The sequence below is a fragment of the Ciconia boyciana genome, chromosome 2 (assembly GCF_034638445.1).
Source record: "Ciconia boyciana chromosome 2, ASM3463844v1, whole genome shotgun sequence".
NCBI lineage: Eukaryota > Metazoa > Chordata > Aves > Ciconiiformes > Ciconiidae > Ciconia > Ciconia boyciana.
This window is the reverse complement of record NC_132935.1, coordinates 73598577-73873135: the sequence shown is the minus strand read 5'-3', so window position 1 is coordinate 73873135 and position 274559 is coordinate 73598577. Positions and strand designations below refer to the sequence as shown.

Sequence of the window (274559 nt, the reverse complement as noted above, 5' to 3'; positions counted from 1 at the left end):
CAATGTAAAGGTCCAATGATGTAATGATAGGAAGTCTCTTTGATAAAATTGTATGGTAGACTAATAGGCTTTTTACTAAGACAGGTCCCAGGGACATTAGAAAGTAAAACCAGGGGTTAGTAGACTTCTGGGAATCCACAGGCTATTTCTAATTAAGACACAAGCTGTAACTGAGAACAATAAGCCTATTATCAGTAGGATTAATTTGCTATATGGCAAAATGCAGCTCCACTGGAAAATGTGTAGGTACCTGCAAATCAAACAGGAGTAAAGAGTACTGCTCTAAGCAGATCACGTGTTCCTGCTCCGCAACAGGCACAAAACTTGAGAGCGCCATGACTTGCTCTTTTGTTGTCTTTTACTTTCAAAATCCAAATCATGGCTGCCAAAGGCTGTATGAGTTCAAAAGCATAACTGAAGAAATTTGTGTTAGAAGATCCAATGAAGGCTATGAGGTACAAAGAAAGAGGCAGTCAGCTGTAGATCACTGGAGGCCGAGAAGGTATGCTGGGGAGTAGCATTGCATGGTTTTCCTTGCTCTAGGTGTCCACTGGAGGCCACTGTCAGGGATGGGGTAGTGGAAAAGAGAGACTTCTCATCTGCCCTGATAGAGCTGTTCTTCTGTTACCTGCCTTCACAGACGGGCATTGTCTGGGTAGATTCTTCTTGCACAAGGAAAACCTGTCACCAATTGCATGCTCTGTCTTCTATGTTCAGTTTTGGTTTGCTCTGGTGGTTTTTTTACAACATCGTGTCGTGCCCCATTTCTTTCAAGGTCTGGAGAAACAATCGTCGTTGTCCGTTTGTGGATCAGTAACATCTTTTTGATTCTGTTAATTTCCAAGTGCTAAAAGCCTGAAAAGTGGGATGAAAGCAACATTTCTGGTAAGGAGTTTTCAAATTATACTGCACACAGTGGCCACCAAATCAGGAAATCTGGCAGCAGTCCCCTCAAACCAATTTGCTTGACATTACAGTATATGCATGGCCTCTGAGAAGAGATCTCATAGTGGTGCTGGCCAACTTTCTCATCTGAGGTAACCCCTTTTGTCACTGAAGCTGTCCCTCCACATTGGGCAATAAGTCAGAAAGTCACTGTCTCTGGACTATTTGCTGAGCTTTAGTCTAGACTTAGAATCAAAAGTCTCTAGTTTCTGTGCCGGTCTCATAAAAGTCATTTCCTAGAACAATAAATAACTAGTCCAGGGTCTCAGATACTTTCAAAGCTACACTTACAGTTACAGTTGGACAAATACTACACATTTTTAATGTAAATAACCGTATAAAGTTTTAAATGGTGCATGGGTCAATCTCACACTCCTTTTACATTCGTTTCTTTGGAAACATAAAAGTGATGGAGTTTTAGCAGCACTTACGTTTGTGGGAACAAATTTTTGAGGTCATATACACTAACATTAGCATTCATGAAAACTAGACTGCATATGTAACTATTTGGATCAGAAGGGCCTTTGGTTCACATCCCAACTCCAGCTCAGTACTTGTTTGTGCAAGCTAACCATACCCAGAATTACAAAGGTTTTTTGTTACCCCAAGGTGTGCATAAGCACCTAATAAGAACTTCAAAGCTTTGAGAAATTAAAAAAAATACCACTTAGGTTTAGGTCCTTAAAGGACTTAGATATGTAAAGATTGGCTTAGACACTCAAGTCTAAAATGTAGATTCTCAAAATCCTCAGAAGGTGTTTATGTGTTAAAGTCTGTCAGTGCTCAGGCTTCTGATATGAAAGCTTCCCAGGTGCCCAGAAATCCACCTGCTGGATTAATTTTCTCTATATTCTCTACCAGAAAGGAGTGACTCTCCTCTGGTTTTCAGAAGTATGGCCTCACACACCAGTCTTCAAGAGACTCCAGTGTAATGAATCCAAAGTAGAAAAGATCAACCCATCAAACGAAGGACTTAACGCTTGCTGCTGCCTGAATGCCTTTTGATTGATGAGTTTCACCATTTTCTTGACCTGAAGCTCCCAACTCTGTGTAATATGTGAAGAGTCTCAGCATCTAGTTTGGACTATAGGTTCTGCTTGAGAACTATAGTTCTCAATGTACTATAGGTACTAAACTCTCAAGAGTACTATAGGTACTCTTGTATCAGATGCCATAGTGCCCATGTTCTTTAATGGGCTTGAATCTCTGTACCCACCTGCATCTTGGGGAGCTAAGTGCCTATGCGTGTCCGGCAATTCTGCAAAGTGTCTTTCTGAATCTTTAAGCACCTTGTTATCTTGGAAAATGTGACTAGCAACCTTGCGTGTATCTGATACCCAGAAACAGATCTAAGGGATCATCCTCCTACCTCACAGAGTTCTTTCACTTCTTTATTATTTTTATAAAGCAGTAAACTACATTTCTGATGAGAAGAGGGGGTGAGCTGACACATACTGAACTAAACACATCACTAGTGTGCTGCAGCAAAAAAATTAGATTATGCTGACCAGATACATTTGTTATAATTTATTCCCCAATTATGACTTGTTGTATAAATGTACCAGTGTGTAGTCTCTCCATAATTCCCATCTTGTCTCTTGGATGCTTTAGCACAGTAACAACAAAAGCACAAGCATCTGTAAGATTAGCTGCCAGTGGTGAAATCCCTCAAGTAAAAACTTGCATTGATGTTGAGCTGTTATATTCCCTTCCAGACTTAAATCTTGACTTTTTGAGCCTTCACGTAAACACAGGATCCAAAAATTCCTGACTGAAAGGACATCAAAACTGTAAGATGTAATGGCTGATCCTCCAGTGTGCTGTCTGCAGGGTCTTGGTGCAGAACACAAGGGCTTTTAGGAGTTTAGCACCTTGTTGGAGTAATCAAAAAAATGAAGAAGGAATATATTTCTATTGAATACAGAGCCCAGCTTTACTTCTGTTTCTGTTAGCAGGCATTTTATCAAACAGTAGTTGGGAAAAAATAAGAAGGACTAACCTATGAAGCCATTTAAAGAGCAAAGTGAATGGGGCACACACATGAATAGCAATGGGAGTAAGGATCAGAGTGTAGTTTTGGAAAGGTTTTCTAAATGTGCTGCAGACATTCTTGGCTGCCTGCAATCATCAGATAACAGCCTACATAAGGATGGTGAAAAGAAGAATAATAGCCACATTTAGAGGATTTGCATGCCTAGATTAATAACTCAAGGCTAGAAGAGGTTAAGTCGATCTGTAAGCAAGCAATATTTAGTAGGTGTGAGAAAGCAATTCCAATCATGTCTTGAACTGGAACATAGTTCAAATCCATGAAAAGCAATCAATGACTCAGTACCATCAGCTTAGAAATGAAATGTAATGAAGCACTGAAGTTCAAAGAAATCTCCAGGCCATATTGAAGAGATCAGGCAGAGCCAGAAATAGGTAATACAGCCTTGGCAGAACTTCACTGTAAACAGTTGAGCCTCAGCTATCGTCTGACATTCTGAAGACAGGACAGCAAAATAGCAACTGTTCTCTCCAAAGTGAAAATAAATGTATGGTTTTGTCCAATTTGAAGTGGCACTTGGTTCCATAATCAAACAACATGAAACTCAAAGAGATGCTAAAGGTACAAACAGCTGGATTTACTACATCTAACAGTTCAGAATACCTATAGCAAAATGACAGGAAGAAATGTCACCAGGAAACCCAAGAAAACTATCAGATGTGAGTGACAATAATAGAAAGACTCTACAGATCTTGTTATTTAGTTGTTTAGAGATATCCACTACTTAAACGTGCAGAAGACTTGTAAAAGAAATAAATAAGCATTATTTTTTCCATTCGACGGATGGATAAACTCAGGCACAGACAGGTTTCTCTCATCAGCAATGCTGTCCCTGAGACACAGGGCTTATCACAGGCTCAGCGCAACAGGTTTTTTATGGGAGCTCTTCAGTAAATTACTAGCAGCATAACACTGATTTGACCCTGTTTATTCAACGGTTATCATAAACCATGAACTGTTCTGGGATATGCAAGCTAATATTACCTTCCCTAATCTCATTTGGCCTCAGCATTAGACACCTGAGCCAACAGCTATTCTTTTCTGTCAGGAAGAGATTGATCGAAATAACAAGTTGCAAATAAAGTTTACAGATTTTTCCTTTTAAACAGGACCAAACCAATGCTGTGGGGAGATTTTTCCTTTGATCTATTGGAATAGTCATTGGAAAGAAAAAACACCCTACTCCAAACTGAACATGTTGCTTCAAATCTCCATAACAATGCGAGAGAGATATTGGCAGAACTTGTTTTGCTCCTGAAAAATAGCATCCAAAGAGTGAAGTCCTGACAATTCTTGTTTACATTTTTCAGTAGAAATTTGATTTGCCAAAAATTGCACTACAGAAGAAAAGGCCTCAGTAACTGAAAATTTAGGCTTGTGTTCATTTAATGATTTCTCCTGTCCTCCAGATGCCATTTTAAATGACGACCATTCCTTATATTTTTAAGTAATTTCTAAGAACATTTTAAGATCCTATTAATTTAACTGGTTAGGATATGGAAAAACAGAAAGCTGCACAGGTCAATGAAACTAAGGGGCCATTAAGTTTGATAAGTGATTTTCTGCAAATGCATCTGTTTCCAAGCTCTTTTGTCCACACTGAAGATGGTTGACTGGCTGCAAGCCTGATCGAAACCAGACTGGAAAATCAACAGGCAAGCAGGCAGGAGATAGGTAGACGAGTGATAAAAAGCACAGAGGTGGTAAGGTACATAGCTTACATTTATACAAAGTGCAGTCTGGCTTAAAGGCAGTCTTGCTTGGAAATACCTGCAGAGTATAGGAAGCGATGTCTTTACACTTACACATGCACCCACCTCTACATATGTACAAAAGTAGTTTTTCATACTGCAACATGTCAGAATTCAACACTGATAGCAACTGTGTAAAGGAAACTTCTGACTTCTTCTCCCCACAAGGCCTGCAAATCATTTGCAGGCCCTCGTTAAAGAGAACTTGTTTAGCACAGTATGCTAAGAAAGCATTGCCACTAGATGAGAGCATGCTAAAGCTACAGCGAACCATTAGAATCAGGTATCACTTTTTCCATGTGCAATGCAAGATTTTCCAAGTCAGTGTCTGGAATTCAAACCCAAATATGTCTGAATCTCAGATGAGGCTTTTATCTGGAGGAAAAATACTCCCACGAAACAAGATTTCAAACTAAGAAGGGGGCAGGCATAAAAACCAGGAATGATTTACCTTCAGTCTCATCTCCATATTGGCTTGTTTGCCAGAATCGCAAAGCCTGCAGTGTATCAGTGCAAGCCCTCCCCAACAACAACAAAAATGCCATGAAAATACTGAATACACAACATTTTTTTAGTACCTGTGCCTGTTCCTTTGCAGTTTTCTATGGTTGAAATCCATAAAAAACGCAGAGTGCTGTTGGCCCTAATCATTGTTAGCCCTAAAGCCTGACAGCTGATTGGCTTCGTTATGGTGCCTCCGTATTTGGAAGGTAAGCAACACAGCCCAGAACACACGCTAGAGTTCAACCTGCTAAAAGGGACTTTCAGAGTCTGTGAGAGTTTCCCGGAGAGGGACTGCAGTACGGAAAACTGCACAGTGAGTTTAGGCGTTTGGTCAGGAGATACTGGTACAGAGAGCGAGCACTGTATTCCTCAATCTCCCTGTAAGTTTGCTGCAAGGCTGTTTAAGGAAACAGCAAAGGCTACAAATGTTCTGCTGAGCCTTTCCCAGCAGTTCTCCTTTTCCACAATAAATCGGACAGACTCAAGATTATACAAGGACGACTTTCCAAAATGAAGAGTGTTCTTTTCTCCCCTACAAAGTTGTCAGAAGGCTGCATGGACACTGCAAAAGTCCAAAGTCATCAGAAGCCCTTGGTAGAACGAAATGAGAATGAGCTGAAAAGCGATTCCCAAATTCCAGCTGCAATCAGAAACTATAAAACACCTCAAGCTCCTGCTTTCTTGATGTTTGAAAGTTTGCAGATAAGAATTAGGATGAGCTGAGTTCAGTGGGGTAAATCTCCTTCACGTTCTCCAGTGTATGAGGAAAATGGGGAGCGACTTCTCTTGGAGCCAGTTACTGGTTCCAGACAGCAGGGTTCATCCTCTGGCGCCTGTCCACACACTGTCGACCAATCAACTCAAAAAAGGGAAAAATGTAACACTGTCTTCCAGAGGACAAACAGCAGTTCTTGGAAACACAGTAAGGAAGAGGCCACGTGGTGCACGACAAAAAAGACCCAGCCCCATTAACCTTCCCCAGCCTCCATGAAAGAAATCTTTCAGTGGCGATAATCACACCTCCCTGCTTCAGGTAATCACCTTAGATGCCACAATTAGTAGTGTAGGGACTTCTACGTGTCTACAGTCAATGAGGAAAGAGATGTTCCCAGAGTGCATAAAATGAGCTCCTCCACTGCCTTGCTCTGGAAGACCTTTCACCTTTCTCTGTTGACTACAGAAGGATCACAGATGATGAGTTGATTGACTTCTACTGAGCTTAGACTAACTTCTCTTCTACTGCTGCTCTTGTGCAATGAAGACTGAAAGAAATTCCAACTGACAGAGTGAAATCAATATGCAGTTTCATAAACATTTCCACACGCTTACCACCTTCTTCCCTCCCCACCACTCAATTTCTCAAGGGTATTCTGGAAAGCTTTTTTAGGGTATTCTGGAAAGCTTTTTTTTTTTTTTTTTTAAGGACAGCATATAAATGTTTCTCTTCCAACAGACTATCCTGACTTAACATCTCCTTTTGCAGGCCCTGGGAAATGCAGAGATTTCTCAAAATGTCACTTTTTCTGAAGAGCTTTTGCTCACAGCTGAGCGCAGCTGTTGCCCATAGGACTCAGAACTGCTGTTTGTGAGACTCTATAAACAATTCCAGGTTGCAGTGAATTGTGAGTCTTATTATTTGATAAATAATTTTAAAATACATAAAGCATAGCTTTAAGGCATAAATACAAGGGTTGGAATTAAAGCAGAGTTTTGAAACTTTACTCTGCATTTCCTGCCTACTTGATTTCACAGTCTTTGCTTTGCTTTAGTGTTGGTTTTGTTTAGAATAGAAAGTGCTGTATCCTGCTTTGTCAGCCCCAAATTCATAGTTTAGACCTCTTTCTCCCCCAGATCACTTAAAAACCCCATCAGATTGGTTTAAAATCAAAATGCTTTAAAAACAGTAACATCACATTATCTTTTCATCTGCCTTCTTAATTTCCAAGCACTTAATGAGCCTTTCTCAGTTGGATAGGTGGCAAATTCCCAAATATATTCTATGTTGGCTGTACTCCCAGGTGTCTGGGGTGTTAGGATTCACAAAGATCCAGTAAGGACAAGCTGATGGGTAGGAATACAGTGGGATGAAGAAAAAGGGTTCCTAGGATGCTGTGGACTACATGTTGACTAGAAACAGGTTCTACAGGTTTCACATGTCAACAGTTAAGATCTGGTTTTCTGGAAGCTGTTACATGTTTAGGACAACATCAGACTTTTTAAGATCAGTATCTGCTGGTCTTGGAAAAGATGGTGCATAAAGGCAAAAACAAATTTCAAAATCACAGGGCTGCTGGGGGAATTTGATAGCAAATCTATCTGAAGTTTGATTTTTTTTCAGGGATCTCTGAGCCTGCTTGGTGAGATGAATGAGGGCTGATAACATTACAAAGTGCCTGGCTAGCTACTCTCATCTCTTCTTATGTCATTCAGGCATCTAAGAATGTTCTCTAAGACTTCCTAGAAGGATGTGAAGGTCCTGAAACATGACCACAGAAGAATATAGATGATAATTTGGCATCCTTGCTGTGCACTGTATGTCTCATTTCAGAAGATGAAACTATTAGATGCTTCACCCAAATTCATTGACTGATCTTCAACAGGGCATACACAGGGAGAACCTCAGTGAAGACCCTGGAGTAGAACAGCTGCAAGTGGAAGTGGACTTCATCCCTAGATCGTACTAACTTCTATGAATCGCTTCATTACTTAGTGTATTTGAGAACTTAGCCTCTTTGATAAGTAGCAAGGCAAGTTGGTAGCAGTTCGTGCATAGAGTTGAAAAGCAACCAAACACTTGGCAGTGAAACGCTCAGACACCCAGACCATTGGCCTAGTCTTATAAACCTTTATTATGAGAATGCTTTGTTGCATCTATATTTAAGGTAAAACTGAATGGGAAGAATACATTAAGAATTAACTCTACCCCAGTCGAAACCAGGACACCAACAACTGATACTTTCAAACTTTCAGTAGTTGTACTGTCATGGACCTGAGCACATCTCCTCCCTCCTGGGGGTTTGGTGCCCCGGGCTCAGGACCAGTTTTGATAACAGAGATGTCCAGCCTTAATCCAGCGCTGTGAGAAGCTGCAGTGGGGGCCTGCCCCCTCCTTCAGGTGGTACTTGCTCAAGGACTCAGGCTCTTGCTCTTTGCCTGAGCTACTCTGCTGGTTCACCTGTGCCCACTCTTCTACCTCCCTGATTCTGGCCCCGATCTTCACCCACTGGCTTGACTTCCTGGCTTGACCTTGAACCTGCTCCACCCCTATGGACTTGCCTGGTGATCTGGACTGTTAGCAGAAGCTGGTTGTCATTGCAGACCTGCTCTGTAAGATAAAAGAAGATGAGCTGGGAGACAAGAGTCACACCAAGGCAGGCAGAGGCAGTGACTGTACCCACACAGGTGCAGATCCACAGCAGTCAAGCAGAAGGAGCAGAGCAGTTCCAGTGTTGGCAAGATCTGCTACTCAACATCTTTTTTACTTCAAACATGAGCAGCACTGCCTTCTGGCTTCCTCCATGGCTAGTGAAATACAACATCTAATGGATAATGCTGGTCAAAAGAGGGACTTGTCTCATATAAAATGTCATCTATATCTAGCACTGGTCCTTAGATCAGGTCATTGTACAGACTTTTGACCTGCTGGACTCCTTTAACTATCACATGGGAACATGTCTTGTGGAGAGGCAAAAATAACAGTGATAATTTACAAAAGAGCCAGACATTGCACCATTTCCTATTGGGGTCAGAACTAGCCATAATGATTCATGGTTACTATGAAGCTATAGAAACTCAGGAAGACCCATATGCTATATGAGATATGTCAGCGAACTTGCTAGCACAACAGGTTGCTTGGAAAATACCGTATTACTGCTTTCTCCCATATGAAGCTCCCAGTGTAACAGACTCATATTTTAGATGTCTATCCTAAAAACTTAAAGCTTTCTATTAGTTGAGATGTAGATGCTTCAGGTACTCTCTCTTTGTATGACTATCGGTTTCCAAAGTAGTTGTGTTCCCCTGGAACTATAAAGCCATTTGGCTTGTGACGTACACCAGAAAGTAACTGCTGAAGCTACTTTCTGCAGTTTATTCCCATAAAGAAGAAAAAGAGGTCATTACAATCTGGACTATAACATCCTCACTCTTTTCATTTGATTTTCTCTCAGAAAGGACTTCACTTGGGACACTTGGGGAGTGTCCTGGAAAAGACTGGAGCACTCTTCTTGCAGTCTCAAGACTTAGGACGGGGCCCGATAGCAGGTACTGTTCCACTGGGATGAAGCAATTCTTCCTTCTCCCAACACGAGACTTTGTATTAAATAGCCAAAATGACCCTCTGTCATTAGAAGAATATGATGTGACTGTTCTGTAGTATCCCATAATGCTCTTTCTGGGCCTTGAAAGAATAGAAGACATACGCTGAAAAACATCTTTGAGATGAACCTTAGAAGAATTTTATAAAAAGATAAATCATGAGGATAGCATTTCTCTACTCCATTTCTTTTGACCTGAATGTTTACGATCCACCCATGACAAAGAACTGCATCTCTATGTTAAATACAAACACTTCTCTAGCACTGTCTGGCTTCCATATGCCTTTTAGTCTAGAGAGCATTTTTTCCTTTTGCGGAATGAAAAAAACGGCCTACAATGTCAACTTGCTAAGCAGAGTGAAAGAGATTGTTACCTATGTTATTTTGACACATCTGCACCTATGCTAAATTAGCTCTGGTAGACCAAAATACGATTTTGTTTTTGAGCTGCGGCATATCAGCGTTTCCCTGTCTGCGGCATATGCAGGACTGAATCTTTTTCTAAAAAACAGGAAGAGTCAAAAAAACTGCAACAGTCTTTGCCCATCAATGTTATTTCATTATTAACTTGGCCCTGCCTGATTTTTACAGCCATGGTGTTGAGCTTGATTCTTTTGTCATCCTTCTTTATTTACTTCTCCAACAGTAGTTACTCATTGCCAGAAATTACATATGCTGGGCAGATGCAGAATCCAGATATTATTGTGAGTTTTATTTCTCCAGGACTGATATCTGATATTACCTTTTGCTCCTTTCCTTGTTTGTTTGAAAGCCCTTCTACTGCCCTTTTTGGCTGGCATCATGGCTTTGCAACAGCAATTTCACGAACAGTGCCAGCTGAAAAGAATCTGAATGCTGTGACTCCAGACCATCTCTGAAAAAATAGATGTATAACTGAACTCTCTGCTTAAACACTTCAGGAGCAGCCATTTTAGGATCTACTCTTGTTCAGACAGTAATTAAGAGAGAATTTTACTGCTGATTTTTGGGAAGCAGGATGATCCCTGTACAGTCTACTTTCAAAATTTGGGGAAAGTTTCCTTTCTGATTTAAAGAAACTTCAGAGGAGCCTAATTACGAAGGATGGGCATAGAGGAATTTAACCAACAATCTTAGTAATCTCCAATTCCGTTGTTTCCTTTATGGGCTCTGAAACAGCCTGAGCAAGACACATCAATATTCTATCACGTAGCATTCATGTCTGTAGTGCAAGACAATCATTAGTGTGCAACAGAAACAAATCAACATCTCACATTATATTCCGGAGGGCATCTGAGACAATAAATCTTCTTATTTGGATTTGTATGTGCTTGCAAGCAGCCTGCTTGCTGTTTACTAAGCAATACGGCTTACTTATCGTTCATTGATACATTTCATTCCAAGCAATGGGTACTGTTACAGCAGGCTTATACTTGGATATTATTTGTTCCATCTCTCCTCCTTTCTGAATTCTGATGACATTGCTGTAAGATGCATCCATGCTGTTCCAGAGTAAGAGTAATTCTGCAATGATCCTTAAGACCCATTGATTTTAACAGAGCTATTTATACCTGTGCTGGGCACATGCTTCAGTGTCTTGCTAAATTAAGACTTTAAGCCACCACGTTCACCCATTGCTTTCTTTTATCCTTGCATAAAAACACAAAACCTCTTAAATCTGATATTTGAGCATAATTTTTAAGACACAGACATCTGAGCAGCTTCTATTATAAATGCATCATTAAGCAATTCAGTGACTGGAGTATTATGCAGTTATCCTAGCCAGTTAATAGGTTTACTCAGCTGGTACGACAACCCGCACATTACTCTGTACTAACCTCACTGCTACTGAGTGAATATCATAAATCAATCATCTCCACCATTGTCTAAATGATAAACGACTCATCTCCAAGACGATGTTCTGAAGCAGGAGTGAAAGCTGAACTTCATCACTGTATCCAGATGGATCTGGAAAAAGTTACAGCAAGGTACACCTGGAAAGGGGTTATACAGAGACGGGTGAGGAATGACTAACATAAACATTGCATTGCCTAATCCTTCTAATGCAATCCGATAAGAATTCATAAACTATTTGAACAATAATCCTTTGAAAATTGTTATTATTAATGACATATACTTATGTTGGCAAAATAATAAGAATGTAATTTTGAACTTTCTGGATTTGTTTTAGCACCATAACAGGTGTAACCACAGGTAAGTGCTGTTGAACTTGTCGTGTGATGAGTGAATCCAAGATACACAGAGGTCAATTTGTAGCCAAAAGTGACATTAGTTTTCCTGATTCCCGGTACAACCACTAAATATTGAAACAGATCCTCTGTGTTCTACAGTCCCCATTGTGGCAATCAAAGTAGAATAACAGGTGCCTCAAGGAGGCAAATGAGGACTACCCTCTTAGCTCCATCCCTCTCCCAAAGGACAAGGAATCCTGGAGAGATGGCGTGGTCAGATGTCTTCTGTTTCCTAACAGGGCAATCACTTCTGGGTGCTTTACCTTTCAGTAGGTGCCAATTTTTGCCTTGTTTTAGTAGAAAAGACTTCATTCCCAAATTAAACTATTACAATTTATTTTGATTTATGCAAATTAGCTAAGGTAGTTAGCTGATGTAAAGCTTGGTTTGGGTTCTGGTAGCTCTCTCTAGTAAGACTGAATCATCACCATCAGCCTCAAGAGCAAAGCTATCAAACTTTTCATTACAAAGCCTTCTTTTAATTAAAAATTTACTTCCTATTTTTTCCCAATTTTTTTAATTTTCACAGAAATAAACTTAATTTGAATGTCAAACAGATTTTTTTTTCTCTTTTTTCCCCTCTTTTTTGCCTCCTCATATAATAAATTGTTGCCTATCATGTTCTCTCTGTTCCTTTATTTTTATACACACTTCTTTGCTGTGCCAGGAATTTTTCAGCACTTCCATACCTTTGGAAAGATATGTGAGTGCAGATCTGATAACTGTTTCAGAATTGGAGCAAGTTTGAATAGTTGTAGAATAGCAAAGGAGAAAAGTAGTTGGAAAAAAAAAACAACCCAAAATAAACCTTGAACATTGTTCATTTTTTTACACTCAATGGAAAAAAGTAGAAACAGGAAAAAATAACTATTTGAATATTCTTTTCTGAAAGGTCACAAACATGTGGGTGGAAAAACTAAAGTCTCCACTCTTAAGCTTTCAGAATCAAAGAAACTTCAGAATGGCAATACATTTTGCAAAATTATTTTTCCATGATTTGAACCAGGTCAGGACTAAATGTTCAATTCTGGACAAAACTCACGTCAACCACTGTAGTGATGTTTAATGGTTAGAGAGCTTGTATGAATCATACTATGATTTATACCTTATTATGTGCAGAGCAGTTAATAGGATATTGGGGCAATTGTCAGGGAACTGGTACAGTATCTTTTGTGTAGCTTGCCAGCAGGACTTAAGAGTTTGGATGATGTGTTAAAATAGTCTTACTTTAAATCATAGAGATACGGCAGTAAGCTGAATAGTCCCTATCCAAGAAAAAAACCTGCCCAACCAGATAGTAATGAAAAAAATAGTATTGTGTGTGTTCAGTCCCAAATTGTTCTTTTTTTAACGAGTACAGATTCATCCAAGATGGGCAATTGTCAAACGTGGGATTCAGATTTCCTCAAATTTTGCAGTGTTTGAAATCCAGAACCAGATCTGAATTCTACAGCTCAAGCCTAATAAAATAAACACAGGTGAAGTCCATGAAGCTTACAGAAATCAGTGTAAGTTTTATTATGTGCTCCAATGGAGAAAGAATTTCACTCAAAGATGCGCTTGAAATCAGGGAGCCTCACTGTATTAAAGTTACGCAAAAATATAACTGTGCATGACTGTGAATTGGTCTGCAATCAGAGTGGATGAAGAATGAAAGGTCCTATTAACTGTACCATTAAAGTCCAAAGAAAATGTGTGTGGACTACATCTGCTACACCCAGGCTTTTCTAGATGAATGAACACCAGGATTAAATCGAGCTAAATTTCAGAAAGCTACCTGTATATGTGGTGGCAGGAATGCCTCTAATCATGCATTTTCATTGCCCAAAGGATTTTTGAGTTCTGACATTTCAGAAGGGTCATCAGGCAGTAGTATCCCGTAAGGACAAACTGAAAACTCATATAACTGAATTATAATAATATGTTAGCAGTTATTTATCATTATTCCTGTTAGGAATTAACAACAAACCAATTTTGATTACAATGTGTTACACAAAAAATCCATGGAAAAATGTGAAAAGAACAGTCTAGAAATCAAAACAAACCGAGTCCGGCTTTTGGTGCAAATAACTTTGTAATCTTCTTTCTGTCTTGTAAATAATAAATGTATTTCTAACACTTGTAGGATTTGGATTCCTGTTGATACAGAGCTCTAACAGCAAGCCATGTGTGACTCCAATAAGACATGATAATATTCTGTCAGCTCATCAGTTGGACCTTTATACTGGAAATACCTGGCTCAGTCACTTTGTGAGAAATCATGCCAAAGCATGAAAATAATGTGATTCTTCTAAAGAGAAAAGTTGTTTAAAATGACCTATCCTGGTTTATAGGCCAAATTCCCGCACTAAACCATCCAAGAATAATTATAATACTTCAGAGCTATTGGAAGGCAGATAAGCTGAAAGCATGTTTATTTTTAAATGGTATACTATATAAAAAGCATTACACGTCTCAGTTATTTTGACGCGTTCCTGTTTACTTTGAGTAATGCCTTCTGCAAATTGCTTTGTAAATGCTAATCGATGTGATGTTTTGAAATCAGTCAGAGCCAGTGAACCTGACAGACAGCTTCAAACTGTCTGAGTGTACATTTAACAACGTTTTGTGACAACGCATGTTGTGCCAGAGCATTTTTCGGAAACACGATGACTCATCCTATTTACCTAGCTCGATGTAATAGCTAACAACCGGTATTAACACCGTGCGGAACCGCAGCTGTTGCAAGCGGCATGTGACAGGACCCCGACTCGGCCAGAGTGTTGGTGTGGAGCTGTACCACTGCCTGATCGCTACCCAAAAGCACCGTTCAGATAAAAGGAGGCCTGGTTGGTATCTGCCCAGCTCTAACTGATTAGATGATTCTGGTTTGCACTGGAAAACCAAGGAAGCATAGATAGTTGCCACACAGGGAAGGCCCCACCTGAAAGCACTGCTAAATGAGACTTGACCTACATCTGCCCTCTCCAATGGCTTAGGTATGTGCTGGGAGAACCAGGTAGTGTGATATGTGGAATGAAAAGGATTTTTATTATTATTGTTCTTTAAACATCGAAGAAACACCGGCTGCAAAATACAGCTAAAAACTATCATCTGTTCGTTCACACTCATGGAAATTAATTCTTTTTTGGTTGTGCTTCCTTACATTGAAATAAAACGAGGAGGGAGTGGCGAAATATGTTTTTCTTTGTGTATTAAAAATACAGTGGGCTAAATCCAGCTTTCCTTACACAGCTCAGCAAGAAATCAGTACTACAATTCACATAAGTAACCTTAGCAGGATCTGGCACTCAATCTTCTACACAGGTAAAACCAAATTCATATGTAAGTAGTGTGGTTCAGCAGAAAACATTCTGCAACTACCCTGTGCATACATCTGCCCCTGACAAGGATGGGATGTGCTCATTGAAAGTAGAGCACGTAATAGAAACTTTCCTCCATAAAAGGTAGTTCGTCTTCACTTCTATGTAGTCTCACTGAAATTAATGGAAATTGCACATAAGCAAATGATAGAATATTTTGACTACAGCTTCACAGGGAAGAATGTCTTGTGAATGAGAGAGGAAGAATTTTAGCTCTCCCAGTCAAAACACAGTATTTAATTTAAAGCAGTCACAATTTTTAAAGTATGTTAAAATTTGGGGTTTTTCCCTTGTTCATTTAAAACTGTGACATTTTTCCTTGTTGCTTTTCTAGAGAGAAATCCAACTACAGATATTTACAAGAATGATTACTCAACACATCGTTACCAAATTATATGTTTTCAGCTGAGAGCTAATGCAGAATTTGTTTACCAAGAATAAGAGAGTTTCCCTAGTGATGGTAATCCTGCAAAAGCTCTTTGTGGTTTTTTCTTCAAACTTTTATCCACTCAGGTATGTAAAGTCTTAGGATGGAGGACAGAATATATCTCTCAAATCGGCTGGTCTGCAATAACAGTAGAGTATGCTCTATGTCTTCAGGTTTCAAGCTGACAGATATATCTCGTAGTATACGTCACACCAACCTTGTGCAGTAGCAACACAGGAGCAAGTGTGAGCATCTAAAATGATGCTATTGTTCAGGAATTAACTACAGGCCTCAGGTAATGTTGCAGTTAGCAATTTTTTAAACAGAAAAGGTCATATTCTGAGAGGTTAAATATCTGCAGTTGTTAAAGGGAGTGACTTATTTTAAATAACTTGAGGTCTCAAGTGTAAATGAGGTGCAATTAGTCTTCCAGGTGGTTTGTGCAATGTGAGTTATTTAGGTTACAGAGGTTTAGTATCATTTTAGTTTTTGTGATGAAAACTGCTGTACCAGATGCATATAGGCCAGGATTTGCCAGCCTGGAAAAGTGATGACAGAGTGGTGATAATAGAAGTCTGTGAGCAGCAGTGGGAACAGAGAAAATGAGTAGTAAGCAATTAATTATGGTTCCTTGCAATACAAAAAATAGGGGGAATTAATTGAAGTTATCAGCAACTTAAAAAAAAAAAAGGGAAGTTTTTTGAGAGTAAAATTAAACTCTGGAATCCATTGTTATAGGATAATTGTGGAGATCAAAGTAAAACTGGATTTAGAAAGGAATTAGAAAAATTCAAGGAAGAAAATCCATCAAACACAGGGATATAACTTCAGGCAGGAAATATTTTGTTACTGAAATGGTATTTGCACACACTATTTCAATAAAGAAAATACATTTTCTATTTGTGACTAGATTATAGATGTTCCTAAAACTGCTTCATACTAGATATAAATACTTTTGTATTATACATTTTTATAGATCACCATTTTTAATATCTAATTGAAGATATTTCTTAAAATTGCCTTTTGGGGACAGGTTTTTTTCTTTCTTTCTTCTTCTTTTTTTCATTTTTGCTACTGAACGTAAGGAGAAGAATATTTCTTATTCTTTCTTCCCCCTGATTTTTACCATTTTATTCCCTGTTTTCTTAGTTTTGGTTTGGTTTGGGGGTTTTTGTTGGCAATTTGAGTTTTTTCCAAAAATTTGTAACTGGGTAAAAGCTACCACAAGGCAAGGAAACAGGGTGGGTTTTTTTTTTTTAGAAAACTGAAGAAAATCACAGTGGAAAAGAAACATAATGGTACTGATGTCAGGGGAAAGTCATAGTGGACCATAGTTAGGACCTAGTGGACCTAACTGTAGTCAGAAGAGAGATGCCTAAATCATAACTCAATCAGATGTTGACAGAGAAGGAGAGGAGAGACAGACACAGTCAAAAAAGAATCCGCAGAGAAGATTATAAAAGTCTGTGGCTTGACAGGGTCCTGCTCTCAGCCTTTAAACCTCTCGCACTGTAGCTAGTCATTAGGAAACAGATTGCTCAGAAGAGGCAGAGGAGGAACACAACAAGAACAGGGCCGCAGGAGCCAGAAAACACCATGATTAATGATGTTCTGCAGACATACAAAAGCAAACGCACTCCATGTTCACAGCATCAAACTCAGCTGCAGTCTAACAATGATTCCTTAATTGTTCTCTTGGCATACGGCACATGGCTCTTCTAAAAATCATTTTATATTAAAATTCCTGGTAAACCTTTTATCCAGACCAGAGTGAACTAAGCAGTGAAGCTTGTCCTGGGGAAAGAAAGCAAAACTTTGAGCAAAATGGCTGGAGAAGTGGTGAAGGAGAAGGGTCCGTCTGGAACAAAGACTAAGTATCATGCTGTAGCCAACTGTGCCACCTGAATCACTTGAGGAGTAGAGAAGTGAAAGACCAGTGAACTTCACACGTGCCCTGTCTAAGGAGGCCATCCTCCTGCCAGTGAAAATTTGCCTCTGGCAAGAGCAAAGTTTTCTCCTGAGGCAAGTGTGAAGGGTAAGGCTGGGAAGTGGCAGGGCAGAACCTGAGGTGCTCTCCTGATCCCTAGCCAGTAGACCTACTCCTCTGATACCAAATCACAACAACCCTCCTGCAGTGCTAGGTAGACTCAAGGTCTGCTTTGCTGCCCCAGGGTTGGGAGGAAGAATATAAAGGCTTAGTTTTACATTTACATTCACCCTTCCCCCAAACCAGAAACATGAAAAACCCTTGCATTTTTGCTGTCCTTCCAGTAGTCCCATGCCACCAAGTCTGTTGACGGTGTTCATGGCAGAAAATGAACTTTGTTGTTTTCCTGTCATGATCTTTGCCAGCATGGCTATCTCACTGTAATTTTAAGGTATCTGGGTGGTTCCTTTCGGAAGAACAAACTGATAGCCCTATCATGCAGCCCTCAAATTGGGAGCCATTTTTACCTTTCACTAGCCTAGTTCTTGGAGCTCCCACCAACACAAGGTGCAATTCCAGTGAAGAAGTTTAACACAGAAAGCTCTAAAATATTCTGAAAACAATCCAGATGCAAAATAGTTAGTCAATAACTTAAGCTTTCAACTGAATGGTTATTCATTACGTATCTTCAGCTATTACAGCCCTGGTTAAAGAATAAAGAAAAAAACTTGCTTTTCAATCTGCAGAAGAGGTTTGTTTGGAAGCTCTTGGTTTTCTTCTGGGATATTTTGTCCAAATATTACTTTCAGGGTCTCTTTTCTATTGTTTCACCATGAAAGCTTTTCCCTAGAATAGCTTTTCCCTTTCTTAAAGCATAATTTTGCATTGTTCTGCCCAAGACATAAAGGTTAAGTGAGTCTCTCAGGTCTGATCACAGAAGTGACACTCAGTCACTCTGCCAGTGGGGTTGGCTACAGCTGGAATGGGGTGGAGGAAACAAAGTACAGCTCTACCAGAAGTTGTGATCAAATGCTCGTCTCAGAGGATGTTATTAAAGGGAAGGCTGTAACCCTAGCAAAGCTGTGAACGCAGGTCGCTGCAGGCAGCAGAGGTGGTCTCTCTCACTACAGTTAGACGGGAGCTGCTCATTTCTCTGCTTCTTTGAGGTGGATGCTTTGTTTTGGCACCTGCTTTCCTCTTGGACTGAACAGGCATTCAGGATTGACTCTCCAGGCATGCTGCAAGACCTGCCTAAGCTTTGGGAGGGCTGTGATAGCGTCTGGAATTTACTGGTGAAGGTAATTACAGTTTGGGATTGATTTAATCTCAGGCTCGTTGGTTTCTTATACTTGTTTGGTGAGAGAATAAAGCAGATGGCTTTTTCTTCTATGCTGTTTTTCTCTAGCAGTATAGAAGAGCACTTACAACCCAGAAAAGATCCATTTTCTTATTAATGGAAAAAGGTAAATAATTGATTAAAAGGCAAAATTTACAATCTATAAACCACTATTTGCAGAACAAAGTGAAATACCAACCAGTCTTGCTATAGACATCAACTTTCCATCCAGCACTCCTTAATGAAAATAAATTCCAGTGGCCACATCTAACTTATCAAATGGAAACTTGGAGTTGCCATCAGAGGTTCTACCTGGGTAGCACCCTGGTGGCACACAAAGCATTTATCTGAGATGTGTCATCAGAACCTCTCATTTACCACACACACACAGAGTAAAAAGCATTCATTAAACAAATAAGAGTAGAAATGGGAAGATTTATTCTGGAGACTGTTGAAAGCCTAACAGGAAAGCAGATTTTATTCTTATCAGCTGGGAAAACAATTGCAAAATATAATCTTGTTTTGCCTGGCTTACATTTTGGTCTCTTTCTTTTCGTTTTTAAGATGATCCAGCTCTGACTTCTGTGCAACTTCTTCATTTGTTTCACAGTCCATTTTTTTCAGAAATTCTTTCACTGGCAGCTATCTTTATGTCACTTTTAATTTCAAAGTTGATGCTTAGAATCTATTCTGTAGCACCAATACAATTAGTGGCATGTTGACTGCTATTCCTTCTGGTTTTTAGTACTCTATCAGATAAATTTTACAGTCCAAACAGAGAATATGGAGCTAAGAAGATCTTTTTACAGCAGACCAGAAGAAATATATTGCTAGCAATGTTACTGTGATAATATATATACTGTAATATTAAAGCTATATTTTAATCTGAGAGTAGTTTGTAATCAAGACCAAAGGCAAATGTAAAAAATCAGGGAATGTTAGTTGTATGCAATTTGAATTTCTCTGGAAAGAATTTCTTAGATTATGCACAATGCAATTGCAAAATAGAAAAGACAATCACTCGAATCAATAAGGGCTCATTTGAAAAGCTTGTTCCCACTCCCTTGGCAAGTACTGCTCTCAGCAAAAGCAAAAGCAGGACCCAGTGTGCCTCAATGTGCAGTTCATTGCACTGCAGTGTTCACAGCATCACGTGCCTATCCACGTCCAGATCAGAATAATAATCTTGAGTGTAGGGCAAGCTCCAGCAATGTTGGTTGAATTCCATTTTATCTTAAATCTGGTAGGCAAGGTTATGCATTTAAGATGTACGCTTCCCAGTGACTGACTGCACACTGATATCAGTGAGAGAGGCACGGGCTGTACAAACTGGAGGTGAACTCCAACCACTGCTGTAGGACTGCTATACACTGGTGGCGTTCTGCTGAGGTCACTGATGATATATACCCTCATTGGTACCAGTATAAGAAAGATGAGAATTGCCTTTGCTACAAACAAGAAACCCAGATCATGAGTTTACAAGTTTAAAAAAGGAGAAAAAAGGACTGGAGACCTGAGTCTGGCCTTGCCATGCTGAGAATGGATTAAAATTTAACTTACAATGCAGACCTTCCCCATTCTGCCACAAGCCTGATGGCCTCTTGATGCCAAATACGGTTTCCAGTGGTTTATCAACCCTCAAAGTATACTAAGACTGAAAGCATTTGGCTATGCATCTGAGTATCACAGGGATCTATAAAATTTCCAGCCTTTTTCGACTGTTAATCTAATTCCTATGTGTTAAGGTGAAAATAGACCTGGAAGTCAAGTTTCAGTGCCTGAGCTATTCCCACTCTAAGCAGCACACAGGTCTTAGGCTGGTAAATTTTACTCTTAAAAAGGCCCAAATTTGCGGGTAGAGAGGGCAGCATCGACTTCCTGGTATTTTTCATGCTGAATGGGAGATGACCCTTAGAAATTTTTAGCAGGCCTTTTTAAGTCTTGAAGGTATGCCAGTGTAGAGCTGACAGGTGGAGAATGGTAAGGAGTAAATGCCATGGTGGCAGATAGCAAAGACAGACACATCAGAATGAGGACATCTGGCAGCCATGCACTGACTCCTGAGAGGATTGCAGTAAAATGAGGTGCTTACCATATAGACACAGGAGATGTCAACTCAGGACAATTGTCTATGGTGTGTGGTTACCCTCAGTACATATAACAAGCTTCAGATTTCAAAAAAAGTTTTGTTTCACCTTATTAGAATATGTATTTATCTGCAGAAAATCTTATCTACCTGTGCCGTGAGGACTGTGTTCAAACACACACCTGATCATCCTTCTTTCTTGAAATGCTTTGAGTGATTCCTACATCAGACAGCTGGATTATTTCATACATTTATTCATGAAACAAGAATAACTTTGATCACACCTAAATAGGTCTGATTCAAAATACCAGGCAGTAACCAAGACCTATACAATGAGAAATTGCTTCTACATTATTTAAATATGCTTTAAAATCTTTTTATTCTTTTTTATCTCAGCCCTGAACAGAGATGAGAGGACTATCCGGAAATCAGTTCTGAATTGTTGATGATCAGCACCGTCACTTTGTCCAAGCTGAAAATGTGAGTAACTGCTTAAATTTACATCCCTGATATAAAGTTGCCATGGGGGTACGTTCTTTCTGCCATTTTTCTGCCTTGACTACAGTGAGAGCAGTATTACTACAGCCAGGCGATAGGAGAACTTGTGGTGAGGTATAGAGGTTTACTTCAGGCACTTCATAGCAGTGGAGTTCCTTTCTGAAAAGAAAAACCAGATTATATGTATCTTAACAGTGTGAATCATTAGTGCGCACCCGTCCCTTGATCACACAGAAGAATACTCCAGTCCATAGCACTGTTATGTACACTTTATTGAATCTGTAGATTTTCTTTGAGGAATGTTAAAAAAAACAGATTTCTACCTACACTATGAAACCTACTGAAGGAATTCTAGTACGTAATGATTACCTGACAAGTTCCTTACTTAAAAGGACTATGCAGGTCTTGGATTTCTTCCACATTCTGACTTTTAAGTGATCTTTGATGACCTACCTTGAAAATAAGAATGTATTATATGACTTTTTTATTTTCAGCACTGGATAGTACTGTTATTGTTGGATATCCGCTGAAAGGGCAACACAGCAGGGTGCAAGAATCCAGGAAATTTCTGGAGTTTAGATACAATTCTTTAATACAGATGCTGGATGGTTCAAGCACTGGAGGTGCCGCTGTTGGATTCCTTACTCATGGATAAGGAAGTACTGGTTGAAGATGTGACACTCAATTATAATCTTGGCTGTGATTACCATGAGACGATAGAGCTTGACATCCCTTCAAGATGGGCAAGAAGGGGGGAAACCAGGCAGCTACTTGCTACTCAGCCTAACCTCAGTGTTCAGGAAGTTTATGGAGCAAATCCTCCTGGAAACCACGTCCAGGCACATGGAGGCCTACCACACAGTATCCCACAATATCTTTCTAGGAACTCAGTGAGGCATAGACTAGAGAAGCGGACTACTAGGTGGTGGAGCAATGGCTGGATTACCAGGCTCCGAGGTTTGTTATCAATGGTACAAAGTCCAACTGATGGGCAGTTGCTAGGTGTGTCCCACAGGAGGGACCTGAGGCCAATACCAGGATCAATACTGGTTAATGCCTACTAAACACCTAGGCAAGGAGACAGCATGTACCCTCAGCAAGTCTGCAGCTCACAGCACATAGGTGGGCAGAAGGGGAGGTGGGGGAAGGCAGTCAGTGCACTGGAGGGCAGGGCAGCCATGCTGATGGGCCTCAACAGGCTGCCAGAAATGTCATGAAGCGCAACAGAGAAAAGTGCAGAGTCCTGGGGCTCTGCAATGCAGGTGCTGCAGAGTCCTGGGGCTGGGGCTGAGGCTAGGCTGGCTGAGGAGAAGCTCTGCAGGAAAGAACTTTCAGGTCCTGGTGGCAGCAAGTGAAACAGGCATGAATAGCGGGCACATATTATGATGGAGGACCATCCCGTACTGGGCAGTATTATTGCACCATGGCCAGGTCATGGGAAGGGATGCTTGCCCTCTGCGTGGGACTTGTGAGACTATGCCTGGACAACTGTCTCTGGCTTTGGGTTCCTCAGTACAGCAAGAAAAGCAAAAACCGGAGAAAGTCTCAGAAAGGGATACCAGGATGGTTAAGGTGACATACATACAGAGACAAGGGACCTGTGTTTATTTGGCTTGATGAAAAGAAGGTTACAGAAGGATCTAATTTCAGTCTTCAGTTACGGAGAAGGCAGCACCATACTCTTTTGGAGGTGCACAGGGAGAGGCTGAGAGGCTATAAATGAGTTGCAGGAAAAAGGAGGAGATAGGAATGAAACTGTATCTGCTATTTCTAAACCACTAGTGACACCTAGTTTCCAAGAAAAATACCAGCAGCTACATTAGCACTGCAACTTAGAAAAATGCATCAGATTATGTTTACGATGCTACAGATTCGGTAATTTGAAGGTGCTGAATAGCATAACCCCAAACCAGTAGATAATGATGATAAAAATATGTTCATTAAATCTCTGCTCCAATAAAGGACACAGAGCTTGCACGTGTGGCCTTTCAGTAGAAGCCACTGATGCTGTAACATATCAGAGACATTTCCATGTCTGTGTCTGTGCTGTCAGGCTAAATCATTCATTTCTCATTAAGGACTGACTCCCTGATTGTCCACACACTGTACATATTGATGTGAACTGAGACAACCTTTGGGGTGCTACCATCTAGCTCCTCAGGTGGGAAATCTTGGACTCGAAGTGGAAGCAGCTTACTCATGTGCAGCTCCTACTCTCAGGTAAAAGAGATGCAATTGAGCCAGGTTTGGCTTGAGCTGCTCTTCTTACAGTACTCCAAAGACACTAGAGTACTGCAAAGGCCGTGAGCCTCCTTTCCCTCACACTGGCCCCTGTTCAGGTTAAAACAAAAGCGAAGCAAATGGCCACTCTGGGCCCTGGAGGACTGCCAGGAACAGTGGGGTCCTCCTTTTTGGGACAGGAGCAAATCCCTGGCCAGCATCTTGGTCTGGAAATCCTGTTCGTTGGGCACAGAAAGTCACAGGTATGTGACACAGCATACAAGTTCTGACAGCCAGAAGAGGGGAAATGTTAGATGACAATACCTTTGGGCAGCCACAGTCTCCCAGAATTGATAGAGCACTCTCAGCTACAGCATCCTTACCTTGCTTCCAAACTTTCCTGCCTCCTGCTCACCATCTCCCAAGAGAAATAAGAATCCCACTTCCATAGAACTGAAGGGCATTTACCCTAACTGGGCAGCAGCTGTGGCCAGATGTGGCAGGACAGGAGAGTCACCTAGTGACAAAGCATATGGTGGCCTGGACCACTACCAGACAATGACAGCGTGTCTGGTCACTACTTTATCATCAGCAGACGTCTGAGGAAACACAGACTTTCCATTGCTTTCACAGCTGACTCCCACACACAACCGCTTATCCATCACCAACTCTGACTACATTTTGAGTCGAATATGACAAAATGATACCACAGAAAATAGGTACAGCAGAGGACCACGTCACTAACAACAACTGGCAAAATTACTGTGCTTGAGTCATGTTCCTGAAGATGTTGCAAGAGCAAACTAAGAATCCCGACTTCCTGCACAATCTTCCTTTCTACATATCCTCTCCTCATTTATTGTTCTTTCCTCAAAAAGCTCAAAAATACAGTTTTGAGGTGAACAAATAAACATCCCTGGGGAATTGCCACCTAGCACTCTGGCAATTCTCAGGTGTGCTTTCAGTGTAAGGAAGAGAGAAGAGCTAGTATGCATCAAAAAAATACATGGATTTTACTTGTGGAGCCCTCATACATGTGGGGAAACTGTGGCTAATGAAGTAATTGATGTTTTTGACAACATAACTGACAGCTAGCATGTAGAAGACATGGCTGACAGCTGTGTAGTAACAATTCCTATAGTAGACTTTTCCATCCCACCCTGCCTGCTCATTGATCAGCAGGAGTTTGGGGGTAAGCACACTCCAGAAGACAACAAGTACCCTCTGTACTGAAGGATCACACTGACGCGCAAGTTAACCTGAGGTGCTCTACATGATAGGAGAGTAATGTGTAGCTGGATAACCTGTCGTGTTATGCAGATCCAACTGATACAAGCTGAGCAAGCTAAGCCCTACAGCATGGCTTTGTACTTGAAGTTGTACAACAATTCACTCAGCAAATGTGAATAGTATAGTATATAGACATAGTCGAGAGCACTACTCCACCATCCTCCTGTTCAAAGCAGGGTCACATATGAGGTCAGACCAGGGTGGTCAGGGCTTTATCCAGCCAAGTCTTGACAATCTCCAAGGATGAGACTGCATAACCTTTCTGGGCAACCTGTTCCATTGTCTGACTGTCCTTGTGGTGAAAAAACTTTTTCTTTACATCTAGTTGGAACCTTCCATTTCAGTTTATAACCATTGCTTGTCAGCCTCTCATCATGCATGTCCATGAATGGCTCCATTTTCTCAGTAACCTCCTCGCAGGTACTGGAAAGCTGCCACTAGGTTGCCCCAAAGCCTTCACTTCTCCCGGTTAAAGAAGCCCAGTTTCCTCCGTCTCTCCTTCTGGGTTCTGTGCTCCAACCACCTGACCATCCTGGTGGCCTTCTGCTGGACTTGCTCAAGCTTATAAATATTGTTCCTATACTAGGGGAGACCAATCCTGAATGCACTATTCCACGTGCGGTTTAATGAGTGCCGAGTAAACGTCAATAAGCGCTTCTCTCAGCCTTCTAGTTATGCTTGTGGTAGTAGAGGACAGTATGCTGGCAGCCACCATCTCCAAAACCATGAGCTGAGTACACAGTAACAAAAATACAGTGTCTGCTTCCTACAGTTGAATGGTTTCTGGGACATCGTGTCCTCTACTGGATCACAAAGGTTAATCAGCCCACTTCCTTTGATTTAAACTTAAATTTAATTTGTATTTTCAGAAATTTCAAGAAGGTTCTTCATACAGTATATCAATACATTGCAGAGTTTTCCTTTTCCTTGCAAAGATAACATTATTTATTGTTAGGAATGTACATTATTTTATGCTGTGACTAAGAGCTATATACACTCTAGGGCACATATTAATGATCCATTAATACATTGCTCAGATGTTTAAAATGACTCAGCCTAATGTTTCATGCCTTTCTGCACATACCCTGGAGTGCTTTCTTGCCTAGTTACAGCATTCTCTCTACTAAGGAAATCTGGGACATGATTGCATCCATATATTAATCACAGTGTATGTTTACATAGTATGCCTTCACTTAATAGCGTAATGATGAAGAAGCCGGATGCACATAGCTGTCTGGCTGAATGCCTGACTTAGGAAAAAGGGAAGGTTTTCTACAAACAGCTTTACATCTCCACAGAGGGCCAAAGAAATCACAGAAATGCTAGAGAGATTTTTTTTTTTTAGATTGGACAATCTATCTTTCTGCATAAAATACAGGAATGTCTTGCTGGATTATATATACATGTCTCAGTAAGTGGTTTTTTTGTTAATCTCCTAAGTAGCAAATAATTTCTGCCTTTAATGAATTACATGAAAAGGTGAAGTGCTTAGTGGCAGGAACTCATGAAAAAGAATCATTATTCACCCTGAGGTTTTTGGCTCTAGTAGGCAGCTCCTGTAAGTGACTTCAATGGGCTGCTTCCTTCCATTTAAGTTTTCTTTTATTCTCTGCCTGCAGGACTTCATACAGATTCAACTCAATTTTTTAAAATTTATTTATAATTTCTGCCAGGGATATGCCCTCTTGTTATACAGGTAACAAATGGGGTTTAATGTTTCTGAAGAAATGACCCAGATGAATTATCAGCTCTCAGTCAGGAATCATTTTACAGCTATATTTCAGGGTCATCTTTTTGCGTTCCTCCATTCTTCATGCCCTTATTGGGATGTGGAAGTAGGATCATTTACACAGAATTGGGTCGTGAGATGCACAAGTGTATTGTGAGAGATGGAAAAATATTTTTAAGTACGAAACTTCAGAAACTGTTATACTGGATGGACTGGACACTTGGAACAATAAAAAAGAACTGATAGGCCAGTGTTATATTTTTGAGATCCAGGTAGCAATTGGTATGCTGACTAACACAAATTCTCAGAGAGGAAACAAGACTAGGGAAACCTAATTTCTCCTTTAATATTATTGCATCTCCTGGGTGGGACTATTTGAGAAAGAGCTACAGAACAAAGATAAAATGACAAAAGGCCAGCCTCATACAGAGAAAGGCCTGGGCTGTTCTGATGCAAGAGCTGGTTTCAGCTCAAATCCCACGTGGCTGATGAGCAATGTGTAGGAAAGCAGTAAATACACAGATTGTTTCACTGCTCTATGTAGTCATGTAAAATAAGGGTTCCTAAACAATTCCAGTGAAGCATAGAATATTACTAAGGATAAATAAATCATCCAGTTACATCTCTGGGCTTCAAGAGAAAACAACTTCTAAAGGTGTTCGGGGGGAGTACCAGACTGGAGTGCCCTGGAGGAAACTAATTAAAGTTAAAATTGACTCTGAGACTAAGACATGTTCATATCAACAAACCATGCAATGAGATACGTAGGCTCAGTGAACAGCAAAGTAGTCAGGTGGTGTATATTTTTTAACATAGTCTATACCTCTTGGTTTTGGCAGGTAGAGTGCTGTTCTGTGGAGCAAGAGCAGCCAATTCACACTGAACTACATGATCACTGGAGTACAGACAATGGCCGGGTTCACTGGGGCTTTGCCCATTTTGCCTCTCCGGGCACTTTGTTAACAAACACAAACTGCTGCCCTTGCCATTCCTTTGGCCCTACCTGAAAGGTAAGAGATAGAGACTTAATAGAGACAATCTGCCTTACCTATCTTAACATACATCTCATATTAAATTTTGCCTTTTCTTGTCAGTTTCAGAGAAAATATCTAAACCTGTATTACATTTTGTTAACCTACCTTTAAAATGCTTAGCGATAAAAAATCATGCTCCTGCCTTGTGGCAGTTTCATTTTGTTCGTGCCTCCAAGAGTACCAGGAGCTAAGCCCAGCTAGATTTTTGAAGGGCAGTCCAAGAAACAGAGTTCATTGTTCTGATGATCCGCTGGAGTGGTTCAGGCAGAGAAAGAGCAAGCATACAGGTTTGTGACTTGGAACAGGTGCTTCTGAGAGAGCCCTATAGTAGAGTCAAATGCTGTGTGTGCCAGCACCTCAGTAGAACCAAGCCCTCTCTTTGAGTTAAGACTGGAAAATAGAAATGCTCAGATATTTGGCAAAAAAAAAAAAAAAAAAGGCAAAGATGTGGACTGATGTGTTGTTGGGTTTGTTTTTACCTTTCCCACAATGCACCATAAGCATTGCTACTTTATACACAGATCGGCCCTTCTAGTGCTTAAACACTTCCTAGGATTCCCTCAAGGTAATAGAACTTAAAACTTCCAGTTGTTATTGGGGTTAAGTTCCCCTCTTACAAAAGGTTTTATGTGGATGTCCTTGGGTGAGGGGAAAAGAGAAAAAATCTGTGACCAGCATATGAAGTTTAAGGATTCTGTACAGCCTCTTGGTGACTGCAGTCTGAAATGTAATTAATTACATCTTTGAACTACCTAGAGCTTCCCAGTCCCATGTTCTACAGAAATATCAACGAGTAATTTATTCACAGTCATTGTCTTACACTTGTGCGGGGCTCCTTTCTCCAGGATCAGGAGAAGACAGTGGACTACCACTAACCCATGGTGGTCAGACAGAAGGGAAGCAGTGCAGTATTTTGTTCTTAGGAAATCAGAGGAAAGATGTTATTACGGTTCGAACACAGGAATGGGAGGAAGAAAACTTGCCATCTGTTGGCCACTCCACCCCTGTGGACGCGGGTGAATTTTTTTAAAGGCAGGTGAATAATGTATGAATTGCTTCTGAATGAAAGCTGACGTTTTCAAAGCTCCACAGCAAACGAACCCTCCATTGTGAATACTTCCTGCCTGAGAGTCACTTCACTTTGAGTAAGTCTCGTGGTAAATTTCCATTCACTCTCTGGATAAGCATAGCTTTTAAAATTAGATTGCTCATGTAAACATTTACGATTCAAATTGAAAATGTGCTATAAAGATTTATGGGGAAAGTAAAATCTCAGTTTTGCTGTATATTATATTATACACAGATGATAAACCACTCTCGTATTTAAATATATTTATTTACAGAATAAATGTGTATCTCAGGATTTATTCTTGTCTTTAAAATGTTCTGATAATCTGGGATGAAAGATGCAGAGGAAGCAGTAATAAACATTTCTACAATCATTACTACAGTTCTCTACCAATTTCCTGCTCTTTTTCCTTATCTTTTTTGCTTTAACATTTAAATTTCACTCTTTGTTGCTAGATACTTTTTAATGTAGTCTTGTATGTGAGGGAAATCTTTCTTTTTCCATAGTTGCCCACAAGTTTCTCCTGCTAACGTGAGAATATATGCCTCAAGAAAATGGTATTTGAATGTTTGTTACTAGATTACCATTCATATTTCATTTTTCTAATGCTTGCATCTGTGTTAGGTCTGTCTTAATTTTATTTCACTGGCCAGTTCTACTTAACGCCAGAGTGTCCTCTGCTGTACATAGCAAAAATAGCAATATATTACAGGTTCTTCCATTCATGATGATCAAAATGCAGTGAATTGACAGAAAATGAGACTTTGTAGGGATCTGAGCTTCTCATGTAAGATTTCTCTGTCAAAGCATTTTTGCAAAATCCTTCCTAGTTCTGCAAAAATCATCCATGCTACAGATGATTTTGTAAATAGAATTCACATTAAAAGCTCCTAACCCTCCCTCCTCACCTTCACCAATGTTTTGTGTTTAAAGAGAAGATTTCACTAAGAACCAGTATTAGGAAAACTGCCTGAAAACAATCCTCTGGGACATCTTCTCTGAATGTCAGACATGAAACAGGGAGAAAACTTTGTAAAGTTTTAAAAATATGCTACGATTTTTTTCATAACTAGCTTTCTGCTGTTTCATGAGAACAAACTGGATGTGTGAAAGATTATAGGAATCCACTGTTTTAAGGGTGGATACTTAACCATTGCCAGGATCTCCCAAGAGTAAGGTATATGCATATTTTTCTAATTAATACACATATAATTTTATAGAAATATTAAAAATACTATCTGAGAAAGACAGTAACTGCAGTCATAATTATTAGCTACACAAATAGGAGTCAGGATAGACCTGTAGGAGCCAAGGTGGATAGCTCTCTGAAAATATCAACTAGGTGGTAATGTTTAAAATGAGTGATGTCAGGTGTTTTTTAGAAGAGCAGCAGGAAGGGTAGAAATGCTCACATTAAGACTAGAAATGCTACTCATATTCAGCAGCATAAAGCAGCTTCCATGCAAGCACTGACTTGGATCCTTCAGCTAGAAAAATCATGGAAGATGATACAAATTCCATGAAAGAATGCAAAGCAGGTGAGCAGAGAACCAATTTTATTCACTGTTTCCACAACAGTAGAAGTAGCAAGCATCCAATGAAGCTTTAAGACAACAGGTTTGAAACAACTAAGAGGAAACACTTTTGCACATCATCGCATCATTGAACAGTGGAATCCTGACATGATACTGTCAATGCCAGAAATGAAGAGACAGCTTTTAAAAATGAGGCCAGACACATTTGTGGAGTATGTGTCCATCTGCAAATATGAAATACCACACACCCCGTGCCACGGCAAGTTCCTTAACCTGCTAGGTGAAAGAAACTGGTAGGCCTGGGTTGCCTTGGGGCCTTATTAGTGTCTGGTTTTTTTATGTTATTTCCCCAGGCAAAATGCTGATGTTTCCGTTCTTTTGTAGTAGCGGTCCCTAGCTCTGTTTCTGCTCGCCACAGCCTCCCAGAGCTCATTAGGAAATCTCTCCAAAGACACCTGGTAAGGCACGGTTGGTGCGCAAAGACTTCTGAGAGTACGGCCACCTGGGGCGAGCTCGGCCGACGAGCAAGGGCCGAGGGAAGCCGCCACCGAGGGCCCCGCTCCCGCCCAGCTGCCTGAGGCAGCCCCGAGCTGCTCGCCGACCGCAACAGCCGCGCCCTGGGGGCCGCGCAAGGACTGCTGGGAGAGGCGCGAGGGCGGGGCGCTCGAGGGGCAGGAACCGCTGCAGTACCCACCCACCGCCCCGCCCCCTTCTGGGCCGCTGCCGGAAGTGAGGAAAGGAGGAGAAGGGGGGCGGGGCCGGGCGGCTCTCTAGGAGGTTCGGCCGCCGCCATTTTGTTAGCGCCGGGTTACCGGGGCGTGCGGAAGTGGCGGTCGGTGAGGCGGGAAGGGACGGGGCTCGCTCGGCTCCTCCCCCGCTGGGGCGGAGAGGCGGGGATTGAGCGCGGCCCAGCCGAGCCGGTGGGGGCGGCGGCGGGGCCGAGTGCGGCCTGGCCCGGCTATGTCGGCGTTCTCGGAGGCAGCGCTGGAGCGGAAGCTGTCGGAGCTGAGCAATTCGCAGCAGAGCGTCCAGACCCTGAGCCTGTGGCTCATCCACCACCGCAAGCACTCGGCGCTCATCGTCAGCGTGTGGGAGCGGGAGCTGCGAAAAGGTGAGGCTGGCACGGCCGCCGCCGGGCCTTTTCCCGCCCTCGGGTGCCGGGTGGGGCCTTCCTCGGGGGCGACGGATTTGGGGGAGGCGGCGGCCGGCGCGGCCGTGGTAGGAGGAGGCCGCCGCCCTCGGGTGTGCGGCTGCTGAGAGGAGGATGGCAGGGCTCCTCGGCCTGTCGAGCCGAGGAAGAGAGAGAGGGAGGGCGGCCCGCCCCGCCCCGGCACCTGGGGAGAACGGGACTACTGGGGCAGTGTTCCACCCCGGGTCTCGATTTCTTGATGGCTGTGGGCTGGGAGGTGCTTCTCTTCTCTCTTTTTTTCCTCCACTCCCCTGGTTCCTCTCTTCTCCTCCGTCCCACATTCCCCCTTCCGCCCTCAGTGAGATGCCTCTGAGGAGGCTACTTTTCATGTTTTAGTCCCCTTCTTTGTGGAATGAGAGAGGAAAGTGGGAAAAGGGAAGGAAAGCAGCAAGCACGGGGTTTATGGCTTTTTGTTTTAATACTGGTAGTTACGGCTCTTCCAAGACGACCCTTTTTAGACACTGTCTTTCGTCATCTGTAATGATGTTTAGCTGTAATACTATTTGAGTTTCCTGACACGGTGGCTTTGTCCACTTATGCCAACAACTATTCTTGTAGGGTAGCTGAGAATGGGAATACTCTGGGGGAAGAGCAATTTAACGTGTCCAAAGTGTTTTTTACTTCCTGCTTTTGCCAGATGGCCAATACCGATGTTTAGCATAATGAAGATGTGTGTTTCTTTAGCTGTATTGAGTATTTGATGTTGAGTGTGCAGACTTAGGTTCTTATGTGGCTTTCCTTGTAACAGGAGGTAACTTGCAGCTATAGGCAGCGGTTCAAGAACTGAAAGGCAGAAATGGCATGTGAAGTTTTATGTGACCTGACCAGAAAATAACTTGATCTTAAGTTACTTAACTCTGCCTTGCTCTAGGAAATCTTACTGTCTTCCAATAGCTTCCTTTGGAGCCCCATTAATATGTGGATCTTTAATGGGAGAAGGAGAAGGCTAGATTTTCAAGTGGAGAGAAAAAATAGCACTAAGCCATTACAGGACTTATGAAAGAGAAACCACTCCCTTAGTTTCACGCAACTAAGAGGAATAGTTGACTTGCAGAAATTATGTGTAATGGAATACAAAGAGTGCACAGCTGGATCACAGCTACCTCTTGGTTAGGGGCATAACTTCATAGCGAATGGATTGAACCACCCTTAAAATAAAAATCTTGAGTATGAAGTAATACTAAACTTTACAGGATAGTATGGAAATATGTTCCTATAAACTCTGTAGGTATTCACATGGCTACTGTGTTTTTGTTTAAAATATGCTTTTTGTGTGAAATGTTACCTTTTGAATGTTCAAGCATACATTAAATTTGTTTTTTCTGTTGCCTAAAGAAAGACTTATTTGGTGGCATGTTTCATCTTATGAAATAAACATATTTTCACTATACGTTTGTTGCAAGTTTTCTTTCTTGTTCCGAGAACAAATGAATGGATCTCCAGTCTGCATCTGAAACATTTCACATTTTTGGGCCTTCTAAACAAACAACATGAATCTTTGATGTTCTGAATGATATCAGAAAGGTATCTTAAACTGATTGGCACACAGCCAGAGTTCTGGTTGTTTGTCTTAACATGCACAATAACAGTTCATAATAATCTATAGTATTAATGGTCAGTCCTTAACTTCAGCATTAACATACTTTTCCTTTTATGCTGTTTGACTAATTGGAGAAATTAAATGTTTGAAGCATGGGCCACATGTTTGAAGGTGGCATTGAGAGGCAAGGATAATGATCTTCTTAAGAACTCATAGGAATGCTTTGCTTTTTCTGAGCTTTCAATGTCTGGCTTCCACTTTTAAGCCTGTTCAGAGGATGTAGCTCAGGAGCTTCAGATGAGCATAGCTGCTATAATTGGTTTTATCTGCAGTTTGTTAAAGTTGTTGTCCAGCTTTTGCTGCTTCAAAGTAAGATTTTTCTGGTGACCTCTTTTTGGAAGCCCACCTTCAAGAGTCTGTGGAAAGCATGTCATAGTCTACCTCCGGTAGGAGTAAGTTAGTTGCTTTCAAGGTCCTGCACCTTTTCTTCTAGGCTTTTAGGCCTTACGTGAAGTGTTTCTTCTTTCGTATGTTCCTCAACCACTTCATTTGAAGCTGGCATAGTTAAGTTACACGGGATGTATTTTAATCTTCCATCTCTGATAATAGTACCTGAGCTTCATAAATGTTCGCTTACGTTTGCCTGGTACTAACTTTTTGCTAATTGCAGCACAGAATTGTAAGACGGTCCCTAATCCCCAAAGGGTGCCTTTAGTGGTCTGAGCAGACAGCATGTTGAAGATGAGAAGGAAAACTAGTATGCTGTGGTGAAGTGACTTGCATAAAACGTCACAAAGCAGAATGCTGGCAATGAGGCCGTAAACAGAGTAAGTTTAAGGCTCCTGACTTGCCCACCATCCAAGCCGTAGAAACATGATTTCCCTCCTACCTGAGAGGAAAGTGATCTCTGTTTAGGGAATATGGACACAAACATTACTGGTGTTGTCTGCTGCTATTGCTAGCCAGTAGTGTTCTGGAACTGAAAACTGAACCTTGCCTTTCTAAATTTCATTTTCTTTCATTGTATCCCTTTTTTATTGTCACCCCTGTCTCCAAACCTTCCTTCCAGCCTAATCCCTTTCAGGCTTGTGGAACATTGTATAACCAGCTGAGTTGAACATAATACAGTGTGATACTACATTTTTTTTCTGGATGCTTTCAGTTTTGGTAAAAGATCCCTTGCATCAGATCAGATTGCATGAACCTTTCTGAAGATGTCTTTAGTTATTCATGAAAACAGGTGCTAGGATCACAGCTCTTTTGTTCCTAAATGTTTGGTTTTGACTCTTTTATTTTTAAAATAGTCATTGTCTTTATATCATGTTGGAGTAGAGGTGAAGAGGCAGCTTTTCAAATGTACATATAACTTAGGCAACATAAAATCTTAGTACCTTTCTCCTTACTTGGATTAATTGGTAGTGTTCAGGTCCCATATAAGGGCATCTCTACAGATCATCGGTTTCATACACCGTCATCTACAGGTTTTCTACAGTTTAACTTTCGTTGATTCTCTTGGTGAATTCTTGCACTTAGATGTAAACTTGGAGAATGGGCAAAACTTGCACGTCTTCGTCATAACTTGGAGAAGTTAATGTAACATTGGATTTGTCTTGCTGAACTCCAGTGTTGCTGAAATTGTATCAAGACAGTTGATATACCTCTGATTACTGAAGGAGTATGCATATATGCTTTTTCCCTAATACTACCATAACTTTTATATGTAGTTCTTAAAATACTGGCATGTAGAATTCATAGGGTCATTCTTAGAAATAATAAAAAATTGGAGGAAAGCTAGTATAATGTATTCTAGAATTGACTGTATTGTGAAAGTACTGATAAGTCCGAATTGTCCAGACACTCCTAGTAACTGTCACAAATATTTAAGGAAAGGATGTCGTCTTATACAACCAGCAGTTTGGTGAAATTATGATAAGGAGTTGCATATTATATGCTTCAAGAGACTGAGTGTAGAGACATGCAGTTTAATGACTGACTTCAGTGTGCTAATAGAAAATGTACGGATGAACTGTGCCACCAGTGCGGGGCTGTGGCAGAGCTGGTGCTCTGCCTGGGGTATTAGGTATTCCTGATTATGCATCTGTACAAAACCACTCAGGTGTCACTCCAGGTGCTCCACATTTTAGTGTAGGTAGTGGGGTTATTTCACTATCTATTACTATGATTAGTGGAGAATAGATTCTGTAGTTCATTGATCTTTTGTTCATTGATGAGTAAAATGATGAGAAAAGATTAATGGAATGCCTTTAACTTAAATGACAACTGTAATGAAATAACAAAGATTTCTCCTGTTTTGACAGATAAGCAGAGGTCTACAATGACAACAGAACAGCTCCTTTTCCACTCTGCTGTTGGTTAAATATGTCTTTAAATATTTCTGATGCTTTCTTTGCTGACAGTATCTTGTGCTGTGCTGCTGCTGAAAATCCAGCAAACCAAATAATTAGTTTTGAAATAGATGAGTTTCCTGATGGAAAGGTGGTGCTGGCACAAAGGAGACTGTGAGGATAGTATCACCTCTTTAGGCTGCAGCCTTTGTTAGCACTGGCATATGCTGATCATGAGTCTGCATTCTTTTGAATTTCATAGTTGATTTATGGAATCAATAATTTGGTGGGGAGGCTACTCTTTCAGTACTTCATTTGTAGTAAATGTCTTACTAACATGAGAATCTCAGGCAGTTTAGATTTTTATTTTAGAAGTGTGGTGCTTTTTCTTTGGTACTTGTGATATGGCAGCTTCACAATTGCTTCGAAGTAACTTGTGTGGATTAACTTTTGTGATAATTTTGTCACATAACCTGATTATTTTACAGAGACCTTTTGAGCGGGGGTTAGGTAGAATTTTTTAAAGGTTTGAAAAGTGTGCAAAAAGTGAGGAAAATGATCCTGCTTCAGCTAGGATTTCAGATGTATGAAATGTAACACTCAAACTTAAATAGTTAATTACTTAGTAGTCATAAGCTTACTCAGTATTTAAGTAGTTAAGTAGTACTAATTAATTAACTGTAATGTGAATACATCAGTCACTCCCTAAATGCAACTGGTGGGCCTGTTAAAACTATTTAATTTTGTGTATCCATAAAGGGATTGACTCACAGGGTTTTCTTTAACTAAGTAGTGGCATTACACATACAATTTTGTAGTGTTAGCCTGCAGCCACTGAGTGGCTGCTGAGTAAAAGGGGGAACCCCTTAGGAATCCCCTTGAAGAGGCTCTTCTGAGATGGACACTGTTGAGACTTATTTTTTGTTATTTGCAAATCAGGTATGTTCTTTTGCATACATCTCTTGCTCCCTGGTTTCAGGATTCTCTGCAACTGTAGGGGTTTGTGTGTTTTGTTTTGAAATGAAAAATTTCAGTTCCATAATTCAAAGCATCAGCCTTCAAGGGTGAATAGTAAGCACTTGTTCAGTAGACTTGATGTGATATTTGCTATACTAGGTTAAAATGTGTTTGGTTTAAAAGGGGAAAAAATAAAATAAAATTGCTAAATGTTTGAGTTCGGTAATATGGGACTGTTTATTTCAAGCTCCAGTTAGTTGTCTGTAATATCCTCTCTTCCTGTCAACTGATTTTCTGTTAGTTTTTCCAGGTTCAGCTCTGTCACTTTTTAGGTATTTACATCCTAGTGATATTTTAATAGTTGTTGTGTTATATCTTTAAACCTAATTTCAGATTCAGGTATCTGTTTCCTCAGAGCCTGACATGGCATCTCGTAGATTAGTCAGTCTCAGAAACTGATGCTGAACACCCCCTTCTTCCCCTCCCCCCTTTAATCACTTGACCTCTTGTTCTGGCTGTCATCTGTCACCCCACCCATATCACACTGATCATTGTCCTCACTGCAAAGCTTATCCAGCCTAGCAGAGCTATTGTATATTGTCTTTAAGACAGCTACAGTTGTGTAAGTACATCTGGGCTGCCACAGAGGGACATATTTTTAGCACTCGACTCTGCCAGTGTACCTGCTGTTCCAGTTTATTATGCTTGAACTTTTTTTTTGTTTTGGGGTGTTGAAGTCATTCAGTGATATAAGAAGCAACTATTTTTGCTTATTTATGGCTGTTTGTCTACAACTTCTGCTGCTGGGACATATGCTAGTGTTTTTGGTCCTCACTCATTATAGCTGTTGGTATTGATGCAGTACATTTTTCTTAAGCTAGTGGCTGTGGTGACAGTTGCTCAATGCTGCTGAAAATTGGAAGACAGAGGATCTTAGTAGGCAAATTGAGAAGGACTAGCAACATTGAAACCAGATTTGAAAGTTGAACAACATTTGAATTACTCTGATACTCAGTCAGCTGCTTTGGAGCAGAACCACAGCTAAAAGTGGTGGAAATATACTGCCCTGCAGATGTGAAGTGGATTTCAGGAAACAAGGTCCTGATTTGAAGCAATTGGTTTTTGTACTATGTAGTGTAGTTTTTCTGCCAAGAGAAGGAATCTTTCTCTACTGGTGATAGTAAGATTATTTTACTTAACAGTGGTATGGTGTCATTGGCCAATGTGATACACTTGAGAGAATAAATAGATTTTGTTTTATTTAAAAGAAACAAAACCGTGGCTTACTGATTTCGCTGGTTAGTAGGTGTTCTTGAGGAGGCCAGTAAGATACTTAAGATGGAGGTGCTTGTGGGTACTTCCTGCTCATCCACATGAATCTTCTCATCTATGCAAGATGAGAGATTGGAGGTCAACCAACAGCAGACAAAACTTCAGGTGAACGTGGGTTGTTGAGTCAAGTTAGAGAAACCTATTTGCTATATATATGATTTACAAAATGACCTACAGTCAGGAGCAACAGATTAGCAATATAAGAATCTTTCACTTAAAATAGTCACATTTGGATTGTGTAATCCAGCCTGACTAGTTCACTTTAATATTAATCTTGAAAGAATGCAGTGTGTGCAAGTCTATATTAATTTATTGCTGTACCACTCGTGTCCTGGTATCGTACCTGTACCTGCCTGTCTTTCATCATTCTGGTTCTGAATACTTAAGTTCAGTGTCTTTTTCCTATCCTAAAACTGTTGTTGCTGTCGATTCTTATCCATCTTGGCATTGTACCGGCCAGGCCAGGCAATGAAAGGAATTGGTTTGTTTTATGTGTTCAGGTAATTCAAGATACACTAAGTGCAGTGGGAAGCTTCTGCAGAGTAATTATGTGGGAATGGTTTCCTTCGTTTGTGACCAACTTTCTCGCGTCCCTGTGGTAATTTGATGCTGATGGACTCTTTCCCATCAGTGGCTGTATGCTGTGTTCCCTTTGCCTACTAGCCTCCAAACTCAGTCAAGATACTTGGACCCTCAAACCTTGGACACGCATTCTGTGGGCAATCTCATTCCTCTCTATGAAAAGGAAACACAGCAGTTCTCAAACCTTGGTAAAATTCACCAGGAGAATCAGGCGACTGCAATGTTGAACACTTAGTTTAACTTCTTTATAACAGAAGGTTTATGAATTTTAAGATTAAGTGCTCATTGTACAATATGCCTTTTGTGGATTATATTATCTTTGAATTGTCCTTTCTGGTGGTAGCCTCTCAAGTGACTTTTATAGATATACTTTCAGTCACATTACCAAAGATGTTGCATTTAATCAGCTTGCATAAAAACTCAGGTTAACTCTTAGTGTGAAGGGTCAGTGATCTTTCACTCAAGTTTCAGTGCTGCTTGACTTAAAGATGAGTTTGGTCTTGTAATAAAAAGCTTGAAAGCTTGTCAGATGTTTACAAAGGTGTCATGTAACTTCTCATGCGAAGTATGAAGCATGCTATGGCACAGGAAGTGTCCCAGGGATTTTGAGAGAAGTGCTGACACTCATATACTCTGCTGCATGTATGTAGACTAATGTAATTCAAAAGCAATTGAGCCAAATCTTTATTTGAATCCATATTAGAGAAATTTAGTAAAAAAGAAACTGTTTAGTTCTTATAACTGTTGTGGGATTTTAACCTACTGATGCTCATTTTCTCAAAACATCTTGTTAAATTATATTTTCATTCAAGATCAGTTGGCATAGCAGAGCTGGCCTGTAGAAGGTTAAAGCCTCATGTAACATTTTCAGATGGGTCAATAGTCTATACAGTTGTAGTGGGATCTAAGTGAAATCCCTTGTGCCTGTGTGTTTCTCTGTAGTTTCTTCCTGTATGTCTAAGATAGGAAATATCTCAGCTTTAGGGAAGGGGTGTAGAACAGCATGAAACTAATGGGCATGTTTCTAGCAATCTTCATGGGAGCTCAATTTCCAATGCCAGGAGGTAAACCTGGAGAAGACAAATATGGGTAATTATGCTGGCTTTGATTGCCAGAGTTAACCTCGGTGGAAAATAACATGCTTACTGCCTTCCGTGGTAAAGTACTAGAGTTTCTTGCACTAAAGTGGTGGTTCTTCAGTGTTAGAGTTGGAGAACTTTTTAGAGTTAGAGAAGTATTATGGACTCAAGCATACAATGTCAGGGCATCTATATTGGACTGGTAGAGAACTAGGAATACCCAGGCCAAGCTAACAAGTATGTGTTCCTAAGAAGCATAGATTGCCGAAAGCTAAGACTTGATAATGAGAATGCTAAGTCTCTCCACTGTAAATGCCTGATTATGCTAGTTGCAGGTGAAATACCATAAATACCTATAGAGTATTCATTGGCATTTAAATATGTCAGATACATTTTTGGGACAGGCTTAGTTTCAGTTGTGAGATGCCAATCCCAGTTAGTCTCAGTGTGGATGCTTTAAGAGTGATCTGCTTATTGTGGCCCTTATGCCAGCCAGCACCATTGACCTGTTAAAATATTTCAGAATCCAGTACTTCAGGGAGCTGCTTTGACTGCTTTGGTGGGTAAATGGTAAATCTAACTGAAACAAGCAGAAGAGTTATGTGAACACTGCCTAGAGCTTCTGAAAAGATGACTCAGTCCAACATGGATGCTTTCTTAGCAGTTCTATGTTTGCAGACTGTACTGTTAGTGTACCAGAGGTGCTGTGGGCTAGCTACTTCTAACACTATATACACTCTGGCAGTATATGCCTTTCAGGTCCTTCCTTAACCTAAGATCATACCTTTTTTCTTTCATTTTCTTCTGACAGTAAGAGTGCTTTTGCTAAAAGCCTTGCCATGCATTGAGGATACTTTTTTAAATAGTCTAACTGTTCTTTGGTCCATTTTGGTGTTCTGAGGTATATCAGAGCCCAGGGCTGAAAAGTTAGTGTCACTGCTAGTGAAGAGAGATGCTTTAAATGAATATTTTTTTCAGAACAGATTTATCTGGTCTGGAATTTAATTTTGTATTTCAGATTTCAATAGTTAATTTACAGTCATAGTAGCAATAGAATACTTTGGGTTTTTTCAGCTCAGAGTTGTCAACCTCAGTTACTAAAGGTTACATTGCAATTTAGTCTCGTGTGTAAGGCAGAGCAGTAGTAGGTCCGTATGTAACTCCTGAAGATTTGTGAAGTGAAAGGGAACACTTCTTGAGAGTAGGTGTAATTTTTAGCTTTGGAATTTTGCATAGAGCATTCTTACAGCAAGAGGAGTTAAATTTTACTTCACAATATTCTTTGTGAACATAAGAGTATAATATTAGTTGAATTTCTAACCAAAGCTACAGGTAGCTTAATAGTGTTTTGAGGATTTTTGTTCATTAAATGCAGCTTTGTTTCTGTTGAATTGTAGTAGGAAGCTGAAAAGGTAATACTAGAGGAAATAAGCTTGAAAGTGACTTTCTGGGTTTTAGCATGCTTTTTCCAAGCGCAGTATATTGATCTGTTTACTGCAGTGAATAAAGTCTAGGCGTTGTGAGAATCAACATCACCTCCCTTCGTGGCACTGCATACATCTTTTGTCTTTACCAGCTCAGTTGATTTGGTTACTTGTTTCCACAAGGAAGTTGAGGTCTATCACAAATGAGTTACATCACTGAGGATTAAAACATGCCTTTCTTTTTTTCTGTGAAATGAATGGAGAAGGACCTATCCTGCATGCAGTTCAGAGGATGTAGTATGGGGAACAGTCTGCTTCATTAGATTTTGAGTCCTTATTCTGGGCTCATTTAAGAAGGGGGGGAGGGGCAGGAGCAGCTTTGGTAAATGCTAGTTAGTTTTGGTGCATCCATGAGACAAGATATGTTTTCTAAGATTTTCTCTTTGAATAATTCAAAGCTTTCTATGTGTCAGGACCTGAAACATAGGTAGGAGATGTGTTGCTATATTGTCAGTCAGTTTTTAATAAAGAAATTAAGTAGCATAAGTTTATGAAAATCTACATTTTAGTTTAGCCAGATTTTGACCCAAATAGCTTAATTTCCTGAGTTTTTGCATGTAGTGACTTCACTGTCATGCACGTAGTAGACTTTTAATAGAACCACCTTGCATCCAGCACTTCCAAACTAATTTTTTTGCCAATTTTTAGTTTGCCTTGATTCTGAGATAGGTACATTTTTACTTTTAATGCAGTTCCCCCCCCCCCTTAATCCAGAACTCTCGTAATTTGTTGGATGTATATGTCCAAGAGGATTGGAAAAATTAAATACTTCAAGGAGAAATCCTTCAGAGTCTTTCTATAGTGCAGAATTTATTCTCAAAAACATTTCCTTAGAATGGAAGCATATCAACATTGAATTTTCTGTTTATATGTGAGGGTGGTGGTTCTGCATGTTTGAGAGGTTGGAATGGAAAGTAGCAAAATGAAATCATATTGGGAACTAAGCACAAGTTTTAAGAAATCCTAGATGGGCTTTACCACAGTGCTGCTTTCCTCAAGAGGGCAGAAAAAACTTAAATTTTGTCTTTCAAGAGAAACCTCAAAGTCAGAGCATACATACTGAGACCGCATGGTGGTAATGGATATTGAAAGTTTTTCTGGTGTTAACATAAGGTTAGAAGTGTTACATTAAGAGCTGCAGCTCTGAGAAACCTGTAGACTAATGACGATTAGATGAAGTGTGATGGTAAATGAAAATACCTGAGTAGGAACACTTAGAAAACACGGAATAGATTTTCAAAAGCAACTTGTAAATTGGAAGCTCATAATCTATTGCACGTTAATGGGAATGGGATAAAATACACCACAGCAGCTTGAAAGTGATTTTTTGAAAATGTTTTCTTGATATTATAGCTGCAGGCACATGAGTTTTAATGATTAGGAGATGAGGGAGGGGAGTATCACAGTGATATGGAGAGATTGACTAGGGATTGACTGTTCAGTTTGCTCAAATACAAGAATGAGGGGTGGTTGTATAAGACTGAGTGAAATTCAAACCCAAAGGAGAAGGTTCTTCACATGAATAATTGTGGATCTGTGAAGCTCCTTGTCAGAGGACTTCATTGGTGTAAGAAATTTATGCAGGCTCAAAGGGAAGCTGAAGTACATGGAAGAAATCCATGAAGGCTACCAAACAGACAAATCACATTGGGCTCAGGAAAATGCCTGAAAATAGTTGGGGGCTGAAGAATGCTTTGGAATATCATGTGTTTTTCTGTTTATTTTTGGAGATGGGGCTAGAAGGAACTTGTGTCATATTATGAAGTAGGAAGAATCTGAGCAAAGAGTTACAGCAGAAGAGAGAGAAAAGCCAGTGGGTGACCAAAGTCATCTCACATTTTAAAATACAAAATTAGAGTGAAATGTTGTAAGCAGTAATGAGAATAGGAAAAACACATTTGATTTGGTTTTGTGTGTGTTTAGTATAAATGTGGATAAATAGGTATTAGTTGGAGGAACTAAAATTTCTAATTATTCTTGTTTATCACTCTTTTTATTAGCAAAACCAAATAGGAAGCTGACATTCCTGTACTTGGCCAATGATGTCATACAGAACAGCAAAAGGAAAGGACCAGAATTTACAAAAGACTTTGCTCCAGTAATAGTGGAGGCTTTTAAGCATGTTTCAAGGTACAGTGCCCTTCATCATACTGTATTTGAGGGGGATTTAGAGAAGTCCTCAGTTCATCTCTTCTGACCAGCTAGTCCTTGTGTGCTATTTCTGTACTTGAAGTCTTGTTAATTTAATTTATTCAATGTTCTTTTGATCTTGGATAGTCTTAATGCTGTTGGATGAAGTTACATAGTAAATTCATCTGCATTCAGTCCCTTTTGCCACAGAAAGCTGTTAGCTATGCTTTAAATTAAGACTTGCTTTCAGTCTGCATTTATATGCTACAAGAGTTTGATACGTTTCATTACTAGTATTGCATGATTTGTTTTTTCCCAGCAGCCATTCATCTTGTTGCATGAGAATGCTAGAGTCTTGATACAGAATTATTTTCACGTGGTACACAGCTGTTGAAGCAACACAAACCTATTTGCAGTGTTTGTGTAATAGGGTTACAGACCTACAGATTTATGGATTGAGCAAGCAAACAGAAAGAGGGAATTGGGCGTTGGCGTTTTTTTATGTGCTTGCTAAGACATCTTGAACTGGTCTTTGCTTTCTTTTCTTTAAAACGTGATTTTGTTATTTTCTGAGTTTATTGGACTCCTAATACTTTGATATTGATAAAGTATGCCAAGGTCCTTCTGTGAAAGATAATCATACGGCAGTGCTGTACTTTTACCTAGTGCTGATTTTTGCTTTTTTTTCTTGCAACAGTGAGTCTGATGAGAGTTGTAAGAAACACCTTGGCCGAGTGCTCTCTATCTGGGAAGAAAGGTCTGTTTATGAAAATGATGTATTAGAACAACTTAGGCAAGCTTTGTGTAAGTATTCTGTGTGTGTATGAAGATTCAGTCTCTTGTTTGAAATATTATTTCTCTGACTCCTCTGTTTGTTGTCATTTAGATGGAGACAGAAAGGTGAGGAAGCGCACATATGAACAGATAAAAGTTGATGAAAATAACTGTTCACCTCGAAGTTCTCCCATTGACCCTCCACAGGTAAAAGTATGTTTATAAAATTCTGTATTTGCATATGGTTTGATATAGAATTTTTCAGTTACTCTTGTTTTTGAATGGTCTCTGTTTTCCTTTTTAATGAGGTACTGTTCCTGAGCAAGGGTGACTATACCTGAAACTTTTCTTCACAGTACTTTAAGTTACAAGTGGAGCTAAGAAGTTGAGCGTGCTGGAACTTTAGTCAGTTTGACACTAAATCAGAATGTATGAACTATACATCCAGCTTTGTCCACATCAGGATTTCAGCATTAGTTTCTACAATGTTTTAGGTTCTTATTTGGTTTCCAGGGTGGTAACCAATAACACATGTATTAGAATAAGATTGTTATAGGTCTATCAATAAAATGTTTCTTAATGTTGCAATCATGATGGTTGGGAAAAGTTCTTGTCTACCTTGCATTGTTATGGCTTTTATAATTCTTGTGGGTTTTTTGTTATGGTACTGCCCCATCTCAGAAGGCTTTTTGTTATGGCAAGGAATGACTGTCCTCAAATAATCACAATTTAGTATGTTTCTCTGTAACAGACATCTGGGCTTCTATGAACATCAGCCCTAGTTCCAAAAGAAGTGCACTGATCTAGTCTGATGTGATAGTGAAGCAAAACTACAAGAAAAATAATTTCAAAAATGTATAGTAAAATGAAAGGTACTGTAAAATAATCACTACTGTCAAAAATAAATATTTATAAGTAGTCCTATACCAAGAATTTAAATGAAAAATCTATTTTAGGAAGGTGACCTTTAAAACTAGGAATGCTGCAATGTTGTTCTGATAATTAATGGCTTAGTTTTGTTTTGTTTTCAGTCTGAGAGGGGATAGAATGTTGCTATAATGCTGATATCATAAATGCTTTTAAAATTACCATCAAATTGATTCCATAAGCTTACTGTGAAATACTGTTTTGTATTAGGATCTCTTTATTTAAACTAGTTCTCAATCTTGCATGCTTTTTTCAGACCACAGATCTCATTAGAGCATTACAAGAACTAGAAAACGCTGCCTCTGGGGATGCAGCAGTTCATCAGAGAATAGCTTCTTTGCCTATAGAGGTCCAAGATGTGTCCCTGTTAGACAGAATAACAGGTGAGGGTTGGGGATCCAGTAACTGAAATGCTGTTCTGAGAACTTAACAGTATATAATGAAATCATGCTTTACTTGTTTTTCTCTGCTTGCTTTTTAGATAAGGAATCTGGAGAGCAACTTTCCAAAATGGTAGATGATGCATGTATGTTGCTGGCGGATTACAATGGCAGGTTGGCAGCTGAAATAGATGATAGAAAACAGCTAACTCGAATGTTGTCGGACTTTCTCCGATGTCAAAAAGAATTCCTTGCAGAGAAAGAACATAAGCTGGAAGTGCGTAATGTTTTGTTTTAGTCCATTCTTCACTAAAGCTTGTTCTTGCAAATGTTTTTAGTTTGCCTAAACAAATTTTCTCTCCAAAGGTAAATATTTAATCGCCACTGTTAGGTCTTTGCTTCCAGCACATTTTTAAGAAGATTTTTTTGTTGTTGTTCTAGTGTTCTAAATCTGTTAAACCAGCTCAACATTAGGTAATGTTATAACTGTAATCATTTCAGTGTTTGTCTTTCTGGTTTTTAGCCTATTCAGTCTTCATTGTATGCACAGACTTAGTTTTAGTAGTACAGAGAGAAAGTCTTATTCTGAATGGTACAAACTTAATTCTTCAGAGTAAATTTTTTCTTGTTCTTTTCATTCATTGTTGTAAGTCTTAGTTATGTATTAAGTTGTTTAATAATATCCTTTTTGTGAATAGCATGATCTTTCTGGTAGTTGTAGGTTTGTGAAGCCACTTAAAGGATAAGAATTTAATTACTGCAGGTTTCAGCACAACTTTTTAACCTGTCTGAAGCATCCATTAAACCCAGTAAAATGTAGTTTTAGGTTCTACAGCCTCTAACACAGCTGGTTAGCAGCATTTGTAGCATTTGCACCATTAGGACAGGACAAATCATTAATACAAGAAGGATGCGGAGTGAACAGCTCATTCTGAGCAAATGATCCCCTGACTTACTCCATTCCTCACTATTACCCGTGATCTTTTTTCCTTTCCTACCATATAATACTGTCAAGCCTCCTGTTGAACATCCCACGTATCCTAAATAGGTCCATAATTTCATGTCCAGTGCTTCCCAAGTCCCTTGTCTCAGCTTTGAGACATAGGTTCCAGCACTAACTTGGGTATTACAGTAATAGAACTGAAGCTGTATCCTTTTGCAAGGGGAGATAGTTGAACAGTTGCAGTGCCCTGTAACTGCAGCGTATGCATATAGTCCTTACATGGTGCACAAATTAATTGCTCTTCAAGTTTCATATCATATAGGCCTGTCAAGAACATTTTCTTCACTCTGTGGTTTCGTTACCCTTTTATAACTACATAACTTGAGTTCAGATTTTTGTGGTGTTTTTGTTCGGGGAAAATGCTGTTCACAATGTATCTGAAGTGATCATTCAAATCAGTTGTGTCGTTCCTAGACTACTCTTATTTCCTGACTTCCTTCCTTCACTCTATACCTCACAGAAAAACAATTGATGAAGGTTCCTCCTATCAACTTCACTGTGTTTATCCTATGGGAAGAATATCAACCAACTTCACGTAAGATAGATGGTATGCACAGTAGTGCTGATTGCAGTAGCAACGGATCCAACTGCACAAGGGAACCTGAAAGATTAAAAAACAGGAAGCCTTAAGCCTTTAGTCACCTGCCCTACCTTCCCTCTGTGTGTGTGATGTGCTTGAAGGACAAGTTCCCACAGTACCAGTGTAGGACTGATTGTCTTGAGATACTCGCTTCCTTTTGTAGATCGTTACCAGCAATTAGACCCTGTTTAGGTATAGTAGACCACTGGGATAGTGAGTTGCTCAAAAGGCAGTGACTTAGTCCTTCAGAGATTTTTACTTCTGTAAAAACAAAAGAGCTCAATTAATAAGAAATTAGAAATGGAGTGCAGCTGTGAACAGATTCCACTCTTGTTGGTTGTTTTCAACAAATACAAAACAGTTTAATTTCCCAATATTACCAGATCAAAGAGTTCATAGCTGTAAGAGAAAGCAATTGCTCATTTCCAGGCTGTCCATGGTCCTTAAAACTGGGTTTCTTGGCTGAATTATTTAAACTGTTGAAGAATCTCATTCTAATACAGCACACTTCCAGTTTCAGACTGGTTTCAGAGGTCTTTCTTCAGAAAGCAGGAGCCAGTCTTCAGTATCTGTAGCAGTCTGTTTTAAACAGATGAAGTCCTAGGATGTTGAGGTATACTGTAAGAATGTTTTTAGGCTGATCAGTGTGGTATAAATGCAGGCTACTAATAAAGAACTGTGAGCCAAGATGGTGTCAAGCCAAGATGGCGTCAACCCAAGATACTAATAAACAGCTATGAGCCAAGAGATTGTAAAGAACAAGAACCTTAAACTCAAGCTTCTAAACTTGTGTTAAAACTAGTGAAGTGACTTTATGCTCACTACCAGTAGTGCCTTTTGGTTTGGGAAGTGCAGGCTGATAAACATTCTGAAGTTTTAAAATGTAAGATCAGGATGTCTTCATGATACTGTGTATAGGGCCAGCTGACTTAGTTTCTCTGGTGGGTTTTTTTTTTTCTTCAATTTTTTTTTTATTTTTAAGAAATGGCTGTCTTATGTAAATACCGAATACCTGTAGCCAGATGCATTTATTTTCTGAAGCAAGGACTCTGTTTTTACAGTCTTGGGAAATACCATACCTCAGATTGAGCCTTGCTTCTTGGATTCTCATTCGAAATAGTACTGTGAAAGGGCCTGTCCCCTCATTCTTTGAAAACGTATTTCCTGAACTGTCTGTCCCTAGGTTTTGCTGCTCAAGTTTAATTTCTGGTGAAATTAATTTTGTTCTGGACAAGCTTGTTTCCTTTGTTCGACTTCTGGCTATTGACATTTTTTTTTGAGTACAACATGGTTTCTGGGTGGTAACGTATCAAGTCTTCATTTATTTCTGAATTAGTATCGCCCATGTGAGTGTATTGCTGAGACCCTACATTATTGCATTGTCAAACACCCAGGTATGGTAAGAAACAAGTGGTTGTATTCTTAGTGGAATCTAGAAATGTTACCTGCTATTGACCTGGTTTAACAGTATTAGAATTTGAATTCCCAGCAAATTCTTGCTAACTTTAAACTTTCAATGGGAGCTTTAGATGTAAATTTGCAGATCTTTTGTCTTCTGAAGAAAATTTACAGGTGAGTAACTTTGAATAACCAATCTTTCCATGAGTACTTTTTTAAAAATAAGAGTTTCTCTAATAGTTATTTCTAAACAGAATTGCATGATTCCCATCAAAATCAAGGTAATGTATGCATTAAATCTTGACAGAAAATTTTGACAACAGATAAATAATATGAGCTGTCATGTCTGCATCAAAAGCTAATTGTACTGCTTAGTAGGTGACTTTCATAAGTCTGCTCTGGGTAAGTAGTGTCATCTTTAACTCTTAAATTGTTTTCTTTAACATCTGTCTAGCTTCTGTTGCAGGTGGTGGACATGGACCTATCTTCTAATGATGTCACCATCCATTAGTACACACATCCTGCTAAAAATAAATTTAAGAATCAAAATCTTGTATTGTCTGTTGTTTTTGAAAACTGAAGAGGAGGAATTCTGTAACTACTCATACCAAACCTCTGCTATTTTCATCTATATTCTCACAAACGTTACTGAGTTTATGCCTGAGATGGATAAGTATTTATCCAGTGTCATTCCTTTTTCTTGAAGATTAAAACTTTCACATGGTTGTTCCTAAAACTCACAAGTCCTTTCGGTTAAATAAGTTGAAATTCCAAATGCAGAAGTTTGGGTGTCACTTGCATTGAAGCTGCCATTACCAAAAGGAAAGAGCTGTGACAACAAGAGTTTATCAGACTTTTGCTTTTTAACTTACACTCTAGTTCTTGGGTTTACATGAACATCAGCAATGATAAGTGATGGATGTAGAATTTGTCCTTCACAAGCACAATAAACAACTTTCACTTTAGTAATGTACATCTAGCTTACATTTTATGTAGGTAACAGATGTATTTTATAATTGCTCTTATGCCCCTTTAGAGACCCCCTCAAATTTAGGATTGTCCTAAAGAGCATTTTTCCCTTCACTTTTCTAAGTTTTAAAGTAGCATAAATATTTAAGGTTCGGTGTACCTACAAGTTTCCAAAACTTGTGTAGGCTTTATAAGGAGATGTGATTCTATCTGTTAGAGAAAATGGAACTTTTTGAAGGAGGATTTTTGTAGGAACCCTTTTTTCTCAGAACTTTGAGGACTAATATAATTTCTTGTTTTCTACTACCTTGGCTGACTCTTCCCTCTCTGCTTCCTCATTGTGCCCCTCTCTTACCTCCCTGCCTGTTCCCCAGTTTTTGAGCAGAAATGTTGGTTGATCTGTTGATCTCACTGAAGGCTGATAAAAAGAGCTTTTTATGTTATGCAGGAACAGAGAATTAGGTGTACATAAATCCAGGTGAGCTCATCTCCTTGTGATAAAGACTGTCCTGTAGACATTCTAGAATTAACGTGGCCTTAAAAATACAGGGATGACATGAACAAGAGAAGTACTTGATTTACTGGTTTTTTTTCATATTGCTTTGCTTTTACCTTTTCCACAGTCTCATTGATTACAGAGTAGATAGACTCTTACTAAATTTCAAATAAAGGCTTTGGTAGTTCAGAATCTTACATGACTTATTAATGAGTGTTGGCAAGGGATCTCATTACCTTTTTCTAGAAAAACAAGACAGCCTCCTTTCACCTTCATTTTGATGTGGAAAAACGTAACATTGCTACACTTGGCGTATACTGGACGACCCGGTTTCTAACACAGTGTTTCTGTCAAGTTACCACTTTAAGCTGGGGAACATCTTGACACTAAATCCAAATTTTTATGAAGGAAATACTAGTCTGGGAGGCCTGCTGTGTTTTAGCAGCTTGCATTTAATTAAGACACTTTTATTGATGATGTTGCCATCTTGCATTCCTTATTTTCTACAGCTGTATAAACAATATTCATATCCTTATACTCACACATCTGGTTATAATTGTGTGTGGTTTCTTAGCATGTTGAGAGAATATTATATGTTCAATGCACTTTTATTTCATGATTGAGCTTTATAGCTCAATATAGCTTGACTTCTTTTCCTAAAGAGTTTAATTTTTGTCATGGGATTTTATGGGTAAACAGCAAGCAGTTAGTCATCCTAGTCTGTAGCTCTGGAGTCAAAGGCTTTTTTTTCTGTTCAGTTCCAGCTTAATGGTTTCAAGTGCAGACAAAAATGTTAAGCAAATAATTTAGGGATGGCAGTGGTATAACAGGCCTCTTGTGTTTAGGTTTTGTTTCTCAGTGCAAGACTGGATTGATAGTATTGTCTACTGTTTCCCTCCACCATGGCCTCTGTGTTATCACAGGGTGTAGTGCTTTCCTTGCTGTGTTGTGGGGTGGTTTTTTTTTTCTTTAGACCCTTTATACTTACCTAGTACCTTTGTATGCCAGCTTCTTTCTTTCAGTGCCAGATGAATTTAGGGTAATACATTCAGTCATGCTTCATACTTTTCAAGGCCACTTAAAATAGTTGGAATTTGTTTCTTCATAACCTTGCAGCTGAGCAGCTGAAGTATTTTGCTGACCTTTGGTTGAAGTTGAGGAAGATTGATTTGTAGCATGAATCCTATGCTGCTTTTTGTTATGGGGTGGAGTTTGCAACATTGTAGGTGATCTACAACTCCCTAAATGTGGCAGCACCGCAGTAGCTCAAGTTAATCTTGAGTTAGAACTGAGCTGTGCTGTACCTGCTGCTAATAGTGCAATGATTACAGAACTGGTAGCTGGGAAGTATCAGGAAGTGGGCAATGAGGTTCATCTATACTCCTCAGGACTGTTTTGAGTATTTAAGATCCTCTGATTCATGCTTGGCAGCAGAAGATTCCCTGTAAGTAGTGATACCAAACAGACCATGTTGTGTGGTCTCTTGACATTATGAACCATTGCAGTAATTTCTGTTCAGGACTACAGCTTCAGAAATTGAAGCTGGGTTGACAGTGCTTCCAGTTCAGGGAGTATATGACTTCTACTGAAAGAGGTGTTTGAATCGATCCAGATATTCTTGGGCTGAGGGGAGCATGACTGTGGATCTCTTAATAATAAAAAAGGGAGGACAGCCTTCGCCAGAATTATTTTCTTTCTGTTGTGGGCCAATTTCAAGTAACTTTCACTGTTTTTTTCAAAGAAATATATGTAGCTCTTAACAATCAGGAGGGAAATGTAGGCTAAGGATCTCTAATGGATGGATTCGCTTCATTCTAGTTCTCCCCATGCTACCCTATACAAAATGGAGTATGATTCCGAAAAAGGCCCCTATGCTTAGAGATTTTTGTAGATTGGTTCAAAACCCTTGCTTGTAGGCTGGCTTTGAATGACCATTTGAGATAGTTTGTGTAGTGTAAATGCTCTATTCATCTTAAAGTTGAGTTGCACAGTGCAAGTCCTTTAGTGAATATAGTTACTGGGGTTTTTGTGTTTCTTTAAAAAACAAACAAAAAAACCACCCACCACACACACACCCGCAAAACCCCAACCCAACTTCAGTAAGCTCAATAGTTTAGATTATCTGCCTGAAGATGACTGAGGATAATTAAGCAGTCACTCCAGTACTCATCTCTCCTTAAGGTTTATTAGGTTAGAAGTTAAAGAATGTGAGGGGATGTTTAAAATGAGATAGAGGTTGCATCTCTTATCTGCAATAGAAGTAAGCTTGCTAAACATGCTTACAGATTGCTAACCTATCTTTTAAATGTGGCTGGTCTTTTGTTCCCATGAGCATTTTTTCAGTGGTAGGAGATACAGTTGTAAAGGTTTTGTAGAAGTAATTTGCTGGACTAGAGTGGGGAACAGCAGCCCTTCTGTCAAACACAGCAAAGCAAAGTCTAGTGGTCAGTGCATTTTGTTCCTCTGTGCTGTACCCATTTTATGAGAATAATGCTTATTTGCCCCATTTCTTATAACCTCTCTGTATTTGAGTGATAAATATGCCTTTTTTTTTTATATTGTGACTTAATGACTGCAGCCTCAGATACCATGGTACATGGTTTCTCAATTTGTACCTGAAAGAGTATTAGACTTCAGAGCTCTATGTTGTCATTCAGAGCAACAGAAACACTTGACTTCCGCTTTCTAAATTAAATTACCAGATATTTGGGTATAAATCCTGGCTTTTCTAACAGATCAGGCAGGTTGTACTTTGCTCATCCTTGTAAAATAAGAATAACCTTTTGCTTCAGTTCATCATGTGTTAAAGCATTGCTTGTCACATTGAAAAGTCTCTGTTTTTGAAACAGGGTAATAAAAACGTTACAACTTGTATTTATAAAACTTTTTACCAATTTCACCTTTATTATTTGTGAAGGCTGGGTTTTTTTCTCTTCACTCTGCAGCTTACCTATTACTTTTTATTTGAAACGAAAAAAAAAGTGAAAAAGTACAAGATATTGAGTACTTTAATCTAATACCCTTGAGGTACCTTTTGAATTCCTTGTTATAAAAATACCAAGAGAAGATACTGGTCTTATCTAGGTAGGACTTGCTGTTGTTCGTGAGACTTTTAGACAGAATGTTCCTGGCTGTTGCAAGCCAAAAACTTGATACTGTTAACCAAAATGAATGGATCTATTTGTGTCGTCCTCAGAAGAACAAGTTTTGCAGGTATGTAATGGATTTGGGGTTTGTGCAAAGAAATATCTGAGATGATGGGGAATTGAAAACAGAATAATCGGTGCTCGATCTAGAACTTCTTAAGTTTTTGAAGGACAGCTGTAGCTTGGCAAGTGACTTCATCTGGTGCTTTCTGCAGCAGATGTTCCCTTTGCTTTGATCAAATATTTGCTGGAAGAAGAAAAAAAAAAAACACAACTGGATATAAGAACTGGATGTAAGAAGTAGTGAAACTGTAGCACCTGTTTATGTCAGTAGTAGCAATGTAGTTTTTCAAGTTAAGACTACACCTTTTCTACAAGCCCTAATTTCCCACAGTAATACTACTGCTGTTTACACTTCTTAAAATTCTGATGTTTGTGTCGCTAGACCTATTAAATTTTAAGAATATATTTTTTAGTCTGTATTGTGAATACAAAGTCAGCAGAACTGTAAACCCTGCTTGTATCCCTCCCACAACTAGAAACTTGCTTTTGGAATTGTTATTTGTTGAAGCAACTGTAAACTCTAAATAGAAATATAAGACTACACTGGAGTGGCAGGTAGTAACTACACACACTAAACATTGGGCTTTCTCACTCAGTTTGAGAGTTACAAAGGAAACGTCTGTAATCTAGTTTTAAAATAGAAACTGAATGTTGTGGATGGAAAGGGAAGAGAAACTATCAGAAAGCTCTGCTCCACAATTTGAGATGACTTGTATAAAGAAACCGAATAGAAATCTGTTGCTTTAGCTAATGTCTTCTGGTAGATTTGTTTAACAGGAAAATAAGTCCATGTGTATTTGAAGATAATTGTGTTTGACTCAAATGCTGTGCTCCGTAGTGTTCTCTTTAAATTGTGTCCTAATTAAAGCCTGTGTAATCAGGCTGATACTCAAAAGTCACACTTGGAAAATTTTTCTGCCATCGCTAAGATCTAGAAACTTTATAGTAAATTTTTTGGTCTAACAAGCTTCTAGTTAAAAGGAAGCACTACACTCAAGTTACTCTTACTATGACCTATATGAGTAGTTAGATTTTTTTACTGCATTTTCTGATAATGATTTGGCTGGTTGGTTGGAAGGGCTGATGAGAAGTGCTTCTAGGAATCTCTGACAGAAGAAAGAAAAGAAAAGGCTAGAACATCAGCTTGCTTTTTCTCGCAGGCTTGCTGATAAAACACAAAGCAGATTTCATTCTATCTCAGTTACAAACTTGATGTGTCCACTTAAAACCAGCATAGTGTTAGACGAAGTGATTTGTGTAAAAGCTGATGCAGAATGTAGTAGCACTCATGCATTTGTGGACGGGGCTGATACCTTTTTTGAAGAATTTGAATGTGCACAGCAAGGAAACAGTCTACAAGTGGATGACAACAAGTTGTTTGAGACAGCATTTAAAGAAAATTTGCATCCAGTGTAGTTACTGTAGAACTTGGGCAGAGTGCTCATATTTACCTGTGTCCTCACATATACATAGGCAGATAATTCATCAGCTTCTGTTATAGCAAATATTTTCAGAGCCTGTTAATGAAATAATAAATTACCTTTTGTTATTAGTTGTATTTTAATGTTGGCATAGGGGAAAGTAAAGTTCTTACTGGAAGAAATGTTAACTGGCGCAAACTGATTAGCAATTATAGGTGATATCTTTATGACAAAAACCTGTTTGCATTTAAAAAAATTATTAGGTGTGAAATATTCTTGTTTTAGAATACGTCAACATTTTGTGGTATTTACGGACAGTACACTTTCCATGGGTTTTTTTGTTGTGTGGTTTTTTGGGGGGGTTTTTTTGAAACTCAGAGCTTGAATTGAAATTCGTCTATTACTAAGTCCATCAGTTATGGGTAAAATATAACTGAAAATAAGAACAACATTGAAGAATTCATATGACTCTTGCATGACCGAGATAAGGATCACTTTTAGTGTTGTTAATTCCATTGTCAAATCAAAATTATTTGAGTTTATGTGAATCAAAATGAATGAGTTCATAGTTGAGCTTCTTTAATCAGGCACCAAAACTATTTTGTTTCCCTAGTTTAGATTCATGATTATCTTATGTAGTGGTACTACTAAACTAGTCACAAGGTTCATTGTGGCCATTTCAGTCATCTGTGGTCTGTATGCTCTTTTCAAATAGCTACTGATGATCTGAAGGACACCTTCAACTTTTCTGTTAATAAATTCTCCATCTGCAGTTCTTAGTAAAGTTATGAGTAAGTAGACAAAACATTAGCCAACAGGTAGAGTTTTAACACATCTTGGTAGAGAGGTCTTTTTGTTTGACCAGTAGCTCTCCAATGTGGTTTTTTTTAAGTAACCTCTGCTAATTGCTTAAGTAGCAGATCATGGAAGTTAGTAATGTCCATATCTTTTCAGCTAAGGCTAAATGCAGAGGGCAGAAATACTGTTCAGTAGGACTCAAAAGTGAAACTGAATTTTATAGATCAAAAACATCACAGTTACACCAATGTCTAAGTCAGTAAAATAAACCTGGGGAATTTTACTTCAAAAAATAAAATCCAGACATTTTATAAAATCGGCTACTCCTGGTTCTTAAAAAGAGCTCAAAGAATAGTAGGTCAGTTCATGGAGCAGTAGGCCAAGAGCCCCAGCTGAGAAAAGATGAAAACTATTAGGTAAAATGCTTCTCTTAGCTGGGCTGTTGCTGAAAAATCCAGTTCTTAAAAACTGTCTTTATCTTTCTGTTAAAGCATGCAGGTGAAATAGAGAGTTTTGAAGAATGTTTCCTTTCAGCTAGTAGCAACTGTAGTTTAGTTAATACCGGCCTGATTCTGAAAATTAATCTCCAAGAATAATGATAGCCTTTTTCCCTGGAGAAGTCAATCTGGAAGGCTTATCTCCATACTGAAACACACACAATGTGTGTACCCTGAATCAAAATGCTGAGGGGGGAATGGGAGGAAGAGAACTGTAAGGCTTTCACACAATGCTACAGCTACCTGGTAAAAGTGTTTATTCTTGCGTTCATTGGAATTCAAAGCTGAGATTTATGATCATGTATATGTTCATACACACACACAAATGATTATTTCTTTTTTTTTCCTGGCACCTTATTTCAAAATGTGTTGTTGTAGAAACTGGATTATTTTCTTCATACCCAGATTTCCCTGATTGAGCATAGTACAGCTGTCTGCAGGGAGGGGCAGGAGAGAACAACTTGGAAGCTATGAATTAAAACATGGTTGAGGACAATGTGAAAACACCAGCTCTCATTACTGACTGTCTCTTGAAGCTGTATGCATTAGTTATTCTGGGGAGTGTAATGGAACAGTAAGAGAGCAATTGGGAAAGCTATTTCAGCAGCAGTGAGGAAACAATGTATTCCACATCTGCTGGGCTTGCTGAGAATTAATTTCTTAGCTGGGGAGAAATGGAAGGAGTTCTTTGTCACAGGAGTGCTCGCCATCACCTGATATGGGTGTAAAGTGGTCCTTAGACTTGCCTTAAAATTTAATTTTAGACCAGAGGAATGGCCAGAGTACATTTACTTCTGCATTCAGGCTGAAACGGTTGCGATGTTTTTCAGTTGTGCCAAAAGTAAAAGAATACTAGATTAGTCTGCTTTGGAGTTGTTGGTAAAGTTTTTCTACTGCCAAAATCTGCAATGCTGTGGACTAAAAATGACGGAAATAAGGAAAAACAGAATGCAGGGAAACAACTCAGGATGATGTATAAATCCTGTAAATGAACTCTATGTTGTCTTGGAATTTCATTCTACTAATATAGTATGAAGATGTATCTCTGAGGTAAAAAGTGCATGAAGTTGACTTGATGAGAGAGGGCAAAACATTTTTCTAACACTTCTCAGCTACTGCGGGCAGTGATTGGCAGAAGAGGAGAGAGTGAATTGCTGTTACAGAAGGCTTATAGGTATTGTGCTAGTCTGATTTCCTGGGAGACTTAGACTGGCAGCATGACTGCAACAGTCATCAATTCTTCTTTCATTTGACAGGGAAACAATCTTAATTCAGTTCCTTATAAGTTTGATAAAATTACTTTTGTGAATAAGTGGATAGAAGAGAGGCCCAAAGGAATGCTTCAGTAGCTCTTCTCCCCTCAGTCTGTTGTCCAGTCAGCCTGTGTAGCGTGGAACCAGCCATAACCTCCGCTGCTCTTTGCCGCAACAACAGTTGGCCAATGTAGAAGACATCAAGGGATATTGGGGAGGGGAGAGTTGGAGGGGCCACACTGGGTGAGATTTACTGTGGGATGGAGAATTGGGCTAACTGGGATGGAGTTAGGACATTTAGCTGTTTCTTTACAGGAATCAAATAGCATCACCATTCACTGAACATCCTTTTACCACTGTGCTGCCTCATCTTGAATAAATGGTACTATTGAGAGTGTAAAATATTTGCATCTGATAATAGGATTGAAACAGTATTTCTCTGAAAGTATTAGTCTGAAGAGCCAGTGTTTTGAGCTCCTCTCTCCAACATCGCTAGCTGCTTTATTTTCTTGCCCGATTCACTATTAGATTAAATTCTTGTTTGTTTTTCACAAAAGCACCTTTCTGTTTAATTTTCTTCGTCTGTGAAATTGACCTCACAGCAGGTTCTAAATTCTCAGTGGTTTTGTAATTTAGAAATAAATTATGAATTCAAATTGATTTAAAAAACCCTTTTGCACAGTTATCAAAGTACACTGCTCCATCAAGAAAATGAAGAAAAATCTGCTGTCATAACTTTCTCAAACTGAAGAAGAGCTTCAGTATTTGAAATGGGATGGTACATATTTAAATGGAAATACTTGGAACAATTGGTTGTCTATCAAAAAGGAATTTTAGTTACTTGTTTTTCCACACTTTTACACTACCAAATTTGAAAAAAAAAAAACCCACACTTTTTTTAAGCCAATGAGGATGGTATTTTTGAGGGGCATAGGCAGGAGAGGAATGTACTGTGACTTTTTAGGCAGAAAATTTAGTGAATGTAAGAGGCCATATGTTTTACACTTTTGTTAGTGGACAAAATAAGGACTCTGAGGAGATAAGTTACTGTTAACAGCATTATCTGGCCCCAGCCTTATCTGCCTGAATCGGACTGGTTTCTCAGTGCAAAAGAGATCAGTTCTCCCTCCATACCTGGGTTTGTTTGACATAGCGTGCACATCATTTGAAAGTGGGGGTGAGAGAGGAAGCCGAGATGTAGGAAGAATGCCACATACTTTTTAAAATAATTGTTGAAGTTACAGTACATGTGCACCAGAGAGCTGGAATATTAATCAGTATTTTGTGATTTAGTACAAGTCCTGAAGTATTTGAAGCTCTTCTGCGAGTCTTTGATTTAAGTGTAGGCCAGTGTTAACTAATAGATAGAAATCACTGTAAAATTAAGCCTTTGATCTTCCTGCAAGTTAAACATTTCCCTCTGTGTTTTGTTTGTTTTTTTTTTTCCCCTCCTTCCTGTGCATCGAAACCAGACTTCTGTATGCTGCTCCATCTTTGAGACCCTATAAACCAGATGTGGAGATTCAGTTTTGCAGTCAGCACATGCAACGGTTTTAAAGCTCTGCTGCATGCAGGGTTAGGGGTAGGAAATGTGTAGTGGCTGCTGTGTTAGTTATTACATTGCAAGAGGCAGAGAGTCAAGTTTTGAAAGACACAGAACTGAAAGTGTGAGATAAGCATTTGAGCTTCCACCATTCAAAAGATTTTTGTTTTGAAGTAACTTCTGAAAATAGCACATTAACGACATGTCAAAAATATCAATAAAACAACGTGAAGAAGGCTGGAGAAGCAAGATTCATGTCTGACTGTGGTCCTAGAGGTCAAGTAGACACTTACTGTGCTCTAGTTCCTCAAATTTTAGGTTCTCATTACCCCTTGCCATTCCTAATTAAGTATTTCTTTTCATCCTTTGTTTCTCTTCAGTCAATAGCATTCAGATAAGGTTCATTTTACTCCGTCCCAAGTACTTCATTCATCAGACAGCAAAGGAGGTAGAGGGACAACATCGTTTGCTTGTTCCAGAGTTGTGCCCATAAACAAGTTCTTGGATTTCATGTGGAGCACTGAGCAGCTTGTAACTTCTTTAAAAACAAGCCTCAGAGCTGTCCTCATCTCAATAAATGTGAGCCCTTTGATTGTGAAGACAGTAGAAGGCAGAAGACTGAGCAGATGGTATAACTCCCCCAAGTTATACCACTTGGCAATGTTTCAAACACACAAAGTTTTAATGTAATTTATTTCTAGGTTGCTAGTAACTACCAGAGTAGGAGGAATGATTCTGCAAGGACACTTGATAGGAAATCAGTCATTTCCTGCGTGCGTCACATCCTAATTCACTATTTGTAATCTGACACCTTGCTTTATTTCTTCTGTTCTGCACTATCGCTTATTCTACTTTCTCCTCAAACCATGGTCACTAAGAAAACTGAGAACGTTGCATTCATATAGAATCTCCTCTTCATTTCCCTCCCTCCACCTCATCTTTTTTATCCTACACATCAAGACTCAACAGTGAAGCTGAATCTGTTGCTATTCGTTGCCTAAGAGTTCAGAGCATGAAGGTGAAACCTGGTTAAATTGTAGATGTATTGTAGAAACATCATAAAATCTCCCATTTTAAGTTACCTATTTTCTGATGGAGATCATTGACATCTACCAGCAATAGTGAACTGTGGTCAAAAGGTGGTGGCTCATTTATAAGGTCAGTGTATTTGACAGATAAATTGAGTGAGCTGTGCTATCATTGTACCAACTTTGTTCTAGAGTATTTGGCCTTCCAAATAGTGATAATCATTTGGCATCCAGAAGAAATCAGGGGTTTAGTTAAAGTGATATTGGATGGGTAGCTTCCAGCCATATCTTTTCTGTCTTGCACTCATCTATGATTCCATAATAACCAATGTAAGTGACAGATACTGCATGGGTGCCAGTAAATCATGTTTTCCTCTTTCCCCATTTTCTGCCTTCTGCCCTAGGAAAACTTTGGTGGTGGTGGTGGTGATTCTTGTTGCTGCTGCTGTTGGTTTTTTTTTTTTAAACCAGTGGTACATTAAACATACTTTAGTTTTAAACAATTTAGATCTAGAAGCTGTACCACTGTAGTTAGTATTGCGTACACTGACTGTTTAGCAAAACAATTTAGCATGCCATCTTGAAAGCCAGGCATATCGTGTGCTTGTTGTCACAGGTCACGTAGTGAATTGAGTGCCATTTCCAATAGAGAAACCTATCATTTGGCATAGGATGATATTAGATGCAATCTCTGTAGAGAGAATTAAATTCTGTCTATGTGTATACCTATTAATTTGCTCTCTTGGCCATAACACAATTACTGTGCTTAGCTATGCCATTATCTGAAGAAGTAGGAGTGGAAAGTCCCTATTTATAATATTCTTATCGGTGGAAGAATTCAGGTATTCTTGTTCAGCAATGTTATCTCAAAGCCTTTTTATCCTAAGGCTGAAAGATTGTGGAATAAAGCACAAACAGTGATGCAGGTACAAACCCAAAGCAGAAAGTACAGTCACTACACGCTGGTTTCATTCTGGGGAACCTGCATGAACTTTTTCAGACAACACATTCCTTTCAAGAACTAATAATTCCTGATTTTCTAGATTTCTTCTTGTGCAATAGTGCTGTCTTAGAACACAGACAGCAGCAAGAAATTTAATGTGACCAGGCTATCCTCCAGAAAGTAATCTTTAAACCACTACTCCTTCGGTTTCCTGGCTAGCTTCTCACCTGTAATTTATATGGATTGTCAGTGCGTTGTCTTGCTGCAATGCCTGTAAGCGAAAGTCGTCCTAATGCTATTGAAAATGTAATGGGCTGTTTCTTCTGCAGTTGTTTTGTACCCATGTTCTCAGCATTTCTAGAAAGAAGCACCTTGAAACTTCTTTTTTTTGCCTTCTGGCTGATTAGCGTCTTCTGCCGTATGCAGAGAGAAGAATCCAGGTCAGTTTTGTGGAACACCGAGATCTTCCTTTATTCCCAACCCACGCTCCAGTAGAGTTGTTACACTTAGTGCTAATCCTTGAGTCCTAGAGGAGTGCTGCTTTGTTATCACGCTAATCAGTATTACTAAGATCGGACTCGAAAGGATCATGCAACTGCTTTCAAGCCAGGTAGTTAAAAATTGTAGTTTTGATGTATATGCAAAACATAAAATTATGATCTGCATAATTTTTTTGAAATCTTACGGTTCAAGATAGAGAATCTTCCTGTCACTGTGCTGACTAGGAGCATCTCATTTATTCCATTCGTGTCCTCTGCACTCTATGTATGCATGTACAACTTGGCAAATATCCGATCCCCAAATCCTTGAAGCCATGCTGGATAACACACACAGTAGTCAGTGGAAAATTAATGTTCTTTTCATGCAACATGATCAGAAGAATTGTACACACTCAATAGCAGCTGTAGGTTTTAACTTGATGCTTCCGTTAAATAGTAAGCAATAATTCTTAGGCTTCTGAGCGTAATTCTGTATCTGGGCTGTAGAATAATCTTGATCACTTGAACTTCAGTTTTGGAGTTACCTATAAGTATTCATTGTCTTCTGGTGTCTGAATAGCTAACATCCAGCTAGGTAATAACTAAAAGAGCAAGAGAGTTTACAGAAGCTACTCTTTAAAATACCAAAAATAATAAAGACCGAGATCTATAATCTAGGTTTTGGGTATCTTCAGTTACAAAATGCTGAGCACAAACTCCACATTTTCATCTTTCAGTGTAACTGATAAAAGCTTAGGATTTAAATATGTATTTGTTAATTTAAGAAATCATAATTGTATTATGTGATTTAAGATTTAGCACAAACTTATTTTCTGCATGTGAGCCAGTGCCCAAGTTTCAGTAGGAGAAAGTTGCTGGAAAATACTGAATTTCACTAGAGCTCCAATAAAAACAAAGCTATCACTGAAAAACATAAACACACAGGCGAACTGCTGTGAGGGACAGCAGGCAGGCTGTCTGTGCTGCAGTGGGAGGGAGGGATACTGTACAATTCTGACAACTCTGCGAGGTCCAAACTTGCATTAAAACAATTTCTGCAGGAGACATGTTCTACACAGCCTGCAAAATGGCAGAAAAGCTTTCTGTTACGCTGCTGTATACAGCCTTATTTGTTAAAGCGTGTTGCTCACTTTTTCATGGCAGGTGTGTGTTTAACAATACTTTTTCTTACAATATTTGAGTACCTAGCATGCTTTTATGTTACGTCACGCAGCTCTTGCCATGTTGCACAACGAACTTTCTCCTCCAAAGTTCGCTTGATGTGGAAACATAATGAAATATGCCCTACACAGTTGCAGATTTCAACCTACATATGAATGACTGTGGGGAGGGGTTTTTTGCTGGTTTTACTTGGCCCCATTGTCTTGACTCTTCTTGATAACATGGCTGTGAGCAAGTCACTTTCCCTGAACAGTGGCAAAAGCATGGTTTTGTAGTTTGTTCTTTTTAGCTGTGAAAGGGGGAACAGTTGTGCTCTCTCTGCACTGTCATCAGTTACTTGCCCATTCTCAGCGGAGGCTCCCTTTCCTATGTTGTTGCAGTATCAAGGCCATGCTAGAGCTGGCTGGGAGTCACTGAGGGACTCATTTGGGCTCCTAAGCTCCTTCAGCTTGCGGTGCCTGGCTAGCTTGATTTTTTTCACTCACCAGTGTGTTTGCAGGGTGCCAGTAGACAAATTACTTTACAAAGGCAAGCCCTTTAAAAAAAAAAAAAATTGAATGCATGGTGACTTTTATGGTCACTCTTTAAGACAGTATCTTAAGTTTGGGTGCAACTCTTTATATTTTATTATAAGTCATGGTTAAATCATCAATCATTTACCATAAGTGTACCTTGGATTTAGTGCTGTTCATTATCATATGTTTCCCCTCCTATATGGGGGAAATGTTTCCCTTTTGCATGACGGGTGCACGGCAGAGTGAAAGCAAAGTGACATACCCAGGCCTAATACTTGAGCCTTCTACCTCATAGCAGGCTGGAAACACATACCCGGAGGGCATTTATGTTGTTCTTTATACACACTTACTCTACCCCTCAACTGATCATGTCCAGCAGACCAGAAATCTTAAAACATGTCCTGGAAGGCTGGTTTTGCTGTGCCAGCCAGTCGATCCAGCTCTTCCCTGAACTTCAGCTGCAGGTTCAGACCTGCTGGTTTTATTTCCCTCAATGGAAGTCCCAGTCGTCAGTTGCTAGGCATAGTTTATTTTTATTTTTTCTTTCAAACTTCATGTTTATGAGAGATCTGTCCATAAGGTCATGTTTATGAGCTGAACAAGTAGGGAAGACATGGACAAGTATTTTCAAAGTTCTTAAATTGCCCTATAAGCGATGTATATTCAATTTGTATTCAGTTTAATTTGCCACACTGGTAAGCCCTTTTCTGCAGCCAGAGTACAGTCTCCATTGCTACTTCAGGTCTTGTTTTCTCAGGGAATTTGAAGCAGCTCACCAGCGGAATGAGACAGATGTAATTATTTTGCAATTTGGACATCAGATCTGATAAAACCCATATACTTCCCTGCATTCCTGAGGTATTTTAACGAGAAACAACATTCTAAAAGATTTTAGCTTCTTATTTTAGCCCGTTCAAATGGAAGTAGAGCCCAAGTTTTTCTCTGGAACCTTTGATACAAATTTAAAACAGTATCAAGTTTGTGAGAGTGAAGTTTATATGAGTAAGAGAGAAATTTGGAGTGTCTGTCACACAAAAAAAACCCCAGGGTAATGTACCTGGTGAAAATGTACCTAAGTGACTTGCATACTGACATGCAAGAAGCACATGGCAAAACAGGGAATTTAAGTGATTTACTACTTTGTATAATTCAATTTTTTTCAACACTGTGGAAACCCAAATAACTAGTTTAAGACATACAGTAAAGGAACTGATGAAGAAGAGTAACTGTGTTTAGATATTTTATTACTGTCTACTGAATAGTCAGAAATCTCAGTCATTAGAATCTTTATCGGGAATATCTGAAATGCTGTACTTTGCACACAGTGATTCTTCCCTGTGCTCCCCTCCATTCCAAAATTACACATTTATTAAAAATTGGATGAAAATTGAAAGAATTAAAGAAATTTTTACGTTATTTGCATTTTTCCTCTGTAACACGTCTACTGAATTACTCGTGATTTCATTTGTAAATATCTTAGTAATAACTTACTTTTAATTTAACTTAACAACATTTAATTTAACAACTTAATTTAATTTAACAACATTTAACTTACCATGTTTTCCTGATGACCTGGTCTTCCAAGGTCACTTCATCCACAACTGAGTAGAAATACAGACCTACAAAAGGGAAAACTCCACAGGTACTCTTACAGCTTCTATATAAATCAGGATAATAATTTTAAAGACCATTTTAGTGAAATACAGGTGACTTGAATGGATGAAAGATGCTTTAAAAAACTAAGACATTTTAGATGATAGAAATGATTGCTAAACTGATACATGTTTTCTTTTATCAATAGATCACAGAAGGATATGCATTAGTGGGGTTGTTGCAAGCTGTAGGCTTTTGGGAGGAAAATACTTTGTAATGGGAAAGAAAAATTCAGGAAAAACACTGCAAATGTCTTTCCTTGTTCTTTTCAATGTTGTTTACTTGTCCTATGTTCTGCTTTCTTTCTAGACTTTTTCTTCTCTGGTTGCTCATAATTTCTGCCCTGACAACCTCTTTTTACACCCTTTTTATTATAAAATAAAACTAGCTATTTGAGCAATTCTGAATTGGGTAAATAATGCCAAAAATGGGTGGATGTGCCAAATTTGCTGCCTGAAATTGGTTGTTTGATAAGAGACTTTTACATTGTGATTTTTTTCTTCTAATTGCTCTGTGCTCTCTATTGGTATCGCTTCCCTTATGCAAAACGTTCTCATCATAATATTTTAATACTAAAGCTTGAGGGTAAGCACTGTTTTTTAAATGATAGAACTTGTATCTATGTGCATTGTTAGGAAATTAAGATTCTTCTCCTTTCTTGTTGGCTGTAGAAGGAGTGTGGTTGGTTGTTTGCTTCATGCATGCTAGAGTTTTCATTGGAGATATTCTCACAGGACATATGAGGGGCAGTTTCAAGAAGTAAGTCAGAACATCTACTGCTGCTGTATAGGTCTCCCTTTCCAACTTTACCTTTCTCACGCTCCCATCCCCATCACTGAACACTGTATTCGAAGTTTCTATTTCACACTCACAAAAGGAGAGAAGAACAAAATTACCATGCAGCATATCAACAGTTTGCCTTACACAGAGAATTATTCTCATTAGTCACGTAAACTATAGTTTCAATTCTCAAGTGACGCTGAGCACTTTCAACTACCATTATAGCAAATCAGGCTTGTGTATGCTCATCTTTGAGCTGTAACTAAATCCTCTTTAGAATCCATGTCTCTAAAATGGATGTTTCAACCTACTTAATGAAATCGTGAGAATGAGTTGACAAGTGTAATACAAAACTGTGTAGCTGATAAAATTTATTAGAGTGTACGCACATTGGATGACCCCCTGGCATTTCTTGGCTTATTTTGAGAACCATTCTTTAAAAAATCTCTTTAAGAAATAGCTACATGCTCTTCGGGTAAGACTGTTCAGGAATTGTAAGGTGGTTGTCCCTCACAGATGTTTCTTCAGGTTAGATAGGAGTCATTTATGAACTGGGAAAATAAAAGACAGAAATAAATAATTAAAAAAATATAGTTTGAAGAGCTTGTTCAAAATGTCCAAGACCAGTTTTGCACAGATAGACCTGCACTGATAGATTACTTAAATGAATAAGGTCAACAGCCTGGGCTAACCTGTAGCAGAAAGTTGAGGTCCTCTATCTGTATTACTTTTATTTATTTCACTTGAAATATAGTTAATACACAATCTCAGGTCAATAAAACACTTTTGATTCAAACACTTCTCATTATTTTTCTTTCTTGCTCACAGGTTAACACTGAGTGGGTCTACACTGCAGTTGCAAAAGCTATATACATTAGCCTGCTTTAAGCTCTCTGCTGCTTGGATTAGACTGCTACTAGTACTTAGCCTTGCTACAATAAAACTAGGTCTCATGCTTCTACTTTATGTAGATCTGTCTTTGACAAAAGAAAAGGATCTGAAACAGTTGTCTCTTGGCTAGCTATAGATAAATCCCCTACCTAGTGACCTGCAGTGTTATTTTCATTCTCAGATTCACTTTTCATCTTCAAAATAGTTACACATAGTCTTGGTTTTACAGAATTTTCATACTTTCAGATGTCCATTTGGCTCTGTTAAATAATGGACATCAAAGTCCACGTTTTTGTGGTTTGACACCCACAGCATTAGATTTAGAAAGATGAGTTGCAGATGTGGAATCTCAAGTTGGAACTGAGACTGTTGTAATGACCTGCAGGCAAGGGTTGCACGAAATGAGGAGTGTGCATCTGCCATACACAATTTTTACAGTTCAGCTGTTAGGTACAGTAAGTATTTGAGCCTGAAGACTTTGCACAACTGTTCTTAAATGCGTTGCTAAAGGCATGTTTTTTCTGATAGACCATCAAAATTTTTCATTCATAGATTCCTTTAAAATTGAACCCTGATATCCTTTAATTTGGATTTCCTTCAGATCATTTGTGAATAGGTGAAACTTTAAGAAGCTATCTCTAAGCCTGCAGCCATTTATTTTTTTTTTCTTATTTTCAAAACTGTTCTGCTTTATCCCTTGTGTGTCCGTATAGAGTATCAACTTGAATATTTGTTTGAGCTCAATTGCTTAGAATTCTTCTGAAGTGCCTGATTGCTTGTCATCAGAAGTTCTCCAGAACTTCATTCTGTCAGCCAAGATTTGAAACTCAAGAATTCAGTGTAATTTAAGCATCTCTTGGAAGTGTGTAGCTTTGAGTTTATCATAATGGCTAAATTTTCAACCAGATAAAAATGCTGTATCAGATAATAAAACACAAGGAGACCAAATTTAACCTCAAGCAGGCATCTTTCATTTGAGCTGCTGCTCAGATCTGCCATCCTGAAATGCTTCAAATTAAATCATTGTCCCATAGAGATTCTCTAAGTGAATCAATGTCAAATAGTAATTTATTTTATAAATTAATATTCATCACTGTGGACCTTTTATGATTGAATGGAGGTAAATATAAACTAAGTAGTAATACTCCTGGTAGTTAAGCTTATAAGTCCCTGTTTTCTTTTCTTTAACTTTCCCAAACATTGACCAACCTTTTCCCAACACATTCTTCAAGAATAAAGCTAAGGACAAGTTTGTAATAAAAAGATCTTAAGAAATGACCTTTTCTTTGAGATGACATAATTCATGTTCTTTCTGAAAGTATTATGGAATGGGGAAATCCTTCTTTCTGTCAGGGGCATGTATTTTGATATATTAATGAAAATCAACCTGAATTTAATGAAATTACAAGCCTTTGGAAAAATCTTAGTTTTAATATGCACATCAGAGATTTCTTAAAACTTTACTAACTTCCATGAAGAGCTTCTCTGCCAGAGAGTTTTCCAGCTTGGGCTAAAGAAGACTTCTCCTGCAATAGCAGCTGTGTACAGTTGTTCTCTAGGCTGACCATGGGCCAAGCACCTGATGTGAGAGCAGAGAACTTCTTCCTTGGGTGGGTTGTCCATGGCTCCTATGAGTCTAAGTAATGGGGAGGTGGAAGCCAATGGGTTTGAATGGAAAACTTGGGCAAGTTCCCATGGAACTTGGCACCAGAGGCTGCAGAGATTAAGAAGGGATCCAGGACTAGACATTACAGTAAAGAATGGAATAGATCAGCTAGCTGAGAAGAAAGGGAGTGACCAGCCAGAAAAGCATGTCATGTTGCCCTGAAATGGAACTGGAATTCCTTTGGACTAGGAGAATGGAAGCAAAAACTGGTATGAGGTGATAGCGAGATCTGATGGAGATATTATATAGGCAGGGAACAGGGACAGGCTGAGTATAGGACTGGGGAGAAATAGGTGGAACTGGAACCAGATGCAGCCAAAACTATAGACAAAGTGATAAATGCAGACCAGGATTGGAGAGGGAGGAATTCAAGATACGGAGCCAGAAAGGAAGGAAATGGGAACAGTTAGGCAAAACCCAGTTGTGAGTGTTTGTATTTCATGTGAATACAGGCATGACAGGAGTCTGAGAGGCATTGAACAGCCTTGCTGGATGAAGAAGTTGGTTCTAGAACAGTGTTCAAGGAATGGAGATGGAGGCCAGGAGTCAAGACTGGAGTGAACGAGATTTGAGACCCAGGTTTAGGCTGGAAGGAGCTGGACAAAGAAGTTGCATTTTCAAGGAATGGGAAGAATAGTTTGTGGCCACTGTGAAGGATTTCACATTTCTGATAATCACTTTGCAGATGGGAAATGTCCTGGTAGAATGCTTTATTCCTATTTACTACTGCTGCACTAAGGAATTTATGATTTGAAGATCTGCAGTGTATTCCTGTCTGTACCACAGCATGCATAACAGTTGATGGTAGACAAAGTCACTTAATCAAGCTTTCCCCAGATGGTCACTAATTCAGTTTGTGGGTTTCCATCTTCTGAGTTCATTGCTTCCTGTTGTGTCATTTGCAGACAAGCTGAGGAGTCTCTAATATTTTAACTTAATTTCGAAAGTTTGCTTTGAAGCATTAAGTTCTTGGTAATTTTAAGTACTAAGAAAAATGGGATACTCAGAATTAGAGGATGCATTTCGTTTTGATCTGTCAGCTCAAGGAAGTTTTCTGAAGAATAAATTGTGTTTTGTAATGGTGAAGTATGCCATTAGAAAACCTTTGAGAATATTAGTAAATCTGTGTACAGAGTAACACATACAGTAAGTAATGCGTGGGGCAATGCGAAGAACAATAAGAAATAAACAAAGCAGTCACTAGGTAGGTGCTCATTGCTTCAGTGCTATTTATTTTGCTCTAAATGTGGTAAGACCTAATGGAAAACTGATAGATGCTAACATACTGGAAAGTTGAGGCTTTCTTCTGAAAATCTGTTTTCTAGTAAACCGGCAAAATGTGTAATGGAAGGTTAGCCAAGTCAGTCCTTTCCTAAGCTTGTCATAACTGTCCTTGATTTTTCAACCTTGTGTGTGTGTGAAGCATATAGATGTGTTCAGACTCTGTTCAGTGTCTTAAAGTTATTTCAGGGTGTTGTTCATCCTTAACACTGGTAAATAGGTTGAGCCTTTAATCATACTGGTGAAGAACGTGAGCCATGCCAAATTTTTAAAGGCAGCACAAAATTTAACCCTGCTCATCTGTTTTCCAGAGTGATAATGAGGCTTATCTGACTCCTTCAAGTCTAGTTGTCAGTCTTCCTTGCAGAAAAATACCCGGACTGGATGAGGTATTAGATTTTAACAAGGTGGAGTCTATAAACAAATACTGTGTTTCTGAACTTCAAAATCTAGATGTCAGGTATCACCTGCCATTTGCCTTCGTCTGAGCCTTTGAAGATTTCTAGTGGTTTCTGTGCTGTTGGACACAGCACGTGAGAAGCCTTTGCTCTGTGACACAGCTCCGATGTCTGCACCTGAAACTGGAAGGTTGGAACGGACCTAGAAAGTCAGAGATCTCAGTTTTAAATACGATGTACATACAGGCCATGAATGCTGTTGTACACACATGCCCTCAACACCTTAAAAGCCTTTTAAGCTTTTTGGGGTTTGTTTTTCTGTATTGAGAGTATTGATTTCGACCTTACCTTTCTTTCTGTAGCTAACAAGAGTGCAGATTAAATATTTGTGTTTTTTGCAAACCTTTTATTCTTGCTTTGGAATCAGACTTTTGTTTCTTTTGCTTTGCTATATATTTTCTGCCACACAGTATTTTGATGCATGCCATAGCCTTAGTGATCAGATGAGGGTTCAAAGTCATATTAATGTTGTGAAGGGAAAGCATATCCATGAAGTTCCAAGTTGTTTCAGCTGTAGCACCTCTCTGCGGTAATTGCAGAAACTCCATATTAAGATCTATTTCAGCCTATTTCAGTTGGAAGGGAAAATACTTTCTGCAGTGCACAGCCTGTTTGGCCTGCCCACAGTTTTATTATTCATGATTACTGTAGTGTCTAATCAAAAATTATTTGGCTTTTTTGCCTCGTACTTATTTGATAGAGAATTACTATTAATCTAGGTGTGGAATCCATATGTTGTTAGCATTGCTTTCACAAATATCCATATTCTACACTGTCAAGTAATGAAAACTGTAGTAATCAGTGGGATTCTAATGAGCAAAATAAGTTCTTCTAATTATCTCATAAACCTACTTTTATGACTGGAAGTACAAAAAATTATTGCTTGAAAGTAGTGTTATCTTAGACCGCTGAATAAATTGAAGAGACTTTAATTTCATACATCAGGTTGCCCATATATCCCAAGAGTAAGGTTCTCCATAGGTAGCAAGCAATGCAAATTATGCTCAGTGTAGCAAAAGAAAATATTGTACTTCTACCTGTCCTTGATTGTTTGAAGTAAATAGCTTGAATCTTGCCTCATTTACACAGGTGTAATTTGAAGTATATCTTAAAATCAACATAATGAAAATGAAATTGAAATTCTCCATGAGGATTTCTGCAGTTAGAAGTGTCAACAATATGGGTAAATTGCTACTCGGTTGTAGAGTATACAGCATTTCTAATGGAGCGACAATATCAGAAATAACACCTAGATATCCCCATTCCCACTCGTCTGCTTTAATTAAGTCACACTCTCAACATATACATTGAGGAAAAAGGTTGTAGGTACATGTGCATGCTATTATGATAAAATAATAAAGGCTGTACATATAACAAGTATTGTTGATAATCAGTACTTGATACTTGTATTCCAACAGTCCAGGACTACTTAAGTAATGCCAGGACTATATTAGCAGCCTTAAAAATATATAAGCAAACCCCTTCAGAAGTGACTAGTGATTTTAAATAGAATCAAACAGTGAAAAGCAGCCCCTTTGAAAGTACCTCAAAGCTGCTAAGTCACTGTACGTGAAAATCAGCCCTCTTTTGAACTTGCTTACCAGTCATGAAAACTGGACATTTCCAGTGATTTCTAGAATGGTTTTGGGAGTGTCATGGAAAATGAGGTGCTCTGGATAAGGTGAATAATATTTCTACTTGTGGAGGAGGATTGTCATGGACATCTAACATGTAGTTGCAGATCTCTCATATGCTTTGGATTACCAAAATTGTATTAAAATTGCATTCTGTAGCTTATACTGCATCAGTAATATAACGATCTATAAAACCTTACGTAATTTTTTATTTACTCTAGTTTTATAGTAGAAACCTTGAGCAAACTTTCTCAGAAGTCTCTATTTCTGAGAAGGCACAAGGAATAAGTTTTGACTCCCTGAGAGTGTGCATTATACTAAAGGTGTTGGCAAGAGGAAGAAGACTGTGTTATATGGGAGACCGAATTTATGAGGACATTTTCCTTAGTGAGAAAAAGGAACCTACTGTCAGTAACATTGATCAAGCTGATATTCACTAGGCAACAAGTCCCAAGAAAAATTTATGTGGAAAATGCTGGATGTCAGAAATGTGATGTTACTATGGAAATGATTTATTGTCAGCTAAAAGGAATTTTAATGGAGTCAAGCAACTGGCAATCTAATTTAAGGCACATTTCAGGTTTTGGAGTAAAGTCTTGAGAGAATATAGCTGCTAAGCGTGATCTGTGCGTATTTGCCTAGCATCACGCTTCGAGCTTATGAAGGGATACTGATTTGCTGCTTCACATTCTTCATTGACAGAGAATGAACTTAATCAGGATTCAGCTGATTGAAACACCATTTACAAGAATTAACTGCTAGAATGATCTTATAGTTAATTTATTTTACTAACTGTGGGCCTTTTCAGTGTTTTGATTCTGCTCACAGTTCTACTCATCCTCTTCTGTACAGCAGTACGTCCTTCACAACAGAGGCCAGGTCTCCTAGCTTCAAGCTTGCTCAAAGCCCTCGTTGCCCAGTGCTCAATCTCCAGCCATCCTGCTTCTGAAAATAGTGATTCTGGTTAACTAGTGTTCTGTATATTGCCAAATTGTTTGTTTTACTAAACAATGAAACCTGTCTTTTCCTCTGACATTAAAATCTATTCCCTAAAATAATAGTTGGGAGTATATCTCTTCAATCTGGACTAAAATAGATAGTGAAAAGGGCAGGAAGTATTCTGTTATTGGCTTTTTACATGCTGGCAAAGGACTATGACTCTTGCACATAATCAGCTCACTGAGGCCCGTGGATGCTGCTGTAATATTAGATATGGAACAGTAAAGTATTTGTGGCCTTTGGGCATTACTGTAAGGATACAGTATCAGGATACAGCCCTCATTTCCACAGCCAACGTCCTGAAGTCACTTGCGCCAGAGAGAATGTTTTGGGCAAGTGCAAGCGAGTGACAGTTTTCCTAGGACCATGGGACTTGCAGTTGTAAGACTTCTTTGGTCATCTGTATCATAAAAAGAACGCTGCTTTGCCCTGTGTGCTGTCACCAAGTGTTTACAGTTCTGCTGACTAGGCATCTGTAGTATTTTCACTGTGTTTAGTATCTCACAAGACTCTGAACTGTATGTAATATTTAATTTTTAAATATAAATTGTATCAAGGAATTGATGATCCTAATTCAGGGGCACTTTTTTCTCTTTTTCTGTGTAAAGATTTAATTTTTTTTTTTTTTAGCTATGCATTACGGTCTCATTAAGAATTTAAGATTTCTTGTGGTTCTCGTACTGCCCTTGGTAAGAAGGCCACACCGCTGCTAATAGTCGCAAATTTGTTTTTATGTGTGTTGGACCTTGTTGAATAATCTTGATCGTGCCCCAGGGATTTAACATTTGTACTACTGTATTGGGTTCTGCTACCAAAAGGTCTTTTCATTGGCCTTCCTTTTTACTCCATGCTATTAACAGTATAGAAAAATGTTTAAAATTATGGTTAGACCTTGTAAATAGCATAATTGTTATCTTTAAAGACATTTGCACAGTGTTTTTATACTTGCTGGAACTTTCAGGTGTTTATATTTGGCACTACTACAGGATGATGTATGGTTTTTTCCCCATTATTATTTAGAAGTGATTATTATCGTGAGACCTTGGTTATCCATGGTCTGATTATCCAAGTTGTAGGTTAACTATTTCTTGTTATTTCTAGCCCTTGCCAGGCTGCAGCAAAACCTGCAGCTGCACTAGAATGCATCTGCATTTGATGTGTTGTGAATTACAGTATATTTTCATGAAGCGCCGCTTTGCCTACTGATGCTTAGTCGCTTCTGCTCTCCAAAGAAACGTGTTTCCAAGTTTTTGAAATGTAAATATTCCTGTAAATTGTACCCTAATCTTCCTACATTTTGGAATAACCGTTTTCATTTTAAACAAGCTGGTATTCTTCTCCATTATGTCTCGTATTCTTAATAGGTGAGCACTGACTATATTCTAGTGCACCAGTTTACAATGTTAAATACTTTATCTTGTATAATGTTGTTTTATGTGAAAAGTGCCTCATAATCATTAAATATATGAATTATGAGTGGTTTGATCTGTATTCTAACACAATGTGAAATCCTAAGTCCCCAATTCAAAAAGTTTCTGAAAACTCAGGGTTAGATCCATAAATGTACTGATGCAATATGATTTTTATTATTAAAGTTAATACAAAATACTATGATTGGTCAGCTTGGTGGGGCTGATCAATGGGCCTGGTTAGGTGGTATTTGGTTGTTTTTTATTCTTTCATCAGTATGAGCTGAAAGTAACTTCTTTGACATCAGTAAGTTTATCCTCCCATACTCTGTGAGTGATGGTAGAGTATGTGTATCAATTATCCTTAATATAGTTTCTAAGAATAATTCCATTCTACTAGTTGCATGGAGAAACACGTGTAGTTGTGTTAACTGGGATTGTCTTCCTTGTTTAGCATTTATGTACTTACAATTCAAAACAAAATAATCCCATGGCTATGCTTCCAAAGTCAGATGCTGAGAAAATGCTAGAGCTGATGCCTCTGCCTCCAAAATACCCAGTTCTCTGGGTTCCCACCTGTTAAAGGATGTTTAGTCATCTAACTTGCAGAAGGAATACTTTATTTGGGAAATGTCAGTTGCAGTAAGTAGTAGGGATAGTGTTAGTGAAAGAGCCTCATGTTGAATTCTTCTGCATTTACAGGAGTACAAACGCAAGCTAGCCAGAGTGTCCCAAGTACGGAAGGAACTCAGGTCACGCATCCAGAACCTGCCTGATCTCTCTCGACTTCCCAACGTCACGGGCAGCCACGTACACCTACCGTTTGCAGGAGACATCTACAGTGATGACTGATTACAAGAACGTCCTTCCATAACCTCTACTTTTCTGTGAAATGAGGGGTAGGTCAGACTGATTGGTACTCTTGTAGTATTATTTTTGTATATTGTTGGAGAGTGTCAGTGAAAATACTCTAATAATTTATAAACAAATGGTTTAAAAAGTTGATTTGTTTACTATTTTATTGGCGAGTGAACTTAAGGGTACATTTATAAAAGTGGCATCTGTGTCTATCACATTGAAGAATGGATAATTATCTTATCTTTTGTAAAGATTTTAGTTGGGTGCCCTGTAAAAAAATATGCTAAGATTTTTCTTATGTACCCTATATTTAATGTAGATCAACATATAATCAACACATGCTTCTAACTCGAGACATTTCAGTTGCTAGTGAGGGAGTGAAATGTGGAAATCACAAGCTTATGTTTGCAAGAAGGTTGATGCAAATGAATGCAAAGTTAAAAGTGATCTTACTGTCCATTACATTTAAATTACCCACTCCCAAAACAAGTCAGGTGGGTTTTTTTGAAGTAAATGTTAGTAACCAATTTTGTATTGGAAAACATAAATCGTGTTACACTGAGCAGATCTTCAAATGACTCAAAACATTGCAATATTTTAGTGTCATTTAAAAGTCAGTGTAAGAAACTATACAATCGACCAGTTTAATTATGTTTCAAAATTGTAACTTTCTTTTTACAGCTGCTTAGTTTCTAAATTGAGGGACCATTCATTTGTACTTTAATCCCTTTCTGGAACATCCGTCTTTGTCTAAAAAGGTTAATCCCAGAAATGTGAAGCCATTTTACAGCTTTAATTAAATTGAAAGGTCATTCTCTAAACTGTCCCAATTGTTAAATGCCCATTATTAAAATTTGACAATGCTATGTACCATCCATACATGCAGCAACATGGTGATGCAACCATGCTGTACATCCTCTTCCACTGAGAAACTCCGGAGGCCAGCATGGGCTTCCAGCCCCCCACCTCCACCCGCTCCAGCAAACATTTCCAGATCTTGATCGTCTTTTCTCACAGAACAGGAGGAGACAGTTCAGGCCTGTGTATAAGTCAAACAGTGGAAAATTATTGCCAAGTGTCTGTTTTTAAAAAAGTCCTTTGCACGGCACAAATGTGGTATTTGTCTACAGGTAGCTGAATTTGTGAAAAGTCCTTGTTACCATATGATGCACCAGCTTTTAAGTTCACTTAAAAACTTAAAGATGCAGACAGGCATCTAGCAGACTGCCAGAAAGTCTAGGCTTTTCAGTCAAACAGAATTAGGCATGTAATTGTTGAGGAGTGATTTAAAAAAAGCCTACCTGTACCTTTGGCATTTAGATGACCTTAAAAACCTGGGCTGCAAGTGTTTTGAGTTGGCTATGTCATCGGAGTATTTAACGATTGCATTTTGTTCATGGGTTTGCACTTGTCAGGCATTGTTTTGCATCACTTAAGTTCACAGTTTACAAGGTTAATACTCCTTCTCACATGAAAGCAAATTTTTTTAGAAAAATCTATTCTTCCTTTTCAAAAACCACAACAATTCAGAATAGTCCTGGAGTGAAATTGTTGAAGATAGTGATCTGTCACTTGTTATTGACTTCTACAGGGCTAATGGCTAGAATACTTGTTGGATGCGAATGGAGAATAATCTTTCTCTTTAAAATAGATACACTTGGACATAAGCACCTCGGTCCAATTATCTTTTCTCGTGGAAGTTGCCATGAATTAGACCTCAGTTAAGTAGGGAAAAAACCCAAAAGATAAAAATACAAGCTGTTGACATAGCATTCCACAACATGCAATGTAGAATACTAATTTCATCAAAAATTCTGACTGACAGATAGGGATGCTGAAAATAGTTCATCAGACCTCACTACCTATCCAAAGATTTGTAAGTTTTGAGTGGCAATTTTCCACTCCATAGGAAAAAATAGCTAAATATAATCAATCCATAAGAGTGTTTCTTGAGTTTAAGTCTAATACACAAAATTAAATAACACTTACTGGCATCTTTTCAGCATAGATTCTTGATAAGAAAATGAATGTTCAGGTACAATTTTAATGTTTTAAATATTTCTGTTCTAGTATGTTAAACAGCTCATGAATTCTTATATATATGTATGTGCATTACAGTTGCAGTTAAAGCTCAGTCTTGCTAAAGAATAGCACCGAATTTGTGAGAAATATTAAAACAGCTTAATCTATTAAGAATTATTAAAACAAATTGTAAAACGAGGATAAATAGTGAGTTCACGGTTGAATCCCATCCGTGGAAAACTTAATTTGTACCCAGAGGTGATTATAAGTGCAGCAGCATGGCTTGTTTAGAGTGCATTGAAGGATCTAATTCTTGGGTACTCAAAACCATAGGGAATTAAGCTTAAACAGTCTTTTGCTACCTTAACTAAAAATAATTATAATAATAAAGTCGAATGCTGAATTTCCTTGATCTCTCAAGAGTATTAAAAAAGACACAACACTTACTTCACTAGACTTGTTTTTCCTATTTGTAACTCTTAGTGATAATGTTGCTTATCTACAGATAATGTAGAACTGATAAAAGAATGAGGAAAAATCTCAACAACTTCTTGATGTAAATAAGTTTTAATATAAGTTTTAATTTTGAGAGAGTGCTATTTTCTGGATATATTTTTCTTTATTTTACTGTGAAATTGTTTACTTCAAGGAATATTTCATAGCTGGGTTTTTGGAAGTGATTCCTCAACATTTGTTTGGAAAAGAGGACTTGCGGAAGGTAAAGGTCACTCTTATAGCAAATGTCATATATTAGTGGCTGAATGGTACATTGTTTTTTATTTATATGGGAAAGGCATCAGGTATCAACTAGTTAGAAGACTTATATTGTAACTGTAATAGTATAGCAGGAGATAACATGGTACGATACAAATGCAGCCCTGTAGTATCAAAAAATACCTCCAAATTCTCAGGTTCCAAAGCTTAACGTACATACTTCTGACATCTCAGGAAGAAAAGAGGCTGGGTGGGGAAAGGAAGGGTGCCTAGGAGCTGAAAGGGAGAACATGCCTGGGTGGAAATGAAAAGCAAAACAAATGTCAGCTTTTGTCAAAACAGAAATAACAGTGTGAAACTGGGCAGCACAATGTTTTAGCTGTAGATGGGATTATACAATAGAACTGCTTTGGGGCATTACCACCCTGGGAAAGAAAATGTGTGGCTGTACCCTGCCTGTCTCTTCTAACGTGGTCTGACTCTACTCAAACCAGAATGCCCACCCTACAAAAGGCACAATTATAAAATATCTGAACATTTTTCATCTAATAATAAAAGCATAATAATTAGATTATTTGCTTCACTGTATTGCACTTTTATTGAGCACTCTCTGAAAAAAGCAAAGAGATTCCTGCAGCTCTTTGCCACATGAGAATGCTTACCTTGGAGGTCACTGGGACTGCTTGTATATTCTAGTGTTTGCAGGCTCAAGCTGTGTTTTTGCAGAATGTTTTGAAAGATATCAGGAATATTACCCCACTTTTGTGGTTTTAAAAATAAATGTAAAGTCCTTAGTTACAAAAATTACCATTCTTAGAAATTGTGTTTCATTACTCCTTTTGAAAATTAAACTACAGCCTGCGGTAACATTACGTTGTCTGTTTCACTCCATTAATGTTTGTATTAATATATTAAAATGCCTCAGTTAATCCCTAGCAACACAACCCAAACTATGTGCTTATTATGTATTTATTTTATCTGAGTAGCCTTCTGAATGTCGAACTGAGAGCTTTCATTATGATAAAATTACATTCCTGTTTACCTGAAGTTTAAGAAGACAATGTGTAAGGACTTCCACAGACTAATACTGCTCTCACAAGTCAGTGGTAACTCAGTCTGGTACTTCAATGACCCAAAATACATACGTAGGATGCAGTAGCCCCCTGTGCAGATGACCATGGAAGACACGGAAATCATACATAGGCTTGATGATTGGCCCTCTACAGAAGAGCTGGAGTTCAACCTTTTGAAATGTAAGCAAATAGATTCATGGGTGTGGGGTTTTTTTCAGTGGAAAAATTAGTGAACTAGAAAACCAGCGTGTCTAAAATTTGACAGTTACATTTATAAATATGTAGAGCCAGTTCTGCTCATTACTCATGCATATAATCACAGTGACTATTCCTGCAAGTAAAGAAAGCAGACTCAAATGTAGTGTCTGAAGTGAAATTTTTTTAATGAATGATCAATTTTGTCTCAGCTCCTATTTCAGTGTGTCATTTATCTTGATTAAGTAGTAAATATCTTCCATCTTGTTATTTAGAAATCTAATTCTGATTTCATCTTTACAATATTTAAAGTATCCTACTAAGCATGACGTTTTTGTGGGAATTTGCAAAAGTTCAATAGCACTCGTTACTTGTTTGCAACAGAAATAGACTCATTTGTTAAAAGCTAACAAGAAAAGTTTGAAATGTAAAGATGTTTCATTATTGTGCTTTTCTGACAGAACGTGTAATCCTTGTGTAATTTACGTCCTCAGAATAACACCTGTATGTACGCTCTTTCATATTTAATAGAATAAAACATTGTTGTAAAAACATCTTTGAAATCATTGTTTATTGCTTGCCTGCTCAGTCTCATGGTGTGAAATGGCTTTAATGTAAACTGCTCCCTATACTTAGGTGTCAACCAAAACCTCATAGTGATGCTGGGGAAATGGTCGATACTAATTTTGAAGTTTATTACTCTATTTGTATTTTGTGTGACAATTTTCAGTGAGGATGCAGTGCATTAAAAAGTCTGAGGTCATATCTCTAGAGCTGTAAATTTATTAAAAAGAAATATTGTTCATATACCATCTAGTTTGGCCGAAGTTTGCGTTTCTTCAGAGGCAGGGCTGGGGGTGAGGGAACCAGTTGTAGCATGCCAGCTTGAGGTTCCCAATACTCAAAAATGGGAAAATTATTCAAACCGATATTTCAAACGTGACTAAAACACGCTTTAGTTGAGCTGGTTATAGCAAGACACACGTTGTAACATTTTCAATGTATGGTATGATGCTATCACTGTCAATGATATGCATGCCATTGCATGTAGAGTTTGTATGAGCTGGGAAATAACTCTCACTCTGTAATTAAATACCTGTTCACAGGGATGTATGCTTAACAGAGAACCTTCTTGGTCTTGCTTTATGAAGTCTGGGTGAAATTCTGGCCTCACTGAAATCAGTGAGGCGGTTTCCTCTCCATTAAGAGTTATTCTTCCAGCTCTTCAGACACAAACCAGTAACGCTGCATGGCAGAGGTCTGGCGGGGCGGCTCAGCAATAGTCTGTTGCAGACAACAATTAACCTTCCGTGTTTCGTCGAGTACAGAAATGTAATACATTCTGAAGGGAAGAGAGAGTGCATCAGATGCGTTTATGCGTGTGTGTGTGTGTGTATACATGTAGGTATATACATACATCTGATGTGTGTATATGTATGTATATACCTATATACATCGTATATATAGATATACACATAGATGCATATATATATATGTGTGTGCATCTGTATATAAATGTTTTTCAATACATTGAATCTGTGAAAGTCCAGTAACAGAAAAAGCCTGTATTAGAGGCTTAGGAATAACATAAAAGCACTTCAGATAGAAAATAGCAACACCATTTCTGCCCAGCCTTTTGAAGCACGCTTGTAAAACAAGGAATGGCACATACTGAACGATTTTTTTTTCCTTTTTTTCCACAGTAAAGTCCAATAGCTTGCAATAGTGATCCCTTATAACACCACATCTGGACGTGTCTGACAACTCTGGTAATTACAAAGAAAAAGATGTTGTTTGGAGCATGACAAGACTCTGTCCACATTAACAAATAGCACATTGCCATAGTAATACACCTGGAGTGCAGAATACCTGAAGCTGAGTGCCTGGCATCCACAATACACTTTTTGGAGATGTGTACTTCAGACTAGCTCTCCTGTGATCCTGTGGATAGATTGCCCATTAGCATTCGCAGCACCCTGGTTGTGCCGCAGATCACGTCTTTCATCCATTATCTGTAGTTTTATCCAAAAGGAATGTGACTCGTACTCTGAGACCACACAGTACTGCGTAAAAAAGCACAGTAAACATGGACAAAGTGGGAGATCTGCTTCAAAACCATACTCTTGATCTAACACATTAATGTTGGTGCACCTTAAAACATAGCAGATGCCCATGCTGGTTTCACGTAAGCCTCGTAGGAAGCACAGCAGTAGAGCACCTAACGTGTGTACTTTTAATATAAAAATTTATTGCAAAACTTGTTTTTCAAACACTTGTTTATAATGCACATTTCCATCAACAAGATTGAAGTATTTTTCCAGAGGACTGGATCATAAATACAGCAACAACAGGTGAATTAATGCCAAGTTCTACATTGGAAAAGGCGTAACTCCAAGGTCCGTATTTTGATCAAAGAATGACAGTTAATTTGATCCTACACGTACGTAAGAAACAAACAGCAGTGAACCTGTCAAAGTTATTGTGCAAGTGTACAGGAGATATAAAAAGGTTACATGCCAATCTTTGAGACCGTAAGTAGAATTTGCAACAAACTATTCTCCCCTGCCCTGGATTGCTTTCAAGTCTGCCAACTTAGTTGCTGGTCCTATTTCTTAAGTGGTGTTCACTGAATCTGAATACACTGAAAGGACGCTATTCATTAGAATAAAAAAAAAAAGGAAAATACAGACCTTTAAACCCAAGAATTTAAATATTTTTAACTGATTGGTTCTCTTTTCAGAGGGCAAATCTGAAGCATGATTTGCAGAACTGTCACTGCAGACTATACGCAGGGCAGGCTACAAACTCAGCCCTGAACAGCGACTTTCTACTGTCCTTTCTCATCTCTGTGCTGAATTGAAAATGTAAAATCTGACAGTGGAGACCGCTTTAACCTTGACAATCATTTATTCACATCAAAACGTTTTGGTGCAACGAGCTGACTACTGTTCAGGGCAAACCTAGTTTTCCAGACTGAAGTCCACGAAGGAAGCAACTTTGAAGCCTGATAAAACTGAAAGACATTTAAGAAAGAGGTTCTCTCCTTAGTCATTTCTGAATGAGACAGAACTTACCCATTTTGGTAGCACCAGAGCAACTGGAAAGGAAGCACCCTGTGTTCTTTATGACCGTGCCACTCTCGTAGCAGTAACAAATCAGGGCGCTGATAGCAGTCTAGCGTGGAGCTGTCAGTCGGTATTGAGAGCATCGCACATTAAGAGTGCAATTTTACAAGGTTCTGCGTTATCCTGGGACCAGTATTGTCTGCAGTCCAAATAATAGAGAACATTCTTAAGAAAATGAAGAAACTTAATCTGGTGATACACTGTTTTATCTCTCTTTGTATACAAGCACTGTCTTAAAGAGTAAGTTATTTTGGAACCTTTCTAAAGGCTGTGTTAAAGGCTGTGCTTAAATTACCACAGGTGTCAAAAGACAGCGACACTACAGGACGTGACATTAGACCATTGAAAATATCGTACCTGCAGAAAGTGCCGGTTAAGAGTGTCTTTGTTTCACTCAAACATGCAAAGCAGGGATGAGATCTTTTAAATTCTGTTGTGATGCATTATCTTAAAAATACTGGGAGAGTGGGGTGGAGCAAACTGCAACCTCCCCACCCCCAAATTGCCTTCACGTCTGCCAACTTATCTGTTGGTCCTGCTGGACCCACTGATGGATCCAGTATTGTCAGCTTCCTCAAAGGATAGATCCTGGCTTTTAATTCTTGGGCCATTAGAGACTGCAAAACATGTTCAAGACTACCAAGCGTATTAGACTGGCTATTTTCTCATCTCCCTCTTGCAGACAATCGGTCCTCTTAGAAACAGAGCTTGCTTCTAAAAAATATGGTCTACGCTTTCACAAGGTACATGCTTTTAGCTTGAGTTTTAAAGAAATCACTTTGTTGATTTACTAAAAGTGGAACAATGCTTATTGCTGTAATCTTTATTACTTTGAAATAATGTATAACTAAAGTAAAGTCAAGAAGGTTTTCAAATCTGTCTTCTGGCTTTTCTCTTTTTCTTCTAGGTTAAGCATCCGTTTTAGCTTAGAAAAGTGAAATTTGGAGTTTCGGGGAGTCTTGGAAGCAGAGCTGGTTGTCGCCTGTCCGGATACACATGTTCTGAAAAACAAAAGACTCAAAATGTCATACAGGTGAGGAATCAGAATTAACATAAAGTAACTATGAAAGTGCATATATATAATTTGAGTGAAAAATTTTGAACGTAAATAGTGTATTTTCATGTGAAGGTGAGCAGTCACAAGTATAACTGTTATGCAAATTTTAAGCCAGACATTTCACATTAATGACAAAAACATAATTGTGCATGCTTTGCACATAGTCACTTTTCATTAGAATCTTTGATTTTAAAGGTTGGAAAGTTAAAATTGATCTCCTCAATCAGACCACTAAAGAAAAATACTCAGTGATCAATTTAAAGTTTATTAAGTGATTGATCTGAAGTCAGTACGTGACGCCCTTTCCCAACAAGACGTAATACACTCTACTCAGCAAAGTGCCTCTTTGTACCTGGGAAGTGATGAGGGACTGTTCCCTTTAGATCCCAACCTATTGCAGCTTACAGGTGTCACTTTGTTTGCAGACTGAATTTTCACATCTGGTGTCCTCAGGCTAGATTTAATACTTGGAGTGCCAGAATTGTTTGTCTTGGTAGCCAGAAAATCCCTGCTTTTACCATAATGTCTTGTTGTTTTGTTGCATGAGTTGCAAGTAACCAGCTATGGAGAGAAGAAAGGAAATATCAACCATTCTTTCAGTCTTTCCACCTTTGTGTTATAAAGCCATTGTAAGAATTATCCAACCTATTCTCCAAATATCATGACACAAATTAAATATTTGCTTAAGTCAAACAGGAGATATTAAAAAGCAACATATACTTTACACCTAGTATTTTCACTCAGGCTTCTTAAGCCAAACACATCCTATGGGTTTATCTAGAAATTACTCCAGTCCCCTAGCATCTGATTTCAGGAGACCCGTAAGTCTGAATTTAACGTTGTGCAGTGAAATATGGAAAACAAACCTGTCAAAACAGAAAGATGAAACAGCACCTGAACTGGATCTATCGTATCTTGAGTAAACACAAGAGGTATTCCATATTTTGCTAAAAAACATGACATACGGTATGATCTAAATTCATTAGCATATTCTAGCCCCGATGAAGTTATATTGCACACTTTCGAGGGTGTCTTGCAATAAAATACTTAAATTACCAAACTCTCAAAACCAGTCATCCATAACTAATAATGGCAAGTCTTAGTGAACAAAGATGATGCTTCCTATTAGTGCAAAAACGCTTACTACAATACGGAGGAGGTTCTAAACAAAGGGCACTTTCTCTTCTATCTGTTTAGTTCTAGGCTGCAGGGAACTTCCAGCAGCACAGTATGTTGCAGAGGTGCATCAGAACAGATAATGTCAGACAGTCACAGAGACCGTCAGATATTCCTAATACCCCTGACTGCCATGGCAACTACTTTGATTAAGAGACATGAGAGTAATACAGCCAGACAACTTTTTGAGGCACACAATTACACTGACAAAAAACACAGTTACGTGCTGTTTCTGGTTAAAAAACATACCCAAAAGAATGTCACAAAAATGTCTAAGCAGTTTTGAAAACATCTATACCAAATGATTCTTCATTTCAAAGTGTATAAATTTACCTAAATTCAGATTGCTTAGAAAGAATTGCATTTAGAAATGCTGAAATGAAACGTTTTCAGTTAAGTGTTTTGACTGTCTCTAGACATTATTTTGTCAGCCTAACAAACTAAAAAAGAGAAAGATCATTAACTTACACAGCTCAGGTACTGATGTATTTTTAGTTCTTCTAAATGAAATTCAGATGGGGAAAAAAAAAACCAGCATCACATGATGATTTAGCACTCCATGGAATATAAATGGAGGTGAACACCTTACAGTGCAGGAATTAGTGGATTAATCATAGCACTGCACAGCTAGTTTCCATTCCCTGAATTGCATATACAGTTAACCCCCAAAATTTTAAAAGCCCTGAAATTGCTTTTAAAAGCAAGCGAGGTACCTTACTTGCTAAGAAAGGTATCAGAGGTGCAACCTGTCACATTGTTGCTTGGTTTAATTTTCAACCACTCTTGAATTTTCATTGTTGCAAGTCTCAGGTATTAGATTATAGGGATCTACACTGCTAATTTTGAAAGCTGTCAGTTGCTGACAGTATTTTAAATACTTAAGACCAGGAAATACTTAAATCATAATCCACAGCACAAATGCAAACAGAACTGAGCAGAACACAAGTGCAGTAAACTGTAATTACATCCCAAGATTAGAATATTACCCAGAGCTTAAACTGGACCTATTTAAAACTGAATTTTAAACTACTCATATGAATGCACAGTGCGTCCTACAAACCTCTCCAGCTACAGAATAAATCTAAGAACCCATCATAATTCCACAGGATACTGTTCATCAGTTGTCTAAAGAGACAGTTCTTAACATACACTAAAGGTTTATGATCCCAGAAAAATAAAGCAAAGATTCCAGCTTCTCAGACGCCCTTTCTGCTGCTCAACTATGATCTACAATTTGGAGAGAGTAATAGCAAGGGTGCCTTTCTGGAGCACCTTTTTTTGCCCTGTCAGCTGAGAACCTCTGTCGTATTTCCTCAGTTTAATTTTGTGTTATTGATTCTTTAATAATTTTTGGTTTCTCAAATTTTACTCCCCAAACCAGCAGACTCTCATCTGAGAAAATGCCAAGTGTGCCAGCAACTGCTGGGCACAATAGGGTGCTGTCTCATTTATTAAAACATCCATTCACATAACCTGTTTTAATAGTAGTGCATGCCTTGGCAACACTAGATTAAATGTATACTATTAATTCTTCAAATAACAGTGATTACTCTAAAAACTAGTAATTAAATCTTATACTCCTGAGTAATTTTAGGAAAAAGAACTGAAGCCCCAAAAGCAAAATTAACCTGTTTAAATTATGTGGTTTGCACTTGTTAAAACTACGTGGTTTAGTTTTGAAAGACTTCCTATGAACAGTAATATTCAGACAAATGTAAAAAATTTGATTTGTACAGAAGGTAACAATAATCTGATGTAGCCATGATGGTCTACTGAGATAAATGAAGCAAAGCCTGTAAGTTGTAGACAACTGATAAACCTGAAGAAACTGACAATCTATCAGTCACTCAAGACCTTCTTCGCAGCTGAAACAAAGGCAGTAAATGTCAAGCTACGCATACTGGCAAAACTAGCCTGACTTCAGTCCATGGCATGTTTTTCTTCTTAGGTATGTTTTGGGGAATTCTTAGCAATGGATTTCTAAGGATTCTAATGGATTTTAGGATCTACAGGGCTGTATTAAGGCTCTGCATCTAGTAGAGTTGCCTTCTCCTAGTTCTACCACATTCATAGGCAAAAAGGAACAGGCAAAAGTCTGCCACTCCTGCCATTTTTGCAAAGCTATGCAAATGATACAGTAGCTGACAGTGGAAATGCCAGAGCTTCCTGGCAGGAAGAAATTTCAGCAAGATCTTAGACATCTGCAGAGTCTACCCAGACTGCTGCTAAAGAAATCACAGGGAGGGCAGAGCTGTTTGTGTAGCTTCTCTGACACGTGGGACTGGGGGTTTTTTGGGGGGCAAGCTTACTGTTCTTGTCATTGTGCTCATAATCTCTCTATTGTGGAGGGTAGGTTTTAAGAATTTTGATTGTGAATAGCATTTATCCCAAAAGAAAGGAAGAGTTATATGCTCATGAAAAAAGAAATGTGTAGGTGCGAGCTCCACTTTTAAGAGAAAGATTTCTTTTTTATGCCACTGAAAGGTTTCAGGGAAATATCAGGTATTTGGCAGTTCCAAGTAAATATTCTTACCAGAACACTTCTTGACTCCCTGTACTTTTTCAAAAGCTTTGTCTGTTTCATATTAAGTTTATGGTTCTTCGCCTCTCGTTTAAGAATTTTCTCTATCTGTGGAGTCACTTTCATCTTTGGTTTGAGACGCACCCGGTGGCTATCAGGAACCAGGAACTGGAAGCAGTAAGGACATATCCTTTCTAATCCACATTCATTATCTACAGATGAATAAAGGTAAAAGAGTAAAACTGGAAATAATTATGTTTTATAGGCAAACATTAAAATTGTATGTTTCTATTTTAACATTATCTAGGTAGATATGTTTTTATTGTATGTTTCAGATACAGCTAGAACACAAGAGGAAGCTGAGCACCAGTATGTGCTCAGCTGAGCACAATCAATGCTAAGTTTATGCACAGCGTAAGTTTACACAATATGTAATAGTAAATTTTGCTGGAAAAATGCAATTCCTTCCTAAAAATCTAAACGACAAAGGCTCACAATTCTGCAAGGAGCTCCATGCAGGCACACTCTTTCGCCCAATCAGTGACACCAAAGCCTTGTAAAGCTCTTTGCCCACTTTAAGTGCAAGAAGATAACAGCATCTCAGCCTGGGATGAAGAAATGCTTTGAGATAAATTTCAGTCCTAATAGTAAGAGGCATGCTCCTGCATCTGCCTTATTACTTCCTGCTGCCTGAGCTGCACTTGAGCATCTCTCTCTAAAACCCTGAGGGACCCTGCTGTCTAGCAAGTATGCTGTTTCTGCCAGCAGCCCCGAAGTACACCGTGGCACAGTTCTGTGGGGACAGCACAGGGGAAAATGGAGAAACAGGGGAAGTCTGCCCTCATTCTTAGGGCCATGCTTCTGCCCTTCAGCTGCCCAGGCAACCCCAAGGCGCTGCTCTCCCACCGCAGGAGCCCCAGCTGGGCTGCACCGGGCTCACGGGCGCCCAGCGGCGCGGCGGGGACAGCGGGAGCGCCTCTCCTCCTCCGCAGCCTCCTGCCGCAGGGCAGCGGCCCCGGCGCCGCCGGCTGCGCCCGGACCCCCTCACTCGCCTCCGGAGTTGCGGAGCGTCCACCTGCGCGGGAGAAGGGCACAGCGTCACGTCACGCCACGCCACCCCGCACCGGCCCCGGCCACGCGGCGGCGCGCCACGGCAGGCGCGAGGACAGGGGGCGGGGCTACCCACGTGCGTCACCAGCTCGCTCTCTCCCCACCCCCACCCCTTCCAGCCCGCGCCCGCCGTCCCTCGCCGCTTCGCTTCCCGCCCCCCCGCTCTGAGGGCCGCCGCGTCCCGCCGCGGGGCGCTTACAGCAGGAACCGCGCCTGGCCCGGGCAGGCGTCCACCAGCCCCTTCGCCGCCACCTCCAGGAACCGCCGCTGCCGCCCCATGGCGCTGAACGCCCGCCCCGCCGGAAGCCGCCGCCAGCCAGGTCCGGCGGCCGGGGGCAGGGGGGGTGCGCAGCGTTTCGCCGAGGCCCGGCGGGTACCCGCGGCCGCAGCACCATGGTTCCGGGCTCGGATGGGCCCGCGGTTCCTCCGGGCCTCTCGGCCGGGTGAGGCGGAAGGGGCGCGGCACGCGGCTTGCCGCGGGGCGAGTGGGGAGGCAGCCGGCGGAGCAGCCCTTGTTTCACCTCTGGCCGCTCCGCGCCGGCCCGTCGCCGCCGGGGGGCGGGGGGGGACTGCGGCGGCGGGGGGACTGCGTTGGCGCAGGCTTCGTGAGCGGCGTGCGTGCCGCTGCCGCCGTCCCCGGGAGGCCGCGGGCCGGGCATCCGCCAGCGCTCGCGCCGCCGCCGGCCGTTGGGGCGGCAACAACGGCTGCGCGCGGCCGTTGGCGGGGCCGCTGCGAGGGCGGCGCGCGGGCGGCGGGGCCCGCTGCCGGCGTCGGTGGTTTGGCGAGCGTGGGCTGAGGGGGCGCCGGGCGCCGTGGGGTGGGCGCCCGGCCCCTCGCGTTGCCGTCCGTTAAGAAGCGGTGGAAAGGGATATCCCGGTTTAGGAGCCGCTGGTGCCTTCCGCGGTGTGAACACTTCCTCTGCTGTAGGAAAGAAAACTTTTACCTTGGGGGGAAAAATAGATTTCTCCGTCAAGAGTTGTCACGTGAAAAATTTCAACCAGCAGCTCCGGAAAGCCACCTGATGTTCGAAAGTGCTGAACATCAGCTATCTCCCGCTCTGTTTGGATGCCTTTTTATGAATTTTGGCAACTACGTACTTTGCTTTATCGCGCTGCAAATGTGCTCCTATTAAAAAGAAAAAAAAACCCTGGGCTTTTCAGTGTTTGATGTGTGTTTTATTAATTCCCTTGGCCCCATTCATTTGCTAGACATTCTTCTTCTTTGATCTATTGGTAATGGTGTTCATTTAGGAGAGGTATTCATCTGAGCAGGCTTCAATATTCTATCAAGGAATTTGAATAAATACAATTATTTCTTATTTTCTAACAGGGAGTAGCCGAGGGCTTTAGAAGTAGAAAAGCATGGGGAAAATTGAATTTCTGGGCTTCCTTTAATAGGAGAGCTTTACAGTACAGTCAATAAATCTGGGCTTGTTAATGAAACGTTCATAATAGCTACAATTAGGACCTCTGCTGACTTTATTTTCGAATTAAAAAGACATTTTTCAATGGACCTTTCAATATTACATTTTTTGTTGCCAAGTTGCTGGGTTTGTTGACGGTAGTTTTTGTGTGAACGCTACCTTTCTGGAGTGAAAGAGCAGGGATGTCACATAACAGCTATTTAAAACACAACCAGCGTTCATCAGTCAACAGATTTTTGGCAAAAGAAATATTCCCATTTATTAATAGTGGTGGGAAAAATAACGAAGCTATTTTTTGAAGGCAGGTAAGCAAAAATAATTTCAACTCTTTTTGGGGGGAGTCGGCCTGTTTTTATGATTTTTCACCCTGCGGGTCTGCTTGCCCCCTCGGGGACTCGGTTGCCGAGGAGGAATGGCGAGGCGAGAGCGCGCCGTGTTCCCTCCCCGCCTCTGCCCGGCACAAGGGAAGGTGCTGGGGAGTCGTCTGTTGTCTGGAGCTGGGACCGGGCTCCCCTGCCCCTGGAGTGGTGCGGGTGGGCCAGAGCGCTTGCACCAGCGCCTTGGGATAACCTTTTTTTTTGGTAAGAACAAGTGCCTGAGTGACTTGGTTACTGAGCACTGTACTGTACTAATGAAGCAGTGACTAATAGGATGCAAAGGATTCATTTTTATTTCTCTCCCTTCCTCCCACCCTGCTCTTACACTCGTCCTATCCCTGCCTTTTTTTTCCCCCTCAGTCTCTTCTAGTCTGTCTGAAATGCTTATACACTGTTTTTCTTCTGCTCCTGAAACTACACTGGGCCATTCCCTTTTTTACATGAGTTTGCTGTTTTCTCTTTGCATTATAGATCATCTTGGTCCGAAAAGCAGTGCAAACAGCACCTCCCGGTGCCATTCATATACAGTATATCATGTGTCTTGTCCCACTACCTGTCTCATGAAGCAGAAACGATGTTTCTCATGTTAGCTGTGGTGCTGAATGTGCTAAAGAAATAAAACTAGGGACAAAGGGAAAATGACCAAGAAACCATGGCCTCCAATTCATGGCTCTCTACAGGCCCCTTTCTGCAGAACTCCTATCAAAAGTCAGTATTTCTGTGCATCCAGTGCTGGCAGGACCAGACCCTTAAAACCAGATAACCCTCAGCTCCCTGGTACAGTATTTATGGCATCAGTGGGGTGAATTCACCCACATGTCAAGGCAGAATGCATTTGTCTCTACTTTTTCCTGTCTTTTGTTCACCAAAAAAAACACATTAGCAGACCCGTGTTACTAACTGCTTCCTGCTTCTGTTGTTTAGTGTTTTCTAGCTACCACGGCTGACCAACAAGCTGTAAATCTTGCCTGGTGTTTTGTAACAAAGGAAAAAATAGAATGATTTGTGTTGACTTTTGGTCATCGTGTATCATTATTGATTTGAGGGAGGGCGGTGGAGGACAGCGTACTGTGTATCTGTTGCTTGCCGATTCTCCAGGAAGGCGGTGGTAGCTAGCAGTCAGTAGAGGGCAATAGAGAAATACAGTTTGTGATACCTAAAGGATTTGAAGCACTGATTATGTGTTTACAGAAAAGAGAAAGAAGAAAAGAAGAGCCAGGAGGATAGGTTGCTCAGTTTACTACTGGAGACCTGACTGTGACAGACCACCAAGAAAACAATTTTCAAAGAGAGCAAAGAAGACCTTCTGCAGCATCTGCGAGTCTCTCCTTTTTTCTTCAGAGTTACGTAGGATAACTTAGCCAGAACTTATTGATGACTGCATGTTCAGTGGACTCGGGAATGGACTGGGAGATGCGGGAAGGCACTCTTTGGAAGGAACAGAAGAGGAGGAATTTCAAAGATTCTGCAGGTGACTGAGGTGAGCAAACTCACAGCTTCTCTTTCAGGTGAGATAATAGGTGTTCAGTCAGCTGTATAAAAGTCATGAGCAAACTGAGTGATTGAAATTATGTGAGAATTTTGCTTTTTCAGGCATGCTGGTGCAAGACTAATTTTATCTTGGTAAAAAAAGGATAGTGATGCTACAAAGATAAGCATTTCTAAGTATACGTTATTTTGGAGACATGCTAAAACTGGTGACTTGTTTTATGTGTAATATTTTATATTCAAACTGTTTGAAACATGCTCATCATTTTACAAGGTTTATGTTCTATAGTTCCTAGACTCTACAGAGAAATACATAAAGAAGATGTGACTATTGTTGTTCCTTTTAGAGGGGATTTTTGCTAAGCTTTTGGACAAATGTGACTTGGGTGTTTGGAGAAATTTATTAAGAGATTTTGGATGCATGGTGGGAATACCCTCAGATTCTTCAGAGGTTTTATTATCAGAAAGATACTGAGAAGTGATAACAAAGAATATAGCAATAACAGAGTTAAGCCACAGAAATCAAGGGGCTGACAGAGGGTTGGGAAAGCAGAAAAAAACAAGAGACTAAGTTAGGAAATAAGCGTATGAAACACTTTTCTATTGCCAAGATCTCAGCTGGTGTCACCATAACACTTGGAAAATATCCTCAGGATGCTGGGAACCATTAAAGCAGTACAGATTATCAGAGGATAAACTTTCACTTCAGCTGCCACTGGTACCAGAAGTGACCAATAAGAAACATTTGGGAAATGAAAGATGAAGAATTGAAGCATTGACATTCTGGGGATATCGCAGAGCAAGTGCAAGGGTATCTAGAGGTCAGTCAGACAGTACCCATCTGAAGCAAGGCAGGCTGATAAATAAAAGGAATAAATCATATTCTAAAAAATACCATCAGCTTTGAAAAGCTAATTAAAGGAAAAGTTATCTAGTGTTCCTTCTGAGCCTGGATTTATTTTGTAAGGAGTATGATAGGCAAGGCTACGGCACAGTGATTTATCTGTGCTTTGAGTGCCAAAATATGTAAAAAATTAGTATGATGATTGTTTGTTTATACATTGTTTAGAACACAGCTTCCTTGCAGTATGTACCTGAGAGAAGTGAAAGATAACGTATATAAAGCGTGTCACTCTTTTCCATGGGTTGGCAACATCCATTTGACAGGGAAAGGACTCAATGAATATCAGAATCCCCCTGATCTTGAAAGCTACAAGTTCCAGTTCCAGTCTCCATTTTTTTCTTCCTTTTATTCCATTTCCAGTGCTCTAGATTTTCTTGCATACTTGCAAATCCATTCTCTCAGAAGATAATAGAAATTAAAGATGGTATTGAACAAAAACCTCGGAGAGAAACATACCTGCATTTTACGGAAACCCACACTTGTGTACCAACTCTTCTTTAAAGTGGTCCCTGGTAGAAATGATTAGTTCTTTATCTAAATTGTGGAGCTCTAGGGCAATAAACATTCTCTTATAGCTGATAACTGTTTTCAGTGAAATTAGCGTGATTGCTTGTTGGTGTTTGCTGAAGAGTTTTCTCATGGGTCATATCTCTACAGTTATAATCAAAGGGATTTTTATAGTGGGGAGCCACACAGGTCGGCAGCTGGGGCTGAGAAATGGGAGCTACTGCTTGTTCAAGTCCAAGCTTTGCTTTGCCTCTGTGTGACTATGTGGTACGTTGGGCCTCTTTATGGTCAGCTTATGAAGTGGCCAGCCTGGCATCTTGCCCACGCTAAGGGCTAGGCTTTGAATGGCAGGCTGCAGATGTACAAGGAGGCCCTCCTTGCATAGAAGTTATGGGGAAGGCCGTCATCTGGTTGCAGTGTCCTTCAGTACGCAGACAAATATACTCCTATGCCAGTTCTGGATCTGAGTCCTTGTCACCTTGAGTCCTAAGAAACTATTCCTTCATTTTCAGTCATGAAACAGTTGTCTAAAAATGTTGAAATCAAGCCGAAGTTCCACCTGTGAAAAAGACGCTGCTAATTAATGTGTGAATTGACATGTAAACCTCTTTGCTTAATGAGATGTGAAATAGCCCCTACTGTTAGGAATATCAGTGTGCACAGGAGTTTGTCCCAAGCGCTCAGGGTCATTTATTGCTGTGCTGCAGCACAACCCAGGGCTGCTATTTCAGCCGCTTGCCAAAATAGGAACATTTTACTTTCTGATGAGTCATCTGGGTTTCACTCAGATCTCGTAAGGTTCCCCCACCCTGTTCTTCTTTGCTGTATAGTCCAGCCCCTGCCCTAGAGGCCTTGCTTTCCCAGCAGAAAGATGGGGTGGAACCCTCTTCAGCAGCTGTCTGCTCCATTCCTTAATTAACTTGGAGGGGACTGCTGATGAATGATATGAGCATTTTCTCTGTCACTGGAGCTGAATGTGCAGCATTCCTAGCCTTTTCTGGCCTGGAGTGTGGCAGAGCAGTGCTGGCAACTGAGTTGGAGTTTGCCACACGCTGTGCTAAACATTACCTGCATTAGGACAGAAAGGGAACTAGGCCAACCAAAGGAGGCAGCTGTAGGTATTTTCCATATTGGTCATATTTAATTATGAACAACACAGGAGAACTATATGTTTCAGGAAAACATTTCTTGCCCTTTTTTGTTTTCCCTCTGGTGCAAAAAAGGAGATAGGGGAAGTCTTCATTTTTTATTTCTTTTTGCTTTAAATTATTTGCTTTTCCTTTTAATTCTGAGTGACCTGTTCTAAGGTGGCACTGGTTTGAGCATGAGGTTGGACTAGATGACCTCCAGAGGTTTCCAACGTTACCCTGTAATTTTCAATACTTATGCTGTTATTTTGGATTCTTCCTGACTCCAAATTACCTGGGAGAGGAAAAAAAACATGACTATTTTAAGATAATTTTCTTTCCCCCCTAAGTTATTATTCTAATTCATTTGAAAATGGATCAGAGAGACTAAAAACCAGGTACTTCCAATAAATAACCGTGTCATGGAATAGTTCTTTGCAGTTGTTGGTTTCTGGGTTTTGTCATAAATGCTTCGGCTATCATGTTTAGGCTACTTAACAGAATTGCTATTATGCAGAAATTTAGTCAGCTGAGGGCTAAACTGCTTGAGGGCTGTACTCCCTGCTGCAATCAAAAAGTGGCTTCTCACACCTGTTTATAGTATCCAAAGTTGGTCTCATGTCTGAGAAGCTGCCATCATTGCTGATTCTTCCAGTTTTATGCTTGGTGAGTCAGATGGCAAGAAGGGGCGGAATATTTACTGCTAAAGTATGTGAAATAATATGAACTTGAAAGATTCATATCAGTTTTTCAGTAATCAATTTTGGCTAAATTCATTCAAAATTAAACTGTTTGCCCACCTGACATCCTTAATTGATCACCCTTGCTGAGACAGAGATCTTCAAAGCCGTTTACGACAGCTAAACAAACATATCTTCCATTAGCTTTGATTATAAATCCTGATAGAATATGCAGAAGATCTGAATCTTTAGAGATGACAGTGATGGATATAATTTAGACACAAGAGAGGTAACAGAATCAGACTGATGCTTAGACTGAACTTTAAGCCAGAGTTTCACAGTCGAATATGGGTGGGCGGTGCAGGGCTCCTTATCTGCTTCAAAACTGCTGCTGAGGCACAGTGGTAGCACAGCATATTTTATCTATATTGGGAAGAGAGCACTTGAGTCTTCATTGCTAGTAATGTGGCATTGCCCCCAAAACTTACTCCTCTTTTAAAGGAAAAACTGGAATGGAGGGTATGTAACTACTTCATAAGTCTGAAGCAGCTACACTAAAGAGGAAAAACTCCACATGACAGTAATTTAATTAGACTGCAGTATTATTGTCCTGACTAATGATGGAAAACAGGAAACTTCTTCAGTGAGGTTTGTATTATAGCTGCATAATTCCCCGATACTGAAAGGAGCCAGCCTTTCTAAAGTTGGCCTGCATGCAAGGCCCTCTGCTTTCCTGTGCTCCTCAGAGATTTTGTACCAAAAACAAAACAGCAAGGGGTAGATGATTCAATACAATATTTTTTTCTAAAACCCCAGAGGTCTCTGCTTAAGCATCCCAAGTCAGAAAAAGCTCAAAGTAGTTATATGCACATATGTTAAACAAACATCATCAGATGTTTGTTTGTTAACTTGCTACTTATTTGAAGTGTGGGGAGGGGCTGATGCAATCTCCAGACTTCTTCCAGAAGGCTGTCATGGTTTAACCCCAGTCGGCAATTAAGCACCACACAGCCGCTCACTCATCCCCTTCGCCCCCGCCCCAGTGGGATGGGGGAGAGAATCGGAAAAAAAGTAAAACCCGTGGGTTGAGATAAAGACAGTTTAACAGGACAGCAGAGGAAGAGAAAATAATAATGATGATAAAAGAATGTACAAAACAAGTGATGCACAATGCAATTGCTCACCACCCACTGACTGATGCCCATCCCGTCCCCAAGCAGCGATTGCTGCTTCCTGGCCAGCTCCCCCCAGTTTCTCTACTGAGCATGACGCCATATGGTATGGAATAGCCCTTTGGCCAGTTTGGGTCAGCTGTCCTGGCTGTGCCCCCTCCCAGCTTCTTGTGCACCTGGCAGAGCAGGGGAAGCTGAAAAGTCCTTGACTAGTGTAAGCACTGCTTAGCAACAACTAAAACATCAGTGTGTTATCAACATTATTCTCATACTAAATCCAAAACACAGCACTATACCAGCTACTAGGAAGAAACTTAACTCTATCCCAGCCAAAACCAGGACAAAGGCCCGTAGCCATAGGTTTTTATGTATTATTTTCATTATTATTAGATAATGCTAACAGTAGTATTAACGTATGCTCTGCATCAGTCTCCTGAAAGGTCATTTTGGCCCTCAGTAAGGAAAAGGCTTGTTTTCCCTCTTTAGAAAAGTCATTTTAAAGTGGCCAGGCTGATGGCGTGGTAGGCATAACAAATTTTGTCAGTTCATAATCAGGCTTAGTTTTGTGCGAATTAAAATTATTTTTTTCCTTACTGTGTCCTTAAGCAAAGTTTTCCTGATGAAAATACGTGTGGTTTGGTTTTTTTTATTAATCTCACCCTTCCTTGTAAGCCAGTCTGAGATCTCTGCATCCCTTAGCACTATTTGGAAAAAAGATCTGGTTATCATGAGAGCATGGGTGAAAGATAGGACAGTGGAAAGCCTGAAGGAATAAAGGTCCAGATAGAGATGTACTGGCAGATCTATGAAGAGCTTGTCACAGTGCCTGTTGGCTCTCTGTTGCTGTTTCGTTTGCTCTGCTGGTTAATCATTTGCTTGAGTGCTCAGGTACCATGGTGATGGACACACTACCAGTGCCACAGACCCAGCATGCTGCATATTCATTAAAACATTATTTTTGAAAGGAAACCCAAAATAAATACAACTTTTGAAAATCCTCAGCATAGCTAATGTTACCGTTTACTTTCCTCTCTAACAATACAAATTAGCAAGGTAGGACATAAGCTTCTTCCTCCCATGTTAGGTTTTTCATTCTGCTGTTGATATCCACAGCTTTCTCATGAAAACATAAGTGGTTTGAAAGGCTTCAGACTTCTTCCATATGTTGAGTATAGCACATTTGTGCATTGGCCTTTCTGTGCAGCTATTGAGATGTTTGTTCCATTGTCATCAATATTAAAATCAGGGAAAGGGCCTTGGAATGAAAGCCAAATGCATCTTTGATCTGTTAAGCCCTACCAGTTTGCTAGTGTGACCTTTGTGAAACTAGGGGTATAAAGTGCAACTTTGAAAATCCTGGCCAGCACCTAACTGCTGGAATGCCAACTGGCAAGCTATTCTTCCGTCTTCTCCAAGTACAAAGCCTTCTGCCTGAATAGTTCCTATGCAGCATCTCTTCTGCAGTGTCACGTTTTGAGGTCTGATCCTCACACAGACCTCTGTTGCTGTTGTTACTTTTTATAGTGCAGTGCTATTTATATCTCTGTTTGAATATTTATGGTGGCCGCCACTGGAAAGTTAGCACTGAGCAATAGTTTCCCACAGAGGGCGTTACTGTGCTAGCATCCCTCCAAGATAACTGCACAGAATATAGAAACAAACGTTACCTCTTTATCATGAGTACCTTATGAGTTTGCTCCTGGTTTTGGTATCTCGAATTGCTTCACAACGCTGCTCTGAACACTGGTGCCTGGAGCAGATTGAACTAGCATACTAGCAGTCTATGAACCCCCAGCACATGACATGCTCAGGAGACAAACTAAACCACAGAGGAGGGAGTCAGCTAGAGCTAGATGTAAGGTATGCATCCCCTGGAGCTGGATAATTGTTCCTCAGACTCCACTGATCATAAAAGCTTGCTTTAACTTTTGTTGCAGCCCTCAGGAAATGGAAAAGACATCCTTTCCCTCTTACATTTCCCTCACATGATAAAAAAGTACCAAATATTTTTTTCAGGCCTGTCTTACCATCTGCTCTGACAGCAATTAGCTCACCAATTGGTGTGGGCTGAGTTCCATGAATATATGGTAAAAGCATGCAGAAAAGCTCAAAACTCAGACAGTGATGCAGGGATGCTGTTCATGTCTCCCTGGCATAAGGGCCTGTGATGCACTGCTTGCCAGAAGTTGGAGACACTTACAAGCAGTGTGAAGACAAAGCAACACCATTTGAATGTCCCATATTACTGATACCAAAAAAAAAAAAAATAGTAAAGACACTAACTATGGCAATCCTGTTAACATTTCTGAGCAAAGGGTGAGTGAGATTTGTAGGACTTGTGGGTCAGGACAGTGATCTCCTCCCTAGCCTGCTTCCTGTGAGATCTGAGCTGATGTTGTTGCAGCGGTGGTGGGAGAGAAGCCAGGACTTACCCTTTAAGGATTTAATTTGGAAGGCATTGGAAGTGAGATCCCCTCCTCTCTATCCTTCTGCAGTATGGGACCTTCCACCTTGGCACCATCCGGTCCTTGAACTCTCTAGGGTCCACAGATCCTTGTAAAACATACAGGTACAGCAGCTTTGCTTTGCTGTGGTGTTTTACTGTGGAGAAAGAACAGCCCCTGAGGAAAGTGGAAAATTAGCGCTGCTTGCCTCCTGTGCCTCTCCTGACTCCAGGAGCCAGTGCAGGTAGAGTCACACCCCTCTCCCAGGAAGTCAGGCCAGACCGCACAGGACGGCACCAAACAGGGTGCAGACTAGTGTTGTGGGGTGTCAAAGTAATACCTTAACAATCCTGGTGCCTGTAGTACGATTGCAAAACTGGTCTGTGGCATCAGAACATATACTACTACAACTACTGAGATGGCAAGCATCTACAGTGCAGAATCTATGAGTTGTCCTGTAAAATGCTTTTGTTGCTGTGATGTTGCCAGTCCTGCCAACCCTTCCTGCCAACCATTTCCTCTTTTTCATTAATCTGCAGTAATTTCTTTGGTGTTCCTTTGCATTAAATCTGAGGGGTATTCATGGCATTCACAGGTATGGTTCAATTAACTCCCTCATCCTTCTCTTCCCAAGGGTGTTCCATTTTTGAGAACCACCCTAGAAACACGTGTGAGTTGAGCGTGGATAGAGGCAACTCCTGCCAGTAGATCTGTGCACTTGTTTTTTTCCATGGACTATTGTCTGGAACTTGGCAAGCCTTTGGAATCTTTCCTGGATGAGCGGTTCTGGATTATTCACTCATTTTTTGTGAGCTGAGGTGAAAATAAACATGAGCTTAGGACTCTGAGCTCAAACTCAAACCCAGGCTTTCCCAGTGTGAGCCCAGAACTGAGAGTTTTAATTTGGCCATTTATGGATTATGATCCAGCAACAGAATTAGGTTTTGAATCTGAATGGCATCCAGGCTCTATGATACTCATGTAAATATACTAGCTTAGTGCTTGCAGTATGTTTACAGCCTGCTATTCATTTCTAACTAGTGGCGTTTTCCTTTTTGGCTACAGTGGAAGAAGCTGTGGGCTTTACTGTTGGTATTGGGTTTGGTACTTTATGATGGTAACAAAATCTGCAGATGTAGAAGCATGATAAACACTCAGATATGAGGGTCAGAAATCAGTCCATTTCTAAACAATCTTAACATCTGTTGGAATGGGCAGAGAAAGAGTTTATGTAGGTTGCACAACTGCAACCATTGACTGTTCACTTTCAGAAAAGCAGATCCGTGATTTTTCTGTCCTCAAACACTTGGTAATTTTGGTTTAAAACAGTAGGACCAAATCCAAACTGAGTTCAGGTTTTCCCAGTGTCTAATTAACAACAGGTTAACAGGTTAACACCTGGAATTAAAAGTATGTATGGAAAGGAAAGCAATCACCTGGTCTAGTGCTGAAAAGGTTCATGAGGAATTAAGGAGGAAATAAAAAAAGGCTACTAGAGTTGTGTTTTATTTTTCAGTCTCTTTGCTGTCTGCCAGTCCTTTACATGCGTGCTAAAAATTTCATTTAAAAAATGAAAAATATATTTTAAAGACCAATTTAAGAAACTGAACGTGCAATACTAACTTTGGAAAATTGCAGCTCTATTTTCTGACACAATCTTACATTTGTGACTAAGGGAAAACTCGATTATTTCAGTGGATTGCTGGAGAAGTAGATGTGAATCTCACTTTATCCATTCTCATCTTAACAGATTGACTTGGAAACCTTCAGTTTCAAAGAAGGTAAAGGTGTCAGAGTGAGTTCATATGGAACAGATGGGTTTTCTGGAAAAAGCCTCCAATTTTATAAACTTCCAGAAAAATTTCCCATGACTGGCAGGAGACAAAGTACCTTTGTTGTGAATGTTTGCTGGTCCCACTGAAGTTGATGCTACTTTGGGAACTGACTTCAGCTGAGATTAAGACTTTGGTTATAGACTGGTGTGAGTGTTGAAGATGAAGACACTGATCATTAAACCTGTGTCAGCTTCTCAGCAATGAACTCAAGTTCTTTTTGGCTTAAGTTCAATTACGCTCTGAATGAGAACACTTGATTTACATTAAGTGTTTCTCAACTGTTCTTGTGGGGGTATTAAGCTGATGTCTTGCTACTGTTTGTGGAGCCACCAAAGAAACAAGCAAAAAGAAAAAAAAAAAAACAAACAACCAAAACCAAACAAAAGAACCCCCACAGAAAATATTGATTTAAGTTTGGTGGCTAGTGTTGAATGTGCTTGTCCTTCCCTCTTGCAGCTGCAGAACATACTGGCATTGCAGGTGGGTCGTCCGACAGCTCTCTTTCGGACCGTTGCCAATCCTGCTTCATGGATCAGCCAACAACTGCCTCCTGAATTGTGCTTGCACCTGTTTCCTCTTCTTCTGGAATAAACAGTTTTGCCTGAAAAGAGCATTGACAAAGGCCAAAGTCGCACACCCAGCCTGGCCCACTGATATAAAGGAAATTACATTTTCTTGATGCTTGTAGAATGAAAGTGGCAGCTGTTACCATGGAAATAGTCAATTTATGAAAGAAGTTTTGAGGAGCATGAACATCACCACTAATCTAAGAGACTCCAGTCAAGACAAAAGGTTAAAGTTGGAGATGTGCTAATTAGGAGATAGCAGCATTTCTGATAGTGTGAGGATGGATACAAAGGAATTCTATTTGATAAAAATGCTGTTGTCCTGGCTAATCCCTTGAACCTATTATTTTGAATACACAACACGGATTAGATTCATCCCTAGTATAAATCTACTGATTTGTGTTCAAATAGGTGTAAACTTAATGGGTGTAAATAGGCACTACGTCCTGGAAAGGTTCTTTCAAATACTTTCTTAAAATGTATTTTAAGAGTTATTTTTTCACATTCCCTTTTTGGAGACATTTTCCTGGTTTTGTTTTGTATTTTGCAAGTACTGATGTCCTCTCTGTCCTTTTCTCTCTGCTCAACACATTTTCTGAGGTGCAGAAACTACTGTGGTTCTTCAGATTTCTCCTTAAACGTGCTAAAAATTTTATCAGCAAAGAGAGAAAAGGCTTTGTTATTTCCGCTGCACTTCCTCTGTTGATTGACTGTGCCAAGACAAAGTGAATAGTACAGTAAAGTCATCATCTGCAAACAGGAATGTTTGGGCCAGATCCTCTCTGCTCATACAAAGTGCCAAATCTTCACTCTCTTCAGGAGATATACATCTCTCCACAAGTTCTGAAAATACAACAACATACCATTTCTGTTAAATTTCTCAGCTTTAGAGCACTGAAAACACATCTGACAAACTCCATCTGAGCAGCTAATAACAATTTTAAAACAATTTCATATTGTGCACTGGATTATTTCACAAAATACTTAATTATTCTTAATTAAAGCTCCTGTTGATTATATGTGTGTGAGCCCTAGCTGTTCAAATAATCTTAGGCCCTACATTCTTCTATTTATTTATTTTCACTTACAAGTAGCCTGCATTATCGCAAAAGCCTTTATCTGTGTAATTAGTTTTACATGGACTTTGTAACGAAGACTGTGTGTGAAAAATAGAATGGTAAATGGTGTTGGATATGTCCCCCAAAATGACACCAGTAACATCAAAGCAGTAAAAATATCACCACCACACTATTCGTGGAAGAGCTAAAGGACATTCTGTGACCAGTGGACGCAAACAATAGGTCTGGCAATTGTAAAGGGTGTTATAGCATGTGATACTTCCAACTGTATCTCACGCTCCAACTTGAAGGCTGTAATTTTGCCCTAACTCTTCTGTCTAGGAGACTATTTGAGAAACTCATAGGCTTATTGCTAGGTCCCTTCTTTACAGCCTGAATGAATGTGTGGGGTGTATACTGCCTTCCTCCCCTCCTCCCCCCATGCTATTGTTGCTCTTTAACTTAAATAACACTTCTACCACATGGAGATGTCTTCCTCAAGGCATTTCTAGGCAGCAGTTATATCCTTACTTACCTCTTTTACTTCTAGGCTAAACAACTTAGCTCTGTCTGTATCTGTGGATGGAGGATCTCACTCATTTTAGAAGTTACTGTCTGCACTTTTCCCCATTTGAGCTCATATTTCTTGAACGTGTATAGGATTTCAGGTGAGGTACTTTGGACATGATCACAGATGTCTCACAGGTTCTACTGAAAATATCCATCCTCACGTCCTACAGTCTCACTTGCCTTTTTCATCGTGTTACCCATTTAGTCATCCTCTCATTGGCAACTACAGTCCTCATTTGTCTTTACCCGGTCATCTTCCAGGTTACATTTGAATTTTCTGCACATGACCTTGCTGTTTACCCCATTTATATGGCTCCCATCTTCAAGCTGCTCTGTTTGTATAGTTTCACTACTCTTCTGTATTGACAGTACAAGAGTGCCCAGGTACTCTTCTACCTGGGTCACAATGATCAAGAGCTATGAAAAGACAGCAGAAGCCCCAGGATGGATCCTGAAGACCCTCACTGCTAATCTCAGTTGACGATGCATCCCTTCTTAATGGCACTTAACTGTTACTACTTCTCCTTTAGCTGTTTTTTAACCACCAAAAAAGTCTTCTCCTTAGTCTTCAGATTCCTTAATAATGTATAACATGATGTCAAATGCATTCCTAAAGTCCTGAAAGATGAGATCTATTACACTTCATCTGTTCAGAAAATCACTTACCTCATCTAAGAAAACTATATGGATAGTTTGTATGGTGTCCTTTGGTAAATTGCTGTTGCATTTTATCCCATTTTCATTTATCTCTGTGTCTTTATATATTGCCTCCCTCAAAATGTATTTTAAGGCCTTTCATACTAATGAGGTCAAATGAAATAGCTTGTAATTTCCTAACTGCCTTCTCCTCTTATTTTTCTTCACATTTTTTTTAAGGAAAGAAACCATATTTACTGTTTTTCAGTTTCACTCCCAACTTGCTGGTGCTGTTAAAAATATTTGTCACTGGACCAGTATTACATGTGTCAGAAATTTTTGGAAGTCAGAGATAGTGATTAACCATACTTCAAGCTTGATGCATTTAACTTTTTGAGTCGAGCTTTTGTGTTAGCTGTGGTAGTTTCTGCTTGCATACCCACATTCTCATTATTCACCCCATCTTTGTCTCTAAATTCAACTTAAAACTTGTTATTGAAAACTGTGGCAAAATACTTATTCAGGGCCTTTCTTTGAGTTGTCTTTAATCCTTCCATCCTTCCACCACAGTGGCACAGCATTTTTCCTTGTCTTTTTTTATTTACACTACCAAAGAGCCTTTTACTATTTGTTTTCATATTCTTTGCAAGATATAACTCAGTTGGGTTCTTGGCAGTTCAAACTTTATCTTTGTACTTCCTGACCTCTCGGATGTTTTTAGTCTGTGGACGATACCTTTGGCATTCTTTGCTTATTTCCCGTACCTTCTTTTTGACATGGTTATTCATTCAGGTTAGACCTGGGATCTCTTCTTACAAGGTCCCGCTAGTTGCTGGCTGCAGCTTTGTAAAAGCTACTTGTTCAATTTACTGTCCCTTTTCTGCACTACAAAATAGACATAACTTGAGAGAGCTTAAATGCCGTTTTTATTGTCATTTTACAATGCTTTACTATGCTAGTGCAGTTCTTAAGTTCCTATGCCTACCTTGCTTCTCTCTTACATAAATAATCTTACTCATGTCATAATCAAAGCTATGAAGAATATTTGTGTGAGAAAAGGGTTGCAGATCAGGGTCTACATTCCCTAAAGTACTTTCACCAGGTGCAGCATTTTCTCACAGTGGTGGCTTTTTTAGCTGAACTGTAAAAGCTGTTTAAGAGGTACACGTGCAGTATCAAAAGAAGTTCAGAATATTTTGGAAGATGAAACTGCTTGGAAACTGAAGGATGCAGGGATTTGTCCAGGTGCCTAGTATTTCTCTAATAGCCTTTTGCCACTTGACTCAGGTTTTATTTCTGTCTTTTTAAGCATTATTAGATTTTCTTTTGGCACCCTGGTGATTTGCAAACGTACAAGTACTGTACTGAGTGCTCAGGAAAATGGTGTTTCACAGAACTAAATTGTTGCATGGAGAAAGTTCCTTGGTAACTAGTTATTACTTGGATTTTTGTCAGGTCTCAAAATATATCATGGCTGTGTTGCATTAACACTGGAAAAGTATATTCAGCAGCAGACTCTGCCCCAAAGAGCTTGCAACTGAAATACATAAAATACATTCAGGGCCAAAGGAAGCAAACATTTTTTTATGGTCACTGTGAAATGTGGGAAATAAGCCAGTGTCACTCATCTAGGGCATGACCAGTATCTGAACCCAGTCTCCTTGACTTCTCAATCTCTCTCTCAGCTGCAGGAAGATTTTTCCTATTTTCATCCACTACAGTCATTAATAGGAGTAGGAAATTTCAGTAGGATACTGGGAATGAAAAGAGACAAAATTCCATTTATTTTCCTGCTTTTTCACTTACTTAAATAATCTGTCACTATATGACGAAGTATTTGGTAGAAGGAGAAAGCATGGTATGTTCTCTACTGGTGCCATTGCATTTTTTAGACAATCCAGTAGGAGAGTATATATTAGCTATTAATCTGTTACAGGGAGAAGGCAGTGGATGGGTCAAAATCTGATTTGGCTGTTAATTTACGAATTTTGAGCAATAGGCATGAAATGACTGAACAAAGAAGTAGATGACAATGCAGAAAATATTTTTTGGTATATAAAAAGCTTCCTTTTAGATTGGGCCTATTCATAAGTAATGTTACACACAATTCTGAGAAGATATTAGAAAGTCTTAGTACATTTAGATTTTCACATTAGCTGGTGAGCTGCACAAATGTGACCTGAATTATGACTCTCCTGTGGTTTCTACTTATAAATCCTTTTTCCACTACAAATAAATTATGAAATACATTTAAAATAATGAGTCAATGAAAAAAGAATATTTTTTTTTGTTTAAATCTAATGGACACAGCTACTTTGAATAATGCCATTTTTTGCTGTGGGAATGAAGAAAAACCCTCCAAATCTCTTCCGTGTATAAATACATCCATTTACTTCAGCAGCATCTTAGTGAATCTAAGTTTAACCAATAAAACTTAGCTGGAATGTCACTCCTCTGTGTGTCAGAAAGATTCAGTAGAGATTAGTGAGGAATCTGTGTGTGATTCAGTACCTATCACTGTGTCAACTTCACAGCAAGGCAGGATCCTGGGTCATAGGAGAGAAAAGGAAACAGAATTTTATTTTGAAGAGTGTCATCTCGTGTACATACAAAGGTATTACTTCCCTCTCTGGCAGCAAAACTACATATTGTATTTACCAAAGGAACAGCAACAAATCTCATACAAGTGCTCACATACAATGTTATATTAAGGAATTTCAAAGAAATTCTGATCAAGATGGTACTCAGGCTATGAATACCTACAGAATTGACAGGTACCAACACAGTGTTGTAAAGAGCACTACAAGAGGGTTTCCGCTGGCACCAGTGTTGCAGTTACTGTATCCCAGCTAAATTAACTCTATCCCAGCCAAAATCAGCACATCACCCAACAAATCTTGTGCTCAGTAATTCATCTCAACAACAAAAAAATCCAAATAATTTTACCACTGGTAATGTTTTTTCTCCAGTCTCTGTTCTAAAATAGCCAACACAAATCTTTGTTTTGTTCTTTTGTTCTGATTGGGTTTTTTTCAGGGAAGAAGGAGGTATTCCAACAATTAGAAACTTTTCAATCAAGAATGTGGAGGGAATAGGTTAAACGGGGAAGATAAATCATGGTAATGGAAAGCTGCACCTTCCAGTATATGTACTGGCTTTTCTGAGCAAGATTTTCAGAAAACAGGATCTTAGCCTTAGGATTTGTATTCCTGCATGAACTTTTCAGGAAAACAATTCTACTACATCAAGGACACTCCCTCTGTTAACAGCCTGTTAGAGTGATAGGTATTGATTTAAAATCCAGAGAGACAAAAATAACTGGTTTAATTTTCAGACGTGTAAAGTGTACAGAACACTAGTTGAAAAAACATATAATTTCTTTTAATGCTTATTTGATAAAAATAATGTGTATTTTTGACTTGGCTTCTATGTCTGTGTTGATTTTTCTTAGTTGTGGAGAAAGAGCTACAATACAAATAATGTGGTATAGGTATTTACTCAGCAGTCTGTCCAAACAAACTGACCTGATTATGGTGAAAATTTTTCATTGCAGCAGTTTTGTATTGGTGCATTAGGAGATGTGTAGTGAAAGGCATGTTCTTTTTGCAGGTTTATTTTAATAAAAAACAAAACCACCTCAAAACACAAGTAGTCAACCACAAAATCATATTATTTTTAATTCCAAAAAGGCTTCATAATACCTTCTGGGTATTACAGTTTAGATGCGTCTTGCTCCTGTTCTACTTAGGGGCCTGTTGTCCTGTCTGGACCTAATCTTCCATGACATGCCACTATCTCTGCTTTATGGCTATGGACATAGCCTATTCTCTGATGAACTGAGGGAAATACATCTAATAATGTAGCTACACAAGGGAATGAGAATATGAGTCACTCAAACTTTAATATCTGTGAGGGCCAAAAGCTTGTATTTAAAGCTCCCCTGGAAAATTGAATTCTTCTCTGCAAAGGAAAAAAACACAAAGATTTTTAATTACCTCTAGACACCTAGTTCTCATTTACTGTTGAATATGTATGGTGACTTCAGTAAAATTAGTTCATAGGAAATGAGCTTAGAATTTGAGCTGTGCAGAAACCTGACGATGCGCGTGAAAGGCTCAGTCTGAATTTATATACAAATGACTTCATATGATGGGAGGAAGAGAGGGGTGAAGGTGAGTTAAGAGCATGTTGGGCTATTGGTATTCTTCAGCCATACTCTATTTGTATGGAGAGCTTTTTTGTTGATGACTCTATTAATCCTTTCTCTCAGTTCGTAGCATTTGAGACAAAAAGCATTTTTTACACAAGTGTTGTGCATGTGGCATGGCCCACACAACTGAAATCCATCTGTGAACTACAGTGTCAGCTTGACATCCGTTACTGTCTGTGGCTCTAGGATAGGTATCTTTAAGCATCGGACAACAAACAGAAGTGTTTCAAAGCCTTGAAAATTTGGATAGAATATTCTCAGCTTGGATTGCTTGATCAATGCTCTGTTTTCACTGCATCAGCAAAAAATTATATAAAAATAAAGCTTCCCTATTAACAAATTGTTTGTCATTTCCAAGCTAGCTGCAGAGGTCTGTGCGGTCATGTCTACTGAGTTGCTAAATCTTTATGCCTCTTCCTCTTTGGAGAGTCATTAAGCTTAGAAGCATTAGCCTCTACAGGGCTGATCAGGATGGCTTGTTTTAAAACATGTCAAAACTGTTGGACAGCAGCTTGTTAAAAACTTCCACATTATGGATCATTCTGATTGATTGGGCATAAATTAGTGCCAGTTCTGTTGTTATGATTTTTAGCACAAGTTGCAAAGATACTCACACATCATAATTGAGCCTTTAGGCTGGGGTCGGCACAGGTATTTAGTGCATCTGAGCTCTTAACCCAAAATGTCTTGGGTCTTTCTATTCATTAGAAATCTGAGTAACTGTTACTCAGTGCAACTACAAGACTGTTGAGAAACTGATTTTCAGAAAGGCTTTTCTCCCATATCTTCATTGGCTTTACCTTCAGTCAACAGTGTCACTGCTTCTAAAGCTTGGACTTATACAGGGTATACCACAGCTCTGCAGTTAACCTATAGCTCTGCAAGAGACTTAACTACAAGCCAGCTCTGCAGACCAACACTTCAGACCAAATGGGTTTGGCAGTGGTTCACGTCCACACACAGAGCAAATGACAAGTGTGTGTATACCTACGCCCACCATGACTTCCATCAGGTGACCTTCAGTGCATCCCATTTGTACCCTGGTGTCTCATCCACGTTAAGATAGTGAGTGGCTTGTGACTTGGAGGGGGTATGGAGCAGATGCACGTTTCAGCTGACATGGCCTCTGGCAAAGGGGCAGGTGGGGGCAGCCTGTTGAAAACCTCTGTGCCAGAATTCACTTGAGCTTGTCCCTTTGGTGAATACAAGGGGAGCAGGAGATGGAGGAGAGGGGAGCAACCATCCTCCTTTCCTGCCTCGTATTTCAGGGGGATTAGTCGCTCTCAGGGAGAAAGGAGGGAACAGTCCCTGCCCACAGGAAGGGCTTTTTGCTCTCTGCCTTTGTATGCACCGCGTGAGGATGTGAGCTCTGTCTTTCCTCTCATCCCCTCTGTTATACCACAAAGACAGACTCTCCTCTTCTCCTATAACTAGGTTTTCAGAGCTCAGCAGCAAAGGTGCAGGTGCACATTCTGCCAGAATATGACCTGACATTTTGTTAGCACCAGAGAGAATTGGACTCTAGTATCCAAAGGCAGATTTTAGGTGTTTTTTTTGAAGGCTACGCTCCAAGTTAAATCGTTTTGTTGTCTGACCAATTCACAGGGCAGAATTACATCTCTGTTTCCTGTCTTGTATGCTATAAATATAAATTGAGTATATTATATTTATTATACTTTGAACTTTAAGTATTTCCTGCAATTTCCAGGAAAACTTCCTTTAAAAAAGCAATAAGCTACTGACCAATATGTAGAAGTGAGTTAGCAATTTATTTTTAGTAATGGAGAAACTCCAAAGAAAAAAAATTCATGGCCTACTGGGACAATTTATAAGGAAGGAAAAATAGGAGGAAAATCATCAGATAAATGACATCATATAATTCACCCTGGTCTAATTTGTGACTTTCACATTTTGAGGATTTCTTAATTTGATTTGCAGGTGATGATCTGCTGCCAGAATAAATAAGTCTTAGAAATTGTCGAGACTGCTCAGCCATTTGCTGTGATATCACTCCCACGTGAGGAACCTGTAGCATCATCTTTCTTCAAGTACCTTCTCTCCTGTGGTAAGTTTTTCAGACGTACAGTCTTCTTCTGTGTCAGGAGTTTTAAGAAGGGGGAGTGAGGTGAGTTCTGAAAAGTCCAGCTCTGGTCCTAGATTTTGTTGGCAGAACTGGAAGCTATAGTCGGTAAACCTAGTCGTACTCATGTTGAACACATTTAAGGTTTGGTAAGGCTGTGGAGTATAGTAAATACCACAGGACAAAATTACAGGTGTCACTAATGGTCGTTTGTATTTCTTTTGTCCCCATGAAGTGGACCACATTTGCACAGCATGTAAAATTTCTCTACTTGTCTTATTATCTGAAATTAATTTTTTCGATGCCGGCATCTGTATTTGCAACTTATGACTTTCACAGTGATGTCAGTCCCTCTAAATAATTAAAAAAAGGGCCTCTCATCCAATATTAAAAACAAACAAACAAAAATCCATTAATAATTCTGACAACTAACCTTTGGAATGGAGACCTAATTAGTTCTTATTGAGCTTGGTCCAAAGATCATTGAATTAATTTGGAGTCTTTCCATTAAAGTTAATTGACTTTAGAGCATAGTTCTTTCTCAGACACACTGGTTTAGCAATATAGGGTAGCAAACAGTCACCCTGTCACCCATCAGCAACATCACCCACAGACAGGGTGTGTTAGGTGTTCTATTTGACATTGTTTCTGGTAAAGATGTTGCCTAAGTTGATGATTCCCCTGTGGGCATATAGAGGACATGGAAAAAACTTTGTGCCCTGAGTACCCATTTATTTGGCAGTCACCAAAGCCTGCAGGTTTCACTCATTCCAGCTTCACTGTGGAGCTTTCATCAGAAGTGTCAACATTAACAAGATTTTAAACTGTAGGCGAATATAGAACATCATTTGATCCTGGCAAAGAACTGTTTGCCTCAGCACTTGTGGGATAATGTAGAGTAAGCAGCAAATCATTGATGAATCTGTAATGCAACACCAGTCCCAGGAGTGCTCAGGCAAAATTGCTGCAAAGAAGAAAGAAAGACACCAAAAGTGATTAAGTGCGGCGATAAGATTCAGACCTTGGGAGACTTCTAGGGAGACTCTTTTAAAAAAAAAGAAAAACATAAAAGAAAAAAGAAAAAGGGGTACAGAATTATGTGCTTAACCATTTCATTCTGGCTTAATAAAAACCAGAAGGAACCCACAGATGCTGAATGTTTACTGAACCTTAGCTGGCCTGGAATCATCCATGCAATTAGTCTAGTTTCATGCTTGTGGTACTGTTGACTTCTGGCCATTATCCACGAGTTTCCAGTGAAACTTTTGCATGTTCTATCAGGCCATTAATTCTCATCACTGTTAAATACCTTATTTGCTTTTGCTGTCCATAGAGATAATTAATAAACATAGGATAAAATTTGTATAATATTAATAGAGCAAGGTATTTAATCTTTCTTTGTACATTTTAAAAATGTGGCAAATTCACTAACAATATCCAGCAATACTTAAATGGTGATTAGAGAACTTTAGTGGAATTGCATTGTCAAAATGGTACAGCACATCTGTTAACGCAGACAGCTGGTCCTCAGTGGTTGCTTACTTGCTCCCCATCTCTGTTTTGTCTTGTATCTGTCTAACGTAGTCCAAATATAGATCCAGTGGGGTCGGTGCAAGTTCTTCCATAGTGATGGTTTGGACTTGTACTTAAGACCTTGGCACTGGGAGATCCCTGCTCAGTTTCCATCTCTGTTATGTATTTGCTTTGGGAACATAGGTGAGCCTCTCTTGGGCCAGTCATAATAGGGTTGACAGAGCTTCTTTTATGCCCTGACTGCTTGAATAGTCTGCTTTGTGACAGGGCTTTGTTTTCTACTATATTTTTGTACCTAGGAAGTAGGGTTCCAATTCCATTTGGTGCCCCAGGTTACTTAACAAATTTAATTTAGTCAGTTTCAAATAATGACATCAAGATAAAAAAACCTCCCTATCACATTAATTATCCTCAGAGTATTCCACTCCCTTTGCAAATTTATTTTGGAGACTAAACAAGGTTATACTTCAGTATTAAATACAGTCATCTGTTTGGATGAAAGTAGTTGCAAAGCTCCAGCTAATACTCATATGAAGTTTAGATTACAGCGTACATTCCACCTACTGATACCAAAAATACTGAGTTAATGTACCAAAAATAAACATTCATTTAAAGAAAACAAGGAAGCTTTTAAGTGATCATTCTGAAAATTTCAATGGCATTTTGCAGTCATTTGTGTTGCATGATTCGTGCTTGAAATATTGTTTCCTACTTTCTCTTAAATACACTTCTCTATTGTTTAAAATTAAGACACCTTTTACTTTGCACTGGCTGTTGGTTTTGGAGGTAGGTGGGAATGGTTGTTAGTCTTTTATAATTTGCAGCAGCGAGGATGTCACTTGAGAGTATATTGGCCTAAGATGATGTAAGGATCTTTAGCTTCATGTTTATATCCAGGCCAGTGGACATCCAAAAGAATTTTAGTCTCCAAGGTACCATCAGAAAAGTGGCAGGCAGCGTAGATGGGCAAAGCAGCCCATATGTGGACAATGAAGCCCTGCCTGTTCCATGACAAAAGGGCCCCATGAGGCTTTTCAAATCTGTACTAAAGCACATGCTCAAGGGATTAGGCAGGAGGGAAGAAGGGAATCTACTCCCTTTTTTTTTCCTGAACTCACAAAAAAAAAAGGAATTATCTCTCTCAGGCATAACCAAGATGGAAGGCAATGTCTTACTGACAGAGAAACATATATTTAGGACCATGATTTGTTAGGAGTGATTGTACTTGTTTCCTGAGAAATACATGGAGCCTCTTGATAATGCTGGATGATAGCAATCTGCCTTGTGGGCAGGTGTGCACATAATAGATGGTGCCTGAGGCAATATTTGCCCACATTTGGTGAATTCTCCTTTTGTTTATGCTAAGTATATGGTTTAGTTTTATTATATTAACTGTTGAGAACAGTATCTCCTTAATGTCAGAAATCAATACCTTATTTATAAGTATGCAGATTTTAATAATGCAGTAACAGTAATGATTTTTTCTAAGTGTATGGTAAAAACAGTGTGTCACTATTTTCCAGTGGTTGAAGATACTTTAAAATTGGTGGACTGGTCATACGGATTTGAAACAATCTATTTTTGCTGTTGTTCCAGATGATGTAAATTCATGGAAAATGCTCTCAGAATCTGGCTAGAGAATGCTTTTGCTTGTTTGAGAGTTTATGCACTATGTTTAAGAGTCTTGCTCTATGCTCTCTGCTGAGATCGAGATGAGGTCATTTTCCTTGAAGTTTTGTTGTCAAGGTTCCAGATCAATACGGGACTTATGTTTGCATGTATTCAAGTACACAAGTAGTCCTTCTGAAACCAGTGAATAAAGTTCTGACTTCATTGATGTCAATGCCAAAACTCCCACTCACTTCAGTGAGGCCAGAACTAATCATGTTTTTCAATGGAATAGTTTTGGGGCAGAGGAAGGGAGGGTTGTTTTGCTTTTTACCAGTGAATAAAGGGGAGTCAATATTTAAGATTTTATAACAGATACAGTGCAGATATCCATGGAGAACTGTCAGAAATAATTATTTAAGTTTTGTAAAATTCTTCTGGTTTAGTAATACCAATTCTTTATTTTGTCCTGACTTTTACGTTATATGTTAATGTTAACTATATTACTGTGATAACATGAAATGTAATCTGAAGTGGTTTAGATAGCATTTAGATACAATTGATGTAAAGCTTCTTACTACATCAAACTAAAACCATTCAATCATATAAAAATAAGTTGTTTTGTCATAACCAAAATGCTTTTGGTTTAGATTCCTGAATCTCTTTTCTTCAAGATATTTGTTGAATGGGAAATTCTGAAGTAGTGACATTCTTTCTGATTTAGAGCATAATCAAATTCTGAAGGGTCAGGACTTCCTGCAGGACAGAAATTTCAATTTTGACCATCTTGATGCAGCGAGTACTTAATTCACTGTGGCTGTTTACGAACTCAATGAAAAGCTGGGTACTAAAGTGCTGTGCAAATTTGGAGCATAGCAGGCTAATGTTATTCCTGATCAAAATGACATGAACATGGTCATACTGCTGGTCAAATACATTGTGGTGCCTTGATTTTTTGGAAGATAATGACTATTCTTATGGTTGCTCTTACTCAAGACACTCCTCCCCATTTCTGGTTGACAAGATTTTTTAAATAGAACCCAAGCTTTTGTAGAAAATATCACATTTCTTTTACCTTCCTTCTGCACTCGGAAAACAACCTTATGACCTAACGTCAGAAATAAGTCATAGTCACAAATAAATCGTAGTTTTACTATTAAAGCTTTTGCAATAGATTGATGTGCAATATAGGCTCTCTTCTTAACCCTTTCATTCACTTCTACTTATTTCTGAATTTCTTGGTAGTCTTAATTTCTTGGCAGAGCACAATATACTAACAACAACTCTTTATCCACTTACCTGGTAATTTTATCTACAGAACCACAGTGTTGTTTTTATTTTACTGTAATGGTGATTGTCTGGGATTGACTCTATCTGTACACTATTTTATACAAATATAGTGCCCTCAGTGTAAGTGGAATGCATCCCAATTTGTACAAGTGACTGCAAAAAAGGACTTTTGGACATTTCATCACATATGGAAAGTGCTGAACTCTTGGGTAATACAAGTGCCTGGCCAGTGGTAATATCCTCAAAAGGTTTCTTCTTGTTTCCTAAAATATCTGCGTTATCAGAAGTTTTGTTCACACAGAGTCATGAGAGTCCTTTGTTCAATCAGGGCTGACTATGGTGTAATAACTATCCCCAGCTGTTTGATGGGAACCTTTCACTTACAGGCTGAGTGACAAGTAGCCACATAAACCTTCCTCACTGTTGTAATGGACCTTGAAAATCTGCTAAGCCTAGGAGGACAAGGGAGGTCAACGAGAGGCAGGATGTAAAAAATAATACTAACATATCATAAGCGGAAGCAAACATAGTCAGAGTTTTGGATTTAAATGAAATTTTATATACTCACAGGAAGCATCATCTAGTGGTTAAAGTATAGAATTGGGAGCTGAGTGATGCTGCTTCTATTCTTGGCCATGCTGCTGCAGGTTTTGTTCCAAATAGAGAAGAGCAGAGGTCAAAAATATACCTGTATAAAAGAACTTTCCGTTTTTAATAATAGCATGAGATAAGGCCATATCCCAGAGCATTAAAGAGAATCAGAACTTTGATTGTAGATAAGATTTTTATGAAAACCAGCTCAGAATTTCAAAAAAGGGACAGATCAGAGTTAAATGAAAATGGGTATGAGAGGAAAGTAATATTCAGTCTGAAATCATGTGAAGAGAGGTATGTAAGTATAGTCTGGGGTCAGCAACTGTAGAAAGCACCAAGGGTAGTAATGGCACAATAATTAGTGAAGAGGTCATAAAATGTATCCATCTCATACACCCATGAAATTTCAATAGCTGCCTAGCATAGGATATTAAGAGCATCCTTTTGTATGAGTGTAAAATTACTTATATAGAGATTTGTGCAAAATTCATGGTAGAATTCATGGTCTCCACAGGGTTTGTGCCTGCAGTTGAATGGGAATGGATTCAGACAGGTTCATGCCCAGCTGTGCTCAGCTGCACAGGTAATGTGCCATATGAAAAAACAGAACTTCAACTGAGACAGCTTGGAAAGTTTGACCCCAGGTATGCAGAGCTTTGTCCTCATTTTCTATCTCCTAGCACACCTTCGTGCCATCACCAGGTTCTCCATGTATCCGTAGTATCCAGGTTCTTATTGAGCGGTTTAGCTATTAATTTACAAAGCTCGAACTAACGTACCCTAGATTTCTCTTCTGTTTATAGCCTGCTGCTCTGTGTTCTAGATTGGGAAGCTGGTGGTGCTTGGACATGCTGAAAGTGTGAAGGTATATATTTCCAAGATAAGAAAATACATAGGTCTTTGCAATCACGTATGTGCAGAACCACTTGTCTCTGAATATCAGGTGTAGTCTAAGTGTCTAATGTTAAGGTGTTCCTGATGTGCCTTAAGTCTTGCTCCTCTACATGCCCAGAATGTCTCCAGCCTTGACACTGCTGAGCAGTTCAGCACCTGTCTCGCACCTCAGACCTGTCTGGATTTCAAACTTAGAAATGGATGGCTCACCTGCAGGATCCAGTGTTATAGATATTCTTTGAGCATGGCGTTGACACCCTCAGTCTGGTCTAGTGGCATTCATCCAGTAGTTGGGAGATCCCACTTCAAATCCCACCTCTGCCTGAGTAGATATGAATTTGCATTTTTTGCCTCACAGGGAAAGCAGCTCAAACACCAGGCTACAGAATAACCTTTGAGAAAGGGTGATGGGACATGGAGCCAAGATTGTCCTTCCCTCAGTTGAAACTCTTCCAGTTTCTAGGAAGTGATTAAATATTCATTGCATGGGCAGGCAGGGAGAATGAATGAGCTGTACCAAGGGACAGAGGAGAAGGGGCCAAACACCTTCAGACATTTGAAGGATTTGAAGCTGGGATTTGAGATCCCAAGTGAGAGCTCCAAGGAGGTTGGACAGGATCTTGTCTGTATTTTGTGAGAAAAGAATGGCATAAGTGTCCGTCTTCAGGAGGGGGTTCATAACTATGAATTGCAGGAGAAGAGAAGTGCTAGCTGCAGCTCAGGGTAGCAGGTATGTTGGGGAGGAGGGGAAGAAGAGAGGGGCACGTCCATCTCCAGCAGTGCCACTTGGGCAGCCTCAGCAGGTTGGCCTTCCACTTGTTCCATGCTGAGGCACCTAACTGTCCCCATGCACTATCTAATAGCACATCAGTATCTAAGTCAGGATATGGATTGTAAAGTGTCAAAGCATCAAGGAATATTTGTCTTTCTGAGGATATAGTCCATCATACTTTAGACATCAAGAATCCCAGTGATATCTGTAAACCTCTTTGTAAAGCTCTTTAAAATCTCCAAATGAAAAATGAAATGGCAGTAGTTTTTGTATTCAGAATGGATTAAAAATCTGAGAGAGGCAAGGTTTTAGAGGAGAGATTATCTTTTATTAGATCATCTGTTATACTTGGAAGAAGCAGGCCAGCTTTCAGGCATGAATCTCTTCATTGTAATCTTGATCACCGTTCATTACCACAAGGTGTTGCAAAGTCAACCTCCTAGTTTTTCTCTGTCTTTGTATCTCTTTCTCATTTTATTGCAGGAAGTTATTTTTTCCTTTCCTTGTGATTTTCCTTGTGATTATTCTAGTTAGTCACCTTGCCTGAAGTGTAATTTTCAGAAGCTGGACTACATTACCTTTTGCAGCTCCAGGGACTTCTTTGCAGCAGCAGAATACCCATCTGCCGTGTTCCATCTGGTTTCCACTTCTGCCTCTGCCACCTGAATGCAGAGAGCCAGAGAAGTGGGCTCAGCATTTTGCATTTTAGCATGCACACATGCAGAGAGTATATTTAATGATAAAATATTTAATAGTTAATAAATAAATTTTAAAAAATGGAGCTCTAAAAAGAACAGCTGGTGCTTCATTTATTGAAATTGAGTTACCCCAATGCACTTGGGTTAATGGTTAAAAAAAGTTAGTTCCTTGAGGGTTAAAAAGAAGAGAGAAGCTGGGAACAGAGGGGAAATATAATGACATTATTTTTTTCTGTATTTCCAAAATGACTGTCAGCTTTCTGTGGAAAGTCAATCTGCAGTGTCAGCCTTTGTGTCCATTCGCCTGCCCTTCTTTGACTTCAGAGATTCTAGTCCGGCATCCACTAGTTTCTGCAAATGCTCTGCAGAGGCGACCGAACCTGTTTGTTTTCTGTTTTCTCTTTAAGATCTTTGCTAGCTTTCAAAATTCATACATGAATATGCATTCATGAGAAAGCAGAAGCTGGGTGAAAAAATGAAGTAGGTTTTCAATGAAGTTTGGCTGTAGCATTCGCCTCCAGTAAACTAAACAACTCTGTTGTGCTCTATTTAAAAGATGCCCTCATGACCCTGTTCAGTTTTGCATTTGTCCAAATTCAAGGGGCTCCGAGAAAAGCTTTTGTCTCAAGCTGAGTGCTCGGGCTGGGCTTCAGCTACTGAAGCACTAATGTACCTGTGTATTTTTTCCTTGTAAACAGTTTTCCTAAAATTTTGGTTAATTTTTTTAAATTTTCAGCTTCAAAAGACAAGTGAGTCTTCTCCCAGTCCCCAAGGGTTCATGAATATACTGGTTATATCCGTATGAGGCTAAACTGTGACGAGATAACAGCTGTACCTTACGCTATGAGTCCAGTGAATTATTTACAGAGCAAAGCATTATTCATAGATATGAATAAGGGTAATGACACCCTGGCCTTTTGTTATCCCCTTTTCTTCCTGGTCCCTCTAATAAACATACAAAATATAAGGAGGACTTCAGGAAACTTAACTTTATGGGAGGAGTCAAAATTAAGAATTGTGATGATACAACCTGAAAATTGCCAGTGAGAATAACGGGGCATAAAAAGTCAATTACTTGCAAGGCGTTGGGAGCTTGGGAAGAAAGTATCATAACAATATCACATAATGGCTCCATTATAAGATTATAGATGCTTTGCAGAGCAACATTAATGAGCTCCTCTAAAACTTTGGGGAAGGTTAAACCAGTCTAAACTCACTTGCTGCCTTGGTCTAATTTAGGCATACGTTAATGTCTCTACAGTCACTTGATGCTGAGTAGTGGAAGGAAACCTGCTATAGTCCACTAAATATGCTGTTGTGCTGTGTTAACAAAACTATCAGAATTAATAAAACACTTTAAATATATCACAAAATGAGTTAAAATTACAAAAAAAATTATAATACAGTGAAGCAAAATAATAGCAAATACAAAATAATAGCAAATGCAAATAAGTAAATAATAAAGTGAAATATTACATTTAAGAGTAAAAGCTACTGAAACATTAACATTTTACATTGGTTTGCTTTTTAGAAATTACTAAAATGATGATTTAGGATTTGATGCAAAATTTATTGGCCAAGAATTGTTCCTGGAGCAAGGCACAGCTATGTTTGTTCTAACATCAGTAAATTCATTACAAAGAAGCATGAGTGTACAAAATTTCTTGGTATTACTGAGTGCTTTGAGCTCAGATAGTGTTATCAGTGGAGCGCTTTCCACCCATTCTTCCATCTCCACTCGTTTCAGCATTGTAGATACGCTTCTGCATGTCACTAGGACATATTAAAATGTAGCACATTTCTTAAAAGCTATTCTGTTCCTTCTCTTTTATGCAGGTGCATGAAAAATGCTTTTGTTGGCTCAGCCATTGACAAAGTAATAGCAATTTCTGCAAGCTTAACTATTCTGTTAATTATCTATTTGGGGAAACTTTATGGAATGGGGCAGGGGAAGTGAAATTGGGGAAGCTTATTGCAATTTAGAGTTGAAAGAATTTGGTAATTAGCATGAAATAAGAAAGAGAAAACAAAACTTTCCTATATTTGGTTACTGGTAAGGTTTTGGGGTTTTTTACATGAATGTCCTTTCCTTCCCCTTAGCAGATGTTTTCAGTGTATGACCCATACCTACTGAGAGTGTGAGCACCACTCCTAAGGCATCTATAGAACTTTGCTAAGAAAATCAAGTCTATTGAGTAAACTTGAAGGAGCTGCAAGCAAAAAAGGTTGAAAACTAATGCTATTTGATAGTACCAGTACAGAGATAGGTAATTTTTTTCTAATATCATTATTAAGCTCTTAAGGTCTTATCCTAAAAACGTTGAAGTCAACAGGAAAACTGTTACTGACTTCCAGGGACTTAGGATCAGCATCTCAGTTTATTGGAGTTTTGTTTGTCTTTAATGGCTAAAATGTATGTAAGAAAATGCTTGAATGGCAGTGATTGGAATTTCCTAACTTGGTCATTCAACAGACAAGGGCAGGATGCTAGATATTGGCACTACTGAGTGTTGTATTGATGCTTTTCCATTGACTGGCTATATGACCTTTGCACACTGACTTGCCCCTTCAGCCCACAGTTAGTTTATTGTGAAGAGTCAGAAAATATGAAGAATCCATTTTTTTCCTTTCAGAATCCAGCAGCTGTGAAATTTAAAATTAAGTGTCTTCAGGGATTCTTGGACAGGGAAGGAGACAGAATGCTTGAAGGCAGCAAAGCAGAGGTTTCTATGCCTGAAGACAGATTCACAGTGGCTGGTAGCCAAAAGGAGGAAAAAAAAATTGCATGTGAAGATACCTGCACAAAAAGATTTTTCCTCATATTAATAATATATTCTTCCAGGTACAATGGAATGTAGAATAACTCCACTGAAGATGATGCTGTTACTGCAAGAACAGAGCTGAGTTTGGCCGATGAGGAGCAGAGATCTTTTCCCTTGTGGAAACTGCCATTCACAGGAAGACACAGGGAGAAAAGAAGAATGATGTTAAGGAAAAAGGAAGTTATGAGAGTGGGAGGCTGCCATGGTGATGACCAACCTGCCACTGCTTTAAGTCCTGATGCGTATTACATTGCGTGTTCTGGGTTTAATTACGGTGCTGGAGTGTAGTGCTAATAAGGCTGCCAGGTTTTGTGTTCTCCCTCTCTCTGAGGCAGAGCTAATTAAAATAGGCATTAATTAATATGTACTTTGAGGTCCCTGAACTTTAGGTGATTAAAATATTATAAATAATATATTATAACTTATAGCACATGGATCACTATGAAAGAGTTTAATGTCACTGACTGTAAAATGTGACTAAACGTGAATGCCCTGCATGGTAGGGAACAGAGCAGTCTGTCGTGACCACCTACATCTCCATGTCCCTGGAAGAGGTCAGTTTAGCTGTCAGTCCCTGGGCTCCCTTCTCAAGCCAGCCATGGGAGACATTAATGGCAGAAACTTTCCATCTTTGATCTCACTACCTTTTTCTGATGCAAAGACCTTACCTTTTAGTCAGGTGCTTAACAGGCTATTGCTGGTTTTATATCTGCTCTAGATAAGTTGCAGGTTTTGAGTAAGGCATTTTTTTATGGCTTTGTGCTTTTAGTTCTCTAATTATCCCACAAAATCTTTGTCCTCTTGTTGTGGGTGATACACAGGAGATAATTAATTAAATATTGAAAACATTTTTACTAGCTTCACAATGGCTCTTGTAAGTTTTGTCTTTCATCCATTGCTGACTTTTTATGATGGTTATGATCAAGCATGTGCACTGTCAGCAAACTAGACCTCTTGGTCTAGAATACTTATTTAGAATATAAATTCAGTGGGAAGTAAATGTGGCAGTGAATGTTAATAAACTCTGTTAGTACTTGGTATATGCAAGAGTCAAGGCTACCTTAGTGCTAAAATAGGGAAGGTCCTGGTCAAACAGGACAGCTTTTAAATAATCAGCACAGTGGGCCACCCTTACAGCCACCTCAGGGATGACGATGCCTTCTCCTTCACACCCCTGCTGAGAAGAGGAGGTTCACCTCCCTGCTAGGAGTGATCTCCTTCAGATCTCCTTCAGACAAATTAGTAAGTTAGACAGTGCTCTTGCTTTCAGGAAAAGGGTTAAAGATCTGCTTTTCAAAATGACCTCTGCTCCAGCCTTCCACCTCCACCCCCTCCATACACACAGTAAAAGCCTCCTGTTAGAAAGGACTCAAATCAAATACCCTGGCTACTGAGAATTTTGAATCTGTATCCAGATTTCTAGGCCGCTGTTTGGTGCTGATTTCTTATTGTAATCACCATGGCAGCAATACTTAACTCATTCTGTTAAAAAAAGAAGCTTTTTAGACACTTTGTCTACAAAGCACCATGCCAAAAAAAAAAAAAAGATAATTTTTGTAATTTATTACATGACAACACGAAATTGGAAGCCTGCAATCAGTGGGAAGTAAAAGCTTTCAAAAATAAAGCTCCAAGGTGATAAGTTAAAATTGCTGGTTGTCACATCTATCCTACCGCTTTTATCCATAACTGCTCTGTTCCTTGTATAAAAGCCTGGCTTTATTAGCATCCACTGGAGGCCTTCAGACACCTTGTGGCTCCCAGGTTAATGGCTGGTATTAATTACTACCAATGTACAAATTTCTAAGGCCACATACCAGTTGCTATGTTTTATCTCAGGTGCATGTAAAAATCCAGTCTCTAACTTCATTTAATGTCACTGGCTTCAGCACTGGGCATTACTCTAAGATGAGGCCATTTACAGGTGCCATGAATAGCCGGATTTGTATTTGACTGTAAAAGGGTCAGAGTTTATTGCAGCAAAATGGGCCTTCACACAAGTTTCAAGGGGAAAAAGGAAGCTGCTGCTTTGGTCTAGCCTCCTCTCTGAATGCAGAGTCATTCCAGATCTCACAGAAATGAAGGAACAGGATGGTTGATCACTTATATAAAGGATAAGGAACAAAGATACAACTTTCCAGACTTCTTCCTGGCCTAGCAGTATCTGTCTTGTCTTGTATTTGAAGTACAGCCTGACTTGATATTGCTCTTCCTGAGCCCATCTTCAGTGCTATATTCACAGAACCAGCCATTCCCAGGAAGGTCTGACAGCTGTGGGTACCATCTCCCTGCAGGTAATCCAGTAGGTTGGTCCAGCCTACAGGCCATCTTCCACAGTCTCTAAGGTTTGCAAACGGACACTTCCATGCTTTCTTCTCTCATGTCCCTCATTGCTGGGGGACTACGCTCTGCAAATATCCATCAACATCTGCTTCATCATCACACTTCAAAACTATTTTCCTCTGTAGTTCCATTTATGAGTTACCAACAGAGAACATGACAACATTGACAGCCAGTGGGCTGACACCGTAACTTCCCACTGGCTAGGGCTGTCTCATTCTGTTCTTCCCACGACAGGTAGATGACTTGTGAAACTCCTTGCCAAAGAATATGGTAGATACTAAAAATTTACAAGGGATGATTGAAGCTCATGAAAATAAATCCACTGAGCATTGCAAAATACATAAAGCCCACATTCAGAGAAATAAGGTCCTGAGCCAAAATCATTGAAGGCAGAGACAGTATTAGCAAGAAATTTCATATATGGTTGTCCTGTTCTTACAGTTCCATAACCATCCACTTATGGCCATACTTTGGGGTTTTTTTAATCAAGACACCAGAACAAGAGATTGTCAACAGTCCTGGGAGCAAAAACTGTGTTCAGAGGTCTCTTAATGTCAATTCTATAAAAACAGGGTGCTCTCCTGGATTGGCCAAACCTTTGGTCTAACCCACTGTGGCCATTCTTAGGTTTTGCTTTTAGGTATCTAAAATGGGAATCAAAATCAGAGCATTTAACTCTCTGTTACCGATTTTATTGTTTTTCCTGTAGCACAACTAAATTAGTTACGCAAACACACGCACACAATATTAAAACAGTGGCACCCAGGGCAAAAAACCGCAAACCTTAAGCTTTACCCCCACATCCCAATGACAGCAGAGATGCTCTGGTAAGATGTGAATTGGAGAAGGTCGGTGACATCTTGAGCCACAATCTTGTGTTGGAGAGCTGTTGTTTCAATGAGAAGAGGGTGAAGCAGGCCCTAGTGCATCTTTTACAATGAATTTTGTGATGGTTTCCCTGTGATTTATTCAGTGGCACAGTGTGAGAGGCTAAAACCCAGTATGGGTTTTAGGTATTTTGTCCAGTGCATTTTCTACCAGTAGAAATTTAATAGAATCCTTTTCTGCCTTTGAAATACCAGTGCCATATTGATCTTTCTCTTATAAATGCTGTTATTATGGATTTTGATGCCTCCCTGCTTATAACAAGACACAGATATTTGTTGTAGAGCATGTTTCTGTATATGTTTTGTAAATGAGCATAATTTCGAGTGATGGAGATTGCTTTTCTTTTTTACTTAGGTTTGAGCTAGAAAAACAGTATTTACAGGAGGAAGAATTTTTGAACATTTGAACCCCAGAGAAGGTTTTTATTCAATAGTTAATTTCTCTTTTACCCACATTCTTTTATGTGGGACTACAAAGGTAATCTGTCTGTCTGAATACTAGAACAGCTACAGGGGCTAATTTTACCTGTCTATGGCCTCTTAAGGAGAAATACAAGTCCTCATTTACTGAATACTAGTATTCCCTTTATTGTAATTTTTTTTGTTGCTTATACAAATATATTATTTTACAAATTTCCCAGACCGCCACTTTCTCCCACCCCTATAAGCAGTATTTCCCAAGCTGGAGATGAAGACTTCCCTGGGTGGATTGACAGATGATGGCAGTAATACCATTTTATACACAAATCCTCAAAGATTATTTAAGCACATATTCTTCTGTTGAAGCTGACAGGAGTTGGTGCCTGGTGGATTTTAGCCCTGCTGCACTGGAGTGCTGGCAAAACTGAAGCAGTATAGCTCACCACCAGCTCCATCACAAGGGTCAGCTCTCAGCATCACATTCCCCTGCTGTATCGTACGCACCCACAATCTGTGCTGGTCACCTCATGCTGCTTCTCACACACAGACAGTCCAGACTACTGCAAACATCCCACTGAAAGCTACCAGTTACTCTCGCTGTCTCTCATATATGCATAGCTGTAAACCTTCTCCAGGTCTGTCCTTTCATCTGACTGACTGTAGAAAATGTACAGAGCTCCAAGTTCGTGGTGCGTCCCACCAAAAACTTCTCTGCTGTCCCTTGGCATCCAACTCAACTGTATTTGCTATCACTGGACAGCCTCTGCTCTGGAGCTCAGCCCACACTGAACCAAGTATTCTTAGCATGCTCTGGTCACCATTTACTGTCTTTAAATTAATTTACAGCCAATTCACTTGAATTAAAATCGGACCACAAGCTCTAATCTAGATTTACTTAGAGACACTACACAGATGGCACATGCACTCTGTATAAATGCATGATGCTGATTAATCTAAGACATTTTAATTAACTTAAATACAAAGTCCAGCCAAAGTATTTTTTGTTGCTGCTGGTTTTTATTAACAACATTGCAAAAGAGCTAATGACACCTGTAGCAACCGAAGACTATACTGCTGAATGATTCCTATAAGGAATGTATAGAGACTTGATTCCTTTGTTTTCTGTTTCTCTTTTCCCATTTTCACTCCCACAGCTATCTTTGGGAACATTCTGTTCTGTTATCTGCTCATTTCATTCCCAGTATTGAACATGATGCCCCCGAAGCTACCCAAAATTTGAGGTTTTCCACCCAAAGCACCTTTGACCCTGGGAAATGGAGAAAGCATGAAATGATATTCAGGAGAACCAGTTCAGTGTCTTTGATCTATCTACAGCGCTTTGAAAGGGTTGTCTCCAGAGTAGGTGCAAGGGTGATGTCCTTTGCCTCCTCCTCACCTCCTTCCAAGCGGCTGCCTTGGAGGCAGGCAGTGGACGATGTGTGTGAGCAGGCTGTGAAAGCTGTGCACTAATGTGCTGGTCTTTCTAGGGCACATGCTCTGGAAGGCATTTCCCAGTTGTTCCAGCCAACGTGCTTTCAGGCTCACCCCGGTACAGCGGACATGTTTAGTTTCAAGAATATGTAAGCTTTAACGCTGCCCTTGCCAGACACTGTAGCCATGGTCTGTGTGACCTCAGACTAGTTCCTTACTATTTTTGCGTGTCTTCTTCTTTTGCAGCTAGCTGCAAGAATAGTCATTGAAGTATATGAAGTGCTCAAATACTGTACTTCAATAGTCTGAACTTCAAAAAATGCCTTGTATGTTATTCCTTCCTTAAGTGAATGCTTTTGTTCTTGAGAGGGCAGGGTAACAGAAGGGCTTCTATGGACAGGATGGTAGCATGATCTTTTATGTTCTTAAGAACTGGAATGGGCATACTTGCGCTCGTTCAGAGTCAGAAGGTCTTTGCACGAAAATTTCACTGAATTAAAGAGTAAAGACGTGGAGAATACAGCAGGATGATTCTCCTGTAGCCAGTTTCGTCAGGCTGTGTCTGCCTATATCTTTCACTACCAAGCCAATGCAATAAAACAGGAGGTCTGTGCTGAGCAGACAGGTACCAGACATGTCCAGTGCAAACAGTTTCTTACTGACTTTGCCCCTTCGCCAACATGGTACAGTGGGACCCGTTCAAAAGCAAATACTGTAGTCAACTGTAGCGTAGACACTTTAGTAAATGGCTATGCCTGAGTGCATGACTTAGTACAGTCACAGTTACAGCCTAACATGCCTAAGCAGCAACTAAGCTGGAGCTAACATGTGCCCTGTGGGTAGGATTCTAGGTGCAATACTTGTGTAGTGTAATAATTAATATAATTTTGTATATTCCATAATTTGGTATATTCCCACACAGTTCAGCATAGCTGGCGCTAATGGAAAACAGAGGGACATGAGCTAATGGTGTTAGAAGCTGTTGTGCTGATTGGTAGCAGGTATCCACATGGGTTTGCCATAGTGTTGCTGGCAAGTCATTGCGTAAGCAAAAATTACCAGTGGGGGTGTTGTTCTTAAATGTATCGATTGGTGCACGGGTAAACACCCAGCCACAGTCTCATGGTGTAGCTGCACTACTGCAGTGGAAGAAGGCACTGGGAACCCGTACACAGCAGACCCCTGCCTTGGTGGGACATTTCCAGCTGATAGAGGTTTCACAGTCCCAATCACACTTTCCAGACTGGTGAACAAAGCAGAGCTTTGGAGAGCTTTCAGAAAATGGAATAAGCTTTTTTTTTTTTTTTAATCTCATCTTTTTCCCTTATTTATGGATTTCTGCAAGAAAAGCAACTGCAGTCCCAAGTTTTGGAATGGATCCAGCTATCAAAGTTCAATGGTGTAGTGGCAACTAACTACTTTAATTCAGTTTGAAGTTAGAGTAATTTAGCAAGAAGGGAACGTATCGCAAAGAGCTATTCAATCCCACACATACATTAGACAGCAAATGGACTGTACATTATTATTATATCATTTAAAATTTCTGTCAGTTGTGCTGTGGGAACAATTTTTTCATATAGAGTATTTAATTCTGGAAGCACTAGTCAGTGCTTAGTACTGGAAGGAAGTAGCAGTGGACAAAACCACCTACAGACCGGCAAATTTAGAACATCTCTAAATCCATCATTGGCTCCATTATTCACCATGTTTCAATTACCTACCACAGACAACACCGACAGGGCCTTAACAGTGAATATGGAAATCAGTTTCGGGGAGGTGAAGTTTACAGGCTTTATTTGCACTTCAGATCCAGAGGCTGGCTGGGAGGGCTGCGTGGCAAGTGCTGCGCGTGGCTGAGGGCACCGGGGAGGCTCGTTTGTTATGTCAGTGTGGCACACCAGGCACACCAGGCTGTGTCCAACCCTATTTTCTGGTGCCCTCTGGACACCAGCTCAAAACCTGCAGAGCATTCTTACGTGCATCAGCAGATGCCCGTTCAGTCCCAGCTTTAAAATCTTATTTTCATTGCTGATTCTGCCCCACACTTTCCTTATAGCCGTAGATAAGCTAGTGAGTGGCAGCACTCCCAGACATAAAAAGTCTGTAATAGCCGCTCAGTTCTCAAGGAAGGAAATTGAGTGGCATGTCTCCAGCCCATGGAGACGTTTGTCTGAGGGTCACTCTATCAGCGAAGAGTACCACTAGATGAGACTTTTATATCAGTCCACGGGTATAGCCACATGCCTTCCCTCAGTGCTATTTCATTTAATTAATTAGGTCAGTTAACTGACTGCCTAACTCTGCTTTGTAAATTGGTACCCAGAAAACGGAGGAAAGACGGCGTTAAGTGCGCACAAGCAGGATGTGGATGCTCTTACACGAGCACATTTCTGTGGGAGAAGGACAGCTCAAGTCACAGCTGAACAAGAAGTGGAAAAAAAAATTACGGCCTGTCATAATGACAATGACGGTCTCCTTGTGCGTCCTCGCCCCGCAGGAACAGGGAGGCAAAGCAGCCTGAACTGTGCAAGCCGCAGCATCCCCGTCGGAGGGTGCCCGCACATGGCAGCAGGCACGTGCCGCTGGCTTCCCAGCGAGGAGAGCACGGCCGCGCAGAGCAAGCCCATGGAGCAAGCCCCCAGAGAGCAAGGGGGGACAGCACTGCTTGATGAGATAGAGCTTGCCTTGACAGCCTTTCTCCCAAACTGATGCCGATTCTGGGGTGACAGTGGCAGTTTTGTGGGATTTCTTCTGAGGTGAGTGGAAGCGCTGGGCCAGCTTCCCCTCTCTTTTCCTTGGTTTAGGAAAGAGATACTTTTTTGTTTAGGAATTAATGACTGGCTCAGTTTTGGTTTTGTCTGTGGAGATGGGCTTTCTGTGTTCTACCCAAGCTGCTGGATAATGAACTGCAGCCCCCTCACAGCATAAAGCAGCTCTGCCTAAGGAGGGAATGCATGCGCAGGGATGGGTTTGCTAAATACTGATGCTGGAGAATCACTAGCACAAATATTTTCATCTTGACCCAATGCTCCACCCTTCTGGGCTCCTGAAATAGCTGTGACCTTGACTGATTCATGCATTTTATGCATGTTTGCTGTACAGCTGGAAAGCAAGCAACAGAGCTTTTGACTTTCAGACTTTCTTTGGAGGTTGATGCAGAATTTGGACAGCTTCTCCAGAAACACAGTGGCCAGGGTGATTGAATCCATCAAGCATAACAACATGAAGAGGTATCATGGGGATATGATGCAAACTTTCTCAGCTCAGTGATGAGGGCTGTCAGCAGAAGCCTCAAAATAAATGCTCGGTTTGTTGAGACTGTGGGCTTTTTTTGGGCCTCTTTCCAGAACTGAACATATACAATGGAAATAGTCAAGCAACCTCCAAAACTTTGCAAAGTCATGATGTATGAACTGATGGTAAAAAATGTGAAGGCTGACTTAATAGAAGACAAATTAAAATGTTTGGAAAAATCATAATGGATACAGGAAAGAAAAAAATCTTTCCCAGAAAGGAATACATCTAAATCAGCATAAAACCAGCAGTAGCCTTTAGTATTTTGTCCGGTGGTGCAACACCAGCTCAACGGAGTGTGAAGCACGACAACCCATCCATGGCAACTGCAGGCCATCTCCACACCACGGTTTGTATGCTCTAGTAGGAGCAAGACTCGGTATCTCCCAAGTTACCGTTGTAGCGCAACTCTAGAGTAACCTCAGTGTTCAACAAGAGGCATCGAGTATGAAGCATGAAGGGAAGCTCCTTAAAATAAAGGCCAGATGAGACACTTACCCTAAAGCTGCAAGAGCCATTGAAATAATTGCTAGCTCCTTAACCTTTCAAGAAAAAATTAGCAGAACTGTAAAAAATGAAAGATTAAAAAGTGAGGTGGGGGGGAGAGAGAGAAAACTAGGAAGAGAAAGACACTTTTAATTTGCAACCTGCTCTCTTCATCAGAATTACTTTAGGATAATCAGGCAGATGCGGATGTTTCCTGGAAGGTAATGCTTGAGTGGTGAAGGTAGAATGCGATGGTTGGATAAAACATGCTTGCAAATTTGACAGGTTACATTATCTTTTATTGACATCCGAACAGAACTGCCAGACTCTGGAGGCTTTATTTTTGCATCAGCCTCTTTTTTTATGACATCTGCCATCTTTAGAAATTAAACAAACTTTTTATTGCTGAGTTTTAGCAGATTATCTCAAGCAGTCTTGACTGCTTCTTGGTAAATTGTGTGATATGTGATGTGCTTCTGACTTTAACCTGCATTTTTTTCTCCTTTCTTTATTTCTGTAAAATCATTCAAAATAATTTATGAAATTCACTCTGTGTTATAATCTAACTTTGATCTGGGGAGACAATACCAAGGCGAAATAGAAAAAGATGGATTACAGTTCCTACATTAATAGACTTGCACCAAAAAACCCCTTACACTTCATGAAATGAGAAAGATAAGAACATGAATTAATAATGCTTTAACAGCGGTGGCACAAAATCCTTGAACAGTAATGCTCCAAAACTACTCATATTGATTTAAAATCTATATTTAAGACAGTTAGGTCTAGAAGTCCCCCTTCAGCCACATCAGATATAGATTTTCAATTTACAGGATTATTTTAAATTGTAGTCTTTAATTCAGAAAATATTGTATAAAGCTTTCCATGTTTAAAAGTAAATTCCTTCCTTTCACTCTCTCAAATTGTGCTAGTTAAAGTTTAATGGTCACCATTGATAAATGCTTGTGCATGACCATGTCAAAGCAGAACTGCCACATGTCCCGCAGAGGCCTTGTCCCACGTTGCATGGTTATAAGGCTTTGGAGCCTGGAATGAGGGAAATCCCGCAGTGAATACAGATTAGGAGATGATTCAGCTCATGGAGAGCTTAAGGTCACCGAGGGCCAAATTCTGCCTGAGGTGATATGTACCTATTGAGTACAACAAGGGTTTGTGTTCATGCAAGGGCAGAGTTTGTCAAAAATGTTTTACTAATAATAAACAGAGATTGATGTTCTAAAAAATCAAGTTAGACAATTCTTTGCTTTATATTGAAGTAGCAGCAACAAGAGAATTGATTATTGCTTTCTTGCATTCCGAAACAGATCTGGAGGACTTTGCTGGAAGTGTGCACTGTTCATTCAAAGGGAAATGATTACAGCCTGCAGCTACGTTAATGTGCTAATATGTAATTAGTACAGTGTCACCTTAAACACCAAATTAATTCACAGTGGTTAGGTAAATTGTAACACATACTCACATTTATTTTTCTATAAAATGACTGGAATTTTTAGTGTGCCCCAGCAAGACTGTCCTCTCCAAAGAATAAGGTGAACTGGTGTGGAACAGATGTGAAATTTAATTAGAAGAACAAAAGGCTATTTATCACAAACTCAAAAATTGTAACAAAGAATGGGGGCTGGGAAAGAAAACTGATTCCAACAGTGGCAAGAAATGTCTCCCTTAACTAATAATAGTAATGGGCAGAGAAGGCAGTGTCCAGATCCCAGGGAAAGTGCTAGTTTACATTTAATGGCTTGAAGATGAGGACAAATCACCCTGGCTTGAGTTCAAATTCACATTCTGTGGCTTCAGTATCCCTGTGATGTGTTTCTGAAACTGGAAAATAACCCCCTTCCCATTTTGGGTCCAGCCACACCACCAAATTTTAAGGGTGGGTTTGGTGGTGGAAGTCAGAGTTCTTCTCAGACCTTCAGTTTAGAGGTTTGATTTGATAGCCGGGTCTGGAATGGCAGCTCCTCACCCCAGGGAAGGACCCCTTGGACACCTCTGTAGTCACATGAGCACATTACATCCGCTCTTGCTCCTTATGCAAACCATAGAAGTAATGACTGTCTGGCTAATGATATCGCCACTGATTGTTCTCGAACGGCTCACTGTGAAGATTGCACTGACCAGCTCAGCTGAGAGGCCAAATTTCAATGATCGTTCACTGCAGCTTGCTGTACCAGCTTCCCACTCGCATTGGGGGAAAGGGGACTGAAACACCATGCAAGAGGTGATTTGCAAATCTCGCCCTCGCCCTCCATCCCATCAGTATTCATCATGACTCAAAGTTTATAGCCATGGAGTGAAAGATGATTGTACTGTCAGACTAGGGAAATTAATCCTGAGGATCCATAAATTGACTTACCCCTGTTGGTAGTATAAAACAGGTAAAAGGATGCATTGTATAGAGCAGGCTGCAATGCATTCTGCTTCCAATTTGAGACATCGCACGGAGCAGATGAGACTGTTCCAGAGAGGCTTGTGAATTCAGAGTAACTTCTCTTGGAAATGCCTTCAGTGAACAAAAATGATGAGATACAAAAGAAGGAAATATAGACTAATTAAGCAGAATCTTCTCTAACCCAAATGATTTTCATGCTTTTTCCACAGGGCATCAGCAAACCTTTAAGGATGCAATTTCAGCTCTAACCTTGAATTTCCTTGCTGTAATAGGGATGGAGTGAATCTTTTAGCTTTATCTGAACATAATTTTTCTGTAAAAAGCAGATTAATTCTGGGTCCCAAGTTTCTAGTACTCTGTGTTTTGATTTCCTTTTAGTGCCTATATAGGCACAGTTTAGGGAATTGGTAAGACAGATGGAGCTTGGCATGATTTTTTTTTTCACGCTGAATGTAAAAATGGTTGGGTTTTTTTTTACTATGCAGCTGAGATAAGAAAGGCAGGTGGCTGGAAATAACTAATTTCTAGATAAACTATATAATTCATAGCAAAAATCTCAGAATACATACACAAAAAGATTTGGGGGTTCTTCAAGTTGCAGACTAACGGCTGGTAACTGTTGTTGCACTCGTCATTAGACAACCTTAAGAGCCATGTTATTGTCAAAAAAATACTGACTGCATTCATTTGATGCACTCATATGGAAAGATCTTTTAATTCATAGCTTTGTCCTTTGCCTAATCTGAGCTGTGACTGGTTGAACTGTACTTTATTCCATGCAAGATAAGTCTGGAAATGAACAAAGCTGATAGTTGTGAGTTTTATTTGAAGTAGATAGGAAAGTTTAAAAAAAATTAAAAATCTTTTGAATAGGAGTTTGACATTTTAGAGCAAACAGCTTATGTAATTTACTGAATTCTATTAATGTGAGTACTTATCATCAGGGTGCCTGAACAGGCATTCAGTGGGTCACCTTCATAAAAATAGCAGCTAAGTACACTTCATTTCCTCTCCCACTTCTTCGAGTTTGTTTGGAGAAGCAAAAGTACCAAACGAAGTAGCAACAGCGTAAAAGTGATATGTAGAGAGTCAGAGACAAAAAAGCAATAAATCTGCCCAAGATATTTTGAACAGAGATAGCAATAATCTTGTCTTGTATACCTGGCTCCAAATTGCTGATCTTTATTGTAATGCACAGCAATGTACTGTAGTGGATTGACATTTATTAAAAAAAAAAAAAAAAAAGTCTTTTCAAGCTCTGTCTCTCAAAGCATTTCAGTTGGGAATGAATTGTAAGTCCACAAGGAAAAGAACACATACAAGTAAATACTGTGCTCATAAGAAATTCAACAACAGCTCTGAATATTTTCGTTAGCATTAATTCATGACTTGAGTTGAGCAAGCAGTAAAAAAACATGCTGTCCTGTGAATATCCGCTTGGATTCATGAGTGAATTCCAATTTAACTCTTTGAACCATTTCTAGGGGTTGTTTTCTGTGGATGTTTGGCACGGAGCTTTATTAGCAGAAGCTATTCTCAACTGTGTCCATTTTAAATTCAAAAGTTTGAATGTTTACTAAAAGCAATTTCTTGAGCTGCAGATCCACAGTGTCAGTTAGTTAATTAGACAACTAACCTCATCGGGAATAAGGTTTACGTGGCTTATATAATTAAGAAATGCAGCGTGGATTGCAAATGTTCACAACTCCTTACGAGTGATCTGCAGACCTGGAATTATTAATTATGAAGGCATTCATAAATAATTCTGCACAACAAATTTGGAAATGTTGTGATCCATGTAAGGGCAATTTGAAAACAAGAAACAAAAGGCAGAATTTGTTTATACAAGATTAGTTGCTAATTATTTGTTTAGCTTTATCTGCCATTGAAAGGATAGGTGCTGGCAAAGTTGCCAAAGAAATGCTTTCAGTCTTCAAGTTTTGGAGATCATGCTGGAAAGGCAGTAGGGCTGATTCAAACTGCTGTGAGCTGGCTTGTCTTTGCTGAGGTCAACCAAATGACAGCTTTTAACTCTGGGTCTGAATTTGACCTTTCTGCTCCAGGTTGGCAGCTACTTGGGTCGTTTTTCCATTTGCAATGTTGACAGTAGCAATAGCACACAGTGTTATCTGTGTGCTGTCTACAAGCACCTGATTTCCATTCTTCTCCACTTCTTTTTCGCAGATTGACACGTAGGTTGAATTCAAAAGTGCAGGAAAAGAGTTCTGCCTGCGAAAGGAGCCTGCACTCCAGAGGGTTTGCTCTAAACTATTGTGAGACCTCCGGCTACAACACAGGACATGGGAGCTTTTCTGAACCCTCGTGTCTTGTGTTGCAGCCAGAGGGGCACATCTTTTCAACTGAGTCTGAGACAAGTAGAAGAAACCAACATGAAAGATGTGTAAAGAGAGAGTGAGAGACGGGTACGGGCGTGGGACTTCACTGAACATCTGAGAGAAGCAGACTCAGGAGTGTGATCCTTGGCATTAGCGTTTGAAGCGTTCTCCTAGATCCAGAGGAGATGTCAGATTTCTGCCTGTTCTTGAATGCAGATTGAAAGATCTGAATCAGGTAGTAAAAGTTACTGTGCTTACAATGCCACTGGCATTGGTCTTTTTGTTTCTTTCTGCAAATTTGACTAGAATCACTGAATTCAACACTAAACCTTTTGCAAGTATCTCATGATCTGCCCTTTTGAAACTCAGCAGTTTTGCTTCTGTACTTCAGCAGTTGTAGGTGTGAGCTTTGGGTAGAAATAGCATTAAGTAGCCTCACATGTTTTGAGCAGAGAACATGCCTATGATTAGCATTGAATTGTTTTGTTTCTCACTGGGACAAATTTTTCACTTCTTCAGCAGCTGACTTCAGGGTGAGCCTCAGCTTGAGTAGGAGCTGCAACACGATTTCTTTGTTTTGGCTTAACTTTGCCACTTGTTTAAAACATTGCATGCCAGTATGTCCCATCTAATGAAGTATTAAAGTATACTCAACTGAAATCTTCCTTTTTAATACTGCATTAGACTGGATAGACTGGGATATAATGTTTTCAATATCTGCATTAAAAAAAATGTGCATGCCACTGAAATATCCGGAAGAGGACTCTGGATTTGTATTTTGAGTTGTTAAAATAACATGGGTGGTTAAAAATGTTCTCGTTCCGATCCTTCCAGTTCAACATCTTTTAGGAAGCTACAAAGACATGTCTCCTCATGTGGCAATAAACACGGTTAAATTTTGAGGTAAGATTTGAATAATTTAGAGTATGTTTCCAGACTGTCTATGATCTTTCAGACTTTGCCCCATTCTGTATTCATTGATTTCAGTGGCAATACACACACAAAAAAAGCTCTGCTCAAGGGATTAAGAGTAGCAGGAGCCGGTCCTTGGATCATCACAAGGCAGATTTTTTTGAAGATCCCCTTATCTGATAAATACCGTGGTTTTGTGGTCCATTTTAGATTGTTATTTCTCATGGGAAAAATAAAAAGGTAGTTATAAGAAAGGTAAATAAATATTCTCACCTTCACTTCTCTGATCAGGCTCAGTGTTTCCTGCACACTTTGTGTAGCTACCATTTAAATCAGAGAGAGTGCTTTCATTCTGAAAGTGGCCTTCTGGGTCAGTACTCCTGGCTTAGTTTTCAATGCCATTTACAGTATTCAGTTTGTCCTCCTGATCTTTGGTTCAAGTCAGCGGAAAGAATTAGTAAAATAACCCATGGGAGACCGATGCTCCAGTGCCATCCGTTGCCCTGTTAATTCCCATTGGGTTGAAAAGCCCAGTTATTGCATCTCTGTGTGTGCATGTCTCCGCCTCCAGCATCACTTTCAATCCCAGGAGCATAAAACTTGATAATTTGAAAATTCTTCCTAGAGAAGCTCCGTCTCTCAGTATTCTCAAATACAAGTCATGTTCAGACATTGTCTGAGGGAAAAGGGAGTGAGGAAAAACTTCCCAGTCCCAGTGGAAGACCTCAGAGGAGACAACACTTCAGGAGAAAACAGGGACATATGCACATGGACAGAAGAGCGCAGGTCTGGGTATAAACCTCTGCGGTTGCATCAGCTTAAGCATTTTACCTAGTAATTTTCCCCTTTCTGAAGTATCCCATATGGGGTAGCAAAAATTCCAAGAGCTTTCTAAAATACTCAAAGTGAAGGATGTACTTTGGGTTTTTTCAGTGATCTTTATTCAAATTCTTTGCTTCCTATTGCATACATTAAGTTTTGTACTAGAAATACAAAGCAAATGGTTCAACAGAAAAACATGTCTATACTGTGGGAGAGGGGTTTTTTTTGCTCTGGAATCTACCAGCTAGACTGTACCAGTTGAGAAGATTTTTGCAAGTAGTCAGCCATCAGACTGTAGCCAAACCCCTAGTTTAAAGAAAAAAACCCAGCAGTTAAGTATAGTTTAATTTTTTTTCCAGGAAGTATTGTTATTATAAACTGTAATTAGTGGTTTTAACTCAGCAATATTTCATTTCTCTTAAAGGAGAAAAAGCTTCCTAGCTGAGCATCTTTGTTAGAGCTGTCAGTGTCTGCATTCATAAAAGGAAAAGAGCTGTGATCGAAAACAGGTAATTTCTTGGCAGTTTAGATGCACACCCCACCAATCAAGAAAGCCAAGGCCTCCTAATGATATTAAAATAACAGAAAATGGAATTTTGTCAAACATTTAGGTGTTTTTCAGAGAACCTATTTGCTCAAGTGAGAAGTTTATTTGTTGGCAATGGCTGAATACTTAATTACAGTAGCTGTGCTAAATATCACTGCTGGCGCTTGAGATATATTTAGATTCAGCTCCCTCTGTCTCAGAAAACACAGCAATTAAAATGCAGCACTGTAACATAACGTAACTGATAATAGGTATAGGGCTGAGGAATGTTTGAGATGTTGCCAAATCTGCTATGGAAACCATAGATGAAGCATGAAAATGGTGGCAGCTTTTTCTTCCTGTACTAGTCAGAGTCCTTACTCCACTCCGTCAGTGCAATGTGCAGCAATACAGGGATTTTCAAGGGAATCTGAAGGAGTTAGGTGCCTTTGACAGTAATAATCATTACAGCATTAGTCTTACTGTCTATAATTTATCTGCTTCACAAGATTTGCTTCAAATAATGAACCAAAGCTTAGTCCTGAACAGACCTAACATTCCTTTAAAAGGCTCTTTTCTCTCTCCTGTCCTTTCACATGAGGCGTACACATCCTTTGGGTCCTGAATCGGAGCATGTGATTCCCACCTGGTCTGGCTTCTTGCACAGATCAGCACAAGACGACACGATCATCCTAGCTCTCCCCACAGGGGCTCTGATTTCATCTTGTGTTCCCAGATGGCGATAGAGAAGGAGACGGAGTGTGGGACACAAAATCTAAAAGTTCATCCCAAGCATGCCTGAACCTTTTGTGATTTCATCTGTTCTCTGCTTCCCCGTTCTCCTCCTCCCCCTTCTCTGAGCTCCCTCAGCCCCCTCTGATTTAATGAGCACTCAAGTTGTTGAGCCCTATTAATGCTCAGACCCTCAGACAGTCCCAGCAGAGAGCACGCAGCAGAATGCAAGCTCTAATACGTGATTCCCGACTGTATTTTTAACACTGTCATGCCATGTGCAGGAAATCAGGCACAGTACATCCTGAAGGACAAAGTGGGAAGGCATTGTCGGCTTGGCACAGACTGTTTGACTTTGCTGGAGGAAACCTGCTTTGCAACATGTATGGAAAAAGCCTGCACTCTTATGGGCTCTGAACTTCCCAGGAGCTGCATTAACTGTTAAAAAGAGATGTACTAAAGAAGTATCCTTGTCCTCATTTAAGCTCTGTTTATGCTTTGAAAGTCCCACGCAGTTCACTGAAAGAGTTTCTCCATCCCTCTTCAAAACATGAACTTATTGATTGTCAGCGCTCCATACTGACGGGATCAGGAACTGACTTAGTCTGTTTATCCATAAAACAGGGGCACTATGTAAGTTCCTTTAGCCAGTGAGTTGCCTGGAAAGCAAAGGGGCCGTTCATATTTGCAGGCTGCTTCAGTCTGTGATCACTATGTAGAGCATATGAACAAAAGTGGCAATTCACTCAAGCCACAAAAAAAAAAAATCTTATCTGTCATTTACAGCGCCATTCTTTAAAGCTCCTTTCTTTCAGTATGTTTTTTCAATTGAATTATTATATAGATGGTGTACATGTCTGTGTTTCATTGAGAATTTAATTGACAAAAACCTCATTTTCGACTGAAAAAGATTATTATGCTTTGCTGGAAGCATAATAATCCATGCACCATTAGCCTTGGTTATAGTCAACAAGGAACAGTAAAAATGTCACCTTCTAGCTCAGGTCAGCTTCCTGAGTGGATCACAGGTGGTGTTTGTTCACTTTACTGACTAAAATAAATCTTACTTCTCTCAGCTGCAAGAACAAAGTAGTTAATGGAGATTGAGGTGGGCTTCCGGCTGCGTTGCATATATTCAGCCGAGATTAATTTAGTACTTCGATGAAGAATGTTTATCAGTAGTCATGATGCAGGGGAAACATCCAGTAAGAGCCTTGGGTGAACTTCCAGTAGTCAGGAAAGAGAGCGTCCCTGTAAATTAAGCCGAGCCAAAGAGGCACGGCAAGCACGGGTCCCCATGCCGCTCCTTGAACGGAGCCAGGCTGGGCAAGGCAGGCCAGTCGGGGGACATCCCTCCTCCTCACTGCGGGTGAAGGAGGGGAGCAAGGCAGGATCTGGCAGAGCAATCCCGTAACTCTGACACAGGGTCCACTCAAAATCCCAGTGGGAGTGACGGGGTGAGTCAGATCAGTGCCTGTGGCAGCAGGAAAGCAGGGAGGAGATTTCTTCCCTCTTCACGCTGGCCTGCAAAGCTAGCTAGCTGTGGGAGGACATTTTTCAAAGTCATCAACCTTTTTTAAAGGCAGAGTGGCTGCCATGGCAGTACAAGCCCTGTCCTGAACGCTCCTGTGTCCCGCTGCTGGCTGACACGCTGGCACCGCAGCAGCATTGCTAGTCTTCATGCACGCAGTACCAAACCGTACCGGAGTCGCTGGGTGCCCTCACCTCAACGGCGGGCTCCTGTCTGGCCCCACTGCACTTCTGATGCTTTTCTCCTCTGCCTCTGCCTCCAAAGATGAGGCGGAGCCAGCAGCAGCAGCAGGGAGATCGGTGGGATTTCCTACGCGATGCCAACGTACGTCTTCCTTGCCATCACCGTGCCAGAGCAGAGCTCCAAGACACACGGGGCCAGAGGGGGTCTGTAGGTCTTGCAGTGCAGCTGGAGCAGGAGGCAAGTGTGCTGGGATTAGGGCATCCACCGCACGGGAGTGGGCAAAGGCCCTCAGCACAGGTCGTACTGCTCTGAGGGGGCTGGGAGGGAGGGAGGAAGAGTCAGGGGCTGGGGGAGGGAGAGAGGAAGAGGAGGGGAGCCAGACCCATGGCCTCCAGGACTGCGCTGCTTCCTCCTCCAAGAGGTTTTGCAGTTTGCACTTGTACCAAGCTACTATTTCGGTATCAGATTTATGGTTGTTTCGAATGCTGTTGGCCCTCGGCATTTGACGCAGAAATGCAAAACCATGATCTCTGCTTTCATTAGAGAAATAGGCTGGGACTGTTTTGAATTCTGAAGCCCTGACAATCAAAAAGGTTTGGAAAGGAGAATGGCGCAGAAAAGAAGAGAAAAACAGCGCACGTGTGGGTGCATGCATGTGTACTCTCCAGATCACAAACTGGGGAGAGAAGAGGTGCAAATATGTGGGAGCTGATGCTATAGATGCCTGTTACCCTCGTGTTCATCCAGAGCAACTCCTTCAACTTCTGCCAAGCTACCTGGCTTCCCCTTAGAGTACAGACAATGAAACTTTGCTCCCAGTTTTGCTGCACAAGCCATTTCAATTTTTCAGAAGAGTTGCAAACCTGCAAGCTGAACTTGGATGTCATTCACAAAAGCTGTCCCCTTTACCTCTCCCTCCTGCGTGGGTGTATCCCACCAGGTTACTCAGGCAGTGCTACAGTTTGAACTTGATAATTTGATTCTCCATTTGAACTTGATAGTAAACACCGCAAAAGGCAAACACGTTTCCTTCCACTCTGCTAGCAGGGGAAAAGCAAGGAGTAGAAAAGGCACTGAGGTGAAAGACATACTATAGGTGGAACGCATCCACCAGGTGATGAACAATACCCAGAACAGACGGAAAATACTTTCAGCACTGTGGCAGGGCAGGGCAGGGCAGGCTTCCCTGTTCCCACACGTGGTGTGCAGTTACAACTATGGCTGTCACGGGCATCCTGAAGAAACATAAAATCCAGCTGGCAGAAGGTTTTCAAACCTTCCATGGCGTCAGCCTCCCCAGAATGACTCCGTTGTACGTACTGGGGCGGCACCAGGCAGGGAGCCGCAGGGTTGCTGTGGCAGCCCTCCAGCTGCACGCCTGCCGTAATTGAGCCGAGTATCCGCCGGGCACCGGCTCACTGCAGCGTGCCGCCCTGCAAGGTGGCAGATGTCAGGGCCCCGTCGGTGGTAGCAACGTCCTCCCTACTTGCTCCCCGCCGGCAGAAGCCCCTGTGTGCCAGGGACCGCAGCGCAGTCACTCTGCAGCCTGCAGCCCTCTTCCTCTGCTGGTGCCAGGGGGAGGAGAGGGAGGAAAGGAGGGGAAATGGGGTATCGCCGCCAGCAGGTTGTCACCACCCAAAACGCTGCTCCCAAAGGGCTGCCCTCCTGTGCCGTGCCTCTTCCCTCTGTGAGGAGTGGGAATCACACAGACGGTGGGGAAACTGGGTTGAGCGGAAGCAGCTACGCTTGAAGGGTTTGTGGGAAATTTAAACGCCGGGCGTCTCTGCCAGGCTGTCTCCAAAGCCCTCTCCAGGCTTTCTGACTTGTGGATTACCACCTCCCTGCAATGTAGATGGGTTCATGCAAGAGAAATTAACATTAATGTGGCCATCGTTAATCTAATCTCTTCCTTTTGCTTGATTTTGTCAATGTTGTAAAAAGAAAAACAAAATTCTCTTTCTTCCTGGGCCTCGTATGGGCTCTGTCCATAGCAGGAGGCCAGTGCTGAGGAAGCACCTGGAGTGCGACGCGTCTTTTGCTCTTTATTCAGCAGTGGACTCCAATATAATCAAGTTAATTGGCCAAAACATTTTAACAGCAGTGTACACTGCTGCACAGGCTAGGTAATATAGTAAGGGCTGAATATAGTAAGGGCTAAGAAAGGGCTTCCAAACTATATAAAGGGAGAGCTGATAATTCTTGCGATGCGCTGCCTCCTTCTCTGCAACAGATCCATCCACACATATTATACGAAGAGCTGAATCACCGCATTATAAATAGACTGACTACGTATTTTTTCTCCCTGAAAATAATTTCAAACCGAACATGCCTACTCTATTCACTTTGAATTACCGCTCCTAAGAAAAGAGGAGAAGACATTTTCTACCTCTTTCTACTTTCCCTATTAGTAGTCTGACTGTTAAAAGCCTTGACTGTTAGCCTTTGGGATGCAAACCTGCTCCCATTTAAGTCAATGTGAGTTTTATCATTGACTTAATTGGAAGTGAGATTGAGCCATTGGCTGTGAGTGGCTTTGTGTAGAGCTTGAAAAAAAAAATAATAAAGGAGACTGAGGCAAAAGGTAGTGCCAGTTTTTTCATCACAGCAATAACCCAGCTTTGCCCAGCCTGCCCATAGTCATGCTAAAAGGAAAGCCTAGCCTGAAAGGAAGCGCTTATAATATTATGGCTTAATTAGTTTATGGGAGAAAAATGCTGAAGGGGAGAGGGCTCCCGTTGTTAAATATTTTACCGTTGCAACACTGACTAATGTTGGCTGCTCAACACGAAGTTAGCTGGAGTCCTTGCCCTGTTCCACTGCAGCCTGCCCAGGTTTCTGTGCTCCCTCCTCAGGCCTCGGTTTTTGTTTAATGACAGTCATGCTGGGTACCTCTGAAAGCACAGAAAACATTTCTTTTCTGTGTATCTAATTTGCCCGTTATTAACATTATCCCCAATCTTTTAAGTGGCTGATTATTAAGCAAAGAAATAGCAATGAAGCAAGGAAAGAATGTGATAGGGAGATTTACTGTGTGGGAGGCAGAGATAAAATTAGATTTCTTTAAGCTATGTAGTACAGTTATTAGGAAGTTAGGCTAATTTTTCAAGTAGCTGTCACTTAAATAACCTCATCTTATTATTCATGCTGAGGTATTTACTACAGAAATTCTTTCCCCCAGGTCATCATTTTTTTCCAGCAGCAGAAGTTGGGAACTTAACAATAGTTTGCATGCCCGAATAATGCAATGGCATGTTATGGTAATGCAAATAGTGGATTATTAAAGGACACGATTTAAAAACACTCTGCTGGTTCTAGTGGAATTTGTTTGTTTGGCCTCTTTTAGTATTTTCACCATCTCTCTCCAAATTTTCCATCCACAGTCTCTCAGTAGAGACAGCAGTAAATTTTTCCCACCTTGATTTGTTCTTAACTCTGTTTCTCATTATCTGCTGCCTTTTCTAAAGGTGCCCCAGCATCAATCCCACTGACTGCTAATAGCACCCAGTATCTCCACCACCACAGAGCTCCGAAGAGTATTTTCTCAATGGCTTTCTTTTTTCCCCAGCTCTATTCTGTTGCTCCCACCTCCATGTTGCTCCCAGTCCTGGCCTGTGTATGAATTAATCAGACTGACTTCTAGGCTAAACTATGGGCTCTTAGGGACATGTGTAGCTCTTAACACAGAATACATTTTCCAAGCCATGAACTGGGAGGTAGTCTCAAACTGCTTGTGGGTTTGACAGTCCCACACTGCTGGGCGAAAATTTCCACTTGTGCTCCTTTCAACTATGTGTCTCCAGCTCTACTCCTCTGTTTTGTTTTGCTTTACAGGACTGCCTCAGCATGTACGTCTCAGCTCCAGTTTGCTGGCACACTACCCTAAGTGCTCCTCCTGGCCTTCGCAGTGAGCCAGGAGAGGTCTGCATAAATCCATGCGGCTCTTTACTGCAGAGTCAACCTCTGAGACCTCAAGGGGACTCTAAGTCTTCTATAAATGAGGAAACTGGTGGACAACAGCAGGTTATTGTTTTTATACCAGAAAACATAATAAAGGGATCAAGGAGGGAAAAAAAGCATATACTTTTATCATGCTTTCATTATTTACAGTCTTAGCATAATCTCTTGCTGCTGGTGGTTCGCCAGTAAAATGGGTCCTTGCTTTTTTCAAGAGGACACTTTTTAATCATTGCCCTCTGCTGTGTAGTTGGGCGAGTGTGATCTCACATGCCAAATGCTCAAGGCTTGGAAAAACAGTCAGCACACCATACAGAGCTGTGCTACGCTGCTCACAGCACGCATGGTTTAATTTGAGCACAGGAAAGCAAGAGATATTGAAATGAAGATCATCTAAAGTCCCTCAAAAATGGCTAAGATTTGGGAGCCTCCTTGAAGTTGCAAATCCATATGTGCCTGAGACCTCTCCAGGTTAGGCAGCAAAGAGACACTCGTCACTTCCACGGGATATTGGCTGCTGATCACCTGCGTCAGAGCGCACGTAGCTGTTCCTCTAGGAGAAGTTTGGGGAGGTTGGGGCTACCACAGATTTAATTTTTTTCAAGATAAATGCTTGCTTGTTTAAAATGAGGTAGGTATGAACATGAAGATGAGCAAAATGTGTCCTTAAAACATGGCCTGTGTTCTAGTAGGGGAAAGGGAAGATCCTAATCAGCTATGGAGGCTGTTACCTCTGAAACAGCAGCATATGGGAAAAATCAGTCTTTAAAGCAACCACTTTGATTCATAAAAATAGATATAAAAAATGCTGAGGAAGCTCTGAGGTGAGATGGAAAAAGTTGAATATGACTGGTTGAGGCTGGGGTGGGAGATGGTGCATTTTTGAAAATGCCGAGAATAGGACACGATGAAAATAGGGTTATTGGGAGATGTATTTGTCTCTGAAAATTCAGAGACTATGCAGTAGTTAAGCAGCACCAAGGAACTTATTTTCAAGACAGGTACAGAACTGGTGGAGCACTAACAGACACAGGGACAGTGTGCTAGTGATGTGCATACAGCTCTCCGCACCTCTGCTGCTCACCCCTTGTGCTGCTCTAGGTCCACATGCTTCCTCCCTTCCTCCTTCCTCTCTTCGTATCTCTCCTCGCCTTTCTTTCTCTTTCTCTTTCTCTTTCTCTTTCTCTTTCTCTTTCTCTTTCTCTTTCTCTTTCTCTTTCTCTTTCTCTTTCTCTTTCTCTTTCTCTTTTTCTCTTTCTCTCTTGCTCTCTTTTTCTTCAAATGAGATGAATGCACATGCTTTTTATTAGCACCGATAGGTGAGGAAACAGAGGTTTAATCTACCTGGTAAATTTGCGTGCCAAATTCACGAGACCATCAGGCTCCTCTCATTCTCAGAAGTATCTGTCCTTAAAACCACTTGTAACAGAAGTGACATTGTAAACAAGACAAGCGTCCCCAGTGAGCGAATTAAGCTTTTCAGAATTAAGTTTTCAGTAATATACATCAACATTCAGTCAATTGTTTTCTTAACCTGATTATGGCATTGTGCTTCTTGTAACAATAACCATTACTTTCGTTTTGTTCTTTTATAGGAAAAGAAAAGTGGGGGTAAGGAATTATAACTTGGGAGTGCGAGGACAGGCAGGAAGAGTGTAAAAGTGGGACATGGATTCAAGGCAGGATGTCTTGAAAACCTCTTTCAGATTTGTTTTTCTCTCTCGGTGACCTTGTCTGGTTCCTTTAGGTTTCTTTTGCTGCAGTACGTGTGACTGTAGGATGGCAGGACAAACTCCCTTCTCCATCATGTAAGAACAAGAGGCAGCTCCCCCCAGTCTCCAACACTCACATGCATGCATCCTTGTGCCGGGCTCCATGTCCCACCGTCACCAACGTGTTGGCTTGCGCGGCGGAGCGCAGGCCCACTGTGACTTGGTTTGCTCACTGCACGCCGGCGACACGAGCCATGTTTGCACGTGGGGTTTCCAGTGGGGTTTGCACTGTGACTGCCCTGCCGGGGCTGACACCCACTGGTGGGTGTGAGCTCTCCTTTTTTCTAAGAGGAAAGTCGGACCCTAAAATGGATCGGAAACGATCCTTATTATCCCACCGTCCCAGTGCCCTTAGCTCCCCAGGGTCTCCCAGCTGCAGGTACGGGGGTGGCTGTGGTTTTTCTCCAGTCAACCCCAGCCCCGAGAGCCTTGGTGGCCCACCCTGAACGTGCAGCACACAGTCTGGGGTTTAGCAAACACCTGTCGGCGTTTCGGGCAACTTTATTTCCAGTCTCCTTCTCCTCCTTTGTCTGGCTCTCGCGGTCCCCCGGTGCTGTGGGATTCCTTCCCCTGCCCCAGATTTTCCCTTGTGTCCCTATACAACTCCCAAAGGGCAGACGTTCAAAACTTTGGGCTTAACTGTTCTGCCTTTGTCCAAACCCTCTGTGAAATACGATTAGCACATATTTACCTAGCTGAGAGGCACATTGTGAGGCCGAATGAATGGCTCCACAGTACCTGGTATGATGTAAAAGCCTAGAAGAGCTTGATAAGGAGGTGAGCTTTACTTAATTAAGTTAACCTTCAGATTAATTGAGCTGCTTTCTAAAAACTGCAGTGTGAGAGCATGCAACTCCTGCAGGGCTCTAGTCTTGTTTCTGGGGCTGCACTCATTAGATACAGCCAAATGCAGTATCTGTCAGAGGGTATGTACATTGCTGGGGGAGCACGCTGATCCTCCCTGCATATTTATGCTTTTACAAAGTGTAAATTTCAGAAATAAATAGTTGATCTACTCTGCATGCAGCGAAACTTTGCCCAAGGCTGGGCTGGTGATTTTTTTTCTGTGTGTCTGCTTGCTCCTTTGGATCATGCCCACATGCTGCTATTTCAGTTCCTAACCTAGCAATTATCCAGCTACATGTATGTGCAGCAAGTACACCAAACACAGCTGCCTCCCTGGTGAGTTCAAGGAAACTCAGGTGTCTCTTTCCCTCCTTTTATTGAATTGACCTTTTGCACATTATCCTGTAATTCTTTCTCTTTAGCAATTTATAGCTGTAAAGGTATATCCTTTTAAACCCCTCTTTCCTCTCTTGACAGATTGCAATTCTTTTTTTTTTTTTTTGGTAATGACTAATTAGCCAGGGGCTTTGTGGATAAGCTGTTGGCTTTAGTGCCTCACTTCAGGGCCCCTTCGCGCTCAAGTGTAAAAGACAGCAAGGTCGCAATAGCAGTGCTCAGCATAAATTCCCCCCCCTCCGCCCCCTGCCATTGGAAATCTGTCACCCACCTCTTTAGCTCTTGACATGAAAAAAGGAAGAAAAGAAGCAGTATGTGGGAGAATCTCTGTGGTGTGTTGTCTGGCAGTCTGATGTGCTAATGTTTCTTTCGCTGGGAAACAGCTGAAAAGAGAAAGGGCTTGCTGACTCGCTTCTCTTGCCATCCACGGTCAAGCAGAAGGAGCCGCTGAGTGCGAAACCAGAGCTGGCGCAGCCAGCAAGCTGTGCAGAAGCACCCATAAATCCCCCATTGCTGTACGGATGAAACTCAGTCAGCAGAAAGTTCTCCGAAGATGCTGGATACCAGCCTGGGTGGGACAAGACAGAGGACAGGGTGTCACCCGGTGGAGCTGGGCCAGAGGGGACGGGAGCCCTCGGTGACGGAGGATGCGATGCAGCGTCCCCAAAGAGCCTCAGCACAAGCCCAGGAGCACTCCTGACAGGGGTCTGAAACAACAGGGGCCCCTGCCCAGCCTCTCTTAACTGCGTCTGATGGGAAATGTTTCAGTACTGCATAGCCGTGTCTCTTGGGGGGGGGGGTGTTCTTTTGTCTTCCTGGGGTGAAAAAGGTGAACGGAGCCAGCAGGATTCTAGACAGTCTACCTGGTGTCATCAGGAGCTGCTTCACATGTAGTGGAGTTTTAACTATTTAAACCTCTTGACTAATCAATACATTAAACATTAGTTGAACATAGTTAATAAAAACTACTGTTTTTTTTCCCTGGGAAAAAATAGAATTCCAAGAAATAACGAAGACTTGCTTGAGAGTCGATTTGAGTATGTGTGGCTTTGGGTTATCTATCGAATCTCAGAAAATATAACACTTAAAAAAACAGGTGTAAAATGGAAAAGTAAGTATTTTACCTTTAAAGGAAGGATCTGCAGTCTAATCTAGCATCGGACTTATTTATGTATGCATATCTTAATGAATGTAAAGATTATTTCTTCCAGTTCATATTCATCATGCTCGTAAGATATATTTCAGGGGACAGAAAACACCTAAGCAAGGAAATAAACTTAAGCTATTTCTTATTTGTTGCATTTGATCACTTCAGCTTGGAGGAAGAGTCCTTAGAAAGAAATCCACCAGAAATATTTGCAGTGACACGGATGACACTACACACCCTGGGGTCTGGCTCAGGAAAGTGAGATATCCAGACAAATCACTTTTTCTTACTGAAGAAGAAAAAAATGCATTAAAACCTGTCATAGTGGTAGAAAGGTGTTTTTTGTATGGGGGACAGCTGATATATTTCCTTACAGACAATATACATCCTGTAAACCACCCTGCCTGTTTTATTCTGTGTATCTGTCTATACAGCCACTTCCTATTCTAATTTAATTTCAAGAAGCTGAACTACCATAAAGAGATTTATTATGGGTGTGATGATTTCAGACTTTAAGAGGGAGCCACAGGTGGTTTTAAAAGATGAGATAAACTTTCAAATACATCAAATGTCTCATTGGATGAAAGATTAAGATGAGTTTGATTTTATCCAGATTTTCTGTGAAGGCCCAAATTAGCTTTCACACTGTCTGAAGGGATGTGGAGCCCTGGGGTTTGCATTTGTGAATCTGAAGGCTGGGGCTGGCTATCACTTAGTGTCTGAATAGGAAACTGGATTCTTTTGGCTTTGGATACAGCCCAGATTTCTCTAGAAATATGCTCTTTTTCCAGCCGGAAATTTTGTCCAGACACAGTTTGGAGACTTTGTCTCTTTGTCAGGAGTTTCCGAATGCTAAACAAAGCTTGCCAGGGGGACAACACTGTGCCCCTTGCGGTGCTTCACAGCTGGGGTGTGGGTCTGTGGCTTGGTTTTTTGCTGCACATGTGCCCGGGCAGCAGCCTGCGAGCCCTGGCTTAACCTCTGCTCGGAAACTGTCTCTTGAAGCCACGCTAGCTGGGATTGGACCCCGTTTCCCACTGCCTCTTCAAATGTATGGATGGCTGCAAATGCCTGCATGGGAAATATCCATGCTCCCCGCACAGAGAAACCGTCCGTTCCCATTTCTAACTAAGATGAAGTGACAGCATCACACGCAACTACAAAAGGAAGGTATCCAGGAGGGACTGTGGGGTCTGTCGCTCCCACCTCAGTTCTCCGCTGCTGAATCAAAGCTACCTCCACAAAAATTAGGCTACCAGGAACTTAAAGGGGCAGCTCCAGAGCAAACCCAATCCTCCACTTGCTACTGCTTGCTGTTTAGTGGTAAGGTTTGTGATATCTCATGTTTTCCCCAAAGTCCCAGTTCTTTGAATCACATGGCTTGGTGAAAATTATTTCCTCAAATGTTAATTTCTAGAAAAAAGCCGGGAGGCGTGACCAGATTCCTCCTTCCACAATGAGAAGTGAAAAGAAAAAGGGCTGAACTTACTGCTTTTAAGCAGTCTCTAGACATTTAAGTTTATTTGGAGCTTTCTGCGATCTAGCGTGTGATTTTTTAAAGCATAGCAATAACAACACCGTGTTACAATTATGCAGCACAGTATAACGCTGCTCAGGGCTTCCTACTGCCATCACTATCTCTTTCCTTTGCTAAGACTGGCAAATTCTCTCTGCTTCTCCATCTCCTTCCTCCTGGGGTTACTCCAGCCCCAGGTCCCCTCTTCCTTGCCTCTCCCAGACTTTCCTCCCTCCTCACCACCTCCCTGTGCTCCTCCCAGTCATTGCGAGCACCCAGTGAGCACCAGCAGGGCTTTAGTCCCTTGGTCCGCTTCTTGTGTCTCCTCCATCAGAGTGGCACCTTCTCACCCCAGGCTCCTCGTGGCTTTCAGAGGTGTAGAAGACAGCACCATGACCTGGCGCTTGCTGCCTCCTTCAAGTCAAACACAGACCTGGCAGGGCGCAGTTTTGGTGCTGAGGGTCACAGACGTACCCGGCACATCTGTAGCAGCTGGGGGTTGCCATCGCAGGGGGTGTGCAGTTGCAGCGAGAGGTACCAGAGGGTCATGACTCCCAGAACTGACCCTCTCAAGGTGAAGGTACCTTATGTGACCTACCTGAGCAAGGAGGAAGATACAGGAGAAACAGATGAAGGTGAAGGTACCTTATGTGACCTACCTTAGCAAGGAGGAGGATACAGGAGGAAGAGATGATGGTGGCAGTTGTATAAAAGGAACAGAAATGGGGAGGGAGAAAAAGGTTGGGTTTCAGACCTGGTGCTTTCTAGTGTTTTACAATTGAGGCTTCATTTTTTATCCAGTTGAAGGTCAGTCTATGGGGCTATGATTGCTGCCTGTGGAGGGGAAGGCGAGTGAGGCAGCTGTACAAGAAAACTTCTGTCCATGGTGGCCTGTCTCCCTGGGCTCCCCTGACACTCAGTGGAAAAAGCTAAACTCCTCTGCAGGGCAATTCAAAGCAGAAAATTAACTCCATGTTCTCCTTTTTCAGTCCAAGGGCAATTAGGGACCAGGCCAAAGTTCCCCTTTCTGATGGGAAGCTCCCTGCTTTTCGTAATACATTGCTTTGTTGGATTAAATGGGGCTCAGCATGTGAGTTGACCTGGACAACCGTTGGCGAATGCGTATAAAAGCTACACCTGCGAGGAACAATTGCAAGGAGAGCTGTCATGCGGCTTCACAGGCTGCTTTGGCTCGGAGTAGAGGAGGCTTGGCAGTAAAGAGCGATGGCTTTATTTGTACACCAGTTTCAGGTGTAAACAACAACTGCTTTATGCAAAACCTTCTGTCCATAAAGCTCTTCTCTTGCCTATGGAGCCATTTAGTAATCACCAAACCCTGTTCAGGTGCAGATGCTGTTTTTGATTCTGAAGAGATATATATATCTGTCTATTTCCTTTTGATAACTCACTGTGGCTACCAGCAGCTATCACCAACATCTGCTTGAAATAACTCTTCTGGCCTGTTTCTCTCCCCTGCTATACGTGTTCCCAATCCTACTGAATTTCCATGTAACCACGGGCAGTGTTGGCTTGTGGCACCGGACTAACTGTGAGTCAAGCGTGAAAATGCACCTGTACGCAGGCAAGCAACAGTCACACATGCCATCAGGTGCAGCTGTAAAGGAAAATTAGCTCTGTGTGTTGCCACCACAGGAGAGCCTCTGCTTGTACTCAGGTGTAACTCCTGGAGGTTGCTGAGGCGAGGTGCTGATCATCTTCAGTTCCCAGGAATTCCTATGGCTGCTGAGGCTGGGAGGCTTCATTGCCCATGGAAGCTTTACCCCTTGTAGTACCCTGCCCCTGCCCCCCAAACCTCTTCTATGCAACTTTTGCAAAGCACTCTGAGCCAAAGGCAGCAGCTCCAAAGGGGTACTCACTGGATGTGCAAGCACTGCACGTCTTAATGGTGCTATTATGCAGGGCAGGAGTTTCCATTTTCTTTATGCATGCAAAAAATGCCACCTCCACTAGGGCCCATTAAGGTCTTCCTATCTCCCGCTGATGCTAAATCTACCATTTAAAGTACTTGTGACCCTCTCAAAAACACAGCTTACCTCCTGGGCAATTTCCATAAGTATCCAGGACTCTCCAGAGATCATCAGTTCCCACCAGCAGCACGAAGCCCATGAAGCATAGATGCAAAGTTGCCTGCGAATCTACCTCAGAGCAAAACGTAAGAAGCCCAGGAAGAAGATTCCCAAGCTCTGCAGAGGTATGCCCATGCTTATAGGCATTTCCAAGGGATACCAAAGCCAGGCACAGGCTACACAAATGATTGTGGGAGAATGAGGGCAACTCAGCTGAGCGCTGGGAACCCTCTGTTCAGCTACCAATTCAGAGAACTGAGTTCAGCTTGCTTTGGAGGAGGATCTGAACCACCTCCAGAGCAAGGCATCCCACCCACCAGCCTATTTGAGAATCTCCAAATCACATTTATTCACACCATCCTCCTTTGAGTACCTGAGGAAAAGCTTGCTAGGGCATTTCTACTGTTCCAGAGAGTGAGCTGATTATCTGATTGGCTTCTCTTTCTGGCTGTCCCAGAGAAGGCAGAGGAAGGGTCTGAGCTCATTTAGCTCTGAGCAGCAGGATTTTGAGGACCCTTCCCCATGCCACCTCACTCTCCCTTGTGTTAGGGGTCTAACCCAGAGCTTTGCATTCCCGCATGTGGTCAGTGGTCACTGCACGGAGTGGAGCCCTGGCCAGATGGCGTTGGCAGGGACTCGTTCAGTAAAGCCCTACAGTGAGAGCCTTCTCCCCCTTCTGCTTTCTCCCCCTGGCCCTGCCCCCAAAGCCATTTGCTATTACCAGGCTGCTGCTGTCCCTGCGGCAAAACCAGCGTGATGCATCTGAACACCTCCCAGGACAAGGTGGCTTCTTGTAAACCACAGTGTTTAAACTATGGTGTAAGCACTGATGCGGGTGAGGAATGGGTGCCCCATTCCCTTTTGTCGGTTCTGCGAAGGTGAAGGTAACCACTAGCTGGGGATGGATGGGCGGAAGTAGCATCTTACATGATCACAGCCTTAAGCTAAGTGAATAGGAGGCAAAGCCCTACGTACCTCTGAGGTTTAAGCTTAAAGTGCTTTACAGGCTCTTGGGAAACAAATTTCATGATGCTGTTGGTAAGTGTTATAGGTAAGTTTTTGATCCTTGTTCTGTTAAAAAGGGATCTAATGCACAGCAAGTGTGATCTTCCCCTCTGTTGCATGATGTACCGTCAACCATGCAAAATGTCCCCACACCAGAATGGCAATGTCTTGTCTGCACCTCTGGGGATGGCACACACAGCAGGACACCTGGTGTTGGATAACGGAGGCCAGAGAGATGCAAAGCCTCCAGGGATCACACAAAGTCTTGCTGATTTTGTTTGGCATGGGGTGCATTCAGCAGTGACCTGCCCGGGGCCGCAGCACAGTCTGTCCAACTCTGTCTGAAACCCATGACCTGACCTCAGGTCTCTGACTCTTGCTTCTGTGCTTGGACTGGGGTCTGCTTCCCTTGGCACAAACAAGGGAGCTCAACAGACTCCATCTTTCCATTTCCCTAAGAACCAAAAAAGTTAATGCTAGAAATGCTCTTTTTTGAAACATTTGTAATTGGCAGCTCCTGCCAAGTATTAGCAGGCCAGTAAAATCTCTCTACATAAATTGTGTTGTAATTAGCGTGATTTGTTTAATGTCACCTTGTCTGGCTGTCTGAGAAACTGTCTCAAAATGTAAAAACACCAAGTTTTTCAGCTGAGGGAGTGGTGCCTGACTGCACCAAGACATTTTTATTTCTCTCTATGATTTTACAATGGCCTTTTCAAATCGCTCAGGCTGGTGAACCTAAGCCAAGTTAATCAAGAATTCCCAGATGAGGAAAATTACAGCCATAAGAATATAACAACAAGCATCAAAATTTCTTAATAAAGGTAATATGCTGATGATAATTAATGGATATTTCATTCAGCACACAGGACAACACAGTAAAAACATCCTGATACCTCAAAAATACTTGGTATGTGTGCAAATAAGCCATTCTAGGTGGAAGCAACAGAAAGGGTGACAGCAGAAAGTAGTTTGCTTGCTGGAAAGGGGAGTTAGGGCTGACCGACCTCCTTGGTGTCCCTCAGCTCCTGCGCTGGCCTCCCTGAGCTGCGCACCCAGGTCCGAAAGGCAAACACGAGTGACTAATGCCAATTTTCCCACCAGGTGGCAACGAGGAGAGTAAGAGGAAAGCAGTTGAGGGGCACTGGTAAGACTGGAGTGCAACTGGGGAGCAGCACTGTGGCTTCCCAGTGGAGTCCAATATGTTAAAAAGGCCCCAGCTTGAATCTGGTCCCGTTATTGTCCATCAGTGCCCAGAAAAAGCTCATGACAGGCACAGCAGGAGGAAAACCGGTCAGGTCTTACGCGCACCTGGGTGTTGCAACCTGATAAAATGATTCTTATCTTCCCCATCCCATGAACATCACCAGCAATCTGAGAAACAGAAAGAGAAAAAAAAAAGATCAGGGAACCTTTTCAAGCATGAGAAATGTTTTGGGGTGAGAAAGGTGCAGAAGGAGCACTGAATGCCCAGCTCAGCACCAGCATTTTTCAACTTTAATCTTTCTTCCAAATGTTCTGCTTTTATTCCAATTAATTGAACGAATGTCTTAAAATTCACAACACAAACTGAATTTGATTAAATCTAACTTGGTTCATATGATAAAGCACCGCAGTTAGAATGCAGCTAGAAAAATACATTATGCTGGGACAAATAAGTACGGTTAACTTCAATAAGAGCAGAGGTAAATTGCTTTTCGCGTGAGATGTGCAATTTTAACTCAGTACAGCTTTAATCAAAGTAAAATATTATAGGGAAGGGAAAAAAAAACCCTCACAATGTAACATTTTGTCTGCTAACCACTCAGTAAAACTTCAAGTTTAAATTGCTAAATAAAGCCAAGACTGTACATTGGCTTTCCCTGTTAGTATGTAAACAATTAAGTTAAGGCAATATCCGGCTATGAGCTCATTTATATTTATAACAGATCAAAAATCACAGATAGTCAATGTGAATGCAAGCTGTCCATCAGAAGTTTGTCTGCCACTGAAACTTTCACTGGAAGGGGAAGAATGGAACTAAATACAGGTATTTAAATGGAGTTTGCATTCACATTTATGGCAATGTTTTCACAGCCAAATGAAAAAGAATGTCAATTAAGCATAGCTAATAAGTGGGATAGAAAATATTAAACTTGTATTTGAGGGGAAGGAATCTTGCTCATTGCTCTTCAGTGGTCTGTAGTTGATGTTATGTGTATCAACACTGGGTGCTTCAAACTCTCAACCTACCTTCTATTTGGGGAGAGTCTGCTCTGTTTTGGAGGACCAATGTTGGCATGCTGCTGCTGTTCCCTGCTTTGCCTGTATGGATGCCTGCTTGTAGTATAGTGGGGTCACCTGCAACCCCTTTCTCACAGGACCATAGCTGGAATTGTACCACCATTTAGGACACGGCAAGCTGGAGGAGGATGGAGTAGCTCTGACACACTGCAGCTCAGCTCAGATGCTGGGAAAAACCTTGATCTTTGATTGCATCTGGCACTTCCCTGTGGCCAGGATGGGAAGACACTGACAAGGCAGCTTCCAACAGAGCCTCAAAAGGGTTTCATACTCCCATATTTCTGCATGCTGCAAGAGTGTACTGCCTAACACATAGACAGGGAGAGGCTCAGGCTCTCCAAGGGGACACCTGACCGTATTAAAAGTGGATGACATACAAGCCACATGCTTTCTCATTCACTGCAAGGCTGGGAAAGTCTCCTCCAGCTCCAGCACACCCTCTCTTTGAAGGTTTCTTCCTTAGCTTGCCAGCTGGGCACCACAAGCAGCCAGTGTAACTGCAGAAGAGGAAACAACCCTGGAGGGTAGGGGTCATCAAACCTCCTGCTGCTGAATCAGCAAGCTGCAGGCTTCCCAGACCAAAAAAAAAGCCCTACACATCAGTGGTCTCTGCTGCTCTTAGCACTGTGGTCAATGTAACCCCCCTGTCCCCCGTCCAACCAAGGGAGGACATGGGAGGTGTCCTTCAGCCACCAGTTCGGAGAGGATCTGTGTGGCCGCATCGTGGCTGAGGTAGCAACCTAGAGAGCCACCAGAAATGCCTCAAGAAAACTAGCGTGTAGTTCTCCACCACACTTGTGTGAGCTGGAGTAAGAATAAACTAAAGCAAATGTGTAAAGCCTGGAGTTTAGTTAAATGTTTGGTAGAGGCAGAGATGAGAGCTCATTAGATAGAAGACAGTCTGGACAGTTTAGCACCAAGGACCACATACAATCATTTCTCAGAAGACATAAGGGGTTTGTTGTCTCGTCATTCGGCATGCTGTTTACTGATTATACAGCCAAAAACATCTTAGCCCAGATTTTATGTGAGAATTTTAGCTTCTTGGAGGCAAGAAAAGGAGGGACATGACACCCTCTGCTCTCTGCAAGTACAAAACTGTTTTGCGCAGAAACTAATTCTGGCATGAGGGAAAGGTGATGTGTGCTCTCAGGCGTCCTTCACACCCAACGCAGAGCTCAGGGGGGAACTTGGCATGGCCTAACTTTGGGCACCTAGCTTTAAGCCTGAGGCGTAAGGCTGGTTTGGCTGCAGAGCCAGTGGAGGGAGACAGGCGCTTCCTTCCAGGGGGTATCACAGCCCCGAGGACAGGGTCCTGTGCTGGGGCACCTGGCCAGCCAGAAACTCCAGCCTGGGAACCAGGCATAGTCCTGGGCAGACAGAGGATACGGAGGCGTGAACAAGCTGGTGCCTCCCACTGCACCGAGAGGTCCTCACAAGCTGATGTAAACCAGGGCTTACAGCCTTGCCAACAGGCTACTGAATCTCCTTTGTTATTTTGATGGCTAGCCCTGGAAAGAAAAGGCGTAGGGAGAAGGTGACCAGCGGTCTCTTTGCAGAGGTAGATGAGCAGCTCCAGTTACCTCTTACTGTCCCTCAAAGCTGTGGCACAGGCCTGGGGACCCTGGAAGCCAAACCCACTCCAGGGGTGGCCTGAGATGAGGCCACATCCCACCTGAGAAGATAGGAGAGCACCGAGGGGAAACACAGCTGAATTCTGCTTCAGCGGAGTCTCTCTCCCTCCTTTGGGATGGACCTAGCACCTCTTCATATGACCACATGCCTCCTGATTTCACAGGGAGCCCTGGATCAGTTCCCAGGAGGGAAATGGCATGCAGAGGTTCATGGGTGGTAAAGGCTGAAAGCCACCTTGTTTTCTCTGCCTTTCTTCGCCTCTTCCCTGGGGCCTTATCCCTGGCACATTGCGAAGCACAGCCCCTGCCTCCCTGTGCCAGAAGCCCAGTAGGGAGGGGAGGCAGGAGCTGCAGGAAAAGCAGGGTCTTCTGGTGCTCCTGGGACACGGCTGAGGACATCCGACTGACCATGGTCCCCTGGGCATGAGCTCTGCTAACTTTAGCTGGCCTTGAGGCAGGAATGCCTCCCACACTGAGCGAAGTGTTCTCACACAAGGACTTAGACTGATGCTTTAACATCCCACCTTGTTTCTACTATTTTTGGAGACTGTCTAAAGGAGTGAAGCACGTGCGTCTGACTCCAGCTGAAATTCAGCAAATCTCACTAGTCTCCAGAAAATATCTTTGTGCCTATGGGATAATTTTTAATCTACCACATCCAATGACGCAGATACTTCTCATGTCAGGACCAGGAGGTCTGGAGTGCAGAGATGGATGTTCCCTTTTGCATAGCACCTCCTCCTCCGCCTTCCTTCAGCAAACGATCTACCACCTCTGTCTCTTGAGGATCCACCAAGGTTTTCTGCTCCACATTTTCAGCTGTGATTTTATTTACATCCTTTCTATTAGACCCAGAAAGTCAATTTTTCTCTTTCCAGCCCCTCAGTTTTATTAGCGCACAAGTGTGTTCGTTGCACGGAGCCTCGCAAGTGATGGGATTTAACTGGGAGCATTTCACCCGGCCAGATCAGAATCTACCTCTTCTTGACTGCACACATATCACTGCCTCAAAATGCAATACTTCATGTAATTTTGATTCTGTCAGTAAAGGCTGCACTGAAAATCTCATCTGGGCTTGTTAGGGATATATTGACTTAAAATACCTGGTTTAAAGAAGGCTAGGAAAACAAAGCAAGAAAAACTCAAATCTCCCAATGAAAGCCAGTCCTTTCAAGAGAGAATGAGCAATTTGGGGAATAGAAGTATTTTCAGTCCAAGGGAGATAGATATTGTGTATTTCAACAAAGCCAAAATATTTCTGGATTATGTAGTCTTAATAATTCAGGTTTTAGTAGGTGTAGTTAGTGCCACAGTCTGAAACCACATCAGTAAAAACTGATCACTCACCTCAAGCGGTCTATAACCAGGTCTTTACGGCAGCCCCCCAACAGTTTAAGCTATGCCAGTTGTAAAACAACTTAGAAAATTTCCCCAGTGCAGGCAGGCTTGAAGAAGAAAAGAATCTATTGCAATTCATGTAACTGAAAAATACATGACATGAAGTTGCTCCCTGGAGCCATTGCTAAATGAATAATGGATAAGCAATGTCAGTGACACCCTCCCCCCCGCCCTTAGCTCGGGCACAAGAAAAAAACACCCGTGGTTGAAGGTTTCTTTCAGCCTGGTGTGAAACTTCCCAACAGGATGAGTCCCAGGCAGAAAGAGGTATCTGCCACTGCTTTATATGCGGATTACTTTCCCCATGACCACTCAATCCCCTGTAAATTTTTTCTGCTCTGTGGATTTACACACTAAAAATATGCAATAGGGAAGGAATATAAACTCTCACTTTGTGGTATCGCTGGCTCACATATTGCAGCTCAGCAGTCATGGACAGCATCCAGCATTAACGCTCAAAGGGAGCTGCTGTATTTATGACTTCTCCAGCCTCACAAGAGCAAGGAAGGCTGGCGAACAGTGATTGAAGCACAGCTGAATGAAATGCATAATATAAAGAGGGCAAAAATAAAATATTTTTTGAGTCTGAATTCCTAAAGAAATGAGGTTTATGCAATCCTGCTTGTCTGGGCAAGGATGTGTGTGTGGCAGGTTGCTCCTTCCACAAACCCCACCCCAGAGTCTGATCCTGCTGACCAGCTGCCAATGACTTTTGACAGGGGGTCCACAGTCTTGGAGACAATTAGTTTGTCCGTGCTGGATGGAAACAGATGCTTATGCTTCATGGGTGGAAAGGCTAATAAACTCACCCGTTATTAGGCATCAGACCTTGAAGAGAGGGCGGAGGTTTTTGAAAATTGCACCCACTTGTTCTGCAGCCCACAGAAGTTCCCCTCCATGGCTTAAACTGGCTATTGCCAGGCTGAAAAAAAATCTCTGCGTGTATTTTAAATGCATTGGCCAGCTTCTTCAGAAAAAACATTTCTGATGTGCTGGTCATCTGGGAAGAGGTGGCTACAGTCACAGAGTCTGATTCTGCCACCCACTGGTTTCTCTGAAACTGTCGGCAGAAGCAGATGCTCCTCCATGGGAGCAAGGCGGCCATCACCCAGCCCAGGCTTTGCTGAGGGCATTACCCATTGCATGGGGGAGTATTCTCTTCTCTGACCAGATGACCCAGGCAGCACTCACACGGCGTGCATCGCTTCTTGTGAATTACACCACTGCACGTGCAATGTGAAGCGGGTGCTTGACTCTAAAGTATCTGTTCTTTAATTTGGGGTGGTGAAGTTCAGGCTCCTCAGTAAGCAGAGAAAGGGAACATTGCCACATCTGCATGGTGGACAAATAGCATTGGAAACGTTTTCCAAGCTGTGCTCTGCCACGTAGGGAATGATGTTTGCATTTCACAGACCCATAAATGGCAAAAATGGGTTTTGGGAGGAGGGAAAAGTTTTCAAAAATCTACAGTTAGAGGACTGTTTTGCAAGGTCTGCAATTTTATAGACATCCAAATGGCACTGCTTCCATTAAGAAGATCCCCAAATATGCTGATTTCCACAGTAGGCAAAGAAATACATAATAATGAACGCAATGACATCAAAGACAGTCAGTTACCTGTGTTTATAACTAATGCAATCATGGTGCAGCAGTGATAAGTGGATATTCACTGCTTCTTATTGCAAACGATAGCAGTGCTCAGGTTTTTGCATCCATGTTCGTAACATAATAAGAGGGGACAATTTTCAAAACAGTGGCTAAAACCAAATGCCTCCATCCAGAGAAGTCTGTGAGCACACTGTCTGATGTTCAGAGGTGAAAAAGCACCAGCAGCTTTCATTTCATCACTTTGAAAATCAGATCAGTTGCTCGGGGGCTGCTGTGATTGACAATGCCAGTGCTTGCCTCAGAAATGTCCACGTTCACACCTCTGTGAAGAATATCCAGAACAGTAGTCCAGGACTAGGAAAGAAGCTTTGGCCTACAGTGCATCTGAACAAAGTGGAGCTCACACTGGGGTACTGATTATTTTAGGTCTGTGGAATTGAAGAAAGCCCGCTCTCCCCACATGCAGTATCAGCTTTCACTCAAAAAACCTCCCAAACAGTAAAAACTTTTGACTTGATTGCAGCCGCTAAAGCAAGATTAAACATATAACCAATGTGTAAACTCAGATCCCTTTGACTCTGAAGAGAGCCTGAAGCAATGATTCAAAACTACGTGAACTTTCAACTTCAGCTCACTCAGGGCTGTGGGCTCTTCAGTTGTGAAGCTGTGTTTTTTCAGGCTTTTTTTTTTTCTTTTTGCTACAGGGTTCATTATTTTGCAGAGGATGGGTCTTTCTGCCCTGCAGGGATCTATCACTGCTGACTCTCTGCATCTTCTCCACATGGAAGAAGTAATTGGATTGTACTTTCTGCACATGACCAAGACAGCAGGGAAAGCCAGAGCTGTAGGCCAGAGAACTAAGCTGTCTAGAGGGTAGCAAAGCATCTGATGCCTAAGAAAACTAAATGTCTGAGTCCAAGCACAAGATCTTTCCTTTCTTTCCATGGAGGAGCTGGGACATGCTGAACTGCACTTACCAGACTCTGCACTGGAACTTGGGAAGATCCGTGAAGCCTTCAGGGAACAGTGAAAAACATAACCACCCAAATAATGCCTGCCAAAAACCAGCCCAGGGGCATTAAATGTTTGTGATTATACAAAACAATACGCCATGCTATGGGATGCTAACAGTTAGAGACATTTCTTAAAATTCCAATACAGTCATTGCCACAAAATATAGTGGTGTTTTCACAATGTTAAGGCCTCCATGTGCTACCACATAGCTGGGGTATGTGATTATGCAGAAGCAACTGCAACCTTTCAGCTCAGAAAAAAGAAAAAAAATGCAGTTATTTCATACATTTCCAGACAGGGTTGTATTTATTACTATACCGTTACAAAATGCCATGTTGTAACCTTAAGCGTTGTGCTGTTTCTTTATTCCTAAAGACCGGAATCCTGACATTATCATGTTCCTTGGAGTGATTTGGGGAAAGTTATGAGATTGCCAAGACTTTATGCTGTAAGTCTTTAAGGGTTAAGTAGATTTGTTCTTTTCCTTCAAATGAACGCCTGCTTGTCATTGTCAGCTCTGCACTGCTTGTCCCCCCCTCCACCCCCTTAGATCCAAGCTTAAAAAAAGAAGCTGTTTGGAGCTTGACGTGTTGCTTGTAGCTATGTTAGAGAAACTGTACTATTCTGGGAGCACTCAAGCTTCTCCAAACAGCTCTTCCAGCTGTAACATCATGCATGGTTTTCATCTCAGCCGTAAGAATTTTCACTGGTCTCCTACCAAGCCCCACCAGTCAACACCCAAGTGCTGGCTGATCTTTTGCAAGGCCTAAGGAATGTGTGCATGTGCGTGTGTATGTGTGGGCAGGAGTGTGTGCACAAGGGTGTATGCACACACTCTCATTTATTCGCATGAAGGAGAGGTTTCATGGTCAGGCTTGAAACCCCCGAACCCCGTTACAGCAGATTCATCCTGCTGGTCTGATTTACACCAGTGGCTGGCTTGCTCTAACGTACAGCGCTGAAACAGATTTGCAGACCTGAAGCAACCACCGCCGAAAGGCATACCAATGGGATGTGTTGCTTTGCTCTGGACAAGCCATAATCTCCCTCCCTCCCTGCAGGGGAGGCAGACGAGGGTGGTACGTGCACGGACGAAGGTCTGTGCCTCGGGAGAGTCCCTCCCCCCCAGCTGTGCCACATTAGACTCACATGAGGACTGCTTTGCACAGGGAAGGGACTGCACTACACCAGAACGGCACCCCAAAACTTGCGCTCATCAGCAGTGGCAGGGTTTGTTACGATTTGTGTGTTTCTCCTCAATAAATATTTGTATCAACCTTGACTGGAATAACAGCACTGACACACAGGGAAAGCTGCCTGCTATTATTTTCCACTTATAAAGAACGCAAATCTGCATGATGAGCCAAATTCTCCTTTTGCAAAGATTATTTGTTACGTGAAACAGCTAGAGCAGCAGAAAGAAGCAGTTCTTGGAATTTATGAGGAAAAAGATTGTTCTTTACAGCAGCGAAACACCACCATTGTCCCACTCAGCATATTAACATTCACAGTAAAAGATGGCAGTTGCAAAAATGTGGGAGAGTACGATCAAATCAGTATTTCTTAAACAGTTTTGGAGTGTGCAAGCTGATATTTTGGAATAATAACAGTGAGCGTACAATTTTCTGAGTTGTCAGAGTTTCTGAGGGGGCAGATTCAAAAGTCTGCATCACTTAATGCCTCCCAAACTCCAGCTGAACAGAAGATGAACAAACAGGACAACTCAGGGTGTTGTACTTACAAGTTGGATGAGTTATGTTTTGTTTTCTTTTTTCTTTTTTAAGCAAATCCATAATTTAAATGCTGCTGTGATGGAAAACTAAAATTACACAGTACCATACACAGATCTCCTACGCATAGTATGAGTTGGCACATATGTGCGTGCATGTATTTGTGTTGTAATTTAAAACATACCATCATCCCAAGCTAAAAAAGTTTAGGGACCTTCTCTGAGAGAAAGTCTTCACCTCAGAAAGAGGACCCGTGGTAACGAACATCAATGTGGCAGAGAGAAATAGCATTTAAGCCTTTACCAGCGTGATATGGAACATCAAAGAAGTTAAATTGATCTTCTTGCCTTCCATCCCAAACATTGCTGCTCCAAGACCAGCCTCCCTTTCTCTGTGCTGACAGCTACATGGTGTTGCTTGTCCCCATCAGCGTACACTGCGTGCCGTCTTTGCGACCATCCTCTGTCTCCGTCTCCACACATCTGAGCTACAGTTGAAGGTTTAGATTAACAGGAGCAGAATTTTGCACGAGCAGTGATGCTGTGAAATACAGTGAAACAAAAGAAACGAAGACCTTTGCCTTGTGAGCAGCCACAGACACTGGGATTTCAGTATGCAGTATGGCTGAGGCTAAACTTGGTATCATAACAAAGCGTGGGTCTAAATAAAAACTGCCTTAAACTCCCAGGAGATTTGCTTCTTCTATGCGATGACAGTTGTTAGAGAGTAGCTCTCCTACAGAAACAACCATACCAAATATAGCATGCTGGAGTAAATGCAAGAGGCAGCACTAGAAGAAAACTAAAAATGTTTTGCTTGCGCGCTGAATGCAACCCTATTTCTGCAAGAGGCCATGGATGCCATATCTGAAGGTATTTGTCCATCTAGCTCTGTGATTCCCTCAGTTATGAATACAACACAGCCATTTTCAGAAGATCCAGGTCTTTCTTGAGGCGATGCTTTGGGCTGGGAGACTCCTTCATGCACCAGCCCCAGAGAAGCTGGCGAGCAATTTTCTCTGTCAGATGACCGCCAACTGCCTTGAAGGGAGGCCACCAGGAGACCCTATTTATGGCACCTTTCCTGCTGGTCTGCTATTGATCAGTTGCGTAGCTAATCTTTATTTAGCCGTGCATTCATGCAGGCAGCAAGATGCAACTAGGAGAGGAAGCAGCCAAATACCATAATGCAGACATTTGCCCACTTTACCACAATGTTGTATTTTCTGGCAACTTTTCTGCTGCCTCATTCCTCCCGCTTTGCTCAGGATGGCACGTGGGTCCCTCACACAGCTGCTGTGATTTGCAGGAACTTTGCAGGCATGTACAAGCCGCAGGACCTGGAAGACACCGAAGTGGTGACCTTGCCTGGAAGCCTAGATACACCAAAGCCAAAGGCAAAGGCAAAGCTCCCCTGTCCTCAGAAGGCCTGGATTTTCACCTGCGGGTTTCAAAGCACCGCATGCAGTGGCGCTTGCAAGGGAGCTTCTAGGAAGATCCATTCCTTGGCCTTTTTATTCCACACAGGCTTCCTCCTCTGCATCTTCTTTTTTGATGTTTTTTTATGTTGTTGTGTTTGGAGCCGTTTGAACTTCAGCACACAAAGCAAAACCGCTTGTATGTAAGTACAAAATCCTAGCTAGAAATGGTTTTGATTGAAGCTGGGCCAGCTTTCACCTGCCCCGATCCATAACCCTTTCAGCTATCCTGAGGAGCGATCCTGTGGGAAAACGCTGCAACTGGCCGAGTCTGGTGCGACTTCTTGGCAAGCCAGATGAAAACACAGCCCCCTGCTAAATGTTGCTGCTGGGCTGTGAGAGGGACAAGATGCCCGAGCGCTTTTGTGTCCCCACAAAGTAAGTGTTTCCACACTGCAAAATGTGGGTCTCGCTTGCTGTGGGGCAGGGACAGAAACTGCTGCCCTGGTGAGCAATACCTTCCCTAATGACCCTTGCTATAACATACCCCTATGGGTGCCAGAGGGAGTTTTGCCTAAATAAGAGCTAGACTTTGGACTGCTACAAAACGGGAGATGTCCTAGGGGAGTTCGCACGCCTCCGAGCGACAGCTGGGCAGCCCATGCCGCCTGTGGCTGCCAGCGCTGCGGAGCTCGCCTGACGCTTAAAACATAATCAACAGCCTAGGCTATAAGCCCGCACCATTTCATTTTAAAATTAAAGTCATTTTCTGAGTAATAGGAGTACATTTGTGCTTGGAAACTGTAGAGCACTTAGCATCTTTTTCGATTTCAGTGCTAGAAAAAAGAAGGGGACAAAGTGCTAGGAAATACTGTTTCTTGGCTGAACTCTTGTAGACCAAGTTTCGGTCCAGAGTGGGTTTTTTTGCATGACTCAGTGGTAAATTTCTGAACAAAGAGCTTTATGATATAGAGGCAATACTGTAAAAAGTGTTTAACTCTAGCTGTGCTGGAGGTGGTTTTGAAAACTTATGGCATCTTTTCTTTCCTTCTCACAGCAGTGCTTGTAAATGGATTGAAACCTTCCTCAGGGATTTCTGTAACAAAGTGGGTAAAAATTTAAGTGCTTTGTAATCTCTATGGGAAGACTTAGTATCAGGTAGAGTAGATAATTTGAATTACTTAGAGCAATCATGCTTTTGAAAGCTTTACTTCATTCTTGTGAAAACTAGTTTGTAGCAAAATTACCTTCCAAAAGCTTCTTTGAATGCTCCCCTAATGAACTTCTGATTTACATGTAGTTTTTAGATATGACTTCTCTCTCTCAATGTAGTTTTCTTCCATTTATTCAAGGCAGATTTCTGTTTTAGGGGGAAATATTACTTAGTGTGGATAGCCGCTGTGGAGGAATTATTGCAAATATCTCATTTGCAAAGCTTTTGTTCTTCCACTCAGAAACCCCACATCTCACTCCTCCATGGAGGAGAGGATATTGTGTTTGACTTATTACAAAGCCTAAAGCATTCTTAAGATTGTCTGCAACTAATCACTAAAATACACCTTCTCATTTCGGAACTGTTGTGACTCTTCAACACGGGAAAAGTGCTTCCTACTTCAAAATCTATTTCACTTCTGATTTTTTTTTTTCCCCGAAGGTTAGGTCTGGGCCTCTGTGCCTCCCTCATCAGCAAGCCCATTAACATCATCAAGCCTAAGGACATGAGGAGGATGAGGCCTCCAGTGCCCGACAGTGAAAGCATGGTAGTACAAGTCTCGAAACCAAAAGTGACCAGACTTCAGACAAAGAATGAGCAGGGAAGCTGCTGAGGTCTCCACACAAGTGTCTGACACCAGTCCACCAAGGCAGCTGTGAAACTGCCTCGCAGCTCAACCTCTTCTCCCCAGTCCCTGAGGATGCAGCTTCCACCACGAAACATCCCATCTTTGCCTATTCAGGTAAGGCTGGGATATCAGTATGAGAGTTGGGCAATTTTTGTCATCTTTTGACATACAGTAACTCTGCTATTTTTTCCATTTTGATTTTTTTTTTTTGTCATGACAGCCACTGCACTCAAATATCTATGATACAATTTATTTATGTAGTGTTTTCAGATTATACAGGACTATGGGCTGGAATTAGTAGTTTATTGAAGGATAAAGCTGAAGAAAGGGACGTCAGATACTGTGCTGTGGTTTAGAAAACTGACCACTAATCTAATGTTTTCCAACAAGCCACTCTGAGTTACAGGGTGGAACAAAAGTCGTCTCAAAAAAATAAGTGAAATAAACTTGTGTTTCAGTCATCTCAAAAAAATAAGTGAAATAAACTTGTGCTTCAGGGCATAAACAAGCTTCGTAAAAGGTTGGGATAGAAATAATATCCCCTTCTGACACATTACTTTATAATTACAGAATATGGGACTGCTTGTATCTTTCTCTGAGGGGTCTAGTGCTGGCACTTTTAGATACTAGGTAAGTAATTTTTAAAATTTATAGATCCTTCAACTTCTTACAGTGGAAATACAGGCTTTCAAGGACATTTTACACAGGTCAATTGCTATGTAGAGACCAAGAACTTCATTTCCTCAATCACATTTCATGACCACATTAGAGGTAGTCCACAGATGCCCAGGGACCAATGAACCACATGATGAAAACCACAGGACAACTCAGACCAGGAATCAGAGTCTGTCTGACAGTTTTCTAACACCTGATGTCTTTAAATCAAGGCTGGATTTTTATATTTTGTTCTTGCAGAAGACATGCTTCAATTCAACTGGAAAATACGAGCTTGAGGAAAGAACTTAAAAGTCTGTGGCAAGCCTATAAGGACTGATGTACAACATGATTGTAATGTTTAATTCTAGACTGAAAATCAATGAATCTACAAAGTTCCATATTTCTAAGAAAACAAAGACATAAATCTACATCCATGTTGGCAAACGCTGCGCAGGCTTCTCCTGGGGAATATCTGCAAAGAAGCCCCACACCTGCGGGAAGACTGTTCCCGGGATGATGTCACCTATGTGTATCACGAAGGAATTTTCTCCTTCGCTGCTCAGATGAGGGTTTTTAATGATTGCCTCCCATTTACTCCACAACATTTCATTGCTGAGTAACTTGAGACTTCTTCACACCATTTGAGTTTGATGGCATGTACGAGTAATGCAGAGACCTTTCTTTCCTGGGGGAAATTAAGAAAATAATTCATTCTTTCACTCAGTAACTCAACTGAATCCAATTTGGGTTCATTCTTTTAGGAAATGTGTTTAGCTAATTCTGTCAAATTAAAACATGAAAGGAAAAACGTCAATAATACTGACCACCTTGACATCATTCTTCCTCCACTGACAATTTTATTTTGCAGAGGAGAAACTAGCATAAAGTCTTAGAAGGATTAAGTCACATCTGCAATTTCTGCATATTACTAAACAGTAGCATGTATATATATGGACATGAAACAAAACCTCAGGAATGCACTTTTCATGTTGATTTGGCGTTTTGGTTTTATTTGCGAGCTTTTGTTTTGATTTTTTTCCTTACATTTACTTTAGTGTCTATTTGCCAGATGCGTTGTATGCACAGAAAAAGGCCTGTAATAACAGGACGGGAGTGTCAGCTGCACTCTGTGTCCTTAAGAGACAAAGAACAAATATTGTTTAGAAATTTCTGTGGCACAGGGCCCTCCCGGCAGCTGCTGATCTCATTCCTATCCCTCACATGTGGTTGTTAACACAGGGACACATAAGGGAACAGCCAAGGACTGGAGAGGCCAAGACCAAAGTGAATATTGATTCCCTTCTTCCTCGGTGTGACTGGCTGCTTAGAAAACATTGATCACTAGCGCAGCCTTGAGAGAAGGCTGGATGAATTCATGGAAGAGGAGACCCACTGAGAGCTACTAAATACACAGAAACCAAGTCTGGCTCAGGATGTGTCTGGGCCACAAATGGCTGTAAAGTCCCTGGAGGAGAGGGGAGATGCTGCTTGCGCTTGTCTAGTCTCATGCTCCTCCTTTCAACATCAGCTTTTGGGTGTTGGCATTAGCCTCTCTTATTTCATTAGGTTTTTATTTGCTGTTGGAAGGAGGCGAGGACTGGAAGCCGCCCAGGACGCTGGCTGCAGCCCGCCGAGAGACCCCTCTTTCCCCAGGGCTGGCTGCAGCACAGAGTATTGACCGGCGTTGCAGCCGCCTGGTAAGCGTGCTTCATAACCAGAACAAATTTTCCAAAGTGCCTAGATGGCTTGAAACTGCAGGTTCTGTTGGCCAAGCTCAGGTGACTTGCACATGTTGGGAAACTGCCTCCAGTTAGCTTTCTCTCTTTTTGTCTCTCTCCCTGTGTTTGTGCATTTTCAATTATGCAGAAATATACCGCTAAGCTCAACTTCTTTTTATTTAAGCAGGTGAGGAACAGCAAGCTTCAATCTTCAACAGAACTGCACAATACCTTGAAATATTTTAACTCAAGCCACTCTTTCTCTGATAGAAAAGCGCATATTTCCTTGTTAATTCTCAGAGTCACATTAACCAGCGATCCTTGGTCCCCGTAAGCATAGCACACTAGTTGGATAGACTGCAGCAAAATGAGTTAGTTACCTGTTGCATTTAGAGGCAAGTATCACCTTTAGAAATGTACCTGCCTGCCAAAACTTAGCAAAACAAGAGAGTAAGTACAGCTCAGTACACAGAGTAAGTTCCTCACTGCCTGACTGTCCTCCTGGCCGCTGGGAATGCCTGGCATGTCAGGTAACACATGCTGAGCAACAGCCAAAAAGCACTTCATTGCTTGTAAAAATGAAACAAGCTCCTAATTGAAAAAAGCTATTTTCAGAAGTACTGCAGCTGCGGACAACGCTGTAGCTGTGCTGCGCAGCCATCGTGCAGAGCCCGGGCGCCTGGCAGCGGCCAGCTTTAAGCAGCGTCGGTAGGTACGTGTGTAACGGGGACCTCTGCAATCCCAAAGAGAGAGGTCCAGCTGCCTTGTGCCAGAGCATCCTACGGCTACCTTTCCTCACATCTTCATTACCCTAACAACAAACATTACAACAAACATTAACATGAAACAAGCATTAACAAAATATACCTATTTAATTGTTCATGGTCCGCTGATTCAGGAGAGCCCCTGGGACATCCTGTGCTGTTTCGACCTCCAGTTCTGCCGCGACTCATCAGCAACAATTTTGTTTCATGTTGGTAAATCTTTCAGTTTTGGCTTTGCCCTGCCGGTAGCATCCACAGCATAGATGCTGTTCTCTCCTGGTTGGACCGCAGCGGGCTGCCCCCTCATGAGGAAGAGTACTGATTTTTTGAGGCTGTGGTGATCTGGTGTTAGAGATGCTGAACAATCTCAGATAGGAGGTCTCGAATAGCAGAGCCTCCTGTCTGTTCAAGACCTTCCCAGATGAATGTCTTTGTAACCTGCTCTTCTTGGGCTTGAGAGTGGCATCAGCTGCTTGGGCTCTTTCACATGACGAGGTTTGTAACATCTGGCCAATGCCATGGGTTATAACAGTAAATGATACTGCTTATAACAAACATCTCCAGGGTTTTCTCAGACTTTTCAATCTCTAAAAGATTTTCAGGCTTCCTGTGTCCTGTATCTGTCTATACACCTTAGAAATGACAATCCTGGTGATTTTGGCATTGAGGATTCCCACGAGGCTGGTGCAGAGGCTGGCAAGAGGCTGCCCTGACCCTCTGGGGCTGGGAGCATCACATCCTCTCTGTGTTTGGACTGAAACTGGAGAGGCTTTAGAAGGGTCAGACAGACATGTATGATCCGGCTGTCCTCTTTGTGTCATGGGACTGTGTGCACAACTAGCAATTACAGAAGTACCCCTAAAACTCACACCAAGATTCTGACCTGTTGTCACACACAAATTTGCAGAGTGTATCATGTCCCACATGACCGTAATCTGTTTTCTGTCTTACTCGGATCCAGCTCTGCCTCCTGCTATTTTAACTCCTCTCCCAGGAATTTCTTTTAGGCAGACTTTCGCTTTCATTATTCAGGCTCAAATCACATTTCACCACTGTTTTGCCCCAGATCAAAAACTGCAACCTCACTCCATTTGCACCTACGGCTCCCAAAAACTAGAAAGCTGCTTCGAGGCAGCCGGTCTCTGTGGAGCTGAGGCAACAAGCTGTGGTGGCCGTACACGTTCCTGTTATTAAAAGCAAAGAGCGCTGTCCAGTTTTTTTCCCAAGGGTCAAGCTGGGCTGCCTCCCTGACAGCTCGCTGTTTTCCCTGTCTGACAGTATTCGCTGTGGGCACTCATGCTTGGTCGGAGGATATGCTCCATGGCTCTGCTCAGGCAAGCCTGTCTTCCACGTGTTCAGCGTATGTCGGATAAACGATGTCAGATCTTTGCTGGAACTACTGGGTGGCTATTTAAGAAAAAAGCTGGGAGTTAGGACAGGCACGTCCCGCAGTGCTCATCGTGGGCAGTAAGTTACAGCAATTGCCGGAGCCTCCCTTCTGAGCTGTAAAGGTTTTGCAAACAGATATCTGTGTGGTACTCTGCACAGCACGCCCTGCTCGGTGTATTGCCAGAGACATTGCTGGGCAGGACCTTCTCCTCACCTGAGAGCTTAGGAGTCCCAGTGACATGTGTTGCAGTTGTCTGAGCACTCAGCAGTGCTCTCTTTGTGATGCTGGCTAATTTCTCCAGGGCTGGATCCGTTTCTCTCAATAATTTCACTTGCAGGCTGGAATCCCGCAAGCAACTCTGTTTTTAATTAGGGGCTGCATAATGTCTCCAAAGATAGGCATAGCGTCAGAGATCTTACATCTGAAACATAAGGCTCTATTGCCCCTTATTTTTACTCTCGGTTTTGAGCACAATTACTGCGTCCCTCTACAGTCTTATTCTGTCCAGGTCAAGCCTTCAAATAACTTTCTCAACGGTTCAATTGTTCCAAGCATTATTGTGAAAATAGTCTCTCTCAGGTCACTTCTTGCCCTCCTTGCTCAGTGAGACAGTAAAAAGTTTTACTTCCATGTTTTCTCACTGTCTTTCACGGCCAACTCCATGTATCGATTCAGTTCTTCCCCCTGCTGAATCCGTGCTCGCATGGAGACTTCAGGCTGGCTTTTTGAGCTCTCAGTGACCTGAGTCTCTTCTGGCAGCTTGCCTGCTCCCTTTCCAGGCTGTCTTTCTTTGCCTGGACAATAGGGCAGTTCGTTAGCGAGGCGCCTGCTGCAGTGATGCACGTGCCATGCTGGCTGATGACATAGGCTCGGTCCCACCTCTTATAAAGGGACAATTTATCTGTCTCCAGCTGCAGGTCACCCTCTTGCTGTATGCTTCCTGATGCCACCTCCGAAGCCTTCCCGCATAGACCCTGGGCCTGGCCCTCCCTCCTCAGGAACTGAGCATACAGAAGTACTTGAGTAAAAGAACTCAAAAGCAGTTTCTACCGTCCCTTATGGAGTACCACTGCTACTGGTGTTAAGAAGAGAGAAGTCCTGTTAGGGCCTGTAGCAAACATCCCTCAGGTAGCTGGGGCCAATGGGAAGCATTTAAAGGTGGGCTATACCCTAATATCATCTGTTGGAAAGGACTTTATGTTCCATATATTTCATGTTATTGCCCTGAAAGATGAAATGAGGAAGCTACTAATTGAAGTGCTTATGGAAATTAAATCCATGTTAAAATGAATTAAAAATTTTTAATGCAAAATTCAGCAGCTAGAAATTTTGCACCAACTTCTACTTAATTAAAATTAATAAGGTTTCAAAGAGTTTTAGTTGGGATAGACCAGGAAAGAATTTGGCCTTAAATGTGTAATTAAAATACAATTACATTGAAAGGAAGTCATTACTGAGGTTGTACCTCAAAAGCATACCTAATGGGCTATCAGGAGAAAAGGTTTACGCATTTGGTACACCACCTATGTAAGAACGAAAAGGATGGAGTCACTGAGAGAAAGATATCTTAGCAAGATCATTTAGTAGATAGTGACAGTCCTTTTATGGTCAAATCCTTCTGGCTATATTCAGCAAGGAATCTGCTTCGTCTTAGGTTGGGATGTACAAGGCACCTCTGCAAGTTTTCCTTCTGACACATTTAGTTGTTTGCCAGGCCTCTCCCGGGGCTGTGACGGAGGGAAACATCTTTCAACCAATGTCAGACATCTCTGCACGGGGGAAGCATTAGCACCAAAAGAGCTCAGTTGCCTGATTTTGGGAACGGTTTGACAAAGGTACATTCAAACTGAAGGGCCTAATCCAACCCTGGTTAAAACCAGGGCTCCTGGTTTTACACCTTACACCTTGGTCCCTGCACCAGTCTGCATGAAGCCCTGAGCATAGCACCCCAGAATTATGGTGTTAGAGTTATGCACAGCTCTGCATTGCAGGTTTTATTTTTACTTTATTCCTATGGCAGACCTATAAAAAAGAGTTTAAGAAATATGACATTCCACAACATGCACAAAACAGACAGGTTTGGGAGGTAAGGTGGAAGTGTGAGCATAAAACTGAAGCCACTTTGTGCTCTCTGGAGCCATCATTCATTTGATTTTTGGGGGTTTGTGGTTTTTTTGGTAATGGGATAGGTTTTGGTTCAAAGCCTACTGAAGTCAGTGGCAAGGTTCCTGTTGATTGTACTGAGGTTTGGGCTAGGTTCATGGAAATAAATGCATTATCTTTTATAATAAACCATACAGGTAGTCAAAGATGCAAAGTTCACAATCCCATTGGGATCAGCTCTTTTTCAAAGGTTCAGAGTCAGGGATTGATTTGAACAATCTGGAACACCTGGCTGTAACCTTGAATTCAAATCACATCAAGAGGATTTGCGTGTAAGCTTTTGATTTAACCTCGTCTCTTCACATAACTTTCTGAGGTTTTTAACTGTGATTTTTACAGGTACAGTGAGTCTTGTAAAAGAAGTGTGGGAGAGGAAATGTCAATCTCTCAGCTGCACAGTGTCCCCTTTGATACAGTACAAAAACCAGTGTAAGTAGCCTAATGTTTTAATGAACAGAAATATGTTCCTGGCAAGGAAGTGAATTTAGCACTTAGTGAAACGCACTCTGCTGAACTGGTGACATTCAGTTCATAATCAAACTTTTATTGTTAAAGAGAAATTGCGGTCACACCCTTCGTATTGAAGATTTAGTTCAATAAAATAAAATTCTGTGACAGTAATTTCTCTCTACCCTTAGATTCCCTAGAGCAATGCTTGTTAAATGGATAAGAAACACGTAGAGCTTGACCTAGCCTTTCTCACACCAAAGTCAGATGTCTTCACTAATACCCAACAAGGATGTTTTCAAGCAACTTTTTTTATTTTTAATGCGATACTGAAGATGTGCGATTGTTAGTGTTGTGGTACTTCATCATCTAAAATGGTTCCCACGTCAGAGCTCCCAAAGAAGCCTGTGAAGGGATGTTTCATATACAACATTAGCAGCGCTTGTCAACAGGGCAGGACTGAGTGAAGTCAGCCTTCTGTGGCTATAATAGCGCAAGCACTTCCTTCCCTTAAACAGTTTCTTTCTTTTTCCCCCAGGGTCTTGTAGTAACTCACACCTGAAAAAGCAGCCTTTATATCTTCCTCAAGCTAATTAAAAGACAGATTCAAGCAGATGAGCAATGCAATATTGCTAGAGTGTCCGTTTGTTAACTTGTCAGTCGCTGAAGAATTTCCCATTTCGGTCGTGACTGAGGTAAGCAGCAGCAGAGTACTCAGCCATGGAAACCACAGCTGGAAAAAACACACCTCTTGAAACCATAAAACTCACAAGGATTGACATGGGGTGACATTAACTGACAGGATCAAATAAATGGAGCAAAAACATGCTCCCAATCACAAAGGTCACTGAAAAGCCACACAACTTTGGCTTATAGTGAGTTTTGCCTTTTTGTACCCATATGAAACTTTTTTTTTTTATGCTTCCAGGGTGGATGGTGAAATTTAGCAGAGAAACTAATGGCCTGAAGTATACAGCTGAGACCAGCAAGGGGCATTGCTTATGTCCCCACACTATCAGCATCAACATATTGTGAGTGTGACTTACCCCCTGCAAGCCACCACCACTGCTCCTCTCCAGCCAGAGGCACTGGTCGGGCAGGTGCTGTCAAACAGAGAGCATCGTGATGGCTGAATCCCATCAGGTGTGGGCAGAGGCTGAACAGAGGCCATTCAACCCTTTTCAGTTGTATTTTACACCAAGTTCGGAACGATATAGGTATTCACTGACTGATGTCTATGCCATTCAATTCACAGGATTGTCCAGGTCCTTTGACTTATATTTTGTATCCTGTGCACGGCTTAAAAGATATATCTTCTGTATAGGGTTTTAATTTGTAAGCCGTGTAACAAGAATGCATGAGGGGTTTATGTCCAAGAATTTCAGGATTTGCTATCAGTTTTGCATAGGGATATGGGGTAATGCCTACTTCCTTTTTTCTTTTTTTCTTTTACTCATTAAAAGCAAAACACAAATCTGTGCATTTTAAAGCAGGTCTCTGAAATTGCATGGCCATAATAGTCACAATCTATTGGACTAAAAATTAAATCTAAAATTAGACATAAAAATCACAACATTACCAGTCCTGGATTTAAGGCTTACATTGCTGTGAATTTCTAGGAAAATATTTAAGAATCAATTTAAATGCTAATGAACTGGTTTGCCATAAAACTAGATAGCAGTCATACTCAATAGCTGCATCAGAGCCATAGTATTGGTCTTTCCTTCATCAAACTTCACTTGTGACATTATGTACATAAATTCACAAGTGTTGCTGTGTATCACAGACCTATGTACCACACTTCAGCAAAAAGGGACTTTCCTGAAACCCTACAGAAACCAAGTTCTCAAGAACTGAAATCGTCTATGTGGACTTTGGAAATCTGATTGTAGAGCCGGAGGTAAACTTGTGGAAACCTGAAGAAGAGTTAAAGGCAGGAGTACTTGTCTCTTCCCCCACTGTACCTGCTGGCTTGCTGCGTTCCCCAGCTTTGCCTACAGGACGTGCCCTATAGTTTGGAGACCTCGAAACAGTCCTACTCGGATCCCTCTGCCAGCTTTGTGCAGCCTCTTTGGGTTGCACTTCTTTGGAGACCACAGGCGCTTCCCGCTGTGGGCGGTGGTGGGGTTACAGTCCATTAGAGTCTATTTCCATTTAAATTGGGACCAGCTGCATTATTGCTTCTGAAAGACACCATGTCTGGGCCCTAGACCATGTGATAGAGGTGATGATGAGGTGAGTCCTTTGTCCAGCATGCAACCAGTGACTTCGTTATATGTTTGATGTAAGGGCCCGGGAATAGCACTTTCCCACACATTTTCTGAAGCAGCCATGAGCAATGCTGTACAAGCAAATGGCCCTGGGTCGCGCCATCCACACAAACCTAGAGCATCTGCTCCGTTCAGCCAGTCACTACCAACTCATTCCCGAGCCGATGAAATCTGTTTTGTCATGGGGTTGTGTTCCGTGGCCGGGCCCTCTGGTATCAGAAGAAGGCTTAGTGTAGATTCCTGGCTGTCTTCTATCTGGCTGTTCATCTCTGTTTGATTTGCAGGCATTTCTACTTGGTTACATCCATCCTTGAAAACTAAGACATGGCCATGGGCACGCTGTCATCTACACAGCTCAACAGTGATGGTGATCCCTCGCCCCATTTTGGTCTGCACTGACCATCACTCTCCCAGCAATTCCTAGACATGATGTAGGAGTCAGGCCCAGGCCCATTCCCAATACACAGTGTGGGGAAAAATGAGTTGAATAACATGGGCAAGAACTGTTCTGTGCCAGGGAACAGCTCCAGACACATTTAATTCATTGCTATATTTGTACCATTCGAAACCACTTCCATTTGATCAAATTTGTTTGGAAACTACCTAGGAAATCCCAAAGTCATTTGGGGGAGCTGGCAGGGAAGAAAAGAGAGAGTGAAGAAGCAAATAAATACATTTGCCAGTGGCATTTTTTGCTGAATAACTGGGCTGAAAAAAAAAAGAACATGGTAGTACCATGCCATGTGCAGTGGGCAGGACAAGAAAGCTTCCCTCCTTGCGCATGTGGATTGGGTCAAAACAGGGCAACCACAGGCAACTACGAGCATGTTCATGATCTGCAAAATGTGTACACAAGGGAAGGGAAGATCCAGGAATGACGAGCTGAAGGAGAGTGAGAAAGTTGCCCCAGTGGAGCTGTTGATGGACGAAAGCCCTTCATGGTGTGTCCCCACATAGCAGAGTGCACTCATCGAGTCTGCTGAAATGCCACCTGGACTTTCTGCCAGAAGAGGACACATGATTGTGAGATGCAGTCCAGCCTGAAAGAGGATGGAGGGGGAGGACAAAGGCTCAAACCCTTGTTAACCTGGTGGGAATATAACCTGTAAGACAGAGAATATAGGACAGTTCTGGAGAACCAGACACTTTACAAGACCAGCAGCTGCACAGTGCACAATGCCATCTTGTTTATACTGTATTTCTGCTGAGGTTGTGCCCAAGAGAGCTGCATCATGGATGTGGCTTCCCTGTGCTAAGTGTCAAGCACCCCAACGCAGCAGGGAAACGTGGTACCTGCCAGAGGGCATTTGTGCCAGGGAGCAGAGACACCTCCGTTCCCCTTCTGCGGGCAGAGAGAGGGATGGGGCACCATGGCCGTCCCCCCCTCAATGTCTCGGTGAGTTCAACAGCCTCGGATGGGACCAAGGTGTGGGGACATCTGCCTGCACCACTTTTGAACAATTGGAGACTCATTTTCATCACGTTGATTGTTCATCATATTGATTGTTAGTGGGTTTGGAATTTAAATATTAAAGGACAGTCTCAGAATTAAACAGGCAGAAACCTTAGTCCTTTTTCATTAAGAAAACATCTAGGGGCTTTTTTGCCTTCTCCCCTGAACAAGGTTTGAAAAGACAAGTTATCCTCATAAAGTCTTGTAAACGCCCACGAGACAATTTTGCTTTGAAGTATCAATGTGACAGGGCAAAAGCAGAACAATTTGATACTAATGATTTCAGTCACCATCCTAATGCTTCATGTTTTAAAGATCATTTTGCAATAAAGACATCATGATTTTACAGTCACATTAGAATAATAAACCGTAGCACTTATGGAGTACTTTTCCTCTAAAACATGAAATAAATTGGAGCAATAAGTGTTTTTCTCATTTTAGAGTTGGAGAAACTGAGGCCCAAGGATGTGACCTTCTTGCAGCGCAGTCTGGGAGAATCTCACCTGCCTCCTAGTTCTGGGGCTGCCCTTTGGGTCATGCTGTCCCTCACCTGCTAGTCCAGACAAGATGACTGATGACAACTCTCTGCAGGAGAAAGCAGATGCAGATTGATGTTCTCTTTCCCTTCCTTGGAACTTCAGGCACTTCACTAAGACATCTCAAATAGGAGTGTTGAAACTCCCATTAGGAAAAAAACAAAAGAAGAAAGAAGATGTGACAAGATCTATTCACGATAGACAAGATGAATACAATTCACCAGACCTGCTGATAATCTCTGAAGGGAGGCAGGGTGGCCACATGGTCACCTTTCCCCATCATTTTTGCTGGCACATTCTCTGTCCTTTCGTCTGCACGAGAGAAGCAGCAGTGTCGTCCCCAACCCATGTGGCTGCGTCTCACCCTGGCCCAAAAAGAGGCTCCATTGCTGGCATTATGGTCACCAACAGGCGGGGACCACACAGACACACAGCTCCTACCGAGCATCCCTTCGAGTGCAGGGAGCACAAAGACGGGAGGCCACCGATATCTCAGATTTCTAATTAAGATTCACCAGCCTCCAACCTGGCACCATTCATTATTCATCTGGAAATTTTCTTCCCTAACTTTCTTCTTTTCTTTGCTGTCACCCAAGGTAAGCAAAGGTATGCATTTCCCTCCCAGAAGCTCCATCGACACCTCTGCTAATATGCAGCTCTCAGGTTGTGACAGAAGAGAAAGAAATGGTTACAAACTAGGTCCTGAAGCACTCATCAATATTTACAGGCATCTGACAATGACTTATCTTAGACCATCTACATTTAAACCGCAGAAATGCAAATGAGGTGGTGTTTGCATTGTGAGTAGTAAGGATGGGATATTCTAACATACGACTTCACTAGTAGAAGGCTGTTCCTCCTCTAGAAGTATTTCCTTTCGGTGCTGTCCTGGCATGTCACTGTCACAGATAGTCAGGAAGTCAGCTAGGAAAGGCAATACAAAAGACAGAGTGGGTTTCCTAGCTCAGAAGCAGGTGTACATTGTTTAAAATTTTGGCAGAGGAAAGAGGAGAGGAAGAACTCTTTGGAGCAGTCGTTCACCACCAGAGCCTCTGCTGCTCTCTTTCGTGGCAGTTATCCAGCGAGGTGTAAGCGCTCAGCTGATTTAAAAGCTTGATCCAGACAAAATATTTAAGGATTCATGTGATTAAGTATGCAGGGTTTGAAACGAACATTTTGCCCTCCACCCTTCTTCTCCAAAACAGGATCCCATGTGTTGCACGCTGGGGGTAGGGTAGGGTGGGGGGTGGAAACAGAAGGAAAATCCCTAACTGAAGCAGTCACCAGAGGCTCTCATCATGAGACTTCAGAGGAAAGAAAGCTTGTACTGACGGGGACGTGATCCCCAAGACGAGGTTTCATTGCAGGTGCACACTGGGGAGGAAGAGCACCGCCTGCCTCCCCGCTGCCCGGGGGAAGGACCCACGGGTGCTCTCGCTGTGATGGTCGCGCTCGCTCGCCACGGCAGCCTGGCCCTGGGACCCTTGTTGAAAGCCGTCCAGAGCATCAGATGGCACATCAGAGAGCAGAAAGCAATTTCAGCCACAGGATTGCTTCTGGTAGCAGCGCTCATTGCCAGTTCAAGGTTGTCAGCCTCCCAAACTGACTTTTACTCTCTCCCAGGGAATTTATTTTTTTTTTAACCACAGCAAGCTTTATGCTAGGCATCATTTGCAGAATTGGCCGGAAAGATATAGATCATCATTTCATCAAGTTCTCTGGATCTGAATCTTTGTCTTTATTTGTCTTCACATGACTGAGGAATGCACCCAGGGCTGCTCTGGGAGTAGAGGCTACCCTCAGGAATAAGGAAAAGTCCCATGAATGTAGAGATAATTTCACTGCATCTTGGATGTGTGAGATGTGGGAGGACAGCCCCCCTCTTTTCTGCCTCTTGCTTATGTTGCTGCGTATGAAAAGTTATTTCCAAATGATGAAAGTGTTTGCCAGGAGTAGACAGGTTGTTATGAATGGCATCGCTTTTGAATTTTGCTTATAATTAGCCTCCTTCCCTGTGCACTTTTTCCGTCTTTTTTCTTTTACTTTTTATTTTTAGGGCCTGTATCTAGTACATTTCTTTCCCTTACATGAAAGACTTAATAGTCCATTGCTTGATTTCCATGTTAATTAAGCACATGGCTTCTCTCAATAACTGCCACATCCTCGCTTACTTAATATGTACTTTTATACCCTTAGCAATGATCTGATAACATTATCAGAGCAAAATACATAGAACAAGAAACCATGGGGATTAGATATCAAGGAGGACACTACAGGGACCGTGTTAATTGAGGCGATCAGCAAGATTAAGATAAGTCTTGCTGCTTCCTCGGATAGGTCTTAATGACACAATGCAGAGCCCAAAGCACTTTACCTGCTGTACAATGTGGTTAAGTCCCTTTCTTCCCCAGGGTGTGTAATCTAATCTTCAGACAAAACACTTAGCAGAGTGAAACCAGCTGGTGTTAAAAGCTGTATTTCTAAGATACGGCACCTGTGTAAGGTTTGAAAAACTACTAAAAATAGTGAAGGCCAATAAAAGTTGTAATTTGGTGTGTAAGTGCATACATACAGAGACAGACAGAACCGTGTGTGTGGTTGTGTTGTGTGTGCGAGTGCACAGCCTGGCCTGAGCTGGGCTGATGCTGCTCCAGCTTCAAGAGGGAGGTTTGCCCAGGCGATCTCCAGAGGTCTCTCTAAACAATATTTCTCTGATTTTCTGATAGAATCCATGGGAGGGGGGTGTTGGCTACAATTTAACATTATCATTTTAAAAAAGATTATTCCTGCTTTAAGAATATTGGCTTTTTTCCTTCAAAAAAAAAAAAAAAAAGGCTTCTTTCTGCAATTAAAATGAAGATACCTCTGCAGCAAATGAGTTTGCATAAATAGGCTTTGAATAATGGAGCTGTTGTCAAGAAAAAAAAATAGGCACTACCCAAACCTTTTTCAAATCAATTCTTGACAGAATTCTTCAAACGGAGATAAACATTGCTGGTGTAATAATTTGCCACATGACCTTGCACTTGAAGTGCCAAGCAAAGTGAAAAATAACACACTCAAACAAGAAAAAGTGCTGATTTTGATTCCCAAAATAATATTTTTCTAGCTGGAACTATTTCTGCTATGGGCTAGCATGCACATACAGAGAGAAAGTTAAGATTTTTCCTTCAGCAATATATGACATTTCCCTCTCAACTAGATAACTGAGAGGCTATTTGGGCTTGCTAAAAACACTTCTGCACATCTGGGAGCAATACAGCTCGAAAGCAATTTGGGAGGAAGGATAAGTCTTGCAGTCAAAGCAGAGGATTAAGAAGGAGAGTTCAGTTCAACTCTGCCCTGCCTGACCTCTGAGCCAGCCTCTTCCTCCCTCCGAGCTTCCCGTTCCCATGGGGTTATGTGGGTCAGGGGCTCCCCCTTGGCTGGAGACCCTCTCCCACCTCCTGCGTCACCAGAGCCCTGGTTTTCCATGGGTTTGTAGACCGACATGAGGAGTTTGGGAAACAAGCAGGAGGAACTGAAAGTAATCACTGATGGGAAGCAATCTGATGTAACGGGCTTACTGAAACCGCCTGGAAGGCTTTGTATGATGGCAGTGTTAAAAGCACTGGATAAAACCTGCCTGGGCAGGCCACAGGCTGTAGAAGGGGAGGTGGCACGTTCTCCACCATTACTGGTTTGGGAATGGCAGGCATCTGGGAGGCAGCAAACCTCCTCTGCCTGGGTGTCAGGGAACCGCTTCATAAACCGCACGCCCCTGTGAAACCAAACCGGTGTCCTTCAGAGAGGCAAGACCCTTTGCAGCCCCGGTCCGGGTGCAGACTGGTGTCCTCCTTTGGCATTGGGCTGTGCGGAAAGGAAAACTGCACCGAAGCAGAAAGCCCAGGCTGCCTAGGGACAGCTGCCATTACTGTCCTGACAAGCTCTGTAACTCCAAGTACCACATACACTTGGCACCTAAAGACACTAGTTTCCCAAACTGAGAAAAGTTACAAGTGAAACTGAGTGTAAAAAAATTATTAGGAAGAAGCACATATTAAATGGCCAAAAAGCCATTACTTCACAGTAAAGGAGCTGAATAATATTGGTGAAAAGCTAATTTTCTTTCAGCGGAAGAACGGAAGGCAGGAATAACGAATTAAAAAGCAATACGAAACATATGGGAAAAAAGGGGAGGTAATAAAAATCCATATAAATAAGAGTTTATGAAGTGTAGAAAATTGATAAAGGATACTAAAGACATCAGAAAAAAGTCCATGGCTGGTCAGGCTTTGTTTAAAGAAGAAGGGTTTCTTGAAACTTATGAATAATAGCAGAAAAACTATCAATGCCATAGTCTCATTACTAGCTGGAGACAGCCAAGTCATTAATAATGATGAAGAAAACCCCCAAACTGTTCAACAATTATTTCTGCTCTCTAGTTGGAATAATTTATTTTCTGACTTATTACTAATTAAGAAAGATATTTAATAACTTGCACTAGGGTTAACCATTTTTGAAATCTGAAGGTCCACAAAAGTAACCCCCAAGAGTCCATGCAGGATATTTTTAGCTTGTGTATGTAAATTTTTAATAAGTCGTGAAATAATGGGGAAAATTCTCAAAGATCAGTGTCAATATTGTGTAAAAATTCCAAGACAAATGAAACCATGCAGGTAAATATAGTCCAGTTTACTTGATACCAATCCCAGGCAAAGTAATGGAGAAATTGATGGAAGATTTAATTAATAAAGAATTAGAAGAGAAGATTATGATTAATATGGCCTTACTGAGAAGGGGGTTGTGATTTCAGACTGATTACCTGAGGTGGGAAGCGCAGTTGGTAGAGGGTAACCAGGCAGGTCCAATCTGTTTAACGCGCAAAGCCAGAGCATGCAGGACACCCAGGACCAAGGCACCAAAGACCAAAGCTCCGCTTCCCTTTGATGGCCAAGAGAGATGCTGTAATTCCCCCCTCCAGCTGTCCCATAACCCTGCGAGGGGTGGGTACCCCCCACGGCTGGGGCCATGCAGTGGCAGAAGGCACAAAGAAAAAGCCACAAGGGCCAGGGACAAGGAGTCTGAAATGTCCCAAGGCGGGCAGGAGGTGGAGGAGCCTGGTGGCTCCTGGTGGCAGGGGTGGCCTGGTTGGCCGGGGCAGTGGGTGCAAGGAGGCTGGGGCTGTAACAAAATGAAGGACACTGAGATGGGGACAGGGAAGCAGCGGGGCAGGAGGCAGGGTTGAAAGCAAGACCAGAAGACAGGCAGCTGAACAGGGAGCTTAGGGGCAGAATGAGGAACATCTGATTTCGGCGATAAGGTGGCATTGCTGGAAGGAAGAGCTGTATCCTGAGCAAGGGACGAGACAGGGTCCCATAGAAAAAACAGCGAGCGATTGCGCCGTGGCCCACTGCACTGTCACACGCATGCAGTTCATGCGAAAGGCAAGTAGCTGACTTTGACTACTGATTTTTGCAAGCACAGAGATATTTCAAATGGCTTTTCTGTTTTGATTTGTGGTTCTTTAATACAGCAAAGTAATTCAGATAAATAAATAAGGTGATTACACAGCAGCCTGCAAAGAAATAAATGAAGCAGGGGCGGGAAACGGGAGTGTAGGCTGCTTCAGGAAGTGAGGGGAGCAACTGGGCTGTAGGATGTTCAGCGATAAAAATGAGAGAAGGAAAGGGGCATGCAATATAGACTTTAGAGGCTTCATCAAATGTCCTTAACCAGCTTTCATGAAATGATGAGTGTGTGACTGAACTACACTCCTAAAGGAGTGCTCCAACAGATTTGCGGGGAATACAATGAAGGAATGAATTTTTCTCCTGGAGATGTTCAATTCTTTCCTTTTATTGAAACAGTGAATTGCACATTTTGCTTATCAAAGATCCAGGTTCCTTTGGAGCTGCTTGATGATGAACCATATTCTGCCTTGACTTCCATCCCAGGCATCCCCACCAAGTTCAATGACACCTCATGGAGAGTAAAGCAGGACAGAGGTTAGCTTGATGTTTTCAACAATGTTGTGGCTGCTAATGAAGCATGATCTGATCCGGTGCATGTTCAGAGACTGTTGCCAGTGTCTGCAGTGGAATAGACCATCTTTAATGTAAAGATGCAATTGATTTGTCAGTACGTCATGTATACAGGAAAGTAGAAAAAGGATTCTCTTCTATTTGATTTTGTTCCTGTTGAGGAGTCACTCAGATAAAACATGCAAGAAATAGTTTGGACATTTTGAGCAATGAAAAGGTTTCCTTTTCCCCCACTCCTGCCTCACCCAAAAGTAATGGAGCTGTCTAGCTTGTTAGATAGCATGGGCAAGTTTTAAGACTCCCATTATAAATTAAAGAATGGGAATTTGGTTTTATAAGGAAGAATTGCAGAACTGGAAATGATCCATATTCGGGACATAAATGCAAGCTGTTATGCAGATCAAAGTATCTATTTGGAGCCGAATTACTCAACAGCATCTATCTATGCCTCTTCAACACCTGCGGATTAGCAATGTAATTGTGTGGAGGTTGCTATAGCTACATCTCTAGAGCAGGTGGAGTTCTTCGTCTCTGGGAGCACCATTATGTTCGTTCTTTGCAAATAAACCATATAAGAGTATATTTAAAATGTCACCCTAGCGGCGTCAGCCCCTGTCTCTAGCTGACACTGTCACGTCAGATCTGTCCTTATCCTGTTAGCCCTGATTGTTTTCTCTGGAAACGATGCCACTTCCATCTCCGCATCCTGCCTTACCCGTAAATACATGTGAATGGGCACCAGGGCCTTGTCAGTCCAGACCTAGTAAGGTCATAAAGCACGTGCTTGAGTTTAGGCTAAGGAGGACTGCTCAAGTTTATCTTGCAGACGTGTAGTCTTGCCTCAGGGTTGATGGCACTAAGACTGTAAGCTGGAGCTAGGAACAGCACATAGCAAAACTACCAGCCTTTGGCAACAACACTTTCCAGGGTCTGACCAAATGCTCAGATTGCGATCAGGCAGTGGGAGTGCTGACTGCAATGGTTTTCAGCTGGTTGTTTGCCTAAGCCTCTTCCCGAACAAGGGCTCTGCTCCCTTTTTTACATCAAATACTTCAGTCTTCTTGTTTGGGCTCCCCTGCTGTTTACTATAGCAAAGGGTTGCCCTGATGACCTTTCCTTCTAGCTGGCTGTCTGCAGTGACTGGCATATGCCGTAACCCTTAACCCTCTGCCAGTCAAGCACACAACATGCTAACCTGTGTGAAAACTCAATAGTAATCCCAGTAAAGAAAGCTGATAGCCTAAAAGAAGAGCCCTGACAAGTAGGAAAAAAATAGACAAGGAGCTAAGAAGAGAAAGTACCAAAGAGTAGATAAAAAACAAATCAGGATGCTTTGACTTGTCTAATTTTGTCATTCTCCTTGTTTGTCTTTTGCTCTAGCTCTGCATCAAGTGCAAGCTTTTCATTCCCCAGCGAAGGTAGGTAAGGAGAGATTTCTTCCTAGAACTTGTCAACAGCAACAACAACAACAGAGGATATTTTTCACTCCCTGGCAAATTTTAGTTTCTACACTAGAAAGCTGAATATCAGAAAATGCTCCAAACATCGCAATACTTCAATAGCTTTTCAATAGAAAACTTGTTTTACCCAGAAAGCAGATGCTTTTGAAAAGGTGTTTAGCAAAAAAGTATAAATTTTTGCCAAGCAGTAGAATGACCAACTTAATCCTCAGCACTGCTCTGTTTCCACTTATTCCCTTTCCCTCCAGTTTGTTTTTGTCCCTTAAGTCATGTGTCTGATACACCAGCTCTTTAAGTTTTTCCAAATTCCTGAAATATGTATGTTCCTCGGAGCCTGTTAACTTTTGTCTGCCCCAAAAACCAGTGCTGTAAAATTTATTTCCATAAATTCAGGCAGATAAAAATATGTCATGTTGGTTTGAGACAAATCCATCTTCAGGTCAATTGGTGCATTACATATCATGATTTTTTTTCCTCTCTCTCTGTCTTCAGATGGTTACCCTTCAGGCAGTTTCTTCTATATGTTCTCCAGACTGCTGGTACCGATGAAAATAAAAAAGAGGCCACTCATTATGAGAGAGTCTCTTTAGTGACCGGTCTTTCCACTTATTTCAGGAAAGGCTATTGAAACAGGAGAACCAGACAAAGGCAGCATGGAGGAAATCTCATCGGCCTTGCCTTTCTTTTCTTCTGGTGCAGTCTTGGTTGTAGCTGGCAATCAAAACGTCGCCAAAAGCAGCAATGTACGTTCTGGCTTTGAAAAGGGTATGGGTTTAAAGCACAGAAGTGAAGCCAGCTACAGCGCCGTGTATTGCAAGAGACGGCTCCTCCTATCTAGGTTCCGAATTCCTGTCAGCACCGAGCCATAACAGAGTGGGAATTAAGCCTTGGTAAACGTACAGCTCAGGGAAGGTGTGCCCAATGGACAGCTATGAAAATGGATTAATTTGTTTTTTCAAGCTTCAAGTCCAGAATTAGAGGGTTTTTTTGCTCTTAGAGCTGTTTTTTCTCTAAGGCTTATTATAATTTATAAACTGTTAATTTTGTACTACAACCAAATTAAGAGTAACATTTGTTCGTGATTTAGCTGCCAGGAACTTGAGTTTGCTTTTTGTGGGCTGCCTGGCAAAAAAAAAAAAGGTACACACAAATTCACTATACACACACGTGCATGACCAAGGTTTTCAAAAGCAGCTGGCAACGTGGGAGACTGTGGTTCCCCACTCTGAGACTCCTGCAGTGGGCTTCCTTCACTAAGAGCAAGCCTTCCTTAAGACATCTTCAATCAAGCAAATACAATTTTAGATATACCCCATATCACTAGTCACTTTTGAAGCAAGCACTCTTAACCATCAAAAATGAAGAATGTGGTCTTAATAATTGCCAGTGTGCCCTTATTACCCACAGCACCAGCAGAGCTTTTTCTGAAGGGGAAAAACTCTTGCTTGGAAGTCTCCTGGATGATTTTGTTATAGAGCAAATAAAAGAAATTCAGTCCGTTTGAAGTGATAGCAATCAGCACTTAGGCTGAGGCATAATCTTGTTTCTTACCTAAAAGAAACGCAAAGGGAAGAGAAAAGACTACAAAACATGGCATCTGTTTCTTTTTTGGGGGGCCAGAGTGGGGGATGGAAGCCTATCTCTATCCTACAGTACAGCATTGGGCTCGCAGCCCCCTAACTGGGCTCAACCACGGGCACAGCCCGTGCAATGCCCTGCCCGGGGGGTCCATTGGAGGGAGAGCAGTCCTGCACTAACCTGGCACATCCACCACCCGCTGCTGGTGTGAGCCTCGGCCACGCTGGCCGGCACCTCGTTGCCGGCGCTGATGTGCCCGGCAATTCAGAGGCCAAAGAACTGCGGCGGGTCACCCACAATTCATGGCACAGCTTCCTCTCTATTCCCATTGCTATGGAAATTGTTTCTTGAGGCAGCCTTAATTTTCCTTTCATCAATCAATTAGGGGCAGGCTTTGCACTGGGTTGGTTGTTTCCCCAGCACTGCTCCCTTTGATATTATTTTCTCCATGATGAATTAACCACAGCTGGACCTGTCTTGAATTGCTAAGGATGGTCTTATATAAAGTGAAGAAAAAAAGGGAAAAAAGACATAGTAAGCATGAGAAGCAGGAATAAATTGATATTTTGAAGGGAAAACAGCGGAAATAGCAAGGACCTGACAGCCGCCCAGGGAAGAGGATGTCCTCTGATTGCCTGTCTGGTCAGGTCACACCATTTCCCAGGGTCAGGCAGGCTAACAGTGTGGTGCAAAATCCATAGCTCCTGAGTGTATTAGTGGTGACACTCCTTGTTATGCTGAGCTGTGTTTTGAATTGGCCCTGGGTGCAGGTGTTTCTTGAAAAGCTGTGTGAAAAGGGCTATTAACTGCCAACTTGCGCGCCCCGCCTCCGTATGGAATATTTTGAGAGGACCTTTGACTCACAGGCATCAGCGAGGGAATGAGCACAGCATCATGTGCAGGAGCAAGTACGGTCCTAAAGCAAGTGCAACCTGTGGACTGGCTGTGCGTGCTTGCAAGGAAAGACGTAAGGAATCCAAGGAATACAGGGGCTTGGAAATACATCTTAGTATCATGGGTGTTCTTGCAAAATTAAAATAACTGCAATGCCTGTATGAGCAGGAGGAGGTTGGACAGGAGCAAAAAGCCTGTGGGGCATGGGGAAAAGAGGAGCTGGGAGCTGTGTCCTCTGCCCACACAATGGCTGAACAGCTCAGGGTGCCTGAGGTCCGGCTGTGCAGAGGGCAGAGGAGGAAAACTGGACAACAGCAACCCCAGCACCCCGCTGGCACATGACACTCACCTGTAGAAAGGGCCACGTGGCTGGGCCACGTAGCCGGGCAATTGCCATCCCAGCTGACAGTCACCACTGGTTTTCTCCTATTATTATACATCTCAGTATTCACACAAAATGTTTTGTGTAGCAACTTAAGATACAAATCCCTTTAGCAAGGATTTGGAGCAGGTTTCTCTCAAATGTTTAATAATTTGCTTCAAAGATCGTTTCTGCTGGTTATTAAGCGGTGTTAACCAGGTTCAATCAATCTAGATACTGGGCTGGATGGCAAATTATAGAAATTTCTGGGTAACCTGAGCTGACACAAAATCTGTTTCCCCATTGCGCTCCCTTGAGCACATGTAAAAATCAATAGCCTAGAAAGCCCTTCAATGCCTCTGTCCCCACGTGAACTCCATTTTTTTCCCAGCTGCTACTCATTTACCTACCAAGGCAGCCAGATGCTTTCCTGAGGATCGCTGCCAACGTTGCATCATCAAAGGTGAACTGATGTCAAGACACCGCAGAGTACATGCTGAGAGACTGAGCTTATTCAGAAACCATGGTTTGTTTCCCCAGATCTTCACACACATCTGTACTTACTCACCCAGGTACATAATGCTAAAAGAGCAGCTGTTCTATGGAGAACCATCTCCTCAAACAGATGCATCCTGTCTGCTTCCCCCAGCCCACACCTTCTGCCTCCCTCCCTCTGTGAGATGCACCAAATTTCAGGGCAGACCAAAAAGTCTTATTCATTTGGACCTGTCCAAGAACTGAACTTGATCAAAAAGGCATCCCTGCCAAACCTATAAAGCAAGGAGGGTTTGGAGGATTGCCTTCTCCTGTGACTTGATATAGAGCTGTTCATTGCATGTGAAAAAACAGAACATCTTGTTAGACAGGTCCTGGAGCACTCTACTCTCTCATGCTGCTGCATGGCTGCATCTCTGGCCTAAATCAAGGACCCTAAGGTGATCTAATGTCTGTCTTATTTACCACACAGAGTTTTTAATGATATAGTTAGGATTGTTGTTGTTTCTTCCCTTCATCTGAGTTTGAAAACAGTTCCTGGCAATGGAGTATTGAACAAAAACTTTGAGATCGATGGACTTGGTTGGTTTTGTGTGGGGAGGTACAGGACGTTTCAGCTCTGACTATTGTACTTTAGATCCCCTACTTAGCTAGTCAGTAATTTTCTTTAAGATTTAAATACTCTCCAGGATGGAATTAAAATTGTACTTTTCAAATTTAGTGCACATTAAGACTTGCAAATTCTGTGGTGGTACACTAGCTTGGGGAAAATGCTCATAAATATGTTATTTTTTTACTATCAATAATTCTTGAGGCCTGTTCCACAAATACTTTGGGTAAAATGCTTAGTGGCAATTTCCTCAGAGCACTTAGGATCATTAGGGTGGCAACAGTTACAGCCTTGGCTTTTTTGATTTGCTCTGCCAAATCATTTAGCAAAAAATAACAGCATCAAGATGGGAGCAGTCATCTCCCATTCCCCTGCTCTGCAGCTCTGAACCAGTAACTCCCATGTTTCCTGCATGTAGGGACCAACTATTTTGTATTATGATACATTCTTTTGAAATTAAGCCTTTCCCCTCATGCATGAAAATTTCAACATGGTATTTCTCAGCTTTCAGCATTGCTGAGCAACAGCTAGGGTTCCCAGCCACACCGCTTTGGACAGCCCCACTTGTGGGCAGAAGGTGGGGAAGGAGCTCCCTACTCGGTACCTCTGGAGGAAGGCAGCCGTTGTGGGTGGGGGAATGGAGAAGACAAGCCCACCATCCCACCGCTTTCCTGTGCAGGTAAATCCTTCAGCTTGACTGGAGCAGGTGGAAACCTGGTCTCCATGCCCACATGGATCACACTGCAGTCTTGGGGTTCAATTCTGAATAAACCAGAGGTTTCCTCCTGGTAGGCACTCTCATGCTCTCTTTCTCCAGCAAGCAGCCTCGATTCAGGAAACTTTTTCCACTGGTTGGGTGTCAGCTGATTGGTACTGGGTCGGCCTCTTCTCCCAGGTAACAAGTGATAGGACAAGAGGAAATGGCCTCAAGTTGCACCAGGGGAGGTTTAGACTGGATATTAGGAAATTTTACTTCCCTGAAAGGGTTGTCAAGCATTGGAACAGGCTGCCCAGGGAAGTGGTTGAGTCGCCATCCCTGGAGGTATTTAAAAGATGTTTGGATGGGGTGCTTAGGGACATGGTGTAGTGGCGGACTTGGTAGTGTTAGGTTTACAGTTGGACTTGATGATCTTAAAGCTCTTTTCCAACCTATAGGATTCTGTGATTCTCTGGGGTCCTGGGGTACGGGAGAGTTGGGTGATGAAATGCCTGATCCAAAGCTGTGCACAGTCTCATGCTGCTTCCTCTCTGAAATAATGCTCCAGCACTGACATCCACTTACTTATCTAACCACGGGCTAACTTTTTGTCTGTTTTCTCTAAGCTGTTGTGGGTTTTGTTTCTAGTAGGCGTATTGCCTGATTAATGATCTTTCTGTTAACACTTGCTCATATTCCATATGGGATCTTCTTGGGTTATCTAAATGCACAAAATACTTAAAACAATCTTTTTTCTCAGCTCAACTCTGTTTTTAATAGCACAATATATTTATCCCCCCTCCAAAGAAAAAAGAGCATTTTCTAGCTTGTCCAAACTCACGTTGAATGTTACTTGTGATTCATGTTGTCACCTTGTGCAGTATTCCAAGCAAACAGAGCATGGACAGGCTCTGTCAGGAAGGGTTTTGTAATGTATTTGTCATTTATCTTGTCTAGATTAAGGGCTAAATTTTGTGATGGTAGATGAATTTGTAGACCCCATCTCTCTGAAATCACACCAGCTATTCAAAAGAGGGAGGTTTTTCTTTCAACCAATGATAATAGCACTTTCCTGGATGCAAGTTGAAAAATATTTACATCAGTATAAATAAGCAGTGTGTAACTATAAATAAAGAACACAGGTAATAAAATGTTATCATTGAAGTTGAAATTAAAATTGAATCCTGCCAAGCCCTAAACATAGATCATGACAGAAAAATCCAATACACTTTTTTTTTTGGAGGTGCTGTAATTATAGACTAGGTAAAGGAAAAAAAGATTATACAGCAGACATAATTTGTAATTATTTCAGTAACATTTCTGATGTAATGCTGTGAAAAGAATGAGTACTTGTGCATGGCATCTACACGTGCATCTACGCCCCCCCCCCCCGAGAGGTGCCATCCACAACACTTATCTTTTAACCCAAGCGATGCCACGGGCTGTATGGCCATGGGGCTGTATGGCCATGGGGCTGTATGACCACGGGGCTGTATGACCACAGGCCTGTTTCTCAAGAGGTTGCACTGGTGCCCGTTGAGTGACTCCTGCCAGGGCTGTCCCCGACCCTGACCCCCTGCAGCCTGATCCCCCGCCCGGGGAAGCCCCTGATGTAAGACCCAAAGACGAATTGGGAATAAGTTTCCAAATGTGGGGAGAAGCCCCATGTAACCAACAGCTAGGTGACAGCTTGCAGACCGTGTTGACAGGCGTTGTGACATGAGGCCACCCCTCGTTGGAGTCCCACCTGCTGCCCATGCATCCCCATCACAATCTGACCTGCCGCAGCTAAGAGATGCCTCTCCCCCTACCACGGGCTGTTCTGGGATGCTTGCCCTTGGCACAGGTCCCACTTGCCCTCCCTGTCTCTGAGCCAGGACAGCTGGGCTCCACTCCTTTCTTGCAGGCAGTTTATCCACACTGTAACTAACTGCTTGCCGGGTAGTGGTTTTGCAGAGAGAGGTAAATTAAGAAGCCCTAGGGCAGAGGGATATGTTGACTGTGCCTAAACCCAAGCCTTTCATCTCAAAGAATATTATTTCTTTATCGCAAGGGCTTGGTCTGAGCTCTGTGCCCTCCACTGGCAGAGCAGGAAAAGATTTGCATCCAGCAGGAGCATGGACCGGTGTGGAAAAGCACAGGTGGGCTCAGAAATGCCCTCAGAACTGTTCACAGCAAAGCAAAAAGCATTCCCTTTAAGTTACCAGGAGTGGAGTCTCTTGTCACCTCTCTGGAAAGCAAGGCTTGAGGCCAAAAGCAATTTCTTGTACTTCAATAGCTGAAAATAAAGCTTTAAAAAATAAGAACATGTCAGGGAATTAAATGAGAACCACAAATTTAGCAGGGCTAGTGATTGCCCAGGAGAATATTGAGGAGAAATGTATAGAAAAGAGGGGTTTTGAGACACAGTTAAGTGAATTACTGGTCCCATCCATAACATCTGTTACAGTCCTGGCTGCTGGGTATTTACTTTCAAAGAAATCAGCTTCCACTGCTGTCTGCTGAGGAGCCCTAAATCAGGTGTGCAGATGCAATTGCTGAAAATGAATCAGAGCAATTCTCACGTAACCAAGGAGTCCTGTTTGGGCTCCCCTCCTGAACCCATCTTTGCCTCAGGGATGACCTAAACCAATGTTCCTCAAACCCATTGGGAATGAGCAACACAGGTACAAGGCAGACTTACTAAGAAGGTTAACGAAACTTCAAAATATTTGCCACGAGCTGGTAATGGCATCTGGGAGTCAGCCATCCACAGGGAAAGTCAAATGGTATTATCTTTGGACCTCCATTAAAAAAGTCAGGATTATTTTAGTGCCAAACAGCAGACATAGCCTGATGCCATTTCAGAAGCTTCAGCAGCCCCTGACGGACAACATATGCCCAGAGCTTCTTGCACCTTCATGCAGTAGCAGGTACTTGTTTTGACAGGTCTTCAGAGCACGGTGCATGACAGATGATTTGTAAAGTGAGTATGGCTGAGCAATGGGCATGAGATCCTTGTTCTCTCCTCTGAGCTCAGCCCATTGACTTGGGTCTCTGAGCAATGAGGTCTTTCTTAATTTAACTAGACCTCTATTTAGTTGTGCCTTTCTTATAGATGGGATTCCCCCCAACTTGTCCTTTCTCTTTGATCTGTGCAAGTTTCTGTAGGAAATTATGCATAAATATATCAAAGGCTATTGACAATGTCAAGAAATGAGTATGCTAATATTTCTGGTGTTCAGACATATTTTGGGGGGTTCGGGTTTTTTGTTATTGTTGGTTTGGGTTTGGGGTTTTTTTAAATGAAATTTTGCTCAAGGGACGGCTGTTGACTGAGGCTCTGCAGCATGTGCTTGCTTCAGTCCCTGCTCCGCACCGCAAAGACACATGGAAGCCCATTGAGCCACAGCTCCTGATTAACTTCAGGCAAATGTTTCAGAGCTCTCCTGAAAGGGGATGAACTGTTATCAGAGCAATGTTTTCTGTACTGTCTCTTCTGTGAAACAGGCAGAAAAAAAGGCAGATGTTGCCTTCTCACAGCCTTTGTCAGAATTACTCAGAACACCTTCACCCCCAAAGGCTGTATAGCTCAGATGAAAATGCTCACATAAAAGTTTAGGTTTGACAAAGATTTCCAACTTTTCTTTAAAGAAGATATTAGGTTTTGTTTCTTTACCTTCTCTCTTTTTATTCAAGTTTGGGCAAGGGGGAAAATTTTAAACACAAGTTTTATATTTCATGAGAAAAGATTGTATTTTTCTTGCTTTTCTAAAAAAATCCTATTTTCAACTTTCAATTATTTATCCAAATATTTTTATTCCCCTCTGTACACTGGACATTTGATCTATATGAGGCAATGCTGTGTTTAACCTTGCCAGTGCTGAAAGCAATAAAATGTAAAATGAATAGGTGAAAAGGGATAGTAAATCCCTACTGCAGAATTATCTGGCAGGTTCTGAGTCACGGGAAGATGTCAACAAAATAAAATTTATTTAATATTGATGAATGTGACAGTAATGCACCTGGAGAGAAATAACAACAATCAACACAGATATTTAGAAAACATTAATATAGAAAAAGACCTTGAGGTTGTAGCGGGTAATGAAGAGCATAAGAGCTCACATTGCGAGGAGAGCAATCATTATCCCAGGGTGTATAGAGTAAAGAGGGATCTGTCGTGTGACAAAAAGGGAGTGAGGAGTGCAGCATTATGCAGTCTGGGTAAGGCTTGAGCTGGAGCACAGCACACATTTTTAAGCCTCACTTTCTAAAAAGGACACTGAAAAGTGGCAGAGAACTTAAGGATGGGCAGCGGGAATGATGAAGGGAGCTGCAGGTGGTGGGTGTGATGGGCAGCAATTCACAGGGCAGGAGGGAGCACCAGCTAGCGCTGGGACGAGCACTGATATCTGTGTGCCGTTAGGATGGACCTTCCCCGAAGCAGAGACGGTAAAAGGGTCTCGAATTAAAAGTGGAACAATCCCATTCAGATACAAGAGAAATGACTTAATAATAAGGGCTATTACACAGGCAATAGAATAAGCTGTCTGGTGAGCAACTGAACATGAGTCACTATCGGTAGAAGGTTTCCAAGGCAAGACTGGAAAACGTAGCAGTGGGATTACTGTAGAAGAGGCCTCTCAGCATCGTTCGAGCACAGCCGATCTAAAAGGTCCTTTGCTGTCATTTTCATCTGCGATTCTGGGATCTCATAGGCTGCAAAAAATGACTCCACACACAACAGAAGAGGTGATACACCCAGTTTATTAATTAAATCCATCTGCCACACGCAATAAGCCTACACTGTGATTGGGACAAAAGGTCCAGCCCTACAAGCCTCACCCCAGCTGTCCCATCTGCTTTACAAGCATTTGCAAGTGCAGGTCCAGAAGCTGGAGAGGCTGCGTTCGGAGTCATCCGCAGAGGTGGCTTTTACCGCATGTGTTTGCAAAGGAAGCTGGCACAGCTCCTGTCTATTTTGAAACGTTTGCTTCTGGAATTTGCAATGCTTGTACCAGTTAAATACTAAATTATCATAAATGTAATTTACATGTTTCCCAAATAAGGGAATGCAAGTGGAGAAGAGGGTTTCTGAATGTTCATATATCCAAATTAAAGGAATGTAAATGAGCCTGCTGTTCAATTCAGTGTGTAATGTGTTATTTCACGGTTGTCTCCTTGATATTACAGGCTTCTTTTACATTAGGCAATGTCACATCCCACCCAAATCACCATGAGATAAAGATGTTCCCCTTTAATGTAATAAAGGACAATGACAATATTCCAACAGAGAAAACAGCATGCATACTGATTTGGTACAAATGCACCATCTCACAGTGGAAATACTCCACCGTGTCCCCTCCACCACAACATACAGCGTTGCGTAGCACCTTTCGTCAAAAAGCCCTTCATGGCGAGGCTCCGGTTGACTCCTTATCCCCTCCTCCAGCACCCCAGACCTCACTGAGGAAGCAGCTGCTTCAGCTTCCCATGGAGCGGTCCCTCTCCTGACAGCACAGGCGTGATGCTCAGGAGCACAGCTCAGCCTGCTTCTTGCCAGAGGATTTCTGCTCTGCTTGTTTTCCTTGTGTCCTTATAGCCAAGCAGAGGGAAATTATAGGATGGCTCAAAATTCATTCATTAGGTGCTGGTGACAGCTGTTCCCTCCCACCCTGGTTATCTTTAAAGGAAAAGCGGGTGCTGTGTGTAGTGTGGTTAAAAGGCCAGTGGGAGGAGAGCAAGGGAATGATTTGTTAGACTTTAAGTCAATCATAGCTCAGTCTGGACAACCATAAAACATCTTTACTTCTACCAATAGGTGAAATTTATAGTGCTGTTCACTGGAAAGTGAAATGCTCCCACAGGGTGAGGCGAGGTCTTGAGAGTTTCCTATTCATTTAAAGGGAAGTGTGTTGCTCCTTGCTCTTCCCTCCCCAACCTTACTTTCCAGCAGATAGCCCCGTAAATCTGTTTTAGTGACAGCCCTTTGGTGGTGTAGTGAAGCAGAGAGCACATTCCGAAGGCACAGTGGTTTAGAGACCAGGCAGAGCTCTCCCCTTGCTTCTCGTGCTAAGGCCAGAGCTGCAGGGCTGCTTCTGTCCCTGCCACAGCCTCAGGCTTTGCCCGGGTGGCTGAGGATGGCCCAGGCAGCTGCTCTGGCCATTTCCTCACCTCTCTGAGCTGCTGGACCTCTTGGGGTGCCCACAGCACCAGGGACATCGCAGCTGCCCCCTGCCTGCCCCCAGTGCACCATGGCCACCTCTCTGCAGGAGCCTGAGAAAAGTGGGAGAGGAGCCTCGGCTGCCCTTTGCATTACATCCACTGACTCCCTCCCACTATTCGCACCGTCCGTCAGGCAGAGATTTCTCTCTCTGGATCCACCGTCCTCCTCTCTCAGCTGGGCAAGGAGCACCCAGCTGGGCGAGGATGCACGTGTCCTCCTCAAAGGGACTGACCAGCCCATCGGTCCCTCGTGCCCTCCGGAGTGTTGTCAGAGGCCGTGTTTTGGGGAAGAGGGTGGCTTCCTTACCCAGGAGTATAAAGAGCATCCAAAGCGTGATGCTCTCACCCCAGGAAGCATAGGAAAGCCCTGCATTATTTCCTTCAGCTCCTGACACCATAGGTAGGCTGCATAAGGCATTTTCTTGGCAGGAAATAGGTGGCCTTCCAGCGGCTTCCAGCTGGACAATAGCCTCCTCCTGTCCTCAGGAGCTTTTAAACTGAGCTGGTGGGGGAGTGGCTCAGTCTGGGGGAGCTGACCCTCTCCTGTGTCTCAGCAGGAGCCAGCTCAGGACAAAGCGATCCTGTTACGCTGGGTCCCTTTGGCTTTCTAACATTTGCTTTGGCTGTGCGAGTATAACTTTAGACAAACACAGCTCCTGCATGTCATTTTTCCAGCTTCCTTTGACCATATCAACAGCTAAATGACGGGAACTGCAAGGGGCACAGCCTGCAGAGACGCACAACTGTATGACACACCATAAGCCAAATTCTGGCCGGGTCACCCTGATGTAAATGCAGCCCCATGGCACTTATATTCATATAGTCTTCCAGCTTCACAGCATTATCTCTGAAAACACTCACTGCTTTTAATGCTGCAATTTCTCTCCACAGTCAAGGGTAAGGCAATGTGCTGAAAGCTGAACGCTCATGTCTTACGCCCAGCTCTGCCACTGGTTTCACGTTAGCTTATGTCTTTCCTGTCTGAGAAGATGATGCTAAGATGCTGACTTGGGGTTGGCTGGTTGGTAAAATTTCTTCTGGCTGTAGAACAGTGATATGACAAAACAAGCCTTTCCTAGGAACGTATCTGTCATAACAATTTCTGTGTGGCAGGCAAGTTTCTCTGGTCCAGAGGGAGATGTCCCATTTCATCAGAGAGAGTGTTCTACCTCAGCTGTGGAGGAGTAAAAGGAAAAAAACTGCTTGGTGCTCCATGCAAGGCAACAGGGACTTGGTAAGTGGTGTAATTCACAGTTGGTGAAGAGCATCTGCCTTCCACAATGTCACTGCGATGGATGAGGGGGCAGCATATCCTCTTGCAGAAGATGACAGACCCAGATCAAACCTGCATGAGCCAAAAGAGGGATTCGGAAGTGCAGCTTCCATCTTCCAGCTAATTGCTCGGCCACAAACCCACAGAGCCTGTCTCGTCCCCCGTCAGTGTGACCATCTCCCTAGGCAAGGGCAAAATTAGTGCAAGCAACACAGTAGTTAGGGCACGTTTAAATACAAGGCCTACTCTGAGCTTGAACGCAAATCCCCCTCAGCTTGGATGTGCTTAACATATGGTGTGCTAACGGTCTCTCGTTTTTTATTAGCATTTTTGAAAGGCTGGATTTGCTTCTACTTCAGAATGGAAAAACCCTGGATTTTTTAAAATGAACCGTATCTGGCTAGCCCTCATTCTGATCAGCATAAAATGCTTTGTGAGCTATTGATGAAGAGCACTATATAAGAGGTATTATTCCTCAGGCGTCCTGGAAGATTTAAGATTTACTAAATTGTTGTTAGTTTGCAAATTCAAAACACCAAATATCTCAGACAGAACAAAGGCAGTTCTCTTCAGCAAGTACTAATTTCACAGGAAGTTTTAACTTCCAAGATTTATCCATATTTTAGCGTAAGTCTAATTTGCAGTTATTTCATGCAGTTTTCTGCTTGAAAAAACAGTCTTAGCTTTAGGAGATAGTATATCTTGTCAGCCTTCATAATGCAAAAAACGGTTAAAGCTATTACTTGGCTTAAATGCCTGGGAAGAGAATTTCTCCCCAAAGAAGTTTTGCAAAACTTAAAAGAAAAATGGGAACTGAAGTTCAGAATGGAAATAATTTTGCAGCCTGAATTGCAATGGAGGTGAACGATATGGGCTGGAACATAAAATCCTTATTTCTGCTATTGCAATGCTGGAAGGCAGACGTTATTCACCAGAAAAGACGAACATCATAAGCTCCAGCCAGTCAAAAAATAAAAAGGCTGGTTTCTGAAAGGAGGTTCGCTTTCATAAATAGTACTATCATGGCTAAGCTATTCTGTAGTGCCGATTGACTGAGGCTCTCAATTGCTGCATTCCCTATGGCAGCATGAATGCCATCAGACAATCAGGTTAAAGTGAGCAATTGCGAGTCTAACCCATGAGCCTCCATTAGCAGCAGCATGTTCCCACTACAGCAGAGCCACCTTGAGAGTTTTCCTCCCACTCCTGCGAAGCAGGAGCAGGCCAAAATGTATTGAATCTGCTGCCCCTCATTCTTCTGACAAAATTGAAATAAAGGTATCAAAACAGAAGAGTGTCCCAGGATCAATGCCTCCTGCTTTGAAAATAAACATTCCAGCTTTCCTTCTGTATTTACTGCATTTACCATTTATGCAGCAGCAGGAGACCATTATCCTGTGACAATGTTCTGCTCTGCTGACATTACCTCTTAATTATATCTTCATTAAAACCAAATTAGAAAGCGGTCAGGAAAGTTAAGCCAACTGAATTGCTCATTTGGCTGAACATCCTGACACCTTTTTTTAGAAAAGTGATGCTGGCTCATGCAACAACATGTTTAATGATGTACCTCACTGCTGGGAAGTGTTGATTTTCACTTTAAATGGTGAAGTTGCTGCTCAGTCACACTGCATTCATTCTGAAAGGACCCTGCTTAGTTAAATACTAGCATGGTGGTATAGCTGGTTTTGCCTGTACCTGCAAGGTGATGATGCTAGATTGGGTTTGCCACTGCTGTCTCTTGACATCGTTTCTTCATTAAAGCTGAAGGCAGAAATAATCTGTGCCTGATGAGTACAGAAAGAACCCGGAAATTGCATTCCCCAGCAACAGAGAAATTGCATTCCCCAACAGCAGAGTTAGTACCTCCCCTTCACTCGTCCCCCCCTGCACTATGAGGAGGACAGCTGCAGAGGGATGCTGGGACAGACATCAGCTCAGTCAGCCAGCTGTTGGAAACCTCACCTTCTCCTGAAGGGCAGAGGCCAGGGCTGCCTGCCGGGTGCTGCTCCCCGCAGCCCAGCCGCAGCAGAAGGTGCCACGCACTGCCGATACCGTGCAGTAACATTTGACGCAGGCATACCTGGCCTGCTTGCGCTCATCCTGCCTGCATGCTGGAGCAAAGGGCAGCGTGGCTCCTGTGGCAAGCTTTTGGGCAACCCTGTGTCCTCCGTCTGTGCGGACAACCTCTCTTGTGCTTCAGGTACTGTGGGAGTTGAGTGAGAGAGACGCTTCATGTCTCGGACTGGACAGATTTGTGGCACCAGCATCGGAGCAGAGCTCAGACCTCCAGTCCTTCAGCTTTAACAGCTCCCAACTCTTGCTCCTCTCCCCCAGGCTGCAGCGTCCCCTAACAAAGATTTCTCCATAGCCTACAACAGCCAGGCTCTTTGGGAACGAGTTGCAGCATTCAAACCTATCAGCTCAGGTATTACCTGTCAAATGCATCCATGAGCCATCTCACAACTATCATCAGCTAGATGAACCTCCCCTCCCCTGGGAAGACAGAGATAACCTCCATGAACCTACAGACACAAAGTGCCACAATTGCCAGTGCTCAGCAGCACAGGGACACGCTCCCTATTACCCAGTGCTCTTGTCATCACAGTTATCTAATTTTTAGGGAACAATCAATTAATATTTAATATAATACGGGGAAAAATACTTAGAGAGGAATGTGGTTTTTGAGGAACTACTCTACATAAAGCTACATAGGAGAGAAAAAGAAATGTTTCACTTTGAGCGGATAATAGAGCTCAGACTCCTTATAGAACAGGTCTTCAAGTGAAGAGAGTTTGCAGAGTCTCAGTGAAGAAAGCCAGAGGCAAAGTCTACCTGTGAACCTGGACAGATCAACATCGTTCACACCTAGCAGCTTTGACAGCCAGAAGGAGGCAGGGAAATGGGAATACTAGAATCATGGATTCCTCCGTTCCAGTGATCTGATATGTACTTGCAGCTGCAGTTTACATAAGGGAAAAGATACATCTTTGGTCTGAAAATTGAGACCAAAAGAAGGAAGGAGGAGTTAAACACATGTCTAGCTCCTTCTTGTTCAGAGTTTAGAGTAGGGGAATTTGTAATGGTATTACATGGACGCTACAAGGCAGACAGAGAAAAAGAAACCTTGCCCTTTCAGAAACAGTATCCAGCTCCCCATTACGCCTTTGAAAGCTAATTTAATATGGAATTTCCAAAGAGGATCAATGCTGGCACTAACGTTGGCAGTCAGTGAATGCACCACATACTTAGGATGTCTGGCATTAAGAGAAATCTCTGCAGTTTGGAGTGCTTGGTCCAATCCCTCTTGTCCCTCTGCCTCTCAGATGCATAGCTGCAAGGAAATGACTTCACCTATCACCAAGAGCGGTAGGGAACTCATCCTTAAAAGATGATGATCTGCCCGGGATGCACTGGATGGATTGTGTTGCATCTGGGGTGGGGAAAATAATCAGAAGAAAAATGAGCACAAGGAGGATGATACAAACCTATCAATCAAGGAGTTATGATGAATCTCCCTGGTTTGGGTACACTAATGTAGAGGAGAAACGTTCTGTGTTCAGCCAGGCTGTTGTTTCTGTAAGGGCTGTATCTTATGTTTAGTAGCTGTATTTTATAGGTAATCTATGATGCTTCATTTTCAGTTCAAAATAAATGTGAATTAGAAGGGAAAAAGGGAGAGAGACAGAGAGCGAGAACATGCGGCAGAAATGAAGCTGATGCAATCATTTCCAGTTCTAAAACATCTAAAGATGAGGATGCGGCTGGTTTAGTGATCACTGTAATCAGCACAATTGACTGCTTACAGATGACTAATCTTCCAGTTCTAGGGAGGTAAATTGAGACTTATATATTTCAGCTTTATCCTAGCACTACAGATAATGTAAGACAAATGGTCTGTGAATTCCTAATACCAAAGAGATTTGTGGATTATAAAAGAACACAGAATGTAGACACAGGATAAAGTTATGGAAATACAGATTTGGATTCAGACGAAATTTTAAACAAGCCTTGAGGTGAGTTTTCTTTCATTTTAATTATTTCTCGGCTCCATTCAGGCCCATCTGTATTTTAATCAAAAGTGATCATAACGGTTTCATGGGTAAACGGAAAATGGATCTTGATAGGCGCTCATTACACCTCATTTTGTTAACAGCTGAAGAACCAACAAGAGGAATGAACTTAATACAGCAAGAAATGAGGTTCTGAGAAAGAGGAATGAAGAGCAAAATAAAAGATGATTAAATTAAAGGAATTAAAGCTGTGCCAGACATCGTAATTAAAACATAGAGGAATGATGGAGCAGGGGGCACAGGAGTATCAACAGATGTGGATAAATATCACAGAGGAGGAGGAGAGCACGGGAAAATCTGAAGTTATCCTAGGAAAAGAGAGGTAAGACAGGACAAAAAGACAAGGTGCCTGGACGGAAAGTATTTCTCCTGTTCAACAAGAACAAGGATGGAGAGAGCAGAAAGACACGGGGCAGGGTACAAGCTCTGGGGGCGTGACCCCAAGAGCAAAGGGGTAGGTGGCAGCTTTCAGTCAGAATGAGCCATGTTGGAGGTACGTCCATGCACTGGCAGCAGCTTGCAGAGTCCTCTGACTAAAATAAAACACCACCACTATTTTGCTCTCACTCCACACTGACATTACAACCCTCTGACTAGGAGGGGTTACCAGGTTCATCCTAGTGAAAGGAAGACATTCAGCTCTGTGCAGAGTAGAAGCACTTCACAGGAAAATACACCAATGCATTTTTTTACACTTTTCCTGAAAAAAACCCCATACTGTCTAGTGCCAAACACAACTCTGCTAAAATATATATCAGGAGTATGCCTTTAAGAAACTTGAGCCTCCCTGCTGAGCACTAACGGCCCCAGTAATTGTGCATCTATACTGGTCTTCTAGGTGGCCCTTGCACAAGGTCACATAAAGGAAAATGTGTGCTGTTATTTGCAGTCCCTACCTCACTAAGGCAAAGTCCAGTCTTAACCAAAGACAATTCTTAGCAGAGGTGAGATTACAAGAAAAGGGGACCCCGGCTCCAGCCCTTACCCGGTGCTATCTGGCACGGCTCGCTGGCAATGGATGGTTGGCTGGGCTTTGGCACCAGTGAGCTGTAGAGGCACAGAAAACATGGTGGTTTTGAGCTCAAGAACTCCCTTCCAAAGAGGGAAGGCATCATGTGCTGCAACAACCGCAGCGGGAAGGACACAGCACTAACAGCCTTCCAGAAAGACGAAGGCCAGCCAGGGAGAGGAGGCAGGGAACTGCACTCCTCAAAAGCAGATGCAGTGCCATGGCCCACAGTCAGAGGAGGATGGTGTCACCAGGTGTTAGACCATGCAATGTTGTATCACAGCGGAGAAGAACCAGCCCAGCCGCTAGCACCCTGCAGGGAGCGAGAGACAGCCTGAAAGGGAACATTGAAATAGTGGGTGGGGAGCAGGACTGGTCCACAGAGGAGGTCAGGAGTATGGGGACAGGACTGGGGTAGGAGGAAACAGGCTACCATGCCTTTGTCTTACAGCTGTTGTCCTTATCATGAGATACTGAGGGAAAATGGGCAAGAAGTTATAGAGGAAATCAAGTTGAATGGTGATCTGTATCAGTCCATGCTGAACTTCCAGTTTTATGGGGAGCACTTCAGGAGTAGAGACAAAATCCACAGAAGAGAAGGGATGCAGAGAGGTGGAAAAGCAATGAAAATGGCACATAATAGTTACAGGTGAGATTAATTAAAACAATGAAGTGGAAATGAAAAATGCCGCAAAGTGATGTTTAATGACTCCACCTTTTGAGTTGAAAAGGCAATAGAGTCTATACACAGTTGGTAAGTAAATAAACTTGAAATATGAGCACATCTTTGTCACAGGATGGCTCAACAAAGCCCTTTTTTTTCCTCTACTGTCTTTCCCCAAATCATAAGAATGCCACTAAGTCCTAGCCCCCAGGAAAAACAATTAGGTTGCACATGCCTAAAGTTTAGCTTCAGCACTGATGTCGCTGAAGTCAAAGCAGTTACTCCAGCAAAGCATCCAATTCTTGATGCTGAGCAGCTTCCTTCCCACACTGTTTTCACGTGAGGTGCTTGAAATTTCACAGTTTTAAATCAAAACCATTAGTATATTAGTACCTTTACAGTGATGAATGTCCACATTATCCTCTTTCTTGAGGAAGGCATTGCAGCCATGAATTTTTCATGTCAAAGCTAATATAGTCACCCATGGATTACATTACACTGTTGACAAAACAACTAGATTAAAGGAAAACTATTTTTAGATTTTTAAAAGCAAATTTACCTTAAAAAGCATGGTGAAGCTGAGGGATGGAGTGATGGGACACCATCACAAGCAATTCTCCACACAGTGGGTGACTGAGATAACCACTGTTACTATTTATTTTATTTATCTACACTGAGCATTTTGCCTTTAAAAAACTTCATGAGGAGAGCAGTGGCAGTACCATGATCACCGTCCTCGGTGGATGGCACATATCATAGCCATATCAGTCTGCTGGTAGGGTCTCCTCTGCTTTCAGACTCGGCAGGGTGGCCCACAGAGTTTGGGGAGCTGAGGGCTGGGGCAGAAAAGGGACTCTCCTTAGTATCATCCTTGTTTCAAGCCCATGAACAAGCCCTGTTTCACTGGGGATGGAAACTCAGGGCTCAGAGCAGGTCCACAAGGAAACTCTCTGAGCCTTGCTCCATATTAGCTTTGCTTAACTCAAATGGGCAGAGTGAAGCCTAGTCAACAGCAGAGCAGACCCAATGGTGACAATATATGTGTAAAGGACATGCAATCCTTAGTTCCTGGCTTATGAATGAAAGAGCAACTGAAGAAACAGCATCCCACAACCTGCCCATGAACAGGAACAGCGTGAATTTCCCCTTCTTAGCTGTACATTATTCTTATAAAGACAGCTTGCCTAGAGTTTGGGCAAGGTTGACAGAGTAACCCCTTTTTGCTTGTTGCCCAACATAGATCAATTTATGAGTAAAAAGCTAGAATTTGCATATACGTCACTTGAGGCCCTCTTTTTCCTCTCTCCCCATCATCCTATCTCTTCAAACCACAACTCTTCCCATGACATGCCCATCCAGCATTTCCCATTTTTGAAGCCTGCTGCACCCTGACCTTATGCCTTGGTCCTTCACCACATCATGAGAATGCAGTTCCTACTGGGTTCCTGTAGGCTCATTGATAAAAGAACCACTGCATTATTTGGAAGAAGGACACAAAAAACCAACCAAATAATTGGTGCCAATTTCCCCCTTTGACACTGTTCCACAGGGCTTGAAGGAATTCAGCAGGACCTAGGCATTCAGATACAGGCTGTGTCTTTTCTCTGTGATAGGCAGAGACTTCTGACTGTTCACAAATATGCTTGAAAATTAATCCATTGCTTTACATTTGAGTAAAATATGATGTATTTTTAGCCTTGCTGGAACCTAACATCGCTGCTTGCAGACGGAAGGTGCTGTCATATTCCTGCAAGCATTTTTATTCCTACAGAATTAATTACAGCATCAAATCAAATTTGATTCTCCTCTGGCACCTGATTTGCACCCATAAGCCAGCGACTAGACATGATAACCTAAGTGAAGGGACAAAAGCCCAACTACAGCTTGAGCCGACAGACAGAAACCCGCATTTTTGAAACTGCGTATCGCAGACAACGGCACTGTGCTCCCTTTGGCAAAGGAAACCATCCTGAGGAATAATTTATCTAGTGACTGACAGGCAGCAGTGGGCTATGAGCCTAGAAGACAATATTTTGGCTGCATCATTTCTTCTCCTCAGAAAGTCTCTCCTGAAGACCTCTGTGCTGCACAGCACTTACCAAGGTAACTGGTAATGAGGTTGCATTTTGATCTTGTTTATCCTTTGTAGACGTTTTCCCTATATAAACCTCTCTTTATAGACTACAAAAGGTGAGTACTCTCTGATCATTCAGCTAAGAGTGTTTGCTTTTAATATGGAGCCTTCCTGTGCTACTCACGCCATGTCTGGTCAGGACCCAAACCTGACTCTATATCTGGTTGCCCCGGAACATTTGTGCTTTAAACATCACCTCACCATTGTGTTTGTTAAACCTACAACATTGCAGAGCTTTCATTTGTAACTCCAGGTGGGAAAACTGAGGCTCACCGTGATAACAGAGGTGGATAACTTCCCACCTGCTCATTTTGAAATGTTTTTATCAGAGATCCAGATGTTATGACCATGCTTGTGCCACAATGAGCCAGGAAAAAGGAGCCAGATAGGGAAGGGAACCCAATCCAGGACTCCTGACAGCAAAGCATGCACCCTCGCTGTGCTGACCTTGCCCGTAATGAGAAACGAGGCTGGGCACTGCTGTTCTGGCGCAAGGCAGTAATGTCAGATGGACATGACCTTCTCTTTGCTGATGAATGGTTTTTGACCAGGAAATGGCAACTCTGCATTAAAAAACTTTCTAAGTTTTAACTGTCTGCCAAGTTTTGAATTAAAATGTTGCAGAGATTTAAGGAAAACAGAGAGGTAGGAGTAAGGAGATATTCCTTGACTGACCCATTACCTAGATCTAGGCTGAAGAGAAAGCCATTGCCAGCACAGCCGCACTGAAATCTGGGCGTGGGTTTCCAAGGGTTACACACCTCCTCAACCATCCTTTCATTTCCCTCTTCAAGGTGAGGCCTGAGCAGAGTACATGGGTTGCTGCACTCTGTCCTATGACCCAAGAGAAATTAGGTTGAAGATGCCTGAAGGAGCTGTCTCTTTTCTTTCTGTCAAAGCGCTAAATTATTAGTGCTGTGCTAATAAAATCCATTAAGGTTATCTGAACAAATCTTTCTTTAATTTCATAAATCACTTAACAAATGTGTGAACTCAACTGTGCTATTCCTTAGTTAAAACACATAACAGCTGACTAATATACAGGCAAGTAACACTGCTGGTTAATGTAGTTTAAATCCGAAGGGCATGTGGATAAAGAAGAAGTCATCCAAAGACCAAAGTCATTAGAACAAAAGATGCCCATCAGCTGTCATGAATTTATGAGGGCGTGGGAGTGGATTAAGAGAGGGATTTAGCCCCTTCAGAACATCTTCCATTACCAGAACGTAAAGCTTCTGTGAGTGGGCACCACAGCAGCATCTAAATTGCCTGATCTGAAAGCACTGCTTCCTCTTAGCTGTCACCTTTTCCTCCAGCTTTACCTTGGCAGCAAGTCAGCAACAAGCACGACCCGACAGCCATTACAGAACAGAGCTGTCTCTCTGTGTGTGTGAGAGCATTTATCATGTGTCTTCTTCAGGTTGCTCCAGTTGAACTGCCATTTCAGGACAGGGAGTAGACGAGGAGGAACATTTGACAACGTTTAGGCTGCCACTGTGCTGGGACTACTGTTTCCCCTGCTGTGTCACAGGGTATCGTTGTTTCTTTGTGCTCCTTCCAGCAGCATCTCAAGAAGAGCTCTCCCAGCATAGAACAACTTGACCTGTAGGCTGTGGCAAGTAGCACCCCAGTTCCTGAGTTGGGTTCAGCAAGAAGGGATTTACAGGGAGCTTCGGCCCATTGGATTCACAAGAGGGAAGACAAAAGAGTAGTCAGATAATCTTCACCTACCCCTTGATCTTTTTCCCCCCTCCCCAGCTGATAGAAAGCTCCACGCTGGGATGATGGATCACAGAAAATATAAGCACTGGATGGACAGTGCAACACTGAGACAACGTTTCACGTGCCTGGTCTGGGCACCAGCCTCTCTTCACAGGACAGAGCATTATCGCAAAGATGAACTCTGCTGCGGCAACATGCAAGAGAGAGCTCACTGTGTTCCCCTGATGAAAGGAAAACCCTTCCGTTTAAGTACTGTCGTCCAGAACAGTGTCAAATCAAGGAGAGACGAGATGCCACCATCCCCATGTGTACAGAGGTGCTGTGGAACAGCAGGTTCAGTGATTTTCCAAATTCCACTTCAAGATGATGTGAATGAGCCAAGGGAGCTGTGCCCGGGTACACAAGCGTAATGTGGTGTGCTCAGTGCACAACCAGACAGCTGGTTTCCTGAGGAAGGTCACTAAATTGGCCAGAATGGAGTGATAAGAAATAAGATATTTCAGCAGCTGGCAAGGGGCGGATAGCAAGGCGACCCCTTGGCACCATACAGCAATGCCTCGGTGACGAGATGGCTCCTGGTTGGCATTAGAAAGAGCAATATGCTCTCAGGCAGGCTCCCACCTCTCCTACACCTTTCTGCAGCCAAGAAACTGCCTCATAAAATGATTATTGTACACCTGCATGGAAGTGATTTGGGATATTATTAAGAGGCTGACTTAATCATCAGGATTTAGAGCATGGCTAGGATTTCTCCAAGGTGATAAGTCAGAGTGTACCAATTAGAAAGAATCATGTGCAGCACCAGCTTGATTTAAAAATCATCTTAAGTGAATCAGAAAGCAGATGTGCATTTAGTTGATAACAGCAAGGAAAATAAGTCTCTAAGACCTCAGCTAGGGAGGCGGGGTGGAGGAGAAACTGAATTAACTAGCAGCAATGCCTTGTGGCAAATCTCTAGGGCAAAAACTCTTCTTTCAAAAGTACATTCAGTTGCCAGGAATTGAAAGTAAAGTCTGGGGGAATCCCATGTGGGACCTGAAATCTCCTATAATCCAGTGTACAGTTTGTTACACTATGTTTATGTACATACAAGGGTGGGAGAATGATCCCCCCAGAACACACACACGTACGGAGAGGGACCTCTCCAGAAACCTCATGAAAGAGAAAGAGGATGAAGCTGGGTGGAAGGAACCAGAGGGTTGGCTGAGGCTGCCAGCAAGCAGCAAGAGCAGGGCTGTGCCATTAAGGAGGGACAAGCTGGGACCCAAAGGTGACCTAAACACAGTCAGTGCCCTCAACCCAATGGGGTGCAGTCACGCTGTCCCCTAGAAGAGTAGGCAGGTGACAGTGACATTTCTCCAATCATCTGGTGACTGTCAGACAGGTGATGGCACTAAATCAGCTCCAGGGCTCGTCCTGGAAGCAGGAGACAGGGTCAGACACCGGACTAGGGACAAAACTACATACAACCTACCTGTAATGCAGGCCCAAGGTTCATCCAGAAGACAGGAGTGGAGGCAACATTACCTACAACAAAAAGTCCAGGGTCTATCCAGGAAGCTCGGTCAGGATAGCAAAGGACAGGGCTGGGCACAGGCACACCTGTGTCATAGCTCAGGCCAGGGCATGGTTCCCAGGCGTGAGCTTAAATGGGGCTCCTGGGCTCCACCCACACCTGGGCAGAAGGCGTGGGTGGGAGTCCCTGGTGAGACTGGCTGCGGTCATTAAGGTCGATTGGAGTCATAGCAGTGGGAGACTCCCTGCTTCAGGGGATGGAGTTCCCCATCTGCTGACCTGCCGTCTAGGGAGTTTTGCTGCTTGCTAGGGGCTCAGATCCAGGACGTCATGGAGAGACTGCTGAGGCTTATCCAGCCCTGAGAGAAAGACTAAGGAAAATGTAGCATCCACTGCTGAATGGGGCAGGTCCTGGTGACAAAGGATGTGGAAAAGGTCGAGGTACTCAATGTCTTCTTGATGTTGGTCTTTACTGGTAAGATTTGCCTTCAGGAAACCCAGACCCCTGAGACCAGTAGGAAAGTCTGGAGTGAGGAAGACTTACCCTCGCTGGGGGAGGACCAGGTTAGGGAGCACAAAAAAAAATAAACATACACAAGTCTTTGGGACCTGACAGGTTGCATCCCTGGGTGCTGAGGGAGCTTGCTGCTGTCATTGTGAGGCCACTCTTGATTATCTTTGAAAGGTTACGGTGACCAGGAGGGGTTCCTGAGGACTGGAAGACAGTAAATGTCACTCCTATCTTCAAGAAGGGCAAGAAGGATGCTCTGGGAAACTACAGGCTAGTCAGCCTCACTTACAACCCCTGGGAAGGTGATGACCAAATCCCTCTGGGAATCATGTCCAAAAACCTGAAGGACAAGAAGGTGGTCTGAAGTAGTCAGCATGGATTTACAAAAGGCACATCATGCTCGGCTAACTTGACAGCCTTCTACAATGACATGACTTGAGGGAAAAGCACTGTATGGTGTTCATCTTGTCTTTAGCAAAGCTTTTGACGTTGTCTCCCATAATACTCTCATCGATACATTGATGAAATACAGGCTAGATGAGTGGACAGTGAGTTGGACTGAAAACTGCTTGATTTGTTCAACAGGTTGTGATCACCAGCACGAAGTCCAGTTGGAAGCCAGTCACTAGTAGTGTACACCAGGGATGGACAACAGGGCCAGTACTGTTTAACATCTATATTGATGACCTGGATGCCCGGACTGAGTACACCCTCAGCAAATTTGCACATGACACAAAATTGGGAGGAGTAACTAATACAGCAGATTGATGTGCTGCCATTCATAAGGGTCTTGACAGGCTGGAGAAATGGGCTGACAGGAATCTCACAATGTTCAACAAAGGGAAACGCGAAGTCCTACACCTGAGGAGGAATAACCCCATGCACCAGTATAGACTGTGGTCCAACCAACTGGTAAGGAGCTCTGCAGAGGAGGACCTTGGGGTTCTGGTGGACAACAAACTGACCATGAGCCAGCAATGCACCCTCACAGCAAAGAAGGCCAGCAGCATCCAGGGCTGCATTAGAAAGAGCACTGACAGGAGGTCAAGGGAGGTGATCCTTCCCCTCTCCTCAGCACTGGTGAGACAAACCTGTAGTGCTGGGTCCAGGTTTGGGTTCCCCAGTGCAAAAAATAGATGGACATACTGGAGTGGGTCAAGAAAATGGCCACAAAAATGGTAAAGGGCTCCAAGTTTCTGACATACAAGGGGAGGCTGGGTGAGATGAGACTGTTCATCCTGGAGAAGAGATGGCTCAGGGAGATCTTATCACTGTGTATAAGTACCTGATGAGAGGCAGTAAAGAAGATGGAGCCAGGCTCTTAGTGGTGCCTGGTGACAGTACAAGAGGAAAGGACCACAAATTGAAATACAGAAAAATCAATTTAAGCATAAGAAAAAAACATTTTTACTGTGAGCCTGGTCAAACATCAGGACAAGTTGTCCAGAGACATTAGAGTCTCTGTCTTTGGAGATATTTAAAACCTGACTGGACAGTCTTGAGCAACCTGCTAACAGTCCTGATCCTGAGCAACCTGCTTTAGCAGATCCTGCTTTGAGCAGGAGGGGCTGGACTAGAGGATCTCCAGGGGCCTCTTCCAACCTCAACCATGCTGTTCCTGTATCCTCAGGGCCCTGACAGAGGGAAAGCTGACACAGCCCTGCAAAGAAGATAGAGGCTTAAGGGAAAAAAAAGATGCTTGTTTTCTAGAGCATGCTTCCAAGTGGCACTCCCAGCTGAGTTATTACACCGGTGGCCTAATTAAACCACATCCTTTCCATCTTGTTTTTCTTCCTCCATGGTTATGAAAGACAATGCTCTCATCTGAGTAGTACCATTCCAGTTCTAAATCTGCTCCTAAATCCCTTCCAGTGCTACATACAATATTGCCTGTTGCCAGAGGCAGCTACATGAAAATGGGATTTTAATTAGCAGAGAACATTTCCTAGGGTCCTCACCTCCCGAGGGTCTGTCCTGCATCTCTAAGGGCATCTGTCTATGCATTATTTACAACCATGGAGGCTCAGACACCTCTAGTGCAGATCATGTTTCCAATGAAGCAGGGTGTTCCCAAAACCTTTGATGGCAGATTATAAGGCTCCAGAGAAAGGATCACACTTCAGCTGAGAGCTTTAGGGCCTTTCAAAACAGGGATGCCAAACTTGCAAAAACAAAATGCGTGCCTGGAAGGGCCCCATTCATATGAGGCTGGATCCTCACTCATTACATGTCAGTGCAACTGCCCTGAAGGCAATAGACCTGTGATGACACACAGGGATCTGCTCGTTTGCCCGTATAATTTATGTTTCAGTGTTAATGACTGCACTCACTTTTACAGATTTCAGTTCCACCTGCAAGCTGAAGGACAAGAAGATGCCCCTTTGTAAAATACAGCTTCAGACTTCACCAACAGCACAAAACCAAAATAAGTGAAAAACAGTGCAAAACATAGTAACTGGTTAAACAGACCTGCTCCCCAAGGGAGCAGGAGGAAGCCCAGACTTGAGTGCCAGTATGTCCCAAAACATCAGATGCTCTTTCGGGACAGAGCACCCTTTTCATCACACCACAGAGCAGTTGTGGTCCGTAGGGAACAAGTAATAGAAAATGCACTATCAAAGCAGCAATTTCTCATCTGTGGGAGGGCAGTGTGTCAGGTCACAGCCCTGGCTCTGGAGGAGCTGTGCCAAACTTCCCTCCAAAGTTTCGTGGAGGATGGTTTTTTTTTTCCTTGACTTATTCTACGTAGAAGCGACAAGGCTTCCTGCCGCATAACAACATTTCCTCTGAATGCATGTAAGCAGTATCCTCCTCTTTTGGTGAGCAGAGTACTTAAGTAGCATTTGCCAGCAAACATGAAAACTCCAGGAGCCTTTTGCTTTGCAGGCATTGTTTCTCCAGTTCATTATCTATTTATAGTTCTTGCCTTTGATCGATGTTTGTATTTAACCTTGCATTTCTTAATTTGTAGGTCAGTCCGCATTTACCATGGTTAATTTATTAGGGCAGGTTCTTCTCAGTCAGCTTTTTGGGGGAGGAAAGTGTATTTAGGAGCTGTAAATCATTCCAAACAGATCTCATGTAGTAACCTTAGTAACCAAGTTATATACTGGAACAAGCAATATTTTTATGGTGATATTTTTTCAGTGTGAATAACAGGCAAATAATGATAAAACAACAGATTTGGGGAGGGACTTGCCAATAAAAATTGCTATACAAGCGGCAGCCTTGTTTCAGAGCAAAATTCTAGCCAATCCTCTTCCAGAACCTCTGTAAATTGTCCCAGAGTGAAGCTTTTCTCTTGTGTACACAGTAAGCTAATTCCTCTATTAGTGGATCTTGTCATGCAGAATCCAAGCATATTTTATAGAACCTTGAGTTACAAGCTTCGTTAAACAGTAATGCATGCTGCTTTGATCGAAAGGATCATGCGAATTGTCACTTCCATCAAATATCACTTTCTATGACAAAGAAGAGGTGAATGCTTTAAAAGACACCAGAAAACTTCCTGCTATAATAAGATAATCCTGAAGGTCTGGATAAGCACCAGTTCTCTGCATGGCACCGCATCTAAAACTGCCATTAGAAAAATCCTCATCTGGCCAGGAAGCACCCAGACTGCTGACTTCAGAGGTGTGGTTTCTTCCTCACTCGAGTGCCTCAGATGCCTAGAGTTGAGGTTTTTTGCAAATACTCCTTCCTTGAGCTTAACAGCTGGTCTATGCCCAAGTACTATCCCTATGGGGAAACTAGACCTTTAGCTATGATCCGCAAGATGGCTGATCTGAGAGGTGGTTTCAGAACATGCTTAACTCATGTCGCATATCCAGACATCACTCTCTTCAAACCAAGTGATGAGAGGAAAATGGGAACTTGTCTTACAATAGCCAGGTGGCCAGAGTCCTTCTTCGCTCCACCACTGCCCTAGGAGGTGGGAGACGTCAGCTGAGAGGAAGGCAGACCCACATGTGCCACCTCTCACCTCCAGTCTACACCTCCTGATCTGTGTGGATTTGGTCCCTTCCAGACAAATGAGGGAATGAACCTTGCCTTCTTGCTTCTTGGGAAAACAGCTCTAGCCGTCATCCCCAGGACCTCTGTTCATTTTTCTGAAGGAAAAGCCAGAGAAGAAGCTTCTGGCCCACAAACACCACCACTCCTGAGGGATGGAGGTGCCACCCTACTGCCCCACAAGCACACCCCTACGCTCAGCTACCCTTTTGGTCAGTGTAGGCCATCTGCTCAGCATGCTGGCCTGGGAGCCCCCGCCAGAGGCACGGGACTTCCCTTGCACACAGGTGTCTAACGCAGGGCTCCAGGTCCTGTATCGCTCATCTCAGCACTGTATGTTGCAACCTCTGGGTTTTAGAGGCATCGGTACCTTTTTGGGTCTAGCCTGATGGAGCTTTTCACGGCGTACTGTGAGGCTTTGAATACAAGCCACAGCCATGGTGACTCTTCACAGACACAAGTACTCTTAAATCAGCACTAAGTTAAGTTTCATCACAGGTCCTGTCATATCGCTACGTCTGGGCTGAAACAGTTTGCTATTCAGTACTGCAGCCCTCACCAGGACTGAACAATTATTTGGGCCAAGAACAGCAAAATGCCATGGAAACGGAAGTGGAACATAGTGCATTCACACAGGGCAAGAGTCATTGGTTTTCTCTGCACAGAAAGCATCATCAGCTCTTGAATAACAACAGGCAGTCAGGACTTCATCTCCTGCCTCATCAGAAAAATAGACCCTCTAGCAGCATCAGCCTCCTAATACCATGCTCACCCAGGCAGACTGAAAGGCTTGTCAAGAGAGCACATGGAGGGGCTCTAATCTGCTTTTGATAGCATAGGTACTCCACATAAAGTTCAAGATTACCCCCTGTGCGAAGATCGAGTCACCTGTGACTCATGTAGCAAAATACCCACCTATGCCTTCTCTGGGACACTGGCTTTTCCCTTTGAAGCCATTTGTGTGCCAACCCCAGCAGGCTGGCCTGCTTTGGAGAGATACTCAACCCCACTTACCTCCTCTGAGAGGGGATAACGAGTTTCGCCAGGCACATCCTATATGAGTTACAACTCTAGTGCAAGGTCTCTGCTAGCCGGTGAGGTTCAGCGGCTCGGCTGGAGGACTGAGCTTCCCTCTGAAAAGCCACTTTGTGCTGCTGTCACTTTCTGGTTTTCTACACCCATCATTGTCAGCATGAGAGCATTAATAGTGCCCTGGGCACCGTCTCCAGCAAAGGATATCATCAGCCCCTGCCAGGCTTTTTAATCTTTTTTTATCCCTAATTTCACTTTCTACCACTCTGCTCATCTACTCCGTTGTCTTTGTGGTCTTCTCTGGGTACGAGATGAGCATCATGTTTGAAATCTGAAGCAGGCAGCAGGCTCTGCGTCCTGTCTCTGCAAACAGCAGGTAGCAGGTGACACTGAGGAAGGCTCTCAGCAAGAGAGACAAGCCAGAAGGAAGCAGAAGGAGCAAGAGCAGCCTTAGAGATAGCACAGCTTTTCTAGTTGGGATAGCATGGCGTGCTCAGTGGCAGAAGTACGCAGAAGAACATGTACTATTTCTTAGGCACCGTGTGATGGCAGACAGAAATTGCAGGAGCGGAGGGCATTCAGTATCTGGAAAAATTGGATTCTTTGAGATTCAAAGCCAACTATACGTATATCTTTCTTTGCACAAAAGGGGAATCCAAGAACTTCTCTCAAAGACCCGTAGGAGAAATGAGGGTGATCGGGGTAAGTTTTAAATGTTGGTCATCAGCCTTGAAGCTTTCCTAAGATGTTTTCTTTTTCTGTTTATGTTTTTTTTCCCTTTAAATATGGGACTGAATTGTATTTCACCATATAAATGTCAGAAAAGCCTTACATCAGACCACTTGAAGTATAGCTCTCCCATGATATCAAGACTGTGAATTAAAGTTGCTTTTGGCGAGCTCACAGAGCCTTGGCCCCTATCTGCTAAATACATTAGGTTTCCAAAGAATTTCACAAGCTGTTCCAGATAAGCACACAGTAAGTAGGTGAGGCAAATAGACTTATGACTTCTGTTTTTTCCCAGCCAAGTTTTTCCTCTCAAAAGTTACAGCACAAAATCACTTGGACATTTCTATCACTGGTGACTTCTAGACTGTGCTGCTTTTCAGCAGCATGCCAACAAATTACTGAAGGACACGGTGGCACTGGTGTGGCCACAGTGCCACAGAAAGCGGTAATGCCCTCTCACTATATGGGGCACAGCTTTTGTGGATGGGGCATTGGAGACATTTGGGTTTTTATTGTTCTTTTCAAAGCTCACAAAGTCAGGCTGGGATATTTGTGGTTGTTGAGTTGCTACAACTGGGGAGTCAGAGGGGGGGAGGTGGGAATCAAGGGTGGGAGTCATTTCTGAACGTGAGCGGACCACAGGTACTGGTGCTTTTGTTCAGCCTCTAGCAGAGGATGCTACCAACAGAGAAAGAGACTGCAGCTCGGAAATTTTAGTTCTTAAATTCACTCACTTATGATCAGCCCTGGGAGCACAGAGGTTACATTTATATTAGTTTAATATTTATGAGCCATGAAACAAGATGTTTCTGGTGAATAAAAGGTGAACTTCTACGTGAGCATGTAAAACTGAACTCTGTTTGGCCTTGATATTTTGAAGATAAAGTGGTGAACTTGAACCCAGAAGAGGAATTTGTGCAGACCCTCCTGACCAGAAAGGTGACAGACGCTTGCCCAAGTGAATTAAATTACCGTCTTTAACCTCTCGGTGCCGCTACCGACACTGACATCACCACTTTGCTGCAAACAGTCCATCCCCTTTGTCGAGAAACTCCAGCTCCTGTCATCAAGGGGTTCATTAGTTTGAAATGAGGAGCTCTGACCCGGTTCGGACTTCTTCATAACCCTGACCTCATTGTTCACTATGCAGCAATCCCATTATTTTAAGTGCTTCCCTCTTGTCAAATTGCCTCCCCGTTACACTGATGTGCCTGTTTTTGGACGTGTCCTTCATGTAAGGAGCTAAATAGCTCCTGCTAATTTAAACACATACTATGATCTACCCTCCCCTTTCCTTTCACATCTCCTAGGAAAATCAAAACCAAAGAACAGCAAAGGCTCTTTTATCTGGCGCACAGGTCGGTCCCCCATTGCAAGTCGCGCTGACCCTCAGCGAGGGTGAGTAGGGCTTTTCCTGCTGTTTGCAGGCAAAAGCGGGGAAGTATAGTTCCTCTCGCATGAAATCTCACAGTACCGGTGCAGCTGAGGGCTCAGGCCACCCCACGCAGCGCAGCGGTGCCTGCCGGAGGGCTGGCTGGAGCAGCTCAGGAGCGTATTTCCAGCACATCTGTGCTGAGTTTGGCTTCCTGAGAGGAACTGGTGACAAAATGTAGAATGTACGTAAGCCCAGTCTTACTAAGAATAGCTTGCTGATCACTACCTGGCATGCAGCTAAGCTTAAGGCTGCTATCCTCTATAACCTGCGAACACACACTCAAATAGGTGTGGATCTCCCACTAAGTGCATTGGGGCTGGCTGGCAATGACAGGCAGCCTATACCTCTGCATCCAGCTAGTGTGGCAATTGCACAGAGTATTTCCACTCAGCGTCCCACACCTAATAGTACTTCAGCACCTCTTTAACTACTTTATCCATTTTTACCCATTTGCAAGCCTCAGGCTCCCGATGACAAGTAGATGGTAAGTGGAGCTTGTAAATTAAAAACCTACAGGCTGCAGGCTTTTAGCATTAAAAGATCCCAAAGTTCCTTTAGTTCATACCATCTTCCATTAACATCAACTCCATTGTCAGCAGGTAAATCTGGTGGTATTATTTGCCTATTAAAAAGTCTATCACAGGCTTTGATTCACTACCACTATCACTTTCCAATGTTAGAGAGCAAGTTCAGAGGACTGCAAATATCCAAAAGTGTTCTGCCCAAGGAAGATAAGTGTCCATTTTTAAATCAATGTTTTGTTTGACGGAGAACTAGAAAGGACTTAAAAGAAAGAAGAAATTAAATCTCTTTGTCCTGGGATAAACGGGTTTCTCTTAATGGGCTTTTCTGATAACACAGAAGAGGCAGTCGTGTCCAACCGCAGCCCCAGGAGGTGAGAACTATATTATCGTCTCAACTCAGCTATTGATCTGCTGGGTGGCCTGGGGCTTGCTGACATCTCTTACTCCTGGTTCTTTCAGCTGGTGACAGGACAAGGAACCAGAACAAACCAAATGTATTTGAATAGCAAGGACAGCCATCAAAGTGGCCACCTTTAAAACACGGATCAAAACCTTTGCTTTTTCCAGCTTCCTTCTGGCCTATGTTTTTCTCTGGGAGACTGTTGTCACTGCAAGTCTTATCCAAATAAGTTTATGATGGTGAATAAAATGGTGATGCTATTCTCATCCTGGTGTCAGTCATGTTTTTGAGAAAAATGGAGGGAACACATGCAACAGGTTTGAAACAATGAAAAACTGGGGTCAGCTTGAATGCATGATATGAAATTATTTTGAAGCTTTGCACTTTAAATCTTACATTTTCTGACCCACTCCATGGGAATATTACATATCCCACAGAAATATTATAAAGAGTAGCTCAGGTATCACTGGGACAGTCAATCATTTTGACAAGGGATGAAGTTGGGCCATGTTCTGTTAGGGGCTTTGGAGATCTCAATTACCATGTACGTACAAAGTGCTATTGAAATATCAAACACATGTGCCAAGCCTGGCAGGGTGGATGGAATCAAAGGCACAGGGCAGAACACTTCTGAAGTGCCAAAGTAATGTTTGGTGCTTTGGGGCATGTAAAAAGCACAAAATAAAAGCCAGTTCAAATAAATAAGATAATCTTTCTTATGAAAGAGAAAGTGATATTTAGTATTTCTCCCTCAAGGCTTATAAACAGCTGCCACTCAGGCAGAATAGACAATACGACTTTGAGACTAATCCATAAAATCAGGAATTGGAATACAAACCTTTCCAAATGTTGTTTTTCCTTCTGGGTACCTTCACTGCTCAGTGTGGCAGCTCCACTGCAAAAAGGGGCTGTCGGCCCTCTGCAAGACGTGTTCACAAATTGCAGAGGAAGAGTCTGCCTAAGAGGGGCAGGTAGAAGGATATGTTAGATAGACAGAGACGTGCATGCAAAAATCACTGACGATCAGTTTATGAATATGTTCTGATGTTATTAAAGTCTCCTCAGGCATTAATGGTATTCCATGCTAAAACCAGGTAGATTTTATCTTTGTTGGCAGGGATCAAACTCAGTTACTGAGCAAATTCGGAGGCTTGAAAAGCCATTCAGGTCTTTGCTAACTACTGTTTTTTCTCAGTAACTTCACAAATGTGCTGGAACTTGCTGGAAGCCTCTAGCTGTGGTAAATGTGTGTGCCTCATGCTCCTCCTGAGCTGGGTATGGGACCCTCACATCAGACCAGCAGCCCCTTCCAGTTCTGGCCTGCTCTCCAGTTATGCTGCTCTCCTAACTGCTGCTCCCCTCCTGGTGCACAGAGCAAACTCAGCGCCCGCCCAGCATGGGAGCACGAGCACCTCAAGTCCAGGCAACGTCAGGGATGGGCATGGGGAGCTCCGCGTTCCCCCAAACTGCAGAGAACCATTTTCCAGGGTCTTCCAGAGCTTTTAAGGATTGGGTGGGGTCAAGGAGGGGAGATGACAAAACTTAGGTTTTCAGCAGCCAATCTACTTACGTGCGTGAAGCATCGCGGCAGGGACAGCCAGCAGCACTGTGATGCTCATGTTATCACTCAAGCATCCAAATTCTGGCTGCTTCTCTGTCCCAGAGAAAGGCACAAGCACAGAAAAGCAGAAAACAGCTAATTAACTTTCTCAGTTGGCCAGGGAACCAAACAGATAGGTTTCGAAGAGAATCGCAGCCTTCAGGCAGAGACTGTGGGTGAGAAGGATAAAAAGTGGTGAAGCAAGGTTTTCCATAAGAAAACTAACTTGTTGGTGTACTGTGAAAAATTGATGAGTAGTGTCATTGCAGCATTTGGCTGAATCGCTTCCCAACAAGCTCTGGAGCAAGCAAGCTGAAAGAGATTGAGTCTCAATTTTCTCTGCCAACAGATGTAGATAGACTTTCTTCCTAGGTCAAAAGTGGAGAACTGGAACAGAGCAAGGTGGGAGTGAACTCAGGAGCCTTTCTTGGTGTCAGAGCAGCCATTTGCTTTCCTCAACTTTCTGCACCTTTCTGTCTACTCTGCAATAGCCTTTGATTGACTGCACTTTGGTCATAAGGATGTTTAGAGAGGTTTGGGCTGGTCTTTGCAAAGCCTGCATTTGTGTAGGAGCCAGAATACTTGTGCATGGGAAATATAATTCCTTACAGAGTCATCCTTTAGCTCATGATCAAAACCAGCTATCACCCATTCAGTGATCTGAGATGACGCATAGGTGACCAGTCACGGCGTGGGCAGTATGGATGTGAATCAATGAAGTCTGCAGAAAATCTGCTGAGGAAGATTTGGTTGGACTTTCCAGCAAGGAGACACTAGAGATGGCTAGAGACTACAAATTAATTCATAAAAATAGGTCTGTGCATAACTCATGAACAAGAAGAGAAGTGAATAATTCATCATTATTTGCATCTTATTCTAAACAAACCTGATGCGGTCATGTGGGAAAAGGGAAACCTCTCATCTTTTTCTTGCAAACTAAGTAAATTAAATCCAGGAATTAGGGAGAGATTATAAATGCAGAAGCTAGGGTGGCATGGAAAAGGAGAAATATTTAAGATTAGGATTGTACTTCACATATAAAATTCCAGAACTTGAACGTTTTTCTTTCCTTTCATTTTTATAGAAAATTTGGCTAGGAACTTTTCATTACCTGCAGCTTTGCATTGGCAGCCAGCAGAGAATCCCTGCAGCAAACTTCCAAGGGCTTCCTCAGAATGTGTCCCTCTAAATAAGTTGAAAATTTACTTATAAATATGAATTAGCAAGGCCTGAGTCCTGTGGAGGTCTTTAAAAAAAAAGAAAAAAGGAAGTTAGTAACACTAGAAAAGCATTTAATACACTCTGGTTTCAGCTGACTTTAGGTATTATCCTTTAACCTCTGCTTCCACACGTGCTCCCAGCGCAGCTCTGGCCAAGTGCGGTGGCACTGCTGGGGACAGCAGCAGCCCCACAGGGACTCCAAGCAATAGGTGCCAGCCAGAAGAGAGAGGCATGCCTACTTGTACTCTGGAGGTTTACCATAGGTGTTCTGAAGAGGAAAGGAAAAAAGAAATAGAGTGAGCAGTTGAGCTACTCCCAGTCAACCATTATCTTCAGTGCTATGTTGTGCACCATTGGTGTAGCGGTTTGCTGCAGGCAGGTGCTGCACCTGCCCTTCCTGCAGGAGACCGTGGCTTCAGGAGTGCAGATTTTGGACACCCTGGAAACACAGTCAGCCAGGAGGAAGGCGAAGGTGTTTAGCATTGCTGGAGAAAGTCTTCAAGCAATGCTCACAGCCAAATTTTGTTTGGTTGTTTTTTTTTAAATAAGCATCCTTACTTAATTAGCTATTAGATGAACAATCACATATCCTCAAAGAAAGATTATCTGTATCCAAAGGCTGAACCCCAACTTTCAGTGACCCTTGCTTGTCTAAATTTCTAATTGTGACAGGAATGGAGACTGGATCAGGTGCATTTAAAAAGGAGGTCAGAGCATGCTGACTCCGTGAGTTTCTTTTTGCTGGCTTAAAGCAGACCTGGGACATCACTATAGCATAGTTTGCTTTTCCTATCTGATGTGTGCTTTCTTCATGCTAAAGTTTTCTGGGGCACATTCCTTAGAAACAGCGTTTTAGAGACAAAGAGCTCTCTGCTGGGCATATCTGAAACTGCTAGGCCTAGAAACAAAATAACTGGGACTTATTCATTGGGTTTGCTGGCAAACCCTTGCTAGAAGTTGTCATGCTGTTTAAACAAAAATACACAACTTGTCCCAGGCCGGGAAGACTGGGTTTCTGCTGAGCTGTACATGTTTTGATTGTTTAAGGAGGACTCCAAACATAGCCAGCTGATTTTGGTAGCTTAAAAAATATTACATTTCAAGCACATGAAGCTGCACGTCTAATAGCTGGTGTTTCAAGCACCTAAAATTACATGCCAGCAGGTCCTCTGCTGTTGATAACACTCTTATTCGTTACTCTTCTGATGTGTCCAAATTCCAAGATAAAATTATAAACTCAGTAACTGGTACTTAGAAAGGCCTAAATACCTTAACTTATTATGCAGGGAAGTTTATCTCAGAATGACAGGTCATCTCAAGACTGGATTTTTATATAGCTTGAGATTCAGAACCATATTAGACTTGAGATTATCTCACACTGGACGAACACATTGTCATAGAATCTATTTTAAACATTCAGAAGTGTCATTATTGCTATTATTATTGCTCATTACCTAGACTAATAGGAGCTCCAAGCTCCTGCCAGTACAAAAGGAACTTTACAGTCATCATATAGCTATACAGTTCAAAACCTCCAAAATCTTTCAAAACTATCTTTAAAAGAAGACAATCCATTTTCTTCAAATTCAGCTCAGATGGTTTTTTGCTTTGTTTAAAAAGAACAAAGAATCATATTTTAGAAGATTTGCAGTCAGACCAGGACGGAAAACAAATGTAGCAGTATAACCTGCTGTGAGACAGAAGGTATAAGAAATTATTTTCTGAACAGTGTTGCAACAGAAAACAATTTTGGATGAGATAAAGGAGAACCTTCTCATTAAATAACAGGACTAGAGCAAAGTCCAAACCATCAGAGCTTGCCTGCCTTTCTTCACTTTTATACACTTTGTCTCAGCCTTAGCCTTGGCAAAACACCTGCATTTGGTGTGGAGTTGTTATCTTTCAGGCAGCCCATAGCTACAAGGAGAATTGGGAAGGTAGGCACAGGTGTGAACAAAATAAAATGAGACACACTTCTGTGTTATACACAGAGGTTATACACAGAGGGTCAAATGGACCCAGCAGGAGTGAGTAAACATTCCATGAATGCATCTCCCGTCAGCTGCAGATTTGGTTGTGCAGGGACTCCCAAATGGCTGGCAATGTCTAAAGGGAAACAGTCAATAACCAGCTTGGCACTGGTGTGTTAAGCAGGCAAAACACATCCACCTCCTCGGCTGCTGTGACCTACAGGAGGGTGCATCTCTCCATCAGGTGCAATTTCACCATGAGCAGGCTCTGGGGCTTTCACAACTGTACCGTGAAACAACCAGTCTAGCTAAGACTGGGACAAAGGCTTCAGTCATGCACTTCCCATGCCTGAGGGGACTGCTGAGTTCCTGTGCCACAGCAAAGATGGGGACTGGGAAGCTGCCTGCCCTAGCCATTCATGCCCAGACATACTGCCAGGTGGTTTAAACCTAAGAGCTGCTACGTAGGAAGAAAGTGTGGTGTCTGCAGGAGGAGCTGAAGGGAGCTCCTGGCAGATGGAGCAAGTCATAGAGTTGAGGGGGTGTCTCAGGAGCTGGAAAGGGGGGAAAAATGTTTGGGAGTTGATACTATCAAGAAAGAACATCAAAATGTCTTGCTTCCACTTCTCCTTCTCTGAAAATCAGAGCATGGAAATTCATCCACAAGGTCTATACTAAACCCTGCAGTGCCAGAGGACACATTTTTAGAAAGGCTGTAATCTGAATTTAAAATGTGTGAGCAATAGGCAACTCACCACATAGGCAAAGATGTTCAAATGGTTAACAGCGGTCATTGCTAGAAATGTATTTCTTATCTCTGATCCAAACTCACACCACTTGTCTGTCCCAATGCTGTGTTTTGCTTAATGATTCTGTCTGCTGAATTTAAGAACCCTCTACTATCAGTAGTCTGCTCCTCAAATAGTTATCAACAGACCATGTTCAAGTCACCTCTTGACCTTCCCTTTGATAACTAAACTCTTGGAGGATGATGACTTTCACATTCATACTGTCCTTTTTTTCCATTTGTTTTTTAAATTTCTTTGCAGCTTTTCATCATCGCTTCAGCATCAAGGACACTAGAGCTAGAAACAAATGCCAGGGCTGTCTTCAGCAGCCCTGCACACAGAGGTAAACCTCAGCCTCCACAACAATGGTGTGCATCCTCCTAGGTATTTACCCAAAGCCAGCGTTTGCTTGCTCTTTGAGGTGCATTAGCTTTTGGGGACTTTCCCTTCCCTTGGTCATCCACCACAGCTCCTCATACATTTCAAGTGGGAGTGCCTAATGAACGGGCAGTTTTTCAAACCTACCTGATGGCTGAGTATGAGCAACATGGCAAATATTAATTGGGAGTCTATTCTTGAGCATACAAGACAGCAGGGAATAAAGAACAAAGTCAGAGTGGGCGAATTGCCTGGAAGCAAAAGATGCTGCCACTGACTACAGCAAGTCACCTACTGTGTTAACATGCTGGACTTTTATTTTTTTTTTAGGGTTTAGTGGGAATTTCTTCCATACATAAAAATATTTTCAATCATGCAAGAAAGAAGGGTCCAGGTTCATCCACTTTTTTCAGGGCAATACAGATGCCCACCTAATGCAAAAGGAGTCCTGCTCAGAAAACAACTGAAGAGCAGAGACTGGGCAGTATGACCAGGGATGGTCATTGCGACCCCTTTATCAGGTCCTGAAACACTCAGCTTCCACTTTTGAGTAGTGATGAAATTTAAACAATGTGAGATGAAACATCTGCGAGTATGGAAAGGTTTAACCAGGGACAGGGACTGCTTCTTTCAGGGCAAGATGCACAACGTGCATTAAACAGAAATATGATGAGGGAGGCACAAGGCTTCTGGAGGAATATGGTGAGAGGGGCTACCCAGAAAAATCCAGACAGCGTACAAAATAAAAGTGGGGTTTTTTCTTTTTTTTTTTTTTTTTTTTAATTAAGCGCCTTGTTTCCAACTACACCATCTGTAGTATCATGCTTGGTCTTTATAAGGTACTCTCAAAAGAAGGATAATTATGAATTTAGTAACAAGATAGTACTTTTAATATTTCCTGTAATACATTTCTAAAGTCTTACCCATATGTTTTCAGAAGACTGTATCAGAGATAATCAGTGGGAAGCCAAGAATGTGGTAATAAAGATGTGTGGTAGAAAAGCTAATCAAAGGATCTTAAAGAGAAGGAGAAAAAAAAATAACAGTCCTCCCGCCAGCCCCCTTTCCTTCACTGCCCCTAAGACAAGTAACTGGTAACTTGTGTTCATGTCCAAGTATCTGGTTACAGGAGGAAGGAAAGCAGCCTCCACCATGAAGAAAATGAGCAAAATAGAGGCATATGAACATGAAACAACATCAAAGAAGAGAATAAACACTTCCCTCCTTAAAATAATAGTTTTAGGATAGCAGGAGCTCCAAATGAGAAAGAGGTTGTGTGAGCTGCCCAACACACTGCACTACGTCACGTTACTCTGAGGATGACGTGATGACCCACTCCACAAGCTGCACAGGCCAGTTTGAGGGCTGGTACCACAAGGAGCAGGACAGGAAAAAATCTGCCCTAAATCTGGAACGAGTTTGTGACAATTATCTATTCAGAAATACTTCAAGCACGACCAGAATAGCGGCCAAAGCACAGCTTGTAAACTGCCATCATTTATTAAAGGGAGGGCATTTTGAGAGCTGGGAAGTATAAAACTGAGCCTCCGGGAAAAAGAAGCGACCAAGAAATCAAGGAGTCAGAGAGCTGCTGTAAAAGGTAAACCATTTCAAAGAAGTTAAAGATGGAAAAGTCCTGCTAGGTCGTGTAAGTCAGTGCCCTTACGAGTGCATGAGACAGAGACAACAACAAAAGAGCTCTGGGCTCAAACATCATACACTGGCTGGGTTGCAGTGACAAATTACAGAGAAAATGGGCAGCCACCCCCAGGGAGGGTCTCTGCCGTGACCTCAGGGGAACTGGCAACACAAGGCTTGCTTAATCTTGGCACCTGCCTATTACATCTCTCTTGGAAAGAGAGAAGTATCTTGGAAAGTCAGTCACAAATATCTGCCCTAAAGCTATTCCTTTTCCATTGCTGATAAATAAAAGTAAGTGAAAAAGTCCAGGTGTGAGATGACACCAGGTCAGCGTGGGAGAGGTGGGAGAGAATTTGGCGATGGATCAGGTCATTCTGGCCCAGCTACATTTCTAATTATTTGTAGGAATAGGTTAGTGACAGCGGTGCCAGCTGCTTCGCTTAGAGGTAACGGAGCCCAGAAACGAGCAGCAGCAAATAGAAGAGAAATTGGACAAAACAGAAGAAAAGAGAAATAACAAGGACAGGAGAAACCTAGCTGAATTTATGCTAACCCAAGCAATATTGGGGAATAAGAATGGCTTTCAAAAATGTATTGTAGGGCAAAGGAAAGCCGGCCAGAAAGTAGTTTCATTAATAAGCGAGAGGAAGATGAAACAACCAGTATTTCTTCAAAGGCCAAATTACCCCCTTACTATTTTTTTCCGAAATAAAAAAGAAAAAAAGGATGTAGCAATTGGGAAATAACAAAAATCCTATACAAATAGCCATTAATGTAGTGCAGGTTAAAGGAACGGTTGGAAATTTTGAATATCCACCGTACAGATCAATCGGCTGGTCTGGTTGCATTCATCCTAAGGTGATGAGGGAATTAGCCAGTTAATTTACTGAACCATTGGCAATTATTTTTGAAAGTCATGGGGAACTATGGAAGTCCCAAAGGCTGGGAATAAAGCAAATATAGTATTGATTTACACAGAAGTAAGAATGATCTTGGCAATTACTGCCCAGCACTTTTATCTTCCATCTCCAGTAAAATAATGGACAAAGCAGTACAAAAAGAGCTATTAGAAAACTTCAAGCGGGCATTGGAAACACAAGCAACAAGTGACATGGGATAAAGAAAGAATCCATTCTGGAGGGAGTTATTGATGTTTTATACGTATAAGACTAGAATCAAAAGGTAAGGGATAAAAGTAATGAAATTGAAACAGAAGCCTCCCTTCAGTAGAGCACTTAAGTGCATGCCTAAATCCTTCCAAGTAATTTTTGAGCAATCACTGGGTGAAAGGACGGGCTTGTTTGCATTCTCAAAGTTCAGCAATGAGCATAAATGATTTGCTTAATCAAGACCTACATGAAGAGCAACAGCAGAAGGGAGACTGATAAGGAGCCCTGTGCAGAACTGCAGGAGAGAGAGTGATGAGGAAGAAGGAGCAAAATGTTCACAGGATTCCCTCCAGTTTGGGCTCCGAGTAATACCTTCATTAGAGATGCAAAAGAGGTTGCAAGGTGCACACTCAGGTACAGAAGAGAAAGGGCAAAACCACAGCAATACATACGTATCTAGAGAATTACAAGCAAGAAGTAACAAAAGGCAATTCACTGTAAAACAAAACCTGCATTCTACTAACACATCCAGGGGGAAATAACGCAAAGTGGAGTCATCCAAGGAGAAGGAGAAACCCAGAATAAACAACGTCAGGCATTTAGGAAGCACAAAACTGGACAGCAAATTGTTCACTGTTTGTAAATGATGGATAAAAACCACTCTAAAGCCAGCAGATCATAGTGAGGAGGGTTGATGGACTTTGTCGCCTGCTCAGTGCTGGGGCTGGGGGGGCACACTGAGAACCCTCATTAGGTACCAGACAACCTAATTAGAAAAACTGGAGCGGGTTCAAAGAACAAAAGGCAAAAATGATTAAGGTGTCAAGGTACTGCATCTGAGGAGAGATTCTGGCATTAAAGTTTCATTATACAGCTTGGCTCTGTTATGATAAGACTTCAATCCTGCCATCCACTGCATGTCCTACACAGAGAAGATTGCAGAACGGAGGCTGGGGGCTGGTCACATATAATCACTTTTTCTGATGCCTGTAGCTCCATTACTGGCACAGAGACAACTCTCTGACAAAAATTATGAGTTTACTACAGCCCAGATACCTCCTTTGAAAATGGAAAAGGGCAAGGAGTGAGACTCTGTTGTGCTTCTCGCAAAAGCAAAGCTCAGACTTCACAGCTTAGAGAAAAGAGGAGTGATGCAGATTTAAGCCACATGTCCATCCTTCTAAATCTGGATGACTACAACATTTTATATGCATAAGACAGAGCTACCTTTGAGACTGCCCCACAGACAGCATAATCTCCACAGCCCTACCTGAGATAGACGCTAACTTCATGTCGGATATGTCCCTGGTATCGGGGCTCAGGGTGAGGGTCCCTCAAGAATGCTAAGAGTAAGTTCTGTCATTGCTTTCTTACTTTACTTTGTCTTACTGATAGTAACAGAATTTTTTCCCTTTAAATTATTTCCTTCATTTCTTGTCATCTCTCACTCAGATCATCCCAATTATTCATCATTGCTCCTTGCTATTTTTAATGCTTAACATGTGTTTAAAGAATGCTTACTCCAGCCTTGAAAACGAGCAACAAAGTAATTTTTCCAGTTTATTGAAGAAAATTATAGGTAGATAAAGGTGAGAAAATAGTGATAGAATAACATGGAAATGAGGGAACTTATATGGTTGGAAAAATCTGATATATTAAATTCTGATACAACTGCTTGGCAGGAGGTCGTGAAGGTGGTCAGCTGTCATTTCTAGACCCCTGATTTAAATCAGACATGGGTCAGAGTTGACAGAAATCTTCATATCCATTAATGACCTCTGTGCTGTCAGCTCAGCTCCGATTATTAGCAGGTAACCATCCAAAAGAGGTGTGGGCTCACACACACGCACAGAGCAGCAGGCTGCCTGGTTGCCAACAACTAAACAGGTCAAGACGGGTATGAAATATCCTTTTGATGGCTAAACATCAGCTCCCAATTCGGGACCCAGACCTGTGCCTGAATGATGTGGAGAAAGAGCACTCTTTGAGAGCGGAGACAGAGCACTCCGGCTGCATTCACTCTCTGGCATTTCCCTTCAGAAGAGGATTTACCAGGGAGACTACAAAAGACACAAAAGCACCTCCTTTTGCCTGCCCACTGCTGCATGGCCGTATCCTGACACAGAGGTGGAAAGCAGCTGTGCTTCTGCAGGGTCCCCTGTCCTTACCATGGCTGCCAACCCCATTTCAGTCTTTCAGTAGTAATATCAATCCCCCAGCTTTTCTAAGTATCTAACTGCATCTTCCCACGTAATAATTAAAGCCACAATAGCGATGTGCAGTTATGGCTGCTGCAGAATTTTGTTTCCAAGATTTTGTTTTCATTTGCTCGCAAATATCTCTATCTTGAGCCAAAACTTCCCAAGATTGCTTTATGCCTGAGGGAGAATTTTGTTTTGTTTTTTTTGAAAGCTTGATCAAATGCTGTACAGCCAGGTTTTTAGAACAAGGAGACGAAAAGAAAAAGGATGTGGCTTTTTTAATAGCAAAAATAGTTGCAACTTTATTTGAGCTTTCTTTATAGTTTCAGCAGCAAAGAGATCAACTGCAAAAACGTTTGACAGGATGGTAGCTTTTATAGGAGATATGAGGTTTTGAAAATCATATTTAGTGACGCAGGGAATTTTGTGCACATGCTCTCCTGTCTCAGCGCTAGCACCTCTAATGATACCACTTCCAAACAGCGTTCTCCAAGAAGGCTGCTCACTGTCTCAATCTTTCTGACTTTGCCTTTTTTAATTTCGAAATGCTTCATTTTAAATTCAGGCAGCTTTTGTGAGCAAAAGCAATGCTCATATAACCTATCTGCATTCAAAACAAAGGAGTGAGAATGGGAAGAAGTCCAAAAACGCCATCTCACAAAATATATTCAAGTCCTCCAACACTTTTAAGGTAACATTATCCCAGTGGGTTAGCTATTTACTTTTGACACTTTTTGGCTTATTCTCTGCCTAGATGAAACACTAGCTTGTGACCAGTTATAGTTCTGTCCTTTTTCGGAAAAAGAAATAATCAGGCAATGGTTAATAAAAGCAAGCAATAGATTATTTTCCATCAACTCAGCTGCAGTATTTCTTCAACCAAAATGCCTGACACAGCAGCCATCACATTTCTGAGGACCCTCCAAAGATTACAGCAGTTTATTCTCCAAAAAATTAAAATCTGAAGAAATGAAATCTGATTTTAGGAGCAAGGAGATGGGGGAAGTATTGCCTGAAGGATTAAAAGAAAAAAAACCCTCACTGAAAGTCTGGGTAATAAAGTCAGAGTCTTTCAGCTTTGGCTATTCATCAGTGGCATTTTTCAAATACACATATATTTTAATATTGTAATATTTCTGCTGGCCTGTGAGGTATTACTGACTCCGCCACGGTCTGCCGTTCCTGAGGAAGCAGTCTCAGGCGCCAGCGACAGGCTTCAGCAGCTACACGAGGAAAGCTTCCAACTCACCAAGGTGAATTAGAAGCCCAGCAGCACTGCGTTTAATATCCCCCTTGGAAAGGTGCACTTCTGTTAGCAATATAACACTCAGGAACACCTTCAGAGTCCTAGCCTGGAAATCCCTAGGCCATCCTATTTCCTTATGCCTTTCTGAGCTGGCTGCTCCCTTCCCTCAGACGTCCTGAGGCAAGCATGCCCGCTCCCTGAAACAGCTCAGAGCTGACATCTATACCTGTGATGCTTGCTCAGCCCGGCAGTCTCTGATGCACAAACGTACCAGCAGTGCTGAAATGAAAGATGAGAATTTTTTAATTGCATTTGATGAACTATTATGATTTTGAATCCTTTTTAGATCTTCAGCAATTTTTATTAGCGTTGCTGTAAGGAATGTTTAAGAAAAAAAGTAGTTCATGGATTCTTTTGGGCTTCACTCTGATTTTAGGGTTGAGCTAAATGTTAAATCACAAAGGACTAAAAATATTTCCTACCTGAGTTTCTTCAAATTTAGAATGGTGAATAACAATGATGTCATTTCGTTCCTCTTTACTTGGCACTTGTCAGGCTGCATGGCAAATACTGTGTCCAGTTTTATGTCCCCAGACGCAAGGATGTTGACCAACAGAGTGAGCTAAGCAAAGGGCCACCAAGGTGTTTGGGGTGGTAGCACTTGCTGCATGAGATGAGGCTGAGGAAACAAGGCTTGTTCAGCCTGGGGAAGAGAAAAGAAAGTTCTGAGGGACCTACCAGCAGCCTGCCAGCACTTATGAAGGGATTATTGAGAAGATGGAGCCCAGGCTCTTCACTGAGATGCGTGGTCGTAGAACAGGACGGTGGTCATAAACTGAAATAGGGCATGTCCAAACAGGATATAAGGAAAAACCTTTCCACCATGAGGACAGTCAGACTTTGGAGCAGATTACCCAAAAAGGTTGTGCAGGCTCCATCTTTGGAGGTTTCCAGCACCTGACTGGATAAAGCCTTGAGAAGCCAGGTCTGAATTCAGTACTGCCTCTGCTTGGAGCCAGAGGTAGGACCTCCCTAGAGCCCTTCCCTTCCAGACTACGTGGTTCTGCAGTTCTCCTAGGCACTGTGCACTACCAGTTGATAGACATTGTGGCCACTGCCTGTGGTGACTGTATACAGTGGTTATCTTGGTGGAGCATAAGGACTGGGGGGAGGCAGGGAAGTCCTCCCTCCTCTTTTGTATGCTGTACACCTGGGGGTTTCAAGAGACATTCCATTCAAGCCCTAGTGCTCCTACAGATATCCTGAGTGAGTCTGAATCACTTTGGTCCTCAGATTCTGTTTTGTAAAGCAGGAACACCCACAGAAAGAAGCAGAAAACTTTCAGGGATTTTTTAAACCAGTGCCTCACTACACAAAACTGCTTTGTCCTCCTTTCCATTTACACAGCCTGTTTTAGCCAGCACACTTAGAGGCACGGTGTCCCATGGGGATGTGCAGCTGGGGCTCATAGGTGCGACTGTTTCCCTAAGTATTTATTGATGTGCTTTATTGCTTTGTTTGGAACCACGGGCCATTTAAAAATACTATTATTACAAGACGTTGTTTATGCAGTGATCCAGTTCTGCAAAAGGTGCTTCTCCAGCCATAACAATTCTACATTGAAACATCTAATGATGCGCGCAAACCATTCCTGTGGTTACTAAGCAGACACACACAGCACCACACCTGCCTGAAACGGCATGCTGAAAAGCCAGAGATTTCCTCTCGCTTGACTCATTCCTCTTGTTCCTGCTTTCGGAGAGGAAGGGGAAACATCAGAGACTTCTCTGTTTAAATTGGGAAAGTTATTTTCAGCACGACTACTCTCTGCCATACTAGGCAGTGGAGGTGGTGGTATTCAGGGCTTAGGGACTGATCTCCTCTATATTTCCCCCGCTAGATGGGACTCAAACATTTTATCAACCTGGCCTCCTTATCCATCCAAGCAACCGTTTCTCCACATAGCAACACACAGCTCTCTGCTACGAAATTAATGAAAGTCCCAGGGCTGTGGAGTCAGTCCTGAGGACCTCAAAAATTGCCCTGAATTGTAGGCAGATCCATGCATATACCAGCGGATTTGAAATGGGCACTCCCCTCCACCAAGCTCATGCTCCTATTTTATCTGCGCGTGGAGCTGCCGGCTGGCTGCCCAGACAGCCTGGGACAGCGGTGCCGAGAAGCACACCGGGCTCCTCCGACCAAGCCCACCCACTGGGCATGGGGCAACAACAAGGAGGGCTCCAGCACCAGCTCTGGCACAAGTTCCTGGCATTTGCTGCTGCAGCAGTCTCCCTGCTAGGGACCCAATGCAGGGGCTAGTTTGGATTACCTTACTACAAAGTTTCAGGCCAGAGGGGACCATGACATGGTTTGATGGAACCTCCCACATACCAAAATTACACCTTTTGTGCAAAATACAGAATGGACCTGGATTTGGTTAAGGACATCTGCTAGAAAGGCACTCGTGGCACAGAAATCTCTGCCCGGAGCCCAAATTTTGGCATCAGGAGCTGCACTGCTGTCTGCCTGGGACAGAAAACCATCTGCAGTATCTGAAGGAGGAGGGAATAATAGCAGCCTTTTCTTTCCCTCTGCCGGCAGAACGGAGAGAAGCACCATAGCCTTGTGCTCATCCTGAGCCTGAAGATCTGGATGCCTCACACTACCTTCACCAAAGGACATGTAACTAAAAACAGCCATATGGATTTTTCTCTCTTTTTTTTTTTTTTTTAAATTTACCTCCTTTAGCAGACTCTTTCTGTGCAATTGTTTAGATTAGAACAAATGTTTACAGCCCAGTTATATACTCTTGACAACAGTGTTTTATAATGAATAGACTTGACAGACCTCTAACTATTGACTTTCACATTAAAAAAAATGGATTGAGATTTCCAGCAGAATAATTATACACATGTACAATCAGTGATTAACGAGCTTTTCGAGGAGAGCTAAAACCACTGAATCATAGCATGCGACTTTCATATCAAGGGCAACAATCACAGCGTCGGGAATTTGTAGCCTTGCATAAAAACAAAAGGCCAAAATCTGTACTCTTTTTACAATCTATGCAAGCTATCAATTTCTCTGAAGTGGCATGGGGTGTATGTCAGGTGGAATTTATCCTGCACGGTTTTATATTACTTCTACCCTTATATCACCTCCAAATTATGAGGCTGCCAGTGGGTCCAGCTGCCCCCATACAAATAACCCTGCTCACGTAAAATAATTATTCATCTCTGCACACTTCCTCTCCCAACCTCCAAAAACACCCAAAACATTCTTGTAAAGCTTAAAAAGGACACTTTGGTTGGCTGGGATTTTTGTTGTTTGCAGGCTGGGCCCCTCAATGTATTGATGACAAAGGACAGAGGACGGGGGAGCGGAGATCCTGCCCCTGCATCGTGCACTTCTGCCACTTCTTGCTCGCAGTGGACAGGAAGGCGAAATACGGAAACAGTGCAGGAAAAGTCACTCTCAAGTTACTTCAAACCCAGCTGAAACTCTGATCTGCCAGATGTCTTACAAGCGAATTGAGTTTTTTTCATGACACTCCATCTCAATTTCCACACCAAAGAGGTTCAGATAAGCTTACGCCTCTGCCTGAACCTCTGAACCTTTTGAAGTTTGCCATCGCTGTCATTTTCCCCGCATACTGCTGATTTCTCTCACACTGACTGGGCTCTTGCAGACCTACCCAGCCCTGATAACCGTGAAGGAAATGATAGGAAACACGATTCAAAAATAGAAGCAAAAGTAGTGTTTTCACAAATTACAGGCTGGCGCACGGAGAAGTATGGCCAGTGATTCCAGGGAAATCCTAACGCAGGATATCTGGTAAATATGACTTTGAGCACACATCATTAAACTCAGGCAACGATGGTGCTAACCCAACATGGACATTTGCTTGTGTTATTTTATACCTCCTCTCACGTTGAGCCATCACGCTCAACCATTTAATCTGAGATGACAGAAGGAAGACCTGGAAGCAGAAAGTTGTGGGCCTGGAGGTCAGCAAGAGGCTTTCTATTTCTGGCTCTGTCACCAGCTGCCTACTGCCCCAGGCAGGTCACCTCACCTCTTGTTGTCCCACCAGTACACAGAGGAGTCAGAGGACCTCTCTCCTTCACAGGTCATGGTGAGGCTTCGCTCATCAATATATGTGAATCATCCAAGACCTTCTTGCACTGAAGGTGTTTCTGTGAATGGCTGCTAGCATCCCTTTTGAGAAACATGAAGGTGGGCTAGGTTTTGGTGCTCTTACTTATCTCGGAACTTGTGAAGCCCCATTTTACCCCCTGTAAATCTGGGACCATTGGATGGGTAGGATCACCACCTTTTTCTTTGGGACAGTAGATGGCAGAGCAAAATGAGAGGGCATGGGTGAAGTTTTGAATATTGGAAATAAATTAGGAAGCTGGACTGTTGCCTGCAGACTGGAGGCATATTTCCCTACAGTGCCTTTTTCTGGGGCCAGGAGCACAATGGCTGTTTGTTATCAGCGATGGTGTACTGCTGCCACAGTAATTGAAACAGACTGCTCCCTCCAGGAAACGCCAAGCAGCAGTGTTTTTACTGTGAGGGAGGGCCAGACAAGTAGGGGAACAGAGAAGAAGCATGCAAAATACAGATAAATGCAGGTAAAAGTACCCACGTATAGCTGAAAGCATGACCTCATTGCATTCAGCATCACAACAAACACAGCAATGCTACAGGTGGCAGATCAGCAACGCCTGTTTACCTGCAAGCAAGTGGCTGTTTTCCTTCCAGGAGAGCAGTGCTTGCCTTCCACTCACAGAGCTCTCCGTCAGGCCGGCAAGCTTGGCAATTGCAGCTCAATTGCTGTAGTATTTTCCCTAACAGGTGTCTCCTGCAGGGATGTGGCGACACAGTCCTGGTGTCTCCTGGGGTTCTCCAGCTCTGAAGTGCCCAGCTATAGCTTCGAGCATGGTACAGAGTTAGCTGTGGATTGTGATCAAAACATGTATGGCTGGAAGACAAGACACAGATTTGCTTCTGACTTCTCTATGGTCAGGACAAAAGATGGACAGTGTTGTGTTGGTAATAGGGTTTTGGTTTATGTTCTTTTACTGTATTCCCCAGATTGGGCCTCTGTAATTTCTCACTTTGTAGAAAAAGGGCTGTGGGTTTCCTTCAGCTCTCTGCCAATATGTACATAAAACCTCTGGATACACAAAGAGATGTGGACAGAGCACCAAAATAAGCATTCTTGACACTTTCTTTTGTTGTTACTAACGGGGGGCACTGCTACTGCTCAGTATCACAGAGGTATCCAAAACATGCTGGGTGCTGGAGAGCGAGAATCAAGAGCACAGCTCCAGCCCCAGGTGAGCACGGTCTGGGACGCTGGGCAAGAGCCAGCGAAGAGACTCAGAACTGGGCTTTGATAAATGGGTATCTCTGGGTCCTACCAGCTAAAGCCTAGAGTCGAATGTAGACTTCACGTCTCAAACTGTCCCTCTTAAAAAATAATCTTCCCGGTGATGTTTAGACCAAAGAAACAGTAGCAAATAGTTACAATTCTGCAATCCTTTTTCTTAATGCCTCCAATATTCCATGAGATCTCAGACGGGGCCTTGGATGCTAAATTCCCATTTCCCTAACAAAGGCTGTTGCAGGAACTCATTGGTGGAGCGATGATGAAAGCAAGCGGTTCATTTCATCATTTTGACTTCCAAAGCGGCAATAACAAAGCTCTGGGCTTCTGTTTCATGGCATTTCCAAATGAACAGCACTTGTTTTGCAGCCACTAAACTGGGGATTTGCTGCCTCATGCTGTTCTGGAAACTCACCAAGAGGTTGAGAACCACTCTGGGTTTTTTCTTCCTCTCACATCTTTACTAGTAATAAATGTTTTACAGGCCAGATTCTGGAGTGCCACTTCCTTGAAACCACTCCACCTGTTAGTCACATGCAAGCCCACTTCTTCCGTACAGAAGAGTGGGATCTGTGATGCTAAGAGGAACAGGCAGCAGCAAAAGCTATTTTAATTACCAAAGGGGGAGCACATTTGGAGGACAGATCCAAAGTCTACTGATCTCAGTGGAAGTCTTCTTCCACTGACCTAAGCAGGCTTTTGAACAGATCCCCACTTAAGGAAAATAATGTTGCTGCTGCTTAGGCGTTTTTTGCTGTAGGCTGATTGACTGCTGCGTTTCTCGCTTGTCTCAGATTTGGCCCACTGACCAGCCTGGACAGAAACGCTGGCTCCTTGCCTACTCTGGTCTTGCTGCCTTTTACATCCCCTCTCAGTTTTCCCAGCTGCTGTTCCTGGTGCCCTATGCTGTTTTTGCTGACTCCCAGGAGAAGAGACAGATGTTTTACAGGGGAGCAATGAAGCCGAATGGCTGCTACCGAAAAAGAAATCCCTGGATCTCATAGCCCTGCAGAGCCACTGAAATGTGCAATTAAGATGAGAGCAGTGAAGAATATATAAACATGGAAATAGCTTTAAAGGGCCCACCAGACTGAAATTGCTCATGAATCATGAAGGACCACCTCTGTAAGTGGCAGGAGTCGTTTCTCCACTCTGTAAGAGATCCCCATCCTCCCCAGGATGTCTGCAGGGACCATTTTTGTAAATTGCAATTCGAAAGCTTGTCACCTCATGTGACTCCGGGGGGCAAAAGCAGCATTACTTCAACGCAATCCCGACATGAAAAAGTTAATAAAATATATGTCGCTGAGAAACCCAATTGTACCTGCAGGGTAAGAAAAGGTCACACATGAATGCATGAAAACCAGGCATGCTGCATAAACTGTTGATTGAAATCTCCTTTCCACTCGTATGTGAACACATTGAGCGTAAACAGGATCGGCACACAAAGAGAAGTAAGGCTGATGATTTTTCAGATTAATAAACTTTGGCTGGATTTTCTTTCATTTTCATTTTCCCGCAGTACACTGGCTACTTAGGCATGAGGTGGGTCAGACACTCTTTCGCCTTCCTCTGTGAATTAAAATACTCAGACCAATATTTTTCAGGAGAAATAAAATAATGGGGGCTACTGGATTCTTCTTTTATGATGTGAAATCCTGGAAGAATTTGATGACTTCTCCTCTGAATTTCAAAACCAATGTTACTTGGTGCCAGCAGTTGGATCAGTCTGTTGTGTAAATGCTCGTGAGTGCAGTGACAGTGCCGTTGACTTCATTAGGGGAGCTCCTATAGAACTGTATCATACGCTTTATGGCCTTACAAATGACAATTGTTTAAGCACAACCTGCAGTGCCTGCTGTTATATTATCTCCAGGATGAAGAAAGATGCATATGGACTTAATGAAGAGAAAGCGAAGCATTCTTTAGGACCGTAAATGAAATAGGAAATTATTCCATCTAGAGCAGCATATTGGGTGCTGTTGCTTTGTTATCTGATTTCCTGTAGCACTGGTAGAAACAGTGTGTTTTAATTCAGGTTTTATATAGATTTCATTGGTAAAAGTTTTATGGAACCAGACTCTGTTCGTGTAGTTCTATCAAAACCAAGGGGTTGTGTGGAATTGCCTAAAATTTTCCAGAATTTCCTTTTAAAAGCAAGCTGTGGAACAGCTATGCTTAAAATATGCAGACATACCCTTTCCATATTTTCAAATGATACTTCAGTCATTCTGTCATCCTGTTTTGAAATCATTTGTTGTCTAACTTTTTAACAAATTTCATGTTGTATAATATAGATTACACATAGTCAGAAGCATATTCATAGCACTCCGATTTGCCCTTTGTACATTTCACACATTGTATAGTGCAATATAATGCAAAATGAGAAGTCAAATTTGTAAAGAAACAGATCTAACTGCTTTAAAAACACTTGTTTCTGTGGGGAATTTAAACATCTTCTAATAAAGATTCTTATTCACAAGAGTGATGTTCTTTGGCAGGTCAGAGGTTCATCTTCCTCCCAGCTTAGATTCAAATCAGATGAAAAATGAAGAATGGAAAGTCAGGAAAGCCATTTAAGAAGACAGGAAATACAGAGAAAACATTTTTACCTTGACATTAACAAAGCTAGAAAGGGACAGAAAAGGTTGCTAGAGAGACAGTGTGCACGTGCACACGGATATATACATGCATACACATACCCATGCAGTACAGTATAACCTATACTCGGTCTCCCTATATTGGGTCCCTGGCTCCATTTTGGTAGTTGATGAAATGACACACACTAAGAGAAAGTGCTTTTTATCCAAAGCTTGCCATTTCAATACACAGGATAGGAAAGAAGCATCATCACCTGGTGGAAACCAGACTCAGAAAGATGAGGCCCACATAGTCAGTGAAGTCCCTTTCATCCCATGAGAGCTGCATGCCTAAAAGTCTTTGAATATTTGCCCCTAAACAACACCTCCAAGGACCCACAGAAAGTATATAGCTGAGGAACATACATAAACCAGGGGTGTTTTTAATGTCCTAATTGAATGCTTTACCCACAAAAATCAGTTTCCTCCCTGCCTGTACGAGACTTTGCTGCTCATGTGGCATTCATTGCCTTATGTTCCCCTGCGATAACGGGTCGTAACCGTATGCACAGTAGTCTAAGCTGCTCTCAAATAACAAAATTATCAAAAACCAAATAATGTTCACTACCACACTTTGCTTCAATAGCCATAATTGTAGGAACAAAAGAAATCCTCTTTCATTTCTTATTAAATGCTTTGACAGTATTAGAAGAATGTCCTGATTTTCTTTATTTATTCTGTTACATTAATAAAGCAGAGAATTTTAGGGAACTGAAAAGCTTTGAAGAAATGCCTTTCAATCCCAAACCAGAAAAGATTACTGGGAGTAAGCCTAAACTCTTTACAAAAAAATGTAATTTAAAATGACCGGAGTAGAGTCAGTGTCCACTCTTATGGGCTGCATCATTCATACAGCACAAGGCAACTGCTGAATAACCCAAAGCTGTTAAGGACCAGATTTTGCTCAGAGTAAGGTCTTTATCAGAACTGGCAGAAGAGAAATGTGCAAATACCTGCAAAGTGCATAGAGATGGTATGATACCAATGGGCCCTGAAATATTTCTCCTCCTAAGGTACATGTCACGTTATTTGAAGGTCGCCCACTTTCAGCTAACAGCAAAAACCGTAATTCCTTTAACAGAAGAATTAAATAAGCTCCAAGTAAGAAGTGGGTTTTCATTAATCACTCTGAAACCACTAACTTTTCCTGAACCTTCCTACTGGTATGTGAAAAGGTTGTTAGACGTTTCTTAAGTCAAAATTGCTTAAATTGGCTTCACGGCATTGACAGGACCATCCTGAAGTCTCCTTTTACTGAAGCACACTGTTCTTTCTCATCGAATTAGTGCCAAGGGTGCATGGAGTCCTGTCCAGACAAATTAAACAGGGAAAGGGGGGAAGCCTTGACCCCTTCAAAATCAATTGAAGCACCTGCACAGGCATCAGTGTGTCCAGGATGGTCTTTTGCCCAAGAAAGCTACAGCTGCAAGTTATATTTATCCTCTATCAAACATAACGGAAAAAGAGAGCCTTCCCCAAGGCAATTCTTTTGCTCCTGAAGGCATTATTAAATACATAGCTTGAGCCCTGGAGGCCAGATGCAAAGCTGCTTCTCGGACATGGTGTCACCCAGTTGTATTTTATGTTTGGAAATCTCAACATTCCTGAGGAAGAAATGTTATTGCTGCAGCAGTCACGCAGGTCAGCTCCTCACGCTTTGCACTCAGGATGCTCTGCGAAGGCTTGTTCCTGGCACCGCGCTGGCTCTGGCCCTTGCCCCAGCCCTGCCCGGGGCCACCTCCTGCCCTGCCTGAGGGGGAGAGCTTTCTCCGGACACAATCCCATGACTGTTGCAGGGAAACTTTGATGGCAAAGCTCGTCGAGTTGTCTTCGCTGGGAAAAATTTCTGTTTCAGAGAGTAGAGTCAGGCAGCACAGAAGAAGGATAACAAGTGACACAAAAGTATTCTAGGCATAGGAGCGGCGGAGTGGTGTTCGGGAAGGACACTGCAGCTTATCTCTGTTCACCGGTGATTCATGCTCACGTTTTCAGCTGTGCAGGAATAGGCTACAGCAATATACAAAGGAGTTTCAACCCACGTCAGCATTGATGGGGAAAGAAGGGAGAAAAATTATTCTAGCTTCTAGCAAAGCCCCAGTTAAAATTAGATTTTAAAGTAATGCTAAGTTAGCCATTTAATCAAAATTCTGTGTACACAGTTAAAATGCAATCTTGTTTCATGCAACCGAACGTAGGAAGCAAGATAAATCCTTAGAAACCTTCATATTTAGGGTCAGCATTTTCATCTCTTAATGAAAACATCATGAAACTGCAAGGCAGGGGACAACATTTTCAAAACATCTCAGATCAGTGTCTGAGATGCCTAGATTCCTCCACTCCCAGTCAGTTTTCAGTGGTGTCAATTATGCTTTGCTATCAACGCGTGTTGAAATCTGCGTACATTCAGCAAATTATTCATGCACATGATGAGTTTTCAGACGCAGGAGTTACAGGCCTTATTGCATCAATATCACATGGCTTCAAGGAGAGACTCTGTGGTGCTCGCAAGAGACATGAAACAGGCATTTAGGAATAAGTATTGCTGTACCTGTCAATCACAGCCATAATACATGAAGCACAGCAAACCGTCTTTTATCTCTCACCGCCTTACTGCAAAACTTTCAGCTCTTCGGTCAGCAGCACGGTGCCACCGCACGCCTGCCACGCAGCGACATGCCAGATGCTGCTGACCACCTTGCAGAAAGCACGGTCCTCACTGCTGCCGCCTTCACTGTCACCCCTCCACCGTCTGCTAACCCCTCACAAGCCCCAGCAAGCAAAGCACCACACCACCGGTTCACTGCTGAGATACAGAGGAAGCAAGTTTTCTTTCTTCTTCCTAGTTATTTGCCACTATATGTTTTTTTAATTTAACGGGCACCTCCCACCTCAGTGGGACATAGCCCCTTGGTGCTGGGGTGAACTGGAGAACACGAGAGTGCTCCCTACCACCACGGCTGGTGGCATAGCAGGGCTCGCCCCTGCTGCGGGTGACTTCTCCACTGCTGTGAAGGACAGGCTTGAAAGAGGTTTTCCAGTGCAATGAAGGAAGCGAGCAGGGACAGTCTGTCCAAAAAAACACCACACGCTTCAAAGCAAAACAAAAAGTCTCCTTCTTTAGTGGACAGATGCGCAGGAGAATGGTCAAGACTGGCTTGGGTAAAGTCAGTTTAAACACTGAAAAATACTGCTGTGTGCCTTTCCAAAATAAACACCTTTGCCTTCATTCAGGAATTACAGGCAAAACTGAAATACGAAATCTTTCCAGACCTGATACATTAAAATAAAAAAAAACCTTTATCCATTTTCACTTACAGCAAAAACACCTGTGAGTGGCCTTAGGGCAGAAGTTTTCCTTCAAACATCCACTTCTAGGATGTTGGTGGAAGTCGGGACTTAAAATGTAATTGAGTAGTCACACAAGAAAATAATCTGGAAGGCTGAGATCATCCAATCAGAGAATAAACACAGGCTATGTATCTTATGAATGCAAATAAAATTCAAGGAAATTTGAATATCAAATGCATGCCATGAGTTGTTTTTGAACACCCACCTATAGCTTGAGACTCTCTTACATATTCTTTTCCTTATATATAAAAATAGCAATGAAAACAGCAAACGTAGAAATAGAAATTATTTCAAGCACCTGTGGGTTTCAGATAATATTTTCCTTTTTGCAAAAAGCAGTTCAAGAATATCTACATCCTACGGTACTATAAAATTCCCTTTTGAATTCTGTATGATGATTACACATTCTGTTCAATTTGATAAAATTTTTCCTCATCAGATAATTTACAGAAATTATTAGTAAAATATTTTAAACAACAACTAAATTAGTCACTATCTATTAGTAGACAAACTGGTAAAGAGAAAATTGAAAAGAACTTAATTGAATAAATTATTCATTAATTCAGTCAGCTTTGATTTAAATCCTTGTTAATCCTTTGAGGGTTCATGTAGTACAATCTTATAGTAGCCCTGGTCAGGAATTTCAATGTATGAAGTGTGATTTTTTCTTCTAAAAATCTGCACTCTCGGATTTGCCATGCAATGGCAAAGCTGAAAAAAAAATAGTTTGGGGCCCTCAGAACATTTTGTTTTGCTAGTTGTTTTCTCCACTAAGAAAATAATCATTTGTTTCAATAATGTCAAAACATTACAGTACAAAATACTAATATAAAACAATAATAGAATGCAGTATCATACAAAATAGATGTATAATAAATGTGTCAGATTTTATCAAATACAAAATTTTATCAAAAGTAATAGCTGCTCTGTGAAAGATTTGGACAGACTGAACTGTCTCCTGACCATTCTGGACTGTGCCGAAAGCTCATGCTCTCTTTCCATGTCCATACCATATGCCAAGAAGCCACTATGGCACACTAATGATAATTCATGAATTATAATTTCTAAACTTTTAACTATGAAGCTTTGTCAAGAGACCTCTCCAGTTCCACAGGCACCCTAGAAAATGGTATTGGCTTGGCTGGAGAGGCATAGGAACAGTCAAATATCTTATTTCTGTAAGGGCTGCCTCCCACCTAGACATGGAGCTCTTAGTTGTGGGTCCATTACCGTGACACCATCTTACAGCAAAAAAACAAGTGTTAAGGTAGAAATAAAGGGAGATTCACGTTACACAGATTTAAATACAGATCACGCATTTTAAAGCCCAAAAACAGGTGTAAGAAAGAGCACAAAACTAAGTTTACATATCCACCTGGGGTTTTAATGAGCTGCAAAAGGGCTCGCTCTCTCTGTTTCCTGCTGTTAACAAGCTGTCCGAACACCTGTAAAGCCTCACCACAAGGATGCAGCTCCTAATCACAGCATCATTCCTGATCTGGGGACGTACGTTGCCTGTCCACATAAACTTTCCCTTGGCTGTAGTCAGTCAAACCTCCTGCCTCTGATTTTCTCTAGTCTGTAACTTAAGCAAGACGTAAGTTTTAACTCTCGTTCCAGAGGCTTAGTGACTGCCCTCACCTAAAAATGAGCAATGCTCTTGCCTCTTGGGTCTGCCCATGTGGACTCACCTCCTGTCAAAATGATGAAGGGCTCAACTAACTACAGATACACCAGCCGCTTGTGGGGAGGTTAAACACCACCATTGACCCACGGAGGCCCAGCTCAGCTCCTTCAAACCAGCACGTCAAATAGACTTGGAGAAGCAAGGTTTGCAGGAGTCTGTACAGGACAGTAATGCATGATGTTCACGACCAGGCTCTGGGTGTTGAACATGGTGTGGGCGAACACCTGGGGTAGCTGGGTGGCACAGCTCCAGATGGGCAGAAAATTGCCCCATCCCCTCCAGAAGAAGAACAAGGTCTCCTGGCTACCTGAACCCTATAGAAAGGGCCAGCAGACAAATCTCAGCGGCAGCCAGGATTTCTCTCCAAAGCTGTACAGGCTGGGAAATAACACTCCTTTTCCAAGGAAATGGCATTTCTCCCTCCTCCTCCCCTTCTGGGCCTGCTCATGGGGTCCAACAAGGATGGTGCAGGCAGGATGGCGAGAAAAGATGGTTAGCATGGGCGAGCCCTCACCTTCTGCATTCATAGCCTGGCACCAGCTGGGACTGTGGCATGAAGTGGTGCCTGCTGGGCTGCGACCGGGACGGAGGCAGTGCCCAGTCCCCGGCACAGACAGAAGGGCAGAGATGCTTAAGCTCTTGTGTGCGTATTGTATAATTAGGGCCTAACAGAGTCTGGTGTTTGAAAGCTCACTCATGCCATTCAGTTAATTATAATAGCTAATTTATATCTTTTATTGTTCTATGAACTTTAAACTTCTATTTCAGTGAGAACGGAGTGACAGCTGATGCAAAATGTGCTCTGGTAAATAAACATGGGTTGCAGCAAATGGAGAAAGGATGTTCAACAGCAACAATCATTCTCAGTTAGGATATTGGGGGAAAAATTGCTGCACATTAAGAAAGCAATAACACTCAACAGGGTGTGCATTCATCAGTCAATATGTATGCGCAGGGAGCATGCAGAAGCACGGCGAGCAGCCAGCCATGCAGGCTTAGGTAACAATTACTCTGGTGCAGCACGTCGGGCCCTGCTGATGGATCATACAAACCGGTGGCGAGAAGAAATATCCAGGATCTCGGCCCTCGCAGACACCAAGTGACACTACGGATTTGCCACACCAGCCTGGGCAAGTCACATGCCACCTCTGGGGTCCTATTTTCCGTAAGGGTGGAATGGATTATACTGACTGACTTTCCCACGGGAGTCGCTTGTTCTGTTCCAGGAAAGAGCGGCAGTACTTCTGCTGCTGCTCACCATAAAATAAGGATAATATGTCTCTGCAGAGGATGGCAGGGAAACTCCTTGTTAGCACAAGTGAGTCACTGTGCAGGGCTGGTAGAAGGAGGAGCAGGACCCTCCGTTTAGTAAGAGTGGTGCTAATGCCCAGAAGGGACCTTGCAAAGATCAGCAGACAGAGCAAGCCATTGATGTCTATCCGAGGCTGCCACTGGGGCTGATCTCTGCTGTAGCTGCCCAGGATCATGCCTCTCTTGGTCATCCCCAGAGGTCGGCTCCACAGCCACGTGGTACCCAGGGGTGTGGATTGCTCTGCTCCCCAGCGAAGAACCACCCTGCAGCTGTAAGGAAGACCTCTGAGACACAGCCAGCCCTCTCCACAGTCCAGTCCCTGCCCAACATACTCATCCCTGACATCAGAATTCACATTCAAACATAGTACCAGAACTGAAAACAATTCATTTCAAGGTTCTCCCCCCATTGCATTTGCAATTGTGCTTGTTTAGAAACAACTGCATTTTCTAGGTGCTGGGTTTTCTCTTTTTTTAAGCAACAAAAAAATTGTTCTTCCTAAAGGGAGAATAAAATTAGCAAGGCACACCTCAGGGGAATTGGGCAGGCAATCCACAAACAGCCTTCAAACGCTCCAGTTGATTATTTCTCACACTCATGATGTATGTGCACATGATATGCATAAATCCACTTGCCTCATACAGAGAAAACGAAAAAGGAGCAAGCTCATGGACTGCTTTTCATTCATTTACCATACACGTTTCATTGTTGACCGTATGTATGCGCGGCACATACACAAAGAACAGCAACAGTTACACGTGGTGCCTACTGCTGTTAAGAGCCTGTCACACTGCGCTTCCCAGTGTTTGAACCAGGGTAGGCTCATTTGAAAAGATTTTGCAAACCACTCAGACTTTCATTTTGGAGGAGATGGATAGGAGAGGGTTATAGGACAGCTTTAATGTTATTTTTATGCACAGTCATGAAGCTAAGTTCCCTTCCTTTCTTTTCTCTCTCTCCCCTCCAGTTGACATCTCAGCAGCTACTTGAGAGCACAAATTGACCAGAAGTCTGCATCTGCCACATAACTCTCCTTCTTAAACTGTATTCATTAGCCATCCCTTTTCCCTCTCTCCTCCTGCCCTTCAGGAATTAATTCAATATATTCCTTTCCACAAACCACTTTCTTTAAAAGTAAGCCAATATCTTGAACCAGGGAGAAGAAATTCCTCCTTCTACTGTCCTACCAACAGCCTGGCACAAGTAGATCTAATATACACCAGTGGGTGTGAATACAGATACAGGTATTGTAATTAGTGGAGTGCCAGGTCAGAATTTGAGAGTGCAATCTCCTTGTGTGCATCCATTTCAACGTTCTATTCCTTCTCCGTCCAACCTAGCTTTCCAGTCTGCTTTGACCTTGGCTTTTTCCACCAGCCAATTTTCCATGTGCTCTTTTCTGAAGTTGGACACGACCTCAGAAAGTCTTCCAGCTCATGACAAGGTGAAGTGACCTGCGATACAGCCAGGTCCACACATCACTAAAAGGGGATCCCAACAGAGAGTGAGTTGGTTGCTCCCCAGCCCTTGTGTACCCCCACAGAAATAGCACCGATGTGCTACAGTGGGCATCCGGATTGGCCCTAAAGTGCTTGTCCCATCCTTACTTACAAACTGCATGTAGGCAGATTCCCACCCACTCCATCTGTGCATCAGGAAAATGACAAAAAATTGAGGAAGAACATCAATACAGCAATTTTCCTTTATTTTTTAAACAGATGTAGTTACTGCCTTTTTATTAAAATAAATAAATAAATGCAAGCAGTGTGAATTAGAAGCCTCTGCAGAGTCAGCACATATTATACAGGGAAGCTAATATCACCATAGTTAAGTAGAAAATATCCTGTCATTATAAGCCTGATCTTGTCTCCCTGTCACTGTTCAGCTTTGCAAAAGCTAAACCAGCCTCCTTGAATTTTCATGGGCCAGATTTGATGAGAATGTGTAATTTTGTTGGAAAGTTTGGAGGCAAATGGGACATCTAGGAGAGGCGAGCATTTGTACTTCTTCCTTTCTTCTCTTTGGTCATCTTTAGATGCATTAGCATGCTGTGAAGAGCCACCATTCTCCCTTTTCCTGGAACACCTAGTACCTCTCCAAAGGAAAGGAAAAGCAGCTGGTTCCACACTCTGCAAAGAGATTTTTACTTGGCCCACACTTAGCAGCTTCTGTTCAGGGAAGGACACGCACCAGTTTGCTTCTGTGAGTGTTACGGACTTCACATGTGTAAAATGCACATTTGCTATATGCATTATGGAGACGTTGCCCCAGTGTAGACTTTAGAAAGATCCCACAGAAGCAGACAGGTACGTAGCAAGGAGCTGGCAACAAGAGATGCTACTGAAGGTGTATCTAGGAAGGAGGGTTTGATCAGATGAGTGACTGCTCCATAACTGGTCACCACTTCTGTTTGGTGAGCTGTCATGACCTACTCACACAGTGGATGTTGGTTGTTTGGTTTAGGCTGAATTCAAGATGAAACGGAAATGTTATTTCGATGCAGGGACAGGCACTTACAGTAATGTTAGTCAAGAGGTCAGCAGCCTCTCAAAATCTCAACAACCCCAATCCATGCACAGCTTCAGAGGATGGGGCTGGTGTGGGTGGAACAGGAAAGGGAAAGCCACATGAAGAGAGGAAGCAGACCCATGCAGTGGTGCAACTCAGTCCCCTTTCCTGTATGTACACAGCAACAGGATCCCTTTATCTCTTTCAGCTTTGGATAAGGTTGAGCTCAGATTTCTATTGCTGCAGGTCAGGCCCTTGCTTTCTGCTTCTGAATGCAATAAAGCGCAATGTTCTGCAACTCTGTAAGCATTTTAAATTACTTCACATATGGTTTTGAATGCTTGACAGATTTATATTAAATATAAATGGTTTTTATTAAATAACTATGTGAAAGCGTTTCTTTGCAAATCACTGTGTCCGCTGTGAGCAAAACTTAAACCCAGGGTTTGAATATACCAATCATAGCTTCAATTTTGTGTAAGGCTATTTCAAAAGCTTCTGGGGAAAAAAAAACCAAACCCACAAACATTTCAGCGTATGGTCCACCAAGGGGTTAAGCTGAAGGACAAGAACAGAAATGTAATTTTAATTGTGCATATTTTTCCTAGCTACTCCAGTAGCTTCTGCCTCATAAATTCTCATGACAATTGCATAATGCTGAACCTATCTGCTGGGAATCCCAAAGGGAAGGCTTAACCCTTTTACTTTCTTGAAGTTTGATAATTAATTCTATTTCTTTCAGTGAGAGGAGACAGCTTACCCAAATGGCCAGTCCCAAAACAAACAACGACGTAGGTACTGTACTGTACTGTACGTGCTCTGTACTTTCAATTTCTCTGCCTGGGTCACAGAGGAATAGGCAAACTGGTTCAGGTAAAATTAGAATTGACCCAAACCTTCCTACTTAAATAGGTTTTTGAAACATGAGGACCTATTAACCACTGTTTTGCAGGGCAAATTCAGGGGCTTGCATTTAAGTTAATGTCCCAGTGAAGTCACTATGGGAAGGGTAGAATTAGACCCTGGGTTGTTTGTTTTCCCCAGCAGTGGCTGCCTGCTAATTGCAACTGTTGAATGTATGCATATTCATTACACCACGGAGCTTGGGAAGCTGCACAGTCTGCAGCTAATGTGCTGAATCAGATAGTAAATCAGACTGATTAAGATACACGCTTAGGTTTAAAAGACACACTAATCACACAGCCTTGTCTTTGGAGCTGACTTTCAAATCGTAACAACACGAGGGATGCTGTAGAGAAGACGGGCACCTGAACAGGGGTCTAACAGCCGCCTCCAGCAGCAGAGGGGCGGGGGGGCAGGCTGGGTGTCCCCTGCAGGACTGACAACCAGCAGGACTGACAACCAGCACAGCCACCGCAGCGGGAGGCCGGAGAGTGCTGCTTGTGGGGAGGCCCAGCGTCCTCGGATTTCCCACAGCCCCTCCTGGCTGCCACCACACTCCAGCCACGGCGCAGATCCCCCCACCCCATAAGCAGAAACTCTTGGGAGGCTCCAGCAGGATCCTGCAGAGCAATTTTCACCACCTAGGAGCTAACCCAGCCCAGGGCTTGCCACTCCTGTTATTTTTAACATGATTCACCAGGGTTCTGGAAGTAATGAAGCCTTGCTTTTTGGTAAGCTAGAGGGAGCCAGCTGGAGGAGGCTTAACCCTATCACAGAACAGCTACACCAGAAAACATACACATAGCTGATACTGCAAGCCATGCCTAGTGCATGGAAGTGCTGGGGACCTTATGGTATGAGATTTTGGGGAGCATGTGCAGGCACAGGTACGCTGGGACCTGTTTCTGCTCCTCTCGTCCTCTTTCTGTGCTGCAGCAGACAACATGCATGAAGCTGCTCTGCTGTACGCCAGCACAAAGGGGCTCCTTTTAATCTCAATACGCTTCTCTTTATTTGGCTCTCAGGTACACTGTGGGAGTAAATGCACTCTCAAGAGATGACTCTGGAGAATGCTTGTGGTTTCATTATAGAGCACCTCTGGAATACTATCTGCATTCAGTGTTAGCCATTTCATGTCTCTCTCTTCTGTAGGAAAGGAGTCCTTCCTTACACAAGTAGTTCTGCATCTGCCTGGAAGCCAAGTGTGGGAGAAGAACGAGACCTCTATAAATGTGTTCAGTGAGTTAAGTTGTTTGTTTTGTGATAAATAGCATGCTATGCTGATACCTTCAAGTGTTTAACATTCATGATTCACAATTTAAAGCCTGAAGCACGTAGTGGTGTTTGCTTGCAGATTTAACCTTCTGAAACCCCCGTTGCTTGTGCTCCAGACTTGTTTAGTTTGACAGTTATGTGAATTCCAGCCATTGGGCTGAAATTGTCGTCCTGGTTTGCATGAGCAATGCCTCCCCTTCGCACAATGACAACTTCTGAAAAGGTGCATGCACACAGAAAAGGCACTGGTTTCAAAGTCTGCCAAGTGTTTGCAAATACATCTCATTTTTGTCTGGTTCGCTCTCAGCCTTCTCTGTACAGAAGTGAAAGAAGTGGGAGGAAACTTTCCTCCCCGCTTCATCTCTCTGGCTATGCCACTGTCACCGGTAACTCACACAAAAGCACTGTAGTCTGTAAGGTGGGATTTGAAGGAGACAGGGGGACTTCCCTATTCTGCCATAAGTTTCCTGAGACCCAACAGCTTTGTCTTACCTTCCTCTGGCTCCCCTGCCACACAGGTATCCAACACAGGAGCGCATCTGCTGCGTTTGTGCAGAAGAAACACGTTAGTGCAAACGTGGTGGCAAAGCTCATTTCCAGGAGAGATCTCCAAAGTATCATCAAAACCACAGCAAATACTATGAATTAAACCCTAGATCAAAAGAATCTACGTTTGGGATGAACTTGGATCTCATTCTGAGTGTTAAGCGTTTTCTTCATCCTGGTTATCTGACACCAAACTCTAGTCTTAGCCATCCTTAAAGCCTGCAAGAGTTCAGAGCTGTACCCTAGCAGCTCAAGCCTGTGTCTAGCAAGCACTAATGCTCGTGGAATACATCATCTTCCATCTCCAAATAGCCACCATGTTCACTGCCTGTGTGTTACTCACTTTCACTTGAATTACCCATACTGTCAGGCTGGGAAGATGGCAGAGATGCAAGTAAATGAAAAAAAAAGGCAAGTCCACTAAACATTTGGGCACATTACAGTTAATTCACTCTGGTATCTGAAGCAAAGGCAATGAAAGCACAAGCTCAGACTTTTCAGGCAGTGTCAGCTTAGCAATCACCTCCAAATGGAGACTGGGCTACACTGCAAGAAGATGCCCAGATGATATCCCCAAGGGCGTACAGAGGGTCAAAAGCTAAAGCAAGAGAGGTAGCAGAGCCTACAGTTTCCTTCCTAGTCTTAACAGCACCAAAAGCAATTTTGCACCAAATACATTAGCTCATCACATGCTTTTGAATAAACTATTTGAAGCTGCCTTATACAGTTAAATACGACCATTGTGCACTCACAGAAACACTACTTTCATGAAAATCGCTAACTGCATCAATATACAGAAACAGATGCAATATATTAGTCATCCTAATAGTAACAGGCAAGGGGAGAAGGAGTGAATTAGGAAGCAGAAGTGGGGAAACATGTTTCAGCTGAGGTTTGGATGCACAGGACACAGGATGGCATGGGTTTGAGGGAAGACAGATCTCTCATCAGCCAAAGTCAAGCCGTGTGGCAGGTCAGAGAGACAGCCAGAAGCAGAGCGAGACAGAGGAGTTAGCCTGGAGCAATCCAGAGAAAGTTTTGAAAAGGAGGAGAGCATCTTAGAAGTAAAACACAGTGTGAGTGGGCAGGCAGTGCTGTTGTGGTGAATCCCAAATTAACAGAGAATTCAGCATGGAAAAGCGTGAGCAAGCCTTGAAATAATACTGGCAAAACTGGCAAAAAATGGCAAACAGCAGCACTCGGCACATACTTCAGCGGCTGCAGAGCAGGCAGCAGGGACAGTCAGTAAGGAAAGATGATGGGAAATAATGCCGGTGCAATGGGGTGGCAGAGCTGCACACCGGAAGGGAAGGAAATCTGTAGCTCTGGTTTTCTGTCACCCTGCTTGTGCCACCAAGCAAGCAAAACCCCATGACTGGGGTGGGGGACAGTGGTGTGTGAATACAAAGGATGACTGAGGGTTTCAGTTATCTCCTGACAACTACGTTGCAACAGAGACTCTTTGTAGCAACCAGGAGGTGCCACCACTGATGCCCAGGCTGCCATCTCCACCACCTACCACCAGAGAGGATGGCCCTCTATCGACCACAAGACACGTTCCTGTGCCCATAGTCTCAACAACTGCTTCTTCTTTAAAAGGCTGATGCTCACAGCATCATGCTGATGTCCTGAACAGCCCCTCTCCTCCCCAGTGCTCACACCTTGAACTGCAGTCAAAGCAGCAGGGACAGAAAGCGCTACAGGAGGAGCATTTGGGAGAGAGAAAACAGATAAAGGACATCCTTTGTGCCTTTAAAGCCTCTCCTGTAAAGTTCTGCAGGTTTGTAACAGCCACTGCCAGAGACACTTCACACTGCAGAGAAACCCTCCCCATCTCTTGCTTCACAACAGGTTCTGCCTTAAAAGCAGATTCTTGCACTTGCTTGCGTGTCTCCCCTTTGCAAACTGATGTTGCTGCTCAATGGATCACATTTAGCATACCGCTATATTAAACCGTGCAACCTCACCGCCACATGCGAAACATGTTAGATATCCGTAGGAGGGAAGGATATCTCTTTAAGTAACCTAAAGAGCATGGTATCAAACAGGCAAATGCCACTTCCTTTTTAAGATGAAAACAAACAAGCGCTTCAGAGGAATTGGCTTTCAATGTTTTATTTTCAACAGCAGATTTTGTAGGCTGATGTAGCTAGCCTGTGCTAGTAAGAAGATATCATCTTAAGCTCGGGGCAAGGGAAGGGGAAGAAGCAGCATGCTGCATAGGCAGACCCCTTGACAACAGCAGAGATTAACTAGCATGCAGATATACTTTATAAGGGTCCAAATGGATGTTGAGCCACCAAGAGAGACTGCAGTTAAGTGGAAATAAGCTTTGCTGAATACATGAAATGCCAAAGGATCTGCAGAGGAACTCTTAGCAGAAAGAGCCATTAATCACTGTAGCCAGCTGCATCCCATATACAGTGCTCACCTTGTGAACTTGAAAAATATTACTGTAATAAGAAAAAAGACGCCCTTCAAAAGCTTCTTCAGGTGCCCTATGCTGAGACTGCAGTAACTCTTTGGGGCAGATTATTTTCTGGCTGTATTTCTTAGTATGCGGATTCCTCAGCTCCATTTCCAACAGCAGCTGACATAACTAACAACACTTTCATCTGTCGCAGTCACCTTCCCCTATCTTTTCCCTACAAAAAAGCTCAGACAAGTGTAGGAATGGGGAGGGGGGGAGCTGAGGGGGAGAGAGATGAATTATCTGGTCTAGCTGTAAACTTTACCACCTCCCCCCGCCATAGGTAGAGCTGAAATTCCCAAAGGCCTTTTGTGAAGGGCAAAAAATGCCTTCTTTTTTTCTCCAACACCTTTGATGTGGCTGTGATCCCAATCAAACAATGAGAAATAGAACTGCATGCATGGAAACAAGATCACCTCTGGCTTCAATCTGGCTTACATCTCCATCCCCTGGAGTTGAGTCAGCATCAGTCGCATCAGCTGCTTAAAGAAGAAAAAGGTGAGCCGCAAATATTAGTCACAGGCGGAGGCAGCAGCAGGCAGGGACAAGTGACTCAATTCCCAGGTGGCTCCAAGAGTTTCCGTCATCCTCTCCACATCAGCACATTTTTAAGCAGGTTCAACATGACCTTGTAAATTCCCCCCTACGTCACCACGGGGGCTTTGAGGACCTCCTCCTTCTTTACCATTCTGCTTTCGTCTCTCTCCCTTTCTCATGCATATTGCATTTTATAATACACTTGCTCTAAAAAAGCAACAAAAAGTTGTCTGTGTATGTCAAGATGCCTACAGACTTTTCTAAGCAAGGGTTGTCTAGCTGGGACTATTCACGTTAAATAAGAGGCTAACTCCTGAGGATACCAGGACTGCTACCTGGAACATGCACTTAATTTTCTAAAAATAAATTGCCATTATTGCAAGACTGACTTCCAGGTGAGGTGAGTCTGGTACACTGGTTCAGACAGACTGCACAGGGGAGGGCTCAGCTGGTCGTACTATTGCCTTGGGATAATCGAATCCACTGAGATGTTTCTTGTAAAATGCCTGGGGCATTAGAAAAGGCGAGAAGCTGGAATACCTCAGCCACCTCACATCCAGACTAGCCAAAGCAGGTGTGGGTCAGGGTTGCCGGTTCTCTGGTGTATTCTACTGCCACACAGCCCTTGCAGAAAGGGGTGGAGATTGCTGACAGTTTTTATTCTTTCCCTGCGAGGTACTGTGAGCTTGTCTACTTTTAAAAAACAGATCCTCAGCTGTTGCAAATTGCTTGAGACCCTCTGGCTTTCACAGAACAACTCCAGTTTACAGCGAGTGAAAACAGAGATGAGTTTTTATGCTTTTCACAAAAGAAAATCAAGATCAACAGCTTGCCAAGTGGCACACACTTAAAAAATGATAAAGCTCAGGATGTGTCGCTGTAAACATATTTATCCATCTGTTTTTATGGCTTATGTCATACCTCTCAAACTATACATCTAGTGTTGTCCGCTATCTAAGGCAGTCCTTGAAATGTCTTCTCCTTCTTGTCAAGCCTCTCAGAGCGATTTTGCTCTGAATGTGCTCTACAGCTGTACAAGCTCCGTAACACAGGAGACCAGACCCCATCTTACTGACACAAGTATTGGCAGAGTTGCTCATACTTTCAGAAATGGGATCATCTAGTGAATGTAGACACCTGGATCCTGTTTCCTTTATTGACAGGTACCCTGACAGTTCATTAATCATTTGCTAATTTCCCCCCCTCCTATTTATAGTGCCAATCCTTAAGGGCATTGTGCTGGTTTTGGCTGGGATAGAGCTAATTTTCTTTAGAGTAGCTAGTATGAGGCTGTGTTTTGGATTTGTGCTGGGAACAGTGTTGATAACACAGGGATGTTTTCGTTATTGCTGAGCAGTGCTTACACAGAGTCAAGGCCTCTTCTGCTCCTCACCCCACCCCACCACCGAGGAGGCTGGGGGTGCACAAGAAGTTGGGAGGGGACACAGCTGGGACAGCTGACCCCAGCTGACCAAAGGGATATCCCATACCATATGGCGTCATGCTCAGCAGATAAAGCTGGGGGAAGAAGAAGGAAGGGGGGGACATTTGGAGTGATGGCATTTTGTCTTCCCAAGTAACTGTTATGTGTGATGGAGCCCTGCTTTCCTGGAGATGGCTGAACACCTGCCTGCCCATGGGAAGTAGCAAATGAATTCCTTGTTTTGCTTTGCTTGCATGTGTGGCTTTTGCTTTCCCGATTAAACTGTCTTTATCTCAACCCACAAGTTTTCTCACTTTTACTCTTCTGATTCTCTTCCCCATCCCAGCTGTGGGGAGTGAGCAAGCGGCTGTTTGGGGCTTAGCTGCTGGCTGAGGTTAAACCAGAGAGGCACAAGCTGTATCATGTTGTGAGTTTGTTGGTCCTCCTATGCACCTCTTTATAAGAAGCAGTAACATATTAGTAAGATCAACCTGTGTCCGCTGAGTTTATGGTGATGACTTTGGTAGTAGCACCTGAAGGAAAGTAACAAATGTTTTATACACAAGAATTATTTCACACCTACCAGTGATTGCAATCACCGCATTGCTGTCTGCTTCCCTTAGGTGAATCATCCCCAGTGACTTAATAACCAAGGTGATTTCTTCCAGCAATTAAAATCTCCGGGATCTATTCCAAACTCATTTTGTTGCCAGGTGAACAATACGGTAGTGAAAGTAATATAGAGGTATTAAGTGTTCTTCACTTATCATTTTCCTTTGACTCCACGGTATCACAGCACTCTGAGCACACCTTGGCCTGACGTGGGAGCTGAGGTACCCAGGGGTGGAAGAGCACTTCCCTCCTGGAGACACTGAGGAGCACCTGGGGCAGGTGGGGAGCAGCTTCTTGCTTCCCTCTGGCACAGATGATGCCTTCCTCCCTTCGCATCCTTCTCTGCCCTTTACAGCTGCAGTTTTCCGACTTCACGTTGCAAGACTAAAACTAACATAGCCTGACCCAGCCTCTGACATTCAGTTGGCTTTTTTTGTCTCTCACACACACACACACTTTTTAGGGAAAAATAACATGAATATCTAAAGTGCTTTATAGGTCTAAAGAAGGAAAATCTTCCCCCAGGTGGGGAAAATCCCTGTTCTCCTGCAAAACTGGAGCTGCTGACCAACACACAGAACCATGGCTTCCGAGATGTTTTCCTACAGCCTTTGAAGTAAAGCTGACTTGCAAATAAAAACCATGCCTTTCCACACAAAAATTCAAAAGGAACTTTTGAAATGGTACACAGTAAAAACGTTTTTGTTGACGTTTGCAGGGTTTGAGGGGAGGTTAATCAAAAAATGGGGAAAGTTTCAGTCCTGAGAAATTTCCATCTTGTTTTGAAATAAGATATCACTGGGAAAAGTTTAAAAATAAAATTTCAAGTTGGTCTACATTTAAACACTTGAAAAAGTCAGTTTTGCCAGGCAACAGTAACATGGAGATCTGCAAGCTGATTATGAAGGTAAGACTCAGATGTATTCAGACTTGCAATTTTTCAGTTAAGTTTCCACATCACAGGGACAAAAGGAGGACGTTAATTCTTTACAGAAACATTATGCCACCTTCAGCCAGCTGTGGAAGAGGCTGGAAAATTGTCAAGCTTTTACAAAAGTGTTACACAAAATATCATATTTAATGAGGAAAAAGGGTGCACTCTTCTGTAACTCCAAACTTTCCAAGCTTTGTTGAGAAAAAAAGCATGTTTTGAAAGGCCAAATACAGAACTTTGTCAAATCAATGAAATAAAAAAAAATTCTCTGACATATCTGCTACAGCTATAAATTAATTACATTTTTAACACTACCATGGCCTCAAGCCCTCACCCTTTTCCATCCATCTCACCTTCACCGGGTTTTAAAGGTGGTAAATATCTAGCTGGTCTGATTTAAGCTCAGTACCACAGTATAGTATTTCCAGAAAAAATAATGACACAGCTAGGCAGCTACGCTCACTTTTGCAAAGCACAGTGCTATTTATTTTAGGGCAATAGTAACACAAAGTGGACATGGGACACATATAAATACAGACACAAGTTCACTTGCTTCTCCGTATTTACCCCCTGCTCTCAGTTTCATTTACTTTTTAAATCACCATATGGCTTTGTTCTTTAGGCTGTTTGAACCAGAGCAAACAAGCACATATATTTTCCACCAGCGGGGCAAGATATTTGGACCGTGCTATAGGACGATAGGGAATATGGTATTAATTGCCATCTCCGACTCCCCTTCCAGTCATTTAAAAAAACACAAGCTGTCTATTACACTCCTATAATTGAGATGAGCCTTTACCGAATGTTTCATGCACCAATCTAACACACCACAGTGTAATAGTCTTTGACATCTTCTTGCTTCTGTGGCTTTAGGAAGGCGAGATTTACACTAATTTGCAATTAAAGGAAGGCCAACTTTATGCCAAATGTACACTTTTGAAACCCAGTCATGTCAGTTCTACAGCTGTTCAAATAAAGTTAAATATCCCTAATAATTGAAAAAGTGCTTTAAAAATATTCTAATGGTGAAATGTCTTCACTGTAGGCTTGGAACTAGTTAGACTATGAATGAGTTAATTAGTAAAAATCCTTGTAACAGAGAAACGAAGCTGTGCAGTTGATCACATAGATCATACATGTGAAGCAAAACATAAAGAGCATCAACACTGACAGGTTGAGTACTCCATGGTAGGAACCATCGCTAATGGGATACCTGGATTTTCATGACCTCAGCCAGCCCTCCACTTTTCCAGAAAACAGGGAGAATAGCTTTGTGAAGGGGTACCTACAACAGAGGAATGATCTGTGTTTGTTGAATGCGTGAACAAACTCTGTGTCCAAAAGCAAATGTAAATGTATATTGTATACAGTGGGGAAAAAAAGAGCCAAAGTCTTCTGCCAGTCAGACACTATCCCTGCCTGTAGTAGGGTCCAGCAGCAGTCTAGTGCTATGTCACTTGTAATATGGCTCTCACAAAAAGAAGTCCTGGAGCACTTCTGATACAGAGGCCAACTCATGGCTAGAGGAATTGGGGTCCTGATCAGTGAGAGGGGATTTGCTGTCCCTGCTCATACCTTCCAGAAATAAGTCAATGTTTCCTCCCCTGCAGAGTCCGTTTTTCATGGAGTCTTGTGATTTGGAGTACAGCTGTTCTTTGCCTGAAATATCTTAAAGATAGCTTTTCAGAGGATAGATGCTCAATATTTTTCTGTGGATACCTGTGCCAAAAATCATTAGATGAATTTTAATATCAGGCTAGACACATTGACTCTTTCAGACCAAAAACTGAAATGTTCAGAAATTTTTATCGGCATGTAAACAAGGAGTAGTATCATGCCATCCACCTATAAACTCACAGCTGAGGGTTCTGGATGAAGGGCAGCGGCCCTTGGTAGCCAGAGGACAGAAATGAAGCTCTGAGTTATTCAGCTCCCTGGAGAAATAAATGGCCTTGTGCCAGTGTCCCATACAGGTGTTAGATAAACATCAGCCACAATTTAACTTGGGACACCTTAGGCGTAGAAGACCATTGCACAAGCATTTTGGGAGGAGGAAAAGATTTTTTAAAAAAAGAAAAATCCTGAGGCAGTCCACTCAATGCTTCTTTCCTGATGGTTAAGTTTGTCCCACAGCTGCTCCTTACGGGAGTTCATCTTTCTGCCAAATGTTTCTGAAAACCTAAAGACTGCAGGTCGTGAGTGCCTGATCTTTCAGTAAGAAAGTCATGAAAGCACTGCTGGCAGCGGAGAGAGGTAAGCAAAGACTAAAAGAAAAAGCCAGTTTACAGGCTTTCCAATCAGTCTCTCATACTTCATCAATCATCTGCTGAGAAGGCATTTGAGAGAGAGAGAGTTTTTACGTGCCGTTTGCCCTCTAATCCACTACTCAAATCCAGTATTGACATGAGCTGCTACCAAGGTAAGTGTGCACAATAGCTCATTTAAGAAGAAATCAACCTGTATGGCTTCCTCCTGGCACCAGTCCCCTGCACAGGAAGGGCTGCAAGGCACCTTCCGTGAGCTAGAAAGATGCAAATGGCACATAATCCTGGCTTCAAGCAAATGCTATGGAGACCTACACTGTGAGCACTTTGTGACCAGTTCTGCATAGTGCAAAGCCTTGCGTGCCGGGTGTGAGCACCATCCCTTCCTACCAGAGCAAGAGCAACATGCAGCAACAGCGGATCGCAGTTGATATATTTGTTCCATCTACTATTTGTTCCAAGTACATGTCCGGAGTAAGCTCTTGCTCCATCGCTTATGGAAAGAAATATAATGGATCAAATTCATTTCCAGCATGACTGTACTGACAACAGTCAAGTTGCACAAGGATACACCACTCTCTGTATTCATTTTTGCACAAAAGATATCGTAACAATTCCAATGGGACCATGTACATAAACAAAAAGGGATGTAAGGGAACACAAAGAAAACATCATTTCCAATACCAGTTCATTTGTCCTGAAGCAGAAAAGAATGGCATAGCTTTGCTTGCTCTCTAAGAAGCAGGAAACAGCTTTGACAACCAGCCTGAGAAGGAGTTCATAATAATATATATAATATCTCAAACAATTTGATTTTTTCTTTAGTGCCCCAAATATGTCTATAGTTTAGGCATAAGCTATGTGTGAGCTTAAAAAAACCCCAAAACTAAACATAAATGTCTAGAAAGGTAAGCTCATGTAGCCTTCCAAAACAGAGTCTAAAGGTCAAGAAAAGCAAGGTGCTGTTGCAACTTCTGAAAGTGAATGAGGTTCCTACATAACATACAAATTAACTGGGAACATTTAAGCAGATTAATTTAGCATTTCTAAGCCAAGTGTTTTACCAGGACAGAATCCAGCAGAGTTCCCACTTTGTTCTGTTGATGGCTTTCAAATCTGTACCCCAGAGGTGTGATAAAAAGACAGACAATGTTTTCTGACACCAGGAGAAAGGCCTCCACCAGCAGTCATCAAGGAAAACCCCTGACAAGGTGCATGCTGCAGGCTGTGGCATGTTTTATGCTGTGGAACGTTCCTGAAAGGTTAAATCTTCTCAAGCTGTAATGTGCACAGAGGAGCACTATCTGTAGAGGTAATTTATGTCATAACACAACCTCAGGTAGATTGCTCACCCACAGAAATGTACACACGTTCAAAAGCCTTCAAAGATCAGGACCCAATCCAGAGGTTTGATTACTCACTGAAATACTAATGCTTGTAAAGAAAGTCTAACTCCAGTGTAACTTATGCACTCTTCCCCTCCTGCTTCTCTGCCCCTCGCTCCCACCACCTTTCCACAGTTTACAATAATTCTGATAACAGCAACAGCTAATTTTGTCACTAGTAATTAGCCCTTGCAGAACAAACAGAGAAGGCTGACCCTGAAATAACAATCATTCTTTCTAGCTTTTTTTTTTTCAGTGCATGCTGTGTTCAGTGTGTAAGCATAGATTTTCCCCTCGCTCATCTCTTTAATGCTTTAACCTCGTAATGCTATTTAAATGTTGATGTATGTGAGGAGTCTTCATCACAGAACTCTTTATTGCCATTCCATTCAAATGAAACATTTATTTAACTATCCCCATGCAGTAAAATGGTTCTTGCTACGATTCAGTCAGTGCCACAACCCAAAACCTGGAATAGTAAGAGTAGAATACGGTTTTATATTTTAATTCTGTCTGTAAAAGGTGCATGAATGCCAAGCCTAGCATCACTTGAATGGACCTGAGACGCAGAGGCTATTTGTCAAATTTCTTTAAATCGCAAGGGCTACAGTGAGAGAAACACTTAGAAAGGTGTCAGAGGTATTTATTATAAGAGCCAAGGAGTGTTTCTATGTCCCTGAACTTGATAGGTAAAATCTGCCTTCAAAAAAGTTCCAGAAGAATGGTTAACCATATTTTGGGCATTGCCATTTTCTTCAAGAATAGAAGTTTTTGAAACTGACTACATCAGAGAAAAGAGATTTCATGCAATTTAGTACAAGGTTTTTTAAGTTTTCCAGCTCAAACAGGCTTATAGACCTTTACCAATAAGAAGGGAAGGAAAGTGGTGACAAAACTCTTCAGGAGCAAGACCATCACTGAGTCCTGCAGCACCACCCTGAGGTTCAGTCAGTCCTCCTCTCCTTTAGGTGATCCACAAATATAACAGAAGAAACTGCTCAAGCCTCAAAGGGGGGCACCAAAGGGGTGCTTGGAGCAGGCTGGGGACTACTGAAGGCCAAACATCAACTCAGTGAACATCTCAGCAGGGAATGTCTCATATATAGATGCGTGTTTTGCTAACACAGCTTTGCTAGATGTTGTGCTAACACGGCTTTGCTAGAGGAGGGAAAGGCTTCAGCACTCGCCTGCCCGCCCTCCCTAACCCTACCTCCCTTCTGTACTCAGAGCAGGGCTGCAGCCACCCAGTGCAAGTGACTCCTCTTCTGCTCAACAAGATTCAGCTGATCTATTCATGTCTTAAGAGTAAAGGCAGCTGCATTAGGTCAGATCAAAAGTCCATATAGCCTAGTACTTTATCTCCAACACTGGCCGAACGTCACCTAGAGAAGACTATAGGGACTGGCCACAAGACTTTCCCTGAGCACTCTCTAGTGCATCATACATGGTTCAGGAATTTCCTGAGCCAGACACATTTCTAGGTGTTTAGATCTTCATTGCATCTTACAAACGTCTGTGTGCCCTGTTGACATTCCTCCCTCTTGTCTGTGAAATAAGAGGTCTCCCCCGAGGCAGGTTAGCATAGCTCTGCTGACCGACTTCACTCATTCTCCAGAGGCTGAAATGACAAAGCAGAACAAGTGCCTCGTTTATCAAATACTGCTCTGGCTTTGCTCCTGTTCAAAAAAGAGCTTCCAGGAGTCTCTAAAATGGGATAAAAACTCCTCCTCTACTTCAAAAGAAGAACTCAAGTGAAGGGTAAAGAGTTCCCAAGTGAAATGGTTTTGTCTTGAAAGGTGGATGCGGTGCCAGATTGGATCAAGACAACCATCGTAGGGTGGGGGTTGAAGGAAGGGAAGCACTGGTGTGAGTGGGAATGGCTGCTAGCCTTGAGGTAGCAAGCAGTTCTGGGAAGAAATAGGTTTGAAGTTCAGCTGTTCATTGCTTACCGCATGAGTACTGCTACGATGAGCCAGAGGAAAGGACATGATATATGGAGTAGAGCTCTTCAGCTTGGAAATAAACTACCTCATGGTCTTAATAAGCAGTCTGGAGAAAGTGAACAAGGGACTGTATTCAATTTCATAATATATTGCAATGAAAGAAGTAGGAGGAAACCAGGGAAATTATCAGGTGGCAGGTTTAAAAAGATACACAAGGAATTGCTCTTTCACGCATGTATACATAAGCTGTGAAACTCACTGATCTGAGACACTGCTGATGCCAAAAATAAAACTGGGTTACAAATAAAATGGTTAGACAAATAAAAAATAGGTTCAACACATAGGCTCTTAAACACATGACGAAAATACATGAAGTCCATGAACCACGAACTGCTAGAAGGCAGGACAAGATCAGGGAAAATATCAACCTGTGCTCCCTCACTTGTCATAAGTTTTCCTTAAACCTCTGCTGCTAGCCATTATGGAGAGAAGATTCTGAGTGAGATGAACTTTCAGACTGACCCTGAATTGCTGTTCTTATTCCCCAAATTCAATAGAGTTTTTCAGCAACCACTTGTAACAGCATTTGCTTCTGCTGTCACTGTTCTAATGGAGTGTGCCAAGATATATGGAAATTAATTATCCTTTTTTATTTCTGGAATGTAGGCTGTGGGGATCTGACATTTAATGCATCAAATGCTCTGCATACATTCTATATCTGGTAAGTGCACTTCTCACAACTTCATCAACAAGTTATGGTTCACAGTCCTGATATGATTATAACATTAATTCCTACTGTCAGAGTGTGTTTACTGCACCAGCTTCATGAAGATGGCTCAGAGCTACCAAGTGCAGAGAAGTTCTGGTTCCTCTAATCAGTGACAAACCACAATCTAAACTCGGAGGAGAAAGTCCTACTTTTTCACTATCTCACATGTCAAGGGAAAAAATAACACATTCCTCCGAAACGACTGCATTTAAGAAATCCTCCATCAGGATTTAATAATGGAAGATGATAATATCTTTATCTTTCTGTTGTGCTCTGGTCCCAAATCATTTGACAAATGTTATCTGGCAGGCTGGCAGGATGGGGGAAAGTCATATTTTTCTGTAGGCCGAGCTCTTTGCAATCCAAAGTGCATTTGTTCTTCTTAGGGCACATTTTTGTTCTGTCCCCATCCCCTGCCACTCCAGTGCCCCTCAGCCACTCCCCACTGTGACCCCCAGGCCCTGCATCACACATGTCCCTTCCTGCCCTGGCCCTCACCTCTTCTATTACTATCTGCCCATGAACATGGCCCTACCTCTTCCCCTACCACCCTGCCCCGGCTGGCTTGCCTTTCCCCCTGCCCCATGCAAGTGTGCTTGGGTCACCTCTTCCACGCCAGGCCAGCAGGAGAACTGGGACAGAGCTGAGGTCAGGATGCTCAGGCCAGGCGGTCCAGGACATCATCCAGCACTAGCCACTGCCTCAGTTAAGTCAACCGCAGTGTGTTACATGGGTTTGGGTGCCAGAGAGGACCAGACACATTGCAAGACATCTCTCCCTCCATCTCTGTCAACTGTGGAAAATGCCTACCGTAACCACACCAGCCCAGGGTGCCCCTAAGCCTAGGCTGGACGCTTGAATTTGACCACATATCAGAGGTTTTCTGTTCTCCCTCCTCCCTCCCTATTCCATAAGGTTTACATACCATTGCCCTGCCTCCCCTTCCTTTTGGGGCATCCTCCAATTCTCTTCCTTTCTCTGATGATGGCTCTCTAGACCCCACTTTCGCCTAGCAAAATTATTTTTCTTTTCCCCACTGAGAGAGCATGCTATGTATGTTATGATATATTATTCAGTAGACCTTAGATAAGATGGGAGTAGCAGTCCACGAGTGTTAACTGGGGTAGCTTCCCACCTCCCCCTTGTTTTTTAAACTCTGGAAAAAACTCAAGGGAGGCTTGAAGCAGTGTGTGTGCTAAGGGGTTTAACCTCTTTCCTTTTTTTCACTTAGTGGTTTACCACCCCAAAAAATTCTAGTTCTGCCCCTGAGAACCCAGATTGTCCCTGAAAATCCTGGAGTTAATCAGGTGCAATGTTTAAAGCACATCACCACCACCATGCCTCACTGGCTGGGCCACTTCACCCTACAAGCCCTCACTGGGGCGCTCCTAGAAGCAAGGTGCAATGAAAATAAGTCCAATGGAAATAAGTCAGTGCTCTATGCGGGCCCTCATCGAAGATGGGAACACAACCTAAAATGTCTTTTTTTCCAGGACTGTGTTCAGCTAACACCACCTGCTCCAGCTATTTTCAAAAGCTGGGCCATTTGCTGATGAAATAGCTACAGACATTTTGTGCACATTTCATATTTATCAGCACGTTGCTAACAATGCAGAAATGAGCAGAACAGCAATTTGTAGCTGTGCTGCGATACTGCAGCCCTCCTCCTTTTGATTTATGATCTTTTTTCTGTATGGATCTGTCTTAATGACACTCATTTATTGACAAAAGTCTGCCTTTTATAGACTTGGAATTATTTAGAGGTCAAAATAATAATTCTTTTAATAATACAGTTTCTGCTTCCTCTGCAATAGTATTTATGAAACCATCTTTCTTTTGCTAGGTTATTTCCCTATCTTTAGAATAGCCCGTTTCCCTTTCGCTCTGTTAGGCATATTTTAGCAGAAGCAAATGGATTATTCCCTCATCACACCTGATCGTTCCTCTTGACCTGATCTCTGAAAATAACAAAGTGATGAGCAAGAAGCCACTTAGAGTTTAACTGATAATCCTTGCTGGAATGACATTTTTACCTGTTCAGGAGCTGGAATGGCTTAGATAATTTAGGTAAACCCTCCTCAAGCCCTTGAAGACATATGGAGTGTGCCCATACCACAGTAAAGTGTTCCCATCTCAGCACAGAGACCTAGGCTGGCTGTCCCCAGAGCTCCATGTTACCATGGCTGGTTGCACCCACACTTGAAGAAAGCTCATTTCAGGCTAACTCACACCATTATCCTCCAATATACAATACAGATATGACCCAGAAGCATCAAGGTTAATGCTATCACATGCATGAGAAATAGCAGAAATTTTATGTTAAAACATGTATTTTGTACTCCATAGGGAAAAGTGCTTTTCCTTCATTTCAGTCAGTTCAGGTTTCATCTAGTCACTGGGCAGTCCTGGCTGTGGCGCAAGCCCCAGGGGATGATAAATGCTGCTCCCAAGCAGCACAGCTCAAGGTGAGTTCAGCTGCTGACACTGAGCTGCTGCGCTGGCCCTGACCAAGGGCTTCACCGCTCCGGGCTGCCCCTTCCCCTCTCCTGCCGGTCCGGATCACGGACTCTTTGCACGAGCACCCCATCCTCTACGTGTTCACACTCGCAGGAGCTGAGCTAGGAGACCTCAGACCTAAATTTTATAGCAGCTAATGCCATACAAATAATATTGTCATATAAATAATAATATGACTGTCTAATAACAAACACTACATCACACTAAAGAGAATATGTCTATTGCCAGCAGAATAAAAGGAGGAAGGATTCCAAGGGAAATGAAAGTCTAAAAAAATGCCAAGAGCCTCCATAAAGTCTAATAACCCAAAAAGACAGAACTAGCCATCGTGTGTGCAGCAAACAAACCACCCTTGAAAACAGCATTTTTATTCCCAGCTTTGGACTAACAAAAACTCTCTCAAGCTATAGGCCAGGATAGCTACATTCTTAATATTTTCTATGACCCTCATGGCTTCTACACAGAGATCATTATTCTGTCTGGAAGATTTTAATTTATCAAATGGTAATACCTCTTTCCATCCCTATTTCAAGCCTATCATACCAGAGGATAAGCTTATACCAGCAGACTCCATCTTTCAATAAATAAACTGCTTAAAATTAAAGCTTTTGCAAAATGTATGTTTTAAAATAATCTGGATTCTTTTTTGGGCAGGTGTAGGGGGTGGGCATTTTTCAGAAAAAAAGTTTTTTATAAAAGATACAGCAAAAAAATAGTAGTAGTTATGCTCTCCCGCTCCCCTCCCAACACAAACCAGTTTCCTTCTCATCATAATTTCCCCTTTTCTTGGTTTTTGTTTTTTTTCCAAGGGTAATGAAACAAGGAAGAATGGAGAAATCAGGAAAAACTTGTAGTTGAAGTTGCCGCTTGAAAACTTGTGATAAATATACTTGTGAAACAGTGATACAATCAAACTATCTTTCTTTTTGAACTTGAAGAATGAATGACCTCCATTAAAAAAAAGCAGCTTTTTTTGTTTCCATTTTTTACTATTTCTAACAACAGATTTTACAATAATTTTTAACTACCAGAGAGTCCAAAAACAGTCTGATGCAAGATCAAAATAGGCTGTAAGCTCTCCCGCTAGCCACACAGTTTTATGTTCATGGCACTATTCATACCTGCTCATTTTTACTTTTGTGCCAGCACGCAGTGCCAGCGGGGCTGCTCTGGGAGCGGGGCTGAGCTGGGGTGACCCCATCGTGGGGTGCTGTCCCCTGGGGTCTGAGCCAGGTGGGCACAGCTGGGGGCAGGGGACAGGCTCCAACGACAGCCCCGACACAGACCAGGATGAGCCAGGTCCAGGGGCTGGCCAGGGTCCAGCCAAGAGCAGCAGGAGATGGGGCTGCAGGCAGGGCTGGAGTTGGACCCTCCAGCAGTGTGGTCCAATGTCCATCCAGGAGAAAAGGTCCAAGACCAGGCTGGAGATAAGCTGCCCACATAAGTGCCCACATAGGGCAGTGCTGGATGGGGCACCCTGACCTGAGCTGACCTGAGCTGCAGCCCCCGGGCCCACGGCGGGGGTGCGTGGGGGGGTCCCCAGGGAGGCTGCCCAGGTCCACCATGACCTAATTAGTGCCCTCAGGGCACCTGGCATCTCACCTGAGACGGTGAAATGATGTTGTGATCCAGCTCATTAGCATGACTCATAGTGTTTCCTTTTGCTGGAGAAAACTGGGGGAAAAAATCCAGACTGGCTCTGCCCTGGCCACAAAATGCAAAGCTTGGGCACAGAGCAAAATCTGGACTCCCCAGGGTTTCAGTAAATTAAGACCAGGATTTAGGTTTAGGCCTATTTCTCTTTTATCTGTTGACTTTTCTTCAAGGGCTGTCCTGAGTTAGGGGAAAAAAAAAACCAAACCAAGAAACTCTCTGAAGTTACCTAACCTTGATCTGAATTCAGATCTAGTCACACTGCTCTCTAATTTTTCTTCTCCATTCTCTGAAAAACCCTTCCTTCCCTCTTAACATGAAACAGTCTAATAAATGCATTGTTCGCTGATTCTTTTTTTTGTTAAACTCCACCACTTCGCACCTGCCACCTTCTGACTGAATGGCCATTCTTAGCCTAAAAGTTAGAAAAGGAATCAGAGAAAGAAAAGGATGAGAAGGGGAATGGATCTCAAGCATTGCAGTCATGCTAATACAGCACGGAGCACAATCAGAAGCTGCCAGGGAAGGGCTGATTAATAACAAGAGGAATATAAGTCTTAATTTCACAGACGCACATTATTTCTTGCACAGATTTAAAATTTAGGGCTCAGGGCTGTAGAGCAGCAGTTAAGGGAGCAGAGCAACCCGTAAAGCAGGCAGAGGTTATAGCTAGTTATTGACAGCACAATCATCATATGCCATTATAAAGCAACTGAACATAGTAATAAAAACTCATCCGTCACATATCCAAAGCCACAGACCCTGTGTTAGGATTATATTGAAGGTGAGATATGATGATGCCACAGTGTTTCCAATTTTTATTGACATCCTGGCCTTGAGGATTAGGAGGTGTCAGAATGCATCTGTGTATTCAGAGGAAGACAATGATATCCTCTGCTCTATCTCTGTTGTACTTAAGAGCTTACTTGGACCACGGTGCAGGTGAAAATGAGAAAAGCAAAGGCATGCCACATCAGAGTATCGGCAGCCCAAATAGGACCAGGCAGTCCAGAGTCATCTGCCAGAGCATGGACCAGAAAACCAATTATTAACTACATGACAGTAAAGTACAATCTCAATTCACAGCAGTAGGTACTGCACATGGGCATAACACAAGCCGGCTTTGACCCACAGGGTTTGAAATGCAAATATTAGAGGGCAAACAACAGGTGAACATAAAAGAGTTGGTGGAGTGCAATACAGCAGTAAGGTAGTGTGGACCCAGACACTAAGTAGCATCAGCATATTTGCTGCTCGCAGGATTCCTGAGCATCGCAAGCATCAAAGCAAGTTTTAAGGAAGTTCTTAAACACGGCTGAGGAGGAAAGCAGTTGCTCTGAAAGAAGTTACTCTGGTCCAGACGACATATCTCTGCTATTAAACATTACCTCCAAGTATTGCTAAACCCATGTGATTTTGAGTATTTTTTCACTTCTGGGTTCCCTCCAGAACTATTTGCAATACTCAAAGGCTCATCCTCTGCTGCCATTCACTAGAGTACACCTCCAATAAGCCAGGGAAATCAGAGCCCACATTTATACTGTACCCATTCTCTCCAGAAACCACAACTGTCATATGCCCTTCACAGAGAAATCAAAATACTGATTTAAATTACCTGCCCACAGCCATTAGCAGGACCAAGCACTGATCTATGAGTCCTGCCCACCAGTTCGGAGTTAAAATCATTCGGCCACACTCCCTCTTGGAGGCTGGGGCTCGGTAATTATTTTCTGCTTGTAATTACTCCAAGCCTCATGCTTCTTTACACATTATTGTGGTCCACGTGGGCAGAGTGAGCTGCGACACTTTTCTTGGGGCTCTCATTGCTGAATAGGCTTGGGTAACACAACTCATTAGTTTTTGTCTGATGTCAGAGCTGATGAATGCCTTTTCCTCTTGAAAAATTGTAATGAGCAGAGAAAGCACAACAACATAAATCTACAGCAGTGACAGTGACTGTGGCCAGAATCAGGAACAGCTCACGCTTAACCAAAGTCTGAATGAGCATTTGGGATTGATGCTCTGAAACTCACTGCCCAGTGTTGGTGGAGATCTGTGCACTTCCCAGCTCCCATCACCATCCTCTGGTTATCCAACAAGATGAATAATAATAATAACCACGACCTTATTGACTCCAAAGACCTCTCCATGTCAGCAAAAGAAAAAAAGCAGCAAGTTTAACTGTGCATTGGGACATTAATTTTAAAAAGACTACTTCAAAGGCATGCAAGCACACTGCATGACCCAGAGCAGTCAGTTTTCTTCTGTTCTTTGAGGAAATTGCTAACCCAATTTCAATTCTGCAGATAAAAGTATTTTATGGTTCCAAAAAGTCTCTCTTTCAAGTTGGGTTTAAGCACAATCATGGGAAAGTCTGCATCTTATGTTTGTGACCACCAAATTCACTCAGTGCCTGTTTCACCTCTGAGTACGGAAAAAAAAAGAAAAAGGAAAATTATTTAATCTTGTCAGTAACTTTCTTGTTAATCTCAAAATGGAGGCTGAATAAAGTTAACCCCCAATGAAATAAGTCCCTGAGATTTGGATGGAAAAGTCTAGCACAGGGATGAGGAAGGCAGCCGTTTCTGGCTAGAAAGCTGGCTGCTGAGGCAACATTTCTGTAACTCTTCTAATATGAAACAGCCTTTTCACAATAATTGTCTAGTGTGCAGTACATGAAACGCTGTGTTACGCACTGGCAGTTTTTGAGGCCGGGTTGCTGCTGGAAGAAATCCACAGGCAGATCTGGGGTGGAACAGAGAATATAAACTAATTTTTTTTTCCCTGAGGTTTTTGGAGCATTGCGCAGCCCCTGAGCTGGGACAGGGTCTGCCACATCGCAGGGCGATGGGCGCCCATCCTCCTCCTTGGAGCTGTTCGTTCCAGGAGGGAAGGTCATTTTGGCCGTAGGGACAAGCACGTTCCTGCATAGATGATTGCCCTCTCCTTTTGTGGTCCACAGCTGGCTTTAACCTCTCAGCAAAATGGTTTGTGAGCTGGGGCATATCCTGTGAACTGTGAAAGGGCACAATTGCTGGGAAAAACTCAATGTAGAGCAGCCCTAGAGGGCAGCAAGGGGTTATGAAAGCCTTGGGCCACGCTCCTAGCCCAGATTATTTTCTCCTCTGCTCTTGGATAAAGTAAAGCCAAAACTATTCATCCACTTGTGAAAAAGAAGTCCCTAAGAAAAGCTTCCCGGGGAGCTGTGGAGCAGAGGACAGTGCTGTATAAGCTGCTTTAGCAATCCCAGGGCTTCGTTTGTGTTTGCAACCTCCTTGGTGCAAGAAGTGAGAGCCTCCGTAGCCATCAGCCTCTTGGGAGAACCACGCAGTGCCCATCAAGTCATTAGGGATTATCGTTACTTGCATAACGGTGTGTAGGATTTTAATGTAACCTATTCACTGAGCATCCTGACAGATGATACGGGGCTGTAGCAGAACCTTAAAGAAGAGGTGAAAGCTAAGCAGCTGTCCTTGCTGCCAACACATCAGTATTTCTATGACAGGTGGAGGATTAGTGGGGGATTCGGAAGGAACCACTTTGCCTTTAAACCCTTTCCCTTCGAACAAGTGCCAGCTCCGCTTACAAAATTACATGCCGCTGCCTAAAGCAGTCTGTACAATTCTGCCGCAATCCCATTATTAACTGGTGTCTCTCATTAGCCACTGCTGATTCATGGCTTTGTGCTGACAAAATAAAATGATCGCTGCAATGTTGATCATCATATTCAGAGTTTTGCTGAGATGGCCACAATGGAGATATTGGCTCCCATCAATACCTTCCTTTGCCTCTAAATTTCAATAGCACAGACTGCAAAGCAGCTCCCTGAAAACAGACTGTTGTCACTATAGATTACTATCTGAAATTAACACCGGTTTTGCCTCGCAGTCAAACTCACAATGCTTCCTAGGAACTCTCATGTACGAATTTGTATATCTGACAATTACACCAACCATATAATTTTTTAATATTTTTCTGAAGCTTTGTGAGCAAATCAGCCCATGCCAGCTTGAAGCTCTTCTTCCAACTTGTCTCGCCTCCTAAATGGCTGAAATACCTTTTAGAGCCAAAGAAAGTACATCCCTGGCTCCAGCCTGCCTGGAGCAAATAACTGAGATGCTCTTTTTGAATCCACAGTTCAGAGCTCATCTGCACTTATGGAGGGATTTCGCTTTTTCAATTTCCCTTTTACAACAGGCCAAATGTGTGCCAAATGGGGAGCTTTATTTCCCATGGGGAATTCGAAGGCAAACCATCCAGGTTTGCTTTGTTCTTTGTAAGCAACTGGGTGGCCCCAGGGCTACTGGTGAGCAGCCACCACTGCTTCGGTAGCCAGCCAGGGCAGCCTGGGGGGGAGCACATGCCACCCTCCCCGGCTCCAAATGGCCATGTGGCAGAGACCCAGCCTGTGCTCTGATAGTTCTCCTTTTCTGATGCTTTTCCTTCTTTGTGCACTCCTGTTGAAAATATACCAAGATAGATGTATCTATAGCCCTGCTTTTCATATCATGTTTCCAGCACTGCCAGCATGCAACTAACTTGAAAACTTCTAGTCCCCTTCTCCTTGGGATGGTGCCACCGCACAGCACACACCTTATTCCTCAACCAGGTGTTTTCTTTCACTCAAAACAGGTCTCTTCACCAGACTCTCCCCCTCTGTGAAATGCTCCCCCCCTTGTTTTCCTGCCCCCACACCAGCATAGCTGCCAGCGCCATCCCAGCGCTTGCCCTCTGCCTGGAGGCCGGCATCCAAGGGCTGACGGACTGCCCGCATCCTGCGCCGCCCATGAATACAGCAGGGTGTCACAGCTTGCAGGTGAGAGCAGTTATTCACTTCCCCCCATTTACCTCAATTCCCTCGTCTCTAAAACATAGATAACATTTCTCTAGCTCACAGGAGACAATGATCATAGAATCACAGAATCATTTAGGTTGGAAAAGACCTTTAAGTTCATCAAGTCCAACTGTTCACCTAGCACTGCCAAATCCACCACTAAACCATGTCCCTAAGCACCACTTTTTTTTAAAAGAATCTACACATCTTTTAAATGCTTCCAGGAACGGTGACTCAACCACTTCCCTGGGCAGCCTGTTCCAATGCTTGACAACCCTTTCAGGGAAGAAATTTTTTCAAATATCCAATCTAAACCTCCCCTGGTGCAAACTGAGGCCATTTCCTCTTGCCCTATCGCTTGTTACCTGGGAGAAGAGACCGACCCCCACCTCTCTACAACCTCCTTTCAGGTAGCTGTAGAGAGCAATAAGGTCTCCCCTCAGCCTCCTTTTCTCCAGGCTAAACAGCCCCAGTTCCCTCAGCCGCTCCTCATCAGACTTCTGCTCCAGACCCCTCACCAGCTTCGTTGCCCTTCTCTGGACACGCTCCAGCACCTCAATGTCTCTCTTGTAGTGAGGGGCCCAAAACTGAACACAGTAGTCGAGGTGTGGCCTCACTAGTGCCAAGTATGGGGGACGATCACTTCCCTCCTGCTGGCCACACTACTTCTGATACAAGCCAAGATGCTTGTATTATATTATTAGAATCATATTATTTGTATCCAGATTCACATTCAGACTACGCAGCTATAAACACCTAGTGATATTACATAAATGTCATTATTGTAACTACTCACGAGAACGTGGGAGGATTTGTGTAAGGGCACAAACAGGGACTTTCAGAGGAGGAGGAATGCATTTCTATTCTGCATGAACACAACATATAGCAAAAATTAATCCTGGCGTGCCTTTTTTAGGTCCCTCCTGCCAACTACTGCAAGAAATTATTTCTGTTGGAAAGTTTAACATTTGCATTAGTCTTTGATTTGAATGAGAGACAGAAATAAGGTAGTGAGGAAGGCAAACGCTTCTCTGGTATTTGCCGCTTCTTGTTCCTAAAGTCTACTCTAGCTTACAACAGGCAAATAGGCAGACTTTTTTCCCCTCCTTCAGAAATCCCCTTCAATCCCTGTGAAACAGCAGTGGTGACTGGCAAAGGTTTGAATCACAGACCGACACCTGTCCCCAGTCTTGGCGCTTTCGGAGCTGCTCAGCCAGCGCCAGGGTCAATAGACACGCTGGGTTGTGCCCAATTGACTCCAAAGGTTTTCTGCAGAGACTCCAGAAAGACAGAAGTTGCTCTATTGGATCAAACCAATGGGGCATGCAGTCCAGGATCCTGTTTCCGATGGTGGACAATACCAGATGCTTCAGAGGTTCGATGCCGTTTAAGCCCCAGCGACTTCTTTGTACAATAAATTTGAATGATGTGATATTATATTGCAACATGCTGAGGAGAAAATTGAAGATATGGAAATTGCATTTTGTGTCTGAAATGCAATTCAGACCAAAGATATTACAAACTAGAGGTCCGTGAGAAATGGTGTGAAGGTCTGGAAAAGCAGAGCTGTGGAATCCTGTGCGGTAGTGTAGCCATCTAGTGATCATTTCGAGAAGTCTCTCTTTTTCTTGGGGAAATGCGATGCAGCACATTGAGAGACAGGGAAGATGATGCTGTTTGAAATGAAGAAGTAACGGTGAAGATCTGAGAGTAACAAGAAGCTGTATGTGTGGGGGTAACATTTACAAAGCTGGAAAACAAGATTACAAGAGGTTGGTGATTCCAAAGGATCAAAAGGTTTATCTGCTGCATGCCTGCCACCTGCGAGAATATTTGCACAACACAAGGAATCAAAAAAACATCATCCAGAGAAGGGAGAGCTCACATGCCAGAAGATACTCAGAAGTGCTTGCAAATTGCAAGTGAGCACCTGAAGAGTGAGACTCGCTCAGCAGGACCAAAATTCTCTGCCTGGTTGCTCACAGGATGCCTATTCAATCTCAGCTGGAAAAAAAAATCCCAACCAGAAACAAACACCTTTTTCCTGGATCTCAGGTGGAAGATTTTTTTTTTTTAGATGGAAAAAATTAGAGATTCCCTCAAGTGCAAACTTTCCCAGGGTATCAGGAAAAAGGACTGTATGTTTGACTGATGCAGCAGGGATAATCACCATATTGATGCATTTATGTCTAGGCAAAGCATGGCATAGATTAGTAGCACGCTGTTGAAACCAAAAGCCCTGCACCGCTTTACACCACATGAAGAAGCAGAAAATGGCAAGGTGATCTTTACTGAAAGTCCAGAACTAAGAACTGAGAACACTAAACCAGAACCAAGGTGAAATGATCCCATGCCTCGGCTCCGGTCATGGCCTGCACCTTACCCCACCACAGCTTTCCTCTGAGCCATGTTCTGTCCCCTCTGGATCTCTGGTAGCTGGAGATTAGTTCAAACCCTGAAGTGGGAGGCTTAAGAGATCTGTTCACCCCTCAATGTTTTTAACGACAGTCGTTACGACCACTCTGGGTGATCTTGATAGGCAGACATAAGGATATCAAGAGAATGCAGCATGAGCTACAGTAATTAGCATAATATAATTCAAACACACAGGCTTAATAAAGTATTTCAGTATCAACCTGTGGCAATCTGCTCCACAGTTTAATTATAAGCAAGCAGAGAAAGAAAGTGTTTTCTTTTTTCAGTACTGAATTCCCCCTCCTTAATCTTATCATTCTTACTTCACAAAACAGGAAAAACAGAAGTGCTACTCTGTCTTATATCTGGGCCATTCTGTATTATATTATACTTTTAATAAATACTCTTTTATTTATCTTCTTCCTAAGGGACATGCAGACCCTGTCCCATTTGTACCACTTCCCCCATGCCCTTAGGTCACCACAATTGCCATTTCTTCTCTTGCTCTGCACTTTAGCGTAATGTACAGACCAGACTTATCTGGGGCTTAATATCACCAGTTATACTGGTGCTATACTGGGTGCATTGCTGCTGTGCCAGCCCTCTCCCCTTCGAGGCAGGATCACAAGTCATCTGTAGGTTATGAGGACACTCAGGTCAAGCTGCAGCTCTGATTTTTCCTGCCTTATTCCTAAACTACTCTGGGTTCAGGCCATATATAACAAAAGCACCAAAGTGACAATAATTGCGTAGTATCCACTGCACAGTCACAATGTTCAGAAGAGCAACACCCATGGAGGTCTCCACTACTCAGCTGGTTGTTGCATCCTTTCTCTTTCTGTCCTGTCTCTAGTTCTTATGATCTGGTAGAGACTTTGTGAAGCAAACCTCCTCAGCAGGTTGTGACAGGCGTTGAAACTCCTGCCGGTTAGTCGGGAGGGTTTGGACTTTTAGCTAGTCTGTAGCAGCTAGCGACATTTGGGCCCAGTCTTAGAAAAGAGGAGGAAAGTAGGTATTACAGACGGAGTCTGGAGATAAAAAGAATAATTGCACGTACAGTCATGCAGGCTTACTTAGAATTAGAGATAGGGATTGTATTTATCCAGTGCCGAGTAATAACGCAGCTAGCAATGTTAAACCCAAGATTAATTTCCATCCTCCTCCTCTGCCCAAGAGTTACATTAAATATGCAGAACAAAAATATGAACTAACGAAAGAAAAACAATTACTGGGTATAATTCAAGTTTTAAGCCAATCCTTTACTTTTTCTTTGTAAATGCCTCTTGCTTCCTCATAATTTTCCCAGAAACGTTGCTGTTCACGGACTTACACAAACTGTCTCACTGGTCCTGCACGTGGCACTAGAAATAGGGAGTAGGCCTCTTAGTTTTCTCAGTACATATTCAAAGGCAGCTTTCAGCAAGAAGATCCCAACAGGGGCCGGTAGGTTATCTACCATGTGTCTTCTTCACGGTTGCTATCTCTCAGGAAGCAGCCCCTAATCCTGTAAGCGTGACCTAAATTCTCCGCTTCTGGATGCATGACCTTAAATCTGGCTGCATCAAAAAGGATTTAGCTCAGAAAAGTCCAGCCTTATCAAGTAATTCAGTTCAGTCTGCAGAACTAAACTGTCCTTATTATTTTTCACCTTTATGTCATCCACAAACTTTATTAGCAATGATTTTGCACATTCTTCTGAAAGACTGAAGGAAGACGAAAGGAATTGAGCCAAGAAGAGATCCCTAGGGGAAACTTGTGGGATACGCTTCTTTTGCAAGATGATTCCCCATTTGCAATTACTGTTTGAGATTTATCAGTGAGCCATTTTTAATCCATTTAATGTGCGCTACATTTAGTTTACCCACCACTAACCTTTAATTACAATCTTCTGTGGCACCAAGTCTGACACCTTAGAGAACTACATCACGTGAATATTTACCATCATGAACCAAATCTGTAATCCCATCAAAAAGCTGCCTAAATTCCACAAGACATCTTTTCCACAAAACAATATTGAAGGGCATCAGCTGTCTTCCTGTTTCTCTTCTAATTATGTCTCTCTTTTTTTGGACCAAATTTAATGCTAGGCAAGTCAGCCTTTAGTTACCTGTGGTTTCAAAGTATCTTTTTAAAAAAATGGTATAATCTCACACAATGCCAATGCCTCTCTAGTGCATGTATGTGCACACACCCACCCTCCTCTGATGCGTCCTTCACAGTTTGCTCACAACCAATGTGCGCTCTTCTTGGCTGAATCTTTTCTGAACTCCTGGGCATGAGTTATTTGGTCATGTAAATTTTAAGATGTTCAATGATAGCAATGGTTCTCTAGCATTTTCATTACCTGCTTTCAGAACAGAATTTCAATATCACTGTGACTTCCAAATGTATGATAAACCACTTTTCCTTATCCGCAATGAATATTCATTTAACAGTTCATTTTTTTCTGCAGTAGTACCAATTGTACTAAGTAATGAACCTATGTTTTCTTAAGGGATGGCTTTCATTTCAGTATCTGAATTCTTATTGTCCTCAGCCTCCTCGGCATATGTACGTAGAAATGTTAATTACTCTGCACCAGTTTTGGCTGAGGTGGCTGTATATAATCCAGACAATTCCAAAACTGAAGTAAAAATCAAAGTCAAAACGTACATGTTTTTTTTCAGCCTTCACAGTCATTTTTGCATTGCACTAAAAACACCTTATATTCTAGTTATTTTCATTTCAAAGCACTGTATGCATTCAAGATATTTTGCTAGCATCTCCACAGAAATGATGTCATCCTAGCAGGAAAATTAAGTGTACCTTTGCTATTTTATGGTAAGTAGCAAATTAATTTATTTGATTTGACTCACTCATGGGAAACATTTTTCATTGAGAATATCCTCTAAGCATTTATTCTACTAAAATAACCATAAAGAGCATCTAACACATGGCCCTATAAATAGTTGGAAGTAAATATTCATAGGATCGTGTCATTACTCTAGCTAACCTGACAGCTGGGCTTGACTGTCATGCCACCCCCAGACCCTTCCCTTCTCTGCCCTCTGAAATCCCAACTTTACTCCCTGGACACACCTGCCTTGGAGCCAGCAGCCCTCCTGAGCTGTCAGGAACAGAGTTGGGCTCAGCTCCAGGTCCCACATGTGCCACTTTGCACAGGGTGGCCGGAACAACCTCCTGTCTGGCAGGGCCAGAGGCGTGAACTTCCCCAGCAGCAAGCCCTCCTCTCACTGTTGCCATCTTTCTACCTTTCACACTTCTACCCCTTTGCATCCTCATTTTACTGCCCACAAAAGCAGGCAAGGCAGGCTAATCCCCAGAGGGCTCTCAGCTCATGTGCTTCACGGTGGCAGAGGACACTATTAAGACTGACCTTAAACGTTGGCATGTATAACCCCAAGTTACAAGAGGGTATGTATTGGTATCCAACACCCCAGAGCGGAGAAGTGAAAACACAAGAAGGTGCAGGAGCACAATGCAAGCTGAAGCCACCAAACCCACAATGAACCAACATGGCACAGCCACAGGGAGATCTAATGAGCAGCGCAGCATAACTGGCAATGCACCGATACTACTTTTTGGACTAACACTTTGGCTATGGGCAGCACTTTTGTTCCTCAGAGCCCGCTAGGTTATGAAAGGCAACTGAGATCACATAGGAGTCACATTATTGCCAACAACAAACTCAGAGAGAATGGTTAGATGTGGAAGGTTGGCAAATGCTAATAATAAATAACCACTTCCAGAGAGGATCACTTCTCTTCCACTACTTTCTGCACCCTCTAATGGACACTTTACAGGCTGGGGAACTGAAGGTTAAGTTTTTGTGTTTCCCAACTTGCTAGCAGATCCCACTGCCTTGAAAGGTAACTCAGGGAAATTCACGTAACAAACTCCTGGTCACCAGTTTCCTATCTGAGCCACACTTTCCTGGTGAGAAATGATGCACTCTGGTCAGCAAACCCATTTATCAGTGGTGAGTGACTCAAGGTAATGTTTGTCACGGGCACAACTCTACCTTTTCATCTCCAGCTTCTGGGCAGAAATATTAATCTCTTCTCTCTTCCCTTGACTGCTTCAAGCCCTTTTCTCAGCTGTTCACCTTTAATATCTCTGTCTTGCCGGAGCAGGGCATGAAAACCCAAATGGTGCTGAACAGAAAGCATTACTTCTATACTCCCACTGCAATGACAGCTAAAAAACAATCAGATCTATTACATTGACCATGATCACATCAATCACTGATTTTATCAATTTACGATATTCCTTGTCTTGAGCTACGATACATACAGTCCTGGGGAGCCATAATTCAACTTTTTATTCCTGTATTGAATACTAGAAATGGTCCTGAATGGCAAATTCAGATGCAGACCCCCAGCTCCCCTGCAGTTGAAGAGCTTCAGTTTCCAAGTTCTGGTTCAGGTGTCTCTCCTGTACAGTGGGAGACTAAACCCGGTAGGTTGTTAACAGCCACTCTGCTTTCTATATAATACGCAGAAACCTTCCCCATTGCCTCCCCAAAAACGTGAGAAAGAAAAATCAATGTGATAATTTATCTACACTGCCAGAAAACTCACTACAAACACACACCACAAATAACCAGGTGAAGTAAAGACAGAGAGAGAGAACTTAACAGCAATAGAGAAACCCCTGTGCAGTTTATTTAGTACAGTCTACGTTCCTGTTTCCCTCTGCAGCTCAAACCAGCATGCCAACACCTTGGTCTGGCCATATTTCCTCCCAAAGAGTACTTGCTTTTAAAAGAGCAAACCTTTCTTCTTTCTTCCTCCTCTCTTCCATTGCATTTGTCTTTCTCTTGATTTTCTGTGCACTCATCTGCATTCATTTCTTTCCCTGATTTGCTTTTTTATAAAAAAGTCAACCTCTGAGCATACGCATATCTGTTAATCTAACCCATCTATCAACAGTTTCTGAGCCATCTCTTCAACCTATGCAGCCGGGGATTTTAGCCAGGCTTTTATCATTTTTATGTGCACTGCTGCCGCCCGCTGTCACAAGGTCACCCTTGGAAATGATACTATGCCTCAGTGGGTACTTTTTCACCTAATAAAATATACAGCACACTGTATATCAATCATATTGTCTAGAGACCAAATACTGAACAGTCAAAGAGGGGTAAATGCATCCCTCTGGATCCATTTTTGACTGCATAGCAAGGATAACCTCTTTGCCAACGAGAGACAGAAAGTCCAGCACTAGTCTATGGGGAGCCTCTCGAGTCATTTTGGAAGCACAGTCCCTCTTTGCTCTCACACGTTTAAGAAATCAAACTCAAAGAGGTTAGGAACAAGGTGTGTGACAGACCCAAGCGTCCGAGCAAATTTCGCCACCATCACTCAGGGGATATTTGGTCCATCAGCACCCCTTGCACATGGGGCAGGGTTCAGACGGACCCCTGCAGGGTTTGGAGCTGATGCTCGCTGAGCTCAGGATGGAAAATTCATCGAGTATCACGTACCCACCCTGGGGAAATGCTTGCCAAGACAGCCCACCCCGGGGAAATGCTCAGCATTTGGGAGCTCCCACCGCACAACTCTGGAGTTGGGCCCTGGTTTTCTTAAGCAAACAAGCAGCAGCAGTTGCTTTAGCCACTCTGTTGGCTGCAGAAACTTCCTGGACACAGAAGAGGCATCTGGTAGATGTACAGTCAGGTTTTCTGGTGACCTCCTCTTCCCCTAAATTAACACCTGTCTCTCCTTTTCTTTCTTTTTGGCTGTAATGCAGCTCTAAAAAACATTAAAACAGAAAAGAAAGAATGCCAGGAAGCTGTACCTCCCAATTTATACAAATCAGTGATATAAAATCTTTTGGAGTGTCAGAATTAAAAAAAAAAAAAAAGTCTAGATCTGTGCAGCACTTTTGGTTCAAACTCAAGTCAAGGGCCACACCAGGAGGAGAAAACAAGAATGGAGCTTCTGCTGCCGCCGCTCATGGCATCCCGTCGCAGCTCACATCAGCATCAGGACTGGGCAAGCCTGGTAACACAGTGCATTGGGTGAGCAGCCACAAGCCCAGCCCGGGGGTCCCACAGAGCTCACCCAC

At 42.2% G+C, this 274559-nt stretch overlaps 2 protein-coding genes and 2 long non-coding RNA genes across 14 annotated transcripts; 3 read left to right on the top strand and 1 right to left on the bottom strand.

Moving 5' to 3' along the window:
* Positions 1–31049: 31049 nt before the first annotated feature.
* RPRD1A (regulation of nuclear pre-mRNA domain containing 1A) lies at positions 31050–78523 on the top strand. 7 transcript variants are annotated; one of them, XR_012040992.1, is made up of 8 exons: positions 31051–31421; positions 42819–42948; positions 43646–43752; positions 43835–43935; positions 44906–45032; positions 45131–45306; positions 46493–46579; positions 73817–73921. XR_012040992.1 is itself a non-coding variant. In XM_072852980.1 (7 exons), the coding sequence occupies exons 1-7, from the start codon at positions 31271–31273 to the stop codon at positions 73964–73966; spliced, it is 942 nt and encodes a 313-aa protein (XP_072709081.1). In that variant the 5' UTR covers positions 31050–31270; the 3' UTR covers positions 73967–78523. The 7 variants fall into 7 exon arrangements, 6 of the variants coding, with proteins under 6 accessions (XP_072709081.1, XP_072709084.1, XP_072709083.1 ...); XM_072852980.1 differs by lacking the exon at positions 46493–46579 and having other exon boundaries at positions 31050–31421; positions 73817–78523; XM_072852983.1 differs by lacking the exons at positions 46493–46579; positions 73817–73921 and adding an exon at positions 48477–48583 and having other exon boundaries at positions 31050–31421.
* Positions 78524–81897: 3374 nt separating this feature from the next.
* Positions 81898–87873, bottom strand: RMP24 (ribonuclease MRP subunit p24). 3 transcript variants are annotated; one of them, XM_072852978.1, is made up of 5 exons: positions 87165–87873; positions 86908–86930; positions 85868–86023; positions 82511–82719; positions 81898–82102 (listed from the first exon to the last, which is right to left on the bottom strand). In XM_072852978.1, the coding sequence occupies exons 1-5, from the start codon at positions 87622–87624 to the stop codon at positions 81949–81951; spliced, it is 1002 nt and encodes a 333-aa protein (XP_072709079.1). In that variant the 5' UTR covers positions 87625–87873; the 3' UTR covers positions 81898–81948. The 3 variants fall into 3 exon arrangements, with proteins under 3 accessions (XP_072709079.1, XP_072709080.1, XP_072709077.1); XM_072852979.1 differs by having other exon boundaries at positions 85868–86067; positions 87165–87587; XM_072852976.1 differs by lacking the exon at positions 86908–86930 and having other exon boundaries at positions 85868–86067.
* A 2087-nt stretch (positions 87874–89960) lies between these two features.
* Positions 89961–140570, top strand: LOC140646973 (uncharacterized). Of its 2 annotated transcripts, none has more exons than XR_012040612.1 (3): positions 89961–90246; positions 107902–108028; positions 140399–140570. It is a non-coding gene; the product is annotated as an uncharacterized lncRNA (long non-coding RNA). The 2 variants fall into 2 exon arrangements; XR_012040611.1 differs by lacking the exon at positions 140399–140570 and adding an exon at positions 118275–119072.
* On the top strand, positions 131885–135591 carry LOC140646972 (uncharacterized). 2 transcript variants are annotated; one of them, XR_012040610.1, is made up of 4 exons: positions 131885–132096; positions 132696–132764; positions 134020–134104; positions 134723–135591. It is a non-coding gene; the product is annotated as an uncharacterized lncRNA (long non-coding RNA). The 2 variants fall into 2 exon arrangements; XR_012040609.1 differs by having other exon boundaries at positions 131885–132764.
* Positions 140571–274559: the final 133989 nt, after the last annotated feature.

Coding starts and splice junctions, on each gene's coding strand:
- RPRD1A (XM_072852980.1), top strand. CDS start 31,271: ATGTCGGCGTTCTCGGAGGCAGCGCTGGAGCGGAAGCTGTCGGAGCTG. Junction 31,422..42,818: donor GGAGCGGGAGCTGCGAAAAG/GTGAGGCTGGCA, acceptor TCTTTTTATTAG/CAAAACCAAATAGGAAGCTG. Junction 43,753..43,834: donor ACAACTTAGGCAAGCTTTGT/GTAAGTATTCTG, acceptor GTTGTCATTTAG/ATGGAGACAGAAAGGTGAGG.
- RMP24 (XM_072852976.1), bottom strand. CDS start 87,624: ATGCCCGGCCCGCGGCCTCCCGGGGACGGCGGCAGCGGCACGCACGCC. Junction 86,068..87,164: donor GGCCAGGCGCGGTTCCTGCT/GTAAGCGCCCCG, acceptor ATTCATCTGTAG/ATAATGAATGTGGATTAGAA. Junction 82,103..82,510: donor AGTCCCTCATCACTTCCCAG/GTACAAAGAGGC, acceptor TTTGTTTTTCAG/AACATGTGTATCCGGACAGG.